The 281,315-nt window shown below is 43.2% G+C and overlaps 1 protein-coding gene across 4 annotated transcripts; it reads right to left on the bottom strand.

The window, feature by feature from the left end:
• Positions 1 to 40,879: 40,879 nt before the first annotated feature.
• Positions 40,880 to 269,340, bottom strand: SAMD4A (sterile alpha motif domain containing 4A). 4 transcript variants are annotated; one of them, XR_004057312.1, is made up of 14 exons: positions 269,137 to 269,340; positions 267,348 to 267,965; positions 131,090 to 131,608; positions 95,338 to 95,601; positions 83,710 to 83,819; positions 81,161 to 81,247; positions 73,247 to 73,580; positions 69,461 to 69,546; positions 63,768 to 63,886; positions 58,835 to 59,036; positions 57,422 to 57,548; positions 49,495 to 49,578; positions 44,349 to 45,273; positions 40,880 to 43,425 (listed from the first exon to the last, which is right to left on the bottom strand). XR_004057312.1 is itself a non-coding variant. In XM_010372045.2 (13 exons), exons 2-13 carry the CDS (start codon positions 267,541 to 267,543, stop codon positions 45,245 to 45,247), a joined length of 2,157 nt encoding a protein of 718 aa, XP_010370347.1. In that variant the 5' UTR covers positions 267,544 to 267,965; positions 269,137 to 269,340; the 3' UTR covers positions 40,880 to 45,244. The 4 variants fall into 4 exon arrangements, 3 of the variants coding, with proteins under 3 accessions (XP_010370347.1, XP_010370350.1, XP_030786443.1); XM_010372045.2 differs by having other exon boundaries at positions 40,880 to 45,273; XM_030930583.1 differs by lacking the exons at positions 40,880 to 43,425; positions 269,137 to 269,340 and adding an exon at positions 268,107 to 268,343 and having other exon boundaries at positions 45,061 to 45,273.
• Between the last annotated feature and the right edge of the window lie 11,975 nt (positions 269,341 to 281,315).

Genomic DNA, 281,315 nt, shown 5'->3' with positions numbered 1-281,315 from the left:
CTTGTTTATTAGTTAGCTCTAAACCCAAAGTATGTAAAATGATCACATAGTTTTGGTTGCAATTTTTAGGGTCCTGGAAGTCCTAGTTAGAGCAATCAAGCAAGAGAAAGAAATAAAAGACATGCAAGTAGGAAAAGAAGAAGTCAATTTATCTCTTCACTGACAATATTATTCTATACCTAGAAAACCATAAGGACTCCACTAAACGGCTCCTGGAACTGACAAATGACTTCAGTAAAGTTTCAGGTACAAAATCGATGAACACAAATTGGTAGCATTTCTGTACACCAGTAATGTTCAAGCTGAGAGCCAAATCAAGAATGCAATTGTATTTACAACAGCCACAAAAAATAAAATACCTAGGAATACATTCAACCAAGGAGATGAAAGATCTGTGCAAGGAGAACTGCAAAACACTGATGAAAGAAATCATAGATGACACAAACAAATGGAAAAACATCCCATGCCCATGGTTTGGAAGAATCAATATTATTAAAATGGCCATACTGCCCAAAGCAATCTACAGAGTCAACACTATTCTTATCAAGCTACCAATGTCATTTTTCACAGAACTAGAAAAAACTATGTCAAAATTTATATGGAACCAAAAAAGAGTCCACATAGCCAAAGCAATCCTAAGCAAAAAGAACAAGACCAGAGGCATTACTTGACTTCAAACTATGTTATAAGATTACAGTAGCCAAAACAGTATGGTATGGTACAAAAACAGACACATAGCCAGGCGCAGTGGCTCATGCCTCTAATCCCAGCACTTTGGGAGGTTGAGATGGGGAGATCACGTGAGTCCAGGCTGGGCAACATGGCGAAACCCTGTCACTATGAAAAATACAAAAAATTAGCTTGGTGTGGTGGTGCACGCCTGTGATCCCAGCTACTCGGGAGGCTGAGGTGGGAGAATCACCTGAGCTTGGGAAGTCAAGGTTGCAGTGAGCTGTGATCACACCGCTGCACTCCAGCCTAGGCAACGGGAGTGAGGCTGTCTCTCAAAAAAACAAAATGAAACAAACAAAACAGACACATAGACCGAAAAAAACAGAATAGGGAACCCAGAAATAAAGCTGCACACCTACAGCCATCTGATCTTTAACAAAGTCAACCAAAATAAGCAACAAGGAACAGAATCTCTGTACAATAAATTATGCAGGGATAGCTGTCTAGCCATAAATAGAATGAAACCCGACCCCTATCTTTTACCACATATAAAAATTAGCTCAACTGGCCGCGCGCCGTGGCTCACACCTATAATCCCAACACTTTGGGAGGCCGAGGCAGGCAGATCACCTGAGGTCAGGAGTTCGAGACCAGCCTGACCAACATAGAGAAACCCTGTCTCTACTGAAAATACAAAATTAGTTGGGTGTGGTGGCGGGTGCCTGTAATCCCAGCTACTCGGGAAGCTGAGGCAGGAGAATCACTTGAACCTGGGAGGTAGAGGTTGCAGTGAGCAGAGATTGCACTATTGCACTCCAGCCTGAGCAACAAGAGCAAAACCTCCGTCTCAAAAAAAAAAAAAAAAAAAAAAAAATTAGCTCAAGATGTATTAACGATTTAGATGTAAGACCTCAAACTAAGAATCCTGGAAGAAAACCTATGAAACCCCATTCTGGACATCAGCCTTGGAAAAGAATTTATGCCTAAGTTCTCAAAAGCAATTGCAACAAAAACAAAAATGGACAAGTAGGAGCTAATTAAAGAGCTTCTGCACAGCAAACAAAAACAAAAACAAACACACACACACACAAACAAAAACTATCAACAGAGTAAACAGACAACCTACAGGATGGAAGAAAATATTTGCAAACTCTGCATTGAGCAAAGGTCTAATATCCAGATTCTATAAGGAACTTAAACAACGGAACAAGCAAAAAACAACCCCATTAAAAATGTGTGAAGAACATGAACGGACACTGCTCAAAAGATGACATACAAGCAGCCAACAAACATATGAAAAAACACTCCACATCACTAATCATCAGAAAAATGAAAATCAAAACCAATGAAATACCATCTAACACCAGTTGGAATGGCTATTATTAAAAAGTCAAAAAACAACAGATGCTGACTAGGCTGTGAAGAAAAGGAACACTTATACACTGCTGGTGGGAATGCAAATTAGTTCAGCCACTATGGAAAGCAGTTTGGAGATTTCTCAAAGAACTTAAAACAGAACTAATTCAACCCAGCTATCCCATTACTGGTATATATCCAAAAGAAAAGAAATCATTTTACCAAAAAGACACATGTGCTAATATGTTCACCACAGTACTATTCACGATAACAAAGACATGGAATCAACCTAGATGCCCATCAATGGTGGATTGGATAAAGAAAATGTGGCACATATACACCATGGAATACTGCACAGCCATAAAAAAGAATGAATGAAATCATGTCCTTTGAAGCAACATGAGTGCAGCTGGAGGCCATTCTCTTAAGGTAATTAACACAGGAAAAGAAAACCATATACTCTGTGTTCTCACTTATAAGTGGGAGCTAAACATTGAATACTCGTGGATATAAAGATGGCAACAATAGACACTGCAGACTACTAAGGGGGGCAAAGGTTGAAAAACTAACGATGGGTACTATGCTCAGTGCCTGGGTGACAGGATCAATTAAAGCCCAAACCTCAGTATCACACAATATACCCGAAACAAACCTGCATGTGTACACCGTGAATCTAAAATAGAAGTTGAAATTATAAAAATAAATAATAAATAAATAAATAGATAAATGTGTAGAGTCCACCAAGAGTAGACCGGATTCACTTTTTTTTTTTTTTTTTTTTTTTAGAGATGGGGTCTTGCTAGGTTGACCAGGCTGGTCTTAAACTCCTGAGCTCAAACAATCCTTCCACTTCAGTCTCCCAAGTAGCTGGCACTACAGGCATGTACCACTGCACCCAACTTAGGTAGATCAGATTCTGATCCACTGTCCACTTTAATCTCTTGGGCTCACACTGAACAAAGTTCTGAGGTTAGGCAGGAGCAGTTGATTGGTTCTTGTTGAGAATCCTTCAAAGCATTAGTTAGCATCAAATCTAGGGATACCTGTGGTCTGGGAGTCACGGCGTTCATCACTGTCTTACTTTTAGACACTGGATAATGGACATTTGGGGGAATTTGTTCTTGATAAAGTGTTGTGTAAGCAGACGAAGTGAGGGATGCAGAACTGCCTGCCTCACCTTTTTCATTTTACTCTTTCCCTCAGGAGTGGAAGTAAAAACTCCAGGCTCTGCCTTCTGTAAAAGCCACACTGAGGCATTATGACTTAGAAGGAAAGTTCAGACTCATGTTCCTATAATTCTGAACTGACCTTTTATTTTTAAAGCAATATCTGTGCTGCATAATCTGTTTTCTAAATATGTAATTGCTCTGATAATGTACTGAATTTGGGGAAGATCATTATTTGGAGACCTAGAACTTCCGATGATACCAGGACAGCATTCCCCTACTAAAGCTTTCAAATACATGGAACCAAACAAAAAGGAGTACAAGTTAGACAGATAACCATGACACTTTGGGAGGCTGAGAATGCAGGATTGCTTGAGGCCAGGAGTTCCAGACCAGCCTCGGCAACATAATGAGATTTCATCTCCACAAAAAAGTTTTTAAAATTAGCTAGGTGTGGTGGCATGTGCCTGTAGTTCCAGCTATGTGGAGGCTGAGGCAGGAGGATCACTTGACCAGGAGTGAAACCCTCTCTCTCAAAAAAAAAAAAAAAAAAAAAAAGAAAGTCACCATGAGCTACCACTTGCCCCTGTGGTAAGAAGTATTTGCGTAATCATAATGTAAGTACTGATTACTCAGTTAACGAAAAATTGTGAGATAACCTTTATCTTGGGAGGAAGGAGTATGAGTTAAATCTTCATCTGTCATAACACAGCTTAGATAACATCGAAATTCATCAATCAAGAAGGAACAATTTAAGCACAATTTTTTGTTAAGTAACTACCAAAGAAACAGCAAAAAGACTTATAAGTGATTGTCTCTTTAAGAGAGGAGGTGGGAGGGAGAAAGACAAAGAACTCTCGCTTAGATTATAAAACTTCTGTTTGTCACTATTTGATTTTTTAAAATTAGGTGCCTGTATTTACTTTGTTAAAAGAAAAAAAATATATCTACATCTACATATATGGAGCCAAGAGAATAAGGGTAAGTAGGATGTCTGTAATGATTATTTGAAATATCCTTGACTGTCACAACTAAAGTGATGTTTTGGGAGAAAAGGAGAAAAGTGAAGTACAGTTATGTGTTGCTTAATGACAGGGATTCCTTCTGAGAAATGCATCGTTAGTCGATTTCATCATTTTGTGAACATCATAGATTGTACTTCCACAAACCTAGATGGTATAGCTCACTACACCTAAGCTGTACAGTATGGCCTATTGTTCCTAGGCTACAAACCTAGCACTGAATACTGTAGACAATTGTGATACAGTGGTAAGTATTTGTGTATCTAAACTTGCTAAAACAGAAAAGGTACACTAAAAATAGGGTGTGGGACCCTATGAGACCGCCGTCATGTATATAGTCCATTGTTGACCAAAATGTCCATATGTGGCACATGACTATATATAAATTCTTAGATGAAATAAAGGAATCACTGCTCTCACTAACCTTATTTGGCCTGCATTTTGCATCTTTATTTTTCTGTTATTCACAGGTGTTTGGTACTTCAGATCAGGGGTTGGCAAAATTTTCTGGAAAATGCCTGATGGTAAATCTTTTAGACTTTGCAGGTCACACGGTTTCTGTTATAACTTCTCAACTCGGCCATTCTTGTGTGGAATCCACAATAAACAATATGTAAATGAATGAGTGTGACTGTGTTCCAATATAACTTTATTCATGGACACCAAAATTTGAATTTCATACCATTTTTGTGGCCGTGAAATATTCTTTTGTTTTGTTTTTTTTTTCCATTCATTAACAATGTAAAAAGCATTTTAGCTCATGGACTATACAAAAACAGATGGTAGGTAGGATTTGGCCAGAAGGCCGTAATTTGCAAACCCCTGCTTCAGATCTAACACATTTGTGTGGTTCCCTCCCATGCATAGCAAAGAGCTCCAGCCATCTGGGCTGCAAAGAGGAATTTACATGGAGCAGGTAAGCATCAGTTCCCCCACCATTTGCAACTATGGAAATTTTGTCTTAAAGGGCTTCAAGGTCTTGACGGGCTCTAAGGAGTTAAACTTCATGCTTCTCCTTTTCCCCTACCCTATTCTCATTTGATTTTACTGTCTAAGTATAGGAACATCCCTAAGAAGCTCTATTTCAGTGAGTGTTACATTGTTGGAAATTTCATTACCAAAGAAAAAAATAATGTAGGAGGTCATAGTCATAGAGATGTGGGCTCTGAGTTGGGCCCCTTGGCATCAAAAGAAGCTTCTGAAGGGTTGGACATAAAGGAGACTTCATGCATGTCAGGCCCTGTCTCCACCCACAGGTGACCAGGCCAGGTGAGTCCTGGAAGTGAAGTCCTGCCTGCCCTGAGAAGACTCCCCAGAAGACAGCACCCATAGCTTCCTTCCTTGTCACCAGTAGTTGCCATTGATGGGCAGAACACAGATCTTCCAAGTGGCTTTGTTAAGGCTTTATTTCCTTAGGTTTAACTGTGTTGCATGCTGGCGTAAAAAGATGAGTGAGACTTCCCTGTCCTCAAGTCTAGGGAGAGATATATGTAATGTAAACAAATATTTCAAGCACGCTGAATAAAAGCTCTAATATAGGTGGATCCCATGTTGGAGAGGGGAGTAGTGGCGATAGAGAGCAGAAGAGATAGGCAGAGGCCAGACGACAGAAAGTCACACGTATGCCCTGCTTAATAACTGATATTGAAGTTGCAAAAAGCTGGGGGAAAGATTTCAAGCAGAGCATTGTGGATTATAACCAGAGTTGGAGGATGGACATCTTAGGAGGCTATTGTATTAATTCAGGGGGGATAATGAGACTGAAACTAGGTCAGTGGCAGTGGAGGCTGAGACAAGGGAACAGCAGAGTGATTTAAGAGGGAGAAGCTGAAGCGTTTGTCTACAACTGGGTGAAGGTTAGTATAGGACAGTCCCCAGTTTGGGAGCTTGGGTGTCTGGGAATCACAGCAGCATTCACTACTGAGATAATGATAATGAGAGAAATGGGCATGTGGGAGGTCTTGGAGGGAGTAAGGGTGAGCAGGGGAGCCTTCGGTTTCAGACATGTTGTTTGAGGTCCCTGTGGGATGCCCAAGTGGAGACATCCAGTAATTAGCCAATGCTTAGGAGAGACGTCTGGGCTGGAGGCAGTGATCTGAAGTCAGCTGCAGACCAGTCAGTACACACATGGTGCTTGGAGCTGAGGTCAGCTAAGGAGAGAGTGAAGAGAGAGAAGATTGGAGAAAAGATAACTCTCCAAAGACCACCCACAATCAAAATTTGGGGAGCCATGAGAGACGGGTGTGCCCAATGTTGTTTCCAGAAAGAGAATGTGGGTGAATCAAAGTGGATGTGTGTGCACATATGTACCTATGAGAATGTTTATTCTAGCATTGTTCATAATATCTAACAGTTGAAATAACTTACCTAACAACTGGATAAATCACGGTATGTCCATGTGAAGGAATAAATACTATGCAGCAATTAAAATGTAAAAAAAAAATTCATGATTTATTAGTGAAAACAGTTATTATTTAGAAAATATTTATTTAGCCACTACTTTTGTCAGGCACCATGTTAGGTGGTGCTTATTACAAAATTGTGTGTGTGTATATATATACACACATTGTTTTATATACATATATACATTGTTATATATATACACATATTGTTATATATACACACATTGTTTTACATATATATATACACACACATTGTTATATATATACACATACACATTGTTATATATACACACACACACTTTTTTATATATATATATACACACACACACACACACACACTTTTTTTAATATATATAAAACAATGGCAACAGTCCAGGCGTGGTGGCTCACACCTGTAATCCTAGCACTTTGGGAGGCCAAATCACCTGAGATCAGGAGTTCAAAACCAGCCTGGCCAACATGGTGAAACCCCGACTCTACTAAAGATACAAAAAATTAGCTGGGCATGGTGGCAGGTGCCTGTAATCCCAGCTACTCGGGAGGCTGAGGCAGGAGAATCGCTTGAACCCAGGAGGTGGTGGTTGCAGCGAGCTAAGATTGCACCACTGCACTCCAGCCTGGGCGACAGAGCAAGCCTCTGTCTCAAACAAACAAAAATCAATGGCAGCAAATAACATCAAAATACATGAGCAATAGAAAATATTCTTTTAGGCTGGGCGTGGTGGCTCATGCTTGTAATCTCAGCACTTTGGGAGGCCGAGGCGGGGGGATCACAAGGTCAGGAGTTCGAGACCAGCTTGGCCAACACAGTGAAACCGCATCTCTACTAAAAATACATAAATTAGCTGGGTATGGTGTCAGGCGCCTGTAATCCCAGCTACTTGGGAGGCTGAGGAAGGAGAATCACTTGAACTTGGGAGGTGGAGGTTGCAGTGAGTCGAGATCATGCCACTGCACTCCAGCCTGGATGACAGAGCTAGACTCCATCTCAAAAAAATAAAAAAATAAAAAAAAATAGAAAAATAAAATACTATTTTAATATTTATTATTTAATATTTATTTAGTAGTCATGTAAGTTTTCTTATTTGCCTTCTCTCTTTTCCAAATTCTATACAATGAGCTTGCATTACATTGGTAAGAAAACCCATCTAAATAGGTAGGAAAATATCAGAGAAATGCCATTGAATTTAGGAAATCATTAACCTGATAGTGACAAAGCTACTGGAGGAATGAATGTTCCCAGTCCATTTTTTTAGTAATATTTCTACTTCCGAGAGGAAGTAGACACCACAAGTTTAGACTTTTCCTTGAAGAAGACTGGCTACAAGAAATGCTTAAGAAGTCCTACACCTCCCTGGGTACCCCATGACCCACTCAAATAAAAATTGGTTTAGTAAAGTAGATTTTCCTCCCTAGTGTGGTTGGGCATCATCCAACCCACTGAGGGCCTGAATATAACAAAGATGAAAGGAGGAATTGCCTCTTTTGCTTCCTGAATGTGTGCTTAAGCTGGGACATCTCAACTCATCCCTCAACTGGGATTTACATCTTCAGTTTTCAGGTCTTCAGACTCAGACTGAATTATATCACTGGTTCTCTTGGGTTTCTATTTTCCACATGGCAGATTATGGGACTTCTCAACCTCCATTATTGCATAAGCAATTTCTCATAATCTCAATCTCTGTCTGTCTCTACACACACACACACACACACACAAATATATATTACATGTATATGAGTGTGTGTGCATGCATATGTCATTCTGTTTCTCTGGAGAACTGGTACTAAAACAATATGATTTGATTCTTTTCTCTTTTTTGTAACTTCTATAGGTCTTTCCTTGGGGCTTATCTAGAATATCTTAAGCTGATAACAACTTAAACTCAATTGCATACAAAAATCCTACACTTTTAATTACCCTCCCACATTTCATGTTATTGCTGTTACAGTTTACATCTATTCACATCATGTATCCTTTAACATATTCTTAGTTACAGTTATTTTAAATATTTTTATCTTTTAACTTTTATGCTAGAATTAAAAGTTATATACTCCCCATCATTACAGTAATAAAGTATTCTGTATTTGTCTGTATATTTACTTTTACCAATGAGTTTTAAACTTTAATATAATATTGTGTTGCTGTTTAGCATTCTTTTGCTTTAACTTGAAGAATTCCCTTTAGCATTTCTTTTAAGGCAGGTCTAGCAGTGATGAACTCTATCAGCTTTTGTTTGTCTGGGAAAGTATCTAGCCTTCATTTCTGAAGAACAATTTTGCTGGATATTCTTGATTGTCAGTATTTTCTTTTGGCCCCTTGAATATAACATCTCACTTCCTTCTGGCCTGTAAGTTTTCTGTTAAAGATTCCACTGATAATCTTATAGAGGTTCCCTTGTATGTGACAAGTCACTGTTTTCTTGCTGCTTTCAAAATACTCCTTGTCTTTGACTTTTGGCAATTCAATAATAACGTATCTCAGCTGTGAGTTGTTTTGGATTAATCTTGCTTGGTGTCCTTTAGGCTTCTTGGACCTGAATGTCCATTTTCTTCCCCCAAATTTGGAGTTTTCAGCCATTATTTTTTGAGTAATATTTCTGGTCCTTTCTCTGTCTTCTCCTTCTAGGGCTTCCATAATGCCTCCACTAGTCTGCTTGATAGTGTCCCGTAAGTTCAGCAAACTTTCTTTATTCTTTGTCATTCTTTTTTTTCTTCTTACTCCTGACTGAATTATTTCCAGTGACCTGTCTTTAAGTTTGCCGATCCTTTCCTCTGCTTTATCTAGTCTGCTGCTGAATCCCTCCAGTGAATTTTTCGGTTCAAGTGTTATGTTCTTTAGCTCCATTGTTTATGTTTGGTACTTTTAAATATTTTCTATCTCTGTTGAAATTCTCACTTTGCTCATGCATTGTTCTCTTGACCTCACTGAGCATCCCTGACAGTCATTCTGAATTATCTGTCAGGTAAATCACATAACTCCATTTCATTAGGGTTGGTTTATGGAGATTTACCTTGTTATTATACTTTGAAATATCTTTGCCTGACTCTTCATTTTTTCTTGACACTCTGTGTCAGTGTCTGGGCTTTAGACAAAGCAGGCACCTCTCTCAGGCTTCACAGACTGACTTTGTACAGGAGAAACAGCCTGATCAGAGCTTCATACACCAATTAGCCCAATCAGAGATTCTGGGGACCTTTACCAACTCTTTCCTTCTCTATGGAGAAGCAGGTGTCTGTGGTTTTTGTCTGGTCACTCTGTGCTGAGCCAGTAGGGGAGAGAAGGCAGTTATGACATCTACCAGACCAAACTGCCATCTCTATTTTTCCCCAGGCAGCTAGACTATGCCAGACCCATCAGAGCCCCTGGACTGGCAGGACAAATGCCAATTCTTTGGGCAGCCCTAGAGAAATTGGGGCATAAAATGTGTGGATCCACTGTTCCCCTTCCCAGGGGGAAGCTGAAAGCTGGGATTTTTTGTCCATTCACTCTTTGCTGAGGATGGAGGAGAATCTATGGCATCTATCAGTCAAAACACCATCTTCATTCTTCTCCAGGGGGCTAGACTGTGTCAGACCTGTCAGAACTCCAAGACTGGCTAGATAAAAGCCAGACCTCTGAGGAGCCCTCTCAAAAAAGTTGGGGTGATGGACATGTGAACCAACCCTTTCCTTCCCCTGGGAGAATTTGGGAGCAGGAAAGGAGTCTTTCCCTGATTATATGGCACTGTGCCAGTGATAAGAATTCTGGCAAGAAGGTGTCTCATATCTCCCTGATGGCTTCAGTGAGTTTGGTTTCATGTTTGCCTGGGGCCCAGGAACATTTCAATTAGTTTATGGATTTCTTTCAAATGGAATTTATCTGTGAATTGTTGCTGAATCAGTGTATTTATGAGGGGAAGGAGAGTCCAGGGCATCTTACTCTGCCATCTTGCTGATGTCACTTTTGCTTAGACTTCTTTAAAAATACAAAGAAAATCCTCTTCCATAAATTACAGAAATAATGATAAAACTTATTGCCTTTGTCTTCCACTTCTATTTTACCTCCAACTGCCCCAGAATATACCTCTTCATAATCCCAGCTCTCCCCAAATACCCACTTTCTGCTGCCTCTCTCTTACTCCCCTCAACTCCATTTCTCTATTATGTCACTTGACTTGTCTTTCTTTAGAAGAAAGGATCCTCCCTCTTTGGGAAGAGGAAGAAGAAAGGAAAATTAGACTGGCAATTACAGGCTTCATTTTGGCAGGCTGGCCAAGGAGGCAAGGCTGTGGACACTCCCATAATAACGATCTGTGCCATCCTCAGAAGGGTAGCTGAGGGTGAGACAGTAGTAGTGAAAGGTGTGTCAAACGTAATACCTTTTTCAACAAACATTCATGGAAATATATCAACTTGAGAGTTATGTGACAATAATGAAAAGATGTTGAGAGAACAAGACTCGGTGGCATACAGAGAAGGTAGTCAAATGGAGATGCCTTTTTTTTTTTGTTGTGCTAGATCCCTCAGCAAATGAAAAATGGCCCAGCTGCATTCCCCATCCCTTGCATAGAACTGGACTACACCTCTGAATACCCTTCTAGAACCTCTTCTATCAATCTTAGTGTTTGTTGGAACTTCTAGTTGGATGCTTTTCCCTCCCTTGCATGTGGCCATCCTCCCTTCCCAGGTATTCAGCTTTGGAATGGGCCATCCTGGCATCCTAGCTTACCCTCTTTGTTAAACTGGAGCATTTGGTGGCTAAGAAAGGACAAGCATCCAGGGAATCACCTGTGGCTAATCAGGCAGGCCCTGCTCTAGAGCAAAGTGTGTCTGGATCCTGCTGGGAGCTGATCATACTGTGCTGGGTGTGAAAGACCGATGGTATCCATGAAGGGAACTTGCACTCAATCATTGCATCTCTGTCCAGATTTTATGCAGGACCTGGATGGAGTTGAGATCATACAGCCAATATTTCTCTGTTTCTGTCTACATGAAAAAAATATGAGGAACTGAACCATATCTACCTTCCTAGGATATATGTGCTTTCAAATAAATACAGAAATAAAAATTGCCTGGTATGGTGGCCCATGCCTGCAATCCCAGTACTTTGGGAAGCTGAAGTGGGGGCATCACTTGAGCCCATGAGTTCAAGACCAGCCCAGGCAACATAGTGGGGTTCTGTCTCTGCAAAAAATTAAAAAATTAGGCACACGTGATGGTGCGTGCTTGTAGTCCCAGCATCTTGGGAAGCTGAAACAAGGGCATTGTGTGAGCCCAGGAGGTTGAGGCTGCAGTGAGCTGTGATTGTGCCACTGCACTCCAGCCTGGGTGACAGAACAAGACCCTGTCTCAGAAATAAATAAATAAATAAATAAATAAGGCCAAAGATTAAATATACAAAATCTGCAGATAAATGAGTAAAGCCCTTTTATCCAGCCTTATTTATTTATTCATTCATTTATTTAGAGACAGCGTCTCACCCGATTGCCCAGGCTGGAGTGCAGTGGCGTGATCTCAGCTCACTGCAACCTCTGCCTCCCAAGTTCAAGTAGTTCTCCTGCCTCAACCTCCTGAGTAGCTGGGATTACAGGCGCATGCCACCACATCCAGCTACATCCAGCCTTATAATTAAGGATTGAAATGGTTCACCCTTACACAAAATCTGCCACCTCCTATCAAGACTAATTATAAAACTCATCAGCCTCATGACTGAGCTGTTGCTGTATCCATCAAGGGCAAGACACCCACAAATCATAAGCTACTACTTGACATAGCAGGTGGGTGAGAGAAATGATTGTCTCCTTGTCATTTTTCACCCAGTGATCAATACAGAATGATACTGCGCTCACATTGTTAAGCCATAGCCATGGTGCAGGTGATAATAGCTAGTGGGGAGTGCTCCTCTCTCTTAGGTGCAGATGGATTAAACAGGAAATAGGGCAAGTCATGTGCAACATTCGGAGAAAGGAACTGTCTATCATAAGGCACGATTGTGTGGACCATTCTTCATTTAACAAATATTTAATGAATTTTGGCTATGTACCAGGCACAGTTCTAGATACCGGGGATACAGCAGAGAAGAAAACAAATTCCCTACTTTTATGGAGCATACATTCTAGCTGGAGAAGAGAGACCACAAATAGATAAGTGTATGCTGTGTGGCAGAGATGTGTGGCAGAGATGCTTGGTAAGGGAAAGGAGAGGGGGAGTGATTGGGAGATTACTAGTTTGGATAAATTGTCCAGGAAGATGTTTCTACTTCAGTGGAGACTGAACAGAGCAAAAGAGGGCAGAAGTCAAGAAGACAGTGGAGGGGAGGGTTTCTGAGGGAGCTGTGAGTGCCCAAGGCCTGAGGTTGGAGCACATTTGATGTATCTGAGCAACAGCAAGGAGGAAGCCGGATGTCTGTAGTGCGGGGAGGGAAGCAGAGAGAGGTGGGAAGGGGCCAGGTCATGAAGGGTCTTGTGGGTCATTTAGGACACTGACTTTCACTAAGTGAGGTGGGAGCCATTGGAGGGGCTGAGCAGAGAAGCACAGGATCTGACTTAAGTTTTACAGGGGTACCCCAGTTCATCTGGTGAGAACAGGGTAAGGGAGAAAGTGATGTCAGCTGGCGGCCCCTGATATCCAGGCAAGAGATGCTGGTGGCTTGAACCAAGGTGGCCGTGGTAGGGGTGTGAAAAGTGGAGGGATTGTGAATACATTTTAAAGGTAGAGCAGACAGGATCTGTTGACAGATTATGTGAAGTGTGAGAGATGGAAAGGAGCCATAGATGACCCTAAGATTTGTAGCCTGAGCAACTGGAAGAACAGAGCTCTCACTGAGGCTCTGGGAGGAATGCAGCTGGAGGGAGGGAGGAACAAAGGGCTGGGCCACCAGCAACTCACAGAAGCCAAGCTATAAAATTGGAGTGTATTTATTGATGAACATGCTTACTTGTTTGAATGAGGTGGAGATTGCAAACTGGTGGCTCAGGGGCCGAATCATGGCTGGCCAATCTGTTTGGTTTGGTTCTCACAATATTTATTAAACAATTAAATTAGTTGTTGATGTTTAAAACTCATGGCATTTTATATCAAAATCTGGATTTAGGGCATCTTTTGGAAAAGTGAAAGATATGGCAATGCTGGGTGGTGATGAATAACAGTGCGGCTCTTCCGTAAAGTGTGCCGTGCTCAGTGGGCCGTCCAGTCCCCTACTCTCTCATTGCCTTACAGCCAACTGCTATCCTGTCTGTGCCCTGATTTCCTGATTTGAAAATAGGAGTAATAGTAGTTCCTACCTCCTGGGGTTGTAAGGAAAATTAACAGAGATGACTTATGAGTAGTACTTGAATAGCATTCAGAAATGTGAGCTATTATTGTTATTGCTGTTATTATTGATATTGTTATTATTTATTACCTTGCTAGGCTTTGAGTTTGCGCGAGGATTTCAGAAAGCTGGAAGATGATCATAACAGGGGTTGAAAGGTGAGTGAAGCTTCCCTTAATCAATGATGGCACCAAACCAGAAAGCAGGAGAGACGGAAGCACAGCTCACAGACACTTAGAAAATTGCATCCGCCTGAGCGGTATCAGCCCCACAAATCAGAGTTAATTTCTCTTCTTCTGCAGATCTCGGCACAGTGGCCTGGATCACCCAGTGACTCATCTAATAGCCCTGTGAGTTTGCCCAGCTTGCAGCATCACAAATTACACTTGCAACCTCCTTATCAGGCAAGCTAGGAAATTAAACCTAAATGGCTATGGTGTTGCTAAGTAATATGGCTGCGTACACAGACACCCGAAGCTGAGACCATCACAGGCCTATTAAAGCATCATTTCCCGCTGTGGCTAATGAGGTTTGAATCCTTCAAAGGAAACCTGCTGTTCTTTTTTAAGGTCAGAAAGTGGGGTAACTTGGTTATAAACGAGAGATAGAATTTCCCTTCCCAGATGCTAGGGGTGTGTGTGTTTACGGGTATGTATTGGAGCTCTGTGGTCTCATGGCTAAGTGGCGGGGGTATGGGAGAACACAGACAGCCATCCTGCCCTCCCTGGACCCCTTGACCCTGGGCCAGGAAGGGCCTGGCCAATGGTACTCAGGCCGTGTTAGCTGAATGCCTATTGGCTTCAATCTGGGACACTTCTTAGGAATATGGGGCAGCACGGGGGTGATGGCATTCCTGGCATTTTCTTCCTCAGGACAGTTTTTTCTTTAGGGGGCTTTTCTGTTTCTACAACAAAGTCCTAGAGCCAGGAATGGGGTTCCTGGCCCCCAGGATGCTTGGGCAGCTGAGCTAGACCTGGAAGAGGACTTCATTTTCCCATTTCTTTCCAGTCAGACCATCCATGTCCATTTCAGAGTTCGGTTCCTCATGGACCCGCAAAGGTTAGAGCCTGGGGCACAGCCCCAGCGAATAAGGCGGCGGCTATATGTGGCCCCCTGAGTTCACTCAGGTGGGGACTGAGCATGTGTGTCACCAGCCCAGTGTGGTGCTTCTGAAGCTCCACAGCTGTGCTGGCAGTTAGCAATTCAGTAAGTCAACACGCTGGGGCTGCGTGGTCAGGGGTTGGGGGCCTGGAGCCCATGGGTCTGCCCCATCTCCCCTCTGAAAGGATGCCCTCTACCTTCTCTGCTCTGGGCTCCTGAGATGGGTTGGAAGAGTGAATTACCTCCCCTTTAATTAGTATCTTTCATTGCATCTTCTCCACAATGCTGATGATTGTTTTTCAAGACTCATTCAGGTGGGTTGGGTCTCACATCACTTCTGCATGGTGACTCGCGTGTGGGGCTTACCGGCTGCCTGGAGGACAGTGCCTGTGGTACGGTGGGTGTGTTTGTCCTGTCCAGGTCTGAGCAAGCCCTGAGCTTCATCCGCTGGGAGCTTTTGATAATCTGGCCCAGCCAGTCCCAGTCTTCATGAAAAAGAAGAATATGGAGGAGAATTCCAGAGCTGCTTTCTGGCATTCATTGTGTGATGGGAGACATGGCTGTCCCCAGAGGAGGCAAGTACTTTTAGATTGGGGATGTTTCTAAATCAAACTCTACATAATTGAGTGCATTCTTTGCATTTTGTGAGCTTGCTGCAGGCCTGGACCTCTCTCCCTGAGGAAGAGCTGTGCTCTGCTAGAACAGGACGGACGTGTGGGGACTCACAGGCTGGCCACTGGTCTGACTGTATTTCCTACATCCCCACACACCATCCTCACAGGGAGGATGACACATGTCATGCCATGAAACACTTGACCAAGCACAGGTCAAGCCACCAACACATCTCATTTTGTAGTGCCTTGCAAATCTTGTGTAGCTGTGAACTATGATTTATTTCATGTAGGGTACTGTGGTGCTTGGGTCCTAGTGGCTACTTTTCATATCATTATTTTTACCAAGTGTTTTCTCTCCTAAATTCAATCAAAAGCTGTATGATTTCTATCCCCTCTACCACTGTTTCCATTCAAGGAAGGAAATGCTGGCCAGATTTAGAGGGCCCATTTCATTTCTTTGGAGGGCCATCATTTGCTTGGTTGCATATGTGTTTTTCCTTGGTTGGTTCTTTTTTAAATTTATTATTTTATTTTATTTTTTTAGCAATATTCCTACCTCACCCTTCCAAGTAGCTGGGACTACCGTCACACGCCATCAAACCTGGCTAACTTTTAAAATTTTTTGTAGAGACAAAGTCTCTCACTATGTTGCTCAGGCTAGTTTCCAACTCCTGGGCATAAGTAGTCCTTCTGCCCTGGCTTCCCAAAGCATTGGGATTACAGGTGTGAACCACCATGCCTGGCTTAAATTTTTTTGTTAAAAACAAAGACATAAACACACACACTAGTCCAGGCCTACACAGGGTTGGGATCATCCATATCACTGTCTTCCATCGCCACATCGTGTTCTGCTGGAAGGTCTTCACGGGCAATAAAATGCATGGAGCTGTCATCTCCTATGACAATAATACTGGAATGGACCCTGATGGACCAGCCTGAGGCTGTTTTACAGTTAACTTTTTTTTTTTTTTTAAGTGGAAGTACACTCTAATAAAAAGTGATAAAAGGAGAGTATAGTGTGTGTGTGTGTATATATATATATATACAAGCTAGCAACATACTCATTTATTATCAAGTATTCTGTACATGCTATACTTTTATACATCTGAGAACATACCCTTTTTTTTTAAAACACCAGCATCACCACAAACACACTAGTAATGCATTGTATTACCACATATGGTGGCTCCAACATCACTAGATGATAGGAACTTTCCAGCTCCATTATAATCTTATAGGACCATCATTCTATACACATATATGTATTGTATGATCCCAATAATGGGATCATACAATTTTGTACCCTGCTTTTTCCATTTAACATCATATTATAAACATTTTCCCATGTCATTAAATTATTCTACATCATCACTTTGGTTGCTTATAATTCATAATATGGATACATTCTAATTTATTTAACCAATCCTCTGTTAAGTGACAGGTTAATTCCAAATTTTTTTTTTTTTTTTTTTTTTTTTTTTTTTGCCATTATAGTCATTGCTGTAACGAATATCCTTGAGGTTCCTCTTTGCAGCAACATTTTTTGAAGCACATTTTTAAGTCTTTGATTGATATTGCTGAATTCCTTTTGAAAGGCTGTACATGTTTCTAACTAGCTGTGTATGGATCTTCTTATTGAAATTTAAAATATATTTGTCAGTTCGATATGTGAAGAATGGGCATCTCGATGTTGGATCTTGGATCCAACATCTTGATAATATCTTGGATCATGGGAGGTTAAACATTCTCCTTGGGGGTAATTACTAGAAGGGATATTTTGTGCTCTCCTGCTTGCAGATGGAGGAGGTTAAGTGTTGTTAGTGATCACTTAGGAAGATGAAATTGAAGCATGCTGCCAGGAAGCTGAGGGCAGTTCGAACAGTGGCTATCAGTCTTCAGAGCCCAAAGCCAATCTTCCTGAGCGTCAGTTTTCAATCTCCTTGAGTGGGCCTCCTAATCTGGAGGAATCTGGCTTGTGCAGGCCTACAGCAGCACAGGCCTGGGAGGAGTATGCGGCGGGACCCAGGAGGCTTGGGGTGGCGTCAGGAGGCAGGATGGGTCTGGCTGCCTCGTAGATTGATTTTCTACACCTCCAGGCTTTCCCCTTTGCTTTCCCCTCGGTCACGAAGATAATCAGGTATCAGCAGCTTTCACTGGGTTCTGTGGCTTCTGCTACCTTCCGTGAAGCTAGAGCACTTGGTGTGGGTGGGAGATTTTGAGTGTGAGGTTTGTGGCGAATCTGTTGAATGGGTGGTTTAGGACTGTCAGTGCTGCCAGGCTCTCTCGTTTCTAGGTGGGGAGAGAGGTCAGAGCTGGGACCTTCCAGTGATAAGGTCCAGGGAAGGATCTGATCCCAGGAGGACAATATCACCAAGTGTTTTTGCCAGTTTTAATAGCTGGGTTTATGAGGAGAAAACGCCGTGAGGATGGTCTGGGAAGTGGTGGTGTCGGAAGTCAGGGAGGCAGCTGGCAGTGTGTGCTCCTCCCTGGATGGCCCCTTCCTCATCCAAACTGGCAGGTGTTCCCAGAAGAGCGGTCAAGGTGTGAGAGAAACTGCTTCATTCCCTGGAATGTGGGAAAGAGAGTGGAGGTTTAATGTGTAGTTTGCAGTCCTTAGAATCCATTATGGGCATGAATAAGCCCAGAGAGGCTATGGGCAGGAGAATTAAACATGAATGCTCACCGAGACCGAGGTGCTGGAGACTGAGAAGAAGTTCAATTGCCAATTTCACTTTGGGTATTGACTCTGAAGTCACTTGGCCAAAGCCAACTGAAGTCAGTTGATGAAAAGGGCCCTGGAAGGTAATGTAATGCCACAAAGATTTCTCACAATGGAAAAATCAGGTTTGGCACTGGTGAGCTCTAAATTCTTCTGAGGTGGTAAACCTGGACTCTCCACAGCTCTTTGAGAGCTGGTAGCTAAGAAAATCCGAGAATGGGGTTTATGTCAGCCCTCCTTGCTGTGAAGGAACTTGGGTCTTTTGGTATTGAGTGCACAGTGGAGTCAGAGGAGAGGATGTGGTGGGGGCAGTGGCACACACAATTGACTGCCATGGAGAGGAGAACTGCTTTTGGAAGAATCTGGAGGCATTTGGTTGAATTTAGTGGTGCGCCTGCATTTATTATTAATCATGGTGACTCTGCTTTGTGTTTTTCACAGTGCATTCTTGTAGATCTGATTTGATTTTCATAATATAAAATATTTTCCACAAGTTTATTGAATTTTAATTTTTGGCAGTGTTTGCCAGTGTTTGAACAACTGCTTAGCCTCATGGGAGGGGTGGTTTTATAAGCTTGTGGAGGAAGCTAAGTGTGCTTACAAGCCGTGGTAGCACATTTGAGGGGTCAGGCATGGACTCCCCCAGTCCTGACGGGGGCGCTGTGGGGCAATCGTGAGCTGAATGTGGCCTAGTGAAAGTCCCACGTGAGACCACAGTAGATGCCTTTGTGGAAGCTTAGCTCCCACTCCACCTTGGAGGTGTCAAGGCCTTGTTTTCTGTTCCCGGATCTGTGTGTAACTAGAGCAGGAGACTCTTTTACCTGAGAACTGTTGTCTTTGCTGTGTGATCTTTGGCAGGTTATTTAAGCTCTCCAGTCCTTAGTTCTCATTTGTAAGATGAGATAATAATAGCATCGATCTCAAGGAATCGTGTGAAGGTTAATTGAGTTAATGCATTTTTAAAAAAGAGAGAATACTCAATGGGTGTAAACTATTATGATGACAAGAGTAGTAATGACCACGCATATTGGACTTCATAGATCGAGGAAGCCCAGGCTGGTTGGACAGCTTCCCCGTCTCCCAGCAAGGTTTTAACAAATCTAACAAATCCCCATTCTCCACCTGGGTGGCCTTGCCAGGGACGTGGGTGACAAGCATAAAGAGGAGGAGCTATGGTTCTTCAGGAAGGTGTTGATGGAAAGATAACCAGTCCTGTGCTTTTATGAAATAGCAAGCCAAAATGGGGAACTTGACCTAGAAAATTTGATTAACCTCTTCAACTACATCAAAGGCAGCAGTGAAGCAACTTCTCTAGTGGGATGCCAAGAACTGAAAGAGTGTGTGCTGTCCTCTAACTCTTGGCCCTGGCACTTACCAGCTATATAACCAGGGCCAGTTACTTAATCTCTCTGAGCCTTAGTTTCCTCATTTGTGAATGGGAATGATACTATTCTATAGGGTTGTTGTGGTTACTAAATCAGGTGATATCTGTAGAATGCCTAGCAAGTTGTTAAATTCTTGGAACCAGGTGAAGGCTCAGTAAAAGCCAATCATTATGCTCATTATTAAGTTCATTACAAATGCTCTTATTGTGAGCTACCTTACAGTTTATGATTTACAACTGAGGAAGCAGGTTATTTCATGGCAGGACTTGTCCTGTGATAGTTCTCTTCCTCGCCATGAAAGATACTAACAGCACTCATCGGGATTCCCCCACCTTGGCTGGACGTATCTTCTGGCCTTGGTGGTTGCCCCATGTGAAGATTGGGAGAAAGTGATATCCTTCTAGTTGCACAAGGGCTGGGTCTAAGTCATCCTGTCTCTGTGTGTATCTACAGCCCTAGGAATGGGGACTAGCTCATGGCTCCTATTGCATGATCAGGGATTTTGAGGATATTTGAGGTGTCCAGACTCAAACCTTCCTTGTCATTACCTCCTTCCTAGCTTTTTCCCTCTACCTAACAATTCTTCTTTCTCAGCTTCTCTTGAATGTGTCCCCCTTTTCCATGCCCTCAGTTGCCTCTCACTCCCTGCCTGTAGCCTCCTCTGTCTTTACCCTCTTCTGCACCCTCCCTGGCATTGTTTTTGCCTCTCCAGCCCCGGCTCCCCATTCCTCAGATGACAGCACCTAGACTTTCCTATGCGGATGGATAAGTTAGGAATGCATTCAGCTGTAAATGATAAGAAAGCTGATGCAGAGTGGCTGCAACATAAGGATTTATTTCATTCACATAGCACTAAGTCTGAAGGTAGGTGGTTGCCTGCTTTGATTCAGTGTTTCTCTCCTCATGCTCGCAGCTCCAGGCGTCACATTTGCACTCAAGGCAGGATGAAGGAAGGGAAGAAGGAAGCACAATTTGCATTTGTTCTTTTTTTTTTTTAATCAGAAAAGCCAAAGTTTTTCCAGTTGTCCCCACCATACTTCCGTTTATATCTCATTAGCCAGAGCTGTATTAAGATTCTCTCTAGCTGCAAAGGAGATGGGGAAGGCTAGCATTTCATTTTTCTAGCCTCCAAAATGGAGAAAAAGAGAAAAGGAGCTTGGGGGTGTGGGGTTATGCAGCCAACGCTGTCTACTATAGAAAACTTCTCCCCAGTCTCTGCGCAGGTAGTGGAGTTGACCCCCACTCCAGGCATGTCACTGATGACCAATCAGAGCATGGCATCACTCTGGCCACAGGGATTGTTTCATGAAAGGGCATGTGACTAAGCTAGGAAAATTAGAGATGATGAGACTCAATTTCAGGACTTCAGCTGAAACTATTGGCAAAGAGAATTTGGATTTAAGTAAGGCATAAACTGCTGAGATCCTCAGGCTACCCCTTAAAGAAAGCTGACCTGAGATGGTCCCAACCCATAGGAAAGCAGGGTTGAGAGACAGGGAGCAGTGCTGATGACATGGATGGAATTCCTGGATCCAACTGTACCCGATGCCCCCGTGAACTTTCATGTATGTGAGCCAGTAAATTTTCCTTTTTATTTAAGCCACTTGGTGTTTGGTGTCTATCACTGCAAGTAAAAGAATCTTGGATAATACTGTGCCCTTGGAGGCTCTGCTTGAGGCACCAATACCATTTGGTTTTGTTTATGTGTTTACATATCAAGATCTCTCACCAGATGCATGCTCTGCTGGCAGGGGTTTTCTTTGTATACCAAGGCCCCCCACACTGGACGTGTCACATGGCAGGTTCGCAGTAAAGGTTTAATTAATGAATGACCATGTTTTTCCTCTGCTCTCCATGCCTGCCTCGTAAATCCAGGCTCTGTCATCTGGCACTCAAGGATTTCTGTCATCCGGCCTCCGTAATGTCCTCCCATTACTCCCTTTGATGGATTTACCATTTTTCTTTTCCTCTTTCTTTCTTTCTTTCTTTCTTTCTTTCTTTCTTTCTTTCTTTCTTTCTTTCTTTCTTTCTTTCTTTCTTTCTTTCGTTTGGCAGTGGCCCTTCTCCATCTGTACATCTCTTCATGCTGGCCTTTCTGCCTAGAACACGGCTTGCTCCATCTTCATCTTTCAAAACTCTATATACTCAAGACACAACTAAAATGTTGCTTCTTCCAAGGAGCCTTCTTTGATCATCTCAAGTCCTAACCCCTGCAGCTGTCGCTGATATTAATGAGACACCTGTCACGTCGCCCTGTGGCGGTTGGTGTGTCTCTTATGTCCCCAATTAAACCATTAGCTTTGTGCCTCTTCCAGCACCTAGCAGCGTGCCATTCATGTTGTGGGGCTCAGGAGACACAGATCATTGGAAAAAACCTGGTTTGGGATCAGTTTCTGTCTCAGCCCCTGAGATTTTCTTTTCCTGACCACATTTTGTTAAAGCTATTTTTCCTATTAAATTTTTTTCCCCACAAATTTGTTGACGTATTGATGTAAACTGCACGTATTTAAGGTGTGCAATTGGAAGAATTTTGAAATATGTATATACCTGCAAAGCTGTCCCCACAATCAAGATAGTAAATATGTTCTTCACCCCTGAGCAGTACCCACGCTCCTTTGTAATCTCTACCTCCCTTTTCCCCGCAGACAGACTCCAAAACAGATCTGCTTCCTGTGACAACAGTTGATGTGCGTTTTCTAAAATTCTATGTTGATGGAATCATATGGTTTGTATTTTTTTGTCCTGCTTCTTTCACTCAAAAGAATTACTTTGAGATTGGTCTCTGTTGTTGTGTATATCAATAGTTTGTTCTGTTTCACTGCTGAATAGTGTTCTCTTGCATGAATATACCACTATGTATCAGTTCATCTGTGGACATGTGGGTGGTTTGGGTCGAGTTTGGGGGTTTCACAAATAAAGTTGCTATGAACATTTGTTTATAAGTCATTATATCAACATATGCTTTCATTTATCCTGACAAATATCTAGGAGTGGAATGACTGGATCAAAGGGTAGGCATGTATTGAATTTTTAAACTCCTTATGTGGCTGGTTTTTACATTTTACATTCCCACTGGTTCTAGTTGTATATACTCCCTGGCCACATTTTCATTTCTTCTCCATATATCAAAGTTAGTGCTTTTCAAACTTTAAAAAATTTGGGTTTGTTTGTTTTTGAGACAGGGTCTTGCTCTGTCATCCAGGCTGGAGTGCACTGGCATGATCTCAGCTCACTGCAGCCTCCACCTTCCAGGCTCAAGTGATTCTCCCATCTCAGTGTCCCAAGTAGCTGGGACTACAGGTGTGTGCACCATCATCCCTGGCTAATTTTTGTATTTTTAGTAGAGATGGGGTTTTGTCATGTTTCCCAGGCTGGTCTCAAACCCCTGGCCTCAAGGGATTTATCTGCCTTGGCCTCCCAATGTCCTGGGATTACAGGCACGAGCCACCTTGCCTGGCCTGTTTTGATTTTTTTGTTTGTTTGTTTTTTTGAGATGGAGTCTCACTCTGTCACCCAGGCTGGAGTGCAGTGGCACGATCTCAGCTCACTGCAACCTCCACCTCCCGGGTTCACACCATTCTCCTGCCTCAGCCTCCCGAGTAGCTGGGACTACAGGTGCCCGCCACCATGCCCGGCTAATTTTTTGTATTTTTAGTAGAGACGGGGTTTCACTGTGTTAGCCAGGATGGTCTCGATCTGCTGACCTTGTGATCCGCCCGCCTCAACCTCCCAAAGTGCTGGGATTACAGGCATGAGCCACCACGCCTGGCCAGCCTGTTTTTATTTTTTGTTTGTTTGTTTTAGAAGCAAAAATCTTAAAAACTAAAAAAGGCCATACCTAGATCCCTAGTGAGTAAAGTGCATAAGGAGATAGATGCTTTGACCGAAGGGTTGTAGGAGACATGTGGCGCCTGAGGCCCTGGGCCACCTCTTCCAGCTCTGGGGCCCCAGGAACACATACATGTATAACACCCGCTCTAGGTGACAAGCGTGACTCAGATTTGACTTCCACTTAAGTTCTGGGCTGCAGCACCTGCCAGCCGTGCTGAGAACCTCACCTCACCAGGGCCTCCAAACTGATGAGCCTTGGAGGTGGCCCGGATGCAGCAGCCTGGACTAGTGGGTGATATTCTCGCTGGATGGAATAGGTTTTTCAGGATGTCAATACTACCTTTCCACCACCATGGCATGTCAGTCAAACTTCCTCCATCTCCAAGACAAATATCAGAAACTGTGTGACTCCAGATACCAGGAACAAAGAAACAAATTGGGAACATCGCGCACAAAAAAAGATTTTAATAAAGATTCAGCCGGCTCCGTGCGTAGATCCTGCCACGCTGCTTATTGTGATCTCAACAGTGATGCTGGGCGACAATGAATAGACTGTGAGGCCATTCATATTCCTGGCACCAACGGGCCCAGTGCAGTCTAAATGTCTGACTATAGACAGGGACCCTTTACAGGGGCTGCTCCGGAGGACCTCTGGCTTCAACCACTTGGGCTCTGCGGGCTCTGGGACCCTGAAGCTGAGGTTTCTCACTGGCCTGCAGGGAGCCTGAGAAAAGCAGATTCCTGGGCCCTCAACCTTCATTCGCGCTCCTGGTCCGGGACCCTGAAGAACTGAGTTTTTACCATGCGCTCTGTGTGTTTCTTCCCCCTCCTCATTCTGCTTTTTGTTATAGAAAACTTTAAACATACACAAAAGTAGACAGGATAGTATAATGAACCCTATGCACTCACAGCCCGGCTTCAATAGTTACCCATAGACGGCCAATCTTGTTGCATCTCCTACTCACTGTTCTCAGTATTATTTTGAATCAAATCCCAGACACTAAATTATTTCATCCATAGACAGGTCCCCCTATCTAAACCATAAGTGGATCTTTTTAAAGACATAACCACACTTTTTTTTTTTTTTTTTTTTTTTTTTTTTGAGACGGAGTCTCGCTCTGTCCCCTGGCTGGAGTGCAGTGGCGCAATCTCGGCTCCCTGCAAGCTCCGCCTCCCGGGTTCACGCCATTCTCCTGCCTCAGCCTCCCAAGTAGCTGGGACTACAGGCGCCCGCCACCGCACCCGGCTAATTTTTTTGTATTTTTAGTAGAGACGGGGTTTCACCGTGTTAGTCAGGATGGTCTTGATCTCCTGACCTCGTGATCCGCCTGTCTCAGCCTCCCAAAGTGCTGGGATTACAGGCGTAAGCCACTGCGCCCGAACCACAATATTATTATCCAATCTAAAAACGAGCACTGATTTCTTTCTGGTGCCCAGTCGAGCGTGAGGACCATGGTCCTAAGCTCTCTCAGCCAATGGGGAGGTCACTTCCTCCGGTAGTGGGAGCTGCGCCTGTGTGCCTGACACGTGTTGCAAGAGGGTGTGCAATTTGAAAGGAAGCCAGCAGGAGCTCTACTTCTGGAAATCCAAGCTCTTAAGAGAAAAACAGCACCAAGTTACGCTGACCATCTGTTTTGCAAAGGGGGCCTTGGGTCCCAGGCAGGACCATTATCTAGAATCTTGTTGTCCATGCCTTCTATTTATTTTTAAAGGCAACTTTGCGTTTTAACCTAAGGGGTGCAGGGAAGCCACTGTCGAGTTCCCTATGGAGTAGTTCCTAGGGGCTTACTAGTATTATGTCACTCTGGGCAGTCTTTGAATATCCAGTCAGACCCCCTGGGTTTGATGTGTGGCTCTGCAGTTTATGCACTGTGCATTAGGAAGCTGAAGCATCTTGTAATCGGCTGGCAGGGGTGTTTTTTGAGATAATGACAGTAGATGACATGCTGATAAACATGCTGGATGCTGGAGTGTGTGGTGACACAGATCACCCATCTTCCCCTGTGTGCCCACTGCCTACCCAGGAGCCCATCCAGATGGTTTTCCAGGCCCTACCTTCATCCCAAGAGCTGGATTCATGGTTTCTTGCAGGTGCCAAACAGGAACTAGCTGGGCTTCCCAGCACTCAGAGCCCCCAAGATTGGTGGGCAGAGCAGGCCCTGCTGGAGCTCTTGCTCCAGCTGCCTGCCTTGGAGAACACTCTGCAGTGTGCAGTGAGGCGCTCCTGGGCTGATTGTCTTTCAGCCCTTGCTCCTGAAGGCACCATTTCCCACACATCCAAGGCCCCTCGGAACTGAGATGGCCGTGTCCTTGGCTGACCAGGTGTCCTTTGATTCCGGTGAGGAGCAGGAACATAGGAAAAGGAGCTTTGCTGGTGGAGGAGTCTACACAGGCAGCAGTGGGATGCCAAGCTCTCCTATTGCTGTCCGTCCTCAGGGCTGAAGGCTGCTCAGTAGGAAGCAGCCAGGAAGGTGGGCTCATGGAGGCTGCACCCAGTGCAGTGGGGCCAAAGTCTTAAAGGCTCCCCAGTAATGGGACCTATTCCTCTAGCGGAGGCCAGAGTGTGTGCAGATTGCTGGACAGTGGACAAAGGATAGGTTATGTCTTTAAAGGCCTAGGAGTCAAAGCTATTCTGCCTCCTTTAGCTGCTGGGGATTGGGGGGCTGAGGAGTGTTCCACGAGGGCCCAGTCTGTCCAGGAGCTGCTGCTTACTGGCTGGATGGACACAGCTTGGCTCACTCATGCCGAGAGACAGAGAGAGAGAGAGAGAGAGAGAGAGAGAGAGAGAGAGAGAGAGAGAGAGAGAGAGAGTGTTAAGCTGCTGACCCTAAAGGCAAGGGAGAGCTGGCTGTGCAACTGTGTGTGGGAGCTGGACTAAGCAGCTGAGACAGGGCAGACAGTGTAAGAAAGCTGTTGATGAGAGATGCTGCTGAGTAAAATCTTATTTTACCGGTCTACGGCCCCCCGAGCATTCTTTCTGTTCATCCACCCACTCCCTTTGGACTTCAACGTGATATTTGACGTAGTCATGAACCTGACAGGGGGAGACAGCCTTGGCTTTGGAGTTAGGAGGTCCTGGGTTCTACTCCCTGCAATGAGGGGGTCAGTTGGTACAACCATAATAGGGGGAAGTTTGATGGCATCTTTTAAATTCACAAACACACCTGTGTATCCTTTGACCTAGCAATTTCGCCTGTGCAAAAGGGCAGGTGTAGAAAGAAGTTCACTGCAGTGTATTTGTAACTACAGAAGACTGGCGACATCTCAATGCTCATCTGTAGCGGGCAAGTTTAATAACCTGTGGTTATTTCATGCAATAATCTCTTAAAAGAAATGAGGCAGTTCCACGCATTCATTGCTACAAAACGATTGTCAGTGATATTAGAGTGAAGCTCTACTTCTGGAAATCCATGCTTATAAGAGAAAAACAGCATTAAGTTGGGCTGACCACTTGTGTTGCAAAAGGGGGCTTGGGTCCTAAGGAGGGCCATTATCTAGAATCTCGTCATCCAGGCCTTTTTATGTATGTATGTATGTATGTATTTATTTTACGACGGAGTCTCCCTCTGTTGCCTAGGCTGGAGTGCAGTGGTACAATATCGGCTCACTGCAATACCCACCTCCCAGGTTCAAGTGATTCTCCTGCCTCAGCCTCCCAAGTAGCTGAGATGACAAGTGCCTGCCACCATGCCCAGCTGATTTTTGTATTCTCAGTAGATATATGGTTTCACCATGTTGGCCAGGCTGATCTTGAACTCCTGACCTCAAGTGATCCACTCTCCTCAGCCTCCTGAAGTGCTGGGATTACAGGCGTGAGCCACTGCCCAGGCCATATTTATTTTTAAAACTAACTTTGCATTTTGACCTAAGGGGTACAGAGAAGGTGCAGGGATGCAAGGCTGGGAACAGTGTATAGTATGCAGCCTCTGTGCTTTTAAAAAAACTCCCTTTATATCCATGGGATATAGTTGAACAAGTTCACGAGAAACTAAAAACGAAGGTTGCCCATGGGGTGGCAACCTCCCAGAACAGTGGTTGAAGGGAGATGTTTTCATTATAGAATCCTTCAGAAAATTTGAGTTATGTGTTATTTGTATGTATTTAAAATAAAGTAAATTTAAATAAAATCTCTGGCATCAAATGGGCTGTGTGACTTTGGGAAAGTCACCTAGTTGCTGGAGCCTCATCTGTAAAACCAGATACGATGAAGGCACACAGTTGCTGTAAAGGTGACAGCTAGTGGATACTAAGTGCCTTGTTCAGGACATGGACTTAGCGGGGATTCAGTAGGCAGGGCTCCATGATCGTTTATTGATTATGTTTAACTTACTAACGTCATGATACTAGGGCGGGAGAACAATCCCAGTCTAGAAGACACAGTGATTTGAGAGACTATGAGCACCTCGAGGGCCAGGATGGCATCCTTCTCATCCTGGTTCCCTACACCGCACGTGGCACGGGGCATAGCAACTTGCGCTGATTTGAATAGGGCTATTCTGGTGCCGCCTCCCCAGAGCAAGCGCTGAGTGGGAAGACACTGACCACCAGAGGGCGCCAGCTGCGCATGGCTTTCCCTCTCCCTTCTGGAACCTCCTGGGCTGCCAGAATGTGTCAGATTTGCGGGGGATGTTTAAGGTGACCCTTTCCCTCCTTGCTAAGGCCACTAAATACATTGCTTAATTGATTCCTGTTAGGGCTAGAGGGATTTGTAGTCACCAAAAGTGCTGCAGGAACGGCATAACCACCCTGGGGATGGGTGTGTGGTGTGCCTGAGCCTCTGTGGTGCACATGTGTACATATCAGGGTGTGTGGTGTGGCTAGAGGACATCTTCTCTCAGCAGCCCCTGTGTTGCTTATGGCTTCCGAGTCTTGGATCCAGCCTTCATGCTGGGTGCTACGGCAAGGGCCGTGGGTCCCAAGGGGAATGGAGAACCGTCTGTCTACAGGATGCCTGATTTTGTGCGTGCTTCCAGGCTGGGGAGAGTGCTGGGAATGGCCCGAGTGAAGACTTTGTAGCTAATAACTCCTGTCATCGACTGACAAGGTGGGGACTGGACAGTGCTTGAGGCTTGCAATCACGAAGACAATACCCGCTGCTAACCCTCAAGAGCACAGCCTATGTATCAGGCTCTGTTCCAGGTGCTGTGCACACATCAACTCACTTAACCCTCCACGACGCGCCACTGGGTAGTACCCCTATTGCACAGATGGGGAAATGGAGGCACAGAGAAGCAAAGTAATGCGCCCAAGGACACATAGCTGAGCTGGTAAGCGGCAGAGCTGGGAACTGAGTGGAGGAAACGCAGGCTTGGGCTTCAGAGCCCCAGGGATTTGAAGCCAGTGCATTTAGGCTTGCAGCACATTTTCAAGGTACCCAGATGGGAGAGCTGCCTGTTTTAAACGTGAAGGAAGGTGGATTTCAAAATGAGCCCTTGCTTCCAGTTTTGAGGTTCTTCCCCAGCCTCCTGGGCAAGGAATGCTCTGTTCAGTATAAATATTAAAAACGAAGGCTGCAGGAGTGGCAAAGCGGGGAGGCTCTTTTCTGCTGGGGAGCCAGGGCCCAGCCCTTTTCCATACAGGTGCAGTGAGACCGCGGAGGCAGGGCCAGGAAAGGGGAGTCCTCAGCCCATTCAGCTACACTGGCTGCAGGAAGGGTGGAGCGGGCGCTAGGCCGCTGTGGGCACTTCTGCTACTCTATCACCTATTTCTTTTTATTTTCTTTTTTGAGTCAGTCCCTCAGACAGTCCAGTTTGTTAGCTCCCTGCGGGCTCTCCGCTGAACCCAGCCTTTGAATGGGAGACTGAGTCAGAGCAGCCTCCAACATCCCCTGAAGGCGAGAGCCGCTGTGCATGAAAGCACATTTCAGAGCATTACATTTCCCCGCTTCTGAGTCTTTGAACCAGGAGTGATCCACAGGTTGCAGCCCAGCTGGAGGTGGATGATGAAAGAAATTGGCCCGCTCAGAGTCGGGTGGGAGCTAACAGAGAAGGAGAGTTTGATGAAGACACAGCTGGGCCTGGCCCTGGGACCCTGGTGATCCTGCAGCACAATGGGAGCGGAACAGGAGGTCACCCAGCCACCAAGGACATGACCTCATCTGATGATGCCACTTTAAGCTCCTCCAGACTTTGAGGGCCTGAAGAGAAGCAGCAAACCCAGGTAAAGTGACCAGAGTTTGTCTTTGTAACAGGCCCACATTCCTCAAAAATGGGGAGGGGCATTGGCCAGATGGGGACCCTAAGACCTTAGCCATCTTGAACATTCGTTTGTGCTCTGCTGGGGGGCGGGGGCAGCATGCGGTGAAGGGGTGGGAGACATTGGCGCTGTGGTCCAGCCCTATCTGTGAGTCCTTTGTGGCAGGGTAGGATCGTACTTCCCAGCTCCGCTGAAGTTAGATGTGGCCATGTGACTGGCTTCTGCTGGTGAAGTGTGAGTGGAAGTGACACATTTCACTTCTAGTGGAAGGCATGTCCTTTTTTCCCTCTGCTGTGGCAAGTATCAGTACTCCAGTAGGTGGCAGCTGTGCCAGAGGCTGGGTTCCGGAGGAAGCCGTATAGGGCAGATGTCCCTGATGCCCTGTGACGGACATGCAGGCCAGTCTTTGTGGTTTTAAGGCGTTGAAGTTTTGAGGAGTATCCGTTAATAGGGTGTAACCTAATCTGCATTAACAAACAACCCAAAACTATACTGGCAGATACCTGGATAATCAGGCTGCTGAATTCTGGTTAATAGATCACTCAGCTGATAATGCTATGCAACTGTATGGTAGATGCACCTGTGCACGGCAGACACACCTGACAGTGATAACTTAAGCAGTCCCTGAGAATCACCCTGAATGGCAGATGCACCTGAATGTGTATTCAACGTTCCAGCGTGGCCAACCTGGAGATTCATTCCTTATCAGTGAGGCATATCTGAGGCCCCATCCTGCCCTGTCCCATAAAATGTGGGCCATACAGAGTACTGAGGCCCTTTGTTTTGGGTTAAATGAAGGTTGCCAGGTGATGGTTGCTAGGCGGAATGTGTTACGTGAAAAGGTTGTATAAACCGCTTGCTTTTATAAGTGGTGGTTCTCCTGTCCAGCCCCCACCACTGGGCTGCTCTGTCTGTAAGTTCCCCTCAATAAGCCCCATGTCTCATTTGCTGGCTGTGGGTCTCTTCTTCAGCCTCTCGAGCCTGATGCCATCCCTATTAGAGGTGATAGGTGTCTGGCATGACAGTATCCCAGGGAACAATTCATCAACCTAATTAAAGTACACGTAGCTTATGAAACTGAGTCTTTGCGGTAGGCATTGCAAGCACCATTGAAGCCAATGGGGAAGAAATTTGAGAAGTGACTGGGAGTGTGCTAAAACCCCACTGCTAATGCTGCCTGGCTTAGAGGATTCCCACAGGTAGAGTACCCAAGGAACTGGATGGGTCAGGTGCTTGCTCTTAGTTCTGTAATGAGTCTGTGGAAACAGCTGCCTTTTGCCCTCACCTACCAAGGCTGCAGATGCAATTAGCCTCATAGACCAGTAAGTGAGGAGAAGCAGTTTCCCTTGATGTGCAGTTTTCCCACTTGGCTGCCCATTAGAATCACCTGGGAGCTTAATACCCTCATACCCGGGCCATGCCCCAGAACAACTAAGTCAGAGTCTCTCGGGATGGACCCCAGGTATCAGTAGTTGGTAAATCTCCCCAGGTGATTCCCATATGGAGTCAGGTTGAGAACCATAGCCACGTCGGCTCTTCTCTTTCAATTAGGGGCTATATTTAAATAAATATTTCAAGATGGTCATTTTGCAGAATTCTGCTGCCTACAAGTAACCTCGTGTCTCAGGCTGCAACAGATGTTGGAAAGGGAAAGCCTGGAGGTTCATCACAGTCTCCTTGCTGTGTGTGCTCATATGGGGTCTCCAGAGCCTAAGACAACCGGCCATTGTCATCTCCTAGCAATATTTAGGGTAGACAGACCTGGGTTTGAGTCTTGTTGTGGAGCCTCATTCCATAACAATTCTGTGATCTTGGACAAGTTGCTTAACATCTCTGAGCCTCAGTTTTTCCATCTGCAAAGTGGGGGATAATCTAACAACAAATTAGCAACAAATGTATCAGCTTAGCAAAACAGTGTTTAGTCTGGATGAGGAGGTGGGTTATGTAACATAACGACTTTCATGCCCTTACCCCTAGCCTAATCCTTCCCCAGCACCTCAGCTGGCCAAGCAAGATACTTTGGGAGGCATCTTGGACTCATTAGTTTCTCCCCTACAGCCCAGGTCTGATCCATCATCAAGCACAATGAGGCTATGTCTTTTTTTTTCCTTGTTGATATCTGGCTTTATTATTTTTTAAATTTTTGGTTTCCATAGATTTTGGGGAACAGGTGGTGTTTGGTTACATGAGTAAGTTCTTTAGTGGTGATTTGTGAGATTCTGGTGCACCCATCATCCGAGCAGTATACACTGAATTTAATTTGTAGCATTTTATCTCTCACCGCCCTCCCACCCTTTCCCCTGAGTCCCCAAAGTCCATTGTATTTTTTAACTTTTAAGTTTAGGGGTACATGTGCAGGTGTGTTACATAGGTAATTGTGTATCATGGGGATTTGTTGAACAGATTATTTCATTATCAAGTTATTAAGCCTAGTACCCATTAGTTATTTTTCCTGATCCTCTCCCTCCTCCTACCCTCCACCCTCCAATAGGCCCCAGTGTGTGTTGTTCCCCTCTAGGTGTCCATGTGTTCTCATCATTTAGCTCCCACTTATAAGTGAGAACATGTAGTATTTGGTTTTCTGTTCCTGCATTAGTTTGCCAAAGTTAATGGCCTTCAGCTCCATGTTCCTGCAAAAGACATGATCTTGTTCTTTTTTATGGCTGCATAGTATTCCACGGTGTGTATGTACTATTTTTTCTTTTTCCAGTCTATCATTAATGGACATTTAGGTTGATTCCACATATTTACTATTGTGAATAGTGTTGCAATGAACTTTCACGTGATTGTGTCTTTGTGATAGAGCAATTTATATTCCTTTGGGGATATACCCAGTAATGGAATTGCTGGGTTGAATGGTATTTCTGTCTTTAGGTTTTGAGGAACTGCCACACTGTGTTCCACAATGGTTGAACTAATTTACACCCCCATCAACAGTGCTCCTTTTTCTCCACTACCTCACCAGCATTTGTTATTTTTGATTTTTTAATAACTATTTTGATTGGTGTGAGATGGTATCTCATTGTGGTTTTGATTGGCATTTCTGTAATAATCAGTGATGTTGAGCTTTTTTTCATATGTTTATTGGTCACATAGTATGTCTTCTTTTGAGACGTGTCTATTCATGTCCTTTGCCCACTTTTTAATGGTTTTTTTTTTTTCTTGTAAATTTGTTTAAGTTCCTTACAGATGCTGGATATTAGACTTTTGTCAGATGCAGAATTTGCAGAAATTTTCTCCCATTCTGTAGGTTGTCTGTTTACTCTGATAGTTTCTTTTGCCATGCAGAAGTTCTTTAGTTTAATTTGATCCCATTTGGTAATTTTTGCTTTTGTTGCAGTTGCTTTTGGCATCTTTGCCATGAAAGTTTTTCCTGTGCCTATGTCCTGAGTGGTATTGCATATGTTGTCTTCCAGGGTTTTTATAGTTTTGGGTTTTACATTTAAGTCTTTAATCCATCCGGAGTTCATTTTTGTATTTAATCCATCCAGAGTTCATTTTTGTATGTGGTATAAAGAAGGGGTCCAGTTTCAATCTGCATATGGCTAGCCAGTTATCCTAGCACCATTTATTGAATAGAGAATCCTTTCCCCATTGCTTGTTTTGTCAGGTTTGTCAAACATCAGATAGTTGTAGGTGTGTGGTCTTATTTCTGGGTTCTCTATTCTGTTCCATTGGTCTTTGTGTCTGTTCTTGTACCAGTACCATGCTGTTTTGATTACTGTATCCCTGTAGTATAGTTTGAAGTTGGGTAATGCGATGTCTTCAGCTTTGTTATGTTTGCTTACTATTGTCTTGGCTATTTTGGTTCCATATGTTTTAAAATAGTTTTCTATAGTTCTGTAAAGAATGTCAGTGGTAGTTTAATGGGAATAACATTGAATCTATAAATTGCTTTGAGCAGTGTGGTCATTTTACCAATACTGATTCTTCCTATCTATGAGTATGGAATGCTTTTGTTTGTATCATCTCTGATTTCTTTGAGCAGTGGTTTATAGTTCTCCTTGTAGAGATCTTTCACCTCCCTAGTTATCTGTATTCCTAGGTGTTCTTTTTCTGGCAGTTGTGAATGGGAGTTTATCTGTGATGTGGCTCTCATCTTGACTGTTGTTGGTGAATAGGAATGCTAGTGGGTTTTGCACATTGACTTTTGTATCCCAAGACTTTGATAAAGTTGCTTATCAGCTTAAGAAGCTTTTGGGCTGAGACAATGAGGTTTTCTAGATACAGGATCATGTCATCTACGAACAGGGATAGTCTGATTTCCTCTCTTCCTATTTAAATGCCCTTTATTTGTTTCTCTTGCCTGATTGCCCTGGCCAGAACCTCCAATACTATGTTGACTAGGAGAGTCTACATCTTATGAATCTCACAGATCTGTCTTGTTCTCTCTGTCCCTGCTGCCACATCCTCAAGCTTGTGAACTGTCTGGATCATCTGTCCCCTGGGGCATCCTCACTCCTCCACTTGGGCTCTCCTCTAATCCATTTCCCAAATTGCAGTCAGAGTGACCTTTCCAAAATATAAATCTCCCTGTTAGATATTAACCCAAAATTTAAAATTAATAATTAAAATAGTGGGAGTGCTAGTACATGAATAGACAAATGTGTTGACGAAAAGAAAAATAGGAAGTGCAGAGATAGATCTAAATACATAGAGGAAGTTGCTATGTTAAATGGGTGGCATATCAGATCATTGGAGGAAAAATATATTAGTCAATAAATAGTGTAGGCACAACTGGGTACCCACTTTTACATAGAAATACAATTGGTTCCAAACCTCATATTTTATACTAAAAATGGTTCAAATATATATAAATATAAAATGAATCCATGAAAGTACTAGTGGAAAATATAGCTATCTCAAAGTGGAAAGGGTCTTTTAAAATATGATTTGAAATCCAGAAGACATAAAAGATGAAGAAATTCAACCACATAAAAATAAAAATAAGTTCCTTATGACAAAAGACCAGCTGGGAAAAATATTTGTAACTCATATCACAGACCAAAGGTCAGTTTCTACAATATACAAAGAGCGGCTACAAAAATAAGAAGGGGACCCACAGCTCAATGATAAAATGGGCAAATATATGAACACTTAGTTCAAAGGAAAATATAAAAGACTATTAAGCATATAAAAATGCTCAAACTCAATTTGAGAAATAAAGGGTGCTGATAACATTTTTTTCATGTCTTAGATTGGAGAATATACAAAAGTTTGGTTTATGAATTGCTGAAAGTATAGGAAATAAAGCACTCTCACCAATTGCTGCTGGAAGTATAAATCTATGGAAGATGACTTGACAATAACTAGCAGGATGACCAATGATACTTGTGATGGTTAGTTACATGCATCACCTTGGCTAGGCTATAATACTGTTATTTAATCACGCACTAATTGACGTTGCTGTGAAGGTATTTTGTAGATCTGATTAATATCCACAACCATTTGACATTAAGGAGATTACCCTTGATAACCTAGGTGGGCCTCTTCCAATCAGTTAAAGGCTTTAAGACCAAGAACTGATGTTTCTGAAAGAAGTTCTATCTCAAGGCTGAAACATCAACTCCTGGCTGAGTTTCCAGCCTGTTGTACAAATTTCAAACTCGCCAGCTCTCACAATTGGGTCTTTCCTTAAAATAAGTATCTCTCCCCTCCCTCTCCCTTCTACCCCTCCCTGAGACTTGTTCTGTTTCTACAGAGAACCCTGGCTGATATAATCGCTTTTAATCCAGCAATCCTGCTTTCTCACAGTGGGAACCCTTGTATGACACACACATAATTTATTCATCAGAGCCTTGTCTGTAATAGGGTAAAGGAAACCTGAGTGTCCATCAGCAAAGAGCTGGTTAAAGGAGTTCTCTTCCTCCACAGCATGGAACACTGTATCGCCGTCAACTAATATAGAATGGTCTCCAAAACTGATTTAGTGAAAAAAGAAAAATGCCACACCATGATGAACAGTGTGTGTGGTGTGCTCTTGTGTGTGTACAGAGGAGGAACAAAATATAGATCCATGTTTGCACGTGGAGAGAACATCTCTTGGCGGGTACACAGGAAGCCTACACTGGGGGCCTCCAGTGAGGGAAACTGAGTGACTGGGACATGGGACAGAAGGGAGACTGTTCACTTATGCCCTTCTCTTCCACAAGACAACAAAAACCCTTCCAGCTGATGATGCCACTTGCCAGCAGCACAGCTATTGTCCTTCAGGGACAGCCTATACTTTTTGCCATGGCCCTTTAGTACCGGCCCTGCCTCCATCCCCAGTCCCCACTCCTACCCACCCAACACCTCCAACTCTACATTCTCTGCATTCAGAATTCCAGCTGGGTATTTACTTATTTCAGTTCTTCCAATTCACATGTTCTTTCTTGCCCCAAATCTGGACTCTCCCTGAGGCCCTCTCCAGGAATTCCTGCTTTTAGTCCTTCTGGTGTTGCTTCCTTTCTTCCGAAGGACCTGGGTGGCTTGGGTGGTGTCTACCTTCCAGGCAGTGAGCCATGGGCGACGCGGCTTCCCCAGGGAACCCGAGAACCAGGGCAGAGCCCTGCCCACTGTGGGGGGTGTCCACCTCCTGCCTGGGGAGGAGCGTAGCAGGCTTTATTCTCCCTCTTGCCTTCTTCTAGGCATGCTTACTCCTGGGCTCATATCATTCAGGCTAAGAGACTGAAAGGGCCCCAGGGGCCTGCGGGGGCATCTCATGGTTTCTCAAGTGGGCCATAGGGAAGATGCCTCACTGTAACTCTGAACTTCACCTTCCATTTGCAGAAGGAAATTGGTGCTTGTGTCCTGCAAGGTATCTTCTATTTCTAGACATCCAGTTGATTAGCACTCATCAATCAACTGGATTAGTTGATTGTCCTCATCAAGCCCTGTGTACAAGGAAGACAGCCTGTCCCCTTAAATTTTTGTGTTTTTGGAGGATGGGTTGGATATAAACACTTAAGATGCACATCTGGTCAGGTATGATGGCTCACTCCTGTAATCCCAGCTACTCAGGAGGCTAAACCAGGAGGATTGCTTGAGCCTGGGAGTTCAAGACCAGCCTGGGAACATAGACCCTCATCTCTTTTTTTCTCTTAAAAAGGCACACACTGGGTAAACTCAGTGAACTTCAGGTGAATGAGGGCTTGGATTCTGTGTCTTACAAGAGCAAAATGGCTAAAAGATGAAGTAGTCCAGACCCCAGAGCACAGGAACAAGAGAAAGTGTGTAGAATGTGCTAACTGCCCTGAAACTGGATTGGCACAACTGACAATGGATGGAGGGGAATGATTCATCACATACGCATTTTCTCTCATCCAAAATTTGCTGTCTTTATACTCATCCATCTTGGATGAGTAACAATCATAGGAAATCAATGTTTAGCCTCTTCTCAGTGAAGAGATCTGGGATAAATATAACAGAAAGCAAATTATTGAGGTCCAGTTGGACAGATTTGATTTGGGTTTGTAGGTTCTCCTGACCTCACTTAACTGAGGCTGTTTTACGGGGCTTGATGTGGTGACTTACACCTGTAATCCCAGCACTTTGAAAAGCTGAGGTGGGGGGCTCTCTTGAGCTCAAGAGTTGGAGACCAACCTGGGCAACATGGCAAAACCTCGTCTCTACAAAAAATAAAAAATTTAGCCAGGTGTAATGGTGCGTGCTTGTAGTCCAAACTACTCAAGAGGCTGAGGCGGGAGGATCACCTGAGCCTGGGGAGACTGAGGCTATAGTGAGCTGTGATTGTGCCACTGCACTCCAGCCTGGGTGACAGACACCCTGTCAAAAAAATTTTCTGACATGGACAACCAGAAATATGTCCCAAGGACACTGGAGAAAGCCGAGGGACACCCAGGCCTGGCTGTGGTTCCCACAGGAAGATTTAACTGGAGCCTTTTGGCACTCCCGAGTTCCAACAGCTCTGGTAGGACCATTTCACTCACCAAAGCTCCAATTTTGTTTCTCCTGGATTAGACTTAAAAAACAAAACCTCAAAAAACTGTGCAACACACTATTTAAAAACATGCACTCCAAGCCAAACATAAACAAAAAGGGATATTTTATAAAGCACAAGCTTTATAAGGTTGCCAGAATGTTTCTCTGTTGGTTTCAAAAATTGAGGTAGAAACCACTTAAGAGTCAAAAATATTCCATGGAGGAAATTCCTGGACATTGAATTGCCAGGTTTACATCACAGAGAAGTCAATGTCTGTGGACAAGAGCCCCATGGTCAGGGCAGGTTGTGGGAAGCCAGTGGGCTGGGTTGAAGTTTGGGAGGACACTGTGTACTGTGAATAATCATTTGCTCCAGTGGGGCTCCGGGTTCCTCAGTGATGACTGAGATGTCATGCTTAAGTTTTGCCAAAGTTTCCCAGTTTCCCAGTTATGTCTCCCAAATGTGTACACACACACACACACACACACACACACACACACACACACACACACACACACACACAGTCATTCTCTGTTCTTAATCCAGCCAGAAACTGATAGTGGGACGTCTAAAGGCCACAGTCTCAGGGTGGCTCTGGAAACCACTTCTAATGATTGACCCATTTCCAAAGACTTTCAGTTCAGGCTCTAACCTCCCACCACCAGTCCTATTACCTCCTGGACCTTCCTCTTCCTTCCCCATGTCCCCTTTCCCAACTATGTTGCTTTCAGCTTTTAGAAATGATGAGTGAAGAAATTAGTCACCATTCTTGGGCCAACTTTGAGGCACCCCTCTGACCTGATGGGTCCCTCTCTATTGTATTGAGGGCATTCTTGGCCTGGTTAGGGGTATGTTGGCATCAAGATTTCCATCATCTCATCCTGAGAGCAATCTCCCACACTGAATTTTGCAGGTTGACCTCAGAACTTAGGGAGTCAGAATAAAGCTACTTTGTAGCAATTGGACAAAATACTTTTGTCTGTTAAATAAGATAGTAGGGGAGGGGTTTGTTTTTATTGTATTTTACAAAAGAATTGGACTATGTAAATTGGAAAAAAGAAAACCAGTATCACAACTGGAATTCACAGATGGTTTGAGACTCACTGGATAAGCTAGGAGGACCTAGAGCTACTGCTAAGGGTCCAGAGGCTGAAGGGCCCAGAGAAGGGGTGGCTTTCAAGTGTTAAGAAGTATGGATGGAAAATAGCAAACGTGAAAGTGCTTACAGAAGCCTGTGGAATGACATCTGTGAGATCGGTGCTGGGGTGCACTGTGGGGGAAAATGGCAAAGTGTGGGCTGCCACAGTGGTGCTCCTGGGTGGGCCAGAGCCACCCTAAAGGCTCCATATTTTCCTAGAGAAGGATTAAGTGCTGGTTATGGATGACATTTTCACTGATGAAGGTGCTATCCCCCAACCTTCCCTACAACCATTGGGGACAGAAGGTCTCGGGCTGATTATGAGTCAGGGCCAGTGATAGATGTAGTGACTGTCCAAGGGAACAAGAAACTTTCATGAGAATTTGAATTCCTGGCTTGTGTTGTCTCTTCAGCTCCTGTCTGTGCTAGCACTTGTAGTATGCGTGGATAAGACCCAGCTCTGGACTCCTGGCTTAAACCCCCTGCAGTCTCTTCCAAACCATTGTGCTATATACATGTTCGTTCCCCTCTAACAAGTGGCATTAAATCTCATTTTGGAATGGGGCTGTTGAGGGGCATCCCAACTGCTTTACTGTGTGGGTAATGTTTTCTCCAGGAATGAACATTCTACAACAAAGATCACTGGCAAAGAGCTACAGCTTTGCTGATAAAAATCGCTAAGCAACCCCACTTCAGACACCATGCTGAGCTCTTCCTGGTCCCTCTCCTTTAATCTCACAACTCTTACATTTACCCTCATTCCACACATTTCAAAGTGAGGCTCACATTTTCCCTTGCACACTTATCTCTCCTTCCTTTATAATACTGCAGTCATACTGAGATATAGCTCATCTGGGTTACAAGGATTCAACTTTGTGAGGAATTACATTTTACATCTCAGCCTGTGAGAAATTTTGTTTCCAGGGACCAATTTCAATTTTACATGTCAGTTGAGCAGCTGAGCCTGATGAAAAGGCAGTCACTGTGTGGTCACTGTTATAATGTCAAGCTGTGGCTACCTCTCAGAACTCTGGGGTTGTTAGGTGGCAGTAACCTCTCTATTAATACGGTTTTTGTTTTCACCTTTTATTAGAGGTTTAGTTATATAAACTTTGAATATCATAAGCCAAAAAACAAACCCAAGGCTCAGAGACATCAAGTAACTTGTCTAAGATCACACAGCTAGAGAATGCTTGAGCCAGAATTCAAAACCAGGTGCATCTCTCCACTCATATGCTTAACTGACACAATAGTTAGAATACATATTATACAGGAATTAGAAATACTAGAATGAGATTTAAGTCACGGATAGGTAAGCTCCAAAGAGGCTGCTGTTTCTTGATGCCATGATTAAGGTGTGAAATATTTCAAAGGCAATGAGGGGAACAAGCTATAAATAGCAATGTCTGCAAAATTAGAGTTTGTATTTAGAAACATGCCCCTAAGTCTGGTGACACATTTATTGGCTATTATGGGCACAGATGAAACTGCATAAATAAACCCCTCTCTCCATATTTTTGTTAAAAAAAAAAAAAAAGCTCATAGCTGAAGATGTGGCATGTGCAGAATGGCAAGGTGCAGGAATAGTTAATAGAGATCCCATTCTGGTTTTTCCTTGAGGGGGCTATTTGACTCAGTTCTTCTTTTCTTCTTCTTTTTATTGTTTATTTATTTTTTTTTATTTTTATTTTTTGAGACAGAATTTCCCTCTGTTGCCCAGGCTCGAGTACAGTGGCACCATCTTGGCTCACTTCAACCTCTGCCTTCTGGGTTCAAGTGATTCTCCTGCCTCAGCCTCCCGAGTAGCTGGGATTACAGGCGTGCACCACCATGCCTGGCGAATAATTTTTTGTATTTTTAAAATTATTTTTATTTGTATTTTTAGTAGAGACGGGGGTTTCACCATATTGGCCAGGCTGGTCTCGAACTCCTGACCTCAAGTGACCAACCTGCCTCGGCCTCCCAAAGTGCTGGGATTATAGACATGAGCCACCGCACCAGGCCTTGGTTCTTATTTTCTATTCAATCATGAATGTTAAAAAAAAAAAACAGACACACACCAGTGTTACAAAACCTTGTATTAATCATTTCCCTTCACTTTCAATATAACGTTGATATGAAATATAGCCATGATTCTTAGTTACATGGGAGGAAATGAATAATAAATACATTGTAGCAAGTTTAAACCACAAGGGTGTTTCACTGGTAACAACATTTGAAAACTGTACACTTGCAAAGAACAGCATCTTCAAACATTAGTATATCTGTATATCAGTAAAGCTTTTACATGTAACAAACATGCTCTTTCCATATATGACAAATTTAAAAAATATGCATTGCTTGGCAACATGAACTAGGCAAAAATATTTCTTTGTTCACTAACTTTATACAGGAAAACAGGACGAAAGGCATGCATGTACAATACAGATGCCTGCACAGGGCATGCAACAAAAGAAAGCTTTTTAAAAGTCAGCTTACATTAGGCATAAATACATGAGGATTATATATTAATAAGGGAGGAAGTTTTCTGTTCGACATTATTAACATTCCTGTTTTCTTCCTATTCCTCCCAGAGGAATACACATTCACCTTTAAGTAAAGATAAAGGAATTACAAAAAAATAAAACTCACTTTGCAAACATCTCTGATGACTTGTAAAAAAAAAAAAAAAATTCAACATTAGTGTTATCACAGCTCCATGTGCAAATTATCCTTCTGCAGGTTCTTGTAACAGGCACACCCGAGCGCCTTGGTCAGGCTGCTTCCCCAGGCCCAACCTGGAGCTAACTGCTATAGACATCTCCAGGGACCAATGAGACCGGGCCTGCTTTTTGTCCCCTCGCCCGCCTTCTGGTTGCATGCCTTTGCATTCAGCCCAGCTCATCCCCCCAGCCCAGGCTCCTGGGGAACACACATCTACAACCTTGCACTGGCAGTAGCTACAAGAGGTGCAGAAGAACAAAAGACTCGGAGAAGGCTCCCATCCCGTAAAAGGCAGCCAAGGACACCTCAAAAGAAACCCTTGTTTCCCTCAGTGTCTCTTCAAACGAATGGGAGAGAGGGGGGCCCAGCTGTAGCTCCAATCCTGAGTACCAAAAAGGAACCCTCAATACACAGGATTTGAGAGCTCGGTGCAAAGAGCCGCCCCAACAGGCAGACCCAGCCACGTCTAGTTTGCTTGCTGGCTCTCATTTAAAAAGTGAAAACTCAAAAGCATGTGAAAAAACAACATATCAGCAGCAATGTTTCATGTCTTGTACACAGTTCATGTGTTTCTTCCTACTGTTTCTGGTAAGAAGCCACTATGAATAAAAAGCACCAATAAAACATCATACATGATAACAATATTGTAGAATACCACTGTCCCTAGGACAGTGTAGAGATGCCAAGTACACACTGCTTAAATCAGAACAAGGGGGAAAACATGTAGTGAAATAGATTTTACTCTGAGATTTTAAAATTGTTACTATTTTCTTAATATAAAACAGTTGCATTTGGTGGGGGTCAATGGGTAAATACAAAAAAAGGCACTGCTGCTTTTATTACTAAATATCTGACTTCACAGCCTTATGCATGCAACTGTTTGATTCTTTTATAAATAAAATTCTTTTGCTTTAGGATTTTTAAATTGAGCTGTACACCTGTAGTCAACACAGGACTCAAAACAAGGTGGGGACAGGCTCTTAAAATTTATCAAACACTCAACTTAAAAAAAAAAAATTAAAACACTAATAGCAAAACACAACTAAGTAGATAAATCTATACACTGTCAATGAAAAATAAGCTTTTCTTCTTTAAAAAAAGAATTATGTTGTTATTAATAACAGACTTTATCATGGTTACCAGCCATAGCAAGTTAATAAGTAACATATCCAAAATAATATCTCTAATAATCAGATAACCATTGTTTCTATATTCAGTGAAGGAATAAATAGAAATTCAGATTTGCAAATACTTTAAGGTCTTCTTCCTTTTAAAGGATTCATGCGAATGTGATTGTGTTCACAATCTGTTTTCTGAATAACATGAGTCTTTATGGATATATGTGTTTTTGCAGCAGATCCGAATGCTTTCCTTTCTCAGCGAGATGTGTAACACCATGGTTTTTTCTCCTCTTTATTCGCTTTCTCAGTATCCTACAAACCCACATTCGCAAACCCTCTGGTCTTACCTTTGGCCTTCAACCTTTGACCTATTCTTCCTGCCTTACATGTGATCATCCATCCCAACACATTTCCCAAGTAACACTAAGCTTGTTTAGAAAAGGGATGTGGGGGATGAATGTTAATGGCACTTGGTTAAAAATAATCAACTAAAAAATGCCATCTTTTTCTGCACATGGATTTGCATCTTTAGAACTTAGTCACCCAAGGAGAGGTCTGAAACTTTTTTTTTTTAATTCAATGCATGAAATTGTGGCTTCAAGCCTTCTATGCTCACGAAAGGCTTTCTATGGTTACATTGTTCTCACCTTCTTAGACTCAAATTGACTTAAAAAACCTGGTGGCAGCATCCAAGACTGGGTTGGGTGTATGTTTTTGATCTTGAAAGTAGAAGAAAATTGTTCAAATTTCATTAAGGCCTTTTAGGTCTGTATGTAGTTCATTAGCTTAAAAAAAAAAAAAAAAAAGGACAGTGATTTCCATAGTCTGATCTTCTGAATTTCAACTCTGACTTCACATACACACACACACACACAAACATACACACAAAGGCACCCGACTCACCCATGTAACAAACAGGCCTTGTACCATCTCCCTGATCTTGCCTCTGGCCGAGCATTCATACCTTCATTTACACAACCTGATTTTCCACACAACTCCTCTTTGATTTCCTCTGATACCCTCCACTGCGTCAAATTCTGAAATGTAGCCGTTCTTGCCCTTCATAGACAGAGCTATTACTTTGTGGTAGGTACCATAGTTTCTCAATCTCCCACCAAGTACCGAGTGTCTTTTCCCTCCCCTCTGTGTGGATGGAGAAATCAACCAACACAGCAAATCCCTAATTCATACTGTGCGGATAGCACTGTCATTTCCATCGTGAAATCAACCTTTCCTACATCTTTCATCGCCCACCGAGGATGGCGGGGCTGCGCCGTGTGGGCCAAACATCTCCCTGCATGCACTCTCTGGCACTTGCTGACGGACCCTCTGTACACTGTTGCTGGCCTTTCTTCCCTCCTTTTCCTCAGCAGTGATGGGTGAAGTGGATGCAGCCCCCAGGCTCGAGTTCCTACAAGCAATCCTAATGTAAAGGTTTTGAGCTCATTATCTGGGTATCAAACCTCTCACAAGGGGAAAAAGTCCATCCTTGCCTCTTCTCCTCCAGCGGAACTTGTACCCACCTGTGTGTGTATGGGGCAAGGCTAGGAGTGACAGGATAATGCCCCATGGGTAGGGAGGAAAGGGAGGGAGGCCTCTCCATGACACGCAAATCCAGCACAGAAAGAGGCTGCAGGATTCTTTGAGAATCTCTGGGTGCCCTGCGAGCAAACCCATAACTGATCACAACTCATCCTTGTGCGCTCACCCAATGCTGTGCTCATTCCGGCCACGTCCATGTCCTTCAAGTCCACCCACACGCTCCTCCCGCCTAATGGTGAAAGACGGACAGCTCAGGCCTACGTGACTGCATCCATCTTCCCAAGAAACAGAGCTCAGCAGCCGTTTTAAAAAGACACTCTGCTGCTCTTATAAAAATAGAGGAAAAAAATGAATCCATAACAACAACAGATCCTTTACAAAAACCATAGTATGAAGAGAGGTTCTATCCAAACTCTTTACACATTATGTACCCTTTAAAATTATTATGTAAACAATACACAAATCAAAGTTTAGCTGAAGTTTTGTTGGAGGGAATTTCTTCCTTCTTTCCCCCGTTGCCATGGGCCCTCTCCTATGGCTGCTTCCAGCAGGGGCCTCAGGGAAATCTAATCAGGATTGGATTGAATATAAAAGGCAAGCCACTATCTTGCTTTGGGTGCACACGCCCATGCTATCCTTCTGTGGCCTGCCCGTGAAGCCAGGCCTTCTGAGAAGCCTCCCAGGGCCAGGGCTTCTGCCATCCTCTTGTGTGTCTCCTATCTCTTTCATGGCAGTACTCTTTCCCCTGCCCCCTTTCCATCCAGGGAGCTACCTGCATTCCCTCCACCCCCCTCCCAGTCTCATAATTCCCTAGAGACCCCTCCCCACCCCACACACCAAACCATCCCATGACAGAAACAAATGACAAAATAACCAACCCCAGGTCTACTGATATGTTTACGAGGATGACCTACGCTCTCACAAAATCAAAATGGGAGAGGGACCAGGGGAAAGAAAGGCTGCAAAGTATCTTGGAGGATTCTGTGCAACCCTGAAGATGGCGGACACTGGACCCGCAGCAGTCGATTTCACGGCCAGCGCGGTCACTCTCATCTTCAGCTTCTAGATTGTGGAGGTCCGGTCAACCCCGTCTGGGAGAGAAAGCAGCAAACAATGGGCACAGGTGAGCAAAACAATCCTGTTCGTGCCCTCCTATGCCAACGCCATGCATGGTGGGCCTCTCAGCCTCTGAGGGCAGAGAAGGGCTCCTATGTTCATGTGTTCATGCATTTATATGCCCACCCACACAACATCTGGGAAATAGCTATTTTTGCCAGGAACCATATTGAACCCGAGAACCAAGATGAAAATATCTAATCCTCACCTCCCAAGTACTTATATTTGAGGGTAGACACAGACATGTAGACAGATAATAATGCTGTATGTGATCATTGCTGTAATGATCCAAGATAGCAGGAACATGGAGGAAGGAATGATGGCTGCACAGTTGGCCTGGGAAGTCAAGGAGTTTCAGAGAGATACAAAGTGACTTTTGTAGCTGGTGCTGGCAGGAGAAGGAGGAGGGTGGGTATGGCGTGCGGTGCACACATAGGCAGGATGGTAGGTCATCCAGTGATGGAGCTGAGGGTGCGCTGGAGGTTTAGGATGAAGGATGGGGAATGGAGTAGAGGAGAGAAGGTGAAGAGCCAGGCAAGGGCTGCAACAGACACGCAGGTGGACCTGTCTAGCTCATCTCCCTTTCTTTGGCAGCCTCTCCTTCTCACCCCATGTCTCTGATGAGAGACTGGGGACAAGGTAGCTGTGACCCTGTCCACAGCTGAGCAGACCATGAAGGATGGATACATCTGATCCAAACAAATCCAGATTCTCTGTCTCGAGAATCTGATCAAAGGCAGAGATGTCTGAGGTAGGTGTTGTGGGCACTTAGAACTGAACAGTCTCAGGGAGGTGGGAGAGTGCTGAGGCCGCCCAGAATCTGCCACATCTACATTCTGGAGAAGTGGAAAACCCAAGCTACAGAGAAGGCAGGTGATACGCCCATCAGAGGTGTGAGGCCGGCCCGGCCCCTTTTTGGCTATCTGCTTACACGTGGGTTCTAGGAGGGTCCCCAGGAGCAGACCATAGGGTCTTACATACCATGAACAAGAGCTTAGAGGTAGGTAGTTGGGGAATTATAAGCAGTAGGGTAATCAGATTTAATTTTAGAATGGTTTCTCTGGTAGTTGCCTCAGATAGCCTGAAGAAGGATAAGGCTGATGGCAGGTGGACCAGTTAAGAGGCCCCTATAATGGTCTGTGCCAGAACTGACAAGGATCTTTTCCAGTGAGCAAAGAGAGGCATGGATTCGCCATCACAGTGGGTAGGAATAACGGTATTCAGTGACCACTAAATGTGGGTGAGACAGGGCTGTGGGGTGCCTCACTGGCTTGGCTGATGTCCCAGTCCAAGCCCCAATATCACAGAACTGGTCCACCAGATGCAGCGTCTCTGCTTGGCAGAACTCGGGTGTGAGAAGGGAGTGGCAGTGTGCTCCAGGGAAAGCTGGAGGACCCAAGTGATAGAGGGGCATGCTGAGGCCGCCACAGGGGGTTCCTGGCCTCCTCGTGGATGCAGCCAGGCTGGCAACTCTGCCAGTGGGGCATTGGAGGAGAAGCACTTCTTCAGTCAAAACTTTGGAGATAACTGTAGGTTCACATGCAGTTGTAAGAAATAGTCCAAACAGACCCAGTGTACTTGTATATAAGTTCTGTATGATTTTAGGGGAGATTTTAAAGAAAGGAAGCAATGGTCCCTGCGTGTGTCAGTGGTGTCAGATCACCAATCCTAGAGGCCAACAGATGTGAGCCTCTCTTCCTCCATCCCTGAGTCACAAGCATCCGAACCTCTTTTACTGTGCTTTCCTCTCCCTGCCCATTCCTCTTCCCATAAAATGACTTAATTCATTGGCATACTGTCTCCAGCAAGCTCATCTTTCCTGGCATCTGGAAGGGGTCGGCCAGGAGAGAGACTGTCATATTGGGAGGGCACACTGCCACTGTGCCCAACTAGGCCACCCTGAACTTAATTTGCATTGTCTGCTCAGGAAACTGCTTACGAGGCTTCCCACCAGAGGGGATTATTGGGAAAAACATAGCAATAAAAAGGCTTAGGAGATTAACAAGATGAAAACATTAGCAAAAAACCCATCAGTTCAGAGAGGTTTTCTGTAAAAATAGAACAGACTGAAAAAAAGATGTCTTTTCAATGAAAACCTTCCTTTAATAAAGAGCATTAGGATTCTTGCTGCTAATGATGATAATGTTGGTACTTAGCAGTTTGATATGAGCCTCCAAAATGCCAATTGTCTGAGATGTATCAAGCCCTGGGAGAAAAGGTCAGTTCTCCTTTTTCTCTGGTCAAAACCAGTGAAAGACTGAGTCAGTCCCCCACCCAACTGGCCACTGTAGAGCAGGGGAGCACAGGGACTTCCCTCCCCGTGTCAGAACTCTGGCAGGCGCCAGCTCAGGGGACTCACTCACCAGCTGCCATCCTAACTCTGGTCCCAGGGAGACTCTCATTATTACTTTTAATTGAGATATTTGCATATCATAAATTTCACCCTTTGAAAGTACACAATTCAGTGGTTTTTAGTACATTTGCAAAGCTGTGCAACCCTCACCACTATCTAATTCCAGAATATTTTCATCCTCCTCCCTTCAGCCCCTGGCAACCACTCATCTACTTTCTGTCCCAGTAGATTAGTCTATCCTGGACATCTCACATAAATGGAATCATAATGCTCTGTGGTCTTTCATGCCTGGCTTGTTTCACTCAGCATGTCAAGATTCATCCACTGCGTCGCATAGGCTGGTACTTGTTTGCTTTTTAAAGGCTGAATGCTGTTTCACTGTATGGCTACACATTTTCTGGAGCCATATTCATCCTTTGGCGGACATTTGAGTTGTCTCCCATTACTCATTAGGGGGCTGCTGACCCAGTCTCCTCTATGAGGTAAAGATGAGCTGGTGGCACCTCCTGCCAGAGGTGCCAGGGATGGCCCAGTGATGTTCCTGAGATCTGAATGGCCAAGGCAGAGAGCAGTGGTTTGCAAATGAGGCTCTTTATAGAGCCCTGGGGGAAGTCATAGAAGGGGCTGTGTCTTCCCACCATCTGTTTGGTGAAGCCCTGTGATGCCCTTGGAAGGCCTTCAGCTCCCCTTGGTACGGAGGTCAGGTGGGTGTGGTCCTGGCCCACCACTCTGCTCCATGCAGAGCATTGATCTATTTCATATTTGGTTTCAGGATAAGATTGTGTTTGCAGAGACTAAACATCTAACAACCTTAGGTCTGGAGGACAAGGCTCTCTGAAGCAGCAGAGGATGGCAGTCTTTTCCTCACCACTGCCAGGGGTGGTGCACATCTTGGCTCTAGGTGTGCAGACAGCCCTTCTCTGGGTGGGTGTGTGTAGACTGGATAGAGCTATTGGAAAGGCTCATAGGAGGCCTCTCGGTGTCTCTGTGGCATAGAGCCTCCCAGGAAGCTGGCGGGAAATGGCAGGCATCTCTTCTCTCCTCTGCCTGCCAAGCATTGTAAATATCCAGGCCCAGAGAAAGGTGCCCTCTTAGTACCAGGAGGGAGGTGAAGGCTTCCCAGGGCTGCTCCCAAGCATGGCTTCCAAACAAACACATGCGGGAGCACGGCTGCTTCTGTGGGCTGCGTGTGGGGCTGCAGCCCCGCACAGCACAGCCCCCATTCCTGGCTTGGGCAGTGGACATGCAGGCCTCTCTAACTCAACCTGTCCCTGTCACACAGGAAAGGACACCTCAGCCTGCTTTGGGCTCCAGGTGTCAAGAAAGCTGTTTGTAACTGGGAGATACACAAACAAGCTGAGTTTTCTGTTTTTCAAAAATTATATTTTTAGGGCAGCTGGGCTATGCTTGGACCAGGCCGGGGGATACAGTGCAGAGAAGGGAAGCACCCAATGTTGTACGGGATATTCCCACTAAAAGCCATGTCTCGTGTCCCTGACTCCTCCAGGCCTGGCACTTGGCTGGGACAATTGCTGTGGTGTGATTCCCATGTGCACTGGGAGGTGGAGCTTCTGGGGACAGAGGGACAGCTCTGATCTCCAGGTCCCTGACTCACCTCCCAGAAAAGGAGGAGGAACAGGGCACTGGCCATTTGGCATGGTGCTGCTGGAAAAGGGTCCAATAGTACCCTAAGGCCACTCTTTCTCCCTGTCCCCTGCCTATCCCTCCTTGTCCTCCCCCAGTTCTCCTGAGCTCCTGCCACAGTGTAGACAGCAGATGGCCAGAAGTTCTCCCAGGCACGTGGTAACAGGGACATGGGGACATGCAGGAAGAACACACTCACCTCCCAGGGCGTGTTCGGTCATACTGAGGCACAACGACTCCAGCCTGTTGTTGATGTCAGGTTCGGTCACGGGAAGCTGGAATTCTGCAGGGGATAAAGGGTTATGTTGGCGACAAGGAGGAGATAAGCAGGGTGCTACCTGGTTCCGCCTGCAAGAGAAGGGTCTGATGTGCCTCCCCGGGAGGACTTGGGGACTGTCAGCGCTGGCATGGAAGGGGCTCCACTCAGGCTCAACCAACCTCTAAGGTCTGTTAAACACAGTCCACTGTGAACTTGGGAACCTGAAACAAAACAGAGACTGAAAATAGCCGGTCATGCCACAGCCTGTGCTTCCTCTGCTCGGAACCCTCCAGCGGCCTCCCATCCTGCAAGGCCCCGTGTGGTCCAGGCCGCTGTTACCTCTGTGCCCTTACACAGCTCTCTCCTTCCTCTACTCCGCCCCAGGCCCCTCCTACCTCAGGGCCTTTGCACCGCTGTTCCCTGGAGTGGTTTCCATGGCTCTCCCTGCCTTCACATTTCTGGCTCTATCGTCTCCACAGAAAGGACTTTGTTCCTTGTATGAGCCATGCCCCCACATTATCCCTTTGCCATGCTTTATTTTTCTTCATAGCCTTCGCCCACAGCTATCATATTTGATATTTGTACTCACTTTCTACTGTCCCCCTCCCCTGACCCCGCTAAGTGCTCACCTCATTGGAGCAGAACTTAGCTCTGCCCTCTGTGCCTACAGCAGGGCCTGGCCCGCATCTAGAGTGGGGGAGGAAATTCAGGGCCTGGCACACACCTCTTCTGAGTGTGAGACCACGTGGGGGGCTTTAGGTGTGTGGGCTCTTTAATCTGCCCAACAAGCCCAAGTGGGGTTGGGAGAGGTGAAGCCACACATCAGTTAGTCAGTTCACATGGAGCTGGGGCCAGGCCACCTCTGACTCCAGAGCCGGGCTCTGCCACCTGCCACAGCAACTGCAGGTGACGGTCAACGCCCTCAGCCTTGAGGGCCTCTAGAACCAAGGGCTGAGACGCCCACTCTGCAGGCAGTAGGGGCTCAGCTCCCACTGCCCGACAGTGCTGTGCACATTCTCACAGCAATCTCCCCTCTATCTCCCCAGGTTCCAGTGTCGCCTGTCGTGAGCAGGAGGCAGCCCCTGGGAGCCGCCCCCTCTCCCCTGCTGGAGCTCTTGCTGTCAGCACCTCCACAGGCCTCATCCGGTGGCGACTTTAAATGTCCTCAACTATCTGGAAGTGCCTTGCAGACAGTGATGATGCTTCCCTATCTCTCTGAATCTCCCTCAGCGCCCGGCCCTGGCCTTCTGCCTCATACATGTCTACTGAGTGAAGAAAAAGTGAAAGTAGAAGGAAACTCTGACAGCTAAGAGTTGTGAAATCCTTTTTTTTTTTTTAAACATTTTGTGACACTAGTTTGAAAAGAATTGCAAAATCCTACAGGGAGAGGCAGAAAAAAAGTCCCAGAGGAGGTGTCCAGAGCGGGGTGTGTTCCAGGTGACCGAGAAGTCTCCGTGTTGCCACCACCTTCCTCCGTGAGCCTGGGAAGCTGTTCCCTGCTGAGGGCCTTAGCTCTTCTACTTGTCAAGTGGGGAAAGCATCCTGGGGTCCCACTGCAGGCCACTTGCCTGCTCCTTCTTGTCTCCACCAAGGGAGCACATGGGCCAGAGAGAGAAAGAGAAGTGAAACAAGGTTGATGGCTTGGCGGGATAGGAAGCTGAAGGTTAAACCAAAGTTCTGTTTTCCTTGATTTGCTATACATTAAGATAATCTCTGCAATGTGTGTTCCCATTGTCAGCTAATTCAGAGGCAGATGTTGCTTCCGTTATTTAAAAATCGCAAAGAGAAGGCTGGCAAAATGGAATGCTATGGAAAGCACCAGAGAGCTGACTGTGTTCTTCCTGACCCATGTTCCGGCGTCGATGGGTTTGGAAGACAACCGTGCCAATTCGTGAGCAGACGGAGGCTGACTGAGCTTCCAGGGAAGTGGGGTGCCACAGAGAATGGCAGGAGTCTCCACCGCCCCCACCCACTAGTTGCTGTTAGAGTAGGGTCGGGGCAATTAGACAATTCCAGGGGGAAGAGATTTTAGTATTTTCATCCATTCATGTGAAAATCATATGCATGCAAAAATTAGCAGTCTTCAGGGTGTGAAATCTATAAAATAGAAACACAATTTTATATATAGCGAGTTAGCAAATACGAAAAAAAACAAACCTCAGCAATTATAGCCATCCATATGCTCATTGTAAGATTTAGTTTACTCTCCAGCGCTCCCCTTTAAACAAACACTGTGGAGAGATTTGGATAAATAAAGATGCTCGACATTTGGAGAGAAGTGTTTCAGCTGCAGGATTTCTTGCCAACACGCAGCAAAATGCCATTTTCCAAGCCTGGGATTACGTGTTCCAAAAAGGGGGCTGAGAAACGCAGGGCTCTCCGCTCCAGAATCCCCAAACCTTCGTGGCTGCTCTTTTAGGTGGGAAGTGGGGGTGTTCGCTTCTTCTCCCCAGCTCTTTGCTTCCAGGCGCTGGGGAGCCGTGACCCCCACCACTCTGAGTGGCTCTGAAAAATTCTAAGTCTTGGGAGAAGCCCATATGTTCACACTGCAGAGTTTCCTAATAGTGTGACTTTTTAATTGTGTATTTGATAAAAACAGATCCATGCCATCTCGCCGCACATATAAGACAGAAAGACCAGTTGGGTGGAAAACAGCTTCCATCTCAGGCTAGGAACCCTCAGCTGCATGGGGCTTGGTGCCCCAGAGGGGCATTCGGGCAGCTCTTGCCCTACAGACCAACGTAAACCACCAGGCCAACCCTTGCTGTGGCTCCTGTTAACCCTGAGGGCCCGTCTCATTTATCCCAGGCCCCTGCCCCTACCAGCCACAGACCAGACAGATGGAGATCTGAGTCCTAGGAAGGCAAAAGTTAAGACTCCTTTTTAACTGAGCCTCCTCTGCTGTTTCCCAAAGGGGGCGTGTTTCTTCAGCTCAGATGGCATCTCTGAGGACTATTGCAGGATTCAGTAAGGACCCCCAGTTTTGGAATCCCCAAGGTCTAGGCTGACTTGAAACATTAATTGTATCTTTCCAGAAGTCCCACATGTATGGAGTAGTCCTGTGCTCAGGCCCAGGGTCAAGAAGATTCCGGAAGAGAACGCTACCCATCCCTAATGAGGTGTTGCTGCAGCACTCACCTGAGGAGCCCACAGGGCTTGTCCTTGGCAGTAACTGTCCATCCCTACTGGGTCTCATGTGTGGCACCCTTGGTACAATTCTGCAATGCTCTTTCTCCAAGGCACTGAGGGTAAGGAGCCAATTTCTTTAGGACTTTAGAAAAAGAAACAGGCTGGGGCATTCCAGGAAAAATCTATAGAATCCCATTTTGCCAATGACAGCTGAGGCAACTCTGTTGGATAACTAGAAAGGTGTGGAGTCTGGTTCACTGAGGAGCAGGGCTGCTAGCAGGAGAGAAAGCAGGGAAGACAAAAAGGGACAGAGAAGTGGGACCTGGACCACTATGATGAGATGAGTAAAGAAGAAAGGAAGACAAGGGAACTAAGAAGAAAGGGGGAGGATGGTAACAAAAGGGAAAGAAATGGCACAGGCAGGGAAACAAACAGGGGGCGGGGCAGCAGGCAAGCTGAGGATGGCAGAGATGGCCATGGAGGGTGGCAGGAGGGTATGAGTAATGAATGGCATCCCTGAGTTGGCTATGGGAACACACCTTTGCTCTGGTGGCCTCCTAACATTCCTAAGCCTGCAGAAGAAGGTCAGTGCCTGTGGAGGTCCTCTGGGACCAGAGCTTTCACAAAAAGTGATGGGTACATGGTGTAAGATGATATTGTACCATCTAGCCCCAAGTTGATGCTCAGAGGGAGGAGGCTGTAGGCCCAGCTGGGTTCTTGGCTATGACAGAACTGATTTATCAATCTCCCTACCCATTGTCTGCCAGTCCTGAACAGGGATGTCTGCCTTGATTTATTAGAAGACATGGAGGAAATATTTATCCAGTACTGTACGTGGGTCCCTGTTCTGGTTTCTGCCTCTGCATGGCAGCCCCTTCCACTCCCTAATGGACTCAGTGCACCAATAACTAACTCTCTATTCTTTCTAAAGGCGGTTCTCTGGAAGGAAATGAAAAATAACAGCCTGGAGCACTGTGCTCCCAGATATATGCCGAGTGCTTACGGTAGAAGAATCCCGATTGTGAGCTGGTGCTTACAGGAGGTTTGCTGTGGTGAACAGGTAAGTCACACCATGAAATGCTGCCATGTGAGGCACCACTGGGCCCAGCTCACATCCAGCTGGTTCACTACCAAGGGTAGTTTGCATGTGGCTTTGGGCAAGGGAAGGATGAGGTTTCCAGAAGGCTGTGCAGCCTACCCTTCTGAAGGTTTTCCTTTGAAGACTGCTATGGGGTTCCCTGCCCTTTTCTGTTAGGCCCTCCAGGGGGTAAAGAACCTCCATGATCTCCTAGTGTTGAGCCAGAGCCACTCCAGGATCCTCTCCGACTGGATCCCAAGGACAACTAAGCCCGGGTCAGCAGGAATTAATTGCTTCCAAAATAAAGGATCCCTCTCCAAGCAATTTCCAAACCAATTATCTAGTTGAGAAAACACCCTACCTCCATGAGGAACGTGACCATTTGCACAGGCGCCACACTTGTTTTCTGGTGAGCGTATTATACCTCGTAGTGTTTCCTATTCATCACCAGCAATAGCCACCTGAAGGCTCTCCTGGCTGGTCCCAGGAAACAGCTAAAACTTGTCCGTGTGGAGGTGGAGTTTGCAGTGAGCTGAGATCGCGCCACTGTACTCCAGCCTAGGCGACAGAGTGAGACTCTGTCTCAAAAAGAAAAAAAAATAAGAAAACTTGTCCATGTGGGAATAGCATGAAACACCACTCCTGAGGGGCCTCCAAGTGCCCGTGAATTGTGTAGAACCAGGAACAAGGAAGTGTCCTGTAAACCTGAGCAAGGTGACTGATGAACTGATCCGCAACTTGGAGGTGGGTTCTAGCCCTCTGTCTTTTCTGTATGAGACGTTTAAAGTCTCCCATCAGTAGAGTTATTTTAGGTTTACAGAATCAAAGCATCCTTCAAATGCATTGTAGTCTTCAAGATTTGCCCAGTTTACAATGGATTCTCTGAAGACATCTAACAGCCAGGAGGAAAACATTGCATTCATTGTATGATAACAGTTTTCTGAGTATTTACTTTTGGGCTGGTCACACATCTCAATTTCATTTTGTGTTCACTATTACTCCTGTTCATGTACAGATGAAAGCCACTTTCTGACTTCCTGATTTTTGCTGTCCTGACATGATATTTGTAGTCTAGTTTTAATGCCTGGCCACAAGCCCTGGGAAGTCTCCATAGCGAAGCAGATTGCACTGCTTCGTGTGGAAAGACCCATCTGCAGAAGAGGCTCTGAATCCAGGATGAGGACCCTGACTCTAGGATGAGCCTTTGTTTGGACCTGCTTGGAGGTCAGAAGTGTTGTCCCTGGGTAGGAGGCTGCCTCCTTGGGGGGAAGGAAAAGTCACTACAGTGACCCGTGGCCTTGACAACCAGCATTTGATTGGCAAGGGCTGGGGAACCGCAACCCTGTGCCCTTAAGCAGGGACCTTCTGCAGCCTCCTTCCCCTTCAGCGAGGGATCCTGGGTCCTGGCCAGGCCCTGCCCTGTCGTGCCCTTTATGCATGTCCTGGAAGAGCCACCCAGCATGGTGCTGAGCGTGCTGGGCAGGCCCTAGGAGTGGCTCCTGTCCAGCGCTCAATGGTTTATTTGCAATCAGGAAATTTAGAGCGGGCTTTTCCCTGTGCTTTCGCTGTTATTAAAAATGCTGTGTGAGGATCTTTAAGGCCTTGCTGGAAGTGGGTTTGTAATACTTGAGAGGTTAAAAAGAACACTCAAAGGGTTCCAGAGTTTTAAGTCCAGTATGTGAAGCACATTATTTAGAGACTTGTAGGTAACTACAATCTGCTTAAAGGGGTTGTGCCTGTGGGCTGGGAAGGGGAGGGGAGAGAGACAGTCACTTTTGCTTACAGGCCCTTCTGTATTATTTGATTCTTTAGCCACAGGAACAAGAGGCTTCGTATGAAGAGTGAAAATGATATTAGGTTCATAGTTGCCCTGAGCACAAGCCAGCCACTTGGCACTGCTGTGAAATAGTGGAGCGGAAACAAAGGTATAGGTGGAAGATTCTATCAACAAACCCAAAGTGCTCCGGGATGACCCAGCTCTTAGAAGGGGGACTGTCTGGACCTAGTCTTCCCAATTAAGATGGCGAAAGCTCAGGGAAGATTCAGTATGAACAAAGAGGAAGGCTGAGAACTGGCAAAAGTGGCAGGAAGAGAAAAAATCAAGAAGGCCTTGAGAAGGTATAAAGAATTGAAGACCGCGGTCACTCTGCTGGTGAGACTGAGGCCAGGGTGAAAGACCTATTCAAGGTGAAAGATCTCCTTGTGTGCAGGACCTCTTCAAATCTTGTCCAGAATCTCTTTTATTGGGAATGGATTCTACATAATTCTGTGTGAAAACAGAGGATGGGAGGAAAGGACCCCGGGAAAAAGCCTTCACAACCCCCAAATGTTGTCATGTTTCTTCCCAGGAAGAAAAATAGCTACATGTATAGAAATGGAGAAAAGGAGCTTTAAAACAAAAGTGAGCAAATAGGAGTTTTGGAAGTCAAGAAGCAATGTGAGCAGGCTTCTGCACTGGGTGGCTGTCGCTCCCCTCCCTGACATGCCATTCCCAGCGGCGGGTCCTCTCCTTCAGCGTCCTCCTCCTCCCTGGCCTCCCAATTTCAGCCTACCTCCCTTCCATCCTGCATCCTCCTGCCTGACTTCTACTCGGAATCCCCCACATGGAGGAATCCCCCCAGGGAGAGTGGCCAGAGTCCAAGCTCCTCAGCTTTGGATTCAAAGTCCCCCACCATGGGCCACAACCTTTACAGCTCCCTGGGTCCACTTTCTGCTACCTCAGCCAGACCCTTCAACCAGCCATGGCTTCTGGGCCATGCTGTGGTATTCTGGACCTTTGTGGTCTTGCTCCTGCACTCTTTCTGCCTGTAACTCTGCCTTCCCTCTCTCTACCCTCTGCTGTGCCCTGAAGCTCAGCTCCAATTCCAAGAAGCTTCCTTGCCTATTCCAGGCCACAGTGACACTTCCCTTCCTTAAACTCCTACAGATAGGAGTTTATTGGCCAGAGCGTTTCTACTGTCCAGGGCATTTTCCTACAGGTATAACACATCTCTGGTTTGCCTGCCTTGGGTGGGGGGGTCCATCCAGATAGGTGCAGTATAATTGCCTGGGTGGCTTGTTATTACCTTGGAGTCTACAAAGTCTACAAGATCACTGCCTGCATAGAGAAAGGGTTCAAGTATTCATTAGCTGTGCATAATTCCAACCACTCTGTTTTAGGAAGCATGGTGAAAGCTGAAATTGACTTGAAGTGTGCTAAATTGCGCTTTAACCAAGTAAAGGAAAGATGGCTGGTACAACAGTCATCACTTTGCAAGAAAAGCCCAAACCAGGGGGAAGGTCTCAGCATCAACAGTTTTCTCTTTCTCTGTCTCACTCACACTTTCTCTTTCCACACACATACACTACACATGGAGCCCTCCCACCTCCCCACCACCAAAGCCCTCTTGTGCTATCTCTGGTTTAATCAATCTAGAAATATGACTAGTATCAAAAATATCCCCATCAGATTGCAACCAACTCTGGGGCTCCACGTGCTGGCTCTCAGCCAAGCCGCCGCTATTCATGCTGGCAAGGCACAGTTTAAAAAAGGAAAGGCTTCTATAAGCTCCAAAGAATGCACGGTGACAGTCAAGGCTAAGCACTTTCCGGCTGGGTTCGCTGGGGCATCTATTTTGGCCTCCCCTCTGTGTCAAGGGGATGTGAAGCGCCGAGCCCTACCTGGCTGCTGGAACATCAGCATGTTCTGTGGGGAAGTGTGCACGGGCAGCGAGCGGGTCCTCTGGACTGAGCTGTGGGTGCGGCTTGGCATGCTATTGCTGCCCCCGGGGTTGGCAAACCACAGGTTCTAGTGAGAAAAGCAAAAGGGGAACTCGTTAGTTCAGCCCCTCTGGGGTGGACAGCAGAGCCGCCAGCAAGAATTTGGGAGGCAAAGATCCCAGGAGAACTCTAGAAAAGGGGCTTGCAGGCCAGCGCTAGCATCTGCATATTTACAGAGAGGGTTTAGATTCCATTCACTGTAATTTCTCTTCACCTCCTCAGTGCTGGCCTTGCTGTAAGCCTCAGCTTCATCTGGACACCTCTCTCCCTGTCTGCAAAACTCTTTTTATCCCAGTTGTTGCTTTTGCTTTTTCCCTGCCACTCTTCTAGGAAATGGGGGAGTTCTATAAATGTATGCAATGAAGAGCACAAACTATTTCAGGGCTCTCATTTTGATTTTTTTTTTTTTTTTTTTTTTTTTTTTTTTTTTTTTTTAGATTCTTACAATGTACTTCAAAGCGAGGGGGAGAGAAAAGAACCTATCAGCTGGCAATGAGCTGGCACAGCTTAGCTTGTGTGTCCCAGCAGTGACGTCTTCTTGAACTGATCTGGGGGCTGGGGACAATGGTCAGAAGATGGGGCTTTCTGGTACCCTGGGGAGTGAATCCTGCCCATCTTGCCTGAAGCCCTTTTCCTGCTTTTAAGTGGATCTGTCATCCCTTAGTTTCTCCTGAGACCCCAGAACCTTAGACCTACTTGTGTCCCTCCGATGCTAATCCCCACCCACAGAGCTTCGAGAAGCTCTGGGCACGCAGGCAGAAGGCACTAGGCGGGGGTGAGGGCTGGGGCTAGAGGGGTATGAGCGACGGGCCAGAGAAGTCAGCTCTAAATTGCACAGCAAGAACCTCTGGGCAGGCTGAGAATGTGTTAACTCTCCCCGCCGGCACACTCTCTCAGACTATGTCCTGTGGATGCTCCACCAGAGCTGGGACTAATACAAGGGAGCTTTTTGCCACGGATAAAAAGGGAAAGAAAGTTCTCTAAGTACCAGGCTCTCCTGGAGCCCAGATTTGGGAGGTAGAAGGTTAAGCATGGGGCAAGGAAGAAATAGGTCTTGCATTTCTTTCCAAAGGTCCTCTTGTGCAGGGTCCCCAAGGTTAAAGTGGTCCTCTGGGCATCCTAAGCACAGCTATGGGGTTGCTTTGTCTCCTAGAGAACAACGCAAACAATGCTGTTACCTCTGAGGAATGGTGGCAACTGCTCCCAGCATAGTCCCCCTTGGCCTCTCTCCCCACCCTGGGGTCACCTGGGGGGACATCTGCAGCCTCAGGCCTTGGCTTGGCTATCCTCCTCCCTCCTTGGAGCAGAACAAACCTGTCTTCCTTGTTTCATGATGGTGGGGGCAGCTGTGGTGTTGCGCTGGTTGGAGCTGACGAATCCACTGGTGCCCAAGAGGCCCAGGCGGGCAGAAGGGACGTTCCGAGAGGGGATCTGGTACTGGCGCGGGTTCCGTCTGCCCATGCCACTGCCCATAGAGCCAGCCGTCGGGAGGGAGTTGGACTGCCCAAAGCCTCGACTGAGAGCCAAGAGAGAAGGAAGAGACGATCAGTTATTATTCAGCCCTTTTCAAGCCACAGGCTTCCTGTGGGATGTTGCCTTGGCGGGTCTCTTCACTTTTTTTTTTTTTTGGAGGCAGGGTCTCACTCTGTCACCCAGGCTGGAGTGCAGCAGTGAGATCTTGGCTCACTGCAGCCTTGACCTCCTGGGCTCAGGTGATCCTCCTATCTCAGCCTCTGGAGTAGCTGGGACTACAGGCATGTGCCACCATGCCCAGATGATTTTTTTTTTTTTTTTTTTTTTTTGTAGAGATGAAGTCTCACTACGTTGCCCAGGCTGGTCTCAACTTTTCAGGCTCAAGCGATCCTCCCAACTCAGCCTCTTGAGTAGCTGGGACTACAGATTTTTATATTTTTGTTGGAGACAGGGTCTACCATGTTGCCCAGGTTGGTCTGGAACTCCTGAGCTCAAATGATCCTCCTGCCTTGGCCTCTGAAAGTGCTGGGATTACAGACATGAGCCCACCGCGCCCCGCCTCTAGCTCATACTTTGACAGTTGTAAGGCCTACAGGGAGCTCTGTGCCAGCGAACAACTATAATTAAAACAGCAGCTAACATCTGAGAGGCTGTATCACATGCAACTTCCTGGGACTTCGACATTATTTTTCGATCCTTGCAACAACCCTGTGAAGTAGGTGCTCTCTCCTTTCTAGCTGGAGAACTAAAACTGTGTGTAATCCTTGTGCACAGGCCACACAGCCAACAGGGGGCAGCACTGGCACGCAGGCCCAGCAGGTTCACCAGCACTCTGCCTTCTTCCGCCTCCCCGCCGCATCTTCTCCAACCCATCCTGCTGCAGATGAGGACACAGGTCTTGAACACTCACATGCTCTCGAGAGGCCACATAGCAAGAAAACAGCAGAGCCAGGGTCAGAACTGGGTCTGACTCCTGTCCCAGTGCTCCCTTCTTTAATCCTATCATTGTTTCTCCTCAGCCTGTGTGGCAGACTTGGAGAAGCCTGTGAGGCCCACCAGGATGTAAGCTCCATGTCTGTCCTCATCCATCCTGCATGTCCGGTGCCTGAATCAGTTTCTGCACAGGGAATGCAGTTAAATGAAGGAACCAATGAGTCTCTACCATCATGATGCATCCTCGAATGGGAGAGCCGATGCCACCTGTGGGGCGAGGGATATAAGGTCGGAGATGATGTTTGCGAATGTTCTGGACCTAGGACACAAACTGCCTTCACTCCACAGGCCCTCCCTGCAGAGTGGGCCGCATCAAGGCCAGGGCAGGTCCATGCTTCTCCTGGGTCCGCGCAGGGAGGCTGCCAGAGCCCCTAGCATCACATGCAGATGCCGGCGCTCCCGTTGGGTTGGTTGACCTCAGCACTGAAGAATGCATCCTCTCCGACACGCCTCAGGTCTGGGAGGTTACACAGCAGCCGGCACGGTTTCAGGAACCAGCACATTCTTTCCAAGAAGAGTCAGCTTTAGTCATTCACGGATGAAGTCGAAATGCATTACCTCCAGTGGCCACAAGATGGAAGAGATCTGCTTTTCCAGCAACACAGGGGAGGTTTGTACCAAGCCTGTGGGGAGACTCCGGGAAGCTGGGCTGACGTAGTTTAAGCAGTTGAGGGTGATAGGGGCCTGCGAACAGTCATTTCCTGAGAAGCAGAGCTGTGCCTGTGTGTAGGGGGAGGGGCATCTGAGCCAGCAGTGCAGATCTCAGAAAATAAGTTTCTCTTCTTCCCAGAATTCCTAAATTTCCTAGGGGGAGAAGGGGCAGGAGGGAGAATTCTGGGCTTGTGCCTTTCTACTTCCAGGCTTTGGTGGCCATGGAAAGAGTTCTAGATTCTGGTCAGAAGTTCTTCTAAAGGTGGTGAGGAAGACACTCACGGGTTCTTGGTATCTTTATCTTGGCCTTTCTTCCTTTTTTCTCCTATTTTCCCTTTTAAAAATTTCGTTTTTATTTTTACTAAGGCTTAAGACTTTTTGGTTTGAAAGAAGAACTCAGGGCCAGGAGGGGTAGAATAAATTTCACATGATGAGAGACCTCCTTTGGTGGAAGGACAATCTGACTATGTGAGGTAGAGACAAGGGCCAAGTGTTTTTTTTTTGTTTGTTTGTTTGTTTTTAACGATGAAAACTAGTCCTTTGAGTTCTGGAGTCGGAATTTTGGCCACCTGGTAGATGATTCAGTATTCTGCTATGATTTTTCCTTATTTAGTGTGGATAGCATTTTCTCACTTTCCTTTTTGGTTGGATTTTTAAAAAGTTATTTCATATGCAAAATACAGAGTCAATGAGTGATGCTAAAATGATACGTGCTTCCAGGAAGGCAAGACTGTATTCTTAAGCAATACAATCTGGGCAGAGGACTCTGTTATGGGATACTTAGTCACTGGAGAAAGGAGGGATCCAGGGACTCTTAGGACTCGGCTGTATAGGGGAGGGGAGTAAAGCGAGAGGGTAGGACCCATCATGTCCTACTCTCACGCTTTCCTAGATTGGCTAGGCCATCTTTCTCCTGATGATAGGACCCCTCGAGGGTTGTTACAAAGCCAGCTTTGCAGAGGGTTGCCACTGCTGGCAACCAGAGTGAATGCTTGGATTACTTAAGATTGCTAGGTTTAATGAAATCATTGATGCTTTCTGGGGAGAGAACAAAGTGACAAAAGCAAGTTTTCCTTTCTCATTCTCTTGCCTTACATTTCTAAATCTGGTTTCATTACATTGAAATGTTGAAATGCATGAAAAGTCTTTGATAAAGTAACATTAATAAGAATCAATTAATTTGGGATTTGTGATAATCCAAGCAGGGGCTGGGTTGCAGTAAACTTTGTATTATTGGAGAAAGAGGTCTTCAAAGCAAATTAATAGCACAAAAAGATCCCAGAGGAAATACTTATGAGTATAAAACATCTTCCAGCATTTTGAATTGAATTCCAATTCCAATTGAATATCCACAAGCGATTCATTCTTATCTAATCAATAAAAAGATGTCCATTAGGACTCCAACCTGGCAAACCTTGGGTTAGCCCAATCCAAGTGTTACTAACACCCTGGAGAGGTCAAGGTTCATGCCCCCTGCTCCACCTCCAGAAGGCTCTCAGATGTGGACCAATGACAACACAGGGCTGACAGAGGCCAGGGTGGGCCTGTTGGAGGAGCAGCAAAGAGCTTAAAAGCCCCATCTTCATCTCCAACCTCCAAATGCCTTCTTCCTCTTGGAACTTGTCTCCCAAAGGCCTGGTGTTGCAAGAGGAGTCTGGAACCTTTTCACCTGGGAAAAGTAGTGCTGCTCTTAGAGAAAAGCCACTTGGGATAGGGGTAGTCCCCAGGGCAGAAGGCCGAGGAAGCAGACCTTGCCTTTCATCTGGGCCATTGGGAATCCTCAGGGCAGAGATAGTCTAGTCCAACCCATGAGGGTTGGCAACCCCAAAGAGCTTGGGGCCAGGGAACTGGTCCTGAAGTGTCGCTTTGCCTGAACCATCTTTTCCACTCATCAGCCTGAGACCATGAGAGTTGTCTGGCTTCCACAGGGTTAAGAGCATGGAGCTGGAGCTGGTGCCAGCCTGCCTGGTTCAAATCCCCGATGCTGCTGCCTACGAACTTGTCTGTAAACTGGGGTCAACAACAGCAGCTCTACCTCACATGGTTGTCACAAAGATTAATTGTATTAATATTCTTAAAGTGCTTGGATACCACTTGGCATATGTAAGTGCTGAATAAATGTTTATTTAATAAATAAGCGTTATATATGCTGGAATGTGATCACACTTCAATTTTAAAATTAATCTTTCATGAAGTCTTTTCACAAACTCCAACTGGCCTCATCTCCCTTAAATACAAAACAGTGATGTTTTAAGGCACCACACTTATGCAAATAAATGCCCCAAATTTTAACACCATGGGCAAAGAGCTTCTATACATGCACCGAGAAATGAAACGCATTCAGAACCTTTCAGGTGCAAGTGAAGACATTATCTGCTCATGTTTTAAAAGTGTAAAATAGAATGTTAATTTTTTAGGATGTTTACATTCTCATTCCCTTATGTCCCAACAATTCCCTATCATTGTTTAAGGCTTAACCCTTCCTCTACCCTTAATTTCTCCCACAAATTGTCCCTGTAGTTCATCTTTAAGATGCATTTGGATTCCTCAGTTTAAAACTATATTAAGGTAATGGGTTCTAAAGTACAACCAGGCTTATTTTTAACTGCGTGCAAGAAGCTGAAGTACTATGAAAAAATCAAGAATTGTACTGCTCCACTGTGAGACTGCAGACCAAAATAGACTAGCCCTGGGCTCTTCACCCTGCCACCAACTATAATTAGCTTGTCTACAGCTAGAAGGGGGAAAAAATTACCACTTAAGGTGCTGATAGAGCAACCCATTTTTATCCTTTCAGATCCCCCTTTTGTGGGTAAGCCATCCTGTGTTTTGCCTGCATTTGTTAAATCATACCCACTCTCCCCTCTGATACCCATCCGGACTATTACCATCATTTTAACAATGCAAACGGAGTTACAAAAGCTCACATTCAGCTCTTCCCCTGGGAGTGCTCGCTCTCACAGCCTTTTCCCAGCCCCACCTGTTTAAGTAACGCAATTTGGAACTCGCCACAGGGCATCTTCATGAACAAGGAATGGTGCCCTGCCATATTCCTGCCCCAGGAACTGAGGTAGGCAAGAAGGTGCCAGGGGAACCACCGTGCATTACAAAGAATGAAATCCCAACATACTTTCTTTGCTGTCGATATCCTGATATGTCTAGAAGGGTTTTCCGAGGGAAAGACCGAAAGAGCTTCTGCACCTGCTGTTTCCATGACAACAATCTTTTTTTCTGTGTCTCTGTAAATGCCTGCAAAAACAAACAGGACTTTTAAATGGGTGACACAGCCTGGCATTAGAGGGAGAAACATGCAATTAATAGGGGAAAACATTGGAGTCTCTGCAGTTGCCTTTTCTTCACCTGTTTCTAACCTGGTCCAAACAGTAGTCGGTTTAATTTGGGAGCTGCCTACTTTGAAAATTTAAGTTATCTGACATTGGAGGTGCTTGGTAAGGTACATGCATCAAACTGTTGATAACCCGTATTTTTGGTTATATTTCTGGCAGATCCATACCCACATTCCCCCTCCCTCCTGACTCTACTCCGGACTCTATTAACCAATAATGAATTGCAAAATTGATTGGTGAATGCTCTGGGTTTTGCAGGCCCCCCTGCATTTTCATAATCAATGAAAATTCTCAACCACTCCAAAAATCAATCTGCTTGATGGTGTGTGGCCATCCTAGAGTGGTCTACAGGGTGTCAGAGAATGGACTATATTCTCTGTGTTTCAGGACTTTGTTGAGAAATCTCCAGTTAATGGGTCTCTTGCCTTACAAAAATCCCAGCGTGCCAGTCCTGACTTAAACCTTCTCTCAAGTTCAGGAAAATATGTAGGTCTGATACCTTCAGAACTCTTTTCTAGTAAAACTGGTGTGTGTGTTTTGCCTACTGCCCTGTAACAAACTCTTATCTATGTGATATTTCTTTTGCGTTTAGCCTTTGTACTTGCCACAGACTAGGAAAGGACTTTATGTGGGTTAGGGGTCTCCAAGGCAGGAACTCTCAGATTCATGATATATTAGAATTAGCCAAGGAGACAGTCAAAATTCAGATATATGGGCTCCCTTCCACATGCCCAGAGCCTGATTTAGTAGGTCTGAAGGGGTGTCTAGAGAGTTTGTGTTTGTAGCAAGTGCCCTGATAATTCTGCTGCAGGTAAAGTGTGAACATGGGGTATTCTAGGTGGTGAGGACACCACGTCACATATGAATCCCCTGCCAAGTGCCTAGAACTGTAACTCAGAACACGTGTTTTTGGAAATCCATGTGATTTGATTGATTTGCAGTAACAAGGATGGAGAGAAGATTCCGAAGTAGTTTTGTCAATAAGGCATGAATTCCTTTAAGTAGTCATAAAATATTACTCAGTAACAGACTAAATGACTAGTTCCCATAAAGGAAACAGATTCCTTAAATGGAGAAAAAGAAATGACAGCTTAATTGTCCCCCAGTGATGCTTAATCTTTAAGGACCTAAATACCAGGAGAGCTCTGTGGACAAAAGCAGAAGAATGTTAATCATGTGGCAGAAACGTCATTGAGGACTTACAAACCCCTTCTTCCCGGGTGACCTTAGCCAGATGCCACTAAGAATACGCATCAAGGCAGGCTGGGAGGCGAGGGCATGGCTCTCCTCCACAGTCCTGCTCATTGGTTGGTGATGCTCCCTCTGCGTGTCCTGCTACACATGAGGACCTCTGACACCGGGCGAAAGGCGAGCGTTTCTGCTGGACTCACACCGAGAGGGGATCATTTCTGCTTCTGACTGGCTTATTCAGTCACATGTTGTGTGAGGATACGTGGGCATGCTGCTCAGGGTGACCTGGGGAGGAGAGTTGTGGGCCAGAGGAAGGCTCTGGATGCAGACGGGCAGGGCTCTAATCCCTGCACGCCTTTATGCACGCCCCTCTACCCAAGACTCAGTGCCTCCTAGAAACTGAGGATAATCTCTCTCTCAAAAGGATGTTGTGAGAATGAAATAACACATGAAAAACACTTAGAATACCTGGAATGCGCCTCACTCTTAATAATGGTTCAATAGATGCCACTCACAGGTGTCACACGGGTTTGGTTTCGGACTGCACAGACCGGCCGTTTGGTGGTGGTAGACGGCTGTTCGTCACATTAGACATTCAATATGACCTTGCACTCCAACAACAGCACACAGCAAATGACTTCAAGGTCTCTCATCTATGATACTGAGCTGATCTGGAGCCAGCCTGAAGGACAACTGGCCTGAGTTTCCAAGTGACAAAGGAGTAAAGGGCTCATTTCATGGATGTGCTTCCTAAGACACCATTATAGACATGACATCTTCCCTGGTGGGAAACAGCACCCGAGAAGGTGGGAATGTTGGTGCCTCTACAGGGAGGGCAGCACATTCCCTGAGCACCTCAGTGGGTGGTGGGGTTCCTTTCCTTCAGAGCTGCAGATGGGAGCCAGCTCCTTAGCAGTGCTGAATGACAGTGGGGGGCAGTTCTCAGTTGGGGCTGTGGTGCTGGGTCGTGGCTGGCTCCAGGAGTTTCTGAACACTGGTTCCTGACGTACAGAGGAGTGCTCAGTTACAGGGGATTGGCGTTGACTATGATGCCCAATATCTCACTGCAGCCCCAGGCTGGGCTGGGGAGCACCTTCCTGAGGGGCCTGGAGGGGAAGGGAAGGCTTCATGCCCAGCAACTGCCCGGGCACTCCTAGTCACCACTCCAGAGTTCTGGCCCTCTCAGGCCTAGACCAATGCATCTGTCTGGAGGAAGATGGCTATGGTATCCCAGTGTATGTGGCTGGATGAAAAGGTTCATAAAGAGGCAACAGCCATTCTTCCCAGAGTCACCTCAAGACACAGTGAAGTGCCCAGAGGCCTGGGATTATAACTCAGGAGTCAAAGTGACTGGTCTCAGAAATAAAATTCAGAACTTCCCTCTCCTTCCTTTCATGACTCTGGGGACTCAGTCCCTCCGTCCTGGGGAGGAAGGGAGGTGTCCTGGCCCAGTTAATACCTTCCCTGCTCCAAGCCAGCTAAGGAACAGCATGTCCGGGCTATGAAAGGGCGTCCTGTCTCTCTGCGCCCGGGTGAACCTTCTTCCAGGATGGAGGCTGTGCGCCTCCACGGGGCCTCACAGGCAGGGCGTGTTCTGCCCACACAGAATAACCAGAGGCTATGGAAAATTATTCAGACGCTTTTCCTCTCTCTCAAACTAAAATCATAAAAAGCCCTGAACAACATTTTCCCTTCCAAAGCAGCACGCAGGCCCCTCCATCCTGACTTGAACTTAGCAAGCAGACACCTCACCAGCTCCTTCCTGCCTGGGGCCCCCAGCCATGAGAGGCCCCTCTGGGCAATCAGAGGAGATCACTTGGGGCTGCACGGAGGTAAAGGGGAAAAAACAAAACCAGAGCCAGGATACCCAGGGAGGACATGCAGGACGGCGGGAAAGCGAGAAGCGTCAGGCCAAAGTTTCAGGGCTGGCGAGGGACAGTTAGGAAGCCTGTGGATTGTTTGGCACGGGCAGCTGGAGGACTCATTATTTCTGTCTCAGGTGCTCAGCTGTCTTGAGGCAAGGTGGACAGTACCTTGTCCTCCAATATCAATGCTGACAGCGGGCATGGGAGAGGAAGCAGAGTTCCGGTTTGCTTTTATCAGAGGCTGAAATCCTCCCCATGCTGTCTGCCCCAACCCACCCACAAATGTCCTACTTCCCAACAAAACACGGAGCCCTGCAGACATCACTCTCTTCTGCCTCCTTACGAACCGAGTCTCTACCACCAGGACTCTCGCTTGCCTTCCAGGTTTGAGTGTGGAGAGGATTCCTCCATGGAAATGCCCTGTTCTGGCTCCAGGTTTGGTGCCCGCTGCTGCTCCTCTGTGCTCCTGGGGAACGCAGGGATGACCCTATCAGAGGCCTTCTCATCATGGCTGTGATGGTCTGTTTCTTTCTGTCTCACCCCTTCTCTCACTACTGTGACCTGCCTAGTTCGGGACAGGGACTAGGTGCTCAGTAAGTATCTATGGAATGAACGAGTTGTAACATTCTTCACTGTGTTGCCTTCTCTTCCTTCGTCGCTTTTTCCTGGCCAAAACAAGTCCAGTGTCAGGATTGGAAATAGAAAAGGATTACTCAAGGCTTGTGGGGAGAAGGCCTTGTCCCTGAAACAAAGTCACAGATAAGCCTTCAATACAGGCTTTTGACAGCGCCTGGGTGCTCTAGGGAAGCCATTAAAGAGGGAAAAAACATTTTTATTTTCAGTGAAAAGTCTAGTACTTTGGTATAGTTGAACATTTCAGAGGATGGCATGTCTGAGCCCCCAACTTAGGCGGCTGGTCACCGTCGTCACACTGACAGCTTTGGCCAGAGCCGCTTGGGCACGTAAGAATCCATACGGCCAAGAGGAGAAGCTGCAAAAATGAGGGTCTGGGGAAGTGGGGAAGGGGGAGCTGGGATGGAATCCCAGAGGACAACTGTACCCTTGTATGTGAAGTGTGGGTAGCAGATGAGGGCCCTGAGAACTGAGTGAGACCTTCAATGGCCCAGGGCCCATGCGGCAGCTGGGAGGGTGAGAACGTGAGAGGGAAGTGGAGAAGGGGCCTGGCTGCTGTGCTGGGCATCTCCCTTCACCAGAGCCCTCTGGACTCCTGGAGTACTGGCTGCCAATGCAGCAAAGGTGAGGAGGCCTGGGGCCTTTATTATCTTTTTTTTTCCCCTGAGACAAGTCTCACTCTGTTGCTCTCGCTGGAATGCAGTGATAGGATCATAGCTCACTGTAGCCTTGGCCACCTGGGCTCAGACCATCCATCCTCCCACACTGGCTTCCCGAGTAGCTGGGATTACAGGTGTGTACCACCACACCTGGCTTTTTTTTTTTTTTTGCAGTGACAGGGTCTTGATATGTTGTCTAGGCTGGTCTCAAGCTCCTGGCCTCAAGTGATCCTCCCACCTTGGCCTCCCAAAGTGTGGGGATTACGGGCGTGAGCCACTGCCCCAGCTCCTTTACCATCTTATTCTCACATTAAAATCCTACAAAAAGACTTCGCCACCGTAGGTTTATCTGGTCCCAAGTTTTCTCTAGTCTAGGCCTTGCCTCTGTAGCTCTTTGTGGGGAGGGAGGGGTGCTCAAGAAGCCACTGGAGTTTTAGGTCTGAGGTGCAGCTCCCTCTCCCTACATGCCCCTCAGGGACAGCCGCCAGTGCAGATGGCTGCCTAGCCCGCCATGCCCAAGTGTCTGTCTCACTCTGTATATGAAGACTATGCCTGAGAGTCCGGTAGGCACACCTGCAGCCCGCCTCAGGCCTCCTCCAAAAGGATATATAGCAAATATGATTCCTATAACAATCGCAAGCGCGCGCGCGCGCGAGCACACACACACACACACACACACACACACACACACACACACACACACTCGTTATTTCTTTTATGGGCTCTCTTTCTCCCTTCCTCTCTCCAGTTCCCTGAGCTAAAAGCCAAGAGTTCAACACAAGATTTTTAAAAGACTTGAAAACGCCCAGGGCTAAGCAGCAGGGCTCGTGTGTTATCCTGCGAGGCTTGGCCACCCGGGGCTGCTTTCCCAGCCAGAAGTCGTCTCAGGCGTTCGCTGCACATCAGAGCACTTGGTCTGGGCAAATTTTTGGACACCAAAGTAATGTTCAAGCTGTGTTTGGGTTTGAGGCTGTCATAGCCTAGTTCTGCCCAACCTATTATTAATAACTGTCCACCACTCAAAAACAAGTTGTTGGAGACTAAAATGATCACATCACAGAAACTCTGAGAACCTTTTCTAAGCAATAAAAACAAAAAATTGGTTTTGTAAAACCTGTCACTACTCACCTCATGAATTAGACACTTGTCTATGAGCTGTAAATAAGAACTTATATTTTCCTCATCGGGTCTGGAGACCAAGAGCTGTGTGCACACTGTAATTAAAAAGAAAAGATGAATTAGAAAAATGCACCCCTTTCTAATCTCTGGGACCTGACTCTCATTTCCCTTCAGGACCAACATTCTGAGAGGTATGTGTGTCTGCAGCTTTATGTAAGGCTCACAAAAAAGGCCAAGAGGCTCCTCATTCCACAGAAGTCAAAGGCTCAGACACCGTGGGAGCCCTTGCCTTGAGAAGCCCCTTGGGTTAATGCCAGTCGTGCCATTCTATGTGAAGCCTTCTGCAATAAGACACTTCATGAGAGGAAGAACACAGCAGTGAATAGTGGCGTCCTGAGCTCCGTCTTTGAAAGTGGCTCTGTGTGAGGGGCTTCAAAAGCATCCAAGACCCTGACACTGTCAGAGAGAGCAGCCTCCGTGATTTTATGAATGAGCGCGCACCCCTCGCCAGGTGCAGAGGCAGTGGCGTTTGTGTTTGGAGGAACGAGCTGGCACCTCCTGGAGACGGGGAGGTGTGTGGGTGTGCACATGCGCAGGAGGCCTGCTACTCACTCCTCAGAGGGTTGCTTTCTCAGAGTGATATGCACATTTATGCACACATAGGCGCAGGCTCACCTACACACTCAAGTCAGTGCTAATGAGGATGGAGCAGAGTTAGTCTGAGGGTAGAGTACACACATGCACTGGCTTTCTCACCGCTATGTTACTGTGGCCCATTCTGGTCTCATCATAGAGGTGACGATTCCCCGACTTTCTTAGTTGTGTTTACAGGGCCATGGTGGAGATGGGTGGACAAAAGGAGTCAACCAGAGAGTAAAAAATGCCTGACACTCAAGGAGACCAAGCTTGAAACCTGGCATCATACTTCATTCCTCCCTGTCCCTAACCCAGCATGGCCGTTTGGTTACACAATCCCATTTATTTCTTGCCTTTGCATGTAGACTTTTAGTATAACATTGTTTGTCATAACAAAACCTTGTAAACCACCTCACTGCCTATTAATTGGGACTTTGTTAAATACATTATGGTTTATGCATACAGTAGAATAGTATGCCACCTTTAAAAAAACTTTGAGATGGTGCTATTTGTATTGACAGAAATATTGTAAGTATACGTATTTTTAAAATTTTATTCTTTTTTGTTTGTTTGTTTTTGAGAGACAGGGTCTCACTATGTTGCCCAGGCTGATCTTGAACTCCTGGGCTCAAGTGATTCACTTCAGCCTCCCAAAGTGCCAGGATTACAGGCATGAGCCACCGTGCCCGGCTATTGTATTTTTAAAAAACCCATCAGCCTGCAGAAAATAATGTAAATAAGGTCTGCGTGTGTGTAAAAGTGAATATTCATGTGCTTATGTATGATGATGAAGTTTCTGAAAGGATATCCCAAAACTTAACAGTGACTCTCCCTGGGAATGAGGATGGCAGGGTTTGGGGTGGGGGAAGGGTGGTTTTCCACTTTCCACCATTTTGTTAATTTGAATTGTGTATGCTGAGTGTGAACTGGGGTTACAGTTTCCTTTAAAGTAGTTAAAATATAAAGAAGCAGTGCCATAGCAGTGTGGGTCTCTTAAGAAGTGGGGCAATGTACCGCGTGTTCAGTAGCTGCTCCACTTGGGCTTGGCGGAGCTGTGTCTTCACCCATGGGGAAATCTGTTCTAATCCAACACGGCTAAGGGGTGGGTGGGGGAGAGTGAGGGCCCACCCTGGCCATCAAGCTCCAAGGGAAGCTGTGAGTCATCTCTTCCACCAGATTACTATGAATTTAAGTCTTTTTTTAGGACATGCCTTAAGGTGGGTGGTGGAAGGGTGGGAGTTGCTCTTACTGCAAACTGGTTTTTTAAAATGGTCTGAAATATTGGACAATAACAGAGAAAAAATTGTTTTCCCCTTCCAAAGAAAAGTGCTGGCATTACCACATGTTAGAAAATAATCAAGATGTCTTGTAAGACACCAGATCAAGCATAAATTATTCTAATGGTGGATATTTTCGAGGATATGGAAATAAGGGTCTGCCCCAGAAAAGGCAGAGGGTAGCCCAGGTAGAAAGGGGCACTCTTACCCAAAGGACCACGCTGTGGATTCTACCCTCCCTGACAGGCGCGTACCCAGCATGTATGCTTGGATGGTCTGTGGGAAGGCCTAACTTTAGATACTGGTGTCATCGCTCAAGTTTTGCACCACCTACTTATGAGGCATCTACTGTAAGCACTGTGCTACAAGCAAGGTATTGAGTAGCTATTAAAAGTGGTCTGACTGTGCTGCAGACTAATGAAGATACAGTCAAGCAAACAGGCAATTACAGTCTAGTGTGAACTGGGCTAAGACAAGGAAAGTAAAGGGGGACGTGAGGCAGGTGAGAGGGGGTACCTCACCCAGCCCAGTGGATCAGCAGGCTTCCTGGAGCATGTGAGGACTTGGCTAAGACCTGGAGAAGGAGGCATGACCCAGGTGAAGGGAATGGGGTGAGGAAAAGAGTGTTATAGGCAAGGCTGTCCCATGTGGATGTGCAGGCTGTGCACTACACAAGTGCATGCCAAGGTGAGTGCTAGCGGTGCTGTGTCCACTCAGACAGGGCACCATCTTGTACTTCACATGAAGGATGAAGGCTTTGTATAAACTAGTAGGGGCCTAGGTTCTAGGCAGAGGGGAGATGTGTACAAAGGCTCAGAAGCCAAGAAAATATGCGAACTTTTGAGAACTCAAAGATATAAAGTCTCAAAGATATAAAGTCTATATCTTTGAGAACTCAAAGACATAGAACTCAAAGATATAAAGAGTATAGAATGGAGGTGGTAAGGGCTCTGGAGGTAACAAGGAGACACTAGATGACACATGACTCTTTAGGTTTGGATTTTGTCACCTAAGAGCAGAAAGAACCATCAGATGAAACTCTACCTTGTTCTATCTTGAGCTGATAAGAAGGCACAGTGGTAACTATGTGCATAATGGAGAGACTGCAGGGTTCAAATTCCAGCCCTGCCATCAGCTGTGTAAGCTCAGGTGGGCTAATTAGCCTGTGTGCCTCAGTTTCCTCCTCTGTAAAATGGGATAACTTGGGGATTAAGTAAGCTCTATAGGTAAAGCATGTGTCTGCTACAGAGGAAAAGTTAAATAAATGCAAGCTATTCGTACTAGAGCATTTCGCACGGCAGGCCAGCCGTGAAGAGAGAATATAAACGCAGACACGGGAGAATGAGAACAAAACAGTTCCATGCTGGGAATCTTCCAAACCCTGGCCACATCAGAGAACACTTTCAGTGGTGAGGAGACAGGCAACTGCTAAGGCTGGCATCTTTCTGCACAGGGAGATCTTTGGGCTCTGGCTAAAGGCGTCTGTGCCCCTTCAGTTTGTCACTCATTTTCTGCCACTTTTGCTTTGGGGAGAGGGTGAGATGCTGAGTGAATGGTTTGTTCCCAAAATCATCTTTTTCGGAGTTCTTCCCACCTTCCTCCCACAAGGGTCCACTGGCCCAATGAGCACTGTCATAAAAGGGCTGGCATCCCCTGGTCTGAGGGAGTTGGGAGAGAAAGGAGCCGGGATTAAGGAGTAGGTCTCCGGGGGTCACAAAAGGCTTAACCTCCCTGAGCTGCACGTTCCCTATCTGTAAGATGGAGCTAATGATGTCTACTTGGACAGGGAATTTATCCAGCACCCAGGGGAAGCCCCCAGGAGCCTGTCGCTCTGGTTAGTGGGATCCGAGAAGAAAAAAGAAATGGGCACATCGGGCTCTACCTTTCCCCATGACGCGTGTGAACTGCCCGGGGAGGTCCCCCTCCGGCAGGGGGGCGACGGCCAGCTCCCCATCGCAGCTGCTCAGCTGGTGCGGCTGGAGCCCCCCACTGGCCCCGGCCGAGGGGGTGGCCGTGGCGCCAGTGGCTGTGGCCCCATCTTTGCAGTCGGGGCTCTGGCTCTCGGGGCCCATCAGTGAGGGCTGGCGCGGGGCCTGGGGCTCCCGGGGACGAGCCTCGGGCGTGGTGCTCGGGGAGCCGTAGGCCTTGATGGGAGTCAGGATCATCTGGTGTAGTTCCTGGAGCGGGACGCGCAGGCTGCCCCCCTCGATGATGTCCTGGACGAGGAGAGCAGGAAGACCTCCGTTAGGCTCAGGAATAAGGGTCGTCCACCCCTGTACCTGTCCTCCCCTGCCCTGAGCTCGTGGATTCGTGGCTGCTGGTACCCTCATCAGGATGTTTTTGGAAAAAGGGACCACTTTCGCTTCATCATTCTAATATTGGCCCAGGTAGAAAATTGGAAAATACAGATAGGTGTAGTGAGGAAAATACACACCATCAGAAAATCCCACTATCTAGAGATGACCACTAAAACAGTTTGGTGTATTTCCTTTTCTGCCTCCCTCGGTGCATTTCTGTAAAATGTGGTTACACATTTTACAGTCACATGCTTTAGAAGCTGTACAACAAAGTTGGGTGACATGATGGCTCTGTGTCCTGTGTATGCTTTGTTCTGGATGAAATAGCCCGTTCACACCTTCACTCAGTCCACGACACAAGCAGCACAGGGTAGCGATTAAGAGCAGAGACTCTGGGTCAGAGGCTGGGGTTTGGATTCTTGCACTCCCATGTGACCCTGGACAAATGGCTTAACCACTTTGTGCCTCAGTTTCCCTGTGTACAAAATGAGCACATCGTAGCTGCCTCATTGCCTTTAGGGTTCCCCAGGGAGTTGACATCCAGCCACGAGATAACTATACCATGCCAGGGGCTGTGGTATGGGCCGGGGCTGCTGTGAGGGGAAGCTCCTGGAGAGGGTGACATTGGTGCAAGGACCCAAATGAGCATGGGCATGAGAATCCTGGGGAGAAACGCCTCAGGTGGAGGGCACAGCAAGGGCAAAGGTTCTGAGCGGGGAGTGTGAGGAACAGCAAGGAGGCCTGCGATGGAGCAGGTGGGCAATGGTGTCCCGTCAGCCACCTAGGCCTGAGCCTGGAGGCCTTGGGCCGGGGCAGGGATGCTGGAATCTAGTCTAAGATGGGAAACCAGGGAAGGTTTCGAGCAAGGGAGTGCCAAGTTTTACAAGAATCATTCTGGAGAAGAATATGTATAGAACTGTAATATAACATACACATGTCTTTATGTGTTGTATAATAACATTGGATCATTCTGCACATATAGTTTGATATACTCGGCACTACTTATTAAAAACAGAAATAAAAGTTGATTCTGATAGATATTTCTCTCTGTGCCAGATGCTCACAGAGGCCCAAACACTGTGGCTTGGAGTGTGGCTGGGGCTCGGGAGCCTGGGACCCTGCCTGGCATGGTGGCTGGGGTGGACCCTCTGCAACAAAGCTGCTCCCCCTGTGTTTGTGCACATCAAGGTCTTCCTAGGACCTGGAAAGGACATTGACAATCAGGGCCCCGATTATTTATGAGGTATTTAATTTTTCTTTTTTTTTTTCTTTTTGAGACAGAGTCTTACTCTGTTGCCCAGGCTGGAGTGCAGTGGCATGATCTCGGCTCACTGCAACCTCTGCCTCCTAGGTTGAAGTGATTCGCCTGCCTCAGCCTCCTGAAAAGCTGTGATTACGGGCACGTGCCACCATGCTCAACTCATTTTTGTATTTTCAGCAAAGATGGGGTTTTACCATGTTGGCCAGGCTGGTCTTGAGCTTCTGACCCCAGGTGATCCGCCTGCCTCAGCTTCCCAAAGTGCTGGGAATACAGGCGTGAGCCATCGCACCCGGCCCAAAGTATTTAATTTTCTGAGAGCTCAGAATAGCAAGGACATTTAATAAAGCCTGATGCATGAGTATCCAATCCATTCCTGGGGTCCTCTCTTACACTTGCTTGATGGTGTCAGGGAATGCAAACATATGAAATGTGATAATTTCTGCACCCAAACATTTCCAATCAATCCATCAGAAAAAGGAAAGCTGCGGACGGCAGTCTTAAATGTGCCTGTTTCAACTGTGGGCAGCGAAGAACACCAACAGCCACACCCTGTCGTTGGCAGGAACCTGCTTTGTTTGGCGGGGAGGGGTGGGAAGTGGAGCCTGGATTATGCCTTAGCCTAGTTGGCACGAAGGGTTTATGAAGGAAGTGAAATTTTAATTAGCCACCAGAATTGTCTCTCAAACCTGGCCAGGGCCACTGTTCAGCCTATTTTAGGGGAGAAAGTCCCTTTTTCTCTTAGGAGAGTTTCACGTCTGCCACCTTCCTTCTACACATGACAGATGTCTCTGCAGCAGTCAGGCATGCTCCTGATCACTCCTTCCCTGCTGCCCACAGTAGACCCGGCCGTTTCCCAGCATCTAGATATCATGTGATTGGCTTCCTTGACTTGACCTGGTGATGTGACCAGGGCAGGCACAGGGAAGTGAGCTAGCTGACCCATGCCAGGAGAGCACTTACCACCTTTTCTGATCAGACTGCATGCTAACTAGGGGACCCCTGGATCCTACCTTGAGGTCCTGCCAATGGCCCAACCAGCCCCTGGGTTGCGGGGGACACTGACCTCCTTGTCCAGCCCCTGACTAAGGAGGGGAAGGGAAAAGAGGGATGAAGCTTCCCTATGAAGAGGGGTTAGGAAAGCCACGCTGGGGTGATCACATGGATCCCTGCCATGCCATCTCATGCAGCTGCTGTCAATGGGATGAGCAAATGCATGCTTGGGACACTCTGTCAACTGCACCAAACCCCTGCCTGCTCTTGTCACATGGCAAGAAGGTTTCTCCAGCGAGTGGTGAGAGGAGATTTTGGTTGATTTTGGTTATGTGAAGAGACTTCAAACAGGAAACATATGCATGCTCCATTCAAATCTTATCTGATTCTTCTATTGGAGGCAACCACACCAAAAAATCAATCAATCAATAAAAACAAAAATCAAAAAAGAAACCAAAGACATAATGAATAATGTTGGACACTTTCTATAAAATATAACTTCCCAGGAATCATGTAGAATTTTGTTTTTCCCTCATAGACATCAAGCCATTGTCTCAAAGATAACACTTGGCTTACAACCAGTTAGCTCATCCCCTGATCAAGCTGTCATCAGTAGCATGGCACTGTGACCATCAGGTCATGTTCCTGACACTTAAAAATGAATTTCTGAACTCAAAACAGAGTGCCCAAATTGAGAAGGAACAGGGAAATGGCCAGAATGGAAATCAATCCAGCACCTTTGACTAACTGTGAGAATTAATTCTCCACGTTGACAAAAAAATGGGGAATCCACCCAAGTCTTTACTGATCTTTCATACAGAAAATATAATCCCACATGATAAACACAAAGAGGCACAGTGAAGCTGTTTACTAACTAACGTGCTGTTACAAAGCTGAGGAGCTCCTTTGAGATCAGACAACGGGAAGTCTGGTCCACCACTGACCACAGCCATCACTCAGGAGACAAGCAGGAAGGAAATTACTTCCTGACTTATACCAGCCCTGGTGTGGCTAACTTGGATCTCGGAGGAAGGTTGGTTCAGTGCCTTTCCTGGGCATATGACAACAACAAGCTGCCAACCATCTGGAAAAGAGAGTCTTGAGCAGCCGAAGTGTCCCCAGCACTCATGTGGTGTCTCTAACTCCATCCTTCCCTTTGTATAAGAAGAATTGGGATTCTCAAATAGACAGGACTCCTGTATCTAGCGCATTTGTTCTTTCCTCCTCTCATGCACCCATCAGCTGCTGAGCCCTGTCATCAACCAGGCACTGTTATACACTGGGGATATGAAAACAATTTAAGTCATAATCTTTGCTCTAAGGTGCTTATAGTTTCTGGGACCCACATGGTATGATGGGCATCAGGGCAGGGAGCTGTGGGAACATATAAGAGGGACCCCTGACCACCACTGCATGTTTCAGGAAAGGAGAAACAGCAGGAAAGGAACAAAGGATGAAAGGACTCTGTACATGGCCGAGCAGGGCTCAGTGAGATGAAGCTCAAGAGCTTTTCCAAGTCCTTACAAACCAACTTGCTAAGGAGTTTGGACTCACTCGAGTTTCTTTTTCTTAAAATCAGGATACCAGCAGCTCTCCTGATTACCTTAGGAAGTTTGCTGTACGGGCCAAATCCACCGATAGGGGTGAAACATTTTTAAAAAGTATACAATGTACCTTACTAGTATAAGGCATTATTATTATTACTCCGGGAATATTTAGCATTTAATATTAAGTTTCTCGGCTGCTTCTCTGCAGCACTTGATGGAATCGGGGGTCTCAGATCTGAACCCAAGAGGACAAGATCTGGATGTGTCTGAAGAAAAGGCACAGGCTTACAGAGAAGCATTTTCTCCTCCTGTAAGCAGCACTACATGGAAGTGAGGTGAATGTGTGAGTGTGTGTGTGTATTTCCTTCCTCCATGCCAGGGACCCAGGCTCAGAACATGGCTTAGCTTCACAGTTTGAGAGTGAATTGAAAAGGCAGGATGGTGAATAAAACCACGTGGAAACATTTTCATTACTCAAGATAAATGTTGAAAAATCTGCTCCAGTGACCATTCTAATTTCCCTTTTCCACCATATATCTTGAGAAGTCTACAATTCTGTACCCCATGGCCACTCACCCATTCACACCAACTGGGTCACAGGCTTCTGCTTCTGTTTCCTCCCATTGCCCTGAAACCTGTATCATCATGGCACAGTGACCTGCTGAGAGCCAATTTCAGAGGACACTGTTTCATCTCCATTGTACGTGACACTACCATGGCACCTGGCGGGATTCCTTCCTTCAAACCCTCCCGACCCTCTGGGCGAGCACAGCCCATATTATTGCTCAGCCCCTCCATATCTTACAGTGCTCCTAAGGGCCTGTCCACGCTCTTGACACACACTTCCCGGGAGTACCTATTATCAGTTACACTCAGACGACGCACAATCGGTCCTTTCAAACCTTGTGGGGCTCCTGGACTGTAGGCCTGCACTTCTGGTCACTGACTTGCCACTTCCACTTGCGTGTCTCACAGGCACCTCACACTCAACCCTTCCTATGGACCTCCATTTCCTGCCCCCACTTCTCCTATCTTTTCTGTCCCCAAATGCTGTGACACTCAAACCCAAGCCTCGTCACAATCACTGGACTCCCTCTAAATGATCTCTATCCTCCTCCTCCATCCTCACTGCCTCTATTTTGGTTCAAGGTCCCATCAAGACTTGCTATAGTTTCCTAATGAGTTTCCCGGCCAGCATCCTGCTCTTCTGAAGGCTTCCCACCTCATCACTGCACAGCGGTCTATTTCACCTCAGGAAGCTTCCCCACCTGCTATGGTGATGACGTCGATCAGACTGGGTTGTGAGATAATATGGTGCCATATCTAACTGTCCCAATGCATGTCCCCAGCTCCCCATGGCAGGAGCCATGTATGACTCACGGTTAACCTCCAGTGGATGGGGCAAATTGAGTCCCAGGCAGCTGCTTGATAAGGGTTCGGTAACTGAACAAAAGAGCTCTGCACACAGAGCTCAGACAGCCACCACTGATTATGAACTAACTATGGGCGGGGCCCCAGCTATCTCCTTAGAAATCTATGTGAGGTAAGAATATGGGAGGAAGGCAGGGGCAGATGACTCTTTTCCCAACAGCATCATCAGCCCAACGGTGTCTGGGAATGCCTGAGAAATGGCTGATTTGAGTCTGCCACTGGTGCCGTCAGTGGTAACAGGTTACAAACAACTCACTCCCTTGCAAAGCAGGAGTTAGGGGTTCCAGAGAAGAGAGGAGGGACAGGGGATGAGTCCTCAGTGGATGCCTGAGAGAGATTCCCTCCCACCCCAGCTCGTCAGCTTAGGCAGGGACAACACACAGGATATCCAAACATTTGGGTATTCTGACTCAAGCTCAACCCAGTCATCTGACACACATAAGCTCTCCTCTCTCAAAGAAGTCAGACTCGATAAACTCCATTTCTTTCCACTTGACCACTGGCTGCCATCACACTCTGCTCTGTAGGTGGCACCTTTTAACTTTCCCATTCCAGTGAACAGGGAGTCACTATTATTCTATGTGCAAAATCTGGGACACAGAAAACATCACTGACTTATCAAAGGCTAGATGGAAAGTCAATGGCATTTCGGGGTCACCCTTGCTACCGGGCTGCCAGAGTGTTCCCCATGCTGACTTCTGCCAGGCTGCAGGGAATAAAGCTAACAGGAATTTGTCTCCCAGGTGGGTGCGCTTCCTCAATGATGGAGGATATGAATGAATCCTCAAGGCTGCTCCAGAAAGAAGGGAAAAAATCACCCTTTTACCATAACACTTAGCAATCAAATCCTTATGCAAAATATTTTCTGCACTTTCTAACAAAGAAAGAGTAAATTGGCCTTTTGAATGTTCCCCCAAAGAGAATGGTTTCTCAATTTAAAAATGGCAATAGTCACTTAGACAAACTGCTTTCTAAAGTAGTATAAAATTAAAAACAACAACAAATAAACCTCAGGTTTCATTGGATTTCTCACTTGTAATCTGTAATTCACTTTAAGTAAGAAGAGATCTTTAATCACGGATGTGCACGTGAGAAGCCTCTGTCTATCTGGCCAGAGGTTTAAAAAGAAACGCTCCTTACAAAGTTATATATGTATATTCTATAAATATATATAACATATATGCATTGAATATAACTTTATATAGTCTACATAAAATTATACACACACATCTTTGTGCATCCGCTGAAAAATTACCACTCCATTAAATGTTTATGTGCTCACAAAATTTGCTTTATCCCTACCTCCCTCAATACTCTGTCCCCTTCCAAAATCCAAAAGCTCCCTGGAATTACTAGAAGAGGTTACCTCTAAAGCTCTGCAGGCTGCAAACACCCACAGAACTTCCCACCCACCACTCCTGCCTCCCAGTACTCATGCATAAGAATGCCAGCCCTGAGGCAGAGGCAATGCTGGTTCACTTGTGTGAGGCATGGGGCCTGCCCTCCTTTGGATCTTGGATGAAATCATGTCGTCATTAAGTCCTAAAAATGACATTGTTACCAGGGCAGCATCCAGACACAAAGGTAAGAAGAGGACCTGTGTAGGCAGCAAACAAAATGGGACAGTAGGCAGCTGATCACTGCTTTTAACGTTGGAATAAACTTTTTTCAGCATTTAGCATTTTTGAGATGGTTCCTATCAGAGTCATAGGGACCAACTCTGTTGTTAAGTTAAAGCCTGAAATGATTCTCTTGAGAGCCAACTATGTCTGCCTGCCAAATGCTTCTGACCCCCTCAATCTGCAGCGTACCTGTTAGTATTCACCACTCCGGGGGCAGCTTTTCTCAAAACAGACCCTCCTCTGGGAGGACAGTGAGACCAAAGCACACTGCGCATGCCTTGCCCTGTTTTGCCAAGATTTCAGCCTCTGATTGTGAACTGGTCACCTCACTGATCTCTACAAATGTATACGAGGCAGAGACACAAATGCATATAAAAAGGGTGCATTTGAAAGCACTTCATCAGGGCTCTAGGATGGCTGCGCAAGGCAGCCTGGGCCCAGGGAATAAGCACACTGAGGCATCAGCTTCCAAAGAAGCACGTGCAACCAGGAGGTTTCACTTCAAAATCATTCTGTTTTCTCTGACTTTGGTAAGGAAACCGCATGATATGCTCTAGTAGGTCTGTTGGTGACACTTCCAATGGAGAATTTTCCTTAGTTCACTTTCCCATAACAAAAGTGGAAATGTTCCCTCATCCGATAACTTACCCTCTCCAAAGACTTCAGGAGATTTTGTCTTTCTTTGAGCTTCTGAATACTGATGACAATTTTGTGTCTTGCACCTTTGGTAACATTCTGTAATTAAATAACAAGTTACATTTAAATGTATATTTAAAAACATATTTTTAAGAATCAGCTTACAGGTTCTTGGAGGCTTTTACTGTCTTCTTTGTTCCTCTATTTTCACTGGCTCATCAATATCCACTTACCTCTTGCATTAGTACCCATCGTCATAAACCTCTTCTTACTAAATATTATTATTATTTGTTGAGACAGAGTCTCATTCTAGTTGCTCAGGCTAAAGCACAGTAGCGCCATCTTAGCTCACCGCAACCTTCACCTCCTGGGCTCAGGTGATTCTCTAACCTCAGTCTCCCAAGTATCGGGGACTACAGGCTGCCACACCTGGCTAATTTTTGTATTTTTAGTAGAGATGGGGTTTCGCCATGTTGCCCAGGCTGGTCTCAAACTCCTGGGCTCAAGCGATCTTCCCACCTCAGCCTCCCAAAGTGCTAGAATTATAGGTGTGAGCCACTGTGCCCGGCCATCTTCTTAATTCTAAATCCATCTGACTACACATTTGCCTGTGTCTTTTGACCATGCTTTTTATCTGTATTCGCATCTTTCTGTATCTTAGAGAGAGATGCGGAACGGCCAATTATTCTACTCAGCATGAAATTTCTTCACAGTCTTCGAAGATAATTTTTAAGTCATGCACTCTTCCTTTTCTCCAGGCTTTATAATTTCAGTCCCCCTCAGTTTCCCTGAAGGTCCCAACCCCATACAGACATGCATGGCTTTCTCAAACCCTCCCTGTGTTTTTACCCATCTTGAAAAGATGGGCGGCCCAGTAGAGTCCACATGGAGTGTCATAAAACACGGGGAATTTCTGTTAGTTTGCAGCCTGTCTTTTGTTACTCTAAGGGAAACTAGAATAGAAAATTACTTAAATTCATAATTCAGTCATCTCTTCCAGTAAATGATTAGGATTCACAGTAAGGGTTGTGGATTTTATCTACTTAACTGGGTAGCAATGGTGAGCCTAAGGATTTAAACAGTTGTTGATAATAGATACTGCAAATTTCCTGATAGACAGCCCTTTCTCAAATAAGGTCTCTAACTCAAATGTCTAGCAACTATTCCATAGAATTCTTCTTAAAGAAGGAAAAGATAGGAATATCAACAACATCTTTACTAGAAAAATAAAGACTCAAATGACAAGTGAACCCAGTCTCTAAGATGAAACACTAGGGATATATTTCTATTTACCCTTAACTTTGGGTTCTAGTGAATTAAATTACTCTGAAAAGTTTGTGCTGGCCTCTGGCTTTGCCCTCAATAATTTCTTGTTTTTTTCCTCAAATTGAACGACTGATGACTTAGATTTTTTTCAACTCTGACCCAAACACAAAAATGCTCTTAGAAACAGTTCTCATCAATCCCTGGGATTTCAAGGAGCAATCAAGATTCAAAAAGAGGTGGGAGAAATGTTAGGAAGTTGAAATGAGTGCCTTTCATTCTCTGAGAATGTGCAGTGACTTTGGGCTTTGTGTTGTGTCTCCATATTGGGAGTCCGCCAGGCCTGCAGGGTTAAATGAGGGTACCGAACAAGCACTGGGGAACTGCTGATCTGCGGGGAGGTGTGCATCCAGACCAGCCATGCCCAAATGGTACAATCTCCTCTTCCTGCAAAGGAAATATTTTTAGCCTATTCAGACCATCGATTCTTTTAAATCATTGCTGAAAGGAAACTGAGGCCAATGTGAAACATGCAAATAGCATTTTAAACAAGGGAAATAAAGACATTGGTCAGATCCATTCACCCGAGCACAGCGTGGTAGGAAACATGCTTAGTTTCAGGGGTTCTGTTGACCGGCCTGTGGCATCCACACTGGGGAAAGATGCCTTAGGGGAAATGAAATCTGAGACCTATGGAAATCTCATTCTCAATGATTGTCTCATGTTAGAAGAAAAAAAGTTTGCATAATTTTCTCCAATCTCAACAAAGACTGGCATGGACATGACTTTTTAAAAATGTTGGGTTGGGTCTGAGGCATGACCTGGTGCTTCTACTCAGCAGTCCAGTTAGAAGCTGGCTGATTTGTAACTGGGCTAGACAACAGACAATGGATCTGTCACTTCCCAAATGAGCCAAGCCCTGCTCCGGCGGAGGGAGGGAGAGAGCGAGAAAAGCAAAGGCAGGGATGTAGATTCTTTGTGGCGTGGTCAAATGTTACCTCTCCTAGGAAATTCCTCCCTAGCACCTGGAACTTTCGAGTGTGCTGAGATTATGCCTTTTCACACCACTTGATCTCACCCTCATGACCCTACTTGTCTTCCATCTCCTATTGGACTCTGAAGGCAAGAATCCACCCAGTTTTGCTCACCATGGAATCCTGGCCAGCACCCCACAGTTCCCAGGACAGGGCGGGTTACTGTGTGGGCATAGGTATGGGTCCAGACAAGGTTGTCCAGGCCTTGAACTTCAGGTCCCACCTGGGGCACCCTCTCAGGGAACGGTCACCTCAAGCACATACCTGCGCCTCCAGCTGGCACTCGGTGAGGGCCATCATCTCCTCATAGGTCATCTGGGAGAAAAGCGCAGCATATTTGTGCAGGCGGAGGCTTTTTAGCCAGGCTGGAACATCTGTGGTGCAAGATGTGCAAGAGATGGGGAGAGAAATGAGAGGGAATGAGGAGATGACAAGAGATGTAGGAACAGAGAAAGGAAAAGAGGGTGATGGTCAGAGGAAAAAAAAGAAAAAAAAATCTTTATGTTACTACGTATTTAATTTTAGCTAAGATGCAGAAGTCTCAGGCCAGCCCTGACAGTCCTACCGGTGGGCTCCTTTACTCTACTTAGACCAGGAGAACTAACTTGGGGTCCATGAGCTTCAGGGCATTCACAAATCCCCTACAATTATATCCCAATTTGTGAGTAGATGGGAAGTTTTCTGGGCAGAGGGCCATCCATAGCTTCTATAAGATTCCCAAAGGGGTTCATGAGCAAAAAGATGGCAGGGAACAACTGCATTAGCTGGACCGCTTCATCATTGAGTTGGAAAGAGCTGGCTTTGAATGTTAGAGCTACATGAGCAGACTACGACCTCAAGATAATTTTTGTACATTCAATGCAGATTTTCACACACTGTTTCAGCCACTCCCACAGTGATAGGAAAATGGTGGAGTTACCCATTCCTAGCCTGATCTTTCCCCATGAAAAATGCCTCCCTATATATACCTGAATGGGAAAAGGGCATCCTGATTCCCAAAACTGTTTCTGTTGTGGGGGTGTGTCCACTGACCATTTCTCCAAGCCATGAAATGTATCCAGATGCATCTTTGACTTTTTACTTGATTGTCAACCAAAAATATATCAGGACTTGAAAGGCCCAAAGATTGGCTAGGCCATAGGATAATGGAAGTTCTAAAGTACATCTGAAATAACCCCCAAGTCTGAGATTCCAAAGTTAAGAAAAGTAAATGGTAACTGTATTGAAAATCCACAGGAGAACTATTACCTTGTTAAATAAAACCAAAACAAAATATTTGCCCATATTCTTTTAGTCAGAGTTTTTGAGCTGATAGGATCTTTGGAAAGTTTCCAGAATCATCTTCCTTCATCCCTGGATCATTCTAAAGATGGCGAAAAGAAGTCATGAATCCTAGATCAGAGAGCAAGTGTATGGTGAAATGGGAACCAGAACCCAGATCTCCTGATTCCTAGCTCTTTCCTACAATGTACCAATTCTTACAAAATAAGGACCAAACAGCCTATCAGTGGCTGAAAAACAGTGACTGTAAAGTACTCTGAAATGTTAAAGCATTGGGTAAATGTTATTCCTGTTTTTCATGAAGTATTATCCATCACCAACCATGCTGACTACAGGATTCTATCAATTGCTAAATGCTTTAGTCTGAGGCACTGACCACACATATTCCAAAACAAGCGAGAACCTTCCAATTTTTTAATGTTTAGAGTAGATAAATGTTGAGATTGATGAAAGAGGCCTGGACTATTCTGAAATCAGGTTCTGCTTCCTGAGTGAAACACATCTAGGTTTAGGGAATGCGGGTGTGGGATAATCTCCTGAACTCAAAAGACTTAGGTGGGGATGATGGGCCTGGTGAGATTACTTGTTGATTAGCAGTAAGGGAAAGGTCAATGAAGGTGAATTTCTGGAGAATTGAAATTGGACAGTCAATGGCATCTTAAGAACAGACTCAGTTATCTCAGGCTAGAAATCACTCCATTCTGTGCTTGAAAGCCCTTCACTCTACTATGACAATCAAGAGTCCCTCTGTTACCATTAATAACCACAAACAGACAAGGCTTCCCCAACACATCATACTAACCCCTTACATCATCCTCAACTCAAATTGCAGTTGGATCAAGAGTCTGGGACATGGCAGCTCAGGAGTCTGGAACCTTCCATCCTGAAACATCCTGGAGCTATTTTACCAGACTTCATTTTCCACCATGCTTTTATCTCTGCTGAAATAACGCTAATGCTTCTGCAGAGTGAGTGGCACTGATTTTAATTACGGCTTTGGCTTTCAGGCCAATGGCATGTTATGACTCTGTCACCAGGTTTCACGTTTGCTATTTACATCCTGAAAGTCCCAAGTCACTGCTCAGAAAACTCAGTGATCATGATTCAGAGAAGCCTGGGTAACCCAGTGCTGCTCTTGGGCACAATTCATCACAAAAGAGAAGGGAGCAGTCTCTTGGAGCAAATTTTCACTGGGTGCCCTACAGCTGAACCGTGCAAAATCCACTGATGATTAACAGAATCCTGAGCTATTGAATCGTGTTGTAAACATGGTGCTTTATAAGCCAAGGTGATAATGTGGTGTTTTAAGAGTCAGAAATTGTGGGGTGGGGTGCAAATCCCAGCTCAATCAGTGCTAGCTCCTTTTCTATAAAACTATTTTGACAAGTTAGAATTGCCCTGGTTAGAGGAGTGGAAAAGCTGGCCTCATTCATTTAGTCAAAATGGGGTTCCACTGGGAGTAGTTTTCCTAAAAAAGGCTCCTATCCAACTTCAAAACATGATGAGTTAGGCCTTCCTGAAGAGTTACTTCTAGATGCATTCCTGGGCAATGTAAGCGCCTTTTGGCCCTGTGTTTCTTGAGGTAGGTACACATGGATACTGTTTTTACAGTAAGCATTGTCCTGTCTCAGTGCCATGTGCTCAAAGAGCACTCCCTCCTGTAAGGAGAACAGATAAACAAAGAAGAGGAAATCCCAGTTCTTAAGAACATAGCCTACTAACCTTTCACCCTCTGGATTGTGGTGAGGCACCTTTCCTTGCCAAGGATTAGAACAAAACTGTTAAAAGAGAAACAAACCAGAGAAGCAAGAGCCTTGACCATTTCATTTCCCTGAAGTCAGGAATTCTAATGACTTGGATACTGGGTTCTGTAAGCTGTTGGCCAGGGATAGACTCAAACTAAAAGCTCAGGTCCTTTCCCATGGTCCAGATGCCACATTGTTGGATGCAATGCTAAGAACCACCTACTGTAACTTCCCATCTACCTTTTACATTCTGTGAAGCTGTGGGCTGTGGCTATGGTTGGAAAATACAGACAAACAGGGAGAAGCAGAGCTGTTTCCTGCAGAAGCTGATATGTGATTGAAGGCATGCATGCCTCTGGCTGGCACGCAGCTGTTTAGCTTCCTTGGATGCTCCTGATGGACATGCCACTGGGGGTCTCAAACTAGAAAGTCACTCTCTTATGCAGTGTGAGAAAGATAAAGATGCTTTTGCTATATGCTGGACTGACTTCTTTGTCAAGTGTGGGAATCCTGATATTTGCTCATTCAACATTTATTGAATGCCTATTATTCAGTATTGAATACTGAACAATATTCAATATTCGATATTCAACAATATTGAATGCTTGGGGTCCAAGCTCTGTGAAGACATGATCCTTCCATTAAGGAACTTTTAATCTAGAGAGAATGGCTGACTTACACAAAAATTACAATAGCAATAGGACAAGCGCTGAGTATACACAGTGTTCTAGGGGAGCACAGAACGATGAGCCTTTTGGTTTGCCATAGGGAGTGAGTGGCAGCTTCAAAGTACAATACCTTGGAGTCTCCACTAGGATGGCCACAGTGAGGAAGCCATCTCAGGAAGCAGGAAGGAAATGCAGAGTCAAGAGGGCAGAGCAGGGTAGAGCAGACACATGGGTGGATGGGGGGAATGGCTAGAGACAAGGTGGGTCAAATAGGCAGGGGGTCAAATGGCTGAGATATGCAATACTGAACAAAGAGAGTAGACTTCATCTTGTGAGTGGCGAGAAACTGCTGAAACCTGAGTAGCAGAACACAACCAGATGAGTGTGCTAGAAAGGCGATGGCTGTCAATGTAAAGACTGGCCTGGCAGATGGTGACGGTGGAGGCCAGGACATGAACTTAGGAAGATCCTGATGGTGGCTTGGGATGTGTGACAGAGGAGAAAGAAAGGATGGAAATTGACAGTACTTGAAGCTCAGAGAAGAGCAGGGGGTGACAGAGACAAAGGAGATGGAGATGACTCCTTTGATTCAGGTTTGGTGAGACAGAGAAAACAGGGGAGCAGCAGGTTTGGGGTGAGAAGAGAGAGAGGGTAAACTCGATTTGAGATCAGCTGGCTGTCAATGCCTTTGGGTCATACAAGGGGAGAAGTCAAGCAGTCAAGGTCTTGGAAGAAAGGTCTGAGCTGGAGAATAAGTTTCCTTGTCAGTAGCTCATGGCGGTTGTTTTAGCCACAGAAGTGGGTGAATCTCTCTGGCAAATAGCATGGGGTGAGAGCCATGGTAGAGCTCTGGGAGTAGCAGACTTTCAGGGGGAAGTGCAAGGAGAGAATGCCAACAGGTAGGAGGTTTCTGGGACAAAGCACCACCATGCATGTGCATATCAGTGGGTCTCATCCCACAGTCTTCATCCTTCAGAAAGCTCCTTCTAGACCTTGCTGCAGTCCACACTGATTTATCTTCTCACGGTCATTCTTGATAATAGTGCTGCACCCATCTTGTACATGCTCTATATTTGCCTGCTGGTCTTTACCAGTGGGATCCAGTTTTAAATCATGCTGATTTCTATTTCCTTTTTGGAATTTAGATAAATCAGCCACAGGGAGGCTGTGTGGTGTGTACAACAGTTTACACAGAAGCGGGGCTCCGGTTAGAACTGGGACTGCTTGTCTTTAATGCATGCTGCAGAAATGGCTTCAAATTTGAGTCAGATCAACAGACCATGCAGCACCTGACCCACAAACAGGGAAACCCCAGAAGAGAGAAAGATGGAATCAGTATTGCTGAAGAGCCCAATATCAAATGCAGCATGAAGGGCAGGGAGAAAGGCATCTCTGGCAGAGAGAAACATGAACAGCCTTGTTCCCACTGCAAGGGCTCACATAGGGGTGGTCCTGCTAACTGCAGATGGAAGATCAACTCCCATTTACCACAGCAAGCCAGGCTACTCTCAAAAGCTCTTTCCCTCCAAGATACGACTGCACCCTTGGTCTCTGAGGGGAGAAGAGGAAAGCCAACTGAGGGGTAAGAAGGTACCCACTCTTCACGTTCCTTTAAAAAATGAAGAGAAGTTTAACAGCACCATCAAGGTTACAGAAGCTTGTCTTTATTTCTGGCCAGAGCAGAACAAGCAGCCCAGCTCTGTTCCAGCCTCTGTGCAAAAGAGAGCAGGATTGGTCTCAGGCCTCGTCGGAGCTGGATCCTCCTCAGTGTGCTCCTTGATGCTGGAAAGTGTCTACGGAGGCCTCCGGGGAGTCTCCAGGCTTGCGGGAAGCATACATGGGTCCTGGAAGGTGAGAGGTGGCCTATTTTGGAGTAAAATACCCACTTTGACATGTTAGATACAAAGAGGGCCTAATTTTCTCCCTGCAGTTTCCATTAGAGATGACAGGCGAAAGTGCTGTTTCAAAGCAGCCTGCTTTGTGTCATTAAACAGTGGCTGTGTCCATATCACTGTCCATGTGCCTGCACAGTCCTTAACACTTCAGAGGAAAATATATGCTTGGTAAGGAGTAAAGGTTAAAAGTCTCACGACTTTTCGAATTTGGGGGAATCCTGAGGATTTGCTTTTCAAAGACCTCAGGACTGTCAGCCTATCTGAGAAGAGTTAGCACAACTCCTGGCCCAGGAGCATTCATCCCTGTGGGCCATGTCTTGGCATTTGGAAGTTAAAAACAAAAATAAAGCACATTTATTCAATACTGGCCTTCCTTTAAGTGAATTCAAGCAGGCAGCTAGAAAATCAACATCAAGAAAATAATGAGCAGTTTCAATGGCAGCCATGCTGAAACAAACATGTCCCAGCCACTCATGGGGCTGTGCCACTCCCACTCCATCACTCAGACCTCCATGACCCTCAGAACTGCTGGATTTTCGACCCTTCTTACAAAGGTTTCTGATAGGTTCCTTTTTCTTAAAGAGGATCTCACCTCTCCATAACTTTTCCATTCTCATTCTGGAGAAGCAGAGGTTCAAAGGTCTGCATTTCAAAAACAACTGAAAACCCCATATCGGCTATTTCAGAGTAGACAACATATTTCCTTTACTACGGAGAGAAAAACTTTATCTAAGTTTCATCTAACGAAAGTCTCCTTAGAAAAGGCAAACAACATATTTTCACAGTCAATGGCCTCTCCACTCCTAATTGCTGTATTTCCACAAGGTTCCTGGAGCCAGTTGTTTCTTTTTCTAGTTTTATCATGTCTATATACAAATGATGCATCAGTTTCAACGACTTCTATATTCGTGTGCTAACATAATGCCACACATCATAAGCATACCCAGTTGGTGTTGCTTCGTAATGGTGAGGCTGAAGCTCACAGCAAGAGAAACAGAGTGCCAGTCTCCCCCTCTTCACACAGGCAAGTACAGCAAGAAAGTCACTGAGCTCCTTGCTTCCTAGGAGCCCACATTTATGTTTTTTTCTACCCAGCTATCTGGAATGAAGTCCCTCAGATAAACTTGGTTTCAGGTAAGTGTAATATTATGCTGAAACTGCAGGTGAGGAGAGGAAGTCGGGGCTGTAAGCGAGGCTGAGTCAACGAAGAGCATGGTGCACTGTGGGGCCCATTAAGGGGGTTGCACACCTCCACTGGCATGTTCTACAGTTCCCACACTCACCAGGCCTCATGCTGCCCCCCCATCCCCCATTTCTGTTTCTCCTCCTCTATGCCCTTTGCCTTAGACAACACCGTGGCTTATCCAGATGTTCCAGGCAGACACCTGGGCATCATTCTAAATTTCTCCTGCTCCATGCCTGTCTATTCAACTGGTTACCAAGCCCTCTCAGCTCTATCTCATGAAGAACCCTGAATACTCCTTTGTCTCTATTCTCACTGCTGCTTGCCTTGGTCCCACTTCCTTTCCCCCCTCAATTACTGAAACGTCCTCCACCTCTCTGCTGGCCTTCAAATCTGGAAGCCCCTGTCCCTCCCACACTTTGATGTATATTCCACTCTGCTTTGAAGGTCATATTTCTAATATGTAGACCTAAGTAGGTCATTCTGCTGCAGAAGTTCCTTCAATAGCTTTGGGATAAAAGAGAATGTCCTTTGCAAGCCCCAGGGTCTGGTTTTCCCTCTCCAGACCCCTTTTTCCCATGTGCCCTTAACACTCAAGCCATGGGATCCACTTGGTCAAGCGCCCTTGTCACTGTGATTTCGTGAATGCTGTTCCCTCTGCATAGAATGCCCTTCCTTCACTTACTATTTGGCTGACCTGTAGTCATGCTCCGAGACTCAGCTCTAGGCCTCTCCTCCTCTAGGAACTTTCCTTGACTTACCTCCCCCACTTTGAATGAGGGTCATTCACGGTGCCTGCCCTGATCCAGGGCAAGTCTTTAAGACAGCATATTTTCACAGCAGGACACTTGCATTAAGTGCCTGCTTTTTTTTTTTTTTTTTTTTTTTTTGGTTATCTGATAGTGATTCGCTTCAGGCAGGAACAGTATCTCTCACCCCTGTCTCCCCAGAAACTAGTCAGTCCAAAGTTTCTCTCAGCAGGTGCTCAAAAAAGTCAATTCACTTGAATGAGGACAAAAGTAACCTGTGAATCAGTCATTTCCCCCTCTCTTTCCTCCCATATAATGCAGCCACATCATTCATCACAGCTGTGGCATTTTGTTAAGTCATAGGGTGTTGGGTTTATGCACCATCTTTGAGAACATGGTGCTAATGTAAGTGGGAAATGTGAGTCTTCTGCCAACTGACTTCTATACTTTCTCTCCAGGAAATTAAGAGAATGTCTTTTCTCTCTCTCTTTTTCTTGGCCATCTGAAAGCCTTGTATGAGACAAGAGGCAACAGAGCACATTCCACTCATGAGTTGCCCAGGGAAAGAATGGTATTGCAGTTGAGTACCAACTCACAATCGAGAATGTTTCCCCTGAGATGAATCATAGTGAAGTTTTTGAAATGAACAAAGACACCTGGATATAGAAACCAAACCAGCCTCCTTAGTCCAAACATGTATAACCAGTAGCCTCCACAGGGAAGGGTAAAGGGAAGAAAGTTCATATTTCAATTGTTTCCCACTTCTCTTGGGTTAGTTTCAAGTTAAATGGCGGATCTCAGTTTTTCTTTAGCTAGAGATATTAGTGTGAGATCTTTACCTCAAGAGACATTTAATCTGTACTTCGAAGTCTACTTAAACCACAAGGATGGACATTTACTAAAGAAGGAAAACCAAAGCACTGTGGGCAGATGTTGTTAATCCTTTCAGAGCAGGAGCTGGTCTGCTTGGAAGAGAACTTAGTGACAGTCCCTGGTAGGGAGTGCTAACATCAAGTCGAGAAGGGGGCTTGATCCATGCATGTGAAAGATGCAAAGAGCAAGAATGCTGGACCATGAGATTTATTCCATACTCTTGACCCAAGAGGTACACTCCTAAGGGAGGATATATAGCCAGACCTGGCTAGTCTAGCTAGATGAAAGGAAGGAATGGATGAATACCACAGTGTTTCAGAGAGATATTCACAGCTGTTGGCCGTAAAGAGGAATTCACACTAAATCAAGTTCAACTATAATAACTTTTTATTCTTTTCCCAAGGTGCAAGGTGAGGGCAAGACACATTCCATATGGATTTGAGAACTCTTCCAAATTCTACTAAGCTTTCTTGTTGTTCTTCTAAACTGGATGTTTAACTATTAGAAAAATAGCATTAGATGATGGCACCCCAAAGTGGACCAGCAAGTACTTTAAAACAGCTGCCACTCCTGCCAAAGGGCCTGGGTCATAGAAAAGAAAGATTGTAGAGCCAAGAGGAAGAGTCAGCTCTTTTTCAAGGCACTTCACTTGGTTTTATATCTCTTTTCTTTATTTTTATTTTTAATTTTTTTATTTGAGATGGAGTCTCGCTCACTCTGTTGCCCAGGCTGGGGTGCAGTGGTGTGATCTTGGCCCACTGCAACCTCTATCTCCCAGGTTCAAGTGATTCTCCAGCTTCAGCCTCCAGAGTAGCTGAGATTACAGGTATGCGCCACCACACCTGACTAATTTTTGTATTTTTAGTAGAGATGGGGTTTTGCCATGTTGGCCAGGCTGGTCTTAAACTCCTGACCTCAAGCGATCCACCTGCCTCAGCCTTCCAAAGTGTTGGGATTACAGGCGTGAGCCACTGCACCCGGCCATATCTCATGTCTTTAAAAGTGTGAGTTATTTTGAAAATTTAAACCAGCACCTGCTCTTAGACATGGAGATCAAATGACAAGCCCTTGGGTTATGAGCCGGGCTGCTTCTTGGGTGCACTCCTAGGAAGCCATTTCGAATAATATCTGGTGGCAGAAGAGTCCTCAGGGTCCTTGCAGCAGTGGCATCTTGCAGCAGGGCTGGGGAGGGACATTTGTATTGAACAAATACTGGCCCATGACACTTCGGAATGCTAGTGTTTTTGGGTGTGGACATATTTTCTGTCTGACCTGTCAGCTAAACTGCAAATATACTTTTCCCACAAATAGAATCCTTCATCATCTATGTTTCTTCCTTCAAACTGTTTTTTTTTTTTTTTTTTTTTTTTTTTTTTTTTTTTTTTTTTGCCATTTAACTTGCTATTGACTTTATACTTGGAATCCCAATCCAGCTCTTGGAGGAAGGGAAGTTCAGTAGGTCAGAGAAGGTGACCTGACTGAATTGGCTCTGAAGAGACAGTTCTCACCAATTCTAACGAAAGGAATTGAATAGGCTTAGATATGGTATATTCCTTAACCTTTGCAATATTTTGGCTTTTGTCCTAAAATGGGGATAGGGCATTTATTCAACTTTTCTCTCATTCCTCTTTAAAAACCTGTTATCTTTATTTCTCACCTCAAAATGGCAGCACTCAATAAGCATATCTTGACCTACTTTGGGAGAATGTCAAAAGTGTGCATACGGGCCTCAAAAAAAAAAAAAAAAAAAAAAAAAGGAAAGAACACAAAGTAGAAGGAAGAAGACTATATATCCAAAAACAAGACAGTGGAATCAGCATTCTTCTTCAGGCAAGATCTTTCTCCTGGTGAATGGCCCTTCTCTGGGATCCTCTTGGCCCTTCAAACACAAAGGCCAATGCTTCCTCCCCACAGTTACCAACTAGAACCGCAACATAGGCTTTCTTGGAAACCGTCCAGACACTGAACTTCACCTGGAAAGATGCTAGTTAAAAGCAACGGCTGTCTCAGCCTCCCTTGGTCTTTCAGCTATTTTGATGCTGATTGACAGATGCCAAGCCAGGCTTACCTACAGCAGGGTTTAGCCTCGCTTGCTATGCACCACCTGTAGCTCAGCTGCTTGAACACATAACCATGTAGCATAAACTCAGAAATGAGTTTTGCTAGTGCTCCAAAATTGTGATACATTCCCCTGAAAACTCTGAAGTAGAAAGAAGACACACATCCCCTTCGTACCCAAGTGACACATGGCTTTTGCTGCCTGTTATACACCTTTAAAGACCCATTTGTATCACCATTAAGACACATCCCCCCACTCTGGGCACTCAGCACTGGAACCATCAATGAAATGGGCGTGGGATGGAGAGGGCGCAGGCCTAAGCAGGAGGAAGATTCAAGGAATGTGCCAGGGCAGCAGCTTCTTGTCAGCCTCATTCTCAGAGTTGACAAGCTCCATTTTTCAGCCTGGTGCTCCCTTACAACTGGTAGTTGGGCAGTCATGGGCATACTTTCTGTGCCAGGCTTCCATGAAGAGAGGGGAATCAGTACAGGGCTTCCTATGTCAACACTGATCATTTACAAGGGGAAGATCGGAAATAGCAAAACCTCAGGACTCCTCTACTACTGCCAGCAAACAGGGTGTTCACAGAGCCTCCCCTCAGCATGCTAGTCCCCAAAGCATGAGTGGTTACTGTGTCGCCATCTAAAATTGTCATTAGTATGTTTCTGATGCGCATCTTTGCCTAAGGGCTTCCCAGCCCTTGTACAAGTGGAGTTTAAAAATATAGCATGCACGTATCCTCTTTGTACCTATCATAAGTAATTTGGAAATCTATCTCCTGATGAATATCTTTAGAAGAGGGTAGATTCACAAGGCAATGGAGGAATTTATTTATGCTGCACAAAAGGCCTTTATCACCTGTATGCAAATCTGTTATCAGGATTAAAACGCTGTTAGAGATTCTCAGTGGTATTTTCATGTCCCTTAAATAGATGCAGAGGAAAGGGTTTAAAGGTTTCTTTGGATATCAAAGAGAAGAGAGAGAAAGGAAGCACTACTGCAATTCTGCACTAAGATATATTTAAAAAGGAAAAAAAAAATCCCGTGGTTTGTTTTTCTGAATTATTGACAGGTCCCTGGCCACAGCAACGAGGTGGAAGGTTGGAGCAGCTCAGTAGCTTTACAAACAGAAGATCCTATCACCGTTAGCTGTGACTCATTTAATGGTCTGCAAGTCACTGCAATGCAAAAAAAAAAAGAGTGTTGACTTCTCTTACTCTGGTTCCTATTTGCCAGATTTTGGCAAGAAGCACTGGAAGGGGAATCTGAGCTCTTTCTGCCATGGTTAACCTGGAGTTCTTCAAGGGACAGATCAAATGCGTAAGCCTGGGGAAGGGGTGGGGTCCTTCTCTCTTGCTGACTACCTCTCTTTTTTTACCCTCTGGTCTCCAATAAAGGGAGAGGCTCTGTCCCCAGTGGTTTCTCGTTCAGTCACTCACCTTTCATACCACTACCTTCTTCTTGGAATGTGTTACGAGCAGTGGTCTGATCTTCTAAGTGTTCACTCCCACCACTTCCTGAAGAGGCTACACTGCTTTGTGGAGACAGGGGGGCATGATCGGATGGGAGGCACTGGGGTCCTCTAGCTCGTAAGTCCTCATGAGACATCCATCCATGTCCTAGAGGCTGGTTTGGCACATTCATGGGTGGGGTAAGGGACACAGATCGTTTCAAAGGGCTGTGGTGTGCCTGGCCTGAGAGAACTGGAAAAAAAAAATAAAATGAAATAGGTTATTCCCCCCCCTTTATCCTGGGACGCCGAAGAACCCACAATACCTCTTAACCCTGAGAGATACCACTAACTGTCTTACAACTCCATCCATGGTCACAGCAGGTTGAATACAGGCCTGGCATGGTCGTTTTCTTCAGGCGGTTTAAAAGGATGCTGTCTGTCCCTCTCAGTGGGTTAGGCTTCTCCAAGGAGGCCAAGCCTATAGTGTCCACACATTGGTCCTTAGCCTTTGTGGGTCTGGATCTGGTTTGGGTTCTAACTCTAGAAATCAGGATTCATAGGAGTGGGCCCATAAATCAGGCAAGGGTTGATAGCCATCTGCCAAAAGCAAAAAGAACATGTGCTGGACAAGTATGTTGCTGCTGTTTTTTAAACAGAAATTCTGACATTACCCATGTTGTTCAGGAGGACATCTTGAAGGGTAGCCAGGCTGGCCATTGTTTGGCATCTTTGCAGGGCTGAACCAGAAGAAGGTAGACTAGTCTTTCCAACCAGGATTCAGGGAACTATGGCCTCTGAAGGGTGGTATGGCTCAGCAGGGGCCCCCGTACTAACATGACCTCAGGGTATGGGGCACTGCAGCTAGCTGTAGGTGAAAGGGCTGCTTCTTCTAGGGCTGATTCTTTCCCTTGGCCTCACAGGTTAATGCCAAACTTAGTATTGCAAACACTTCCAGGTAACAAGGCTTTCATTCAGAAGCCAGTGGGGTCCTCTCAGGAAGCTGGGAATGGTTTTTACCAGCATGTTCAGCCCTTCTGCACAGTGGACAACATCCGCACAGCCCCCATCTTTAATTTCTTTTCCAGAAAACTAGGAAAAAGCAACATAACTCATATAACTAGCCAAATTAAATTGAAGTCATTCAAGGGAGGGATTTAACAAAAACCAACGCTGAGGGAGTTGATGTTACCCTTGGTTGGTTTTTCTGGGTGTGTAAAGTGACAACTTTACAAAATAGGTCTATTCATAACATTCTCTCAGCACCAGTTCCTGACAGGTCCAGTTTATTTTGACTGCTGCTATACTAACATGGAATTGAGCCACATGCATTTTTAAACATTTTTCAGGGAAGCCATTAAATTCCATCTCAGGCTCTACCCCCATCAATGAGGCATTTGCTCTCCCAAATTTAGATGAGCACTTCTTTTGGGTGTTAATCTGTGTTTTTCAGTAAGCAGACCAGGCATCTCAATGGTGAGAGGTCCTGCTTTTGGTTAAACTGCGTTTCTGGTGGGGCAGTCCTGACATAAAGGCCTGGGCAGATTACTGTGTTCCCTACTTCAAAAGATAAAGACCAGAGTCAAAAGGCTGGATGTTTCCACAAGTGTGTTTGGGGACAGTAGTGGGCTGGGTAAGCTGCTGCCAGGCAGCTGGCAGTCACCAAGCCTGAGAGTCATGGAGCTCAGGCCTCTGTGGTCAGTGTTTCCATTTGGCCTTGTGTGGCCAGAAGGGCAGCCTTGTATATGAAGTGGGGACAATCGGAAGGGCTAGAAACTTCTTTATGAATGAAAAGGGAGGACAAAAGAGGGCTGCCTACTTTAGTATTTGTAACCTGAGAAATTTCCATTTTGGGTAGACTCTATCAAAGGCAAGGAAATATCATCTAACTTAAAAACATGCAAAGGGAACATTGTTTAAAAAATATTGACCCTAACAGGCTTAAATGGCTTGCATTGCTACTAAATAGACTAAGGGAGAAACTATTTAAAAAGGCTCCCTGGAAAATGCATTGCTACCTGGTTGGACCAGAATTAGCAAGAGAAAAGGTATGGGTGGGGGGTAGGGGGGAAGCAGAGAAAGAAAAAAAATAAAACGAAGCAGCAGCAAAAATGAAGAGAGAAGCCAATAGGAAGAAAAGCCAGACATCCAGAAAATCCATTTCATGCCTGTCTAAGTATTTATATAAAATGGGGCAGACTTGTTTAGGGCTGCCCTGAGTGCTGGGACATTCCAGCTTAGACATCTTCGCTTTCTGGTACTTCTGCAACCATTTCAGAGTATCTGGTGGATGCTTTGACTGGTGCCTGCCAGGTGTATCCCAAGTGGAAGTGGGGGTTCCTCCACATAGCCAGGAGTAGAGTCAGTCTGAAACCACAGAAACAGGGCTTGCCAAAGAGGGGCACACAGCTCAGAGACAGTGGAACCCTTAGTACCTGGGCTGGTTGGAGGCCGTAACTGAATAGGTAACTAATCGCTAACCACGGGAGGTTACTGCTAGGACAGTCCTCATCTTTCGTATGGATGCTGAGAACAATACAATACGTACACTGTAGTTGAATTCCGTTATTGCATGGAGCCAATTTGCTTCTTTCCATCTAATATTTTTTTTAATCCATGCTGTCTCCTCCACTGAGGGGCATCCTTGGGGAAGCTGTCAGTTATCCAAGGACTTCACTGGCTATTGAGATCAGAGCTAAATGTTTACCTAACTTAATGGACTTACAGGGATTTGTACATAGAAACCCACACCCATTTCTTCACACTTTTCTGAGTTTAACTGCAGTCATAAGGGATATGATATGAACTTGGCCTGTACCTCTAAGGAAACATCAATTATACCTGAGGTGCCAGGGTCTTTTCCTGATGACTTTCTATAAAAGGCTCATACCCTTTATATCTTAACGAACACTGCTTGGTTCCCAAAGCTGCCACCAAATTCAGGAATATCTCCGTAGGAGCCAACGTGCTGCGGCAACCAAGCACAATGTCTCACACTAAGCTTCTGATCTGCAGACAGGGCCGTGGGTTTAGAGCCAGGCTGAATGCCACACCTCAATCAAAAGTCGTACTGGGTAAATGCCTCTGTTCTCCAAAAAGAACCGAGGCCCGGTGGCAGTACAGGCTTGTCTTCTTGTGGGAAGGAGACTAAAGCAGGTGACAGGTGCCTTGGCAACAGTGCCACTTTGGGGTGAACACAGATATTCAGGTTTAGGCAATGGTGACCACAAAGCCGATTTTGGTGTTACCTCTTGCGCTGGAGCACTTTGTTTGGCATAAAGTGGCAGAGGAAATGCTGTCATGGGCAGAAAGAGGCTACAAGAAAATAGGCCATGCAGTTGTGGAATTGATGATGGGGCCAGTGGCAGAGTACCAGTGGTTGTTTCATCCCCAGCCCCTACCCTTTTTAAACTAAGAGATCTCATTTGAAGTGACAACAGAGGGTGATAGGGACATTCGGGCAGATTTTTTTTTTTTTTCCTATGAGTAGGGCAGGAAGAGCAGTAAATACAGACTTCTGAGAAGCTTTTCAGCGTGGTGCTAGCTGCTCCAGCATGTCTCTAGCCAGAGGCTTCTAGATGTTCTTGTTTGTGGACTGCTGTGCAGTAGACAATGGCTAACGATTCACTCAGACCTCAGCTATCCTGAAGTCCTATTCAAATGCTGCCGAATTAAGTATACCTTAAAAAAAAAATCTCAATCTAGATCAGAAACTGGCAAGTCCAGCAGAACTGAGGTCCTCAATTTATACTGCATTTGTGACTTTCATAATAGTGCGGGTAGAGGGACAGCATATTTCAGGATGGATTCATTATATTGAAAAGCATACTGAAAATTACTCAGGGGAACAAAATTGTGCCTTCTTACTCTTAAAACATGGAAACCAAAATTTAAGAATTGTATATAGTATGGATCCAAAATTGTTTGTATTTTTAAAAACCTCTATAAAAAATTTTAGGTCTGTAATATGCACATATGTATGCCAGTATGCATGCATGCATATATCATTAGGACACTGTAATTTTTGAAACTTTTAAAATTCAAATGAATCAAAAGTAAATAATAAGTATTAACTAAGTCTAGTTGAAATACAGAAACAGTAGTTAAAAGTAATCTTGCTACAGCAGTTGGGCAGTGTGATGGGAGTCCAGAGGGTCTTATAATCTTGTTATAAACTTGGTCATACTATCAGGACCAGTCAACTTTTCTGACCTCATCTAACCTTATGATTTTTCATCTCCTAGCATCTTTAATGAGACCCCTTTCAGCACCTTTGAAGGGGAAAATATACCTGGCTCTGCATTCTGTTCATTTAAGTAATTGCTTTAAACCCTGGGATTCAGATTTCTTTCCTATTTCCTTTGACTAACTTTGACTCTATCTCGATTTTATTTATTGAAATAAGAGTCAGAAAAAGATGTTTCAGAATATTTAGTACTCTTTAAGGAAAATTAACTATAACTACCTTTTTCTGCCTTCTAATATGAGAAATAAGGGGGTTTATGGATGAAAGAAAGTTTGGGATACTGGCCTGACTATCTCCTTGGTTCATTGTTAGGTTAAATACATACCTCACTGTCAAGGAGAAAAGTGATCCATATATGCTTTAAAAATTATTTAAAGGGCCGGGCACTGTGGCTCAAGCCTGTAATCCCAGCACTTTGGGAGGCCGAGACGGGCGGATCACGAGGTCAGGAAATCGAGACCATTCTGGCTAACACGGTGAAACCCCATCTCTACTAAAAAATACAAAAAACTAGCCGGGTGAGGTGGCGGGTGCCTGTAGTCCCAGTTCGGGAGGCTGAGGCAGGAGAATGGCGTGAACCCGGGAGGCGGAGCTTGCAGTGAGCTGAGATCCAGCCACTGCACTCCAGCCTGGGCGACAGAGCAAGATTTCGTCTCAAAAAAAAAAAAAAAAAAAAATTATTTAAAGCATAATTTTAAATAATTTATAATAAATTAAATGATTTAAAAATTATTTAAAGCATGTTTTAAAAATATTAGGAACATATATTCCTAGCATTTTAGAACTGGAAGTCTTCTGAAAGAATATAATTCAGTAATGCCTAATCTGGGAGCTCTGGGTCCCTGGGCAGTAGAAAGACCCCCAAATCCCTACATACACCAAGTCTTGTTAGTGGATGAAATACTATGTCATGTATGACTTTTCTACATATGGAGAGGTTTTTGGAATTAATACAACATAAATTAATGTAACGTAATTTAAACCTATGCTGAGTACATAGACCTTTTGTCTTTTTTAAAAAAATCAGATTTGAAATACAATTGTGGTTTTAATGGGGACCCTGATTTTTAAATATTAGTTATTAACTTACACAGTTCATATGTACTCTTGATCTAGCACACTCATTTGATAGAGATGATTTGTTGCTTTATGCTGTCTTTGTTGAGTGAGCCTTCAATGGGAGTCTGGGTAGCCTCAGGAACTTGCGTGCTGTATACCTTCAATTGTTCAACTATCTCCTCAAATTCAAGCCAACCATTACTTTCTTTTCTGCTGTCACTATGTGTTTTGAACTATTTCCAGGCTTAGAATTTTGTTTTAGAGTCTAGAAGCTGAAGCTGCTGAAACTGTCAGAAATTTGACTTCCTTTTGAATAAGGGCATTAAATATCCCTACACTCCTAGTATCATTCTCTATACCAAACCAAATTCCCTGGGTTCTCAACCTAAGGTTGGGTTCTGTGCTCTCATCATGCCCTGTGAGTCCAGCCACATAGAGATGATTTGCAACTTTAATCTTTTTTCCTTCTAAACTAGTCTCCCTTCATTTTTAATTCAAGAAGCTGCCTTTTCTCATAGAAAAACATACTCTTCATTAAATTTTCAAATTTCTAGATGCTCACATGATAGAATTCAATCCAAATAGTTAGCACAACTAAACCTTATAAAAATAAGTCATTCCAATTTAGGGGTTTTAAAAGGTAGAATGAGGATGCCAAGTGTTTGCACATTATTTTAAAGTATCTTATATTCTTCTTGAATTAAGAGGTCCTGGCCAATCCCCTGTGACTCAGGTGATATATGCTGTGTGTCCACATACTTAGGACAAAGCAGGGCAGAATTTTACTTCTATGTTGCTAATTTTACTCATCTGTCACTTTAACAATATTTTCTAGGCTCATCCCCAAAGGAAATTCAGAAGTATCAGTAGAACCTTTGCTGTAAACAAAAATTTGAGGCTTCACAGCATACAATTCTTAAGTTTTGCTGCAGGAAATGGTTTGATACTTATCAAGTCTAAAGAAGAAAAAGCTCAGCCCACTGCTAGCTACAAAAAGGTGATTGTTTCAAAGGAATTGGGAGGGGGTGGGAGTTTCTGTTCATTTTGTTAGGTTTCAGCCTGCTTCTCAGGGATATTTCAGTTCCCATCCCACAAATTTTTTGGATAACACCAGTTTCAGAGCATCTAAGAACTACTAAAGGCTTTCAATTTTCAAAGAATGTTCTGCTAACACCACGTGTATAAATAATTCCAGGCGTTTGCTTAAAAAAAGCCAACATTTTAAGCAAGGCTCAATGGTGAAATGATATTACACCCTGGATTCCTCTTCTTTAGTTGGTTTTGTGGTGTCACAACCAGTAATCTGAAGCCCTGTGATAGGAATCTTTGGAGAAGAAAAGATTAATAGTACTTCAAGAATACATTGTGAAATATACAAAACCAGAGTATTTGATCAGTGACATCATGCAAAAAAATATATAAATAACACCATATTTGTGTAAGTGGGGTAGAAGGGAGAGGAAGAGAGGGGAATATTAATCACTAAGGTTAAAAATAACATGCTCTGTCATCACTGCTTCAGGGAATAGATTAAAAGCCAATCTGAAAGGTTAAAAGCCTCAACTCTGCATGCTTGCTCTCTGCTTCTTGACCAAAGGTTTGAAAAACCAGTGCTTAGAACATCTGGACACCAGAAGACGATTCTCCTAAAAAGACTTTGGACTCCACCTCATTCCAGGGGAAGAAGAGAGAACATGCTACAAAGCAAAGATGTGGTTGGTGGATGGGATGTTCCTGACAAGCCTAAGGAGGAAGCCACACACTTTCTGTGAAAAGAAAGTGTATACTTGCCTATGCAAATCAAACCAAAAGGAGACTCTAGAAGAAGAAAAAGCTGCAAAGAACATCACAACAGGGATGACAAATACACACAGCTAACTTTCTCTTTCCCCCATGACGTCTCGTTTTTATACAGCACTGAAATGAAAGCATTCTGATGCAGGGAAAAGCACCTGGGGAGGCTTTCTCAGTACCATGAGTCCTTGTCACTGGTGTCAGGTCTTACCACTCTACAGATGGCTCAGTTTTCGGGCAGAGCAAAGATGTATGTTTCTGCCTTCACATTATCACTTAAACATTTGAGCTTTTAAGAAATAAATTAGAATGTTTCTGGCAGACTTTTATTACCACATTAATCTTTGGTACATTTCATCTGTCCTCTTTTGTCAGCTTCTATAATGGCAAAACTGGGTGTCATCCAGTAGAAAATCTATTTTAGATAACGGCTGTTTGACTTTACATTGTCATTATTTATGAAATACCTTAGATAAGAAGCCAATATGTATATACTTTAAATAGAAATCAGTAAATTTCACTCACACTTAACTTCAAATCAAGCAATCCTAAAAGGACACTACCTCAATCCTTTCATTCCATCCTATCAAAACCAATGACAACTTTCATCAACTATGAAAGCAATTTTACACCTTTGAAGCAGATGTGTACGCTAATTCAAGAAACGATGGGATCAACTCGGCTCTTTTGAAGTTTCCTTCATACGGGTTAACTTCTACTTTTCTGTACTGCTTCTTTTTGTATCTACCATTATACTAAACCCTTCAGTTTGTCCATGAATTTCTATTCACGTAAAATAAAGAGATTTCTAGAAATGAGTTTAGACAGAACTGTAGAATTTTATTATTTCATCAAGTAGGGAAAATAGAGTTAAGCAAGTGGCCAGGAGTGAATTTAAGCAGGTATTTCTTTTTTAATGTTCTCATGTATCTGTAAAAATGCTCCAGTCACTGTGTGTAGAGAAGCGAGATAGTAGAGAAACTCAGGAAGCTAGATGTTTGATGACAAAAACTTGCCTCCTATCCTTTTCTCAAAAGATAACTCTCAAATTGTAAGTGCTGTTTCATCAGCTCACATGCCGATGCAGAAGGTGCTTCTGAGGTTTATGCAATACAGCACCCATCCCGCGCTTAACAGCACCACCCAGACTGCTACTGAGTGTGGGAATCAGCAAGACCATCCAAGTTTGGAACTTCAAATAGCCAGGATTTCATGACTGAGCCATCAAGAGCCTCTCAGAGCATCAGTCCCAAGGAGATGGCCAGAGTCGCTGAACACATCACCAGGGTGTCCTTTTTCACCTTGTTACCACCAGCACTTGTCAAGAAGAGCAGTGAGTCAATTGCTTGAATGGAGGTACCAAAGGATATTTTAAAACTGTGTCTACTAACTCCTGTCTTGAGCTGAACCACAGGCCAGGTCTTCCTTCATGGCCGCTGAAGCTTAAAGGCTCACAGATAACATGGAACAGTGGCTCTCACTGATCAGGTAAGGACAGGCATCATCAGAGGATGCCTAAATTCTATGGCCAGCAGGGCCTTGCAGCCACATGCATGACCAGGATTTCTGAGTATGAAACCCTAAAGTCTGCCTTGATCAAACAGCATTTTTTTCTTTTCTTTCTAGTTTTAGGAGAAGGACTGTAAATAATTAAAAATGTATTATGTAGCCCTGGCTAATTCTTAACTTAGCTCCTTGATAAAAGGAGAACAGCAGATTCTCAGCATGGCAGCGAGCAGGGCAATTTACTGATTAGGGAATTGGTTCTTGTTTTCATTAAAGCATTCAATCTACATGTCAAATGCAACAATACACATAAATGACCATTCAAAAAAAAACACACAATTTGAGTTTACACTACTAATTAGATGATTTTTTTGTTGTTAATTAGGAGAAATTGGATGGTTTAGGCTCTCCTGGCTCCTTAATTATATTTGATTGAATCACCATGTGATTCAGACAAGCTCTGGAGGCTCCACAACACCCCAATTCCCACTTTCACTTCACCTTCAGCCTCTTACCAAATTCTAAATCATCACAGCCTTACCCTGTAGGTGTTGGAACATGGTGAGATTGGTACTGTGTTTGTAAAATTGATTTACTGTGGTCTGTAATTACACATAACGATTTGAATTTTTGACTTGGCACTGCATTTTTCATTTAAACCGTACCGTTCTTCTCTGCCCCAGAGAAACAGCATTTACGTAATTGCTCTCAACTCATCTATTTGGGTATTATAAATCAGTCGTGCAATAAAAGACTTCCAGAGACACAGCAAGCTCGAGGTTCCTCACATAATTCAGCGCCCAGGACCGTTCCAGCTTAAGGACAGGAATTGAACAGTATTCATTTCTTACTGGATACGAAATTGAGAGAGTTGCCTGGAGCTACAGACCCCGGCAGCAAAAAGAACAGGCTGTGAGGGCGATCAGGAGGGCTGGGCTGAGCCCAGATGCCAGCTCAGATCCAGAGGCTGGGCTCCCTTTGCTCCCGTTTACTGCTGGTTCCTCCTCACCTGTTATACAAACTAGGTGGTGTGTGTGTGTGTGTGCACGCGCATGTTCATCTACATGTCTATATACCATTGACCTTCATTATTCATGGATTCTATATTTGTAAACTCATGTATTGCTAAAATTCATTTGGAACCCAAATCAATACTAGTAGCCTTTTCAGGGTCATACACAGACACAAATACAGCAGCCAAAAATCCCAGTCTCCCCACACACTTGCTCCCAGCTGAGGTGGAGCAAAGTGAAGCGCTGCTTTCTTGTTTCAGCTCTCTACTACAAACAAGTATCCTTTTGTGGTCTATTTAGTGCCATATTTTTCACATTGTTGTGCTTTCTGTTGACAATTTCGGTACAAAATGGCCCCAAGGCTGGGCGTGGTAGCTCACCCCTGTAATCCCAGCACTTTGGGAGGTTGAGGTGGGTGGATCACCTGAGGTCAGGAGTTCGAGACCAGCCTGGCCAACATGGTGAAACCCTGTCGCTACTGAAAATACAAAAAATTAGCTGGGCGTGGTGGCAGGCACTTGTATTCCCAGCTACATGGGAGGCTGAGGCAGGAGAATCACTTGAACCCCGGAGGCAGAGGTTGCAGTGAACCAAGATTGTGCCATTGCACTCCAGCCTGGGTGACAAGAGCAAAACTCCATCTAAAAAAATAAAATGACCCCCAAGCATGGTGCTGCAGGGATGCCTAGTGTTCCTGAGAGCAAGAAAAGAGGGCTGTTGGGGCTGGGTGTGGTGGATCACACCTGTAATCCCGGCACTTTGGGAGGCTGAGGCAGGTGGATCACCTGAGGTCAGGAGTTGGAGACCCGCCTGGCTAACATGGCGAAACCCCGTCTCTACTAAAAATACAAAAATTAGCCAGGTGTGGTGTTGCATGTCTGTAGTCCCAGCTACTCGGGAGGCTGAGGCAGAATTGCTTGAGCCCAGGAGACAGAGGTTGCAGTGAGCCGAGACTGTGCCACAGTACTCCAGCCTGTGCAACAGAGTGAGACTCCATCTCAAGACAAAAAAAAAAAAAAAAAAAAAAAAAAGGAAAAAAAGGCTGTTGTGATAAGCTTCATTTAGGTATGAATTATAGTGTTCTTGGTTGTGAGTTCAACATTAATCAATAATATACATTAAATAAACAATCTTTAAACAGAAACACACATAAAACAACATTATGTACTGATAAGTTGACAAAAATATTGCGACCAAAGGCTTGAAGGAACCCAGCCCTGTTTTTCCCCTAGGAGCAATCATTCAATATTCAATAATTCAGTGTTCACAGCAACTTTATAGAATGCAATTACCCTGAATGAGTAACAGACTATCTGTACACTTAAATACAAACTCTTCACTTTACCTTCCATCTTGTGACCCACCACATTTTTCTCCTAGACTGGTGGTTCTCAACCTTGGCTGTACATTTTAACTTCCTTTGGGCCTTTAAAAAATAACCCTGATGCCCAGGCCTCATTCCAGAATAAGTCACTGAGAATCCCTGCAGCAGAGTCAGAGCATTTGTACTTTTAGATGCACAAGATTGTACTTGGTGGCTTTAGTGGATAGCCAGGGTCAAGAACCACTGCAATGGGCTGCCTTCCTGCCTCAGTACTTTCCCCCAAACTTTGTCCCACATCTTGGACAGTCCAAACCTCCCCATATTGGCTGGTGCTTCTGCCTGGTCTTAATAAGATGCCTCAAAAGAACGGGCATCTTGTTTTGTTTTCATGGTGCTTTTAAAAGACAAAATTCATATCCTCACTTTTCCCATCAATGATTATCTTATTTGCTTTGGATTCCCATGCAAAATTCTGCTCAGGTTCTTTAGCTCAGGGTTTATCACTCTTGCCCTGCTCTCTAGATAAAGTAAATGATATTTTGAACCAGTGTTCCAATCCAAATGATAGCTGGGCAGGAATGTCTTAAGACTCCCTAGACAAATATTTTGACTCCTGGGCAATAGTGCTTGCCTCTTGTGGTCATTTTCACCCTTGTAAGTAGGAAAGAGAGGGTCAGGGGTCAGCCTCAGGCCCCATTTGAATGTGAATCAGCTACAGAAAGCTCCAGGCACATTTTCTCTTAGTCTGGAAATTCAGCTGGTGAGAGCATAACCAACTCACAAATAGTAAAAAATCACATTCTAGATCCATGGACCAGTAGCATTGGCATCACCTGGGATCTTGTTAGAAGGGTTGACTCTTGGGCTTCACCCCAGACCTCCTGAACCAGGATCTGCATTTTAACAAGACCTCAGGAGATTTGTGTGTACATTCAAGGTTAAGATGCACTAACTACATATGCAGCTCTTGCTGGCTGATACTTGTTCTGTTGATGTTGGGGTAGGCATCCACCAAAACAAAAACGGACTGCTGAAGGGAGAAGAATTTGGGATTTGAGTTGGAAGTCATGTGACCCTTCTGTACTTCCGTACCTAAAGTTTTCCCCATTAGTAGATAACAAAGGCTACATTATGTGATTATTGGAAAAAATCTAATCATTTAATGCACATTAAAATGTTTTCCATATTGTAAAGTGCTCTAGAAATATTAGTTGTTAGCTGTTAGAGTAAGAATATCTTGGCATATTCTTATATACCAACACCGCTAATGGAAAAAGCATCTCAAAGTACTAGCTAATCTAATGACATTCATGCAGCATTTTCAGCCTATTACATGTGGCATGAAAAAAATATCTCTGATTACTTGATAGTGTTTCACAGATTTACAAGAGGTAATTCTCCACCATGGTCTGTCATACTGAGGAGAAAGTTCACCTTGCTCTTTCAAAATCTTTACCCATACTGACAGACTTCTGCTCTTCCTGGTAAGAACCTTTTTCCTTTCATTCAGATCCAGCTTGGTTTTTCCTTTCCTCTCACACATTTTAAGTGTCCACATTTCATGTGTATTTTTTTTTTTTTTTTTTTTTTTGAGACGGAGTCTTGCTCTGTCGCCCAGGCTGGAGTGCAGTGGCCGGATCTCAGCTCACTGCAAGCTCCGCCCCCCGGGTTTACGCCATTCTCCTGCCTCAGCCTCCCAAGTAGCTGGGACTACAGGCGCCCACCACCTCGCCCGGCTAGTTTTTTGTATTTTTTAGTAGAGACGGGGTTTCACCATATTAGCGAGGATGGTCTCGATCTCCTGACCTTGTGATCCGCCCGTCTCGGCCTCCGAAAGTGCTGGGATTACAGGCTTGAGCCACCGCGCCCGGCCATTTCATGTGTATTTTATGGAGGGTCAGGGGATGTGAATCACCTCCTTTTCCACTAAATTTCAGTGCCCAGAACTCTTCGTGAGAGCTTGTCTTTGTCCTGACATTTGTAAGCAATACAGATTGACTGAAATCCTTATTAAAGATTCTAAGTACCTCCATTATATTAAGAAATCAGGCTGAGAACCTATTACGTAGCTGGGTGACGTTGGGTTCCTCATATGCAAAGCAAGAGGTTGGAGCAGATGAATTCATTCATTCATCAGATATTTGTGGAGTGCCCACATGTGACATGCCCTAAAAGCTGAGGGCACAATGTTGAAAAAGGCATTACATACAGCCCAGTGGATGGTCTCTCAGCCCCTCCCAGAGCCAGTCTCCTGTGATACTGTTAGCCTGTTTATGCACTGCAGTTCTCTCTCACACCCCAGCTCATTTGGATGAGATATTATTGTCCCCACATTATTTCTCCATATTTTAAAGTCTGCCTTATGATACCAATGGAACAGCCAGCCAGGGTGTCAGGGTAAAGGAGCTAGCTGTTCACAAGGGCTGGATTCTGGAGAAGGGAATGCACCAAATTATACCTTTCTTCCCTGTTCCCAGCTCTCCTAATGCTCTTGTTTTTCCTGTATATGTAGGCTCTCATGGAAGGGTAACTGAATGAATGAACTCTCTTTTTGCTGTTTCCTCCTTACGTGCCCTGGGCTGGGGATACTGTACTGCTATTTTCCCAAATGCAACCCGAAGACCCACCCATGAGGCCCACTGTTCCCAGTCCTTTGGCCTCCAAAGAAGAGGCCGCAGGGGAGCGCACACAATAGCATCAGTTACCATTTGCCAATGCCGACTATGTGTCAGCTTCTTGGCTAAATGTGTATACACATTGTTCCATTTAATCTTCATTTAATGCTCTCTGAAGCAGATCCTATCATTACCCTCCTCCCATCCCCATTTCACAGATAGCAAGCTGAAGTGCAGAGAGGATAGCTGACTTGTCAAAGCTCAGATAGCTGAGTAGTGGAAAGACCCAGAGTTCAAAATCCAAGGTTCTCTCACTTGCAAGCCTGTGTTCTTAGCCTGACACCATGCTGCTTCTCATGGCAGAAAGAACTCTGGGCTTAGCTACTGACCCTGACTCTGAACAATCGATATTCAAAACCCTAAACAAGTCCACTAGCTTTTCAGGGCCTCAGTATGCTCACCTGGAAAATAATTATAATAATGGTAATACCTTATTCCATCTACCTCCTGGGGTTGCTGTGGGGGTCCTATGAATGGATGCATCCTGCATTATTCCTTCCTTCCTTCCTTTCCTTCCTTCCTTTCCTTCCTTCCTTTCCTTCCATCCATCCATCCATCCATCCATCCATCCATCCATCCATCCATCCATCCATCCAATATTTGCTGAGCATCTGCCTGGTGTTGGGCATATACTAAGCACTAGGAAGGATGATAATGAAGGCCAACTAAGATGATGTATGGGAAGATGTTTTTTGGAATGAAAAAATGATCATTGTTATCTTCCTGGAGAGTTAAGTTAACCTCATTCACTCATGCAACGAACAGTGAGCATCTCTGCATAGATACTGTACTAGTCACTAGGGATACTGATGCCAAAAAGAATATTAATAAAAAACAAGGCTGCACAGATGCAAACAGTATTTTCTATCATTTATTAAGCCATCACCTTCTATCATTCAGAAACACGCAGCAGCTAGAAGCTACAAGGCAGTGTTAATATTCTAAGTAACACTTTCCATGAAGGTGAAGAATTGCTGAAGGATGTAAAAATTTTAGGTGATTTCAATTTCAATTAATTTGCCACAGTATCTCTAGGACTAATGAGAGCTTTTGAGGAGGGGGTAGTGTACCAGGACCAAGATGCCTCTCTGAATTCTCCATTTTAGAGGGACAGTATCAGGGGATCTATAAGAAAGTCAAAAAAACCGTTCTTGCTTCTGTGGTAAACATATTGTTTCCCTGTCTGCAAGTTGGCTATTCCATGCAGTCATTTACAATTCATGGCTCTGAGTAGCATAAAGATTCCCTATAACTGAATTAGAAATCACCTGTCCAACCACATGGAAAGCATCTCTTTTTCATTTGGACTTTCCCCAAATGGTGCACAAAGCTTATGGTTCTGCTCTTCTGTGGGTGTTCTGAGGGCAGGGTAGGCAAGCATCTACACAAAACATCAAACCAGAATCTTTTAAATTCAAATTAAATGCTGGAGGAGCAGCAGACCTAAGAGAAACACCTAATGGGTTTTTTCCTCTTTAAAAATATAAGATAACCATAATGTCTCTCTGAATGAAAAGCTGTGCTTCAAGAATGGTTCTCCCAGAAATGAACACTGACTCACAAGGTGCCAGATGGGGTCGGTATAGAGCTTTTCATTCCTGAGTCAGGCTCTCAAGGTAATTGGCAGAGAGCAATGCCAACATTTTATTGAAAGTAGAAGTTGTTGCTATTGTGTATGTGTCCAACAGAGTTGGCCCTGAGGGAATTTAAATGATGGTGCTACATTTCTTGATCCCTTCCTCCAAGAACATTATTTTCAGAAGACTGGAAGGTATAAGTAACACTGCAATTTGTCTCCCTCATGTATTTACCCCCGAATTAACTCAAAATCCCAGAACTTTAAAACAGGAAGAAACATTAAATATATGATTAGATGAATATCATCTAATCCACTCCCCTTGCAGTTAAGGAATCAAAGACCTAGAGAAATATGGCAATTGCCCAAGATCACTCAACAAAGTTGATGTTGACGCTAAGACTTAGAACCCCAATGTTTTCGGTCTTCATCTTTCATAGCACATCAATGGTCATTAGTTTTCATATCAATATCTTTTTGACAAAGAAGGGTAAAAAAATAAAGTTGGTGATCTAAAGCAGATAATTCCTTATTTAACACCAGAGCTATACATTGCAGGGCCCAAATGTTGAGGCCTATAGATTTGTACAACAGCTTGAACAGCATAAACACAGCAGGAAGTAGGACATCAAATAAACAATTGTATGCCAGTGGGGTTGTTCCAGAACCAGAGCTGTCACGTCTTCACTCTGGGCTGGGATTTTCCAGGTCTGGGCACTCTGAATACCTGTCCACCACACGAGACATATTACGGGACCTTCTCGTTTTTGCCTAACTGGTCAGAGGGACTGCCACCATTGATGTGAAGTATTGTTTGTGGACTGGAAAAAGCAACATCTTCTTCAGCCAAAGCTGAAGTCACCATGGAAGACTTATTTCCCCATTAATACTTAATCTTTTTAATCAGTTTAGGTTGTATTTATTTGTGTCATTTTTATTATGAAAATACATTTATGCAGAGGTTTACAAATGGGATATTTATATGTAGACTGCTAGAAGCCATCATTTATCTACAAAATTCTATAATAAACTGTCCAATTTGTCATTTATAAAGACTGGGCATTTTCACAAGGATGTCACTATTTCTAAGACCTAGGCCCTAGAGATAGTTATTTATTATTTGCTGGCACTTTACAACTAAGCACAACAGTAGAATCTCTTACTTTAGAGCCTGAAAAAAACTTTGGGGATCATTCAATTAATCTTTCCGTTCTCTCCAGCCCAGTTTCTGGATAAGACAATGGAAACCGAGAGAAGGAAAGTGACAGGCTAAAGGTACCATTGCCAATGAGAAGAACTGAACTCTAGATCTAATCTTCTTCCATGTGGAAACGTGATCTTCGGGCAGCCCCTTACCTTCCAAATGCAGCCCTCATTTAACTATCAGAAATAGGCAACATCCTATTGATAATGAGAGTTATGAGGGAAGATTACTATCAAGAAAAGTAAGAGCTTAAAGAGGAAGCTCTTGAGAGGTAAAGGCATTTCAAACACTCCCCAATAAAGATTTCTATTTAAGAGAGACAGGTTTATCCCTATTTAAAATAAATGGCTCTGAGTAGCATAAAGTTTGGTTTCATTATCTAATCCTCAAAATTGAAATAATTATGGATAAGATAGTTATTATTTATTGGGGTGTAGGGACTACACAAAGAGATCTAAATACATGCCATTCATTGATGCGCACATTCACTCATTTATTCATTCAACAAGCATTTATTAAACATCTACCATATGCCAGCCAGAGTTTTAGACAATGGAATGCTGTGGTGAACAAGACCAGGTTCCTGACCTCTTAGAATTTATATTCTAGTGGGGGAGATAGATAATAAACAAGTAGACCATTAAAATAGCCTATTTATGCGAATGTTATCTTTGTTGCTTCTGAAAACTCACAAAAATGACAGCAAAGGCACAAGCTCATGAGGACAAAGAATGCAAGAGAGAAGATGATAGGAAATGATAAGGTTATCAGCAGATCACTTGAAGTCAACAAAGTGTTGTAAGCTGGGAGACTGAAGGACATGAGGGAACTGACTCAGAAGACCTGAGAAAGGTGGTGTGTGTGCCCACAGCAAGGGAAAGCATGGCAGTTTATGTGGTAGAACTTCCAAGAAGCCCAGGACTTGGAGAGCAGGTACCTCTGAAGGCAGGGGTGCAGGGAGGGACTGGAAAATGGTGGTTTAGGGGACCTGGTGCTAAGCCATTCATAGACAACCCGTTTTTGCTTGGGTTTCACGTGCAGGCAAAAAAAATTGGTTTGTTAGAATTTATGTTTAAGGTACAGAGAGACCCTCAGATTCTCCCTTCTACCCTGCTCAGCAAGGCAACTGTCGTCTTAGCACCTTACTCCTAACAGGCCCTAGGACCCTCACAGTACGGCTTATATCCCTCAGGAGGAAGCTGGTAATGGGTTTCTTTAATGGTAATGGACTAGTCCACGAGAAAAGACTTGCAGATGGTGATATATGTGAGTTTCATAAAAACAGGCAGGTTAGGTTCCTATCTGATCTCTCTTGGTGAAATCTACACACACAAGGCTCTAGTCCCTTCCTCTTAAATAAAAGGAGAGCCAAGAATCAACAGATAACTGAGGAATGCTTCTCACTTGAGAAAGAGTCCAAAACAACAGAAGAGAAAAAACTCCGAGAAACACAGACAATATTGGGAGCAGAAGAAACTCCAAAAATCAAATGTGATATCTTCAGAGACATTAGAAAAGCTTTGGCAGCCATGAAATAAGAACAGAATGCAATACAAAAAGGAACCTTAAAAAGACAAAAAAGAACTCTTGGAATTTGAAAATATGATAGCAGAGATTTAAAATTACATAGTATGTTTTAAAGATCAAGTTATATGAATCATCTAGAGAGTAGAACACAAATATTAAAAGTAGAACAAAATTGACAGGAGAAGAAACATTAAGGAGATTAGAAGATCAATAGAGAAGAGCTATTATCTAATTTGCAATTCTTTAAAGAGCAAGGAAGAAAATTAATGAGAGGAAATTATTTTGAAAATTCAAGAAAATTTTCTAGAGCTGAAGAAGCAAATATTTTAGACTAGGAGAGCTAGACTGAGGGTAACTGACACAGATGGGAGTAGGAGAATAGAAGGATGTCTTCAAGAAAAAGATTGTATGTAGACCCAGAGAGGACTTTCACAACCACTTATGGGTGGCATTTAGTACTTCTTTTTAATTTGAGGAAATCAAGGCCAAGAGAGGTTAAGGTATTTCTCCAAGGTCACACAGGTAATTATCAGTGGAACTGGGACTCAAACCCAGGTCAGTCTCAAGCCAATATGTGTGCTCTGAACCACAACTTGATATTGCCCAAGACCTTTCTGGACTCTGATTCTGCCGTTCAGTATACTAGCAACCCTGCCAGATATGTGTCATCAACACATGTTCTGGAATGAAACAGTGTGTCACAAAGAAGGGAATGTTGAGAAATAAGGGGTCATTTGTCCTAATTCTCCCTTCAATCCTAGAAACCAGGCCACCCCCATTGCTAGATTTGGGAGTTGTGGATCAGAGCTGGAACAATTTGGGAAAGTTAGACTCAACTTTCAATGATAGGACTTGAAGAAAAGCAAACTTCTCCAGCACCAAAGGAAGCCTTCAAGTCTACTCTGTCAAGGGCTTAGGGCTATGATTCCCAGTGGGACCCTCATGACCATCACGGACCCATTTTACATTCATTGTATAGACTTGGCAGTGGGGTCTACACAATTGTGTAGACTTGGGTCTACTCCGATTGTGTAGACTTGGCAGTGGGGTTAAGTTGAAGATAAATCTGGATGTCAAGCAGGTTTCCTTTCCTCTAGAGTTCTGACAGCCCAGCCAAAGCCCCATTCAAATCCTTGTCAGTCTGGAGGATTCCAAGAGGCTGAGTCTAAGCTGACTGTTCTAAAAGAAGGAAGTGGAATGAGAAAAGGTGTTCCTTTGAACCCTTCTTTCCCAAAGTCAGGATTCTTTTTTTTTTTTTTTTCTTTTGAGATGGAGTTTTGCTCTGTCACCCAGGCTGGAGTGCAATGGTGCGATCTCAGCTCACTGCGACCTGTGCCTCCCGGGTTCAAGCAATTCTCCTGCTCAACTTTCCAAGTAGCTAGGATTACAGATGCCCGCCATACGCCCAGCTGATTTTTGTAGTTTTAGTAGAGATGGGGTTTCACCATGTTGGCCAGGCTGGTCTCGAACTCGCGACCTTAGGTAGTCCACCTGCCTCAGCCTCCCGAAGTGTTGGGATTACAGGCGTGAGCCACAGTGCCTGGCCCAAAGTCAGGATTCTTAAGGGAACTCTCCAGGACATGCTTTGTTTCTTTCAGTCTGTGTCATTTAGGGTGCGAGTATGGTCTCACAGGGTTAACATCTCTGGAAGTAAACCATTTACGCAATATGATGTAGTGGAGTTAAAAACAAAACAAAACAAAACAAAATAAAACAAAAAAACAAAAAAACAACTAGCCTGCAGGCAAAAGCAATCTAGGTCAAAGAGTTTCAGCAGGCCTTTTACTAAGAGTCACACTATTTTGAGAGTCCAACTCTTGAGTGTATAAAGCTTCTTGCTCCTAAGCCATTGCTGGAGCAGCCAAAAACACAAAGCCCTGGTTAAGGAGAGGAACATATCCTTTCTTTCATGGCCACTTTGTGGCTATTCTTCCAGTAGTGAAGCCTCAAGAAGTAAACATGAAATCCTTTCCTTGCTCTGTTCTTTAAGAAAAAGCATTCATTCCTTGTGTTGACCTTTCTAAAAAGTTTGTTTATGCAACTGCAAAATAATGGAAGGCAGCTCACACGCAGACATGCAGTCGTGAATGGGGAGATAGTCACGAGCGTGACCCCAGCTCTATCCCAGTTGAGTGCTTAAAGAGCTTTTCTCTGGGCAACTGCTTCTCTAGCACCCCATAATTAGCCTGGCCTCTGAATTGCATATAGATTGAATAGCTGGGGGAAGAGGAGCAAGAGAATAGCTCTAGAGGCAAATAAAAATTATGCAGCTGTCTCTAGCAAGAGAGAGAGAAAGAGAGAGAGAGAGAGAGAGAGAGAGAGAGAGAGAGAGAGAGAGAGAGAGAGAGAGAGAATCACCAACAGAAAATTGGGAAAGAACTGTGACCATACACAGTTTTACATTCTCTTTCACAAATATCATAGATTGAGAAAAAAAAAAAAAAAAAAACACCTTTAAGCAACACATTTGCTTGCAAGACATCTCATTTTTCTGAGTACTGACAATACTCATTCCTGAACAACAGTGAGGACTGCAAAGATGCTTACCTTGAATTTAGGATCTGCAGTTCAGATCTACTTTCAGGGACTGCCTAGCCTCAATTACATTGTCAGTCTCACACCCAAAGTAGAGACACTCTTGGGCATCAAGGACTCTCAGACTTTGAAATTTAGCACACAATATTTTGAGATTCCAGGTGAATTTGGAGCTACATTGCCAAAAGTAAACAAATCTATAAATGTGGTCATTTTTACCCAAAGATGCCATTATGGACTTTTAGATTAATACTTGTATGCAACATTGTGTTGGGGTATTAACATTATGCTAAATCTAGCAGAATAAATAACAACATTGTAGGCACGAAATAATTTCTTTTCTTTCTTTCTTTTTTTTTTTTAGAGACAGGGTCTTGCTCTGTAGTCCAGGCTGGAGTGCAGTGGTGCAATCATAGCTCACTGCAGCTTAAATTCCTGAGTTCAAGAGATCCTCTTGCCTCAGCCTCCCAAGTAGCTGGGGCCACAGGTGTAAGTCACCACACCTGGCTAATGTTTTGTATTTTTTGGTAGAGATAGGGGTCTAGCTATGTTGCCCAGGCTGGTCTTGAACTCCTGGACAGGCAATCCTCCCTGCTCGGCCTCCCAAAATGTTGGGATGACAGGTGTGAGCCATTGCCAAAATAATTTATTGAATAACGATGAACATATGTGAACAATACCCTTTCTCACAATGTAGCTCCCTAAGGCCTCATGACTACACCCAAATTCTCCCAACTTTGCAAGCATGCTGCAATCTTGAGCATTCTCCCAATACATGCATTGGATGTAGACCCAGGCCAAATCCTCATGTCAATGTCTCTCCTCAGCAAGTTCTCTAACTCCTGATATATTTGGGAAGCCTACATCCTCTGCATTTGGAAGCACCACTGAGAGGGGCATTGTAGTTGCCACCTGTCCTGCCCCCCAACTTCATATAAATGTGACTTGTTAAAAACAACAAAAGCCACTTAAATAATCCCAACATACAATCAGAGAAGAAGAAAACATAAATACTTAATACTTAATAATCCCAACATACAATCAGAGAAGAAGAAAACATAAATACTTAATACTTAATAATCCCAACATATAATCAGAGAAGACTGTTAGACACATTGCCAAAAAAATCATCTATAGAAATCTTTTCAGTATTTATTGTTTTAAATACTTTATATTCACTTTGTTAGAGACTCTCAGGAACTGAGGACCTTACCCCCACTTAAGAGTTCCTGCAAATGAAGATTAGCAAGCAACTAAGAAAATTCATATTCTGAACCACAGTTTTACTCAATGGGAAAATAATTTGATTTAAAAAAAGGTTGTTTCAACAACTTTTTGGAAATATATATACTGCGTAAAATGAGACATCTCTGTAATATGTGTTTTGTCTCCTATGTTTCACCTGGATACTAACAAGAGATAAGGAGAGTATATTCAGTTTCTTAATACTACTTACCCTCTCGTCAGCCCTTGTCTTCTGAGAAAGTTTAATTTCTAGGCTCTGTAGGACAGCGTTGAGTGCTTTACCTATTGATTGATGCTGGCCTCTCAAGAAACTGGAGCTGAGGAATACATGTCTGACTTTGTTTTGACTTGGGTTTAGCAAAAGTTGTTTGTTTTTTAACCGAAAATGGGTATTTTTTGAGACAGGGCAAAAGCTGAGTGTCCCTGCTTCCACTGTGAAAATATTTGATTTAGTGGTACTTGAATAAGACCAGTAACATGCTAAATATTTTATCAGATCTCTTAAAACAAAGAGCCTTCAAAGAGTCCACTTTTCTTATAAAAGAATCCATCTTGATCAAACTACAATCATCAAGCAAGAATGGCTTCCAAGTGGCCTGTGATTCAGGTGCCAAGCAACAGAACTTGGTGATCCTCTGATTTTTTTTTCTTCTTTAAGATAAGAAAGGATAAAGAATCCACATTTATAACTGTAGCATGCTCTGAACTTTCTTCATCACCATGACCTTAAACAGTATTATTTTTGCCAATTTTCTTTTCTTTCTCTATGGCAGAGACTAAGGAACTTATGATACTGTGTTTCCTATTAATAAACTCTAATACGTTTCTAAATTATCAGATCACTCCTTATTTAGCATTATTATTCCAGGCTGAATCATCCTGTTTTTTTATTTTAGGCTATCTTCTTTTTCCCCTCTTTCTTCACTAACATCTTCATATATTTCTCATGTTATATATTTTTAATAGGCAATACATGACATTAATATGGTGCTTACTTCCAACAGCAGGATGATAAATAATTCCCCCACCCACCCCTGTCCACCAGACTTCCCTTCACACTCCAGGGAGCAGTTACTGATTTTTTTCACACTTCTTTTTAAAATTAGGGGGACCAAAACCACATTAGATTTTTCAGGTAGTATGTAGTCAATGCTGAATATAGCGGGAGGCTGTCTATCTGGCTTTGACGCATCCCACTTCTCCTAGACATTTTACCCTCCTCCCCCACCCACCCCAAAATGAGTGCTATAGACTCATCAGCAGCACTCTCTGAGTTGAAGATTCTTCTACTTTGGAAGCAAAGAATAAAAGTTGTAAGAAGGATCCTTAGGGGTCATCCAACCCCACACCTTCATAAAGAAGTGAGAATCCCCGTGAGTTTAAGATCATACACTGAGTTGGAAGTGAATTCACTATGGCACATTTTTTTTTTCCTTTCAAACACTCTGCCCTCTTGGGACTGGCCACACTTCCCTGGCCTGAATGTGTGTGCACAGCCTCATTTATTCCTATTAAATCTTATTCTGTTACTTAAGGATAATTTGTTAAAGAGTGAATAATATTCTTATCATTATTACTAATTTAAAAAATTATTCCTGTTCATAATGGATCCCAAAGAAGCACAATTTTACCTTACTCTTTATTCTTTAAAACCCGGTCCCCTTTAAAGTATTTAGTAATATATATCACTAGAACAATCCTTAAGGGAATAATGGTATTTGTGGAAGGCTGGCTCTTTGTAGAACAGATTCAAAGTATCTTGATTTCAATTTAGCATAATGGGATAGCTTTGTCATAGGGCTTCCCCAGGATCCTATTCCATCACAGTTTACTGCAGAGGCTGGGCTGGTGGAAGAAGCACCCTTACTATTACCAGCAGTAATAACAACAACAATAAGGGCTATCCTACTGGCAAGTGCTTTACACACATTTCTCATTTAATCCTCACAACCACCCTTAAAGGCTCATCTTCACTCATCTTCACCACCCTTAACTCATCTTCACTTAACCAACTTGCTGGACCAACCACTACTCTCCATTCCCTCTAAACTACTTATTGATGCTTACTGCTCACTGACTCCCCTAGCACTTTAATTTACTTGTGCCCTTCTGCTCCCACCAGCTGACTTGTAGGTGCACCAAGGGTCAAACAGGTTGTTCCCAAGCCTGTTTATGTCATATGTGCTTATTGTAAATATGTAATTTTAAAACACATCACAGAAACAATGACATACAAGTTATAAAGTTAACTTCAAAAAAACTTAAATGCTTTAGAACTATCCATTATTTTTGCTTAAAAATCTACTGTTGAATTCAGTGTGAGAAAACTATAAGCTAAATTGTAAAAAGAAAAACTAGAATCTAGAGAAAGTCTATGCTCTGATGTTTTTGCAAATGCCTTTAAATTCCAGCTCCATTTTAAAGAAATCAAAGAAGATAACATATTAAGGGTGTGATTTATGCAGGAAAAACATAGAGCAACCTGTTAGGTACCCTTTTCTCAGAGAAAAGGCTATCATGCTATACAAAAGACTGAATATGGATATAGACATTTATGTTTTAAGATAAAATTATACATTCAAAGTCTTATTTGTTATGATTCCCTTACAATGAATGCATCAACTACCTATCCGGATCAAGTCAATGAAGAAGCCTTCTGCTGAAATTTATTCTCATTTTGTAGATGAGGAAAGGAGGGTTAGAGGTCAAGTAACCTGTCCATAACCATACATCTAGTTATTGGAAAAACTGGACTTTAAAACCAACTTGTCTGCCTTCAAAGCTGTTCTTCATCAAGACTGCCTCATTGTTTATGTCCCAACTTGAATCTCTAAAACACCATTCACAGCCTTATAATTAATTCCTTTTATACAGCAATGTCTTACTGTGCAAAGCAGAAGACTAAAGCATAAAGTAATCCATTATAAATCTTTTAGCTCCATATGGGTTTTGCTGGGCTTTTCCAAAAGGATGCATCTCAGAAAGGCTGGCTGTGAAACAAATCTCTAAAGCAAATCCTGTGCTCCCATTGGCTTCACTGTCTAGCTCTAGCCATGGAATTTGTCTGTGGAAATGGTCCAAAGTTTTAGCAAGGAATGACTACTCTGGAGTATGTTGGGAGTTTTAGCCTTCCTCCAACCCACAAAAACCCTTTATAGCATTTTCCAGATTTTGGAGCCCCCTGCTCACCTGGCTTCCCCATCTCCACACTCTGCTCTTAACTGACTAATAACTGAGATTTCCTGAGAATGTATTTTACCTAACAGAATGTTGAGAGCTGGGGTGGGGATGGGGGATGGCTGGAATGAGATTTAGTGTTTAAGAGTTAGAAAATACACCCTAGATTGACAATAGTTGATGTCACTAAGATTTACCCTCACCTGAGACCATGAAATTCAAGGGTTTAATTTTTTGAAATTAAAGATATCAAAGACATGTGTAAGCTACAGTCATGAGACATCTTTCTCTAGTGTAACCTGAGTTTATCCAGGATATCTTAAAGGAAAAAAAAATCAGTAAATGCAAATTTAAAAGTTTTCTTGTCTATTTGTTTGTAGAACAGCTATAGTTAGTCTATTACTCTAAATCTTGTGAAATAATAGAAATCATAAGACTACAGGGCTCAAAAAGGGTCTTACAGAAGACATCCTGTTCATCTCCTCTTTCCTCCTCCCCTCTTCCAGGCTAGTCCAACTTAAGCCATTTATTCCAGCCAGAATCCATCCTATTTTTAAAGTCTGGTGGGGAATGAGAACACAACTGTCTTCCTCTGTGGCTCATCTAGTGTTTAATAACCCTCACTGTCATTGAAGGCTAAAAAAATCTTCCTGGATGGGGGATGGAGAGCACAGCCTCATGACCCAAGGTGCACGCAGCCCATGGAGGTCTCTGCCTTTTTCCAGGCAGAGGGATCTCCAACGCACGATCAACTAGCAGGCTTCTCACCCACTACAGCATTTTTCTGATCATTCTTCCCCAAGCCCTGGAAAACAGACACTAGGCATGACAAGGAAAAACACAGTCCTGTAAAAACTCTGGACTCTTAGAAACAGGAGAAGGATCAGCCAGTGGCAACATCGAGTCCTCTGAGATATATTGAGTCATGTTTACAATGTAGTATGTATTAGGAAGGCCAGTGCCATACTAAAAAAAGTTTCCCCCAAAGGGGAAGGAAGCTAAAGCTAAAAATATATCATGCCAGCTGTTATAAATGCTTCTCAAAGAAAGCAAACCAACTCTTTCATTAGTTACCTCTTTGAAGAGCAAATGAGGGGTTAAGGAAATAATGGAATTTTTCAGTTACATGCCAGGTTGGCTAGATTTTTGGGAGAGGAAAATTTTCCACCGAGAAAGAAAGTCTGCTGGTAAAAATCAAAATAATTCCATGAAAATTTCAAAGGAACTCCAGACTACATCAGTGGCTCCAAAGGCTTTGGGTGGGGATGATCTGCAGCCTGCAAGATAGAATCAGGGTCTCCATGCTTCACTCTTCCTTTTCAGGTTCCAAGAGGCCATATGCAAAGCCTCTTTCCTTGCCAGACCCATCTAGAGCTGAGCTGCCTGGTATCTCTCCCTCTTTTGAATATCTGTGTTCTGATGGTTCTTACAGGCTGACCGAAATGCATTTGAAGTGGCTTGTGGCCTTGTGAAAAAAGGTGAAGGGCAGAAGGAAGAGGAAGGACTTCATGAGCAAAACAAGTACCTTTGAAATCGCTGGCTCTTGCCGCATTAGGGGCTGAGAGAAAGGAGGTTTTTTTCCAGTTGCAGATCAGGGGCTCCTAAGGGAGCCACTTTCCCTGAGATACACTCCCACTCTTGTCCTCCACTTTGCTTGTGGAAGTTGTTTAGTTTCAGATGTTGGCTCTATGAGGCCTAGCAGCCATCCTTTCCATAAATGCAAGGACTTCCTCTACCCCTCAGGAAGACCAAGAACAAGGACCAAACCAATGTCCTTCCCCAACCCCCTCCAAAATCTAGGCACTGAATATCCCAAGTAACTTTTGTTTTTTTAACTTTTAATTTTGAAGTAATTATAGATTTACAAGAAATTGCAGAAATACTACCCAGAGAGGTCTCATGTACCCATCACCCAGCTTCCCCCAAGGTGACATCTTACATATCAATAGTGCATTATCAAAATCAGAAACTTGACATTAATGCAATACAACTAACTAGACTACAGGCCTTATTCAGATCTCAGCTGTTTTTGCGGTCACTAATTTTTTTGGGAATACATTTGTAACTATGGCAGTTCATCACATGTATAAATTCATATAACTACCTCTATAATCAAGGTATGTTTTCAAAAGTCTTAGTATTGAAACTGATTTGGTCAAATAAGTCACAAAAGGAGCAAGAATAACAATAAATGTCACTAAGATGATTATGACAGAAGGCTAAATGATCAATATTATCACCAAATATTTAGTGAAATCCTAGGGACATTTTCTTGTTTATTTTGGAAATTCATTATTTTCATGAACATCTGCTTAGTGAGCTCAGGAATTTATTAAGTCCCTACTGTTCAGCAAACATTTATGGCAGGGTGAGCAGACAAGCTTCAGCTCATATGCCATCTCTTACTGAATTATAGTGGTTGCCTAGAGGGGCATATTGAGGAGGATTCAGAGGCCACATCCGGGCTTAGCAAGCAACGGCCTTCATCCAACAAGGTGCTCTGCCACTGCAGCTGAATCTGTGCCAGGAATTTGACATTTCCAAAATTTCTGTGACTTTTTGAGCCACACATTATCCCAGGTGCTGGGAAATAGGGATAAAGAAGATACAACCCCTATCCCCAAGGAACTCACAGTCGGGAAGGATAGGTGAACATGGTGACCAAAAACTGATACAAAATGCTAAGAGCTGACACCGAGGTGTGTGGGTTGATGCAAAGACTGCTCCCTGCTTCAGAGAGTCACAGAGATGGGGCAATTCAGGCAGGGTCTTACACCTGTGGGCTGTGGAGACCACAGAAGCTGGAGGGTCTGTATGGGGCCAAATCCAGGGTCAGAGAAAAGCAAGAGTCTACTAGCTACTCATGCAATCAAACTCTGAGGATAGGATTAGGAGGGAGAGGCAAGTAGTAACATCGATTTCCAGAGGCCTCACTGCCTAGGTTCATATCCCAGCTCAACTACTAAGTAGGTCTGTGATGTTGGTCATATTACCTAACCTTTCTGTGCTCCAGTTCCCTTAGTTGTTAAATGGGGATAACAATAATATCCACCTTCATGAGGTTAAGAGGATTCAATGAGTTAATATTTATGTAAAGGGTTTTAAACAGTACCCAATATATAGTAAACACTATGTAGGTGTTTGCTATCATTGTTAACTTACTTTTTATGTTCTGTGGTACCAAACACATTACTTTTATCATCAGAAAAAATCAAGATTAATAAAATACTAAGATTCCACAATGTACCATGAATCTGTAGAAGTGGACAGCTTAAATGGAGCATTCTGGCATAATTTAGGTATCCAAAGTTTCTGAGTTCTTACCTCATGTTGGGCTAACAAAGCCAGCATGCTTTCAAATCCAAATGTCAATAATGCAAAGAAAAGTCAAGTGTTGCAATTATTTGAATAAAAACAAGTTTCATTTGTAGCTGTAGCACAGAGATTTCTTTCAGGTCCAGGTCCACCAGTGAAGAACAGACAAGGGTCAGAAAGGCAGTCTGGGGCAAGTGAGGTAGCACTGACCACCACACAGGGGAATTCTGTAGGCTCTTAAGAAAGCCAGGAAATACTTATTCTTTGTCTGAATGGTTTACTTTTTTTCTATAGCAGACCTTAGACAGGAAGCAAACCTAGATATGCTAATCCGGGTTCTATGTGCCTATATTTGGAATTGCTCTTGATGGGTGAAACAAAGTTGACCAAGCCTTGTGTAAGGTTTGTCACAGCCAATACCTTGGTCCTATTTGGTCCTACAGGCTTGTGGTGAAGAACATGTACATTCTTGCTCTTAGTTAGCATACCCTTGAGCGGCCTTACTAGAACAAGGGACTAATAAATACATTCTTCTCTTTCTTCTGAAGCGCTCTGATGCGATCCAAAAGGCTGCATAACATTTTTCAACCTATCCCAACCCACTCTTCCCTTATCTCATGGTAGAAAAGGTCCTTGAGATGTCACTTGATTTAACCTCTGCAACCAATAAAAGATACTTCTGCCTCTTGATTAATGAAAATAGGTAGATTCTCATTAGATTAGGACTTAGTTTTTGGCTCCTACTCAGCCTTATCCTAATCCCGTCCTTCAAAACTCTATAGCATCTAATTTTTTTTCTTTTTTTCTGTTTTTTTTTTTTTTTTTTTTTTTTTTTTTGAGACAGGGCCTTATTCTGTCGTTCTGTTGCCTGGACTGAAGTATAGTGGTGTGATCTCGGGTCACTGCAACCTCTGCCTCCCAGGCTCAAGTGATCCTCCCTCCTCAGCTTCCTGAGTAGCTGGGACTATGGACACACACTACCACACCTGGCTAATTTTTGTATTTTTTATAGAGATGTGGTTTCACCATGTTGCTCAGGCTGGTCTGGAACTCCTGAGCTTAAGTGATCCACCTGCCTCGGCCTCCCAAAGTGCTGGGATTACAGTGAGCCACTGCACCTGGCCTCTATCACCTATTTTTAATGCCTTCTAAACATCACTTTTCTCCATCTCAGTGCTCCAACATCTCAACATCAACATACATCCAAAATCTAGCATGTGACCAGTTTGTCTCCCTCTTACCTCCAATCTCTTCGGAGCCATTAACTTTTTTCATCCCTTAAATACCTACCATGTGCTAAGTGCTCTCACTTTTACCTCTGCTATCCCTCTTTGATAAATCCAGTGGTCAATCCTTGGTCTTCATCTCATTAACTTATCTGTAACATTTTACTCAGCCGATCACTCTTCTCTCCTGGAAACATTTTCTTTATGTGCCTTGTAAGACACACGCACTTCAGTTTTCTCCAACCTCAAGGGTTTCTCCTTAATTTATTTTACTGCTTCCCCTGCTTTTCTCCAGCTTTCAGGTTGAGGTGCCCAGGCCTGGGGGCCTTGGCCTTCTTTATCTACAGTCTCAGCCTTTTCTCTCTGCCAGTCTCTGACAATTTCATTTAGTCCCAGCATTAAATACCACCCATGTGCTGCTAACTCCCAAATGTCTATTTTAGACCACTTCACTCTCCCAAACTGCACACTCATATATCCCACTGCCTACTCAGTATCTCCAACAGACATGCCAAACTCATCATATATGACACTGAACTCCTGAGCTTACTCCAAATCCTACTCTATCTGATAAAGACTTTCCCTGTCTCAACTGACAGCAACACCCAGTTGCCTAGGCAAAAAACACTGGAGTCCTCCTTCAATCCTCTCCTTCACACCCTTCATTTATTCTGTCAGGAAATCCTGTTGGCTCTACTTTCAAAATATATCTAGAGCCTGACTGCTTCTCACCCTTCTACTGTAGCCATCCTGGTTTGAGCCATCTTCTCTTGCTGGATTACTGCAACAGCCTCTTAACTGAGGTTTTCCTGTTTCTGTCCTTGCCTTATCTATTCTTAAGACAGCAGCCAAAGAGAACCTTTTAAAATATGAGTTGGATCATGTCACTCTCCTGTTGGAAATCCTCCAATAGCTTTCTGGTTTACTGAGAGCAAAAGTCCAAGTCCTTGCAATGACCTACGATGTCCATTTGGTCTCTAGCCTCTCTGACCACTGTCTACCTTGCTCACTCCCTTTCAGACACCAGACTTCTTGTTTTTCCCCTAGCAAGTCAGCCTTCCTATTTTTCCCCTACCAAGTCAGGCACTGTTTTGTCTTGGGATCTTTGCTCCAGCTTTATCTCTGCTTGGAATACTCTGCTCCAGATGTCCACTTGGCTAACTCCCACTCCTCCTTCAACTCTCTGCTCACACCCCACTTTGTCAATGGGGTCTACCTTGACCACCCTGTTTCATGCTCTAATCACCTCACTACGTAGGCCTGATCCTACCCTTGTTCTTATTTCCATATCACCTATCATCTTCTACCAACATATACTTTATTTATATACTACAATTTGTATACACTAGACTGCCAGTGCCCCGAGGGAAGGCAACTTTGTCTTATCCACTGATGCATCCCAAGTGCCTTGAGCAGGCAAGACACAACAGTAGGCACGCAATAAACATTTTCTAGGTGAATGAATAAGTAACTCAATAATGTATGTCAGGCTGGGTGTGGTGGCTCATAGCTATAATCCCAGCACTTCAGGAGGCTTACGCAGGAGGATTACTTGAGCCCAGGAGTTTGAGACCAGCCTGGGCAACACAGGGAGATCCTGTCTCCACAAAATATACAAAAATTATCTGGGTGTGGTGGTGCATGCCTGTAGTCCCAGATACTCAAGAGGCTGAGATGGGAGGATTGCTTGAGCTCAGGAGGTTGAGGCTGCTGTGAGCCATGATCACACTACTGTACTCCAGCCTGGGCAACAGAACAAGACCCTGTCTCAAAAAAAAAAAAAAAAAAGAAATTTGTCCATATCAATACTGAATCCTAATCCTAATAATTCCACCTAGAAACATTTCTAGTATCCATTCCTTCTGCTCCATAGGTGCTGCTGTCCTAATGATACTTTTATTACTTCACAATGTTGAAACTTGCTGACTCTGCACTTGTCAATGCCACTCATCTGGTTTGCTCACAGACAATCCATTTCCCCATACAGCATGCCTAGGTGTCACTCTTATGCCTAGGGTGTCAATGCTTGGCCTCTTTGGGGCACTCAGATCCCTTCCCTCAGCCTACTTTTACCACCTGCCTTCACTACCTCTCCCTTTGTGAGCCTTCCGCTTCCCTGTCTTTCATCCTGCCTGTACATTGTAACTCCCGTCCCTTTGCTCTCAGTGCATATTCCTATCCAGGGGCCCCCTCCCCTCCAGATTCTCCTTCCTCTTTCCATCTTAGCTCACTTTCCATTTTCCCTGCAACAGCTTGCTTCTTCTTTTCTGTTTCTTTTTTCTTTTTTTTTTTTTTGAGACAGAGTCTTGCTCTGTCACCCAGGCTGGAGTACAGTGGCACGATCTCGGCTCACTGCAACCTCCGTCTCCCAGGTTCAAGCGATTCTCCTGCCTCAGCCTCCTGAGTAGCTGGGATTACAGGCATGTGCCACCATGCCCAGCTAGTTTTTGTATGTTTAGTAAAGACAGGGTTTTACCATGTTGGCCAGTCCGGTCTTGAACTCCTGACCTCAAGTGATTTGCCCACCTCGGCCTCCCAAAGTGCTGGGGTTATAGGCGTGAGCCACCAATGCCTGGTCTTTTCCCTTTCTTTTTTGAGACTAAGTCTTGCTCTGTCACCCCAGCTGGAGTGCAGTGACATTATCACAGCTCACTGCAGCCAACTCATCAAGCTAATATGTTTTTTTTTTTTTTTAAGACATGGGGTCTAGCTATGTTGTTCAGATTGTTCTTGAATTTCCGGCCTCAAGCGATCCTCCTATGTTGGCCTCTCAAAGTGCTGGGATGACAGGCGTGAGCCACGGCACCTGGCCCAAAGGCTTTCTTGATGCTCCAGTTCACAAGGATTTCTCCATTCTGCACATTCACAGCACTTACAGGATACACCTACATTCAGCTGGCACTTCATCCTATATGCCTTGTGGCAGCTCTTAGACTATTATTTTACTGCACTTTTCTATAACTCATGAATTGTTAGATGAAATTTCTATGGATGATAAGTCCAGCAAAAAGGAATATTTAATTTTTAATTGTGATACTGATTCATATATCATATCTCTCCAATTACAGGTTCCTTGGAAGTGTTAACTGGGTCTGCAGCTTCCTGGTATTTCCCATGGACCTAAACACAGTGCTAGGCACACAGAAGATGGACAGGAAGCATTTGCAGGGTAAATGACTGGGAATCCGTACAGAGAGGAAGCCACAAATGTTAAGGCACTCTGTTGAAGGCACAATGACTGAGGCGTAAAACAGCAGTGGAATAAACCAAGGTTAAAAACAAAAACAAAAACTAAGGAGGTGGCTTTCTGGTTCCTTTTCATTTACCATCATTAATGTAGCTGATAATTTGAAAATGTGTAGTACTAATTGATTTCTGTTTTTATCATCATGTTGTCTTATGCAGATTGTTTTTCCACTTGGAAAGAGGTAAGAAGTGTAGCTCTTCAGTGCAGTAGAAGAAGCCTTAAGTCCAACCCAATTTCTATTGCAGTGGAATGGCCAAAAATCACAGCATATTCAAGGCCCCTTAGAATACTCTGCATGGCTCTGGGCTTAGGATAAGGTGCTTATGTCAGGCACCCATCACAACTGAAAATGAGGGCACAGACTCTGCATATCAGTGTTAACACTTAGCTCCTCACGGTCGTTCCCAGTTTCTTTCATTTATCTATCTAGCAGGCACCCCTGGAGTGCTTACTGTTGCTGCTCTAACGAGGCTGGGCATTTACATAATCGTATTTACCTTCACTACAGCCCTCAAAGGTAGATATTATGAATGTTCCAGTTTTACAAGTGGGCACCTTGATTGGGAGAGGTTAAATTACTTGGCCAAGCTGTAGTTAGCAAATTGCAGGTCTGGGATTTGGACCCAGGAGGCGTTGATGCCAAAATCCTTGTTCTTCCCACTGTCAGGCCGCCTCCCAGGTGCTCAGGGTTTATTGACAGAGGCACGAGTTAACAAGTGACCCAAAGGCTTGCAGTTTTGACTCACACAATTGAACCACCATAGGCAATACAGAAGAGTACAGCAATGACATTCACATTTTCTTAAAGAGATATTATTGACATACGAGTGTTGATACGGCCATGAGTGTTTGAATGAAACTTTCTGGAGGGGAGATCTGAGCCCTTTGATCTTCTCTGATGCTCTGGAAGAGGGCTCCAATGCCTGCCTTCTTCCAGAGGTATGTCATCTAGTCATCTGGTTAAGCCTCCAAGTCCTTTTCACTCAAGTATTACATAGGGCTTCAGAGGTCAGTAAGGCCATGACAGTCATCTACAAATTTTCTACCCTCTATGGGGCTGGCTGGGTGGCCACAGCCAGAAACAAGTGCTTGTTGACTACAACCTGATAACTATCTTAAATGTACTAAATGTCAAGACCTGATCCTGAATGTATAAATCAGTGGACAGAAATATATAATGACCCAAGCCTAATTTCGAGACAAATGACATAAAACTCAACTCTTTAAAATACAAAAGACCACGTTTTAAGAAGGCAGGCAGCTTAGAGTTCGCATCTCTCCCAGCTATTGAAGGTTTTGTAACAATAGCTAGATTCTGTTGCCAATGTAGAAAACTTAGACTAAGAGACTGTCATCTGCCTGCATGTGTCTGCTTTAGAAGTCACAGCCATCACTCCCTATCATACAGAGACGAGGGAACAGATCCTGCTGGATTACAGTCTATGAAAGATACTGTCATCAGAACCTCTTATATAATAAATTAAGATGCAGTAATCACCTAATTCCCAAAATGTGCAAGTGACCCATATCTAAATGTAAAAGCAGAAACAAGAATTTTTAAAAGTCCCATGTTGTAGCAGTATCAATGCAGTATCTTCAGTGTTTGCTTGGTTATTCCACTGAGGTACTGTTTCAGTTCATGTAGCTGTAATTCAACAATCCTACCTATTTGAGAAAGCCATTTAAAGAGGCCTGGTAACCAAAGATCCAAGTAGGGACAGATGCCAAGAAGGCATCACTGCCAATTCTTTTTCTTTTTTTTTTTCTCTTCTGAGACCCACTCTGTTGCCCAGGCTGGAGTGCAGTGGCATGATCTCATCTCACTGCAACCTCCACCTCCTGGGTTCAAGTGATTTCTTAACCTCAGCCTCCCAAGTAGCTGGGATTACAGGCATACACCATCATGTCTGGATAATTTTTGTATTTTTTGGTACAGACGGGGTTTCACCATGTTGGCCAGGCTGGTCTTGAACTCCTGACCTCAAGTGATCTGCCCGCCTAGGCCTCCCAAAGTGCTGGGATTACAGGCCTGAGTCTCTGTGCCAGGGCCCCAATTATTAATCCTCTCATATCTTTTAATTGGGGGTTCCTGCATGAAGACAGGCACATCAGGTCTAATTGCAAAAGCATTCCTTCAAGAAAGTTATCTTGGCACTGCCACTGTGTTCACGGACAGGTGTAAACTAGCACTAAGGAACACTGTTTGAAGACAGGGTGCATTTCCACATCGCTACTTTATATAGGCACCAATGGTGTGTTTGTCACTTTGCTCGGCCTCAGTGGGGAGACAGAGAGAGGACTCCCAGCCCCAGTACCCAGCTGAGGGTGCAGTACTTTGCTTTAGTGGTCAAAAGAGCAGAGGGCTGTCCTCCGCTCTTCCCACCCACAAAGCAGTTCCTGACCCACCTATCCTAAGGTGTTGGACTGAACGAGAGGAAGTCCACGGCACTCTCACCAGGCCACAGCACACAGCAGCATTCTCAGTTAGCAAACCCGCTCCCACTGGTCAGGAAAAAAGTGCCCCGACAATTGGGGATTAAAACCAGAAAATGCAAAGGGAGGAAACATTCCAGGGTGAAATTTAAGAAAAAAAGAGAGAGAGAGAGAGAGAGAAAGAAAGAAAGAAAGAAAGAAAGAGGAAAAAATAAAATAAAGACAAAGCACAAAGCCCATGAGGCTGCCTGGTTAACCATGGGTTAGAATTAGGTTTAGAGAATCACACAGTAACTCAGTGCCTTGGCAAATCCAAAACCCCAGGGTGAAAGACATGGGTGAAATGCATCTCTGTGGAAACGGGAAGTTTCCTTCTTTCATTTATTCTCTATTTATTTTTGGTCTGTTTATAACCCAAATTTGGACCATCAATCACTTTTACCATCCCAGTATTTTCATCTTTGCAGAGTCAAAGAGCAACAAATATGGGGTCCAAAGGACCTTTCCCACAGCCAATTCCAATCAGCCCTTCTCTCCCAGGGTCACAGGGTGCACGGAGCAGACACTGTCAGCGGGACATGCCACATACACAGCAAATCGCCAAACCAGACTACATGACAGGGCTTCCGGGGAACTTACTTGTACTTGTGCTGGTTCCAATCGTATTGATTGTGGTGGGGACAGATGAGGAGGAGTAGAGGGGCACATGACCATTCTCACACCCCATGCTTTTGTCCTGCCAGTTGGAGGCATTGATGCAAATCCCAGAATCCCGAGAGTTCTGCCACCCATTGAGCTTGTCATCGGAGTTCTGTCTTTGGTGATAGTAGTGTGTCTGTCCATAATCCACAGAGTCTGAGCGGCCTCGGTTCTGGCCACCAAAGCTGGTCGACGTGCGGTCCTCCAAGTGATTCAGCCACATGGCTAAAGCACTACGGTCTTCCAACGAAGTGGCTGGATGTATCAAAGCATAGGACAGCAGCTGCCTGCTCTCCTCAATGTGCTGGTTGTGTTCAATAGAGTGAGCCAGGATTTTGGGCAGCAGTTTCATATATTCTACTTTTGCGTCGAGGTTTCCTGGCTTCAGCAAAGGCAGATGAGTTAACAGGAGGGAAATCACTTTATCCTTGGATTCCTGTTGCCATTGGTTAATGATTCCTGAAAAGGAAAATATACAGGGCAAATAAGCAAATACACCCACAATGACTCTAAACAGATACTCTAAAGAGAATTTTTATGGATTAGGGCCCCAATCTACATACCCTGGCTATATTTTCTCCAAAGAGCCTGTGCATCAGATTGGTTAACTGGCCCCAGGTTTTCAAGGGCCAGAGACTCCAGTGAAACACAGATCAAACATTCTTAGGTATTGAGTATGCAATCAAATTCTCATTCATGTTTCCAAAGAAGCTACAACTACTTTGGTACAATTGAATAGAATGTACAGCTGTTTTCTTTCTGAGAAAGGTCTAGCCCACCCCCGATAGACATGGGGCTAAGACTAAGAAGCTCTCCATAGAAAAGTGAGTGTGAACAAAGGTCCTATTCCAGAGTCCTGGGGGTGAGGCTGCTTCCCCTCCCCCAGACAGCTCCCCAGACATCTGCTGAAAGTGATTTAAATCCTGGCAAAGGCATTTGTGTGAAATTGGAAAAACTTCCTAGGTGGAGAAATTTGTCAGGGAAAAAAGAGCTCCACTCATCTCTGTGCAGTAAGCCTGTACCTTTCTCATGAAACACTAACTCAGAACAACTACGGGCTCAAAGCTAGAATAAGCAATGAACCCAAGACTTGGCTCCTGGGGCACCTCTAATCGCTGTTTTTCTTTATGTAGAGATCAGCTTGTTTTTATTGTGGTAAATACACATAACATTTACCATTTTAATCATATTTAAGTGTATGTTCAGTGGCATTAGGAACATTCACAGGCTGGGGGTGGTGGCTTAAGCCTGTAATCCCAGCACGTTGGGAGGCTGAGGCAGGAGGATCGCTTGAGCCCAGGAGTTAGGGACCAACTTAGGCAATGAGTTGGTCCTCATCTCTACAAATAATGAGACCTCATCTCTACAAATCATTAAAAAAAAAATAGCCATGTGGGATGGTGTGTGCCTGTAGATCCAGCTACTCTGGAGGCTGAGGTGGGAGGATTGCTTGAGCTTGGGAGGTCGAGGCTGCAGTGAGCTGTGATTGCACCACTGTATCCTGGCTTGGGTGACAGAGGAGACCCAGTCTCAAAAAAAGAAAAAAAAATTCACCATTTCATAACGGTGTGCAACTATCACTACCATCCATCTCTAGAACCCTTTCATCTTCTCAAACTGAAACTCTAACTACTCTAGGTACCACAGAGAAGTAGAATCATATGGTATTTCAGTACCTGTCCTTTTGTGACTGCCTTACTTCACTGAGCATAATGTCCTCAAGTTTCGAGCTATGGGAAGATCTGTTTTTAACACACACAGAAGTATCCTTTCTGTCCCCTCTCACTCAAAACACAAACAATGCACTTTGCCTTGATTAGCCTTTGAGAAATAGCCTGTCTTGGAATTGATGGTTATTCACAGGCTCTGGGCCAGAGGAAAGAAAGCTCATTTTCAGAGAAGTCATTCCTGACACCTGGAGATCTCAACACTGGCCCACTGATGACCCTACAAGGGCTAGGGCTGGACAGTCCTGCTAGCTTTTATGCTGTATCTGGAGGGTTGGAAGGGGTTTCTGGAATTTAGCAGAAGGGCTTAGCAATTCTAGCTAGGTGCAAACATACCAAGCCCAATTATCACTGTTGACCATAAGCTACAAATGCATCACCCTGTACTGCAATGCCTATCAAGACTACAGGAAAGAATATCTCAAGAAAAATACCAGCAAAAAAAGAGGCATGGTATATAACGAAAGAGCATAAGCTTTGGAGTCAGGCAAAGCTGGGCACAAATCCCAGACATGCCACTTAATTTGTGGTAGAACCTTGGTAAGTTAGTTAACTTCTCTGAGCCCCAACCACCTTATCAAGAGTGGTACAAATAGCATCTGCCCCTCCATGTGCTGTGGGATTAAATAAGGTAAAGTAGCAAAAGGGCCAGTCAAGTACTTGATGATGGAGATAATTCCTTCCGCTTGTCTCTGCATAGTCGGACTCATGTTAGAGCAATGTGGGTGGTTTGGGATACCAAGTTTTTAAAAACAATATAGAGAAGATGACCCAAAAGAAGTCATTAAAAATGATCAAGGAGGTAGAAAGTCAAAAGGTGAAAAGAAAATGCATTTACTGTGCTTACAACAATATGAAGAGATGCTTGACTCACTTCAAGTGGGGATTTCATAAGAAGATGCCAAAGAGTCAACTATTTGAAGTAGAAGTCTCCAAACCAAAGCAGGAGAGATGAAGATAGGACGTGGAGAAGAACACAATTGCCAGAATAATGAAAGACTCAAAATCACCAAGGAAGGCTTTAGAGTCTCTGCCCTGGGGGTCTGAATAACACAGTGAGATAATCTTGAGAGCACTGTCTAACACTGATAAAACATAAGCCACATATAATATTCTAAACTTTCTAGTAGCCATATTAAAGAAGAGACAAAATAAACAGGTAATGTAAATTTTCATGATATATTTTATTTAAGTAATCAAAATATCACTTCATTATCAATCATCATTAATAATTTCATAATATTATTAATGAGGCATTTTTCCTGTTTTTTGAATTAAGTCTTTAAAAATCTTTTAAAAGTCTTAAAATGTCAACGTATTTTATCATGGACAGTACATCTCAACTTGGACCAGCCACAGCTGAAGAGCTTAGAAGCCTTATGTGGCTGGTGACTACTGAGCTGGCGAGCACAGGGCTGGAGACATTCAGATGGGGAAGGCTGGCGGGAGGGCACAGATGACCTCAGCAGGTCCCTCCCAGCTCCCTGACTCTATATTTAGCTAATTGCCACCTGACACAAGACAACTCTCACACATTCCACTAGGTATAGCCTCCCTTTTAAAGTAGCGCTGAGAGGTGAAGAAAATTCCATTTCTAACTTTCTCAATTCATCTTCAGCAAATACCAGGCATGTTTTAAATGATGAATGTGCTTAGCATGAAGATAAAAACTATTCATTAAGCCCAAGAGGCACTGGAAAGAAGCAAAAGGGGCCAAGAAGCAAAAGGGGTTATGTTGTAAGCCTACTGTAATCAGAGGTGGCTAGCGTACATCCTTGAAAATGTACATTTAAAGATAAAAATTAGGAATGGCCTCTAATAAAAAATTCATGAGGCTGAGGAACTCCCTAGCTTTCTGCTAGGTCATTTCCCTGTTTGGATATGCTACCCTTCCACAAAGGGTCAGCCTAAAAAAAAAAAAATCCGCAACAAAAACAAAACGTAAATAGGAGTCATAGTACAAACTAAACATGTTATCTCCATGTAACCGTTCTCTGCCGTGGATTAACCTGGGATTCAGAGGAGGAACAAGCGCAGCAAAGAGAAAGGAAAATGAGAGGCTGCTGGCCCCGGTCCCTTTATCCTCAGGACAGGGCTTGGATGGTGGGACCAGGAAGACAAGTATGGCTTTTGTTTACTACCACTGGGAACATGGAAATCAGATTGCTCTCTGAGGGCTAACTACACCTACTGGATCAAACTATTTCTGCTACCACTCCAGCTGCCACCACTGAGAGCCAACAGTATTGAATGTTTTCGAAGTGCCAGGCACTCTTCTAAGCCCTGTGCATTTAATTACTCACTTAATCCTCCCAAGAAGCTTATGAGGTAGGTCCTATTACTAGCCTTCTTTTACAGATGAAGGCAGAGGGGCACAGATGGGCCAAGTTACTTGCTCCTGGCCCCTTGCTAGTGAAGTGGCAAAATGGAGGTAGGCATTGCTAGTGAAGTGGCAAAATGGAGGTAGGTACCTCCATTATTAGATACATAATGGCTGTCCTGCTACAACAGCGTGGCCACAAGCCAAATATATTGATATTTATAACAATTATATGTTCTATAGTTATATATGATATAGAATTACATATAAATATGTAATAGTTATAAACATCATATAAATGTATTAATAGACTACATGGATCATCAGAGGAGTTGGTGAGCAACGGAAGTATAATAAAAAGGAGTTACAGAGACAATGTAAGTGATACCTATTATGGTTTAAAATATGTTAACTATTTATTTGACAAACCTCTCTTTGAAAGGCAGAGCCTAATTCCCTTCCTTTTGAGTGCAGGATGGATTCAGTGAGTCACTTTCAGCAAATAGAAGGTAGGGGAAATGGCGGCATGTGACTTTATAGATTAGGTTATAAAAGACACTGTGGCCTCACCTTGCTGTCTCCGAGTACTCACTCTAGGGAAAGCCAGCTGCCATGTTGTGACATCATTCAAGCAACCCAATGGGGAGGTCCTTTAGTGAGGAACTGAGGCCTCGTGCCAATACCTAGCACCAAGTTGCCAGCCATATGAGGGAGCCATCTTGGAAGCAGTTCTCCTAGCCCAGGTAAGCCTTTCGACGACTGCAGCCCACATACCATTTTGAGGAATCCTAAGCCAGAATCTCTCATATTTCTGACCCACAGAAACTGTGTAACATGTTTATTGTTTTAAGCTGCTAAGTTAATTAGTACACTATCCAACTGCCCGTCTAGGTAAAAGGAAGTTTTAGCCACTTGGTTTTGAATAGATCAGTCTTTCTGGCAAAGTCATTCCCATTCTGGCACGGACCCATGAAGTTCCCATTGCCACTAAACATTTCCCTCCCTCAGCCTCCCCTGTCCTGATTATCCACTCACCAAACAACCTTTGGACCATGATTTAGCTCCCCAGCTACCCTCAGGTAGAGAATGAACTGATCATAGAGACTTGAGGTATTTCCAAAATCTGTGATAATGATTTTTCAGGGCAACTTAATACATAGTTTCTGATTATGATTTGGCTTCCTGTGGAGGCCTGCCGACAGGGACAATGTGTGCTGATTATATGGACTTTGAGTACGTCTGGTCTCTCTGATGATGGCTCCTCTTGGCAAATTAACCAGCCAGCATTGCAGTGCCTACCTCCCTACTTCCTAGTTAGCATGAGTCAGTCTTTCAGGAGAGTATCCCCAGGGTGCTGACAAGTGTGAACATCTCCACCTTCAAATGGAAGCCAGACCCTACATGCAGGGACTTGGTCACACTGGCTAGGTCCTGTCCAACTGCCCACTGGCCTTGGTGGCATCCACACTACCTTCCAGAGAGCAAAGAATCTTTGCTGAGATTTGTATTTAACAAATTCTTCTCCCTGGGGAAGATTCAGGAAGCCTCAGAATTTTCAATTAATTGATCACTTCTGAGATCCAGGCTCTACCATTACTCACCTCAGTATCACCTGATTCAGGACACAGTGGAAAACTTAAGTGCGAGAACTTCAAGGTTTAGAGATGTCAGCTCACCTCTAGTATGTTTTCTGAATAGTTTCTTTGTTATTTCTCTGTATAAGGAGCAGAGATGTAACAGTTTGCTGGATGTTTTATGTGGATAAAAGTTAATGATTTATAATTTGTAAGCCAGTGACATAGGAGTAGTTAAAAAAAAAATTGAAGGAGCTATAATTAAAGACCATGAGGATTAGGAAACTGTCCCAATGATTTTTGGAGTGACAAAGAGTATGTTTAAATACCAAGTCTGGTATTATTACTACACAATGGTATGTCAATGCTTAAGGGCTCTAGTTGTTAGTAAATTACCCTTAAATTGCTATTTTATTATACCCTTGTTTTCAGTTTAATAACGTTTACCATAAAAGGGTTTCTCACAAGCACATTTAGGCAATTTGCTCATGCAAGAAATGGCTAGGAATTAAATGCACACACAGAAGAAGTACTAGTGAAATGAATGTGCTAAAAAGGAAGGAATATTGGTGGGTTTTACATGGTCAAAGGCTCCTTGGAAGAATGTATGTTACAAAGTCAATCCTAGACACATCATGTACTAAAGGCTTCTAAATATAGTGCAACTCTGCACAATTCAAAAGTGGATAACAACACACACCATGTATTTATTTGGTAGGAATGTGAGCTGAGCCCAGGGCACCTGAAAAATTAGGGCAAAAATACCAACATGGCAAATGGTGGGATTCCTGTGTTGGCATGGCACTTGAATTTGTCTCCCAAGGTACCCTCTTGAGCTAGAGGCGACCAGAGAAGAATCCCCATAATTTGGTGGGAGCCCTGCTAGTGGTATGGATTCGACTAGTTGTGATGGGGAACCCAGTCTGGAGTTATGAGCCCTTACAGCTGCAAGTGGTGCTTTGAAAAGGTACAAAGGATTGAAAAGACATAAACCCTCCCCCTACTTTCAAGGAAGGTGATTGCGGGCTTCCAGGGTGGCCTCCACTGATCCTAGACTACTGGTATTCACCTATGTGCTTTTCTCCCACACTGAATGAAAGTTGGTCTATGTGACCAACAGTGTGCAGTGGAGACATTCTGACCTTAGGTCACAAAAAGCATTGCAGCTTCTACCTTGCTGTCTTGGTTCATTTGTTCTGGAAGAAGCCAGTCACACCAATTATGAAGATGCTCAGGCATCCCAGGGAAAGACCTGTATGGGGAGGAGTTCAGGCCTCCTGCCAACAGCCAGAATCAACTTGCCAGCCATGTGAGCGAGCTTGGAAGTGGCTCCTCCAGGTCTAGTTTATTTCTTGACTACAGCTTTGTTTGAGACCTTGAGCCAGAGCTACCTAGCCAGGCTGTTCTAAATTGCTGACCCTCAGGAAACTGAGAGATAACTTGCTGTTAAGTCATTAGGTTTTAGAGTAGTTTGTTACACAGCAATAGTTAATGAATACAGAGAGGTTTTGGTTACTTGGTAAAAATCACTTCAACGTGCTACTGTCCCTTGGCTTCACTAGAAAAGGCAGGGATCTATGTAGCGGACTGTATAGACCACTATGATCATTTTAGTCTTTTCTGACAACAGGAAGGTCAGGTGCTGGTCATTCAAAGGCATCTGACCATCCTCAAAAGGCAAGAACCAGGTACCTCTTGCCCTAGCAGATACTTCCAATGAGCCCTTCACGTCTCCAGAGTAGAGATCTGGTCATCTCTTTCATGGAGACTTTCTCCTGTAGTTACTTTTTCCCCGGGTACTGGCACAGCTGGGTGCTCCAGGAGTGCTCCTTTACTCCTTAAGGACCCAGACCAGCTGGAAACTAGTCCTGAGATCTCGGCCAAGGACTCAAATTAGGGTTAGGACTCACCTTCAGGTTTCTGACCTCCTCCTGGCCATGACCAGTCAGGAGGTCTGAGGCTGGCCATTCCCAGAGGGCACAAAAACCAGGCCAGCTCCCCCAGCCACCTGCCTCGGTTCTGACCTCTGGCCCATGAGTATGCAGACAACCCCACGTTTGTATTTCCAGCCCAGGTTTCTCCCCTGAGCTCCAGATTCACATTCCAACTGCATCCTCTCCATGCTCACTCAGATGATCTCAAAGTCAACATGTCTACAACCCAACTCTTGCTCTTACTCTCATCACATCTGCTTCTTTGTTCTTCTTTCCTATCTCAGCAGATGGCTTTCCATCTTTCCAGTTGCTCAGGTCAAAACCTTGGAGTATCCTTGACTCCCTTCTCTCATATCCTGCATCTAACCTCTCCATAAATCCTATGGGCTGAATTTTCAAAATACATCTGGAATGTGACTACTTCTCACCATGTTTCTTCATATCCCCACCCTCTCCAGTAGTCTATTATCAACCGTAACAAAGGATCTTTTAAAACTAGAAGGTAGGTCATGTCACTCCCCTGATCAAACACGTCAATGGCTTCCCATCTCAGAGTAAAAGCCAAAGTCCTTATGATGGCCTGTTAGTCCCTCTATGATCTAGCCTCCACCCTTACTACTGACCCTCTCCTGTTTCAGTCCATGCTGGCTGCTGTGATGTTCCTTCAACGTATCAGCCGTGTGCCTGCCTCGGAACCTTCACACTTGCTGCTTCCTCTGCCTGTAACACTTTCCCCCCACACCCATATTTAGCCTCTCTCAGCTCTGTCTTTGCTCAAATGTCACCTTCCTACCTTTAGACAGACCTTATCTATCTACACTATTTTAAATTGCTGACCCCACTCTCTCAGCTTACACTCCCTTATTCCCAGGTCATGCTTTGTTTTTTCCATAGTAATACTTACCACCATGTGACCTGCTGTACAGTATGCTTATTTCTGCTGGCCCCTCTCCATTAGAATGCAAGCTCTATAAGGGTAATGAGGGTGTCTCCATTTTTTTCATGCATTAATATTCCTCATTAATTACAATTTTTTTTTAAGACAGGGTCTTGCTCTGTTGCCCAGGCTAGAGAGCAGTGGCACAACCATGGCTCACTGCAACCTTAACCTCTTAGCCTCAAGCCATCCTCCCACCTCAGCATCCTGAGTAGCTCAGACTACAGGCATGTACCACCACACCTGGCTAATTTTTGTATTTTCTGTAGAGATGGAGTCTTACTTTGTTGCTCAGGTTAGTTTCAAATGATCCTCCTGCCTTAGCCTCCCAAAGTACTAGGATTACAGGCATGAGCCACTGAGCCCAGCTAATTATGGCCTTTTGTTTGATAGTGTTTTAATAGTCTTTTGGATTTCTTCAAAATGTTAGTTATTTCCTAGAAGTTTCCTTTAAATGGAAGGCTTAAGATAGAATAGATGACCATGACCTATAAACAATAGTAGGTACCAACTGTCACACACAAACCGTTCAATCACCCCTTTCTCATTCAACTTCGTTGTATTTTGATTATTTTTAGTTTTAACATCAAATAAAAACAGGAACATGGAAAAGAGGAAAATAAAATGATTAGCTCAATTTTCAAAATCTTTACTACCTTCCCCTTTTCAATATTCTGTTTAAGATGGAAAGTTTCCCCATTGTTTTTTGCTAGAAAACAAAAGCAAAATGGGTGCTTTTTGTGATTGTAACTGACACTAATTAAAGTAATCTTCATGAAAAAGATTTGAGAGGCTGAGACAGCAGAATGAAATGTATTTAATACAACTCTTGCAAACATCTGTTGAAGAAGGAAAGAAAAGCAATGTCAACAGGGTTTAAGACTGTTATATGTCTGATTTTTTGCGGCGGGGGGGACATTAAGTGATTATGTTTTAATAAAGCCTCATAGGAATGGGTCTCCTAAGAGTTATATAAATTAGAGGTGAAAAAATATTACTTCACTCAACAAACACAAGACACATTCTTGTAAACCACACTCGACTAGTTTTTTACACCAAAAACCCCTCAGAGGAGAGGCTGGAAGTGTTCTAAACGCAGGAAGCTTTCCCACTCTCTAATCTTCAGCGCCGCCCTCACACTCCAGACCACCACTGCCAAAACCCCACACACCACAGAGTGACACTCCAATAGTATCTTAAAATAATGAATTAGCAATCCTCATGCTGACCTTGCAAACGAGAAAAGTGTGCTTTCTGCTTCCGTGCTTAGATTTAGGCCTTGTTGCACAAGAGGTTCTAGACATGAGGGTCCCAAAAGAAGCACACCATTGTCCACGTAGCCTAACTGCAATAATATTTCACAAAGAACTCCCAGGCCAGCATCCTTGCCAATGTCCAGTCAACAGAGGAGTATCTTGGGATGAGTATAAACAGATCGAATCACAAAAGAATATTTCATGCTTAATTCAGTGGAGCAAATGGAACAACAGCCATGCCACACAACAGGTTTATACACCTCAGGAAATATGGGAAGGGCTGGAGTGCACACATCCCACCCCTGACACCAGGGAGCCATTCTATATCTGTACATGACTGTGAACTGTGAAGTTACTGGGTCCCATGCTTTCTCAAATAACAAGGAAGTTGCTCAACAACTTATAGACAAAGTTTCCCAACTCAAGAGATGGGATCCAAAGTGTAAGTGTGAATGTAAGAGCCTTGTGGTGTGGTGTGTAACCATGTAAATATTGTCACCAAGGAACAGCATATAGATATTCCCAAAATATGCATGTTAGCAATGTTGGTAGTGAAATGTATATATCACTCATTTAGGTATGAAATATGAAATAAAATACACGCACGAGTCATCCAATGGGGGAGAGGATGAACAATTTTGTGGAGGCAGGATATTCGAGTCCATAGTCACAAATTAACTGATACTCTTTTTGGAAAGCAAGGCCTGGCTAACTGTACAAGGACAGAGTTGGGTGACCCTGGAACATATTCAGCCTGGCTCTCCTGTCCTCCTGGGGCATGGCCCTGTAGAGGGAGCTAGAGACACACCTCCCTTCCTGCTTCCCCTCCAGCTGCCAGCCAACCCAGGGAATTTCTGCAACAGTAAGCAGTAAAAGGCAGCTGATTTTCACCTGTTACTTGTGCACCAAACTCGTTTTCAGGTTAGTAGGTCTACTGATGCAATCAGAATAAGATTTTTCAGATTTTTCTTTTTTCCTTTTTTTTTGAGAAGGGAAGCTACTTTTTCATTGCTGAAGTCCTTGGGCAGTGGGTAAGGAGAACAGACAGGAAGGATGATGGTGAAGAAAGCAGTTCTCTAAATAGGAATAAGAATGGCTGAGGCCATTTCCCTCCTTCTCAGCATCCTGCCATGAAATTGAGTAGACCCAGGGCTCAGTGGCTGGACCAGAACCAGGAGGTCTGATCAGATGAGGGCCCTTGGCTTTGGCCAAATTGGTGGGGATGCTATAGAAGGAGATAAGAGCTCAGAGCTCATAGGGATAATGTTTCCAGACAAGGGCCTCATCCTTTCCAAGTTGCAGGCATGCCATCATCTAGAATTCTACAACAAAGGCAGGCACAAAAACAGCAAGAGGGCTCAGGCAGGGAAAGGTAAGGGGGAGGAGAAAGGCCCACTAGGACAGAAAGGAGCAGATGCAAAGACAGAGTTGAGGACTGGTTCAAGCCTTGTCTACAGACCCACACAGCCTGGCGCAGGCAGGCCTGTGGGCTGTGTTGTAAGCACCTTGCACTGCTGGGAAGCTGGAGAGAGGACCAACCTGGCAGGAAGGAGCTCCTTCCTGGAAATAAACCTTCTAAACTCTACAGAGGAAGGCAGGAGGCAGCAAGGGGCCCCTATGTCCACGGAGTTTGGAAACTAACCATTGTCTGCCCTCCCTCAACTCTACCCCAGGGTCTGAGACACATGGCCCAGTGAGCAGAAACACAAAGCTAACTTCTAGCCACACTGGTTATGAGCTGGGAGTGACAGCGGTGGCCTACCGTGTCGTTTTAATCTAGCTTCATACCATCACCTTTGGAGGTGGTTGTATTTATTAATCCATCAGATATCTATCTTTGGTTCCTATCAATGTATATGGCCTAGTGCTAGGATCTGTCCTTTTCAATGACATTTGTGGTGTCAGAGATAGCCATAGGGAAAGTTTTTTTCCTATAGAAATGTCTGTAACACAAAGAATGTGGGGGAGAATCAGACCAATGGGGTAGAGAAATACTTGGAGAAGGGCTCCATTTTTAGAACCAACAGGCAACACTGTAAGGAGTAGACTCGATCTTCTAAAGTACTCCTAGGCCCTCCAGCCAGCACCCAACACATTATTTGGCAAGAAAAAAAAAAAAAAGAGCTTAGTCTATTATCACTATACCAGTGGAGACTTAACCTCCGGCTGTTTGAATCTCACATGTGATCACTATTATTTATCATTAAATACTCTCTGCTGTAGATATGTCTTGGACACATGTGAACCCTCCCCCTCCTGCTCCTATCATCATCTGTGATGTAGTTGAAGAATCCACCTCTCCCCCCAAATGCCATTTACCCACTTGGGCTCTCATTGCCTTTTCTCTACCACAATTGAGCTCAGTGACCTGCATATCTGTATGACCCTCCCTCCCTTCACCCTCCTTGAGGGTGGGGACAGTCCTTCCACTTCTGTGTCTCCTACTCCCTCACCCAGGTCAGTGCTGATCACACACACAGCCTTGTTAGACCAACCTGGTCAAAGAAAGATACATGTCCTTTTTCTATTATGGCTGATGACATGGCACATCTGTTCCTCCTCACTTTTGTGTCTCTCTGATAAGTATCAACAGCAGAAATCTCTGGACTAGGGTAGAATGGTGAGGGGACACTGAGGCTCCAGCAGAAGGGGAAGGCTGGCCTCTCTTCACAGATGATGTCCCCAGCATCTTCACATCAACACCCCTCCCTTGGCCTTCACCAGGTCATATGTCCAGTGTCTTTCTGCTAAGAGCCCCCTCCTCTTGCCTCTACTCAGTCACAGACACAGGTAGGGTAGCCGAGTCACCTGGACACTTGGAGCCCAAGGCGCTGGTTGTTAGTGCCTAAGACGGGTTCAGTTGTTTTGGGGGCTCCTTTCTGAGGTATTCACTCCCAAGAACTGTAGGAATATCAGGTGCTCTAAGTGACTTGGGGAAAACGGAACGACAATACGACGTGGGGAATGAGAGCACACATGCTAGCCATGTTGTCTGAGCTTCCACTGAGTGAGCTGTGTGAACTTGGGCAATTCACCTAACCACACTGTGCTTCAGTTCCTTCATCTGGAAAATGGGCCACCTCCTACGATTGGTGATGTTTGAGTTACTTAATCTTTGTAAAGCATGGGACCATCATCTGGCCCATAGTGAGTACTATGTAGTTGTTAGCTGCTCACCATCAATCTAAGGGACCAGGGTCACGCTCCATGGGGCTCTCTCCTACAGGATGGGGACAGGAGAAGGAGACCCAAAAACCCTAAGGCACTGGTTCACAAAGTGTGGAGGAAGGGCATGCCTAGAAAATTGTTAGAAATACAACTTCTGGGCCGGGCATGGTGGCTCATGCCTGTAATCCCAGTACTTTGGGAGGCCGAGGTGGGTGGATCACCTGTAGATCAGGACTTTGAGACAGCCTGGCCAACATGGTGAAACCTGTCTCTATTAAAAATACAAAAATTAGCCAGTTGTGGTGGCAGGCACCTTTGATCTCAGCTACTAGGGAGATTGAGGCAGAAGAATTGTTTGAACTCGGGAGAAGGAGGTTGCAATGAGCCAAGATCGTGCCATTGGACTCTAGCCTGGACAACAAGAGCAAAACTCCATCCCCCCCAAAAAACAAAAAACAAACAAACAAACAAAAAACTACAACTACTTTTGGGATGCTCTCTATAGATCTACTGAATCAAAAACTGTGTTTAACAAGCCCCCAGATGATTCTGATCCAGGTTCACGTTTGAGAACCCAAGAAAATCATGGCCTCCAATTGATAGCATTTGGAGGATCAAGTAAGGCTGATGTGAAACCAGGTGGGAAACATGATTTCTTACCAGGTGAAAGGCTAGGAGGAAGAGGTTCAAAGAGTGGCAAGGACCTATTTTTAGAGGAAGTTGTTGGATTTTTTTTTTAAGTCAACAATAAATAAGCAAAATGTCATAATATTTATAAGACAGGGCTGATCTCTTAAGTTTTCTATTCATAGCAATCTAAGCAGTTAAAAGCAGCAATCGCTGCATCTAAGGATAGACAGGGAAGCCACGATTTGGCCCGTTTGGGTTTGAAGAGTGCCATAAGAATAAACAAAGTCTGGCCAAGTCTGTGCTGGCTCATGAATCGAATGAAGGTGAGAATTTCAGTTTTAACGCATCTTTACCACAGGCTCACACCCTCACAAACCACCCCCACACAATCCCCAGAGTTCTGTGCTGCTCCAAGCAGGAGAGTTGAGTCTGCAGAAGCCCAGAGAAGCCTGGGCGTGACAGCCAGTACGTTACCTCTAAATGGTTGCTCCGGAGAGCCGTTTGGTGAAGTTTGGTATCAACTCACTGGTCTGACGATGAACCCACAAGACATGCAGTAACAGGAGCAAAATTCTCTTGATTAGAGGACCATAATATTTTGCTGAGTTTGGGGGTGAGGGCACAGCTGCTGTCCAGGTTATATGGAGCTGAGCACATTACAGGTGAACCAGGTGTTAGGTGAAAAATGTGTGAGTTGATGGAATGATCACATAAAAGATTGCTCCATCTCCTCCCTCTCCACTTTGTCCTTTTCCTTTTCTTCCCTCCTCTGGTGTCCACTGGGCACAGCTCATCATTATTGAGTGTCTGGCTGGGCATTGTGATGTCAGAGGCATCAGCCACAGAGGGCGATGCCTGAGAAGGGACAGCAGCCCAGCCCCTTTCAGGGACACGTGGCCCTGATTTGAGCTCCTGTGACATCACGCTCCCTCCAGTTATCTTACATCTCACATCTCAAACATTTAACATCCTACATCTCAAACATTTCTTGAGGTCCTTACCTTCCCGCTCCCCCAAATCAATATGGCACTTAGGGGATACCAAGGCACAGAGAAACTTGTCCCAAATCACGCAGTAATGCCCTGGTGCCACTGTGAATAGTGCTGGAGCTTCCTGACCCCTTGTCCAGGGGACCTGGCTGCCTTTTATAGAAAGTTTCCATACACCTTCTATTCCTAACCTCGATCACAAGCATTGCCGGCCCAGATGCTCTGTGTCACCGGCTTAGTAACATACCCCATTTAGGAGCATGAGCACAACTTGTTTGCACTGGGAATGAATTAACTGAATTCTAGATATTCTTTTTTTGTTTGTTTTTTATTTCAAACACAGCTAACTAATCAAGGCTGTGGACACCGAGAAGGCCAACTTTGATTCTTCAAGGAAAATCAGCAGCTGACCACACACCACCCTTCCTGGTCCTCCCCAAGATGTCCAAAACATCCACAGTCTGCAGTTTTGGGGTAAGAAGAAATACTTGGTTCATAACTGCCCGTGGAGGGGCAGGATCCATCTTTTCTCGTTCTTATTTTGCAAGACATTAAGAGGAACAGTGCTGAGAAAATGGAAGATAATCTAAGAAACAAAGACCATCACTTCTTTATATAATGTTAGGAGTTTTCTGGATGTCTTGACCTTGAGGTCTAAAATGGGTAGAGCCTTTGGAGAAGAGAGCAAGCCCCTTGGGGTCAGTCAGGTGAAGGGCAGATGTATAACCCCTACCATCGGGTGAGCTCCATGAATCATTGCACAGATCCCACTGCCAAATCAAGCCCTGGAAAGCACAAAGATTGGAAGAATTGGCTCATTTATCAAACAACTGATGGGTCAGGGCAGGGAGCAACTCCCAGCCAATAAGTTGACTTGGTTTCTCAAAATGACATAAGTATATTTCAACTGTGTAGTAAATAAAACAAAATTTCATTGTAAAAGGGCCCCAACCGTCCCCCATGTGATCTGCCACTGCTGCCTCCTCATGTGACTGGCCTCCCAATTTAGCGCGTAACCAACTCCCAATGACCTGTAATAACACTATTCCCAAATTAGAGCTCTCAATTGGACTTGGCTTCGGTCCTTCCCTCAAAGCAAAATAAAGCATCCGTTTTCTTTTTTTCACATTCATAATACTCTCCTTTTGAGTTGCCAGCTCAAACCCTGTTTCAGTCAGATTGAGCCCTTCCTCTATGTTTTTTTTTTTTTTTCTGGTTAGCCAAAGAGCCCGATGGAAAAACACCAAGAGACAAAAACAAAAACAAAATCAGACAAAAATTCCAAGTAAGTGACATTCAGCTGGAAAAGCTATGATTCACATGCAAATAAAAATCTCCCTGAATTCACTGTTATATGACGCAAGGCCCTGGCTTCAACATAAAAAGGGCAGAATGAAATCACCCACAATTAAACTTGCTCTGGAATACTGGAATTCTCTGGCTAGGCCTTCCCGACTAATGATAAGAAAACCCCCAACTGTAGCAGAATGAAGCTAATTGTGTTGGGAGCCAGGGCATCCCCACCTCAGCTGACATTCACTCCTGAAACTTCCCAACCCAGCACTCCCCATCTTTACCTACCCCCTCACCTGCATTCAGAGTAACCTGCATGGAGACAGGGCTCGGGTCCCCTAAAGGCATCCCTTCTTTCTAGGCAGACATGAGGGATTTGTGCTGAGAAATCTGGACTCACCACCCTACCCACCAGGAAGCTAGAGTACAAGAAAGCTTTCACTGGAGCTCTGAAAAGATCTCCCTGAGACGACACAGGACCTTTGTATGAGCTTCACAGCAGCATCAGTTTCTGATCTCAAGTCCAGGCCAGAGATAGCTTAGCAAGTAACCTCTCCTGACTGGTAGATAATTTACCATCCCACTTCCCTCCTGTCTCCCTCAGGAAACTGAAGCCGATCTGACACCACTTCCTTTTTCTCCAGATGTTACCCTTCGGATGCATACCTTAATCTGCCTGAAAATCATAGAATTCTGGAGATGGAAGGGACCTCAGAGATTTTCTGGTTCTCTCTGTTCTGGTGGTAAGTACACCACTCCCAACCATGGGAAGCCTTTCCACCACTGAAGAGAGCTGGGGTTACTGAAGCCACAATCAGCTTCTCTGCAACTTCTAACCATTTGGCTAAGATCAGTTTTTCTGAAACCACAAAGAAAAAAATCTATGAACAAGTACTAGCATACCAATGTCCACAGCAGCATTATTCAGAAGTCATAAGGTGGAAACAACCCAAACGTCCATCAACAGATGAACAGGTAAACAACATGTGGAATATATATCCAATGGAACCCTCTTCCGCCTCAACAAGGAAGGAAATTTCAGCACATTCTATAATATAGATGGACCACAAGGACGCTGTGCTAAGTTAATTAAGCTAGACAAAAAAGGACAAATGCTGTATGATTCCACTTTTATGAGGTCCCTTGAGTAGTCAGAAAGCAGAATGGTGGCTGCCAGGAGCTGAGGGGGCAGGAAGAATGGGGAGTTATTATTTCATGGGAGCAGAGTTTCTGTTTGGGATGATGATAAAGTTCTAGAAATGGATAGCTGTGATGGTCACACAACATTGTGAATGTAATTAATGCCACAGGACTGTATATTTAAAAATGATTAAAATGGAAGATTTTATGTTATGTATATTTTACTACGATAAAAAAATACAAAAAGATAAATCTACTTTCCCTTTAGGAGAAGATAGCCATTCACCTAAATCTTTTTCAGGCTAACAGTCCCCAGTTTTTTCTAATAATCTTTAGGTGGTATGATTTCCAGCCCCCTGCAGCTTCATGGCCATCTTCCTCTGCTACACTTAATGCCTCTTTGAAAACCTGATACCCAGAACTGAATGGTGGACTGCACTCAGCTTCTCCTTCCAGGTCCTGCCCTGAGGCACCCGGCTTAACCCCCAAGTCAAACGCAGCACAGAGCAGGCCTGCTGCCTGCCCGCTCTAGAAGAATAAAAAGCATGCCACCACCCTACTACCCAGCTGCTGCTCCATCCCTAGACAGCTGTGGGCAACTGCAGCTGAGAAGTGAAACTAGCGACAGCATCTGGGGGAGGGGGCGGCACCCAGCTGAGCACACTACGCCCTTTCCATAGATTTCCTGTTTCTTGGGGGCGTCTGGCCAATGGAAACAGGGCAGGCCCTCAGGGATGCCTCTTATCAGCAACCCACCACAAGTCTGTAACTCCCTTCATGGTACGGTGTGCAGGGCAGGGATGGGAGGTGCAGCTAGATGTGTGCAGCCCCAGCCTAAGCCAGGCCTGTTGGGTACCACAATGGGCTCACCCACCTCCCTTGGTCCATCTGGAAAAGGTTTGAAAGCTTGAGGCAGGAAAGTTCCCTTTTGCATTTTAAAGTGTGTTGAAACTGAGTAGCCTGGGTGTTGGTCTCGTTCCACAAGTGAGTAATCCATTTCCTGAAAGTAAGCTGCTCCCCCTTTGGAAGTGGCCCAGCGTTTTGGGGGTGCTGTTAGAGGTGTCACTAGCTCGGTAAATATTTATTGGCACAAGCATGGAGCTTTTCTAGGAATATCAGTTAATTTGCTAAACTAATGGCTTTAAGGTAGCACCCTTGAAAAAAATTAATTCCTTTCTGATGGGTGAGCAGTTTATGCCTGGGACAGGGCACCAGACGGGGAGTGTGTTTCACTTACTAGTTAGAATAACCACAAATAAATTAAAACCAGGCCTGACTTTAAAATCCCTACCTTCTTCCTTTTCTTGACTCCTGATTTTCTATTAATATCTGAGCCAGTAATGGACTGACTTTGGAAAACTCTTTTCTATGGCAATATTTTGCTGGGAGTTTGAAATGATGGAGTTTGAAAACTCCCTTTCATGTGAGTCTTTTGGCTTCTGGGATCCCATACAGATGATCTCATATATCCACCCCTCACTAAGACTGTGCCCACCTGGATCTATCTGGAAACATGCCTCCTGTTCTTCTGTGTAGAGCAATTTAGACCTTCATCACCTGGCTTGAAAAAGCCTTTTGCCTTGAAGAATAAAAACTTGGTTTCTTTATGGCTCAAACGATCACTTTAAAATCCTTTTAAAAAGACTCCCGTGCCACCTTCTCCTCCTTCATGAGACAGGCGGTCCTCAGGAAGGAATCTACATTTTCTGATCCAAACTATGGAGACAGAGGAGTCTACTCAGAGCTCTGCCAGGAAGGGGATGAGTTTGTGTGTGTGTAGGTTCTGATGTAGGGATACATCAAGCTCAGGAGTGATTCTCCATGAATGGATGGTTAGAGATCTGATAGAAAAAAAGTCATTCTGGACTCCTGATCTCATGACCAGCATTTTTCCTCAACCCTTCTTGGAACTAGCCCTTTTAGTCATGATCTTAGAAATCCTATGTGGCTGCCTTGGGCTCCAGGCATCACTGCCAACCACTTGGGTCTTCTGAGACAGAAACCAGAGTCTTCATGACTCTCACTAACCGTGGCATGGTCCTGTGGCTCAGACACTATCCAGTCTCACAATGACTTGCACCTGCATTTTCAGCCATCCCTACAAGGATCATCCTGAGATCCAATGCCACCCCTTATTTCATCCCCTTCAGGGGTACCTGGAAAGGAGACAACTGTGAGATGATGGCCCTCCCTTGGTATCCTGCAGACTTGTACATAATGGAGCCCGAGGCCACGAAGCCCAGAGTGCCAGTACACACTCTGTCCCTCAAGAACCAGGCAGGGCACCCTTGGGGCACACAGCTTTCCAGGGAGGGCCCCCTCCGGCAGCACGTGACGGGAGCACTGCACGGCAGCCAGCAATGGGAGAGAACAATATGCTGGCTGGGGGGAACACGGGGTTGGTTATTCAGGTACCAGTAACACCAAAATCAGTGTTTATCCTTGTTCATTCATTTCCTTTCCTTCAGCAGGCCTATCACTGAATGCCTGAAAAACAGGGCTGGCCTATGTTGATAGTGTAGGAATTTGGCCTCTATTTCCTTTTATGCTTTAATTTGGTACATGTTTATCTTCCATTGCATTATCTTTTTACTGTTTTGAGGACACAGCCATAGTCAGAGTGCAGATCCAGAGCAGAACACCTTGGAGACTTGATTATGTGCTCAGAAACTCCCCTCTTAAATACTTTTTGGAACAAAATGAGGTATGCGTAAGTAAATGCTTCAAATATGGTATGGACAAGGATTAGCAACCATTATTATCAACGGGGTTATCAGGAACTGGGAAATATCAGATTCACAAAATGAGCCTTCAATGGGATGTGTGCAGAGGGGCACTGGTTGAGAGTTTGGGACCCAGATGAAGTGGTGTGCTCGTCACGTGGCTACCATTGGTGCCAGTGTTCAACGGCCACAGGGAAACCTTATTATTCTGTGACTGCCTCCTACATAGGCATGGTTCAGGGAAGATAGAAAGGTCTCAGAGGAGTGAAAATGGAATGAAACAGTAGAGACAGGAGGCCAACATGGAACTGAGCAAGTTCTGGCTACTTCTGTTGCTTTTTGATTCAGGGGAATGTGACGTATGGACTCTTCCCCTATAAACTCATACCTCAAGATTCTTCCATGCACACAGCAGACTCCCCACAATCCCAAACATTAAAGGCCACAACCCAAACATTATGGGATAAGAACAGGGCTTCTTCTTCATCCAGAGATTCCTGAATCACACACTACTTTAATGAAATACCTACTGCAGGCACATGTTCATAATATTCATCCTTACACTGTAAGGCCAGTCCTGGACCCAGGTACTGCATGTTAGGATAGCGTAATTATTTTGTGGTCTGTCTTCAATGGCTCTGCATTTCCTCCTAAAGTGGGATATTGCAGCAGTCATAAATCTTTCCATCCTCCGGAGCAGTGGTCTGTCACTGCTTACTTATACTGCTTATCTTTTGGGAGTGTTCCAACTCTTACTGTGTTTAAACTTAAGCCCTGCTAAACTCATCTCCCTGCATATTTTTCATTTGGGGCTCTATCAAAAAACTAATTAAAATAGAAAAGTTTTCTAAAAGGCAGGGCTTGGTGGCTCACACCTGTAATCCCAGTACTTTAGGAGGCCAAAGTGGGAGGATCACTTAAGCCCAGGAGTTTGAGACCAGCCTGGGTAACATAGGGAGACTGCATCTCTATAGAAAATTTTTAAACATTAGCTAGGCATAGTAGTGCGTGCCTGTAGTCCCAGTTACTCAGGAGGCCAAGGTGCGAGAATTGCTTGAGTCAGGGAGTTCAAGGCTGCTATGAGCCATGATCATGCCACTATACTCCAGTCTGAGTGACAGAGTGAGTCCCCATCTCCAAAAAGAAAAATAAATAAAGTAAAATAATCAGTGTCTCATGAGCATAATGATCAATGCATACATACACAATCACATTTACCTAATCTCTGCTTTCACATCTGATTTATTAGTATCTATCATCTGTGGAGTACTTTTTTAAAAGGTGGCAAAATCTCTTTCTAAACATTATCACATCTCAAATGCAAGACAAGTGGGATTGTGGTGAGGAAACTGAGGTTCCTCGTGGTTAAGTGACACATGGTGGTTGGGAGGTTAGGGGGGCTGGGGGAGGCCTTTCTGTAGCCTAACTCCTGGTTCCCAGCCCAACAGCTGGTCCCCTGTCGGCTCACTGCTGAGGCTAAGCTGATGCTTGCTGGAAGAAAGGTTTGCACAGCGAAGCCTGACAGTTTCACTTATGTTCTTGGTTCTCTTACAAAGGAATCTAAACCTTGATGGACATTAGAAATTTAATAATAGTTTAAGAGCAAATCCCAGCATGTCTCCAAAGCAATACAGAATCAAATTCTGAAAGCAAATAAGATACTGCTTTATTCTTCTCTCTCTGGCTCCGCTGGCAGGGTGGGAGTGAATTGGGTGTGTCGGGTGAGGGGAGAAGAGACTCCAGAACATACCATTATGATTATCTAACAATAACAACACTCTTACTGGCAGTGTCCTCTGAAAAGATTAACAACATGAGGTTTCTTTTACTCCACATGGCAAAAAGCTTCTGAAGAAAATAAAGTAAAAATATAAACTGCTTTATTAACTACCAGTGATGCTGGTTACTTTAAGCTTTCCTAAAACCTTAACATTATAAACTGAGGAATGTGCTGAAATACGCTGGAAGTTTCTTGATCTTGTTTCAACTAATAGTCACTTTTCAATTTCTCAGAAAAGGATATTTAACAAATATGGCCAAACCTAAGTAACTTAAATTTAATTAATTTTCCCTTAAAACAAACATATCAAAAAGTAATGACACAGGAAAAGAACAGTCCCAATACCCATATTGCAACTGTAAACATCATCTATTCACAATCCAGAAACGTACGCAATCTCTCTTTCAGTAGCAGACCTGAAAATTACACCACATTGACAAGAAGCAACTCCACTGCAGATGCGTTAGAAAATGAGTGGCAATTAAGGCCCAAATCACCATGGATTGTTTTAATAATTTTTATTTTCTGAGCAGTGACTTTTTTCAAATAGAGAATCTGGCAGTTGTATTAAAACCAATACTGTTAATTTTCACTTGTATAGTTCTTAGTCTACAACGACATGAAACCTAAGAAAAGATTTCTGTATGAAGAAAAATGTAGTGATCTCAGGCAAGCCGGTGAGATTTTTCCAACAGACACAACAAGGGAATAAATGGTAGGGGGGGAACGGGGCATGAGCCACCCATGATCTGAAGATGAGGGAGTGGAGACCCAGTAGGACTGTGAGCACACATGCTCCATCTTTTCTTGATGCACACACCTGTCCCACGATCATACTGCTTCCAAATCCTCGAGGTCACTATCCCATCATGTCCTATCTTAGGCCCAGACAGAATCCTCTTGTCAAATCTTGGAGACTTTCAAACAGAAGGATTACTGTATACACATTCTGAAATGGATTTGATGAGCAGAGGGAAGGGTTACTGTACAGAGACCAGGAATGCAAAAGGGGTCAGTTCAGAGTTGTTTCCCAACTGCAGACAGGACCTCAGGGACACAAGCACTAGGCTCTAGCTCTGGGAATGTAATCTCTTATGCCTCAGTTTCCTCATATTAAAAAATACACATAATGCTCTTCTATCACCTGCCACTTCCAAAGAATGACACGGAAAACAACAGTTTGTGCATCTAAAGACTTAGCACTGGTACAACAAGAGACATTCACTTTAGATGCCCTCGTTTAAAGACCTTCACTCCTATAAGCTAAGGCCTCCACTCCCATGCAGGCGTCAGGGTAGCCACGGAAATTTGGTCTTTGCCTGGCATCCCGCATCATCTGGAAAGGGGAGAATGTGCTTACACGTTCTTGGTTGCAGACTGGTATTTTCAGCATTTTTAGAAAACACTAAACTGTTTTTCATATAATTCATTTCTTATAATATTAGCACTTGTGTTTTGAGAGCACATAGCAAGGAGCTATTGTTAGAGAAGCCAGGATCAGAATCAAGTGGCTAAGTGATAAGGGATACTGCTCATGCTCTTCTCTTGCTTCTAAATGTCTGCTTTATAGCAGCTCCAGAATATTCCTGGTCCAATGCATTGTAGACACATTAGAATCACCCAAAACAACTTTAAATATTGCTCCAATTTCCAAAAATGATAGAAAAAAAAACCCAGTGTATCTGCAAGTTTCCCCAAAGTCCTACCAAGTCTGTCATACACAAAAATCCAAATCCGAGTCAATAAAACATAAGTGTTCGAACTGTCTGTCTTCCTTGTTTCCCCCACTTCTCCCTGCTGTCTATCTCTTGGCTATTTACTATTTTTAAACCTTACACAGCACAGAGAAAGAGGAATGGCATTTGAATGAAGTTTGGAGACAAGATTGAATCCAAAGGAAGGTAGCATAAAAGGCTGCGATTAAGCAGGGTTTCAATTATCCATGTTTTCCCTAAAGATCATATATTCCACATCACTCCCCACCTGACCTACACACACACACACACACACACACACACACGCAATGATAAATGGTGATTGCCCAAAATACGACACACTGGTATTGGAGAAAACAGCAGAATTAGGAAGGTCATTTTTAAATTCTCCTCCCTTCTCCCCTGAGGCAGGTCCTAAAACCTTCATTCTAGAAGTACCCTCCCTATACTTGGAGGAAAGGAACATCCTTATTTTTAAAGACACAGAGATGCCAAGAAGAATCTGAACAAACAGGCCTTGCTAAGTTCCCCTCAGGTTATTACCATTAGATCACATCCTTTTGTCCCTCAATCATACTTCTGCACAACTGTGCATTCTTTATCAAACCTAAGCATAAAAATATGCAGATTTCTCTGTTTCTTTGGGTCTTCTTTTCTGAAGTGTCCCATGTCATGCAAAACTTATATTTAAATTAATTTGTATGCTTTTCTCTTGTTAAAATCTGTCTTTTGTTGTAGGAGCCTCAGCCATGAACCTAGCGTCGGGAAAGAAAGATATTTCTTTTCCTTTACGATTGATAGACAGAAAGAATGAATGCAAATCGCTAAAGAACATTAGAAGCCATTTAGAAAGGATTCAGATACGAGTGTAAACCCCAAAAGACTCATTCAACAGACAAAAATGCCCTTTTAACAAAACAATTCCAACATAGGAGAGAATTTTCTTCTTTCTTCAAAGCCAAATATTTTACTATGCTTTATAAGACTAATTAAAACAACATTGTGCTATTCGAGCATGTGTGGGTTATGGAGAGAAACAATCTGCCCCACAAAAATCTTTGTTTCATCAAGCAAACACCGCATCTATGGTGAGAGTTCTGCAGGATCCTCGGAGACTTTGGCTTTGTTTCATTAACATTCACATATCCACTTGGTAAGAACTGTAGCTTGGAACTACGATTTCCATTACAAAGCCTCTGAAATGCCAGGAATGAGTCATGGCATTGTGCAGCCTGGGCAGTGCACTGATTTTCTCCATTAACCAGGCGTACATTCTGACAACTTCCAGGAGAAAAGCTGAATGAGTCAGTTTCAGGAATAAACCACATTAGAATACTATGTCCGTGGAGGAGTTAGGGTAATAGGGATTGTTTTTTGCTGTTGTTTTGTTCTTTTAAAACAGAAATATTCATAAAATTCATTTCTCTGAAGATAGCAAAATAACATAGATCCATCCAATTACAAGGATTCTAACACCATGACCAATTTGGTTGCCCAAACACTACAAGGTGTAGTAAAACTGCTAGGATCAAAAATAGCTTTTCAAGGACAGTTCCACAGCCCCCTTAACACACAGAACTCTACCTCTGAACCACTTCCAAACACCTTCTCCTTTTCTGATTTTCTTCTTTGGGTGTCTTACACCACCTGACTTTCATAGAGAAATGGGAAGTTAGGAGATAACAAGTGAGATAACTAAACGAGGGAAACACATGGCCAGAATTCAGGCAGAGCATGTGCCGTGTTTCAGCAGGAACAACAAACCTGACTATAAAAATGGATCTCTGGCTTCAGTGGGAAGCAAAATGCATAATGCAAGGCTCCAGACTGCGGGGATCTCTTCTGCATCCTGTCATGTTCCCTGCTGCCATTTCGGTTTTGGAAATTGAAGTCCAAATCTCTTTAACCCTACACGTTCTTGAGAATTGCTTACTGTGTTTACGAGATGAAGGCCTAAAGCAGTGTCATCCTGGACCACCTACTAAATAAAGAAATCAGCAATATTAGAAGGCTAGCAATTTCCTGGCAAGGGGGAAAGATTGAAAGTACTAAAAGCAGGCTAGGCACAGTGGTTCACACCTGTAATCGCAGCACTCTGGGAGGCTGAGGCAGTCGGATCATCTGAGGTCAGGAGTTTGAGACTAGCCTGGCCAACATGGTGAAACCCTGTCTCTACTAGAAATACAAAAACAATTAGCTGCGTGTGGTGGCTCATGCCTGTAGCCCCAGCTACTTGGGAGACTGAGGCAGGAGAATCGCTTGAACTTGGGAGGCGGAGGTTACAGTGAGCCAAGCAAGATTGTGCCACTGTGCTCCAGCCTGGGCGATAGAGTAAGACTCTCAAAAAAAAAAAAAAAAAAAAAAAGAAAGAAAAGAAAAGAAAGTACTAAAAGCATCAAATGGTTAACATCTTTTTAGAACTTCTGATCTTGTTTGAAACCAATACCATACAATGATTTGAAAACTGAATGCAACCATGAAAAATGGAGATATCTGAATATGCCAAACGCACTTTCAATACCAAAATGAGAGGCGAAGTACCTAGGGTGACTGTCAGGAGCCAGTATATCTCCGATCTAATATGGAGCTGCCGTGGTATTCAGGGGCTCCTGAATAGTCAGTTGTTCAGGATCATACTCAGTTGCTCTCCATGTTTCCTAGTATCGAGCTGCAGCCCTGCTTTTTCTTTTTTTGGATTTGGCCTCTAATGTTTAGGCACGAGTCAGCACACACAGATGAATAGATTAACTGAGCTAATTTAAGGGAGCCCTCCCATGGAAGGATTCTTTTTTAGCCTTCTATATTTAGGCTAAGGTTTGTGCCTGTGCAAGACACTGACTGAAGAACTGAGTTTTCCAAACCTCACGAGCAAGGATTCTCTACCATGAGATCTTTCTAACAAACTACTCACTTGTTCGCGGGAGCTCTGATGTCACCATAACCACAGAGTATTAAAACAGGCCAATTAAGGCAATCTCATTTGTACTGCAGGGTGACTCTCGCCTCACTTTCAAAAATGTGGTAAGCACATACCGTGTTGATATAGCCAGGCTGGTGAATATCCCTATCTGGTGAAATTTGATAAAACTTAATTTGATATGACAACTCTATTGAATTCTACCAGAAGCAATCATTTCAATTAAATCACACAGTTCCTAAATCTCACATTTAGTAACAAATTAAAGACTTTGAAGCTCTCCACTGCTGAAACATTAGTTCTCATGTTCTTATAACTATTGCTTAGTCAGACCTAAAGCATGGCTAAGGAATAAGTTTAAAGTTTGACTTTCAACAAAAATTTCAAAGATTCTGTGACTTGTTGGTCATCAAATAAGCTGCTCTCCATGATAGGGGATTCTCTGCCTTTTTTTTTTTGGAGACGGAGTTTCGCTCTTGTTGCCCAGGATAGAGTGCAATGGCGCAATCTCGGCTCACTGCAACCTCCACCTTCTGGGTTCGAGCGATTCTCCTGCCTCAGCCTCCTGAGTAGCTGGGATTATAGGCACCTGCACCACACCTGGCTAATTTTTGTATTTTTAGTAGAGACGGGGTTCCACCAGGTTGGCCAAGCTGGTCTCGAACTCCTGACCTCAGGTGATCCACCTGTCTCAGCCTCCTAAAATACTGGGATTACAGGCATGAGGCCTGGCCTTCTGCCTTTAAAAAAAAAAAAAAAAAACTCTCCCTACTGGGCCAGCCACAGTGGCTCACATCTTTAATCCCAGGATTTTGGGAGGCTGAGGTGGGATGATTGCTTGAACCTGGGAGTTTGAAAGCAGCCTGGCCAACACAGTGAGACCTCATCTCTACAAAAAATAAATTTCAAAATTCGCTGGGCATCATGGCACGGGCCTAATAGTCCCAGAAGTCAAGAGGCTGAGGTGGGAGGATCACTTGATTCCTGGGAGGATGAGGCTGCAGTGAGCCGTGATCATGCCACTGCACTACAGCCTGGGTGACAGAGTGAGACCCTGTCTCAAAAATAAAATAAAATCTTCCCCTAACCCACTTATTTGAGTATCATGTAGGGCATAGGTAATGCTAAGGGATCTACTATATTGTCACAATGATAAGAATGTCAATAGATTCTCTTCTCATGTCTTTGACATTTAAAGACATCTGTAGAAAGGTAGACACCATCTGTGTCCTCCTGCTGGCAGAGACTAAACACCTGCATGGTAGAAACCACACCAGTAACTACTCAGTGTCAGAAGGACCTTTAGAGAACAGAATCAATTATCCATTGCCTTCTCTTTTGTTTCACAAATTCTTGGGCAGCTGAAGAGGTCAAGTTTTGAACAAGCTGCTTTTACAGTCTTACTTTTTTAGAGAACCTCATGCAAAAAATGTAAAAGCAAAAAGCAACTTAAAGGAGCAGCAAAACTCCTGCCCTTCTCTACCTAAAAATGGAATAAACTTACTTGGCAGTATCTCTGCTGCCACTGAATATATTTACTTCTTAAATGAGACAAACCTCTTGCCAGGCTTCTTGCCGACTCTGCAGGGACCTAGGCCTCCTTTGCATAAACACTTCTTTCCAGAGAAAAGAATGAGAATGCCACACTTTAATATTTTGGCATTCCTTGTTGGATTCAAGTGGAATGCTAAAATGGATTTAGGTCCCAGAGGAGAGAAGTGAATGGATTTTCATCACTCCCCCGACTTAACTGTATGTGCCCCAAGCGTGGCATCTGATGACTCAGAGTAGGTTCCACGCTCAGATAGAGGCATCAAATGCTTCAGAAAGTAGGGAAGAGTGGCCTCCAGGGCTCAGCTCTCAAAAATAAACCAAACCAGATCCATGAGCTGAGGTCTGAAGTTTAAGACCAATAGCCAGTACTGTTTACACAGACAGAAGACCGAAATTTGATCTCCCTTCAGCTCAGCCAATAAGATGACCGGGAGAAGTGCTAGGCTATCTCTCCTTAGACTCAGCTGCCTAAGGCCCTGTGGACAGCCTGCTGGGGCTAGGCTGCTGCTCCCTCCTAAGGGCTGCAGAGCCCTCCCACCCCTGCACACAGGACCCAAGGGCCTCGGTGTACAGCTTTGTCCCAGTGATGCCTGGGCATCCCGATAGCAGGTGAGAATTCACTGGACTTCCAGAGTGTTCCTTCTAAGCAGCTGAGAGGTTAAATGAAACCAGTCCAAATTTCCAGTGCTAAAAGCAGCAGGCAGCCCGCTATGCTGATGCTGCCGTCACAAAACCCATGGTTGAGTACAAGGCAGCCATTATTTATTTGTGATCCTGAGAATGTTTTTATTGCCTGTATTGTTTTCTAACTTTGGAAGCACCAAATAAGGATGACTTTTGGTGCAAGGTAGGAGCCAGGACTATTTATATGATCTCATTCTTTCTTACATAATATATTAAACAGGCCCTTTAGGCCTGAGTGTGAAAGAGCCAAATTATGTCTCTGGACAAACGTGTGCTGCTCCCATTGAAATTGGGGTGACTTGGCTGTCAGACAGCTGTGGGGCAAACTTTACTCTTCAGCAAGGATATGATGGATAAAGAATCGTTTCCAAGCATGGAATACAGTGTTCTGGAAAACAGCCACAGGAGGAATATGAAAACAAATCCCTTTAAAGCCCAAATCAGCAAATACTTCCCATCATTTACAGATATGCTTGTCTACCTTCCAAGCCTGCAAGGTAACCTTTGAGAAAGGGCCCCAGGTACCTCTCTGGAGATCATTCAAGATCTCTTCCAGTGAGCCTCTAATGCTGGCAAAACGTAGCTTGGGCAGAAGATCACTCTCCTAACTTAATACAGTGATATTTCGCTCTTAGCCACTTCGTGGGAAGATGCATAGCTGGTTTCAGAGCAACAAATTACTTTATAGTTGCACTTCATCATTCATTGTTCCCATGTTACAGACAGACATTTTATGGTAATTGATCTTGATTTAGTACATATACAGACTTATTTATGCGCTGCCTTGTTCCAAAAAGAATTTTAAATGACTTACATGTGGCCTTAGAAATTGCCCTACATCCTTATAACCCTTAAAAAATAATACTATTCTCATCTAATAAGTTAGATTTTACAGAAATTCATGATAACCTTTATGCAGCTAAAGTTAAAAGCGGATCAAACCTAGTTTTGATCAAACCCAATTTTTACTTTGGAAAACAAATCCCAGGATGACAGGGCACCCTCTCAGGGGACCTGTGAACCTTGGTCAGCCCTTTCTGAAGTCCTACAGAATTCCAGCTATAGATAGGTAGAAGAGGAGGCAGAGAGTGACAGATTCCACATCATGACAAAGTGAGACGTCTGCAGATGACTGAAAATAGTCTCCCACGGCTGGTTTTAATCTTCCCACCTTCCCTCCACCCTCATACACCCTCTGCGCTTAGGAAGAGTAAAGATGACTGCATTTAAGTGACTGACAGGCATCACAGGGATCGAAAAAAAATTAAAAGGAAAAACAAAAACAAACAAACAAAAAAAACAGCTGGATGTGGTGGCATATGCCTGTAGTGTCAGCTACTCCAAACGCTGAATTGCTTGAACCTAGGAGTTCTAGGCCAGCCTGAGCAACATGGCAAGACCCCATCTCTAAAAAAATAAATTTAAATTAAAAACAAAAACAAATTCCAAAACAGAACAGCTGACTATACCCTGAAGAAAAAAAAAAAAAACTATAATCAGAAAAGGCAGCAGTAGATGGGGGTAACGGTGTGACATTTTCCTTTTCCCCATCTCTCCATCTCCCCATAACACTACTCCCCATTCCTGCCCCTACCCCAATGCCTCTGCAGCACATCCCCTTCTCTTGCCCCAAAGTTCAGCTCCCTGCTAGGGCCCTGTCGCACCTCTTCCCTGAGGTGTCAATTCAGGCCTATGCTTTGAGCCCCGATAATCCAAGCTTTGATTTCATGCCTGCTGGCAACTGGTTCATTGCCACATTCACTGGCACTAAGATGTAGAAACCTGCTCTGAGACAGGTTCAGATTCAGGCTTCACACACACCGACTACAGAATTCTAGAAGACTGAGTTCGTTCCATGTGTTCAGTAAAGTCCAAGATTCGAGGCCTGACACTCAAGACCGGCCACACTCTTGTCCCAAGCTGCCCTCTGTACCTCTCACCTTCTCTAACCCTGTGCCTCACTGAGCCCAGCCTCTTCCTTGGCTGTGCTTCCTCCTGGACAAACATTGCCCTCCTTTTCTTGAAAGGCAAATCTATACCTGTCCTTTAACAAACTCATTTAACCACCACTCCCATTGCACTCACTAGGTGCTGTTCTAAGCACTTTCCATATCTCACTTAATCCTTACAACAACCCTAGGTACTATTATTAACCAAATGTTAAAGATGAGGAAGCAGAAGCATGGAGATGGGACCCAGCTTGCTCAAGAAGCCAGGACAAATTAGTAGTAAAGCCAAGGTTCAAACCCCAGAATCTGTGTCCCTAACAGTGATGCTGCTGGGCTGAGCTGCTTCTTCCATAAAACTCACATGTCCCAACTCCAGTTAAAATTAATTTTTCCTTCCAAGTTCCAGAGCCCTTCAGTGATCTCTTACAGTCTAACCATTTTCTGCCTAACTTTCGCCATACTTATCTTTCATTTTTCATCTTTCCTGGCAGATGGTAAGTTTCTTGAAGACAGAATCCAAGTCTGATTCAACTTGGGTCCCCTTAGCCACGCCTGAGCTCTGCACATGCTCGGTGGGTGCCTGTCAATATTTGTGGGTGGAAGGAGGGGAAAAAGAATTCACTCAGCTAAGGGATCTCCTGCTGGAGTGAGGAACACTTCCTTCTTTGTGTTCATCTCTATGTGGGTGCAATGTTTATATTTACTTTTGTTGTTTTAGGAGGAATTTTAGCTGCTCTTGGTAAGGAAAGCAGGTAGTCTTGAAGGTGAAAGCTATGTCTTATGAGCATGGGAGGCAACAGCAGTCAAGTTCTCCTCTGTTCCTCCCACATACAAGAGCTACTTGTGGAGGTGGTAACAATGATATGAAGACAACAATCGCAGCAATAACAACAGCTACCATCAATCACGTACCATGTGCTAGGCAGTTCATATCCTATATTTGTAATTCTTTCAATAAGCCTGAAAGTTAGGCTTTATTATCCTTATTTTACAGATAGGAATTGTGATTCAGAAAGGTTAAGTCATTTCGTTAAAGTCTAAAGCTGGTAAAACAATGCTGAGGCTTGAACCCAGTTCTGCCTCCCCCAGGCTTGGTCTGGCTCCATCCTCTACACAGCAATGCCTTTCTTAACCCTGAAGGAGCTTAGCTTTCTGTAGGAGTTAAGAAAGGCAAGTCACCTGGGCCCATTCATTCTTGGCTTCCTGGATTTTCTGTGGTTTTGGTCTTTTATGTGAAAAGCTACCCTTATACATGCACATTTCTTCCAAGAAACCAGATGAACGGTAACCTACTTTCACAAAGCTCAGAGAGTCCTTAATGACTAGGAACAGACTGGACGACAATCACAAAAATGTACCAAGAGATTTACAAGAGGGTGGTGCAGATGGGGGCGGGGAATGAGGGATGGGGCCAGACAGACTTGCTTGGAGTCAGACAGGCAGAGTGAGAACTAAATGTTCTGTTCAGAAGAAAGGATACATCACTCTTCATTAATCTATAAAGTTGTCTTAGTTGGGCCACAACAAACCCTCAGTGCATTCACAACGTGGCCACAAAAACATTTTACTGGTCTGGGTGTAAACGTTTTTTCTTCACACAGGAAAAGCAGTGCTTTTCACCCCGGGTGGTGGCGGCGGGGGGGCAGAAGGGAATCCCTCAAAATGCAGCACACACTTAAACATGATTCAGCTCTGATTCATCGAATCTGGAATATTATTCGATTCACTCCGGGATTCTTGGTGCAAAGCGTCCCCTGCATGCTGGCAACGTCATCTTTCCATGCTACTAAGCGATAGACAACTTTCTTTAACATGCTCTGAAGTTCACAATATGTTTAAGACAGACTTTTCCGTGTGTAAGAGAAAAGAGGCGCTAATTATAAGCAGAAACAGCAATACCTAGTGGGGGCCTAGTTAGAAACCAACACTATCAGTGGACTAAAGAAAGGAGTGCTAGCCAGGCGTAGTGGTGCATGCCTGTAGTTCTAGCAACTTGGGAGGCTGAGGCAGGAGGACTGCTTGAGCCTAGGAGTTCAGGGCTGCAGTGAGCGATGGTCAGACCACTATACTTCAGCCAGCCTGGGCAACAGAGTGCGATCCTGTCTCTCTCTCTCTTCAAAAAAAAAAAAGAAAAGAAAAGAAAAGGAAGAAAGAAAGAAGTGGTACTTCTAAAAATAAAGCTCTCCTTAAATATTCTGTATCAGCTTGTTTCAGCCAAACTTGACACATTCGGTACACATTTCAGCCCTGTGACTTTTTTGTTTCCTGAGCATTCCGTGGAAAGCAGGTGCTCAAGGAGAGCCTCCAAGGAGGACAGCAGCAGCCTCCCCTTTTCTAATGGGCTCCAGGCTGGGGCATGTGAACCACTGAACAGTACCTTAGCTATGTCTCCTCTAATGAGTAGGATGTGAGGGGGAAAATGTGGGTCAAGTGTTCAGAGAGCTTCATGATGATCCAGGCTGTAGCCACTGACTCCACGGCTCTGTGGCTGCACCTCCTTCTCCCACGGATGGCTTAACAGTGGTATTTCTCCTCAATTTAAATTAAAGGAAGATAAAGCATGGTAGCCTAACCTAAATGTCCCCTGCTCTATGGCCTCCGGTACTGACTGGAGGTTCAACCTTCTTCATGAACATTTCAGAGTTCTTGTCTGTCATTCCTTTTTGACCCTGCAGCATGATATGGTGGAGAGAGAAGAGCACGGACTCAGGAGTCAGACTCCCTGGCTTCACACCCGACTGTGTCACTCACCAGCTTTGTGACTTTGGGCAAGTTACTGAACCTCTCTTGCCTCAGTCTCCTCACCTGTAAAATGGAGATGATGAGAATAGTATCTATCTCATAAGGATGTTATCGGGAGAAAACCAGGAGGAGGATTACATTAAAACAGTAAGTGCCACATAGGTATTAACTAGTATTTTTTTTTCCTTCCTATCTTCTTTCTTTTCCTTGGTTTCTACAAATGTTTATTGAATATCCACTAGCTAATACAAATAAATACAGGCAGAATGCAGTCCTTGTCCTCCAAGTAAGGACAGAGATAGAAAGCTACAGTAGAAGAAAATCACCTGTCTGGCATTTGGGGAAACTGGATGCTGGTCCCAATACTGTCATTAACCCCTCTGTGGCTTTCTCACCTGGAAACTCCAAGATCCTTTTGGGGGATCTTGACAAATAGAAAACGAAATCACTGCCAGGCCTCACATACCATGCCATTGGAGTGATTCTACGACAACCGCCCCTATACTCCAAGAGAAGAGAAACGGTTTCGAGTTGGGCCAGTCCTGGAAGGCATCAGAGACCCAGAATTTGTGCTCGGCCCTCGAGGATGGCTTGGAGATTGGAAGACGGAGGTGAAGAGAGGCTGTTTCAAGTGGAGGAAAGATACTGTGTAAAGGCACAAGTTGTATGTAGGAACTAGGCCACAGAACATGGGGCTGTATCTGAGAACTGGTTTTGGGAAAGCAGGAGGGACAAAAACCCACAAGGTCAACTTGTAGAAGGCTGGTGAGTTATAAAACAACGGGCAGTTTTTGAGGTGGAAATCTGATCAGAATGGCAGTGTGTAGAGATGCATCTGGTGGCAGCCTGAGGGAGGGCCAGGGTGGAGAGAACAGTTGGAAGACAACTGCGCCAGGAAGGCATGAGAAACAGAGGGTGAGGGCAGAGCCCTCAGGGCTCCCGAGGCAGGCAGGCCCACCACTGAACAGCTGTCCAGTCTGGGGCGCTCACATAACCTCTCTTGTCCACAGTTCTCTCCATTTAAAAAGAAGACAACATAAGCAAAAGCTAAGCATGAATGCGTGGTGCATGGTAAAGACTCAGTAAGCAGGACCCAGAAAATAAAGTAATGGGTGTGAGACAAGCTGTGATTGAAAAATTACCATTCACCTGAGTTACTGGTGAAACAAATCGCACGTGACAGCAAGAGAGAGAGGGGTTCCAAAGAGCCATCCCCCCAAGTCAATGGCCCTGGGTGATAGGGAGAAGACAACAGAGAGGGCTGGTGATCCCAGGTAAATAGCAGGATGTGAAGGAATGACATTTGCCTCTCCTTGGCTCTTCAATGAGATGACCCAGGGTAACTGGACACTGTGGCTGACTGTCCAGGTCACCATGTATAACAAGGCACAGACACAGGAGAGAGCAAAACCAATGCCTTCCCTGTACCTGGAACTTTGACCTACAAACATGGAGACCCCTGTGGAAGAAAAGAGAAGTTCCACCCTCAAACTTTCAGCTCAAAGCCACCAATCATAGATACTGTCACATCTCATAAAGACACAGTAAGCATTATTATTTCCATTTTCAAGATAAGGACATTGAGCTAAAGTCACTTGCAGAGTTGGTAACAGCTGAACCCTGAGCTGAGGACTTTGTCTTGCACTTGAAAACCTGTTCCCCTCCCAGCTGTCTCTTAGGGCTGTTTTCCCCTCAACCAGCCCTCAACTCACAAGCTGACCTAAAATTGCTCTGCAAAATACAAGAGCATGAAGTTAAAAATTAAATAGGTGCTTCTGCATCCATTTAAATCCCACTTTTTTTAAATAACTACTGAGGTTAGGCCTTGCACAAAAGGTGAGGAGTTGGTTTAAATCTCGATTTATCTCTTGGTAGACTAGTAAAATATTGTCATTCTGCTCAAGTGAAGAAAAAGACCATCAAAAATGTTACACTTATTTAACTTTTCTTAAAACTAAGAGTCCATCTCCTGGGCACTTTCTTCTAGGGTCTTAAGCTCCCATGATTTGACAGTGTTTGGTCTGGTAGCTTGTGCCATTCCTCCAACATTTGGGGGTACCTATGTGTCTATAGGCTTACGGTAATCAAAGGGTTAATGCTCCCTGTCAATTGCACAAAAATTCCCATCCTAAATGGGAATGATTTGTCTTCTTAGTTAAGTGTCTCTGACAATACATGCTATTTATAAGCTGATGGCATCTGGCTCAGAATGGGAGCTAATACAATTATAATCAAAATAATAATATAAATTGGTTAGCAGCAGAATGGCCAGGATAAGCAAAACAATTACAGTTGACTCTTGAACAAGGGTTTGAAATGCGTGGGGCCACTTATACTCGGATTTATTCAATCAAACACAGATTGAAAATACAGTGTGTGCAGGACGTGAAATCTATACAGATGGAGGGCCGACTTTTCCTATAGGTGGGTTCTGCAGGGTCAACTAAGGGACTTCAGTGTGTATGGATATGGGTACCCAGGGGGTCCCAGAGCCAATACCCTGGCGTATAGGGAGGACAACTGTATGTCACTAAGCCTACCCTAATATGGAAATAATGAGGAATATAAAGCCACTAATCAAGACACCCACACAGGTATTGTTTTAAATCCATGGAGCTTTGCTATATCCAGTACTTCCTGTGGGTCCCTCCTTCCAGTGATCTTGGGGCCCTCTCTTCACCTCAGTGGCCCAGAACACTTCTGGGGTTTCCCCACAATCATGAGCTTCTTCTTATGCCTCATTCCCATAGCTGGGGTGACCCCTAACTGTCACTCTTGCTTGGTCAAGGATGGTTTAGAGTCTCTTGCCAGACAATCTAAGAACCAAAAAGTCTCTCTTTTACTAGATTTTACCTGAACAACGTAGAAGCAATTTGTCTCTCAAACACTCTCCCTGAGCTTTGGGGTTCACATCCTGCCCATTTGTGTCTCCTTATTATCAGAACAGAAAATCTATGACTGTATTGCTAAATGTAAGGAAAATGGGGTTTCAGGTTGAGACAAGCCCTTTTCTTCCAAAGGCCTGAAACATCAGGCAGGTAGTTATTTTATCTGAGTTTAGTCAGCACATTTTGGTTATTCTAGACCCAGAAAATCCTCAGAAAACAGGGTTCATTAGGGATGGTTAGGGAAGATGGAAATGGATGACTATCAATCAGGAATTAATGAGGATTGAGGAAATCCAACCAATTCTACCTGGAGATCTCTGTGGCCATCCATCTTTCCCACCAGCAGCTGTGAATTTGGATCTATGCCCTGACAGGCAAAAGACAAATCTATCCTTCTTAAAAGTCCACTCAGGTAAAATGCCATTTAAATTGTGGTATTGTCCAGAACTGCAGAGAGGAACATTTCTTTTCCAGTTAATCTGGCAGCCATCAGTTGTTCCCCATTAACTTGAGAGAAGCATCTAGTTTATGTTCTAGAATAAAACACCTCACATCTATCCAAATTAAACCCTGAAGAGCTATAACTGAAATGAAGGACAGTCTCTTATTTATTGGAGGTGGGTGGATTCCTGTTTTCCCACGAAGTTCATGTTCTGGCATACTTATCTTTGGGATCTGCATTCCCTGGGTGACTAGGAATCCAATGATCATACCTGTTTTATGATTTTAAGCATTCCATGTTAGCCTAAATTATAGCACATTCATATGGCTTTTATTGTTAAAGATAACAATCACCTCACTGTAAAATATTATTCTTCCTGAGGGTTCTCAAATACCTCTGTTAACATGTTCCGGTATCTACAGGCACGCTCACATTTTTTCCTGCAGTTGTTTGTGCTCCGCTATAGAATCTAGACACCACACAGACACAGGAAGGTCTTTCCAAAACGTTTGTGGACCAAAGAGAACAGAGAACAACTTAAAACACACTGTATTTTAGGACACTTCAAATAAGATTTGTTTCACTACAACCTGATCTCACTTTAGGAGAAATAAGCATTTTCCTGAACTATCTAATGTTAAGTCACACTTTAAAAAATTAAAGCTTATTATTTTAAGAAGTGTGAGAGTGTGTGTGTGTGTGTGTTGGATTCACATAACTAAACATATTCAAAACCTTTTAAAGCCAAAGATCAGATCTTTCATGGAACAAGTACTTTGAAATATACTCTGTTGGTCAACTCCAAATGGTTTCTCCATGTTTATTTCAGAGCCATATCATAGGAGCATTAAGTTCTTTGAACTCAACTACATTGTTTAGGGAGTAAGAAGGAGAGAGAAGAAGGGGGGAGTGAGGGAGAGGAAGAAGAGAAGGAAGTGGGGAGAGAGGGAGGAAGTACATTTGTGAGAAAGTATAAAGATGGTTCTGCCCAGTTTCCCTCAATTGGTCTGTGTCCCCCATGAGCATATTGAGGGCGATGTGTGTCTGTGCTCTCCTCAGCCTGGCTCGGTTCTCTGGTAACCTGTTGAGTGAGAGCATCTTTATATGCTCACTAGACAGGTATACTTTATACAACACAGCCGGTTGCTGCCACTACAAAAGACATCCTTTAATCCAAACTATGAGTGTATACTCATCTCCAACTTGGTAGAGGTAGAGGGGCCATGCCTTATCTTTGAAGATAGGTCCACTGTCTGGAATTCCCAATTATCTTTCCTGTATAAACCAGGAAATTTGCTATGATTTTCAGGTTCTCTTTCTTTAAAGAAGATTTAAAAAAAAAAAAAGGCCGGGCACGGTGGCTCAAGTCTGTAATCCCAGCACTTTGGGAGGCCGAGACGGGTGGATCACAAGGTCAGGAGATCGAGACCAACCTGGCTAACACCGTGAAACCCCGTCTCAACTAAAAAACATACAAAAAAATTAACCAGGTGTGGTGGCGGGCGCCTGTGGTCCCAGCTACTCCGGAGGCTGAGGCAGGAGAATGGCGTAAACCCAGGAGGCGGAGCTTGCAGTGAGCTGGGATCCGGCTACTGCACTCCAGCCTGGGTGACAGAGCGAGACTCCATCTCAAAAAAAAAAAAAAAAAAAAATACACAACCAAAGGCAACTGAAAAGCCATCTGACCGCAGAATCTGCCTAGGTTTTTTACTTTCTCCTTAATCTTTTAGAGTTACCTTGTTTGTATTTAATTTGGCCTCAATTTAATTTTTAGCAAATTCATCATTAACAAGTCTTTTCAAGGCAACAATGTAATTTTTGAGACAGCTGTCCTTTTCACACACATATTTAATCTGTTTAAATACTTAAACTTAGCTACATGTCTTAGAATAAGTACAACTAGCATACATAGGTTTGGAAGCACATGCTCTCACCAGGCCCCAAGCTGAGCTGATGGAATGGGTGGGATGGCTCACTGGAGAGCAGCCCACTAACTGACTGCCATAGAGGTTGGTGCGTTCATTCACAGGGGAGAGAGAGAACAGGTTAACTGGCAGATGGATTAAGTGAGCTCCCACAGTACCTCCCCTAGGTTCAACCAAAGAAACAGCTAATGATCTATTCCAATACTGTAGGGGAAAGAATGACCACGTGAGACCTAACAGTCTCTAACCTGATGCCTTTCTAGGGATTGGAAGAGTAATTTTGTCTGCTAAGTTTTTGTCTCACTGACTATTGGATAAATCCCCTCCTAAGGTTCAGTAACAATGCTATAAATAGGACAGGAAAAAAAAAAAGTAGTCAAGCTAAGCAGAGAAAAACTATGAGGCAGAATGTATGCTTACCTGATGGACCTCATGCTTCATGTGGTGCGAAGGTTCACGTTGTGTCTAAGATCTTTTGACTAAAAATCTTTAATCCCTCAAGTTCAGGCTAGGTTGAAAAATCAGCTTAGTTGCCTTGGTTCAGTACTTTAGACCACAGTCTATCACTTTACTCACTATTGCTACTCTACAGGGCTTGGATAAAAATATTTGGATGAAAAGTATCTGAGGCTGGATCCACTCTCAATGTCAAGCACAAGTTGGCTAATTCCACCTTGAAACATTTGCATCTGTGAGGGATGGTATATTTAAAGGACCTTTATTTAGCTCTTACATTTTATTTATTTATAATTTATTATTTACATCCTGTCAACTTCCATGAAGGATTTGAGGCAGCTTAGCTCTTCAGTGAAGCCCATTCTTAATCAGTTTCAGTCACTTCTCTCTCATCCCGCTACGTCCAACTTCAATGGAGTAGTTTCCCCAGTGTGATTAATTAACTTGGACCCCTGTGGTCTGGGACTTCCACTGTGCAACAAAGGCTGTGCGTCTGCAGAGTCTGTGACCTTTGGTTTACTGCCCAGTGCAGGGAGCGGCCCAGCAGCACAGGAAACCCTGGCAGAACTTCCCAGGGCATCCCCTTTGATGCCCAAGACCTCTCTGGGGGACAATGTGGGGTGTGCAGACCATGTAGGATTCGCAGCGCCACAGCAGCCCCAAACCCTGTGCTGAGGGAGCCAAAGGTGGCCACAAGGACCCTCCCTTGTGAGGGATGTAAGACATCAATAAGTGTCCCATCCAGGCCAGGTGCAGTGGCTCACGCAGTAATCCCAGCACTTTGGGAGGCTGAGGCAAGTAGATCACTTGAGGTCAGGAGTTCAAGAACAGCCTGGTCAACATGGTGAAACCCTGTCCCTACTAAAAAAAAAAAAAAAAAAAAAAAAAAAAAATTACAAAAGTTACCCTGGTGTGGGGGCATGCACCCGTAGTCCCAGTTACTTGGGAGGCTGAGGCATGAGAATCGCTTGAACTTAGGAGGTGGAGGTTGCAGTGAGCTGAGATCGTGTCACTGCACTCCAGCCTGGGCAACAAAGCAAGACTCCATCTCAGGAAAAAAAAAGAAAATAAAAAAAAAACATCTAATCCAGTAGGAGTCTTTGCCAATAAGTACAATAATCATATGCTCTTTCATGTGAAACAAGAGAAAGGCACAGCCTCCATCTCAGCTCCTTGTGGACCTCTATCCCTTCAAGTCTCATCTAAATGGAGCAAAATATCCACATGTGTTATTTCAATCTGCCATTGATCTCTGGGCTGACTAGGTCACCTAACTTAACCATGCTACAGTTTTCCATCTGTAACTCAGTGATGAAAACCCCTTCCAGAGAGAGACATGTTTGAAGAACTTCAGGTGAAAGCTCCCACATGTAGCTGCTATAAAAAGGCCCTGAGTGTCCTTGTGTCCGAGAGTCACTTCTATCTGCCAAATCTGATCACCTTCTCTGGCTCCCAGCCCCTTGCTCTTGGCTCTTCTTTGTGTGAATGGAAGCTGCCAGTCTCAATACCTGCTCAACATGTGTTTTTTTTTTGTTTGTTTGTTTTGTTTTTTTCCAGATAGTGAATAAAGCACTGCTTTCAAGCATATATTCCTGTTACCTAGCCTACACACCTGTAAGTTCTGCTCTCTCAGAGGATAAACATTCAGCACCTGATAAACAATTATTAACGTAAAGGGCTGTCTTCAGAACAGAGATGCTTCAGGCCATGTAGAGGTGTTTCTCCAGTAGTGGGGATGGGTTTGGGGCAAGTCATCCACACCTTCTCACCAACCTTTTTGCAACCAACATCAGACATCTGGGAATAGTTGTTTGAATCCCTGGGTGTGATCTGTGACTGTGGAATAGTCACAAAGCCAACTTGCATGCACAAAGAAGGAATCCATAACCCATACTAGAAGGTTCAATAAGGATGGAGGTTAATGCATAGACCACAGATCCAAATGCTGGCATTAACTAGGACGGGAACTATCTTCACAGAATAGGAGACTCTGGAATAGCAGATTCCTCAAGGTCTACTTTAGGGCCTTGCTTTCATCTGCTAATTAGCCCTCTGTTCTAACCACCTAACTAACCAGTCACAGACTTATAAATACAGCAGGTGCACCAGAGGCACAGCTTCGAACTCTTTGGGAATAAAAAGGCATCAAAGAAATCTATAGAATCCACATTATGTATCTAAAATATAGGTATGAAAAAGAATTTTTGTTCTACATTATTTTAATCTAATAGATCTAATAATTAAATCTAATTTAATCTAATTTTTTAATATTTTAATCTAATAAGGTAAGTAAAGTTATATCATTGTCCTAGATATAAAAATGCATGTGAACCAAAAGATGACATTCGAATCATACTTCTCTATTTATAAAGCACTTCCAAAATTCTTTTTTTTTTTTTTTTTTTTTTTGAGACAGAGTCTCGCTCTGCCGCCCAGGCTGGAGTGCACTGGCCAGATCTCAGCTCACTGCAAGCTCCGCCTCCCAGGTTCACGCCATTCTCCTGCCTCAGCCTCCCGAGTAGCTGGGACTACAGGGCCCGCCACCTCGCCCGGCTAGTTTTTTGTATTTTTTTTAGTAGAGACGGGGTTTCACCATATTAGCCAGGATGGTCTCCATCTCCTGACCTCGTGATCCGCCTGCCTCGGCCTCCCAAAGTGCTGGGATTACAGGCTTGAGCCACCGCGCCCGGTCCACTTCCAAAATTCTTTTTTTTTTTTTTTTTTTTTTTTTTTTTTTTTTTTTTTGAGACGGAGTCTTGCTCTGCCACCCAGGCTGGAGTGCAGTGGCCGGATCTCAGCTCACTGCAAGCTCCGCCTCCCGGGTTCACGCCATTCTCCTGTCTCAGCCTCCCGAGTAGCTGGGACTACAGGCGCCCGCCTCGTCGCCCGGCTAGTTTTTTGTATTTTCTATTAGAGACAGGGTTTCACCGTATTAGCCAGGATGGTCTCGATCTCCTGACCTCGTGATCCGCCCGTCTCGGCCTCCCAAAGTGCTGGGATTACAGGCTTGAGCCACCGCGCCCGGCCACTTCCAAAATTCTTAAAGCTACATTACGATCTTGTTTGACGGATAAGGAAATTGAGGCTTGGAAAAAACAAGTGATTTGCCCGAGGTCAAGAACTTTGGTGTTCTGACTCAAAGTCTGCAGTGCCTGTCACTCTGTTATGTTCACGCTATTCATGAAACAGGACTTCGCTGATCAAGTCCATAGGTGGAAATACCCTCCAGAGAACTAAAAAGATGCCTGAATAGTGTATGATTAACTGGCTTCCCTGAGCTCTCAATGGTTACACACAGAAATTCAGATGTTAACAGGCAAACAATTCTGTGGCTGACAGGACTGGAGGGATATATGCTTGGATACCAAGTCTAATGGAAGCCATCCAAAGTTGGTGGTGGAAAATTCTGCATGGATCTCACTTTGCAAAATAGCTGTATAAATGTGGTTCAAGGGGACTGCTGTTAAAAGACATAATCAGATTCTAAACAGTCTCTCTTTTTTTTTTTTAAACTTTCAAGTTGATGTCTTCTCCAGTCCTTCCATCCAGAGCACAGCAAATGTCAAAGTCAGCCAAGCTGGAAAATGAGTTGTGATAACTGGATTCTTCACCACTGGTAGCATCAAGAAAGTCTGTCTCCAGTCTTTCCTGGCCTCTCATCCTCCTGTTCTGGAAACTCAAAGCTCCCTGGACTCCTGCTCCCCACAAGGTGATACTCCTCAGTATTAGGGGAACCTTTCCCTTTGCACACTGAAGTGACTTTGTGACAAAACTTTATGCTGGGGCAAATGGACCTCCAGAAAAGCAGATGGTTGAGTGGCAACTGCCTGGGCTGGCTTATGTCCCTGGCCCATTACTCTCTGGGACAAGCTACCCTACCTAGTTTCTCAGAGGACTCTTGGTTTCATCAATTAAAATATGGAGAAAATAAAAATAATGCCTACTTTCCACGTTCCTATGATGATGAAAGGAAATAAGGCAAGTTGTGAACAACACAGCACTGTAGAAAGAAGGTTTTAGGTATCATTGATGTCCGGAAGACTAGATACACCAAGCCCCTGGAACAAGAGAATGATGATAGACAAAAGGCCCTTTTTTTGTTTTGTTTTTTGCTTTTTTTTTTTTTTTTTTTTTTTTTTTTTTTGAGATGGAGTCTCGCTCTGTTGCCAAGTTGGAGTGCAGTGGTGCAATCTCAGCTCACTGTAACCTCCGCCTCCCGGGTTCAAGCAATTCTTCTGCCTCAGTCTCCTGAGTAGCTGGGATTTCAGGCATGCGCCACCATGCCCAGCTAATCAAAAGGTCTGTTTGACTTCTCCCTCACCACCCAGCACCAAGCCCCCCGACCCGCAGTGAGGACATCAGGCCACAGGCCACCAAAACTCTGTCTCCGTGTGTGCGATTGTACAGGGTTCTGAGGTTGGTCAGGTAATGTTGCAGCACGGGTAGTTTCCAAACTAGATTTCCAGAGTTCAGAGACATCCCACACTCTAAGAGCTGGGCTCCTTGGCCTTTTTCCCCTCATTTTTAGGTTTCACATTATACCTCATGACTATCAGCACCCGAGGGAGGAGGGATATTCATCTACCTTTGTTCCCCGAAAGCACCAAGTAGAATAACCACAGTAAATATTTGCTGAAGAATGAGACACAGGATGAGGAGTCATTTAATGACTGATTATTCATGGTCCAGGTAAAAGAAGGTTATATAAGAGCAATAAATAATCAAAATCCCTCAGAAACCAAAAACGAAAAACCCACACTGTGAAACCAAACAAACCAAAGAGACAGACGGACATGTACGTGCACGCACACACATGCACACACAACACACACACAGAGACAGAGCTCTGATAAGAATGAATGGATACCACCAAGGGAAGATGGCATATCTCTCAGGAACTGTTAGACTGAGTCCCCAACTATGACATATTTCAAATGCATTCCACACCCACAGAGATTTTGATCTCATCAGTCCTCATGCAGCCGAGCAAGGCCCAGGATAGCTGGGTAACCCCAGTGTGTTGAACACATGTTAGCCTGTGTCTGGGCATAAAAAAGGCTGGGAGAAACCTCTGTAAGGGATCAAGAAAACACATATCCTTTGAATATTACCAACAGTCAGAAACAGGATGTAGTACTGGATTCCAGGTTTTGTCTATTTCCTTCCTTGCCTGATTTCTTCCTTATGACGTCAAGCCCTCAAGTGTCCTGTGAGCCAGGCATTCTTGGTTTACAGGTGTGCAAACTGAGTCTCAGAGAGGCCAAGTGACTTGGCCAGGTTATCCTGCCTAAGTACAAGCCTGGCCCTGATTCCTCTGCCCCCCACAAAGGGTGGAGAAGGTGCCCAGCCAGGGGCATGCTTGAATCCTCAGCCTGACTTCTAATGAGTGACAATAATAATATGAGGCTATGCAAGAGCGTCAAGAGTAAGGACGTTAGGATGGGAAGTGAGTAGAGAGTCTTGGAGGAACACTGGGGAGATGGAATGACCCTCATGTGGAGACTGAGTGGACACAGTACTTGGAGAAGTTCCAAGGTGCTCAGCCAGAGTGACTGTGGGAATATCCCAAGTGGCACAGAGAAGTCAATGAAGTGGCTGAGTAAGGAAGAGGCTCTTGTACAGGTTGACTGTGATGAGGCCAGATGGCTACTCGGAGCAGGATGTCAGACGAGCTTTTGGACATACAAGTCCCAAAGGATGGGATATACTCCAAAGGGTGACATACATCCCCCTTAGGATGGGGGCTTAGCTAGAGGTGGGACTCAGTGGTCATTTGTTCAGAAAAGAAGGTCAAAATTTTGAGGCTGACTGAGGCACTGCAGGAGAATATAGCACAGCACCTGTCTCACAAGGGGGTCACTGAGCCAGTGTGAGGAGGTCTGGGTGGTCTGATACCTTGGCCTAACACAATGATTTGGAAAGCCAAATAGTTACATTCTCTTTTTATTTTTTGAGACAAGGTCCTGCTCTGTCACTCAGGCTGGAGTGCAGTGGCACGATCTTGGCTCAATGCAACCTCCACCTCCTGGGCTCAAGCAATTCTCATGTCTCAGCCTCCCGAGTAGCTGGGATTACGGACACCCGACACCACACCCGGCTAATTTTTATATTTTTTTTCTTTTGTGGAGACAGGGTTTCACCATGTTGGCCAGGCTGGTCTCAAACTCCTGCCCTCAAGTGATTCGCCTGCCTCGGCTTCCCAAAGTGTTGGAATTACAGGCGTCAGCCACCACACCCGGCCACATTCTCTTTTAAAACTTCTCTAACATCTACTTCATGGAGTTCAATTAATGACTATTCTTGACTACAAGGTCCTAGAATCTAAAGCTGAGCTGCTCTGTGGCTGTTAAAGGTATTTTCACACCTACAGCGCCTCAGCTCCTGGGATGGATGGGATCTCACAAACAAGTAGTCTTTAGACTATCTAGGCCCAACAAATGCAAAGTAGAACCCAAAGAGGACGGTCTCACCTCCAGGGGATTAGTGGAAGGGTGACTGGCTCTTCATTGGCCAATGTGGACAGCCCCTATATTAGAATCTTAATTTCCACTTACACAGCACAGCTGACCCCTAGAAAGGAGACTGCTGGTCATTTTACATGGACCACATCACTGCAGAAGACTGGAGAGATGTCCATACCTTAAGCAGAAAACTCAACACAGTCTTGACAACAGGCTGCAATACTCTTTAGTAGAAAACCTTGACTGCAAAGCTGGAAACAGTCAGTGCTTCTAGCCTACTACCTCTTCTCTTCTCAGAAACTTAGCATGTCTGACTTCTCATCTGGTGATGAACAACAACAACAACAAAAAAAACTAAACAGCCCAATTACATCATTAATTCTAGCTGTCCTGGTAAGACAGGAGTCAAGGAAGAAACACCTGTCCTTGAAGAGATGGGAAGGCAATGGAGCTTTAAGAAAAAATTCTTTGATGTAGGAATTGACAGTGTCACTTACAGAAGGAAAGTTTCAGCTGATTATCATTTTAAATTTCTCATTATGCCACAGATAGGTGGTAGGTGGATTAATTTGCTTCAGTGGCCAAGGTACCTGGAATATTTTACAGTAGAATATTTTAATGGCCAATATTAACTAATTTATCACTGCAAGTTTAGTGAGGAAATTGAAAAATGATCATATTACAGGTGTTAGACATATCTACAGATAAGATGGAATGCATGCCTTCCTATAAAAGGCATCCTGAATACCAGTCAATTTGCCATTGGCTTCCACTGTAAAATAGTTGTTAAGTTTCTCCAGCGGGGTGGAGGAGAGAAATAAAAAAAAAAAAAAAAAAAAAAAAAAAAAAAGTCACGTCAGTGGTTTCTTTGCCCTATAAGTTTGGCAAAATATGAGAAATCACATAAAAATCTAGTTTCGGGGCTCACACCTGTAATCCCAGCATTTTGGGAGGCCGTGGCGGGCGGATCACAAGGTCAGGAGATCGAGACCATCCTGTCTCTGCTAAAAAATACAAAAAATTAGCAGGGCGTGGTAGCTGGTGCCTGTAGTCCCAGCTACTTGGGAGGCTGAGGCAGGAGAACGGCATGAACCTGGGAGGTGGAGCTTGCAGTGAGCCGAGATAGCGCTACTGCACTCCAGCCTGGATGACACAGCAAGACTCCATCTCAAAAAACAAACAAACAAAAAAACTAGTTTCAGAATCAGTTTTACTATTATTTGTGCAGCTTATTAAAGAACACCTGTGTAAGTATCTCAGCATCTCTCAGTATCTGGCAGACAGGTTGGTACTTGGTATATCAAAAGCCATGGGGCTTCTCTTGCCACTACGAAGTAAGTAAAAGTTCAAACTCAAGGGGTAAAGGCCAAAAAAGGTGGTGACCTAGAAAGAGAAGCTGACATGGGTCCACATACCATGACTAGAAGCCTCTCCAAAGATGTGACGTGGAGAGAGAAACCTTTGATGGTTTCAGATCAGAGCATCTCTCCATATGTCAACAAGGAATAGTCAACTGTAAATGTAATCATTAAAGAACAATCTAGACAGAGTGATACAGTTGGAAAATCCACTGAAACAATGAAGAAGAACAAATGGAAACCATAGGTTATGGAGAGTGAATTCTACAGTAAGGAAAGTTAAAGGGTAAGACTCAAACCAATTCTGCCTGTCTGATTTGTGTTCATTTTTCCATGCCCACCACAAAACTAGCTTCCTCCGTAATATTAGTAATATTAAATATTAATATTATGTGTTAATATTTAATATTTATTGCCATTTATTATATGCCAAACACTCTTTAAAGCACTTTCCATGTATTAACTCCTTTCCTCACCAAAACAAACCTATGAGGCAAATATTATTATCCCTATTTACAGATGATAAAATGGTGGCACAGAGTGGTGAAATAAGTTGCCCAATACCACAGAACTAGTAAGAGGGAAGGCTTGAATTTGTATCCAAGCATTCTGACTCCCGGATCTATATTCTTAACCACTATGTTTTAATGTCTCTCAACAAAGAGAAAACAATGTCAAAGAAGTAGAATGGGCTCTTCCTTAACTTAACTGGAATAAACTCAGTCAACCAATTGCCATTGCACTGATTCTGTGTTCCTCAAGGAAAGTGTGCACCATAACCACTGCCCTCGCATCTACTCCCTACCCCCAGCTGTGGGAAGGACATGGGATTGGAGGCAGACTGATCCATCAGTGTGGTCTCTGAAAAAGTCTATCTTTCATCCACAAAATAATGAGCTGATATTTTTGTTTATGGGGTAGCCTCCTGTGAGCTTGGATGTGTAAGTATTTCTAGGTCATCCATAAAATACGTGATAAAAATCCAGCTTCAGATCTGCACAGCTGAGGCTCAGATCCTAGTCTCCCATGAAAAATGCCAAGGAAGAGCTGTGTCCCTTGAAATCCAACCGGAAATGGTCAAGCAGCCTAATTAGTGTCTCTGCTATATGGACTATCTAAGAGAATAAAAATCAACACCATTTCCTGAGCACTGATGACATATGAGCCAGGCACTGATGTGCTGTCATGCCCTCTACTTCATGCACACTGCTCCTGGAGAGGAGCACGGATGCACCAACCACGGAGTGAAGGCTGGTGGTTCCCAAGTATCAGAGACCAACACTGCTTCTGTGATAGAACTTTTGCTGACCTGTGGCTAAATAGGAAAAATCTGGATAACACAGTACAAGTTTTTCCTGAAGCTACATGTGTACAGGATAGAAGACTAGCCTTCATTCTGAGATGTTATTCTTCCTACTTCTGATGCTGAAGTGCCTGTTCTTTCATGAAAGGACTGTAACATTACATGACAATTTCAACGTTGCTGTGTTTAATATCCTTACTTCTCAAGATCAAAGCTAAACACTATGTTAAACCTCCTCCATTAGAAACAATTTTATTTTTAAAGGTTAAATCAAAAAATCCTAGTGTGGGGTCACTGGCCCAGGGGGTTGCTATCCTAGGTTTTTCCTGACCTCAACCAGGGAGGGAGTTTCCCAAACAAAGAGAGAACCCTAACAGCCTGAATGTACCCTGTGCTGCTGCTGTCTTCCTCGATAAGCTCCCATCTGACCTCCAGTCACTCCCTCAGTCCCCAGTGGCTACTACCAGTAGGAATTCCCTGTCCTTCCTGGCCAAGCTGACATGCTGGGCAGAGTTCAGGACACAGCTTTAAATGTGGTTTCCTGATTAAAAGGGAGACTCCAGTTAGACAGGAAGGAGCTCAAGCTTGGGTATTATATGTCATAGTCATCTACCGGTTCTGAGGAATGAATACGTCAACTGAAATGACTTGGAGCAAAACATAATCCTGAGAAAATCCCTGACAGCCCAGCCAGAGACGCTTACCATTGTACTCCATTGTTTGTGTCTTCTTTTGGCAATAAAGCGACACACTGACGACTTAGTTCCTCTAAAATACTTTTATACTGAATGGTATTTGCAAGGGCAAACGGTGGTGGGAAGAAATAAACACTAGGAAGCACCAGATGCAACATCTGTAAGACTCCCTGGCTAAGACAGAGGGTAGTAAGAGGAGAACCGCACAATGGGAGGGGGAAGATGTGGTGGCTGACTTGGTCCTGCCACTCCATTGCCTTAGAATCCTAGGGGACGTTATTTTCAGGTCTTCTGCTTCCTCGCCTACAAAATAAGATGGCTGGTCATGCAAAAATCCTAAAATTCTGATCCAATTATTGCCTTGAGAGAATCACAGGCTACTTTCATGTGTCAAGAAGAATGGTGAAAAATAATATTAAGAGAGGCCAGGTGCGGTGGCTCACGTGTGTAATCCCACAACTTTGGGAGGTCGAGGTGGGTGGATCACTTGAGGTCAGGAGTTCAAGACCAGCCTGGCCAACATTGTGAAATCCTGTCTCTACTAAAAATACAAAAATTAGCTGGGCATCAGGGCGCATGCCTGTAATCCCAGCTACTCGGGAAGCTGAGGCAGAAGAATTGCTTGAACCCAGGAGGTGAAGGTTGCAGTGAGCAGAGATCATCACGCCACTGCACTCCACCCTGGGTGACAGGGCGAGACTCTGCCTCAAAATAATAATAATAATAATAATAATAATAATAATAATAATATTAAGAGGAAGTCTTGAGAGCAAAGTTGAAAGTTCTTCAGAGGCCTCAAGGCCCTGCCTAGACATAAGTGAAAAACAGCTGAGCCCTGGAAACATCTCCAGGGGGGTTCTCTGCAGGGTGAGCTTCCTACCAGAGTGCAGAAATGAAGAACTGGGCCTACACTGCTGAGAGCAAGGAAGAGAAGGTAAGAGGGAAAGAAGTAAACAGGAGAGAAAGAAATGTAGAAAAAGCAAAGGCCAAAAATAAGTGGGATCTGACAAGCAGCAGGGAGCATGTGAGAGGGCATGAATGAAGACAGGGCTACGTAAGGTTCCTAGCAGACGGCTGGAGAGGCGGGGAGGAAAGAGAAGGCTCACAGAGGGAACGAGCAGACGAACAGAGAAAGAGCAAAAATGGAAGAAGAAAAGAGAATCAAGATTCTCATTTCAAATAGAAACAGGATTACTTAACTCTCCCAATATCCATTCACCAAAAGTTACCAAATGCGAGGTCTCGTGGCATCCTGCCAGCTGTGTCTCCATGAAGAGTCCTAGATTAAGTAGAGAAAACCCACACTCTTTAAGAGAACAATGTAGTACCATTTTCTGCTGTGTGAACACAGATGCAACCCATCTGCACGCAGATACGAAAGGAAAAAAACTGCACAAAGGGTCCATAACCTTTAAAAAAAAAAAAAAAAAAGATTCTGGGTGAGGCTATCCAGAAATAGAACATTTTGATTACAAAATAAAAACTAGGTCAATAAGATAATGGACATGATTTAAATGAAAATCACAGTATTTGTAATGGGCTAAAAATGGTATCAATGTTACTGCAGAGAAGGAATATAATTAAATGTATTTTTAAACAGCAGCTCCCCGCCCCAGTCCTACAAGTCCCAGGCCAGCCACCAGTATTCCTCCATCTCATCGGAGAGGAATGTGCTGGCATGCCGCAAGTTGGTCTGAAGAATGCGGAGTTTCCGTACTACTTCAGAAGATCCCAAATGACACTGGTTAGCTACATTCTTTCACTTTTAGATCACTGTTATTCATTTATAAAGCAAAGGAATGGAAAGGTTAGGGATTTGACCATATAAATCTCTTTTACCATTTTTACTGTATGGCCAGGAAACACACAAATGCAGATATAACTGCCATGATTCCTAGGCTATTGAAACAAAAGATTTTGGGAGAATTCTAGATGGTTATGTGGGGTGGATGTAGACAGATCCTAAAAGGCTTTAAGTGCAGGCTAGGAATTAAGATAAAGGGTAGAAGCGCAAAGTTCTGGTGTGCTTTCTACAGCCTGTGATCTGATCTTCTGGAGAAACCTAACTCTTGAGTGTAATTCACTTCTAAATTCTCCCTTGGAAAAGAGGGGCAAAAAGGAGCAAGATAAATTAACCTAAAGGATACGGTTCTGGATGGTTTACAATTACCAAAGTAGGTACAAGAAAGTTGCCAGAGCATTTCCTCAAATGTCTATATAAGAGTCATAGCCAAGGAGTCTATGAAACATCAATGAAACATCAATGGCCCTTCCAAATTTGGGATGCCTTTGGGGGCAAATGGAAATAGTGAGACATTATCTACGATGAGTATATCACTACTTTGGCTCATATATATTATTCCTTTATTAGAGGAAATTGCATCGACATTTATACCCCAAAAATCTCAAATAAAATATGCACATGATGACATATAAATATTAATCATTCAAAAGAGATTATTCTAAAAATCTCTTGTGGATAGTGCATATTTACCAGTAAGTTCTTGAAATGAACTAACTCTTTAATATGTTTAAATTCCAACACATGACCCATTAGTTGCAAAGCATTCATTCATCCATAGAAAGTATAAGTTTACCTCCCATGAAGCAAATCTGTTAAATGACAACAGAACTTGTCAAACAAAAGAGAAGCAGGAGACTTACTCACTGTATGAAATCACTAACGTCATGCTGAACTCCCTAAGTGCAATTAAGTGTGTTTGTGTAATATCATTAAGTTAGTGCCCACATCACCTCCTTTTTACTTGGTGCATTACAATGAAAGGTATTTCAATAAACAGCAAGTTGACAGACACCATAATCATGGGTTCCTTCTGTGACTTAAGGCGCACCAAACCCCTGGAATTCTGAGTGAAGTAAAAAAGTCACTACAATAGGTCTTGAGGAATTCTAAACCAAGAAAAAGGCCAAAGGGTTCAGGATCATCTGAGCTCCTCCTAACATTTTCAGAACATGCTTATTTACAGTTCCTCACTATCACCAGGGTATCTAAACCATGAAGTGAAAATAGTGAAGAAATGTGTGGCAAGGGTCACTGCAGACTGGGGAACCTCTGCTAATATCTAGAAAGTGAGGTGCTCAGTTTTCTGAAGAAAAGCATTCAGTTGATATATATTTTTTAAAACTCTGACCTTCCACGACCTCAGTTTGGAGACCTCGGTAGGGATGAAAGAAAATAACTAAAAGGTCAAGCAAGTAAGAACACTGAAAGAATGCTCGGTGCAAGCATACAATGCGGGGCACGCCTCTGTTCCGTGAGTCTGGTGGGAAAAAATAGATTATTTATAGGGAAAGGGAAACAAGATGACAGAATAAGCTCTTGACAAAGAGGAGAAAAGCTTATGTTGGGAACATCTGGGTGGGAGGGAAAGGCATTGGAGTCATTTGCACTGTCACGGGATGGAACTGGTCTAGCAGTGACTTTGGCATATTTTGGCTTCTCAGCAGGGAAGAACCAGTTGGGGACTGGGGAAACCAGTGTTTTTTGGAGAAAGAGAAACAGCTGTTTAAGCACGAGTGTCGGAAGGAAGTCCTGTTCCCTACTGCCAACCCACGAGGTATGACCACAGTCCAGTCACAGGAGCTGCTATAACAAGACGACAAGGAGGCAAGACTGAGCCACTACTGATTAATGCCTGTTGATCTTCAACAATGGGCCATTCCAACAAATGCAAGAAAGGAAAAATCACTAGCCAATAACATGGGGATCCTCTCCTATAAACAGCAAGGAATCCCATGGAAGGAATGTCTAATTTTATCTATTTAAGCAACTATTGGTTACTCATGCAGGTTCAGAACAGAGGGGACTATGAGTTAATAAATGATGTAAAGGTTTATCAACTATATGTAAATCCTCTATCTCAAGTCTTATCAGAATTGCTAACAAGTTGTGAGTCTGATTTAATTTCTTTCATTCACTTCCTTTCTGTTGACTTTGGCAGGTAAGGATCAGTGAATTAGAGGAGGTAAGTGGAATTCAAGAGAATACTCTCTGGAATATGTATTCCCTTAGAGTTCTTCAAAAGCCCTTATCTTGCCCTAGTGGTATATCCTAAGTCAGTAACAATAACAGAAAATCTTATTTTTTTAAAACTAAACATTCCAATGCCTAAAAGTCTAAACAGACTAAGAACAAATGCCAAATAAACCAAGATGTGCCATTTTAATGGGAAAATATGAAATATGACATGTAAATAGAAATCCCACATTTATAAAAGCAGGCAAATGATAATGTGTGACAAATACTTACAGGCAAATGAGAAAAAGTAGAAAAAGTTCCTCCTTCTAAAATAATCTTTTTACAGCATACAATTCTCTTAAATTCTGACACTTATTCCTGCTTGAAAGAACAATTTCAGTCAACACTTCCCACTCTGTTATTCAACCCCAAGGCATGCAATTTTTCTTAAATGGCCCCAAAATACATTCATGCACAAGAAGCAGGCACCAACTGACTTGCGACATGACAAAGTCATCCTACAGCTTGACTTCTATCCAGTTGCTAAGTCATCAGGTACTAAACCTCAAATTCTCTGTGGCCCACTCCGTCTCTCCTCCTCTTTCCTTTGAGCACTATCACAAAGCCTCTAAGTGCGAGATTCTTTCCAGTGATCACCACCCCACACTATGCACATCCCTTCGAAAGACAGCTTTGCAGCTTCAACGACAGTATAAGCAGAATGGCGTGTTCCTCTCCTGGGTCAACTCCTCCATTCCACAACAGGATCCTGCAACTTCCCACTCCCTAAAATCTCCGTCTCACTCTTGAATACTTTTGTCATTTAGCTTCTCTTTCTCTTCTGGCTCCTTCCTTCCTTTAAGTCACAACTCACCAAATCATGAGACAACTCCAGGATCATATGTTCAAATCTTACTTGACAGCCTCACTTAGGCCATCTAAAGGGCACATCTAGCTTATGTCCAAAACTTGATCTTGTTTGGAAACCTGATACTCATTCAGTGTTCCCATCTCAATCAATGATACCACTCAAATGCTCAGGACAAAACTTTGGAATCATCCTCAATTCCCCTCTTTCTCTCACACCACACATCTCATTCAACAACAAATCCAGGCAACTCTGCCTTCACAATTTATCCAGAATCCAACCACTTGTCTCCACAGCTGCCACTGCTATCCTGTCTGAGCCACCGCCTCTCCCACCTGGTGTACTGAAACAACCTAAATGAACTCCCACCTCCTCTCTTACTCTTTCATTACTCTCTGTGCTGCATTCAGAGGGGTCATTTTCAAAGGTCTGCGAAGCTCTTTCATTCTCCTTCTCAATTTTTCCAAAGGCTTCCCATCACATCTAGAACATAACCCAACATTTTACATGACCCACACAGTTCCTAGAAGCCCCAGAGCCTACAAGGTCATCTCCAACTTCATTTCCTACCACACTCTGCCTTGTTCAATCCATTCCAGTCACACTGACTTTCTTACTATTTTTCAAACACACAACTCTGAACATCATCGGTGCACATGAATTAAATACTACCTCTCTGCAAACATTAAATTGATCCATCTACCAACCTGCTTCTCTGATACAGCCTCAGGATAAACATTCTGTCTACAAGGTGTCTCAAGCTAGATGTTCCTATGCCAGCACAAATCAGACAATGCAAAAAGGAGCTGCTCCCCCATCACTAGGCTGGAAGCCTTGAAGTAGCTGCCAACCTTCACTGTACTTCAACCCACAATAAGTTGGCTGCCAAATCCTCCTGTGTTCCCCAGCACGACGTCTCAATTTGCCCTTTCCTCTTCCTTCCTCTATTCAGAGTCCTGTGCTTGTCCTGGTCATCTCCTCACTGAAACCCCACACCTCTTCCAGTTGCCTTTAGTTTCCTCCTACGGCTGTAACAAGTATCCTTCCAGAAATCTCACAAAAGATTCTGTCTATATCCGTGTTCAGGTGCCAGGGAGTCAGCCTCCATTCCCCTTCCACTTAATCCTCCTATTGTCTTCTACTGTCCACATGTGGCTACTGCAATTAATTAAAAATCCAGTTCCTCAGCTGCACTAAGCATATTTTGAGTGCTCAAGGTCCACAAGTGGCTGGTGGTCACCCTACTGAACAGTGCAGCTGCAAGGCATACCACTTTAATGTATTTATCCCCCATTCGTTTATCAACTCAACATTTTATACATTTATCAACCCAACACTTTTATCAACAGTGCAGCTGTAGGGCACAGGAAGTTCTACTGGATAGTACAGAACCTATCCGCTCTGGCAAACCTATTCAAGTCCCACAACAAAATCTATGAGAATAGATCCCATACCCAATCAGCCCTTTGAACCTGATTTTTTACTAAGACCTCATGTTTCAATTTTAAGGAGGTCCTAAAACATTCCTCCCTGAGATCTGCCCCAATTTTAAAGAAAAGGTATATTACACACCCATCTCCCTATCCCACATAAACACGACTTCCCTTTCATAAAACTTCTCTTCTATGCAGAGTAAATATTTACATATTAATATTCAATGTATACCTTTTCCAATTCTACTCAGCTGTTATGCATGAGTACATAGTAAATGTGCTCAACATGTTGACTATTTTAGACGGAATGGTTTTGGGGGCAGAATCAATATTGAATGGTGCAAGCATAGAAAGCTCTTTAAAAAATGTGTTTTCATAAGGGTGATGACATAGTGGGGAAGCAGTTAGGCTTTGGAGTTACCCAGGCCTAGAACTGTTCTGCCACTTACTAGCCAGGGACCTTGGACAAGTTATTCAATTCCTCATCATCCTCAGTTTAAGTATTGGTAAAAGAGAAAATGGTAACTGTCCTCCTTATAGAGAAGTGACAATTAAACGTGATCACACCTGCAAATCATAATGACCACTAATTAATATTAGTTGATGATAATGTATCAATCATTTAAAATCATTATAAATAAGATAAACTTTAATACTTGTGGAAGTTAAAAGCAAGATGAAAAGACATCCCAAATGTAAGTACTTGTCTTATAGAATCAAATGAATGTCTTCAGATACAATGTAACAGATATCACTTAAATATCAAACCTTGGAAAACAGGTATCAAAGTAACATAAATTTGAACATTTCCATTCTGTTTCTTGTATAAAAGCTGCACTGAGTTTCCAGTCCTTTGGAAAATTTGTCTCAGGGATAGTGGAACCTTGCTTGGCAGGTTGAATAAGTTTCCATTAGTTAAATGCAAGCAGGATGATTTCATTTTAAAAGTGAAATGTGAAAGTGGTTAAACAGGCAGGATACAACTAATCATACTAGTCTTTTTAAAAATTTGAAAAACAAAACAAGAAGATGTCTAATTCAAAGCACATGTGGGCATTATTTTGCATTAGTGCTTAAAGGCCCATTCTCCCAGTGGACTGATAAAATAGGCACAAACAGTCCACGCATTTGGAGCATGAGATCTTTCTCCCTACCTTCAATAGCTGAAATTTAGAGGTGGCTACCTGGACTCAAAAGCCAAAGCCAGTACTTAATTCTGCCTAACTGGCCATGCATTTTTCTCTTGCTATGGCTTCTAAATGTGCTGGGCCAGTGGTTCTTAATGTGTGCACCCTGGATCAATAGCAGTAGTATCACCTGGGAACTTGCAAATGCTTGGGCCTCCCAATCTACTGCATCAGGAACTCGGAGGGTGGGGCCCACCAATGTGTTTGAACAATCCCTACAGATGTTCTGGTGCCAGAGCATGGGAAGTACACCTGGGCTGTATTTATGCCCTCTGTTTGGGGGCAGCTTCCACAGAGAAGCCATTAGGACTATTCTTAGGTAGTAATGAGAAAGCTTCCACTGGCTCTCATTTGCACTGATACATAATATGGACTCAGCCTACCTCACTACAACTCAGTTCTCTGATATGAAAATTAATGGAATCACTTATAATGTTCAGCAGCGCCTAGGAATTAGGGCCTCTGTGACAAACCTGGGCCATGTACAGAAAGCAAACCCTAATTCATTCATTTTGTCAATCACAAAGAAAACTGGCCAAAGAAAACTCTTGGCCCAAAATCGTATGGTTTAATTTACTTGGCCTCTATAGGAAGAGTTATTGATCTACAATGAGAGATGGAATAACTACATAAAAGATGGAGTATCGCGGTTAGTTTAGGAAAGCCTCTAACACTTCCTCTTTTGAAAAAAAAATTTTGCAAAGCAAAAGAATCACAGAATTATATAACAAATTCCCACTGACTATATAAAAAACGGCAAGGAAAGATATACAGGCAACCCTCTTCAGATGTTTTTCAAGACATAACATTTCTTAAGAGTCAAAACTCAGAGGGAAACAGAGAAATATTCTGGATCTGAAAACGTGAATAATCATGCGAAATGACTTCTAAGCAACAATGCCTGAAACGACTTTTGTTGTCATGTTTTAAAAGATCCAAAACAAAATGATACTTTGATGCTTCCATAATGTTGACAGTTATATTTTCACAATTAAAATATATTCTCTAGCAGAGTGCCTTATTCATTTTTTAGTGGAAGGAAATAAAATTCAATATGCATAAATTTAAGGTCTTATGCTTTTTAAAAAACAGGCTTTGAAGTATTTTTTAAACAAGCATCCGTCACATATTTTTGTAATTAGATAATTTAGAGAAACGAGCAGTCTTTCATAAATTAATGTAAAAGATACTGCATAGTTATATATGGCTCCAATTTCTGAAAGGAGAAACCTTAACAGTAGTTATGTCTGAACAGTGGGATAGACATTAGGCATGGCAGAGAAGTAAGACTACTTTAAAAAAATAGATTTTGTAGAGATAGGATCTTACCATGTTGCCCAGGCTGGTTTCAAACTCCTGGGCTCAAGCAGTCCTCCTGCCTCAACCTCCCAAAGTCCTGGGATTATAAGCATGAGCCACTGTGCCTGGCCAAACTTTACCTTTTTCACTTTAAGTCCTTGGGTCCTATTCAAATTTATTTTTGTACATATTTTGTATAATTTTAAAAACTACACCAATTAGAAATAAATTAAAAATAATAAATCCATATTATTACACCATCAACCTTTGGTACACATTACACTGAATGTCACTTAAAGACTTCAGGTCGCCATTTCAGATAACTTTTTTTTTTTTTTTTTTTTTAACTGTTTGAGTACACTATCACCAGATACCAGTCGATTCTCATCTGGTAGTGGTAGAAGTTAGCCACATTGCAAATGAAGAAACGGAGGCCCAGAGAGATTAAGGGATCTTCCCACACCATGCAGTTTACTGATACTAAAGGCAAGGCTTGCCCTCAGCCCTTTGACTTCTCAATTTGTGCTTTTTAAAAATATCATATCATGTTGCCGTCACATGTCCTGCAACACCGCTCACGTTTAAGATCTGAATCACACTTACGAACTTACTACAGGTTTTACAAAAACATAACTCCATTAGAATTAAAGCTGAACACTAGAATCAAACCCTTCCCTTACCAAGGGCCACGTAGAGGCTCCGCACAGAGGCAGTGATGGAAGGGTCTTGGACTTGGGACTTTCTACCTGAATCTGACTCCTCTGATTACTAACTGTGTGACTAATTGCATGTAGCCTCTTTATGTCTTCTTTTCTCACCTGCGCTGGGGCGATTAAAAACATCTGCCTACTTACTAGTGTTGTGAAGGTGAAATGAACTAATTTCTGTCAAGTACATAGCCAGGTGCCTGGTACACAACAAGTGCCCAATAAAAGTCAGCTATTACCCATCAACATTTAAATTAATAAACTAGGTGCAATTTAGAATCTCTCTCATTTCTATTTTAAATCTATTACAAGTATGGTATTTAACCCCCAAATTTGATTAGAAGTACCCATCTTTGAGAAGACTTACATTTACCACAAGTTAGTAACCTTAGACAAGATACACGTTTCTGTCCCATTCTCCTTAGCAGTAAGGGCTGAGATGCTCAGATTCAAGAAATGTGTGTGAAAACGCTGGAAAATGGCGGAGTTTCCTAAACAAAAGGTAGACTTTGTTTTTAGCTTACCCTGAATCACAGCCGGTAGTCAAGAGGCCTTCTCAGTGGTTTGCCCTGAAACTTCCAGATCACCCAAATGACCTTTGACTGTTTCTCCCAGATGTCTGCAATGAGCATTTGTTCTACCAAGTTCCTCCTGGACCTCCAGTCTTCCCCGCCCAGTGTGAAGCCCTTCTCCCCCGCCTGCCCTCCATTAGAGCCCCTCTTTTCTTCCTTCTTTGGTGGAAAGGCGTCTCTTCTCCAGGCTGAAAGCACACACAAAAAACCTGTGACTAATCTCTTTTCAAATCTGAAGGCAGTCTTCCACTATTCTCCTCAGGCAAGTCGAATCCCTGTGACTTCCTTAACAAAAACATTCTTTGAAGGCACAAACAGAATAAGCAATAACTGACAATTTAAACATACCTAGAATACTTTACCACACATATTTCTTGAGTGTCTTATAATACCGGCAAAACTTCAAAGAGCATACCAACTCTTGCCTACCGGCTTAAATGGAAATATCTAGGCCCATTGTTGAGGCATTTCCAGGATATTTAAAAATGTTTACTGGAACTGATAACCACCTATTGAGCGGGCTGCTGTGAATCTCCCGGCCTAGGAGACCTCCTAGCTCGAGGCTGGTACTTCCATAAAAGGACTGACATTTGCCAATGTGGTTTAGCAACAAAGTCAAAAGAACAGCTTTGGATTTTTGAAACCGAAGCATCAAAGATGGGAGGTATGCATTTGCTGTCACCAACAACTGGGTGGAGGAGAAGCTTCCCAGGCAGTTTGTTTGTATTGAGTTAGGCCCATCATGAGGCTACTCAGTGAGCTCCATATCAGGGAAGACCATTCTGAAAGGTGTATGCTTTTTCTGTCTCCCTCAGAGTTCTTTTTCACACCAAGATGTTTTGAAGAGAAGTAAATTGAGTAAACAGCAGATGGCGTGCTTGAAGTCAGGTTCTAACTTCCCAGCCCTTGCCTGTTGTCTTAAAGACTTTCCCCTCGTTCCTTGTTGATTCAACTCTTTATTCTTATTGAGTATCTGCTTTTCTATCCAAATATTAGAGGAAGCAAAGACGGAGCTGAATCAGCAAATTGCCTTGAGACCTTTGAGGAAACGGAGTTTGTTTCCCACAAAGTCCAGGGCTTTCCAAGCACCACTACCCCACATATTGGGCTCACTGCTGAGTTCTCTGTCATCCAGGGGTTCTGGTGAACCAGGAACACTGTGTAACGCAGCTCTCAGTGTTTATAAATGTTCATAGGCTGATCACACCATGTTCACACATGCAGGGTCTGCAGGTTGGGTTACAGCAGACTTGCTTCCTCTTGACTAAGAACGCTTTTCTCTTCGTCTGACTCTCTATCCCTTCTGCTTCCCCCAATCCCCTCAACCTGATACCAGGAAGCTGGATCATCCACTCAACAGGATCTTTCATTCCTGTTATCTCAGTGATGAACACAGTACCAGGCACATAGCTGGTACTGAATGAATCTCCATAAATCAGTAAATGAATGGATAAATGAACTCAGTGCCCACTGCTATCCAAACCACATTAAAAGGCAAGGATTTGCCTGGAGATTTGAGGGCGGAGTCAGGGACAACAAGTTGCAGGTCAGGATGAATTCAAAAGAATTCTATGGAGAGTCGATGCCAGACCAACTTGACAGCAGCAGTTTACTTCGGGTTTGCAACACCAGCTTCCATTTTTGTGTCTCCTCTACCCACCCACCAATTCCCAGAGTATACATTGTAACCCTTCATTGGACAAAGTCCCCTTCAGTGAACACAGTAGTCCATGCTCCCCTAGGACTACTTTTCCAGTCTAGAGAAAGCCTCCTCCACATTATCATGACCTTAGTCTCCTGCCCTCAGTGAGATGTCAGGAAAGAAATCCAGTAAATCAGTTCAAGCCATCATGCTAGTACATGACTAGATATAAGCATTTTAGTGAGAGACTTAGAACTAATATCTACCTTCCAAGAACTTAAAACTTACTGACTTCTGGCCCAGCGTAGTGGCTCATGCCTGTAATCCCAGCGCTTTGGGAGGCTGAGACAGGTGGATCACTTGAGGTCAGGAGTTGAAGACCAGCCTGGCCAACATGGTGAAACCCAGTCTCTACTAAAAATACAAAAATTAGCTGGGCGTGGGGGCGTGCACCTGTAATCCCAGCTACTCAGGAAGCTAAGGTAGGAGAATTGCTTGAACCTGGGAGGCGGAGGTTGCAGTGACCCCAGATTTCACCACTGTACTCCAGCCTGGGCAACAGAGCAAGACTCTATCTCAAACAACAACAACAACAACAACAACAACAACAACAACAACCACCACCTTACTGACTTCTTGATAAAAGCCTACGTAGAAAATTAAAGGTCACTGATTCTCCACAGAAAAATTGTTCCACATAGAAAAAAACTATACTGGACTTGGAGTCAGAAGACTTGAGTGTGAATATTGGGTTTGCCTCTTAATGGTGGGTTGTCTTAAGCAAAATATGTACTCTCTGGGTCTATAATGCTATCATATGTAAAATGCTCCATGTCTCATATGTTGCTGTGTGGACCAAATGTAACAAGGTTTTTAATACTGCTTTGTAAAATCTAATGTAGTGAAGGCATGAGTATAGTGAAGCAGTAAAGAAAAAAGACACAAGGGGATTATTCTTTGAGAATCCAGAATTAAGATAGGAGAGGAAATTGGCATCACATTAAATGAGTTTCAGAGAAGACTAGGTTGTGATCTGTAGGGCTAAATACATACTCATAACACCAAAAGTACAGGTGGTCCCTGCTTATAGACCCAGCGTATGCCTAGAGATGTTGGTGATGAAGAAGAAACTGATGGTAATGCCTTTACTAAGTGATAATTATGTATCTGGCATTAATCTGAGCACTTTATGTGTATTATCTTGTTCAACCTGACAATAGCCCTGAGAGGTGTGTAATACCATTATCCCCATTTTACAGATGAGAAAACAAGCTAAAGTCTAGAGAGTTCAAGTCATCATTAAGTGGAATTCCCTCTGAGCGCACACTTTTCAACAGACTGCTGAATGAGAGGATAAAGGCATTAAGGAGGAACAGCCGAGCTTTTATTCCGCAGGACTGAAAGGGTGAATCGGAGAGAGGTGAAGCTCAAAAGCAGGAGGTGGAATGAAGTTACAGACACTGAGAAGAAACCTGTGAGACTCCTAGTGTGAAAGACCAAAAGGAAACTCTTGATAATGGAAGACAAAACGCAGCCTGTGTGTAAGGGGAAGGCCAGTAGGAAGCAGGGAGAATGTAATTGTTGGGAAATCAGTGGAGATATACCACAGCATTCTCTCTCCCCACGGCCTGCCCAATGCACCAGGCACACTAATCAGCAATGTTCTCATTCTTGGAGGCAGAACCTACTGCTGTGACAATCGAGGGCTGGGGTGAGGGCATGCGGATGAAGCTGCTGCCATGCCCACAGCCTCGTGCCACCTCTGAGCATTCAGCGCCATTCCCGTGAGCAGTGACAGGCAGAAGCAGCTAAAGCTAGCTGTTACCACCAGACTGCTAATGAAAACCAGAAAGTCTGCAAACAAAACTGCCGGCTTCTCCAGAATCGAACCAGAATGGTATCAATTTGGAAAAGGAGCCCTTTCCACTGGGCACAGGTTTCCCCCGCGGTGAGTCCCATCAACCAAAATGAGATCTATAAATCCTGACAATGTCTCCGCGATTCTGCATTTTTCTTCTTCTAAATCAATACATAATTGATTCTGTGTCAATAGGGACTTCTTATATCCCAAACACAGATAAGAGATTTTAGAGATAAGCTACAGATCTTTACAGTTATGAAACAGATTTACAAACCCAGAGTAAAACATAGAAATCTCATAGCATGAAACTTCCAGGTACTGTTGAGAGAGAGACATGAGGGGGCTGGGAGTTGAAGGAAGAGGGAAAACCCTTGATGGGGAAAGAGTAAAGGCCTGGTTATTGGTTTGGTTTTGTTTCTTCGGGGAAGGCAACAGAAGCTACTATTCCTTGACTTGCTTGGAGTAACAGACTTGCAGATGGTGATTTGAGGGCACACTGCAAACAAAATTCCAAGGCTATTTTTTTAATCAAACATAATTAGCCAATTAAAGCAGACATTTTGGCTAGACATATCCTATTGAAAATAAGCAGAATTACAAGGATTTGGCATTTTAAAAAGGAGTAGTTTGTCAATGGCAGAATGTTAGACTGCTTCTTTATATCCTTGTCTATGAGCCAGACATAGCAGAACTCGTAACTGGTGGCATGTAGGGGGTGTGTGTGTGTGTTTCAAGCAAGACTGACTTGACATTCAGAACATCTGCTCGAGGTAGGCAAGTAGCAGGCATCCCTAGCATCCAGGAGAAATGAAAGTACAGTGCTATGAGCTGCCATGTTTGAAATCCCGAAGCAAAGGAGAAACACCTTAAAACCCCAGGGTTGAACATGGGATGAAGGCTCCACATAAAAGTGCTGAGAGATTCCGAAGGGAGGCAAAGGGAAATGCTGCCCGCCCTAACAGGCCACCTGGGCTGCCAATGCTGCGTGTGGCCCAGCTGCTGGCGGCTGTGAGGAGTGGCCCCCACTTGTGAGGCTGGTTCCCTTCCTCCTCCCTCCTTTGCCCCCCTCACTCCAACCCTGCTGCCTTAGTTGAGGGAGAACGCTGGGTTAGATGAGGGCAAGGCATTTTAGACAAGGGTGTGAGACACATACAGGAAACAGAGATGCTGAGACACTTCGCCACGCTCAGTCACCATGTTTCTTACTTCTCCATGTTTGCGGACTAGAGGAGATCATAACAACAGCAGCAGCAGCAACAATAACAGCTGCCGGTTATTTCGTGCCCCCGTGCAACAGGCATTGTGCTCAGAACTTTACATATAATATTTTATAGATTCTCATATAACTCTGTGATGCAGGTTATTTTCCCCACAACAGAGATGAAGAAATAGAAGCTTGGAGGGATTAAAGTAATTTGCTGGGGTCAATAAGTACCAAATGGCACGGTCCGTGGATCTGCTAAACCATGTCCTTTCCCTCTAGCATGCCCGCCTTGCTCAGGCATCTAGTGAGACAAATAAGTTTCTGTGCCCTAAGGTTAATAAACCTAAACTTAGTCAGATTTCAAAAAAATAATAAATGCCAAGAAGCAAAACCAACCTGTTTAATTTAGGTAGGAAACTCTCTTCAATAACACTATTTAAAATAGTACTAACTGCCAAATGTCCACTCTCTTAGAACATCGGTATACACTGGATCCAGGTAATAAAATGAACTTTTCGATTTCTAGCTATGCCAGAAATTATTGTAAATAGTTTCCATGATAAGATAAATTAGTTTGGGTATTATGTTATAACTCAGAGTATTCTCTTTCCTGAAACTACATAATAAATGACTGGCTTAATCTCCTAGAGAAATGTCTCTTGTTGCTCAAAAAATAGCAACAGAAACTGTTTTACCTACAGACAAATCTCATTCCTTGTTGATTCTTGTTTTTAAACTGAGGACTTATAGAGGAAGATGCTTTTAAATTAGGGAATTTAATAAACAGCCTCTTTGATAACTTATCATAACTTCTCTTTTTCTTTCATGTTTATTTTGTTTAAGATGACAATATCCATAATGCTAAAAGTTTACAATATCCACCACTATTCACCCTCAGAATGCCAATATTCTAGAATTCAGTTGCTCTGGCTCAAGGGAAAATATTAGTGCACGCAGGGATTTGTATAGGATTGACAGAGCCAACTCAGCATGACAAATGGGGGAAATTCCATGCGCAACATTTATGGGAAACATCAGGTTAGTATGCTGCTAAGACCAGCTGCTCCGTGTGCTGCGGCTCCCCCGTGCAGTCCCCCGTGAATCACGCAGACACAGTTGCCCTAAGCCTGTGGCATCTACTGAGTGACTCGCTTAAGCAAAGACAAGACTTTTCTTCTGCTCCTGGAGAGTGAGGACTCCATATGTTGTGCCATAATCTCCTTGCAGCAAAAATAGCCATAGAGATTTCTATCACTTATAGGAAGGAAGGATGTACAGGATGGTGACCATTTGGCAAAAAGCTGGCAAGGTTGGGACTCTGCGCAATAATTGACTTACTTTGATGCTGGAGCCCTTCCTTATATACAAGAGCAATGTGTTAGCAGAGAGGCTATGGAGTCTGTGCACAAGTTCTTTATCGGTGTATGAGGCTTTCTTAATAAAAATTTCAAGAATTCAAGAGATCCTGAGTGGCACATGAAACAAAGGAGAAATATATTTCATCGACTGGGGATTCCAACAGGTCATTTAGGACTGATTTAATGTAATTAGTATCAAAATAGGGTCAGAGGTACATCATTGTGTCACTTAAAATCTACCTTCCACCCCTGCTCATTCCTCTGTCTTGTGAGGCCAGAAATGATGGAGGAAGATGCTTTCCTTTCCTTCTGGGGGTGCTGTTGGCAAGCTCTGTGTCCATGAGGATCTTTCTCACTATTCCCTGTGCTGACACATGGTGTGGACTCCCAGGTCTCTTCTCCAGGTGGAAAGAGGTCGGACTCTTCTTGCTTGGCCTCTCAGACACTTTGGACACATTTCATCACTTTCTCCTTCTTAACACTCCTTCTTCACCTGGCTTCTAGAGCTCCACCCTCTCCTGGCTTTCTGCCAACCTCACTGGTGTCTCCTTCTCATCTCTTCTGCTAATTCCTACTCTTCTTCTTGCCTCTTTTTGGAGATGGAGTTTCGCTCTTGTTGCCCAGGCTGGAGTACAATGGCGTAGTCTCGGCTCACTGCAACCTCCACCTCTGGGTTTCAAGTGATCCTCCTGCCACAGCCACCCAAGTAGCTGGGATTACAGGCGCCTGCCACCATGCCCGACTAACTTTTGTATTTTTAGTAGAGACAAGGTTTCATCATGTTGGCCAGGCTGGTCTCGAACTCCTGACCTCAGGTGATCCACCTGCCTCTGCTTCCCAAAGTGCTGGGATTACAGGCATGAGCCACCAGGCCCGGCCTCTTCTTGCCTCTTTATGTTGAAGTGACTCAGTTCTTAGTCTATGTCTCTTCTTTATTTACCATCACTCTCTTGGTGAGCTCATGCAGTTCCATGCCATATAGTTGGTATTTAAAGTAAACTCCCAAATGTGTATCTCCCCTCTTGATCAGTCTCTCTTGAATTCCAGACTTATATATCCAACCACCTAGTCAACAATGGGACTTGGAGGTATAATCAATATCTCAATTTCAGCATGTTCTTAACCGAATTCCTGAGCTTTTCCCCCCAGTCCAATGCCCTCCCCATTTCTGTGATGGCATCTCCATCTTTTCAGTTGCCCAGGTCAAAAAGCTTAGGATAATTCCTGACTCCTCTCTTTCTCTCTCACCCTGTATCCAATCTGCCAGGAAATTCTGTTGTCAGGAAATCCACCTTCAAGATGTACCCAAAATATATTCAGAGCATGACCACTTTCACCAGTTACACTGCTGTCAGCTAAGTGTGAGCCACCATCATCTCTTACTCTACCAGCCTTCCAACAGGTCTTCCTGCTTTCCACATCTGCCCTCCTCAAGTTTATTCTCAACATAGAAGCCAGAGTTCTCTTTTTAAAGTATAAGTCAGATCATGCCACTTTTCTGCTCAAAACCTGCGATGTCTCCAAAATTCATTCCGAGTGTGGAAGCCAAAGGGCTTACACTTAGCCTACAAGGCCCTATGTGATTCTCAGTGCACAGCTCCTCCACCACCACTTACCTCTTGGGGTTTCGCCTCCCACCACCCTTCCTGTTGATCACTCCTCTCCAGTCATACCAGCCTCCTCGTACATCCCAACCTAAGGGCTTTTGTAATGGCTGTTCCCAGTGCATGAAACCTTCCCCTCAAATGCAAATGAAAACTGCCTTCCCTCCCTAACACCTCTTTTCAAATGCCACCTTCTAGCTGAGGCTCACATCACACTATAGAAAATCACAACCCCTGGCAAAACTCCAAGCAACCATAGCTTGCCTGACTTTTCATTTTTTCCACAAGACTTATCAGCTGTAACATACTCTGTGATTTACTTATTTTACGCTACGTACTGCTTCTTATTGTCTGTCTCCCCACCTCCCCCCATTAGAATGGGTAAGGATCTTTGTTTTGTTATTTAATGTATCCCAAGAGTCTAGACCTGTGTCTGGCACATAGCAGTTGCTTGATAACTATTTCTGGATTGAATAAATGAATGCTGGGCTGTGGTGTGCAAAAATAGGATCACTGAAATTTCAAGTCCTGGTGGTTTAACTTGCAGTGCTGATGTTATTTTTCTCATTTTTTTGGATAATTTTTTTTTTTCTTTGAGACAGAGTCTTGCTCTGTTGCCCCGGCTGGAGTGTAGTGGTGCGATCTCGGCTCACTGCAACCTCCGCCTCCTGGGTTCAAGCGATTCTCCCACCTCAGCCTCCCAAGTAGCTGGGATTACAGGTGTGACCCACCACACCCAGCTAATTTTTGTATTTTTAGTAGAGACAGGGTTTCGCCATGTTGCCCAGGCTGGTCTCAAACCCCTGATCTCAGATGGTCTGCCCACCTCGGCCTCCCAAAGTGCTGGGATTATAGGCATGGGCAATCATACCTGGCCCGCTGGATAATTTTTTATTTTATTTTATTTTATTTTTTGAGATGGAGTTTCACTCTTGTTGTCCAGGCTGGATTGCAATGGCGTGATCTCGGCTCACTGCAACCTCTGCCTCCTGGGTTCGAGTGATTCTCCTGCCTCAGTCTTCTGAGTAGCTGGGATTACAGGTGCCTGCCACCATGCCCAGCTAATTTTTTTGTATTTTTAGTATAGATGGGGTTTCACCATGTTGACCAGGCTTGAACTCCAGTCCTCAAGTGATCCACCCGCCTCAGCCTCCCAAAGTGCTGGGATTACCAGTGTGAGCCACCGCGCCCGGCCGGATAAGTTTTGAGATTGTTTTGTCTTACAGGCACTGCTCTTAATTATAAAAGTGACTTGTGAACTATTAAGAAATGAGATTCACTTTTATCTACAAATGTTCTGGAAAAACAAGTTCCTGGGTTCAAAACGATGTAATTGATGTGCCCTGGATGCACAACAAGACACAGGGACCAAGACCTGCAGATCCCCAAACTTTAGTTCTTGACTTGTGGTTCTGGGAATCAGACCCCAAAGACACATTTTAACTTAAAAGTCTTGCTGACACTGCTAAGTTTATTACTGCATTAGTAGATTTTTAGAATTTATTTTTAACTATATAAATAATGTGTGAGTATATTCACACTATTTCAGAGATGGATGGATGGATAGATAGATAGATAGATAGATTAAGGGGTCCCCAACCCCTGGGCATAGATAGATAGATAGAAAGAAAGATAGATAGATAGATAGATAGATAGATAGATAGATAGATAGATAGATAGATAGATAGATAGATAGATAGGCAGGTAGATAGGCAGGTAGATAGATAGATAGATAGATAGATAGATAGATAGATAGATAGATAGATAGATAGATAGATAGGCAGGTAGATAGGCAGGTAGATAGATAGATAGATAGATAGATAGATAGATAGATAGATAGATAGATAGATAGATAGATAGATTGATTGATTAAGGGGTGCCCAACCCCTGGGCCACAGACCGGTACCGGTCCACAGCCTGTTAGGAACCGGGCCGCACAGCATTAGGTGAGCGGTGGGCGAGCATTACTACCTGAGCTCTGTCTCCTGTCAAAGCAGCAGTGGCATTAGATTCTCACAGAAGTGCGGACCCTATTGTGAACTGTGCATGTGAGGGATCTAGGTTGCGCACTCTTTATGAGCATCCCCATCCCCACAGCCCCTACCCTGGCCCGTGGAAACTTTGTCTTCCATGAAACCGGTCCCTGATGCCAAAAAGGTTGGGGACCGCTGATATAGATCATGTAAAGCTATCCTTGTCAATCACCCAATCCCATTCCCCTTCCAGTGGGTCCTATTTCTATTCATTCATTCATTTTATTCAACAATACTTCCCCCAACTCCCACCCCACCCCGCAAGACAGAGTCTTGCTCTGTCGCCCAGGCTGCAGTGCAGTGGCACGATCTGGGCTCACTGCAACCTCTGCCTCCTGGGTTCAAGTAATTCTCCTGCCTCAGCCTCCCGAGTGGCTGGGATTACAGGCATGCACCACCCCTGGCTGACTTTTGTATTTTTAGTAGAGACAGGGTTTCACCATCTTGGCCAGGCTGGTCTTCAACTCCTGACCTCAGATGATCTGCCCAACTCGTCCTCCCAAAGTGCTGGAATTATAGGTGTGAGCCACCGCACCCGGCTGAATATACATAATTTTATTCAGCAATACTTAGCGACTATCTATTATGTGCCAAATACTCTTCCAAATGCTGAGGATACAGTAATAAGACAGACAAGAAGATCCCGCCTCCAACATTTCCAGTCTTCCCCATCTTAATACATATTAAAAGCTGGTATTTGTTTAGCATGTACCAAGCATTTTACATATGTTAGTGATATATTCATAACCACCATATGAGAATGTGACATTATTCTCCTCATTTTATAAAGGATAGTAAAGCAGAGAGAGGAGAGATTATTGCCCAAGGTCATACCTCTAGTAAATGGCAGAGCCAAGAGGGCACATAGTCCTTGAGTCCTAACTCTCCCTGTCTCCTCCCGCCCCCTCCCCATCCTTTGTATCCATCAGCAAAACCAGCAGGCTCCACCTCCTCCATCCCCACTGCCCCCTAGGCACCAGGCTCACTGGCCTGGCTCGCTGGCATGGCATTAGCTCCTAACCAATCTCCCTGCCTCCCTCTACTTGTCCCCAACTACTCTCTACCCCACATCCAGAGTGATCTTACAATGTTCAGACCCCCTAATGGCTTCCATTTCACCTAGAACACAATCCTAAATCGGGTCTATATGAATCCTGCCTTCCTGTCTACTCACAGCCCTGCACTCTCCCCCTTACCCACCAGTCTCCAGCCAAACCAGCCTGCTTTCTAGTCCTTGAACACAGCAGGGCCATTTCTGCTGTGGAGCATAGCCCCAGGTGTTGTGATCCCAGATCTTACATGGCTGGCTCGGTTTCATCATCTAGGATTTAATCCCAATGTCACATCCTTGACCACCCAAACTAAAATAATCTCCCAGCCTCCACTCCCCATGCCCACCCTTATACAACATGGTTAGGACTGCAGGTTGGCACAACCTCTTCAGACAGCCAGCTGGCAGTTTCCATCAGAACCTAAATCACATACCTAGCTGTTTGACCCAGCTATTCTACTTCTAAGAATTTATTCTAAATATAAACTTGTACGTGTGTGAAATGAAATATATTACAGGATTATTCACTGCTGTGATGCTTCTAAAAGCAAAATGTTGACAAAAACTTCACTATCCATCAGTAGGGCCTCCTTAAATAAATTATTGTACATAGTGACAGATAAAATACATTAGGTACTTTCTACGTGCCTAACAACAACCTTATGAGTTAAGCACTGTTATTAAGTCCTATTTTAGATAAGAAAGTTAAAACAGAGTGAGCTTAAGTAACTTACCCAAGATGCATAGCTAATAAGTGGTAAATTGAGGATTCAGACCACAGGTTCTTGGTCTCTATGCAATACTGCCTCCCAGTACACATTCCTGTGGTAGAACACCATGCAGCCAAAAAAGGAATGATGCATTATATACAGAATGATATGGGCTGATCATCAAGGCATGCTGTTAAGTGAAAAAAAAAAAAGTGAAGTGCAGAACAAGTGGGAAGAGCTCAACCTCTTGGAGTTTTGGGGTATTTCTAGGAATACAAATGTATATGTTTGCATACTTCTATGCAAAGACATATAAGGAACAGTGGGAAATTATGTAAAAACAGTGGCTACTCTGGAAAGGGAAACTATAGGTGGCCAGGGCAGGGGTAGGAGATTTACATTTTACTGGGTATTTTTTTGTCCCTTTTGGTTTTTGTTGTGTATGCACAAACATACACATACTGACTATTCAAACACTTAATAATGAAAAACAAAAAGATTACCAGATTGAGATATTCCCAAAAGGAAAAAGGATACAGCCAAATCATTACCATATAACCGTTTGTATTTTCTTTGTATATCTAAAAGTAAGTAGTTTGTTTATTAGTGCATCTGCATCTTGACTCTAGTAGAGTCATCCTCTAAAATGGTTAGGTTTTTCTTCGTGGTGGGGCTGTGGTAGTGTGGCAAAGGCAATGCATGTTTATTGTACTAGCTTTGTAAGCTCACTAGACCCCACTAGAATGTAAGCTCCATGAGGGCAAGGACTCTGTGTGTACAGTTCAGTGCCATAGCCCCAACATTTAGCACCCTCCCTGCTGTACAGTAACTCTGAATGAATGAATGATAGTGCCCAAAAATCTAGGGGTGTGACAATCAGAGAGTAAAACTGTAGGAACTTTCTTTACCAAAAATGCACAAAAATTATTAATACTTTAGACCAACACTTAAGTTTCTCAGTATAAAAAATTAAGATCTTAGTTTATAGAAAACTTCTATACTTTTTTGTTTTGTTTTGTTTTTAGACAGAGTCTCACTCTGTCACCCAGGCTGGAGTGCAGTAGCGCAATCTGGGCTCACTGCAAGCTCCACCTCCCGGCTTCACACCATTCTCCTGCCTCAGCCTCCCGAGTAGGTGGGACTACAGGCGGCCGCCACTACACCCGGCTAATTTTTTGTATTTTTAGTAGAGATGGGGTTTCACCACATTAGCCAGGATGGTCTCGATCTCCTGACCTTGTGATCTGCCCGTGTTGGCCTCCCAAAGTCCTGGAATTACAGGTGTGAGCCACCGCTCCCGGCCAGAATACTCCTATACTATTAACACCAATATTCAAAGTCAAGATTCTGAATAAGTGATACTCACAATGATAAGATATATGTCCCAAGGGATTTCACTTAGGCTTATACAGGGTCAGAAAAATACTGATAATGGGCAAGAAGCAGTGAGGTTACGAAAGAAAAAGCAAACAGCTCAAGGCTTAAAAAGCAGGAGAGATTTAGAAAAGCTACATGGACATGTACAAAGTTTCAGTTATTATTTTAGTAATTTGGGATTATAAAAATTATTGTTGATTTGGTAAAAGGAAAACTCCTTCTTTGAGGCTACATCATGCTAAGGGAAACATCTGTCATAGAACTGACCACCTGGGGCCCTCCAAAGTTGCTTTGTCTTGTTATACCTTCACATGAAAAGGAATGAGCTCAATAACAGACTTGAACCATAAAACCTACAGGAAAATGATGACCCTGAGAATGTTCTTCATCTTCAAACTAATTAGCAGAGGCAGAGGAGGACAGCATCATTTGTTAGTGCTGCATGATTGTTAGTTTTATGTGTCAACTTTACTGAACTACGAGGTGCCCAGATATTTGGCCAAATGTTATTCTGAACATTTCTATAAGGGTGTTTTGGGATGAGATTAACATTTATATCAGTGACCTGAGTAAAGCAAGCTGCTGTCCATAATGTGGGTGGGCCTTACCTAATCAGCTGAAGGCCTGAACAGAACAAAAAGGCTGATCCTCCCTTGAGTACGGGAGAATTCCTCCTGCTTGGCTGCCCTTGAACTGGGACATTAGCCTTTTCCTGCTTTGGACTCAAATGGAAACATCAGCTTTTCCCATGTTTTGAGCCCATCAGCCCTTGGACTGGAACTACACCATCAGCTCTCCTGGATCTCCAGCCTGCTGGCTCTGCCTGAGCTCTTGTCAGCCTTCATATACATGTGAGCTGATTTCTCATTTTATATATATATACACACACACACACACACACACACACACACACACACACATATACACATAAACACACACAAGATTTATTATATGTGTAATAAATATAGCTATATAATTATAAATATATAGTTATATTTATTATAAAATATACACATATATGCATACACACATCCTATTGGCTCTCTTTCTCTGGAGAACCCTGACTAATACATGTTGCTTCCTCTGTTAGAAAACTCACCAGAGTGAGATACTCCTTGATACAACCTACCACTAGAAGCCTGATAATGAGAATACAATATCCCCATGACCACCACCATGAAAGCATTCTCAGTTGGTGCAGAGAGAAACAACAGCTTAAAAGCTAAAGACTTATACATATATCTGATAAGGGGTTAATACCCAGAATATATAAAGAACTCCTACAATGCAACAACAAAATACAATCTGATTTTAAAAATTGAGAAAGCACCTGAATGAACATTCAGAGAAGATACACAAATGGCTAAGAAGCACATGAGACAATGCCCAACATCACCCATCATTCAGGAAATGCAAACTAAAACCACAATGCAATATCATCTCATATTCATTGGGATGGCTACTATTAAAAAACAAGACAGAAAATAACAAGGGTTGGCAAGGATATAGAGAAATTGGAACCCTTGTGCATTGCTAGTGGGAATGTAAAATGATGCAGCTGCTATGGAAAACAGTATGGCAGTTCCTCAAAATATTAAAAATAGAATCACCATATGATCCAGCAATCCCACTTCTCGTTATATACCCAAAATAATTGAAAGTAGGATTTCAAAGAGATCTTTGTAAACCCCTGTTCATAGCAGCATTATTCACAACAGCCAAAGGGTGGAAACAACCCAAGTGTCCACTGATAGATGAGTGGGTAAACAAAATGTCATCTATACATGCAGTGGAATATTATTCAGCCTCCAAAAGGAAAAAGATTCTCACACAAGCTACAACATGATGACGCTTGAGGACATTATGCTAATGAAATAAACCAGACACAAAGGGATAAGTCCTGTATGATTCTACTTATATGAGGTATCTAGAAGAGTCAAATTCATACAGACAGAAAATAGAACAGTGGATGCCAAGGGAAGCAAGTAATGGGGCGTGAATTGTTTAATACACACATATGGTTTCATGTTTGCAAGATTAAAAGAGTTCTAAAGATGGATGGTGGTAACGGCTGTACAGCAATGTGAATGCACTTCATGCCACTGAACTGGACACTTACAAATGGCTAAGGTGATAAACTGTATTTTACCATAATTGAAAAAAATTTTTAAGCCAAATACTTAGAGATCTCCAGGATATAGCAGTAAGCTTTGAAGAAAAAAAACTAGAAAATGCATATAATATAGGTTCAGTATATAAAAGCTAACATAAATATACATGCATAGAAAGGAGACAAATTGTCACTAGCAGTTACCAATAAGATGGGAAGGGACAGATAAAACGAAATGTTCATGTATCACTCTGTATGCCATATTGAGGCTTATTGATTGAATCTGGTACAATAAGAACATATCTATATTAGCTTCCTAGGGTGACTGTAAAATACCACAAACTGGGTAACTTAAAACAACGGAAATTTATTCTCACAGTTCTGAAAACAAATCAGGCTGTCCGAAATCAAGATGTGTTGGTAGGGCCATGCTCTCCCTGAGACGCTGAGTAGAATCCGTCCTCGCCTCTTCTAAGCTTCTGGTGGTGGCCGTCAATCCTGGGCATTGCTTGGCTTGCAGCTGCCTCACTCTAACCTCTGCCTCTGTGATTATTAAAACCTGGCGCTCTTCCTGTGTGTCTCTCTTCTCATGGCATTGTCGGCTTCTTACAGGGATACCAGGCACGTTGGATTAGAGCCCACCATCATGTCATAACTTCATCTTAACTTGCCTACATCTGCAAAGACCCTATTTCCAAAGAAGGTCACATTCCTAAATACTGGAGGTTAGAACTTTGACATTCTGGGGGAGGCAGGACACAATTCAACTTATAACAATATTTGTGTTAAAAAAAACAAAACAAAACTACAGTTAAGGTTCCTTGGACACTCTATTTATGAGCCCATACAGATCCATTAGAGACAGTACTGTGAGAATAAAGAACCTGGATTAAGGAGCCACACTGTAGAGGTTCAAATCCCAGCTCAGCCACTTACAAGCTACATAACTTTGAGGCAGTTCATTAACTTCCCAGTGCCTCAGTTTCCTTATCTGTAAAATAACAGCACATAGGTCAAAGGCTTGTCAGGAGGATTAAATGAGTTATCAAGTGCTTAGCACAATGCCTAGCAATGCAGTAAGTACTCAATCAACATGAGTAATTGTTGTTATGATTATCACCATTTTCAGCAACCCAAAGACTCCCCTAGGAAGCATTATTGGGGACACAGCACGCTTTATTTTTATAGAACCTACTCAAGGCCTATTTCCATTGTTGCTTCCCCAATAATCTCATGCTTGACTTTCAGAGCATCAGCAATTTCATCTGATACAGGGTTATACTGCTGCAGTAAATATTCTTCATCCATGCTGTTATTCAATTCCCTTCCTGGGTGCAGCCCCCTGTGCAGCATGGCAGTCAAGCTCATGAAGGCCAGCGGAGTCTCCTAGCAGCACCACCTAGACCATCCGGGCAAAGCGCCTGTCACTTCACATGCAGCACCAGGGAGGGACACAGAGCAGTCTTCGGCCTCAGTCCTCCCACCTTCTGTGATCAGGGCCCTATATTTGGATTTTGATCTCGGCCTGACTTGCTGCTAAATCCGTAACCAGTTACTCTTACAGGGTTGTGGGGGAGGAGTCATGTTGCTATGGCAATCCAACAACTCTGGGAGAAGGAGAGGAGAGGAAATGGAATTTCAGGGCCCGAGACCACCAAGACTCAGAAATACCCATTTCTGCCTGTGTGCCACAGAAATGAATCTTGATATGCTAAAATAAACAGACCTCTCTTCTCTTTTTCCCAAATTTCCAACCATTGACAAAAATAAAAGCCTGCTTATACAAGAACTCTATTCACATGTCATTTCCTAACAGGACAGAAACTAAAACTCACATTTCATTCAGCAAGTCAGGAAGTCAGCTGATTTCCTTTAAAACCCTCTCTCTGCATGAAACGAGCAATTGTCTGGTCTGGATTTTATACATAATATTACTTTTTGACCTGCAGTTTACAAATAAATTAACAGACAGACACAGATAAAGCTTCAGCTTTCTCATCTCCCACTGGTTTAAAGGAGCAGGAGGAGGGCAAGGAAGGATGAAAAAAACTGCCTGGTAACTGAAAGACCTCATCTTCAACAATGACTTCTACCCTGCCCACGCAGTAACAGCCGCTGACACAAAGCTGAGCTGACTTGTTAGGGTCTCATACCACTGTTTTCCTGTCCACATTCTGGTAGAGCTTCTAAGGAATCTATCTGAAAGGCAAATCAGAGTCAAACACATACACAAACACAAATCAGGGATTAAGACTGTCTGTGTGCTACATATTCAGGAGCGAGATCATCTAATGAATGGGCTAAAGAATGTTCTGGTAGGCTAGTCCGGGACAGGATCAGCCAGGGAGCAGCAAATGGAATGGACAAGCTGCATCTTTGAAAAACTACTCTGGTTAACCTTAGTACTCACGTCTTAGGGGAGTTGTATGACAAAATTTCCTTTAAAAAAAAAAAGTTAGAAGCACCCCTCAACCTGATTCTCTTTACTTTCTGTCCTTTTTACCTCTTTTTCCAAGACAGTTTTTCTGAGCTTGAGCTAGGGTAGGGTAAGTACTGAAGGAAAATTTAATTCCAGAGTCTGGGGGTTGGAGGTAAAAAGGTAATGAGTTAGTTGAGTTATAGTTATGTAATTTTTCCTAATTTTTAAGGAAATAGCAATTGCTTAGAATTATAGAATAAGATTATATGGATGAACAGGTCAGAGAAATAAGATGTGATCGGTAGAAAGACCCTAAAGCAAGAGTCAGAAGAGTCCAGTCCTTGGCTTGGCTCTCCCACTTACCCAAATAATCACAGACAAGCTATTTAACTTCCCTGAACTTCTGTTTCTTCAGCTCTAAAATGGGTATAATAATGCCTGCCCTGACTTCAATTATGAGATCAAATGAAGTCACATATGTGCAAGTCTTCTGTAAACTATTAAGAACTGTTCAGTGAACGTATTGCTATTCTACCAAAATCTAGATGTGTTGAACAGAGAATCACTGTTCTCCTGCTTTGTATATCCCTCAGCCTCCATAGGAGTTCCTTATATCTAGTGGGAAAAACAAATGCAACCTGGAAACAAACATGTGCTAACTAAATATGCATATAGGAGGGGTTTTTAGAACAAGTTTCCAAAAGCAGGTTTAAGGGAGACCTGTTCAACTTGGAAAGTCAAAGCTGGCCATCACCTAGCAATCAGCAATGCATTCACAAGGTACAGAACACCTGTGGGCAAAGCCACTCTTCCTTCCTGAATGGCACCTTCATAATGAGAACACTCGCTGTTGTGCAAGAGATAAGAAGTTTTAGTTCATAAAATTCTAGTTGGTAGCACGCCATGTCAATTAGCTTCTTACTCCATGTTCACAGCATTGTCACTAAATTAGAACTAATTACCATCTCAATTGACAATTTAGAGGTCATTAAAATATAGATTAGCCTGAAAGAAATACAGTATCCTGTGGAAAGTGAAATTCTGATGGAGAAGAGATAAACTCTAACATCTAACATTTAGTGTGGTAATGACCCTGTAACTGGTGCTAAAATATGATGTTAAAGTAGAGCCACTATTTTTCCTGACCTCTTGGAAGCTAGAGTCTAAAAAAAACAAGATCTCTCTCTCTGTCCCTCACACACGCGCACGCACGCGCGTGTACACACACACACATACACACAACTAGCAGTAGAGCTGCTATTCCGTAAGTATGTCCCACAGTCAATGTGAAGCCTTGGTCAGGCACTAAACACAGACTTTGCTTAGCGTGCTTCGGAAACAACTAAAAACTTTGAAGCAGAAGTCAAGAGATAATTAGAGTGGGACAATTTAAAGGTACAATGCATGGGGGAGATGAAGTAGGGAAGAAAATAGACAAAGTCACGAGCTGAACATGCCCCATGAGCAAAGCTGCACAGGTGAGTTCAAATTTTTGATTAAAAAATGTATTATAAAGCTGTTTTTCTTAGGTACTTTCTAAGTACTTTACATTTCAAACCAGCAACTGCTTAACTATGTGGCCCTTTCTCCGAGAAACTTGCAAATATGGGGACACGTTTTTAAAGAGGTGTGGAGGGATTTAACATTTCATTTTGTAAACATCACCTGGAGATCCGAAGAATCACAGTTTGTCAATAAACAAGCCCCACCTGGGTTCACAAACGAATAAAAACGGCTTTGCCAGGTTCTGGAAGGAAACTTATTCTTGCTATTTTCACTGCTGAATTTTTGGGCAGCTAATCTCAGAATGACAATGTTTACATTTCATTTCCTACAACCTCACACCTAGTGCAGGGAAGACTAATGACAGAATGTCACAAAGCAGAAATGCAGAAACGTGGGAGAGTAATTGCACAGCAAGTCAGAGAGCTTTCGATCTGAAGGCATGCAACAGCAGGAAAGCCCATTACTCCAACCGCTGAAATTATGTCTCACTGGAGTCAAGTCTACAGAAATATTTATAGAATTAGCAAAATACTATCATCGGCAGTTCTGGGGGATGCCTAATCTCCTGAGAACCTTTTACGGGGTGTGGGGAGACAGCTGGGGGGAGGGGGACATAGAAAGCCATCCACCAAAAAAAAAAAAAAAAAAAAAAAAAAAAGGCTAGGTGTTAAAAAAAAGAAAATGATCATTTTGCCATATAGTATAGTGTTTTTTGTTTGTTTGTTTGTTGAGACAGTCTCTCGCTCTTTCGCCCAGGCTGGAGTGCAGTGGCGCTATCTTGGCTCACTGCAAGCTTCACCTCCCGGGTTCACGCCATTCTCCTGCCTCAGTCTCCCGAGTAGCTGGGACTACAGGTGCCCGCCACCACGCCCGGCTAATTTTTTTGTATTTTTAGTAGAGACAGCGTTTCACCGTGTTAGCCAGGATGGTCTCAATCTCCTGACCTCGTGATCCACCTGCCTTGGCCTCCCAAAGTGCTGGGATTACAGGAGTGAGCCACCGTGCCCCGCCAGTAGTATAGTGTTAAAGAAAGCATGGGAAACAAAATCCAGGTCATAATTCATCCTAAAGCACAAACTGACTGACTATTGCTGTCATTCCAGATACGTATTTCAAAGACTTCTATTAGTGACAAAATCTTTACATTTGCAAAGCATCCTGAAAGGTTGTATTTATTTTTCTGACACTTAAAAAAAAAAAACAAAAAACAAACTGTATATCTGTGCTGTATCTTTCATGATTTAGTTATTTATGGCCACTTCCCTCCAAAACAAAAAATCTCTTTTCCCCAGGTTGCCCTTTATATTACAAAGTAATTATGGTGCTCATCAACTGAATTTAGTAATTGAGGATAATTGTATAGCCATATAAGTAAAACTTTTTGCTTTCTTGCCAATTCGGTCAGTTCTCAGTCTATTAACAATCACAAGCAACTCAGAGAGAAGACAGCATTTACTTTTGAGTCTCAACTACATGCTTTTTACCATATCTCAGTCAGCACATCATTTGTGCTCAGTTAAACTGGCTGTTGCTGAAATTCCCCACTAGCATTGAAATAGATGTCAGGGCAGGTGGTCTTCGGAAGTTCTTAGATCAGCACTGTTTGGGCTCCTTGGTTCAGTCAGGGTTTGTGTAATAAGGGTCCGTGGAGGTGGTTCTGGAAGAGAAATACAGAGCCCTTCCGTGATGTTTGATGCCTTCTTTTTCTTTCCCACATCGCACACTGACATATAAGTTATCACGTGACCGGAGAGGGCATAATAGATATTAAATAAGAGTGGACTGGGCGCAGTGGCTTGCGCTTGTAATCCCAGCACTTTGAGAGGCTAAGGTGGGTGGATCACGAGGTCAGGAATTCGAGACCATCCTGGCCAACGTGGCAAAACCCTGCCTCTACGAAAAATACAAAAATTAGTCGGGCATGGTGGCAGGCGCCTGCGCTCCCAGCTACTCCGGGAGGCTGAGACAACTGAATCGCTTGAACCCGGGAGACGGAGTTTGCAGTGAGCCAAGATCGCACCACTGCACTCCAGCCTGAACAGAGCAAGGCTCCATCTCAAAAAAAAAAAAAAAAAAAAAAAAAAGGAATTCAATAAGAGCGGATGAAATCAAACCAGTTCCTCTCAGATACTGTCTGTTAGATTGTCCCCTCACACTAACTTACGAAAACAGAACCATTCTTCTCTTTTCTTTCTGGTTAAGTTAGAGGAGAAGGGGCCCTGGGCAGCCATAGTCCACTTCCTTCTAATGTTTCAGGAAGAATGGAAAGAATGAGAACATTCTAGGTCAAGAGACTCTAAAAGAAGTTTTGCAGTAATAACTGGGACCTCCCATGTTGTTACCCCCCGCCCCCCCAGCTACGTTCAGAACATTTCTACATGGATACCTGTCCTTCCCTCGAATTCAGCAAGTGCAAATTAGGCACATCCTTGTCCCCACCCTCCCCGCACTCCCCAACTGATCCCTACCTTGGCTTCTTTATTTCCACCAACAGAATTGGCCATCATTTTTCCAGTGGCCAAGAATTTTAGAATAATATTATACCTTTCCTCCTTTTTTTTTTTTTTTTTTTTTTGCTGATGTCCAGGTTATTTATTAACAGAGGGGTCATCACAGTTGTTGCTTATATTCACAGACTTAGCTGTGACTACAAATGCTCTCCAACCTGCTCAGGGTCTTTAATAAGTGGAAGTGGGCTTTGTGAGACTAAAAACAATTTGGAAAGTTCACGAGGATTACACTGAGGCTCTATTGAGAACCCACACAAGCTCTGGCAGGGCTGGTGCACTCATGGGAGCTGGGAGAAGAGTGCTAAACCAAACAGGTCCTGCCCTCACAGGGCTGACAGTCTAGTGAGGGCAACGGAAAACAACCAATCCTAGAACACTTTAATTTTCTTTCTTTCTTTTTTTTTTTTTTTTTGAGATGGAGTCTTGCTCTGTCGCCCGGGCTGGAGTGCAGTGGCGCGATCTCGGCTCACTGCAAGCTCTGCCTCCCAGGTTCACGCCGTTCTGCCTCAGTCTCCTGAGTAGCTGGGACTACAGGCACCCCCACCACACCCATCTAATTTTTTGTATTTTTTTTAGTAGAGATGGGGTTTCACCGTGTTAACCAGGATGGTCTCGATCTCCTGACCTCATGATCTGCCCGCCTCAGCCTCCCAAAGTGCTGGGATTACAGGCGTGAGCCACTGCATCCGGCCAGAACACTTTCATTTTCAGGTGACATTCAGACTGATCAGCCTAAGACGGCTATAAAAAGTGCCTCTCAGACTTTAACGTGTACACTTGGGGTTCCTGTTGAAATGAAGGTTCTGATTCAGCAGGGCTAGGGTGGGGCCTAAGAATCTGTATTTCTAACACCTCCCAGGTGATGCCTGTGCTGAGGCAGAGACACTCTTTGAGGAGCAAAACTCCCCATGCCCATGCTGCACGACAGATGAGTCAAATCAGAACCATGAGGGCTGAAACCAGAAATTAGTGATGTCAAAGCTCCAGGAGGATTCCTAGGGGAGCCACAGTTGAGACCCACAGGCCCAGATGCGTATCCAGGGGCAGGAGTCCTCTCTCAGCCCAAATCACTGCTCTTCACATTCAGGAACAAATCAACAAAGCTCTTACTACAGAGGCCTGGGCTATTTCTATTTTTTCAAAGTTCTTCAGTGCTAAAGCAGAATTACTCAAATGTGGCATATTTTAAATGTTCACATTTATCAAGTCAGTGCCTTTAACACAAAGCACAACTTTATGTATAAGCTCATTTGAAGATAACATCACATGCCTGCCTCTGAGGCCCATCATAATCCTACAACCTGCTTCGCTAGATAGGCCCTGAACAGTCCTTCCATTTGTTGCCTGGTTATCTGAGAAGATTTTTCTCTAAGAATGACCACGTAATAAGAACACAAATGGAAGAGAGACATTTATAACCACTGCTTTCCAGTAAAACATCAAAATTGATGTAACAAAATAAACTCTAAATGATTAATTTCTAATTTATACAAAATATAACATTAATATAAAGAAAAATGCTTTTCTACCCATTAAGAAGACTTATCCTAGTGTCACTACCACAAAATATTCCCATTCAAGAAAATTCGTTTCTTGAGTGAAAATCATCGAGACTGTGAGTAGGTAGGACATTTTTATACATGAAAAATCAGCAACATACTTCCTTTGCTCTAGAGAAAAATGTTTATTATTCTAGTCCTAAATTTCATATAATTTGAGTAACACAAAATACACAATGAGTAAGGATATTTTTAAAAGATGAGTTGTTTCTCCCCAAAACACTGCCCCCTCCTGCTTTGCTGGCATAACAGAAATGAGTCTAGTTGAACTTGGACACACTTTCCAAAACCAGAAGATTTTGCCTTTTATCTCTCAGATAATGCATAAGAAAGCATCAATGTTCTGTAAATATTAGGGGACAGATTTATTTTCTTTGGGTAAAGGAGACCAGGAAGAAAGGATCTGCTCTAGAATATGGGAATGCTTATGTACATCAAAACTGCATTCTGAGCTGGGCACAGTGGTCACGCTATAATCCCAGCACTGTGGGAAGCTGAGGCGGGTGGATGGCTTGAGCCCAGAAGTTCGAGACCAGCCTGGGTAACATGGTGAGACCCTGTCTCTATTTAAAAAAAAAAAAAAAAAAAATTAGTCGGGCATGGTGGTGCCTGCCTGTACTCCCAGCTACGCAGGAAGCTGAGGTGGGAGAATCACTTCAGGCCAGCGGGTGGAGGTTGCAGTGAGGTGAGATCATGCCATGGCACTCCAGCCTGGGGGACACAGAAAGACCCTGTTTCAAAAAACAAAACAAAACAAACAAAATATGTTCTGAAAACAAACACATACAAAGCAGTCTTCAGGCGTTTTTAACCAGGAGGGTCTTGCTTTGTGACATCTGGACTGTCTGTGGTAAGTACTAGCGAGGGAAGACTACTCTGTGATTGTCATGTTTGAATTCAAGAGTTGCTATTTGAAAAGTTGAAAGAGGAAATCAGGGAGTTGAAATGTACAAAATCTTCGCCTTAAAGGTCATGCCTACCAAACAGCCCTAAGATGTCAGCCCTTCCTCTCTCCTTTCTCCACCTGCTCGAAAGCAAACTTCAGTGGCTCTCATGCCTATAATCCCAGAACTTTGGGAGGCCAAGGATGGAGGATCACTTGAGGCCAGGAGTTTGAGAGACCAGCCTGAGCAACACAGCAAGACAAAAAAATGTTTCATCTCTACAAAAAAATTTTAAAATCAGCCAGCATGGTGGTGTATACCTGCAGTCCCAGCTATTTGGGAGGCTGAGGCAGGAGGATGGCTTGAACCCAGGAGTTCAAGTTTACAGTGAGCTATGATTGTGCTACTGCACTCCAACCTGGCAAACAAAGTGAGACTCCGTCTCTAAAATAAATAAATAAATGAATGGAGCAATGATATTTTTTTTCTAGGTTCAATTTTAAATTGCAGATAAGTTTGCTCAGAAAACACCATAGTTTCAAACGCATGTCCCTTACAACTTCTTTCCTGCCTGGTTTAATTTTAATTTTAAAAAAGGATCTCAGACCTAAAAACAGTCTAAAACACTCTGCCCTATACCATGAGAAGCCGTTCCTAACCTGACAAGGCAGGGCCAGAGCCATAGAAATCTGTGGCATTTATTATCATTTGCCTCATTTGGAGATCTGGGTCTACAGCCATGTGGGCGGGAAGGAATGCCACAACTATTCTGTTCACCTGGCATTTTATGCAGGCCTTACCAGCATGGCTGTGGGGATCATACTGACCTATTTTTGATGATGATGATGATGATGATGATGATGATGATGATGGCTCCAACATGGTGCCTATTTTTGTTGGTGACGCTGTTCTGGACAGTTTCTGTTTGCTTTTTCTTTCAATCCTCAAAACAACCCTATGACGGGGGTACTGACACTAGGCCCCCTTTGCAGATGGGTTGTGGCTCAACAGCTGCTAACTGTGAGACCTGGGGCAAGTTAGTTAAACTCCCAAGCCCTCTGTTTCAACATCTAACAACTAAGAGTTATAAGAATGCCAACCTCATGAAATAATGTATATAAGGCTCACACAGGCCTAGAATGTATGTAACACCCACCCAAGAGTAGCCATCAGTTTTAGTTGGATGCCTGGTAGAAGAAATGCTAAATTTAAGGTCATCTAGATGATAGCAGTTCCCCTGAGATCAATTAAAAGAAAGAAAAAAAAAGTCTTTCAAGTCCAAAGGAAAACAATACGTTAAAAAATGAACTGACTTACCTGACTCTGTTTTTGTCTTTCAGTAAAAACAAAATAGGCTGAGTACATATATACCATGGACTACCATGCAGCCACGAAAAAGAACAAGATCATGTCCTTGGCAGGCACATGGATGGAGCTGGAGGCCATCATCCTTAGCAAACCAACGCAGGAACAGAAACCAAATACCGCATGTTCTCACTTATGAGTGGGAGCTACCTGCTGAGAACACTTGGACACACAGAGGGGAACAACAGACACTGGGGCCTATCAGAGTGGAGAGGGTGGGAAGATCAGGAAAAATAACTAGTGGACACTAGGCCTATATAACAAAACCTGCATGTGTACCCTTGAACTTAAAAGTTTAAAAAATTAAATTAAAAAAATAATTAAAACAAAAAAGGTTATCCCTAGCCAAGGCACAGTCCCCTCCCCAATTTCTTTCTTTCTTTTTTCTTTTTTTTTTTTTTTGAGACAGAGTCTCGCTCTGTGGCCCAGGCTGGGGTGCAGTGGCACAATCTCTGCTCACTGCAAGCTCCGCCTCCTGGGTTCACGCCATTCTCCTGCCTCAGCCTCCCGAGTAGCTGGGACTACAGACGCCCGCCACCACGCCCGGCTAATTTTTTGTATTTTTAGTAGAGATGGGGTTTCCCTGTGTTAGCCAAGATGGTCTCGATCTCCTGACCTCACGATCTGCCCACCTCGCCCTCCCAAAGTGCTGGGATTACAGGCGTGAGCCACCGCGCCTGGCCCCCTCCCCAATTTCTTAAGGTGCCCTTGGTTAAACTTGTGATAGTCATTCCCTCTAAGTATATGTTACACAGGGAAAGAACACCTGCTATGTAAACTGGACTGAGCACTAAGTTACAGCATACAGACACAGTCAGAAAAGAAAAATGTAGATGAGAAGGCAAGAGTTCAAGATTACCCCTCCTACCCCTGAGGGATTAAAGAATTTTAAATAGAATTTTGGATAGGATGAAAAGAAAGTTATCATTTTCAAAGTCTTGATAACAACCATATCTGAACTAAGAAACTGATTTTGATTAATTAACATTTTGACTTAAAATAATGACCTATTAGTTGTATCAGGAGATTATCATTCTTAGCAATTTTCCCACTTACAGGTCGTTCTATTTTAAATCATTGTTAAGAATGCATTTGATGGCAGTTGTCTACACATTGGAAATGAGTCTATAAATCCACCCTCAAAACATATTTAAAGGGACATATATTTGATTAATAAAGGGGCTCTTTTTTCCTTTCTATACAAAAAATCAACATTTCGGCATTTTTAAAGACATGATTTTTTATGATGCTAGTCCTATTATATAGTTAGCCTTAGGAGAAAGTCTATTGCTTTATAGAGATCCAATAAATATGTGAAGTGAAACATTTTTCTTTCCTGCCCAAGATATCTTTGAGTAAGTAATTTTTCCAAAATACAAGTGTTAGCTTAAAAATAAAAAACAAACGATAGGAAAAGGGGAAAAAAGAAAAGCATCTTGTCAGTGATTGGCCAGCTTCTCTGAGAAAAAGCAAGAAGCAGCCCTGAGGAAATACACCTTAGTAACTTAGTAACTTAGTAACTCTCCAAACTCTAGAAAGACCTGTCCCCAGAAGGATCTACTAAATCAAACAGACATTTAAAAATATACTCAAAGACATATTTATCTATTCTAAACTTGACTTAAATTCTCTGGTTGATTTTCAAGTTTGAAGAGAAGTTTGATAAATGCTTAGATGGAGATGGTTTGGCTAAACCTGTGATTTCTTAAAGTCGAAGACCTTAACTTGATATTTCCTTTATGATTGCTTCTCAGTAGATACTGCTGAAAAATCTAAAAACTGTAAATTTATTATCTCTCGGTTTTTAAGCAGTAGTGTGTTGGTAAATATTTTAACAACTGGTTCTCATGGGGCAGAGGGATGGATTTGTAGCATATGCCAATTTCCTTGGTGTAAATACTCCTAACACGGTGAAAGCATAGTTGGAAAAAGCTGTGCATGATTAGCTCACAGAAGCTGGCGGGAGCTGGCTCCAGCACACCACTGGAAATAAAGTACATCAGCAATACCATATACTCTATGCCAATTTTAATCTGAGTTGCACCAGAAGCCACCTTACTCAAGTTGAGAGTATTTCATATTTTATTCTTAGAAAGTCTGTCAGCAAAAGATTGATAATTTTGGGCACAATCAATTGCAAACTCCTTAGGGCAAAAACATGGTAATAAATAGAATGGCTTCTTAAAGAACAAATTCTATCACACTAATCTCCAATAACTCAGGGCCAGGCCTAAAAGGCATCATCTATTTTGATGTCAGGAAGGCTTTGAGTTTTTTTTCCAACCAGTGTAGTTATCAATAAAGTTGTGAAAACAATTTATATCATGGCTAAAAGAAGGCACCCAACTTTCAAGAAATTCACAAGCTAGGCATGGTTATGACTGCAGAGAAATGAATTGTTGTGGGAACACCTGTTAAATGGTGATCCAGGTTCACTTTAAAGTTGTAATCAGTAGGGCCTGAGTACTAATTCTGTAGTGTGAATAGTGGCAGTGAGAACTCCAATGGAGGAAGAGGTCGAAAGATTTCTTAAAATTAATCATGAAATCTAATGACTCATCAAACTGACTGCATGCAATATCAGTACATGGAATACAAGACATTTGTTCATTTTCTCAGCTTCAAAGAAGACAAAAATGTGAAGCCACTAGGGACCTGGCAAACCTAAAATATCTTCCTTGCTCCCCGACTTTTCTCTGAAAAAAAAAGGGAAGAATTCTCTCCTCCTTACAGATTCTTTCTTACAGAATTCTAGCAAACCTACCCTGAACTTTGGCTGAAGAAAATGGTTTAGTGTTTTCAATATTAATAGGAATTCACATATGCATGTTCTTGTAATATAATTTGTTGATCATTTGTATGTTTTAATGCACAGTTATATCTACTTTTGTTGAAAGAATCCAGTGTATTTGGGGAATCACGATCCTTCCATATACAGTTGAGAAAGAAATATCGTATTTTATCCTATGGAATATATTATTTCAAGAAAATGAAAGAGCCTTCCATCTTCCTTCCTTTATTCTCATAGAATTGTAAAGAATATTACCATATTTAAAACAAATACAGTAATTAAATATTTAATTTTGAAACCTTTAAAAATCCCATGGTTTTTAAATATATTTGTATAAATATATTTGTAATTCATCGGTGTTTGAATAAATTATTTAACACATAAGTAAAACAAGAATAAATTTTACCCTCAAAGGTAAATTGGCTGGAAATAATTTGAGGTCCTGGCTTCTTCAGCTTTCACTAGTTCATATTCAAAATTCTTATTTTGTAATTAAAGGACAGTATTTCTTCATTACTACCCATAAAATGGAATTTTCCATGTTTTTAAATTCGGAATTCCTGTTATGTACATTGCTACTTCAGAAAATTGGAGTGAAAATAAAAGCTACAAGTTTGGTGACCAGATAGGCATTAAAAGACTTTAAATTGTCCAAACAAAATAATTATTAATAAATCAGTAAGTTTAATTCCGTAGAAACATAGCTTAACCAAAGGAATTCACAGCCGTTAGGTTCCCATATTATTAAGTAATGGAGAGAGCCAATAATGGCAATTATGACTATATCTGGTTATCTAAAGATAGAACAATTTGTTTGGGATTATGTGGGATACCACCTTGCCAGCTTGGGGCCTCAACCAGGAGTAAGCCTTCCCATGTTCCCATGCTTTAAAGAGTACTGGCAGACACAACCATCAAGACACACACAGCTACATACAGTGACACGAAGTTCTCACTGGCAGAATAGGCTTCTAATGCAATGAAAAGGCAAATAAGAGTAGTGTATTAGTATGTGATTTTTTCTGCAGATGTGCCTGTTTTTGAAAGGTTTAAGAACTTCTAAAGAATCAAAAAGAAAAAAAAAAGGCATTGTCGCATAATTCAATAGTTATAGAAAGATATTTCCCCCAGAATATAAGAAAGTGTGGGGTTAACACTGAACAGTTTTAAAGAGAACAATAAAGACAGGTATAAAATGTGCATGAGCAGAGGGAGCAAGGCAATTTATAATCTTTCCTATGGGAAGGTTTATGTTTCCATTCTTGAGATGAAACTTAAATAGAGGAAGCTATTTGCCTATAGTTATTTTCTCTAGAAATAGTGTGTGGTTTTATAGAGTCACATGGGATACACCACAAATTAGATAGCCACTTATAAATACAAGTAAATTTTACCTGAAAGGGGATGGAATACAGCAAAATTTCATTTTTACATAGGAAATTTCTGGTAAGAGAATTTTTCCCACTCACTTCTATTTTATAATTAAATCTGTCTTCTATTGGGGGGAGGGGAGGCTTCCTATACGTAATAAAATAATGAAGTAAAGCATTTTTAAATATTATATTTTTAGAGCCCATGCTTTCACTTTAAGTAATATTTTAATGTTTAAAATATTAGTAATACCATCTATTTCAAGAAAGTCACAAAATAAAAATGGTAAACATTAAAATACAGTACATTGAGTAAATGCAGTTAATTTAACAAAATAAAAATAAACTCAACAATAGAATGATTTGTGTTCTAAAAGTTCATTTATAAATAGGTTGTGTGGAACCTGGAACACTCTTTTAAGAAATCATGCTATAAGAGGTGATCAGGGACCTAGGTCAACCCACAAATATCTATGTAGCCCAGGATGTTCCTGAAACATAGTACTTACAGTGCCATCAGTTCTAAAGGACCACAGGTATTTCCATGTGAAATAATTCAGAGTTGCAACTTGAGGAGTCAAATACATCTCCTGTGCTCTGAACATGTATTTTTCGTGGACCAAGAGACTGTGGTTCATGTAAACATTGGCAGAGGTTTTGTATTGTTAGGAAAAGGAATAGAATTAAGTGTCATCACTTAATGATCACATAATCTCAGGTATTTCCTCAACTGCAAAATGGAAGTATTGACATCTGCCCTACTTACTTCAAGAGGTTTGCTGTGAGAATTAAATGAGGTAAAGCAGCCAAAAATTGACATGTAAATTATAAAGCTGCATCCCATCTCTCCAGGTGGGTCAGTCTTCAATGACAGATGACCAAGAGCACCAGGGAGGCTGGGCAACTTTCCAAGGTTCCAGGTGAACTTGTGAGAAGCCAAGAGAAGGAGCCAGGACTCAACTTCTCAACCATCTCCTCTTCACTAGATACATGGCATCTGACCACCCTTTTGGTAGTTAATCTTAATTGCACACACACTGGGCATACTACTAAAGAAAGATGGTGCAGTAAGAATGGCACATTTTGAGATGATTAAGCTGAACTCAAAAGAACCACGTCCCATCCTGGTCTCCCCTCTGACTTGAGGACTTCGTGAGACAATCACAGAGCCATTTCCCATGTCACAGGTCTCTCTTTAAATCGAGAGAAACTAGTGGGCTTCTCCAGTCTTCCTCTCAGGAAGCGGGTACTTTGGCCTTTATTTTATAAATAACTGAGAATCAAAATTTTTGTTGTAAAGCTTTGCGTTCCTTAGGCAAAAAAGGGCAAAACCATTTGCTTTTATTAAACTATTATAGGCAACCTGAAACATTTTATGAAAAGAAAATAGATAGTATTTAAATGTTTCTCATGTTTATAGAAAGAGGAGGGAAAGGTGCCCATCACTGGCACAGAAGAAAGAAGAGGCTCAGATAAGTGCTTCTTAAAAGTCCCTTTTGTTATTAATACCCAAGTTTATGGTATGCATTTGTGTCTTTAACAAACAGAATTTTTCCATTATCCAAATAAATGCTTACTTTAAAGCCATGGTCCTCCAACTTTTTAGTCTTTAGACCCATTTACACTCTTAAAAATTACTGATAACACCAAAGTTTCTGTTTATGTGGATTAAAACTGAGATTAACCATATTACAAGTTAAAACCACGAAACTTAAAAAACATGTATTCATTAATTTATTTTAAAATAACAATAACCCCATTAAATGTTAACATAAATTACATGTTTTATGAAAAATAATTATCTTTTCCAGAAAAAAACTTTGTGAGAAGAGCCACAGTTTTTAAATTTTTACAAAACTCTTTCATGTATCTGTTAATTGCAGTCAGCTAGATTGTCATATCTCCTTCTGTATTCAATCTGTTATGATATGCTCTTTGGTTAAAGTATATGAAGAAAATCCAGGCTCACAGAAATGCAGCTGGAAAAGGCAGCAGTATTTCGATAGCCTTCTTAGACAATTGTTGATATTCTTTGACGGACACTAAAACTTGACAACTGGTCATTTCTTTTTTTTTTTTTTGAGACGGAGTCTCACTCTGTCGCCGGGGCTGGAGTACAGTGGCCAGATCTCAGCTCATTGCAAGCTCCGCCTCCCGGGTTCACGCCATTCTCCTGCCTCAGCCTCCCAAGTAGCTGGGACTACAGGCACCCGCCACCTCGCTCGGCTAGTTTTTTGTATTTTTTAGTAGAGACGGGGTTTCACCATGTTAGCCAGGATAGTCTCGATCTCCTGACCTCGCGATCCACCCGTCTCGGCCTCCCAAAGTGCTGGGATTACAGGCTTGAGCCACCGCGCCCGGCCGACAACTGGTCATTTCTTAAAGGTTACTTGCAACATGGAATCTAAAATCTTACGGGTGAACTTGTACTCTGTACATTCACGAGATAACATGAGCAAAAAAGGACAATGTCTTAGCGTTATTGTGAAAATGGGTTTGACCTTGCAGATCCTCTGAAAGGACCTTAGGGACCTTTGAGTCCACACTACACTTTGAGAACCTCACTTTAAAGATACAAATTGTCTTATGATGTGTAATCGGTGGAGTAAAAGCAATACCATGTGAAACTTAAGGAACAAGGTGAAATAACCTTGCAAACAAGGGATGGAAGAAAGAACAAATGCAAACAAATCATTCATCCCATTGTCTGTCTTCATATTCTGGGAACTGGAAGACAGACACTATATGTCAGGAGTGCAGAGAAATGGCCTTAGCTGGAGTCTTGGAATAGTGGTTGCACCATAATGGCTCAAACATCTCAGAGAAGGTAACTTTTTCAACAATATGTGAGAACCCTTAAGTGAATTGTCAAGATATTTTTATTACATCAGGACTGTTCATAACCAGCCCTAGCCCTTTAAACCAGCCTGGCATATCACGCACAATGAACCTACTTACCAATGGAGGTGATGCCTGCTACCCGCTTCATTTCACCCTAACCTGCTCCCACCTCCCTCTGGTCTCCACCTGGCCCCTGCACCAGGCCTTCTGATCCTGCATGCATTTCTCTTCTTGTCAGAATGAGTGAGCATCTCTGCTCTCCTCGGCTTTACTTTCTTTTCTTTTCTTTCCTTCCCTTCCCTTTCCCTTTCCCTTCCTTCTCCTTCCCCTTCCCCGCTTCCACCCTCCCTCCCTCCCTTCCTTCCTTTCTTCCTTCCTCTCTCTCTCTCTCTCAGTCTTTCTCTTTCTTTCTTGATGGAGTCTCACTCTGTCAACAGGCTGGAGTGCAGTGGCGTGATCTTGGCTCACTGCAACCTCTGCCTCCTAGGTTCAAGCGATTCTCCTGCCTCAGCCTCCCGAGTAGCTGGGTCTACAGGTGCATGCCACCAAGCCCTGCTAATTTTTGTATTTTTAGTAGAGACAGGGTTTCACCATGTTGGCCAGGATGGTCTCGATCTCTTGACCTCAGGTGATCTGCCCACCTCGGCCTCCCAAAGCGCTGGGATTACAGGCATGAGCCACCACGCCCGGCCGGCTTTCACTTTCTATGAGGACCATGGCTCTTTCTGCTACTGACTGCCTTGGGTAGTCTTTCCACCCATCCTCTATGCCAGTTTTAGCCCCTTACACCCAAGCCCTAGCACGCAGATGGATGAGGGTGGGTGCAACTGCCTTGAATGGGTCATTTAAAAAAACAGATGTTTTTCAGTCTTCTTGTACGAATTTTTCTTTTTGCCTGTTTCTTAGCATAGCACAACAGAGAACATGGAAATAAGTCATTTTCATGCTATTAGCACATTTAGGAAACAGGCTTCTACAGTAATTAAACTAATGAAGATGACCCCAGATTGAAGAAACAGCAATTAGAGTTGACTGAATAGGCATTAGGGGAAATGAAGACATTCACATTCAAAAAAAGATGAGATTTTAAAATAAGAAATCAAATTAATAATAGTCCAAACTCTATCAAGCAGGAAAGAGCTTCTAATGACTCAAAGAAGACTTGGAGACATATGTAGATTACTCTATCATATTCAAGTGAATACAAAAATGATGGTATCCTATCATGAAAATAAGGACATTAAGGGACAGACTGAAGGAAAGCAAAAAAGTAGAAGAAACTGGCTAACTATATACAACCTAAACCAAAATGGAAAGGCTTTTCTTTGAAAGAAAAATTTTTCCCCATGTAAATTTTTAGTTATTTTCCAAACATCAACAACCAGCTTTTAAAGCAGCAACTCAAATCCACTGCAGTAAATAAATGCAATTCAGAAACAAACAGAAACTCCATTCCAGTGGTGCAAGGCCCCCATCACTGGATGGGGCCCCCTTCAGCAAAGAACTGCGGCTCTGGTGTCAATCAGGGTGATGGCATGATCAGAGGGTTTCTATCTGCAGTTTGAGTAGATCTATCTATGCTAATCAGTAGCAATGATAACAGTTATTACTGGCTTCTTCTCTTTTCTCTCTTTTTTTTTAGACAGAGTCTCACTAGGTCACCCAGGCTGAAATGCAGTGGCACAATCTCATCTCACTGCAACCTCCACCTCTTGGATTCAAGTGATTCTCATGCCTCAGCCTCCTGAGTAGCTGGGATTACAGGCATCTGCCACCAAGCCCGGCTTATTTTTATATTTTTAGTAGAGATGGGGTTTCACCATGTTAGCCAGGCTGGTCTCGAACTCCTGACCTCAAGTCATCCGCCTGCCTTGGCCTCCCAAACTGCTAGGATTACATGCATGAGCCACTGCGCCTGGCCCCAACTGGCTTATTTTCTATCAGACTCAGTGTGCTGGCAGAATCTAGTATGTCAGGTTCTCTTTTTAACCTTACTGATTCAAGAGGCCATAATGGAGGGGAAAAGGCTAGCATAAGGAAGAGTTTCTTCAAATGCCTTCTCTAGGCTACAATTTTTATGTAAAGACTGATTAAGTGGTTTGCTGGGACCTGGAGTTGCCCGAGGAATTTCTGCCCACTCAGAAGGCCACTGGTGTCCACAGTGTTGCTCATTCACCAGAACGAAGTGCCCTGTGAAGCTGTGAAGACCACTGGTGGGGGAAAGAAGGAATATGCTCATTCTTCTTATTGCTGTTGCTATTAATATACAGGGCTTTATGGATTAAAAGGGGAGAGAGCTATGACATTATTAACATTAATTCTTCATTAACTAATCTTTGAATTTTTTAGTTTTTTTTTTTCTTTAGGATACACAAGCCTAGCCAAGATTCAAAGGCTTCCTTTTATAAACTAAAGTACAATATTTCTATGTCATTATTATATATAGCCTTGAGTAATCACAATTAATATGATTTTTAATGCACAAATTAAACATGCCATAAACTCTAATGATCATCATGCAGGATTTTGATGATGATTATTATTAGGTGAAACCTTAAAAAAAATTTAAGCCTATCATGAGTCCTAACAGCTTTTTATTTTAATTCTACAGATTTGGGCATATTGGCTGTTCAGAGAGAGAAAACCAAAACCTTCTCTTTTTCCATCTGGCTATGAGTGCTTTTCATAGCTTATTTTTTCCACACTCACCCCTAAAAAATGCACTGGAGCTGAGCTATTGTAAGAATGTGTCAGATTCAAATGATTATATCATTGACTATCTGCTATTTCACAGGAGAACTGAACTGTCTGACTTTTTAAAAAACTCAGCATGGACTTTTATAGTAGCAAGACTTTGTCAACAGTGACTTAGTGTTACAGGAGACTAGGCTCATAAAAAATTAAAAGCTTCAGAAATTAACTTTATCACAGAAAACATTTAGTCATAAGCAACCCCCAGCTGTAGAGGCAGAGAACCAAAGATCAGAGAGATGTGCCAAAAAATACTTTTCAGACCCTGAGCAAAGAGAATAGTAAGAGCTGGTGTCAGCCCATTGCGGTGCCAGGCCGAGCTAGCTGGTAAGGTCTCTGGTAAAGAAAACGCTTTTCTGGGACGACTATAATGGGTACTCTGTGAGCTCCGGGGCCTGGAGTTGCTTTTCGACAGATGACTTTGTTCCTTCTTTACATTGTAAAGTTCAGTTTATATTTTTATAGAAATACATTCTTGACATTTCCAATGAAAATGCTGACTTGGCTGCATTTTGGTTTCATCGTAATTGGAAGAAATGAGCCCTCGCTTGTTTGGAAGAAAAAAGGCTACAAAAACTTGTGTTCATTTTAGAAACTTTTATTAAATATTCAAAACAGAATGAAAGTGATCTAGTTCTGGAAAAGCGGCGTCATATTTAGAATTAAAAACAAAAACCAGGTTGCAGAGACATCAAAAGACAAAAGGAATTCACTAACCAGATGAAAGTTAAAAACATGGCATATATAATAACCTCATCACCTGAGGTACGCTGACTTAATATCAGCAGTGCCAACAAAGAAAAGTAAAATCATAATGGGCTCCCATCTCTCCAAAAGCAAATCAATGCCTCATTGTGAAAAGAAACCCACAAAGAGATGGTGATTTTACTTTTATTTCAAAGACCAAATAAACTATTTGGTCCTGTAAGCAAGTTTTAATACTGTAACAAGATATTCTGAATGGTTTTGCTAACTTCTGCTGTCAGTCTGACTCAAAAAGGACTTAATTACTTTCTTTGACAATCAAGAAGGGTCCACTCAGTGGAATTGTGGGGCAGAGAAAAAAGGGCAATGTGGCCAAGAGATACCTATAATGATGCACTTGTCAATTACAGCTATTTCTTTCAAACTTGTCTTGTTAAATGTACCTTCCTTTCCAGATGTCATAAATTAGCCCTCCATTAAAGCATCTGAATGCCAAACAGTACATTATTCTTCACAAGGTGACCATCAGGAGCAGGCTATGCTGGAATTGTATTCCCTTCCAATTGGCTGCTGTAACAGATTACCACAATCTTAGTGGCTTAAAATAACACACTTTTATTATCTTACGGTTCTGAAGGTCAGAAGTCTGAAATGGGTCTTACTGGACTAAGATCAAAGTATCAGCAAGGCTTCACATCTTCGGGAAGCTCTAGGGGAGAATCTCTTTCCTTCTCTCTTCCAACCTCTACAGGCTGCCTGCATTCCTTGGCTCATAGCCCCTTTCTCCATCTTTGAAGTCAGCAATGGCTGGTTGAGTATTTCTCACATCACATCTCTCTCATTGACTCTTCCTCCTCCCACTTCCACTTATAAAGATGCTGTGATTACATTGAGCCCACTAAGATAATCTGGGATAATCTTCCTGTTTTAAACTCAACCAAGAACCTTAATTTCATCTGCAACCTAAATCCCCCTTCTCCATGTAACATAACATTTTCACAGGTTCTGGAGATTAGGACATACACATCTCTGAGAGGCTGTTATTCTGCCTACCACAGTCACCAAGAATAAAATGAACATTTGCCTTCATTAATTTTCAACAAAAAACATTCTGACACATGAAAAGCACCTTTTACTTATTCTTGTTAAGTGACTTTAACATCATCTCAAAAGGTCTGGACTCATAGCTCTCTTCAGGTGCTAACTGTCCAGACATGGTTTCTCCACACCCTCACCTTTAAAGTGGGATTAGTATGGAGACCATGCTCTTGCTTCTTCTGTCCGTTCCACCTCTATATCTATGATTCTTTTTATATTCTTACTAAGAAAGTCAGAGCCTTCTTCTCCCACTAAAAATACACTTGGGCTGCTCTGAATGTAACTCCCTTTCTCCAGCTAGTGTAAATGCAAAATCCATTGCTGAATTTGGCGAGACCTTCATTCACCAAATATTAACTCAATACCTACTATGTGCCAGCACAGCATCTCCAGTATTGAACAAAAGTGGCATACTTCCTGCTCTTATTGGGCTTAGCATGGCATTTTCCAATATTTCCTGTGGGGGTACAGAGGCAAGCTATTTTCTATTATTTATGCCCCATTTCCTTTCAATACATATGTGAGAGCACATGATCAAAAACATACATGCAACAGGAATATTTACAATTAGGCAGTATATAATAAAAAGCAATTGTTATTATGACAGGTGAGAACCTGGACTGAGACAGAGAATGGAGGCAGATTTTCTATGTTTTGTACAGGACACCACAGAGCTTTCCAATACACCACCTCCCTGATCCACTTACAACTGGGCCAGGTATGGAAAATATTATGATCATCCCCAACATGCAGGTGTGAAATTCAAGTCCAAAAAGCTCCAGTAACTCAGCTAAGGCCATAAAGTAGGTAGCAAAGCCCAGGATTCATATTCAGGTCTTCTTAGTCCAAACAGTTTGCTCTCTTCTCTTCTGTCCTCTCAATACTAGTGGCTGAGGGTTCTCCTTTTCTGGCTTCTGGGATGCCATGCTACTTTTCCGATTTTTTTTTTTTCTTTTTTTGAAATGGAGTCACCCAGGCTGGAGTGTACTGGTGTGATCTTGGCTCACTGCAACCTCTGCCTCCTGGGTTCAAGTGATTCTTCTGCCTTAGCCTCCCAAGTAGTGGTGATTAGAGGTTTGTACCACCACGCCTGGCTAATTTTTCTATTTTTAGTAGAGACAGGGTTTCACCATGTTGCCCATACATAATAGTCAAATACCAAATAATGGAGCAACACATAAATTATTATAGCCATTACAATGAGAACTTGAACTCTTGACCTCAAGTGATCCACCTGCTTCGGCCTCCCAAAGTGCCACTTTTCCTAATTTTTGACTCCCCTTCCATCCTGTATACTTCTTACTATCTCCTAACTAGAGGCATTTTCCAATACATTCCTGTCTTCTCACAGCCTTAACTAACTCCCCTTTTAAAATGAAAACAAAATCTACCTGCCATGATCTCTGGATCTTCATTCCTCAGAGGGCCACGTTCCCATCTCTCCCCAGCAGCGCATCAGGAATGTCCTCCCTCCATGGGAATGACACAGCCCATGCTGTTCTGCTCCATTCTCTGACCTCAGCTGTATTCCCTATTTCCCTCCCTGTCACTGCTTTCCAACCTGATAACCTTGAAAGCACTGAACTCCTGTCTCTCCTTTATGCACCGTTCAGCCAAGGCCTCATGTTCCGAGTCCAGTGGTAATCCCAGCTCTGGTGAGGCCACTCCCTGAGAATCTCTACTGGCAGGCTGCACCCTGCTCTCCAAACTCCACCTCTGCCTCCTTACCAACCAAGAGCCATGACACAGCCCAGTGAAGATCTTCCCTCCAAAGGGAGCACCGAAGACCGTGTTGGCAAATAAGTGAACATGTGTTGACCACAAAATTTCCACGGTGAATAAGACAGGCAATCTGTAGATTCTTCTCAGCCACCAAACTACAGGAGGGGAGTATAAAATACTTTTAACTGCCACATACCATGTAGCTTGCTAAATTAAGAACTCTCTGAGTCACCAAATCTCATTGGACTTTGAAAACTATATCTTTGAAATATACACTATATAGAGACATTTCCTAGAAAACCCCAAAGAAAGGTGCTGAATGAACATGGTGAGACCTGGTGATGATTTCTAGAACATGGAGACCAAACAGGGCCCCTGTGCCTTTCATCTTCCTGAGGTTACTGTGCCTGCCTCAGACAAGTGGCCTGCAGCCTGACAGTGCAGGGGCAAACTCCTCCCGCCCCACCCAATCTCAGCTCTGCCTCCCACAAAGGACGCGTTGGAAGCAGGCATATCAGATTAGGCAGCACCAAGCAACACTTTGCAAACAGCTTGTAAACATCAATGCCATATGAATCTGTGATGGCCAATCAGGATGACAGGGTGCTCCTCAATCTGGAACTCTTGTTATTGGAAACCAGATGAGGCAGACCCATGGCAAGGAAGTAGCATTGCAAAAATGAGTGTGCCTGTGTGCGCGCGTACACACACACACACACACACACACACAGCCCAGAAGTAAGGCATAGAGGTCTGAGCTCTTTTCCTTGTAACAGAAACAACATGCTTCTTATTTTCTAAAAGGTAGGGCTGCCCCTTAAGCTTCTTTTTGCAACTTCTTCACTTTCCTAGTACTTAGAACAATCTGAAGGTAAAAATGGGCCCCTAATAAATACCTGTTGAAACAGGTTGATTATTGTTTAATTCTAAGTTAGGCTCCAGTCTGTCTCTACCACGGCAGTCAGAGGAATAAGGATAAATATTGACTATTTAACAAGGATGCTGTAAATATATGAGTTCCTTAAAATGTCTGTAATGGAAAGTGATCATTCTGTAAAATAATTTTTTAAGTCATATACACACACAAACACACATACACATATATATGTAGGTGTGTTTAATGCCCCAATATGTTTTAAGAAAATACAATTTTACACACAAATATGTTTATGAGAACATTAATTATAATAGTTAAATACCAAACAATGGAACAACACAGAAATTATTATAGCCATTAAAATTATATTTATAAAAAAGCAATGCCTTTGGCCATAAGCGCAAACCTAGCAAGATGGGCATTTGACAGGGCCTCCCGAGAATTGTCAGTTTAGGTATTCTCATCCCTGTGGGGTTTCCCTGCTCATTCTAAAATAATGCAATTTGATGGCTACTGAAAGTTTTCCACCCTTTCAAAACTTTGCTTTTCACCAAAGCACATATTTTTAAAAATATATACATCCAATCTTGGATCTTTGGAACTTCAGATGGCAACAAATAATTCACATCTAATGAAAGCGTAGTACTTCAACGCCCCAATCATGTACCCAGGAAATACTGCTACCTCAACCAGATTTAATGTTCATGACTTAAAGATAGTTTCCATTAGTTACGCTCTGCTGGTTTTTTTGCTTTCTCCAGGGCCTGAGTGGATTTTCGGTGCACAGGCAGCTTGCCTTCTGTACAGCAGATACTCAAGCTGACTGATCCTCATCCTGTGCTCAGGGAAGCTACCACTGCTGTAATTGTCAAGTGAAACAGGGAAATAAACATCACGAACTACACTATTATTTTAAAACAGGAAAACTAGCTTGTTAAAGATCAGTTTCCAAGCAGTAAGATTTAAGTGTTCTTAAATCCAATATCAGACAGATTGGAAATCTGAAAGGAGTTTGAGCATAAGGTAAAAATGGCTGAACCACTCTCACTTGGTATTCACTGATATAACCGCTCACAAATAAAACACTGCAATGCACAAATCCAATACGTTAAAGCAGTCTAGAAATGCACAGTAACAGAGACAGCTTCAAAGACACTGGTAATGTTCTGTTTTTTTAGGCTGGGTGGTAGGCACAGGGGCATTCATCTTATTAATCTTTGACAATATATATTAATAAGTTATATACTCTTTTGTATGTATGATAGGTTTTATAATTTTAAAAAGATCAGAAGTGCAATGGAAACTCAAACTTTAAAAGTGCATATTAGATAGAACATAAATTTAAGGCAGGGAGCCCTTTTTTTCTTCATTTAGGATTTGTAAGCAACATGTATAAGCATTCATAAATTTTCAGAACTACAAAAGATTGAAGATCATCTAATATAATGGTTTTCCAAAGACATCCCAGGAATAAAATTCTACCTTGCATAGACATGCCATCAACTCCTTATTCCGGGCTGTGAGTTTTCTTAGCACAGGAAGCTCATTTTGTATGGCAGAAGAGTGATCCTAAATCTCTCCATACCTAATACCACCACTCCTGGTTCTTCCTTTCTTTCTTGATTCAAGAGCCTCTTCCCATCACCTGAATTGCTTCAATAAAGATATAGACTTATTTTGTGTTTCTTCAATAAATTCAAAGAGAAAGTTACAATGTGCATTGAAGAGACACATTCTTGTTAAAAGGCATTGTGGGAAGCCACCATTCTTGCTGGTGGATTCCAACACCTTAAAACACCAAAAACTGGAAGAGCAAAGCAAGGAGCCAAAGGCTAATTCTACCGCAGACAACTATGCTCAGCAAGGGCGAGCTAAGGGAATTAAGGATATAATAAAATAATGGAGCCAAGTGTGGTGGCTCACGCCTGCAATCCCAGCACTTTGGGAGGCCAAGGTGGGTGGATCATGAGGTCAAGAGATCAAGACCATCCTGGCCAACATGGTGAAACCCCGTCTCTACTAAAAATACAAAAATTAACCGGGCGTGGTGGTGCACACCTGTAGTCCCAGCTACTCAGGAGGCTGAGGCAGGAAAATCGCTTGAACCCAGGAGGCAGAGGTTGCAGTGAGCCAAGACCGTGCCACTGCACTCCAGCCTGGAGACAGAGCGAAGACTCCATCTCAAACAAACAAACAAACAAACAAACAAACAAATAAATAAAATAATGGATATACAAAAGTTCTTCTTTTATTTTTATTTTTGAAAAAGGCCTTCAAGGATGCTGAATGCACTGAATGTAAAAGAACTATAAGTGTCCCTGGGAATGAATGACCCACGTACAGCAGTCTTGAATGGTCTAACTACTTATTCATAGAGTAGTACAGAAACAAGACTCACTTGCTCACTCATTTCTTTGGCTATAGGCCAAATGCCTGTACAACCATTTAAAAAAATCAATTTCACAGGCTAATGGGCATGGTGGGAGCCAGAGCTATGCTCACTGGACTCTGAACAGAACTGGGCTCCATAAGCTTTATAAGCCGATCAGTTCCTACTAGCTTGAAGCAAGAGGAAGCTATTGTTAAGTCACTAGACAGCTCATTTAGGTCAGAGTTAAAATCCATATTCATAAAACTGCCTAAATTATACAGAGTCTACATACTTTTGGGTTTAATTATCTTTGGGCTAATAAAAAGTAAGATATAAATAAAATGGGGACATATTAAAATAGTTATGGCACTACAACTAGTTTTGTTTTTAAATAAATTATGAGATTATCTATTCACTTTGTCTCCACAACTGAAGACTACCAACACCCTTGATGGAAATGCTATGAGCTAAAAGAAAACCCAGCAGTCTTAGATTATGTATAAGATGTACATCTTGTGGCCCTAATATGTTCATGCCAAGTCACATGGTCTGGCTTGCTCCCCCATCCACCACTGGGGTGGGCACCTAAGTAAGGGGAACAACTCTACGAGTAACCAGAAACCTACACCAGTGTTCCTCAAACTCTAATGTGCAAACAAATCACCAGGGGGTTCTGTTAAAAGGTAGGCTGGGATTCAGTAGGTCTGCAGTGTGACCTGAGAAGCTGCATTTCCAACAAGATCTCAGGTGATGTCCATGATGCCGGCCCCAGTGTGCACCTGAAGTAACGAGGATCCAGACATTTAGCCTGACAGGCATGAACTGAGAGAGAATACAAGAAAGTGAATGTCTTAAGTCTCCAAAGCTTCCCAATCCTAGCCCCCGTGGGGCTGAGGTTTCTGTCCATGGGGCTACTCATGTCATTCACACAAGAACATTTTTATATTCTTGCAATGAAGCTCCATCTCCTTAAGCTAGCTTGTACTAGTTTCTGTTCCGTGCAACCAGAAGAGACTAGAACAGACAGGAAAGGAAGTATCTTCATCCCTGAAAGCCACTGTCTGTGCTATCCTGGTGTTTCTAGTGCGTGTGTGTGTGTGTATGTATTTTAAGGCAGTCCTCTAGCAATGAGAAAATACATTATTATGGGTTGAAAATAAGGAAGCAGCCTATTGGTATGCTTCCTCTTTGTACAGTTAATCCTAAGGAAATAATCCAGACTTGGAAAGATGTCCCAAGTAAAAGGGCATTGATTTCACAGTTATCTAATCCATGGCCAGCCAGTCCCACATTCCTCTTCTAAACCAGAAGCCCCGTCTCTGGGGCTAGCCCAAGTGAGGGAAGAAAAGAAGTTGTTTCTGGTACCAGGCGGATCCCAGGACCCTGCTGTTTCTGCCCTGCTTTCTCCTTTGTTTCTACATTGCTTCCCTCAATTTTCTCTCCATCATGGTTGCCAGATGTCTTTGGAGTTTTCTTCTTTCTCTAATGACTTAACACCATCAACTTATCCCAAAGTCTTTAAGTCATTCTAGCCAGACTGTAGTTTTACAACCCTAATACCCATATTAATTATTAGGATAGTGATATAAAAGTGTCTGAGGGGTTAGAGTATTCTGTCCAAGTCATCAGCCTTGGTTTCTGCCTCAAATAGCAATTCTTTACACACAGATGCAAGATTCAATTAAAAAGCTCTTTATAAATTCCCACACTGGAGCCTCCAGGGGAGGCCCTGGCTATGGAGTCCACTGTTTAACCGCAACAAATTCCACTGATTACTCTAACCCTATCATACCTAAGCCAAGTGGTGGCCCTTTGATTTACATGAATATAAAAATATTTGCACCACAGGCATTAAAACTTAAGGCTTTAAAATGTCGCTGGGTTTCTGTTGAGACTCGTTCCTGTTTTTCATCCCCACCCAATATGAATGAATCAAAAAGGATAAAGAAGTCCAGAAGGAAGCAGGAGACTAACACCAAAGATGAACCAATAATGTGACTGTGACAATAATACGAGTGATATCATTTTATTTACAATCTGGACTCTACCTACTTCCATAATGGATTTTAAATGGCTCAAAATAATCACACGAGCAGGATAGTTGAAATAAAGAAAAAATGAGCTAACCTACACGGAAGAAAGGGGAAACAACTACCAGGAAATAGATAAGAGTTATTGTAATGAAGCACTAATTTTGGCTTCAAGCTTTAGGAAACCAAAGCTAAAAAGGAAACAGGATAGGTTATGAATTCTCAATTTCATAAATGAAATTGAAATGTGGAAGCAGATGGATTCGTCAGGAGAGACCGTCCATTTTCTACTGCTGAGCTCGAAGAGGAATTTATGGTATAGTCCCCTCCATGAAATACACTAAGAAACAAGGAATGGCAATTTCAGCTGAAGCCAGATGGCCATTTCTCCCTTTAATTGTTGGTAGAAGCCAAAACCCAGATACTGAAATGCAGCTCAGTAAAGGCATAGCTATGCATAGCTGAGTTGATGTAGTCTAAGCATGCTGTTTGCTGGTGCTAATATGATAAAATGCTAGCTCTTGGAGAACCTAGAGTAGTTCATGACTAACCCGCCCTGCAGATTATCTTCCCCAAGAAGGGATTAAGGTTCTTGGTGAGCATTTCAAGTGCAGTGTGTCAGTACTGTTGGCCAATGTTCTGTCAGAAAATCAAAGGATCCAGCCTCCTGGTAAAGGGGCTTTCACCTTCAACAATGGATCCTACTGACAAGACCCATATTATTTTTCAATAGCAAGCTCTCAATATGTTTTCCATCCTAAACAGTTACCTGGGAGATACCAACTCAAAGTTCTGGACAACAAAGAAAACAATTTTAGTCTAGAAAATTGAGGGCAAAGGTTATCTGGTGGCTAACTCAATCACAAAGACACTGCAGTGTAGTTCCAGTAGAATAACAAATTCTGAAAGAAATTATATTCTGTTGACAGTTCACTGAATTCCAAGCAGCTGGGTCAATGGAAGCACTGGATGAACTTAATAAAAATCTGTTTTAGGAATAAACAGAAAAACAAAAACAGTAACAGCAACAAAACCCTGGATAATGCCTTCCAAAGATGCTAATTTCAGGGGTGGGGCAGTTAATGGTGGAATATTATTCCTTAAGCAGCTGCCTCACCAGACTGCCTGGGTTTATGACAGTGACGTGCTCAGGAGAAGGTGCCTGGTTTTCGTTTGCTCTGGCAGAACCAGGCATCTAACTTGCCCCCAAACAGAAAAGGACATTTAAGCTATAATTTAAAAAGAAGAAAGAAAGGCCAGGACACAGCTTTGCTTCCTGAATTCTAAAACTGAAATTTGATCTGCCAAAAGGTTGTCATTACTCACTCCAGCCTGGCAGTAGGAAATGATGTGGTACAAGGTTTAGAGCAGAATTAAAAGTAGGATTAATGATTTGGGTGTATACAGGAATACATGTCTCTTCTCTCCAGGATCCAAGACTACAAATCTATAAACTGTCTCGAAATTTTTATTTCAGATGAAGAGATCTTAGTGTTTTAAGAAGAAAAGAGGATCAGAGGTTTAAGAGGATGTCTACCCAATTAATTAGCCTGCAGTATGAAGAATAATCAGGACTATACTACAAAAACTTCGGAATAGGGTTGCTCTTGCTACCAATGATATCAGCTTATCTGTGTAACATTTTAGTTTACAAAGTACTTTATATTTTCACCTATGGTATTGTCTCATGTAATTCTGACAACAGTCCTGTGAATAGTGGTGCTGTCTCCACTAAATGGATGAGAAGATTAAGACAAGTTAACTGACCTGTCCAAGATCACAGAGTTAGACAAACAGCCATGCCAAAATTGAAACTCAGGTCTTCTAACTCCAAATCCTTCATCATAGATATTAGGGTCCTTTCTTTTGATGCAATTGAAGCAGTATAATATTTTTTAAAATCTTCTCATAGGGCAGAGAAAAAAAATATTTCTCATGAAAAATTTGTGGGCCTCGGGTATCCTACCTAGAGTTTAAAAAGAAAAAGTAAGGTGCTCAGGTTACTTATAATGGATGGCACCCACAGATAAAAAGTTGTCAGTCTCTGTCAACACCTAACAGGTTGCCTTTATGTTGGGTTACATATAATCTTTTTTTAGTCCTAATTTCTTTAAATTGTGTTTATTACTCCATATATAGGGCAATTTGACAATAGGAATTAAAGGTCTTAAAAACAGATACAGTATTTGGGAATGTCTATCAAAAATTTAAATGTGCATTATCCCAGCAATTCTTCTCTTGGGAATTTTTTGCTAAAGAAATAAGGACAGGGCCAGCCACACTGGCTCATGCCTGTAATCCTAGTACTTTGGGAAGCCAAGGCAGGAGGATCGCTTGAGCCCAGGAGTTCGAGACCAGCCTGGGCAACATGGTGAGACCCCGTCTCTACAAAAATACAAACATTAGTTGGGTGTGGTAGTAAATGCCTGTAATCCCAGCTACTTAGGAAGCTGATGTGGGAGGATCACTTGAACCTGGTAGGTTGAGGCTGCAGTGAGCTGAAATCACACCACTGTACTCCTGCCTGGGTGACAGAGTGAGACCCTGCAGAAGAGAGGAGAGGGAGGGAAGGGGAGAGGCCACAGAAATGTAAATAACACATGTTCCCAATAGTGGTGTTTATACCAATAAATAACAGATTGTCTATTTTATTTTCTACTTTGTCTTTATTTTCTGACTTTTGTTTTTTGCTGTGAGCCTATGTTTCCTTCAAAACCAGAAAAATAAAGCAATTTTGTAAAGGGGTGAGAGAAAGGAATGGTAACTTTTGACACAGCAAATCTACTTTTTCCTAAGGAAGAGAGTCCAATGAGTGTTTTAAAATATGTGTACAAAAGAAGTGCATTACAATATTTCATAGTAGTGAAAAGTTGGGACAAAACTAAATTCTTTAATCAAAATAATATCTACCAAGTGTGATGTGTTCATAGGATTAGCTATTACACAGTTATTTAAAATCTGATGCTTGCTTCTATTATTGACATAAAGACAGCCAATTATAAAATAGGATGCATACAGTATTACCTCATTGTGTATCTGCATGTAACTATATGAATATATTTGTAGAGGAAAAAGATTTAGAAGGCTATGGCAATATGGGATTAGCTTGGTGGATAGTATAACATATAAGCTATGTTACGCAAGGACCCACAAACACACTAAGTTTGAACCCTGACTGTGTCATTTTCTAGATATTTAATCAGAACCATGTTAACCGTGTTTGTGTCTCAGTTTTCACATTATTTATCTCTGTAAAACCTTCTAGTTAGTCTAACAAATGCTCAGACTGTGTCTCCAACAAGATTAGTCTCCCTGTCTCTTTCTTCCCTTTGTAGAGAAGTGCATCTTCCAAGACAGAACTCACTCTCTTTCTAAATTAGCATGACTCATCTGTCCTTCCTTCTCTAAACTGCTTTATGCAGACCAAGGATCATAAACTCAGATGTCTATCACCACCAGGCAGAAGCAATGTGTGCTTAAGACCACAACAGGGGGCGCCAGTGTGATGGCTCACGCCTATAATCCCAACATTTTGGAAGACTGAGGTGGGCAGTTTGCTTGAGCCCAGGAGTTCGAGACCTAGGCAACATGGCAAAACCCTGTCTCTACAAAAAATACAAAAATTAGCCGGGCATGGTGGCACATCCTATAGTCCCAGCTACTCTGGAGGCTGAAATGGGAGGATCGCTTGAGCCTGGGAGGTCGAGGCTGCAGTGAGCCATGATCATGCCACTGCACTCCAGCCTGGGCAACAGGGTGAAACTCTGTCTCAAAAAAAAAAAAAAAAAAAAAAAAAAAGATAGAAAGAAAGGCTGGGCACGGTGGCTCACCCCTGTAATCCCAGCAGTTTGGAAGGCCGAGGTAGGTGGATCACTTGAGATCAGGAGTTCAAGACCAGCCTGACCAACATGGAGAAACCCTGTCTCTACTAAAAATACAAAATTAGCCAAGTATGGTGGCGCATGCCTGTAATCCCTGCTACTCGGGACGCTGAGGCAGGAGAATCGCTTGAATCTGGGAGGCAGAGGTTGCGGTGAGCCGAGATCACACCATTGCACTCCAGCCTGGGCAATAAGAGCAAAACTCCGTCTCAAAAAAAGAAAAAAGAAAAAAAAAAAAGAAAGAAAAGAAAAAGAAAAAGACCACAACAGAGAGATAGAGAGATGTGGGGATTGAGGCAAACTGAAGCATGCCCACCTGTCTAACAGGACAGCTCCTACATGTTAAGCAGATTGTACACACATAGGAATGCATATTTGGTACTGCCAAACCTTCCATTTTTTGAAAAAAAAAAAAAAAAAGAAACTCAGATTTTGAGGTGTCACTCCCCAAAGCTAATACAGATATATGGTGTTTTGTTTGCTTTCTTTTTCAATAAAATGCAATGGGCATGAAACAAAAACACTTCTTCATGGGCTCCCTTTCATGAGATCTGATTTAGAGGTCTGGCTACAAGCAACAGAATCCTAACAAATGAACACAGGAAGGCTATGAACAGAGAAGGCTACTTTTCAGAACCTGAAGCTTTTCTCTCCCGGCTGGATATTCTGCATTTACCCCCTCCCCCACCAAGAACCATTCTCCACCCTTCTCACCCTGATGTGTGCCCTTGAAGGCTGCCCTCTCAGACTACATCTCGTGGTTCCCTGGGGTTCATTTGGGTCCTCCAATGGGATGGCCAGCAAGACTCTGAGGAGAGAAAGGCTGGGGCATCTCCCACTCGGCTCCCTCCGTAGCAGGGTGCTTTGTCACAGCTGATCTTCTGCCTAAGGCCTCAGCTCCTAGGAAAGAAGGCCCTTCCTACAGCTCTTTCATTGTTTCCTTTTTTGTGAGATGCAGTCTTACCATATCACCCAGGCTAGAGTGCAGTGGCACGATCTTGGCTCACTGTAACCTACGCCTCTCAGGTTCAAGTGATTCTCCTGCCTCAGCTTCCCAAGTAGCTGGGATCACAGGTACGCACCACCATGCCTGGCTAATTTTTGTATTTTTAGTAGAGACAGGGTTTCACCATGTTGGCCAGGCTGGTTTCAAAGTCCTGACCTCAGGTGATCCACCTGCCTCAGCCTCTCAAAGTGCTGGGATTACAGGCATGAGCCACCGCACCCGGCCCCTTTCCTTGTTTCTTTAGGACTAGGAGTGGTGATGGCTTTCTGTTGTTGTTATTTCTGGTATGCTTTGCCAACTCTTGTTGATTTCCCTGACTCCTGCCTACATCTTTGTCAGTAGCTCCTTTATTTAGGTCTTCTCAATTACCTCCTCTGAGGATACCACCTCTTTCCTGCCAGGACCTGACTGATACTCTTCCCACGCCACATACCATGATCTAGTTACCACACTAAATAGACAAGACCAAGATCCTTCTCTTCCAGACCTGGGAGTCTAATTCCACAGAGGAAGAGATCCACTAGTGAGGCCACTTCAATTCTAATTTTTCTAGGTTGAAAAGATAACATTTCTTGAATCTTTCATGAACTCTAATTTCCAAATCACAGTTTTGAATTACTAAGATTCTTAGACTATCAGTCCCACTCTGGAACAGTTAAAATGAAAGGCAAAAAACTAGTATCATCCTATTAAAAATAAAATTTGGAAATCATGTATGCTCCATGGGACAAAGATCTTTTTCTTACGCTTTCCTAAAATGCCCACATAAGAATGTTAATAATTTTTTTACAATTTTTGAATGAGAAATGCCACTTAAATATGTTATATTGAAGCTTTTCCTCTCAGTTAACCCCATTCAACACTTTCAGTACCCTGCTTAATCCAAGTATATCTAAACATCTAAGTATCATAAACTAAAATTCTGCATTAAGAGGGACACTAGAGTGAACCTCTTCCCCTCTGAAGGCTGTTCCTTCTTTCCTCGTATTGTAGTTAGGAGTGTAAGGACATTAGTTTGCCTTACTAGATTTTTTAGTTCGTTTAATCATTTATTCAACATATACATGCAAGTATATATTATATATATTTATATATTATAATAATATATATACATATATAAATAAATACATATATATACACACATATATATGGCACCAGCCCTGTACCCATTTTGACTCTGGAGCTATGAAGATAAGAGGACTCTGACCTCAAGGAATTCAACATGTATGTTATTGTATACGTATAAGATAGTAACATAAAACTCTAGTGAAGATGTCTTCAAATGTGAGAAGAATATCAATGAGATTTGCTAAGACAGTCTGTAGAGAGAGCTAAAATGGCTATACCTGAGATGTGACCTTGTGTTGGGAAATGAAAGCTGAGAGAGATGTGGTCAGATAGAAGAGAGGAAGGTGTTCCAGATGAATGGAAAAGCATTTGCGAAATACCAAAGAATGACAGGGGCAAGTTTTACAAGTTTGTACTCCTAATATTCATGGCACAGAGTAGGTATTTTTTCAATGAATGAATAAAATGGGATTTCACATGCAAAAATGTCACTATCTTCATTATTTAAAGTCCTGTTAGGGTAGCAATATAATTAATCATTCATGGTTGGCCCTAAACTGGAAAAAGGCCTTGTAAGATGTATTATTTGAAGTGGTTCCAAAACCAAAAGAAAAAAGTGTTAATGTCAGCTATGCATATTTCTGTCACTTAAATTCCAATGCAAAAATTACGTACCAGTAAGTTGCTGATATGTTAGTATGGCTGAGACTAGTTTAATATTTTAAATTCATTCATGATTTAGTCATCTTGTAGTACTGACTATTTTAATGTGTTACCAAGGGAAAAAGTACAATCACCAATTAAATCTGATTCAGTGATAAAAATTTAACCTCTGAATACTAATAAAAATTTGGGCTTTTACACCTCCTTTTCTTAAGTTTTCCCTTCCACTACAATTTCCATACCCAACAAGTTCTGTCCTGCTGTTTGTACTTACCATCTTACTTCTAGCCAGGAGAAACTGCATGTGGTCTGTATACTTCAAAGGTCTGAACATGCACTGATTATCTAATTAATGCTTGCAATTTTAAAAGTAGCTCTTTTTTTTTGAGACAGTCTTACTCTGTCACCCAGACTGGAGTGTAGTGGCATGATCATGGCTCACTGCAGCCTTGATCTCCTGGGCCCAAGCAATCCTCCTACCTTGACCTCCCAAAGTGCTGCAATTATATGCATAAGCTACCGCACTCAGCCAAAGAGTGGCATTTTTGTTCTGTACCTTATGCAGATAATATACACTTAATAGGCAGAAAGAAAACCAAGAAGAGCATAAACAGAGCTGTTAATAGTGTTCATTTAGTGGGGAGGGCTGTGGTTATGGAAGACTTTTACTTTCTTTGTTATCTACCTCTATCATACATTTATGAAAATCTACTTTTTAAATAGCAATCATATTTTGCTTCTGCAATAGAAGAAACAAAGACATTTTCTTAGAGTAGGTAGGTAGGCACATGAGTCATCTTCCTGTATATGATCTGGTCTGAAAATTTCAACAAATACTGCAGAAGAAACCCCATCAGAACTAGGGCAACAGCAATCCTTCCTTCCTTTTCACAAGGCATCAGTAATACCACCGCTCTGATTCTCCCCCACTTGGCTCATCCTCCCATGCCTCTCTCCTGGCCAGACCTAAGAAGGCCATCTCTCCCTACTGCCTGAGAATGCCCCTCCTTAAAAGAGGAGCTGCTGGGTGTTTTTAAATACCAAATATACTTATCAAAATACACATTTAAATCAGCTTGAGAAAAACACTTGTACCTATTGGTTTCAAGTGCACTTTTAGCTTAGAGAGTGACTATTCCAGCCTTTAGAGGGGGGCCATTTTTCAATCAAAATTAAGTGAAACTAAGCATTTGTAAAATCATTTTCCATAGGGCAAAGATGATAATTTATAGGATTTCATTTCTCCTGAAATCATTTCCTCTTTCCTTCTTGTACTTGCCCTTAAATCACCTAGAAGTAAATATCATCTTCTCACATTGCCAGTTTTCAGTTTTATCTAAAAAATGAATAGAAAAACCTGTTGTTGTAATTCACTGAGACCCATTCTGACTAACACAAGAAACAGTTGATGGATGGAGAAAAGAAAATGACAAAGAAACCAGCCACAGATACAAGATACAATAAAAACCCCAGAATACAAAACTAATAATAATTAAGAATTACTTAATGATGAAGAAATTAATTAGGTTCTCCAGGAAGCAAGAATAGTAATTATGACCAGAAGAACAAAAACATAAGCATCTCTAATTATAAAAAACCAGAAATCATCTAAATTTTCAGTAACAGAGAAATGGTTAAATAACTTATATATTTTCCAAACAATGAATGGCATGCATTCATTACAAATAGTATATTCAGAATGGCAGAATGCTGATAATTACTGAAGCTGAATGTTGGGTAGTTAGGGGTTTATTATATCATTCTATTTTTTCTATGTCTAAAATTTCCCATAAAACATGTTTTCTAAGACTATTTAGTGACATGAGAAAATGCTCATAATATAACATTAAATGAAATGTGAAGGAAAAGCAAAATACAAACTGTATAAAGTACATGATTCCTACGTTTTTAAGAACACGCATAAACATAAAGATGACGGCCAAGAAGGAAATGCTCTAAAATAAGAGGCAATGAGTGGCTCTGGGTGGCAGGATCAATGATGACGATTTTCTTCTTTTACTTCTCTGTATTTAAAAATGTGTTAACAATGGCCGGGCGCAGTGGCTCACACCCGTAATCCTAGCACTTTGGGAGGCCAAGATGGGCGGATCACAAGGTCAGGAGATTGAGACCATCCTGGCTAACACAGGGAAACCCTATCTCTACTAAAAATATAAAAAATTAGCCAGGCGTGGTGGCGGCGCCGGTAGTCCCAGCTACTTGGGTGGCTGCGACAGGAGAATGGCCTGAACCCAGGAGGCAGAGCTTGCAGTGAGCTGAGATCCGGCCACTGCACTCCAGCCTGGGCGACAGAGCGAGACTCCGTCTCCAAAAAAAAAAAAGTGTTAACAATGAAACTGTTTCACTTCAGTAATAAGCAAAATGATAGACATTAAAGGATACATATTTGGGGAAGGAAAGAAGAGAAGAAAGCGCAGACCATGTGTGTGAGCTTGCCAGATGCAAAGTGTTTGTAGAGGCTGCATGGGATGAAAAGAAGACTAAGACAAGTTTACCACAGGAAAGGAGCCTACAAGCCATTTGAGGAGACAACTTAAACATACTGTACTCAATGCTACCAGGCTGGATGTAGATAAGTGTTGAAGGAGCTCTTATAATTACTAGGGTAGTTCAAAAAAATAGAAAGTCACAGAGCTATGGTGGTCGACGAAGAATGAACGATGACCTCACCCAGCTGCCAGGGAACAGGGCTCTGATGGATGGTTGGGATGCGCATGGTGAGGGGAAAGATGGGGGGAGCTTTGAGGAGGAAGGGCAGTTTAAGCTTAAAGCACGCACACATGGGGGAAAAGGGAAAACAGCACACAAAGCAAGTCACTTTGACTGAAACAGGGTTCATGGAGAAGAGTGGTGAGAAATATGGCTGCAAAACTAGGTTAGAGCGAAGGCTTTCAGCCCTATCAGACTCCAGGCCCCCTTTGCAATCCTGAAATGAGAAATCACAGACAATATAACCTAATCTGCATATAATTTTAATAAATCAATGCTATGACCTAGTTGCAATGTAAAGGAGAAATAAAAAGGAAAGAACTTATAAAGACATAATATACATTACACTATGTAGATGTTCAGGCATAGGAGCTGTAGAAAACACAATGAGGTGATCAGCTTCTTGCCCCTAGGCTACAATCACCATGAATGGGGCAGTTACATATGCTGACTGACACGCCAATTTCAAAACCACAAGTAAGGATACCAACATGGGAAACAACTCCTGGTAAAGTCTCAAGAAAAAAAAAAAAATACAGGATTCCTTCCACTTAAATTTGCAAAAAATACCTTTTGCTTATAGAGATCATTTAGGCTATGATGACTACCAAAAGATTTTTCATTTCTCTGTTGCCTGGCAGGCATTTGAAAGTCAAATGGGATGTGGAGCAATTGCCCTGTACATTGCCTGATTTCTAGCACCCTTGGCACCACACACTAATTGCCAATGGCAAATCACCCCCTTAATACTGTGAAAACCACGAATACACCCACAGAATTCTAAAGTACCCATAGAGGCTAGGAATACCCTTGCTGAGAACCCCAGGGATAGGGCTAGAGTCAGCATTTCTCACCAGGAGTACCACTATCATTCTGGGCAGGACAGATCTCATGTATTGCACGATGTATCCCTATCATTCTGTGCTAAAGGCCAATCATGGTGACAGCCAGAAAAATAGCCCCTCATTCATCCTCTTTGCATGCTACCTCTGAGAGACGGTGACCAAGATCTTGGAAGGCTTGAGTGACAAGCTGCTTCAGCAATTGAGGGGAAAAGTCTGAGATAAGAAACTCTGATTTTAAAAACTTTTAAATCCCTCTATGATGCAGCTTTCAGAGAACTAAGCTTCAGTATCATGTGATTACTAAAGCAGAAAAAGCTATAATAAAAGCACCCTTGAACATTTAGTAACATTTGACTATTTCTCAAACCCATAGGTGGCCTTTGGCTACTTCTGAAAAAAGCTAGGTACTGGAAAGCATGCTACCTGGTAGTCTGGGGAATACACAGCTCATGTGTGGAGCACATTTGGGTTTTCATGCCACTCATGGGAAAGTCATGAAAAGAATGCAATGTCACTCCTTAGGAGGACTCAGCACAGCTGACAGAGAGACTACCACCAGCTAGGAGAGAGAGGAGAGGGAGGGATTCAAAGACACTCAGGAAAGAGAAAAGGGAAGATAAAGCTGCCTACATAGCATCTTCCCACCTTTTATAACCTAGGCCGTTCTTAAATATTCTGTTTACTTTTTGAGACAGGGCCTCATTCTGTCACCCAGGCTGGAGTGCAGTGACACAATCTTGACTCACTGCAGACTCGACCTCCTGGGCTCAGGAAGATCCTCCCACCTCAGCCTCTCAAGTAGCTGCGACTACAGGTGCACACCACCATGCCCAGCAAATTTCGTTTTGTTTTCCGTAGAGATGAAGTCTCACGATTTTGCCTAGGCTGGTCTTGAACTCCTGGGCTCAAGTGATCCTCCTATGTTGGCCTCCCAAAATGCTGGGGTTACATACGTGAACCATGAGAACTTTCTGTCCTTTCCCCTGCTTTATTTTTCTTATAGCACTTATCACCATCTACAGTGTCAGACACATCACAAGCATGCAAATATTCAGTGAATTAACTCATTCAACAAATATTTATTGTGTGCCTACTATATCCCACAAACTATTTTTTTATGCTAGAGAAAAAGCAGTCAACAAAATCGACAGCACCCTCATCTCACAGACCTTACATTCTAGCATACGGTTTGGATGATAAACAGATATGTAATGTAATGTGCCATATGGTGATAAACAGCATGAATAAAATAATTCAGGGCAAGAGGTTTAGAGGGATGGTTGGGAACGCTTTTCTGAGGAGACATATAAGCAGAGACCTGAAGGATGTGAAGTAAACCACGCAGACATTGAGGCAGTCGATCGGAAGGAACTCCTGCCTTATATGAAAATTAAAGTAAAGATATCATGATTAACAAATCATACAAGATAAATCAGGGCAATGGACTTTACTTTCAAACTAGGGAAGGGACTGCGTCATGTATACAGCTAGACTCTCAACTTCTAACACAGTATATGTTCTTATGAAAAATGTAGTTCCGTATAGGCACAAAATAAAAATTAGTGAATGAATGAATGAGTGAATAACACAAGCCACCTTGTTCCTTCCCAAAAAGACAAATGTGTTTCCCACACAGAATCACTGGCTCTAGTAGATGCTAATATCACTAGGCTTATTAAATAATTTTGCTCATAGTTGAGTCTTGCTACTTATATTGCTAACATAAACTTGAGGCAGAATGGTCTAAAAAAAATCAACATGGAAAATCCAACCAAAATATCTATATCACACATGGCCATAAAATTTAGACTCATGGGAGTAAAAACATGAAGCTTTTTGACCCATTAGGTGTCTGTGAATCAGAGAACTATCAGCTTTGAATAACCCATAGCAGTCACTGTTTCCATCCTCATCTCTAGGCATTCCTGATAGATGAGCATGTAAATTACTCCATCTTCAGAAAATTTCACCCACAATGAATCGTTTATCCATTTTAACTCTTGTACCACCTCAAATGTGTCTTAAGTTGAAATAAAATAGACCAAAATCCAAATGTAAAACTTTCTAAGAGTACTAATTTGAGCTTTTTGACATACTGTTTAAATAGACAATGCAAGTACAAAAGTGTTATAATTCTTAATATATATGTTATATACATTTTAATAACTTAAAACTCTTCTGACAGGATTAAACTAAAATTGAGCAGTTCCTCTTCCGTTAAACTTAACAATACCACCCAAGGGAAGAAAATACACTTTTAACAGAAACATCATTTGCTCTTAAAAATCTTTTCCCTGTCAATAAACTGCATAAAAATGTAAACTTCCAAATATCAAATATACAAAATGGGGGGAAATCCATATATATGACAAAGAGTGCTAATAAATTAATAAGAAAAAACAAATGTTCTCATGGAAAAGGAGACAGAGGAAAAAATAAAAACGACTAGACCATAAATATATGAAAAACTATCACCAAAGAAATGCATCTGAAAATAATGAGAGCCTCTTCAATCAACAAGGGTTTCTTTTGTTTGTTTTTAACAATATCCATTGTGGAAAAGAGTGTACCAAAAAAATACTTAAATGTTCACAGGAGCATTCATTGGCCCAATCTTTCAGAAGGATGTCATGGTTAGCATTAAATACCTACATCAAAAAGTCTGAAAGAGCACAAATGGACAATGTACGGGCACACCTCATGGAACTGGAGAAACAAGAACAATCCAAACTCAAACCCAGCAGAAAAAAAGAAATAACAAAGATCAGAGCAGAACTAAATAAAATTAAAACAACAACAACAACAACAAAAATACAAAAGATAAATGAAACAAAAAGCTGGTTCCTTGAAAAGATCAATAAAATTGATAGACCATTAGCGAGATTAACCAGGAAGAGAGAAGATCCAAATAAGCTCACTTAGAAATGAAACGGGAGATATTACAACTGATACCACAGAAATAACAAAAAATTGTTCAAGGCTATGAATACCTTTACAGGCTTAAACTAGAAAACCTAGAGGAGACAGATAAATTCCTGGAAATATGCAACCGTCTTAGATTAAACCAGGAAGACACAGACTCTCTGACTAGACCAATAACAAGCAGCGAGATTTAAATGGTAATTGTAAAAATTGCCAACAAAAAAAAAGTCCAGGACCAGACAGATTCACAGCTGAATGCTATCAGGCTTTCAAAGAAGAATTGGTACTAATCCTATTGCCACTATTCCAAAAGATAGAGAAAGAGGGAATCCTCCCTAAATGATTTTATGAAGCCAGTATTACCCTATTACCAAAACCAGGGAAGGGCATAACAAAAAAAGAAAACTGCAGACCAATATCCCTGATGAACATAGATGCAAAAATCCTCAACAAAATACTAGCGAACTGAATCCAACAGCATATCAAAAAGAGAATCTACCATAATCAAGTGGGTTTCATACCAGGGATGCAGGGATGATTTAACATATGTAAGTCAATAAATGTGATACACTACATAAGCAGAATTAAAAACAAAAATCACATGATCATCTCAATAGATGCAGAAAAAGCATTTGACAAAATCTAGCATCCCTTTATGATTAAAACCCTCAGCAAAATTGGCATAGAAGTCACAGACAACATTATACTGAATGGGGAAAAGTTGAAGGCATTCCCCCCGAGAACTAGAACATGACAAGGATACTCACTTTCACCACTTCTATTCAACATAGTACTGGAAGTCCCAGCTGGAGCAATCAAACAAGAGAAAGACATCAGGGCATCTAAATCAGTAAAGAGGAAGTCAAACTGTCACCGTTTGCTGATGATATGATTGTATACCTAGAAAACCCTAAACACTCATCCAAAAAGCTCCTAGAACTGGTAAATGAATTCAGCAAAGTTTCAAGATACAACATGAATGTACAAAGATCAGTAGTTCTGCTATATGCCAACAGCGACCAAGCTGAGAATCAAATCAAGAACTCAACCCCTTTCACAATAGCTGCTAACAAAATAAAATGCTTAGGAATATACCTAACCAAGGACATGGAAGATCCCTACAAGGAAAACTACAAAACACTGCTGAAAGAAATCACAGATGACACAAACAAATGGAAACACATCCCATTCTCATGGATAGGTAGAATCAATATTATGAAAATGACCATACTGCCAAAAGCAATCTACAAATTCAATGAAATTCCCATCAAAATATCACTATCATTCTTCACAGAATCAGAAAAAACAATCCTAAAATTCATATGGAACCAAAAAAGAGCCCACATAGCCAAAGCAAGACTAAGCAAAAAAAATCACAAATCTGGAGGAATCACATTACCCGACTTCAAACTGTACTACAAGGCCATAGTCACCAAAACAGCATGGTACTGGTATAAAAATAGGCACTAGACCAATGGAACAGAATAGAGAACCCAGAAATAAAGCCAAATACTTACAGCCAACTGATCTTTGACAAAGCAAACAAAAGCATAAAGTGGGGAAAGGACACCTTATTCAACAAATGGTGCTAGGATAACTGGCAAGCCACATGTAGAAGAATGAAACTGGATCCTCATCTCTCATTTTATACAAAAATCAACTCAAGATGGATCAAAGACAAATATAAGATGTGAAACCATAAAAATTCTAGAAGATAACATTGGAAAAACCCTACTAGATATTGGCTTAGGTAAAGACCTGATGATCAAGAACCCAAAAGCAAATTTAACAAAAACAAAGATAAAAAGATGGGACTTAATTAAACTAAAAAGCTTCTGCACAGCAAAAGAAATAATCAGCAGAGTAAACAGATAACCCACAGAGTGGGAGAAAATCTTCACAATCTATACATCTGACAAAGGACTAATTTGCAGAATCTATAAAGAATTCAAACAATTCAGCAAGAAGAAAACAAACAATCCCATCAAAAAGTGGGCTAAGAACATGAATTCTTGAAAGAAGATATACAAATGGCCAACAAGCATATGGAAAAATGCTAAACATCACCAATTACCAGGGAAGTGCAAAGCAAAACCACAATGTAATACCACCTCACTCCTGCAAGAGTAGCCATAATAAAAAAATAAAAATAGATGTTGGTGGGGATGTGGTGAAAAGGGAACACTTTTACACTGTTGGTGGGAATGTAAATTAGTACAACCACTATGAAAAACAGTGTGGAGGTGCCTTAAAGAACTAAAAGTAGATCTACCATTTGATCTGTCAATCTCTGGGTAGGTATCTACCCAGAGAAAAAGAAGTCATTATAGGAAAAAGATACTTGCACATGCATGTTTATAGCAGCACAATTTGCAATAGCAAAAATATGGAATGAGCCCAAATGCCCATCTATCAATGAGTGAATAAAGAAAATGTAATATATATGACATGAAATACTACTAAGCCATGAAAAGGAACTAAATAATGGTATGTGTAGCAATCTGGATGGAATTGGAGACTATTATTCTAAGTGAAGTAATGCAGGAATGGAAAACCAAACATCGTATGTTCTCACTCATATGCGGGAGGTGAGCTCTGAGAATGCAAAGACATAAGAATGATATAATGGACTTTGGGAACTCGGGGGAAGGAGTGGGGGTGATGAGGGATAAAAGAGTATGCATTGGGTAAAGTGTGCACTGCTCAGGTGATGGGTACACCAAAATCTCAGAAATCACCACTAAAGAACTTATTCATGTAACCAAATACCACCTATTCCCCGAAAACCTATTGAAATAAAAAAATTTAAAAATTTTTAAGAAGAATGATGTCATGGTTAACGTATTATATATGCTAAATTTTAAAGAAGCATGATCCAGAAACTACACTTACAGGCATATAACCTGAGGTCAGAACTGTGCTTTAAAGGATGTTTACCACGGCATTGTAAGAAACTGGAAATCACCTAAATGTCCAAGTGTAAGGGTTTGGTTTAATAAATTATGGCACAGCCATATGTAGAATGCCACATGGTCATTTAAAATACTGTTATAAAAGAATTTATGATGGTGCATTAAAATATTAATGATACATTAAGTTTAAAAGGCAGTTTTTTTTTCACCAAGTGGCGCATATATATATACACACACACACAAACACACCACTGTACAATATGTTCAAATGCACCTAATTTTGTATATTTGTGTAAAAAAAAAAACTTGTATATGGTAGAAGACACTAAATATATCCAACAAGATGAAAAACAGGATTGTGTTATTTATGTAAATTTCTCTTTTTAAAATATTTCCACAATAGAAATATAATCCTTCTAAGAACATTGTCTTTTTAAAAACTCTTCTACCTGCTTTGCTAGAACCTGATTTGGACAATTTGATAAATTTTTTTAGGCACAAGAGAAAGTATCCTTAATAAAATAGACTCCTCAGAAATAGCCTATGTGTCAAATTCTATTTCATCCATTTAATGCTTCTAAATCTTTATGCTATAATCTAGCATAAACTTAGATAAGAACATTTATTTTAATCAGAAAACATGTTAACAATTGTGTTGCCAAGCAATTTGGTAAAGGGCAGGAACTGAAAGATCATCTATTTCAAGTAATTAAATCATATTTAATATTAAACAATAACCCAAACAATAATTGTCTAGTTTATTCCATTGAACAAATTTTACTTTGTGTACCTACTGTGTGTTAAGCACTGTACTGATGGTTAACTTGACAGAGTCTTCTTTAATGCTTTGGATTTGAGATCAAAGAAAATTCAAGTCTAAGAGGTTAATCTGAACAGTTGTCCCTAAATCTAAAGCCCCGTAGAACAGCAGCTCCTCCAATAGAAATTCCTCTGATGCATAAAGAAGACCCTGGATGTTTTATGCCTCAGCTGCTATGTCTTATCTGCAAAGCTCTCCTACTCCTGCACGTGCAAGACACCCCATCCTCAACCCAAACCTCAACACTGAAATGCAATGTGCCAAAAATGAAGTCAGTCTAGCACATAATCATAATTTCAAAGGTAAAATAATGCAATGCTTTATTTGAATCAAATGTCAGTGAAAGCAAGCCAACTAAAGCCACCTGTTACATGCATAGAACTGTCTTTTAGCAGTTCAGCAACCAAAAAACTAGAGATATTCATTCTTTATGAAATTACTGAAAGGTCACTTTTAAAGAGAAGGTTATCTATGGGACAGCTGGCAATAGACTAGTTGTATTTAAAGACTCTACACCTGCATTTTAGAAGGCACTGGTAATTGAGAACATTGTAATGTACTATTACTACACTGGTGAAGAAAATTAATGAAAAATATTACTAGGTGTATAATTCTAAAGAGCATTACATTTGATAATTTAACTGTGAAAACCAAAATCATTTAAATTCTAAAAAACACTATTTGCTTGAACAGTCTGCACACCTTTTCAAAAGGTTCATTAGATAATCCCAGTGTTACAAATAACCTCCTTAACCTCTTATAACAACAGAATAGATATTCAACAGCTGTCAAAATAGATTCCAGTATCCATTCTATTCAAGTGTGTTAGAAGAAGATCTTAAAACTGTCAAGGAGTGTCAGAATGTGGGTAACTTAGTAAAAATGTAACTGAGCTGATTCCACCAACTACAGAGAAAAGGGGAAAGCTCAAATCAGCTCAAAGTAAAAGATCAATCAAAGGGAGAAGGATAAGAGAAGATCATATCCAACTACAGGTAATGTCCCAACTCCATACTCAGATACAAAGGGTTTTCTCTAATAGAAGACTGCAGAACAGAATTCTGAAGAGGCACCAATCATTCCAAATAACAGATAAACACCTCCTACAGGCCACCCTGCTGCTTCTTGGGGCACTGCTAATTCGGGACAAGGTTGCCAGACTCAACAAATAAAACTATAGGACCTCTAGTTACATTTGAATTGCAAATACGCCATGAATAATTTTCTAGTATACGTGGTATAAGTATGCCCCATTGGCAGTTCAATTTAGCTGGGGTTCCTGTCATTTCTCTGGCAACTCTACATGAGGGAGATAAAGCACAGCCCCTTCCTTCTGGAGTCAGTGTTCCTGTGTAGGATTTCTTAAAAGGTAAAAAATTTATCTTTTTATCCTGTCTCTACTAAAATACAAAAAATTAGCCAGGCGTGGTGGCACATGCCTGTAGTCCCAGCTACTCAGGAGGCGGAGGCAGGGGAATCACTCGAACCCAGGAGGCGGAGGTTGCAGTGAGCCGAGATTGCGCCACTGCACTCCAGCCTGGCAACAAAGAGAGACTTCATCTCAAAAAGAAAAAAGAAAAAAGAAAAAAGTTAAGCTATACAAAAGTTAAATTAGCAACACACTTTACTCTCATAAACTTTTCACCAAGATTCACCTACTCTTAATTTGTGTCACCTTACATATAAACATTTGAGAATAAGCTGCAAGATGCAAGAATAATATGTAAATCCTCATCCCTAAAGACTTCTGCATGCATCTCCTAATAAGGACATTTCCTGGTGTGACCAAGGTACAATTATAACAGAAGGAGATTTATAATTGATACAGCATTATCCCCTAATATACAGACTACATTTAAATTTCACCAATTGTCCCAATACTGTCCTTTAGAGCAATGTTTTCTTCCCAATCCAGGATCCAATCCAGAACTTCATGTGGCGTTTAGCTATCATATTGCTGTAGATTCCTTCACTCTGGGCCATGTCCTCAACCTCACCTAACATGGCAGTGTCAATCCAGTGTGCTAAGTGCTGAGCTGGTGATATGCAGATGCCGTGTGGGAGCTTAGGGGATGATGAAGCATCTTCTTCTTTGTCTTCGAGGCATCTCCTTTGTCCTCGCACAAATGTATCTGCTCTGTTCAAGGACTGAATAACAGCTGATGGACACCATTTGCCAGTTTAACTTGTGAAGTTCAACAAAATACTCAAGCACCTTCTATTTTAACTCTGGGCATCTTTCTCTCTCTCAATGAGAAGGCAGGAAAGTCTTCAAAAAAAAAAAACAAACAAACAAACAAAAAAAAACCAGCAGCAGCAATTCTTGTCCAAATTATTCCTATCTAAACTGTTGTCAACTAAACATACATACGCCACAATTATTTCCATAAAACCTACCAGCAGCTTAATATCAGAATCACACGGGGCTCCAGTTTGACCTTATAGCTCAGAATTTCAATATTTTAACTGTGCTCAGATCATCTGCAAATACCACAATAATCTGGAAAATGTGCTAACACAGCTCATTCTGCCACAAAAAGAAAATGTGAAAATAGGGAGGTTTTGTTAAAATAATAACAACAAAGAACAATGACAAGAAAGCCTTTTCTTTTTCCAACTAACGCTTGTTCAATGAAAGGTAAAAGTGGAAATAATATTAAAGAGCAAAAAGCAAAGCATAATTATTTTCTTGTTTAGCTGAGGTATACAAAAATACTCAAAGGTTTTGCACTGAATGGGTTTAAGTTTAATAATAATTTTTATCCAGGATTACCTCTTTAAACATAGAATTTTTAAAAATTATCAGAAATTTTTAAAGAATCCATACTATCAAAATAGGTATAGAATCCCTGTGGCATGCTTTGAATGGCTCCATGACCACTCATACTGGAATCTTTACAGGCAGGGATACAGAGGTCACAACACAAGATTCTATGTAACTTTCTTCAAAAGAAATTATTTAGCATGGACACCTGAGTCCTTCATACTTGAAGAGAGTACATTCAATGATCTAATCAATTAAAAGGATGAAAGTGAACACAAACTTAACTTTGATGTTATAGACAGTCCAGCCTGCAGAAATCAGGGCCACAAGGCTTAAAGTCCCAACTGAATTGGATCATCGGATCCAGGCCTTAGTTCAGGCCCAGAGGGGCCTGCTGTTCGCCAAGGGAACCATGTGTTTATTTCAGCTCTTGCTAACAGTGCAAAAGCTCTGAAAAAGAAACCATGGTCATCTTTTCCTGGACCTTTTAAAACCCACATTCCTGAATTTGTATCCCATTGTTTCAACTGGTACTTTTGAGAATAATGTCACTCTGCTTTTGTATAATATGATACAGTTTACAAAGTACTTTTACACATCCATGATCCTGGTAATAGCCTTGTAATTTCTGTAGTGGTAACTCTATTTCACAGATGAAGAAACTGAGACTCAGAGAGCTTAAATAATTTTTACAAGGTAACACACGTGATGACACCAAGGCCCTAACCCAGGTCTTCTGTAAGGGTCTGAGGGGAAATGAGCATCTATTTCCTCTGGCCTTTATCACATATATCTTGGTAACAGCGTGAGGATTATCATCTTGACCTGTTTTGTTAATCAATCTGTATGCACTTAGATTTATCTCACAAACTAGATGGTAAACCCCTTGTGGATTACAGATGTCAGTTAAATTTTTTTGAATTCATTCACCCGCTCTTTCAACAAAAACGTTCTGAGATCACCTATGTGTTAGACACACTATCAGGCACTGGAGGATAAAAGTGACTAAGGCACAGGGTAATCAGATGGTGAACAACACCAGTACCCTGTGACTAGTGCTATACAAAGGTATCAGCAGGGCACCAGCAAGCCCTGAGAGACTGGGGAAGACCCTCAGGAAGAGCTGTCGTAGACAAGGAGATTCCTGGTTGGTCCATACCACTATACACATTAACACCCAGTAAGGAACTGTTTAACCAACGAATGAATGAAATTTCTCCCCACAGGCAGTGAGCAGTCATGAAGGACACCCAGTGCTCCACTAGGGTTTAGGGCAACTCCAGAGTAGATTCTGCATAAACCAAGAGGACATTGCTGGAACAGTGATTATAATACGTTTCCTACATTGTAACACTCTGCAATTTCAAAATATTAGTGCTAATCACTTTCCAATCCAAACAAATCTGTGCTTTATCAAGAGTAAAGAAACAGAAAGGGGTGAGGGAGCCTGGAAATGACTTTGAGGGCACAATTTTAATGAATGTAGTCTTTGAAATTCAGGTAAATAGAGCCTCTCTCATTTCCAGCACAAAAAGTCATTCACTGTGGCAGCCAAGTCGGCCATGAGAAAGTTGTGATACCAAAGTCTAGGTCATAGATGGTCGGGAAGCCACTGGATGTAACATCTCCGCTACTAACAGGTGCCCTTAGTGGACCCCAGTACACCTCAGCCTTCTTAAGTCTTCAACAAAGGGGCTGCAGTACGTCAGGTCTCTTCCACTTCCTTAATTGCATGTTGCTAGTAAATGAAATAAGTATAACTCACTCTTACACCAACTGTAATATGTTTTCCTAAACTAATGTTCTGAAATTTTCCACCACTTACAAACAACAGGAGAGCTCATTTTAATTTACAGCCCTCAGATTGGTGCTTTGCCTAATTCCAGATCCTATGGAGACCCTGACCCAGCACATCAATTCCTAGTTTGTCAAAGTCAAGGACGTCATGAGCAATTAGATAACACATTCCTTAGGCTTTCCTTTCTGCAGCATGCAAAGCCTTTTTCCTTCCCCAAGCCCAGTCCATTCATGCAGAGGCCACAGAAGCATCCATTCCATGAGTCTTCCTTGAAGGAAGAGAGATGTTTAAATCAATGCCTTTCACTTAATTTTTTTTAAAGCCAGTGGAAAAATAAAGCTAAGCCATACCAAGCTATGGAGAGTTAAAATGTAATAAGTAAGAGGAATATTTAAATGGACAAGCTGAAAAGAATTTTTCCAAGATGAAACACATATGATGTTACTGTGAATTATTAAAACTACCATTGAAAATACATATTTTTCGTTCAATTGCCAACATTTTTATTTACGTAAGAACTGGAATCTATCTTCAGCATTCATGCAATAGCAAGGATTCAACATAGGTTTTGGGATCAGAAAGATGTTGGTGACATTAGGCACATTTCCAACCACTCTAAACCTAAGTTTCCTCATCTGGAAAATGGAGATAGTATCTACATTGTGGGATTTATATAACTTAGAAATCAGTGATTAAGTACTTACAGTGTGCTTGACTCTGAGAGGTCAGCCCATTATCTAATTATTGAAATATATTGCATTTAATTTTCACAACCACTCGTTCTGCTTCTTTGTATTATTCATCCATTCAATAACAGGAGATAGTGTTTGTGTATGTATGCTGCTGTCTGCACACTGTGCGACACACAGAACATGCTAAGAAAAAAGAATGGACGCTCTTACCATTCAAGGAAGAGTATATGGTCATTTTTAGAACTACACGGAGAGAACAAAAAAGATACAGAGATTTAGACCACAATTCTGAGTTACTTTTGTTAATAAGTGCCTAACACACTCAGCACTTATCACTGTTTTTGCGTGACCCAAGAGAAGCAAGATTCAATTCACTTCATTACATCTTTTTCTTTCTTTCTTTCTTTCTTTTTTTTTGAGACGGAGTCTCGCTCTGTGCCCCAGGCTGGAGTGCAGTGGCGCGATCTCGGCTCACTGCAAGCTCCGCCCCCGGGTTCAAGCCATTCTCCTGCCTCAGCCTCCGGAGTAGGTGGGACTACAGGCGCCCGCCACCTCGCCTGGCTAATTTTTTTGTATTTTTAGTAAAGATGGGGTTTCACCGTGTTAGCCAAGATGGTCTCAATCTCCTGACCTCGTGATCCGCCCGCCTCGGCCTCCCAAAGTGCTGGGATTACAGGCGTGAGCCACCGCGCCCGACTGACATCTTTTTCTTAAATGTGGAAGCCCTACTCATCACAGTGATCTAGTCTTCGACTGTCTACTACCATAAAAGAACTGAAAATTAATCTACAGGTGTATTTCATAAAAAGTCACAAATCTGTGGTCCAAACAGGCCAAGAAGTGCGGGAGGAATACACTGGAAATCAAGAAGACTTTTATTTTTATTTTTTTTAAGATGAAGTCTCACTCTGTCACTCAGGCTAGAGAGGAGTGGTGCGATCTTGCCTCAACTGCAACCTCCGTCCCCTGGGTTCAAGCAATTCTCCTGCCTCAGCCTCCCAAGTAGTTGGGACTACAGGCACACACCACCACGCCCAGCTAATTTTTTGTATTTTTGGTAGAGATGGGGTTTTGCCACGTTGGCCAAGCTGGTCTTGAACTCCTGACCTCAAGTGATCTGCCCACCTAGGCCTAGCAAAATGCTGGGATTACAGGCGTGAGCCAGTGGGCCCACCAAGAAAACTTTAAAAACCACCCTTATTTATTCACTCATTCATTCATTTACTCATCTCATCTCTCTCTCTCTCTTTCTCCTCTGCTGTCAATAGTTTTGTGTTCCTATCTTCATTCCTGATTCATAGAAATCATAGAATCTTAAGGTCAGAAGGGACTTTGGAAGTCATCCAAGAAATCAGAGCTTCTTTTCTAAGCAAATAGACACTAAATCCCTACGGTAGAGAGGCACACGGGGTGGTTCTGAAAGCAGAGTGCTTGTTTCCTCCCTGACAAATGGAATAATGGCAGTTCCTACCTCATCTCATAGGGTCATTGGGAAGAATAAATGAGATCATGTTATGCAAACAACTGGCACAGAGCAGGTGCTCAATAAACAGGAGCCAGTCTTATTCGCAAGGATTATTCTGCTCAATGCTAAAGGCTGGTCCAACTCTGATGAAGCCCAGGCCACTGCATTGTTTGGGCAGCCCTAATCATCATAAAGTTTTTCTCTGCTCTGAGCTAAATGAACGGCAGCTTCCACCCACTGCCCTCTATATGGACAGAGAATTTAACCCTTCAACTCCAAGCCAGCTTTCCGAGTAAGCAGTGACAGCTCTCTGCTCATCTTCTTCTCAGGTCACCCCGGCTTTCAAGTGCCCACCACCATCCTGTCTTCTCTGGTCACATCCTGATTTGTCCATCTCCCTCAGAGTGTGTACCCAGAACTGCCTCCTGGACTCCAGGAGGAGTGGGGCTGGTAGCACAGACTTATTCTGAGTACAATGATTGTATTACAGAGTTTAGTGGCTTTGGGGGCGACCACATTGTGACATTATTCATATGAAGTTGTAAGTGCATTAAAAGCCAGAGTCCCTTTTTATGCATGCTATTGAAGCACCATGCCTTCTCTAGCTTAGGTTTAGGGGATGCCAATGTAGGGGCTACACTTTAGTGCTTTATATATCATCTTGTCACATTCAAATATTTTGATCATGATTCTGTCATCAAGCCATCAGCTATCCTTCTAGGTTCATCCATAGATTTGACAAACACCTTCTCTGCTTGGATTACACTGCAGCCCTTGCTGTGGCCCCCAGTTTCACACAGGTATAACCTGACAGCACCCTACCTTGGCTGTACCATGTCTTTCTAGCATTCTGCCTTGGGGCATCTTTGAGACACCTGCAGAAACATGTACAAACCTGAAAGTACAGGGACTCAGTACCTCCGGGACAACCCTTGGCCAAGGGAAGAGGGGAATAATGGATAAATGCCTACCTCATCTGTCCTTCAGCTACTTCCCAGGCACATTCTGTGTGGCTCCTCAGAGGATCCCTGTGGGATTAAGCCCCCGCTGCTCACAGCAGTGACCAGCGTGGTAATGCAGGCTTGTGTTGACTCTTCCTCCTTCCTGTGTCTCTCTTTCTTGCCCCTTCTCCTGTTGCCTGGGATCAGGGTCCAAAATAAGCCACCTGCACACCAGCCCTTGCCTCAGGCTCTGCCTTCTTGGGGACCCCAGGCAAAGTCACACTCCATCAACACTAGTGATAATGTCCAACATGTGAGCTTCAATGTACAGTACCAGAGATCTCCCTTCAGGCAGACAGTGGCTAGAGACAGGCCTATAACAGTCACTGAAACCACTCTAAAGCCACACAAGTAGATTCTCACCTACTGCTATTTCTTCATTAATTCATCAGGAAATAAGAGGCTTTGTCAAAGGCTATGCTGAAACTTAGAGATGGGATTCCCTGTGATCTGCCTGGAACACAGAAGTCTCTCAGCACATGCTATCCCCCCTCCTTTCCCACTGCCCCATCAGATAGGAAACGGCATTAGTTCTCCATGGTCCATCCTCCCACTCATAGCAAACCATGCTGGTTCCTATTTCTTCATCCATACGCTCACAGATCATGTTTTAAATATTCTTCTGGTATCTTGCACAGGCCCAACATTAACCTCTCAGATGCCTACAATGTACAAAACCTGGTTTCTCCCTCCTTTTTCCTTTTTCAAATGGAGACAAGGTTATTTATCTTGAGGCACATGGAGTGGTTCTGAAGTCAGAGGGTTTGTTTCTCCCATTCATTTGCCACTCTTCAAAATTTCAAAACTGGTTCAGCATTGACATTTTAGTCATGCATTTTAACTGTGTTTAAATCACATGTTTGGTGCACATACACAGATAGAAATGTATACAATGAAAGTCAATGTTGTGTATGTATTTATGCTGCACACACAGATGCTTGGATTCTATGACAGATCAGGATAAGCTGCTTCAGAAATTCCAATGATGGCACTTTATGGGAGTGCTCTGGGGAAGCAGGGGAAGAGATCTCTCCCATCCAGTCTCTGGAATGAACATCCCTGCTCTTTCCAGCTCAACTTTACAGCCCATAGCATCAGAAAAAAAAAAAAAAAAAGAAAGAAAGAAAGAAAGAAAGAAAGAAAGAAAGAAAGAAAGAAAGAAAGAAAGAAAGAAAGAAAGAAAGAAAGAAAGAAGGAAAAGAAATCTTTCCTGGAGCCTCATTTTCCATAAGACACTGATTACTAGAGTGCCTGGAAATTTCAGCATATCCAAAAAGCTCAGGGAAATTCTCCAGCCTTCTTCAAACCCAAACTCAGTGCAGGCTGTGAGAGGTAGTTCAAAGAACCAGTGAGAGAATTATTGCTGAAAGCAGTATATAAAATTCTCAAATAATTTAATGAGTGACCATACTACCAAACTAAAAAGCATATTTCAGTGCTTACATGCGTAAGTAAAACTTGAAAAGATTTTTAAGTCAATAATTCCATCATATGAAACACACCTGTACCACTAGGATACTCTCTGACTAAAGCAATCCATGGGGATTTTCCAGGGCAAAGTGACCTCAAAGTGCCCGTAGACACTTAGCATGCATTTTTGTACATTACTAGTTAGGACTGACCACAGTGTCCACCTTGTCCTGTCTTTCTCCTTTCCCTGTCTTCCAAAGGGGTCCCGCCACCACAGCTAAGAAAGATTTGCTTTGCTCTGCATGTGAAGTCAACAGAAAACTATAGTAAGACTCAGAAAATGACCTTCCTCATAGCAGCAAGTTCAGTGGACAAAAGAGAAGTGGTCCCCACCTTACTACAGAAAATCACCTGGGCCAATTTAAAACCCAGCCCTCAGCAAGGGCTCTAACAGATTACTGCCATTTGATAGGAGCTGAGATAGGAGAAAGAGCACTGGACTGAGGAGAGTCAGATTCTGATCCCAGATCTTCCGGCCATAGCCTTGTCAACCAATGTCTTGTCTCAGAGCCTGGGAAAAACCACTGCCCTTGGTCAGATTTCCAAAATGCTCTCCTAGGACAGTTAGGTTTGGGGAGTAGGGGATTGGGGGGACATCCACTTCCCATAAGCCTTCATCTAAGTTCTCATTTGCAAACAAAAATCTTCTGACACATAGCCATAAAACTTGAAAGCTACTGCACCAAATTACCTCTAAATTACCTTCCATTTCTAACAGTCCACACTCAAAGCATGGTCTGCAGATATGCAGCATCAACATTACCTGGGAGCCTATTACAACCCCAGGTGTTCAGCCCCACCTCTCCAAGCCTCCTCAATCAGAGTTTTCAGTACAAGATCCCAAAGTGATATGCATGCAACTAAATTTTGAGAACTAGTCTACGACTCTTTATCTTTTCCTCTAACTGTTTCAGATGTTATTGCTCTACACTAGTTATAGTCAAAGCATCCTACAAAAATATCCCACTAGGAGAAGCCAAGAGAACTATTACTAAGTCTTATAATGTTATGCATACTTAAGTGGGATGAAAATACTAGGTGACCAGACGTTCCATTTCCCTCTCTTTAAATATGCTGGAAATCATAGAGTGTTGGGACTGATTCTCCACTCACCAAGCAATCACTCATGATGGTGAATATCCCTCATGCTCCCCTCTCTCTACCCTATTGACACTCATCCTTCAAAGGCCCAGGAAGCCTGCCCCTTCCATGGCACATGCACAGAGTCCCCTGCATGTGTGGTTTCCTTGATGAAACTGGCATTTGAGGTACTACAACAGCAAGAATCTTCTGAGCCCTAAAAGCACTTACTTCACGTGACACAGTCAAGTTTACTTCTTCCATTCAGCTTCTTCGACTGCCCAATCCACCCTGTTCTCTCCTTTCACTCAAGTTTCAGTTTTGTTCTCTAATCAGAACCACAGCACTTAGCAACTGTGTATGATTGAATTATTACATATTTTCCTATGTTTGTTTCAGCTCTGCAACTGGAGTGTAACCTACTTGAGAGGAGTAATGTGTATTTCAGCTTTTGACAGGGCCCTGGGCTCTCTGCCGGGGTATTTGGTAAATGTATATGCGTCGAGGAACTCAGTCCCACTTTCTTACCAGCTACACTTTGTCAGGTACCATTATAATAGCACTGTATTATCTACTGTGTAAAAGAAACCACTGAATCATTTGATTGTTTTTTCCTAGTAAACTAAGACAAGAAAGCTATTTTAAAATGTTGATAAGTGGAATGGGAACAAAACCCTAGAATGAGCTTCCGGGTTCCAGGGAGTCCCACGTTCCTACATAAAAGCAGACAGGTCCTCTGAATTCCAAGCTGACTCTTGGGATGCAGGCTGTAGAGAAAGGCCCAAGCCTGGACTCTCGGCCCCTGTTCTAACGGTTCTGCTTTCTCTGGGAAAATCCTGCCTCAGGCAGCTTCAATGGAAGCAAAAATAGCTCAGAAGAGATGTCTGATTCTGCATCTTAATCTATGTGAATTGGATGAGCTCAGTGAGGCCTTGGAAGGAATGATCAGGAGAGATGAAAAGGAAGAAACACATTAAAATCTCAAAGTAGTGATTGTATATTTTAAAAAGGAAAAGAAAAGATTTCTAAGAGCACCATTCCTTTCCTAGCAAATGAGTTACACAAGGCACTTCACCCACAGATGAAAACCCCAAATTTCTCCTCGGGTCAAGGAGAAGCAATATTTTCCCTCTTCTCTGGTGTTGTCAATTCTCTTTAGAATTAGACTTCTGTATGACAGTCTGGGAAGTTTTCAGTTACTTCTCAGCCCCTTCAACCATCATCTTGTGTCCTCATTTGTTTACTTAAACAAAAACAAGCCAATTTGCTGTGAAGTTTGTCTGCCTTTTACTTGCTTTGACGGGGACTGTTTATAATGTATACTCAATTGTTGAAGTCTGCGAGCACCCAGGTGATACAACCAAACCCAAATTATTCACAACAAAGAGTACAAATATGTATGACCTGCTACAACTTACAATCAGCAGTAAACTGCAGGGTCATCCCAGACCGACCCAAAGAAAATTACAAAACCCTAAGTGAAAAGTGCTTCATATATAAAGCTCCTATATATTTCATTCAGCAAAACGATTTCTTCTTTTCACATTCACCAACTGAAGAAAAAAGTGTTGATAAGTTATTTGGGAAAACTGGGTCAGGGCTGCATATTTTTAGGAGAGACAGTGAAAAAACAAAGCTAAAACATAGAAGGTGGGTCCCAGTAGACTCATATCTTTTTAGGGTTCCAAGTCATCCTCAATCTCTTCTTCATAATCCTTTAAATGAAAAGATTTCTGATCATTTAGAATAATATTATTTATATCAATTCTATAGTAATTAAAGGCAAATTTAAACCTGAGGGATAGAATAGATCCTTGCTGGATCATTAACAAGTAACTTCCAGACAATAACAAGGTTTTATAATCACCATTTCTCAGATAAGAAAACTGAGGCTTAGAAATTATTTAACTAGCCCAGGCTGATTTAAAAATCTATACTCTAAAAATCTGCTACAACTTATGCCCTCCTATGGCTATAAGTAAGTGGCCACCTGGAGATTACTTTTTTCTCTATTTCCATCCTTCCTTCTCCCGCATATACCAATGCGGACAGCAACCAAGCTGCCCTCAGAAGATAATGCCACCATGTGGCCAAAATAGAAACTGTCTGAACTAAACTGGCTCTTCCACTCATGCCTCTCAGAGGATCATGCACGTAGGCCCATACATTAAAGGGGATAACACTATATTCTGCATGGGAGATACCTTCTTGCCCCCTCTTTACAATCCTTTTTATATTAATATATCGAACCATCTCCTATGCACCTGTCAGAACTCAGCTGAAACGTATCTCTTCCTCAGGGAGGTCTTCCCTGACTCCCCAGGCAATAAGCAACTAGGTTCACAATGCTCCCGGTATGCCTCTCCTCGTACTTTTTATCCCCATATCTATGCTTCAGCATGGTTTTATATTATGCTTCAGCATAATATAAAATCTATGATTTTATATTAGTCATTTACCCCACACTGAGAATATCTATCATGTACTAGGCACTGGACTAGAGTAAGTTACTTTTGTATTTCCATTGTATAACACTGGTTCAGGAAAATAGCAGGCAGTCAGAAAATGTTTGTTGAATGAATACATGAATGAAAAAACTACAAACAAGATCTTATCCATATCATCAGGAAAACCTCTTCTGCTGTTTTCTTTTTATTCCATTTGTAAACTTAAAAAGTAACGCAGGGGCCAGGCGCGGTGGCTCAAGCCTGTAATCCCAGCACTTTGGGAGGCCGAGGCGGGCAGATTACGAGGTCAGGAGATCAAGACCATCCTGGCTAACATGGTGAAACCCCATCTCTACTAAAAATACAAAAGTTAGCCGGGCGTGGTGGCGGGCGCCTGTAGTCCCACCTACTCAGGAGGATGAGGCAGGAGAATGGCGTGAACCCGGAAGGCGGAGCTTGCAGCTTGCAGGGAGCCAAGATAGTGCCACTGCTCTCCAGCCTGGGTGACAGAGTGAGATTACCTCTCAAAAAAAAAAAAAAAAAAAAGTAACGCAGGGTAGAGGATGGCATACTTGTACTACGGAAACCAAAACCATAAAAATCATGGAACCAACATACCTCCCCTCTAATGACAGCAAGTTTACACAAATATGGGGTGAGATTGACAGCCCCTCATCCCATTCTAAATGTGTTACACCCAATACACTCTGATTACATTTTTTTTTAAGTTAGAATTGTGTCTAGAATAAGAGTAAGTACATTCTGAGAGGTAGTCTTCCATCTCCACAATTTTTTTTTTTTTTTGTCTCAAACATCACGATTTTGGATACTCTTTTCTCTTGTATTTAACTATAAGTATAGGAATTTATTGCCATTTACTTACCACATACACAAATCGTGTATATTTTGTGGATTATGTTTTTGTGGATTAACTTACAAATCTCTATGGAAAATATATTTCAAGTCTAAGTGACAAAAGCCATAAATAAATAATGCCACAAAACCTATTTTTCTTTTGGAAACTTCAGGTAAAGTCAGTGGGTTGCATTTTTGCCACTTGTAGGTATCAAATGACCTGCTAGTCCCAGAATTGAGACTGGCCAGAAGTCTCAATGTTCAACTGGGGCAGTAGCTGAAGAGACTTATCTAAGGTTATAAGGATTCTGGAAACAAGACTGTATGAGAGAGCTGATCATGACTGTATCTGTTAAAAGAAAAACACACCCACAAATAAATCCATAGGGATCAATTCAATTATTTTCTCAGAATCTCCAATGACCATGAGCCTGAGGCAAAGGATGAACCAGTGAATCACTAGATTCTCAGTAAATTTAAGAGAATGAAAGCACCAAATTACATTCCATGGATCTCAAATGAATCATGTTTAATGTGCAGGATATCTCATTATTTATTTTTTTCTTTATTATACTGAGATCGAGTCCCAGATATGAATTTGGTTCCCATTCACCAAGTTTTAAAATCTCTAAACACTAGATGAAATGTGAGGGTTTTTTAATTGATGATTACAAAATAAAGTGATACAAGATGACTTCGGTACAGGAAATCTCAGCCATCCAATGAATGAGTCATTCTGCACAGCCTAGTTTTCTGAATTGGTAAGAGCCTTACACATGAAAACAGCTCGGAGGTTAATTATTCTGGGTGTAAATATTTCCAAAGTATATTGAACATTTCCTTCTCTTCTTAAAGAGTGTGTCTAAAAATGTATTCTTTCCATGGTTCACTGTTAACAACAGTAAATAGCAATTATTGGTTTATGTTATTATAGAGTGGTGCCTGCAAGGTCAATTGAGGGTTCCTACTCTAATATTCCCAAGCCTTCAAAGTTTCTGCTCCAATTCTTGTCTAAAGTTACAGTTTTTCTGTCTCTTTCCTAGTTGTCAGGCTGTCAGGGATCACCTTTTACTACTGATTACAGCAGCCCTTCACCCCATTCTAAAAGTGTTACCCCCAATACACTATGGATTATTTGTCAAATTTTTTAAATGTTAGGATTGTGTCTAGAAGAAAAGTAAGTACATTCTGAAAGAGAGCCTGAAATATTCTCTTGGACTTTCATACTATCTACTCTGGTTGCGAGTGGACTTTTTGCCCCCTTCCTGGTTCTTGGCTAGTTTCCGGATATGCAGAGAGCCACACTACAGACTCAGGTATGCTATGACGACTCCTGATGCTCTTTATGATCCCCACACTCCAAATGTAAACCAAATCATCACATGACCTAAGAAATTTCTGTCCTGGCCACACAACAAAACAAGTGCAAAGATTTCTGTGCAGGCGAAATGTCTAGGTTGAAGGATTAATGCAGAAACTGGAGAATAGTTCCTATCTTACATAATGGTTCTATATTTTGTATATCTACATCATTTAGCAGCATGAACAGGTGGGTATCTTATACAAATAAGTATGGCCAAACATTTCTTAAGGAAAAAAATTACCAAATGACTTAAAAAAACTCACAGTTCAATGTTTTTAATTATGAGATTTTTTCAATTAGGCCATCTCATTTTAACATTTAACTGTTTTACTTACTAACCTGGTGGCTGCTATATTGGGAAAAGTCATCTCCATTACTCAAAGGGAAAAAGTGCTGCTCCAACATTTGAATAACCTAAAGATGAGTTTGAACAGTCCCTACCAGCACTGAAATCAAGCATTCAACCTAAATGGCTCTATGTAAATCCTCTGCAATCTATAAAATGCAAAAGTTTATATAACCCTGTTTGTCAAACCTGAGAAAGTAAAACCGAGCAGGTAAACCAGGCTTCCCGCTGAAATTAAGAACAAAAGCCAAGAGGGTGGATCATCAATTACCCTAGTTATGCTTCCACACCCCAGTGAGGGAGGCTAGCCCTCCAGCTATTTATAAACGTGGAGCTCAACCAAAGGGGGCCCTGTCATCGCCACCCCAGTGAGTCCGGGTGTGAGCTGGGAGGCTCGGGCTCAATGGAATCTCCCTCAGTGCGGCCCTCCATACTTGGCGATGCAGGATCTTTCGGGTGCAGTCCTGTCTGGTCAGGAAAAGAACTGAAGATTTCCAGCGGTCACTTCCACCCTATGATTCTATATATGGAAGCATCCCATTCTAGTGTTTTCACCATCATGCACACCATACTAGGGAGGAGGAATGAGTAGGCCGGCTCGCTTCTTGCTGCTCTGAAGGCACACTCACTTTAGTGTCTCCCAGGCCCCACTGCCCTGGACTGGACCTTGTCATCAAATGGCAGCCCAGACCTCTGCTGAGCGTTGCAGGCTCGCAGCTTCAACATGGAACAGCTGGAAGAGGACCCTGCATTCTTTTCTCTGTATAAACACTGGGGGCTCTGTTCACCCTCCTGCAGCCGCATGAACTAAAGAATTTCCCCTATCCAAAATCACAACTATCAGACTTTTCCCCCATCCCCCAGCCTCCTCCTGCCCTCCAGGATATAATTTCAGTCTGTCACCACCCACACTAGCAAATAGGAAACTGCTGGACCTTTCGACTATATTCACTTTCCATACTAGTTGAGGTGTCTGTAAATACTAGCAGGGTAATATGAAACGATTCTGTTCTATTCAGTAAAGTTTCCTGACGAGAAGCATTAAGGAACCCACTTCATGCCTGTCCTTTCTCCAAGACCCTTTCTACAAGATCTGTATCAATATGGATAATATCACGAGCGGTAAGCTTAACCCCATAATACACATACTGCAAAGAGGGTGGATCATCAATTACACATGTCATTTTACTAGTCTGTAGAGTCACCTGCATATTATTCTGAAGACGAAGCTCTAAAACCAGAATATCCGTGGGGAAAACCAAATAATAAAATTGGATTTTCATGTACACACAGCCTTATCCAAGCTTGGCTTCTGAAGGGCAGTCCCGGGCATCTATCATGTGTTGCTGAAATCCAGCGAGCCACGTTGCCCAAAAGAAGAAGGAGGAAGGAAAAAACACACACACCCAGAAAATCCAGACTCTACGTGACCTGACTTACTTATTTCCCAGGAAACTGCATGAGAGAAAAATCAATCATTCATGCTACCGTATCTACCACACGGAAGGGGCTGATGGAGTTCACAGTGGGCAAAACCCCAAAGCGGCCGGCGGAGGTAAGTGGGCGGGGAGGGGGGGTAAAGGAGGGAGCGGATTGCTAGGGCCTGGGGGGCCGCGCGGTTCGGGTCCTGGCGGAGCGGCTGGCGGGGGCGGGCCCCGGCCTGGCCCGAGGCAGGGAAGCGAGGGGCGGGCGGGACGGTGGCGGCCGTGCACTTACCGGGGCTGTTGGCCTCGCGTTCGAGGACGTGCAGCTCGGCGCAGTCGGCCAGCGAGTGCTCCAGGCAGAGCTGGAGGAAGCGGGCCTGGGTCTGGCTCACGCGCTTGAGCAGCGACAGCAGCGCAACAGTCTGCTCGCACTCGTTCCAGCCCTTAAACCAGCCCGCCAGCACCCCGACCTGGTCGCGAAACATCATGGTTAGGGGGCCGCCCTCGGTCTACAGAGCCCCCTGGGCGCCCCAGACCGCCCCGCCCGCCCCAAAGTTTGGCGGAGCCGCAGCCCCGCGGCCGGAGACGCGTTCCCGTTCCAAGGTGGCTCTGGTGCCCGGACGCTGCAGGTACTGCCTGGGCTCCTGCCTCTCTCGTCTGGTTTCAGTTACGTTCCGGTGGTTCTGGCTGATTTCCCCAGAGACGATGACAGACAGTAGCACGGAAATGTTTCTTTAAAAAAAATAACGACTTTTTAAAAAATCCCCCACAAGGCACACAACTGAATGAAGAATGCTTTCTCCCCCCTTCTTGCAGCTTCGGGATGGTGATTTCCGGCGTCCTGGGGTCTCCTCCCCACTGGGCGGCAGCTCGGACCCTTCACGCCCGCATTCCCGAGCGGCGATCAGCACTGAAAGGAGAAAAAGAGCTGCAGTGAGACCTCGGCCAGCGGAGGAGCGCGCCCTGGGGGACCAGGGCATCAGAGGGGGCCAGGGGTGGGGGCGTCCCGCGGAAGGTTGGGTTCCCCGAAATCCGGCCGCCCCCTCCGCACCCGATGCGGGAGATGGGCTATTCCCGGCTGGGGAATAGCGAAAAGCCTGCTTCCCAGGTGCAGGAGGAGACCCCGCGGCTTCCTGTTGCTGCCGCTGCCAACGGCTGGTGCTCCCCTCACGCCCCGCCCGGGGTGGCCTCGGGCGCCGTGCCTGCGAACGCCAGCACCAGCAACAGATCTTCCCCGCGCAGAAAACTTGCAATGCGGCTGCGAAGGGGCGCGGGGGTGGGGGTGGGAGCTAATGCAAAGCAGAGGCGGAGGCAGCGGCAGCCCGAGTTCCTTCCTCCTCCTCTTACTCCTCCTCCTCCTCCCAGAGAAGCAGCCGAGTGGCTGCAGCTCCATCTACAGCAACAGCCAGCATCTCCACCGCCAGGCGCCCCTCTGGATTTAGGCCGTGAGCAGCCGCGGCAGCAGCTCGAGACAAAAATAAACTCTCCCCACCCAAAGCTCCGCGCCCAGCGGGCGGCGGCGCAACCCAGAGCCCCGGCTCCCCCGCACCGCGCCGCGCCAGCCCACCCAGGAGGTCTCCCAGGGCCTGCTCCGGCCACAGTGGTCAGTGTGCGCGCGCGTGTGCGTGTGTGTGTGCGCGCGTGTGTGGCAGGCATCCTGCCGCCGCCGCCTACGGGTGGGTCTGTCCGGCCCGGTGCCTCGCCCGCGCGTCGCAGGCCGAGGGTGGCACAGCCCCGGGCACACGCCGCGCGCAGGCACGGCCGGGAGCCGCAGCGCTACCCCCTTCGGCAGGCGGGGCGGCCTCGCGGGGAATGCGAATCGACGCCGCAGGCACACGCCCCCCAAAGACAGCAAAGAAGAAAGTTCGGCTGCGGGGGTTCCCCCAGTCCCGTCTCGGTTCTGGTGGCCGCCGCCGGCGGGGAGGAGAGCCCAGCGGCTCAGCCTTCAAGGGGCGACTCGCTTCCAACAACACACTGCTTCCTACTCCCAGAACTTCTCCGGCGGAGGGGGAAGCCCCCGGGGAGGGGACCCTAGTGACCGGCGGGTCCCCCGCCGAGGGCCGTAGGGAGGGAGCGCTCACCTCGGCGCGGCTCATCCCGGCGGCACGGGGGCCCTTGCTTGGGTCCGGGACCGCGGCGGCTCTCAGCGGGGTTGGGGGCGCCCGGAGCGCGGGCCGCGGGCCATGCCGTCGGGGCGGGCGGCGCGGGGAGAGTGCGGCGCTTCGAGTCGGGGCCGCCGCAGCTGCTGCTGCTGCTGCCTCCAGTGTCGGCTCGCGGAGGACTGAGCCGCCCGAGCCGGAGCTCCCCACATGCTACTGATTAACATACACCATTACATCATGGGCTTGGCAGGGAGCGCCCGAGCGGGGGGAGAGGAACCCGGGCGGCGGCGACGGCACGCGGGGGGAGCCGGGGGGAAGAACCCCGGACCCGGCGCAGGGAGGGGGGACGGATTCCTAAGTGGGGACCAGAAAAAGGGGAGGGGAGCGGAGTGGGAGGAGCTGGTGGCGCAGAGGGGTCGGGTAGAAGGAACCTCGGAGAGAAGCGAAGAAGTTCGGGGAAGAGGACGGGTCCTCTTACCGCGGCCGCTTGCGTATTCTGGAGGGGCCGGGACACTCAAGCCACTGGAGCCCCGGCAGAAAGGGACCCGAGGGCGCTCGGGCGGGGGCGGTGCTGCCACCCGCTGCTCGTCCTTGGGAATGTGGTTCGTCAGCTCATCTGACCCTCGGCCCTTCTGGGGCCCGGTGGTGGCCGAGCTGTGCGGCCCGCGGGCGGTGAGACCCGAGGTCACTGCAGCAGATGCTGGGATGGGTTCCGGGGGTCGTGGAGGCGACGGGTTCAAGAGGCTGAGGGGCAATGCACAGGGTTGGACGTGCCCAGGCGCTGAGCTCCGTGCCGCCCTAGTCCAAGGGCCTGGCCCGGGTCGGGTGCCAGATGCCCTTTCCTCTGGCGCAGGCTCCTAGAGGCCGGCCCGGCGCCTGGCTGAGTCCCACTCTTCCCCGGGGAGGCGGCCCAACTCCTGAGACCGGTCAGGGGAGCTTTGCCTGGCGCGCCGGCTGCGGCTTCGGGCCTGGAGCGTAGGCGAGCGCCGCCCTGGGCGACAAAGAGGCGGGGCGAGGCCACCTGTCGGCGCTCAGGCGTCGCCAGGCCTCACAACCTTCACCTGGATCTGGAGAGTACGCAGGGCAGCGGCCACACGGGGGCTTCAGGTCCTTGCGGCGAGAGAGGCGAGGAGGGCGCGGCGCCGAGGCTGAGTGGTGCAGGGTGGGCTGCGAAAGTGCCTAATAGTCTTGCAAGTAAAGGTGTGGTTAAAAATACCCTAAACCCTAAAAACCTCTGTACCTCCTGATATGGGTTGAATAATCGCAAGGAGGACTTGATGATTAAATCTGGTCTATCTCCGTGATTTCAGAGGAAGCACTGCTTCCTCCAGCAACTTGAGGCTTTGTTTATACAGGAGTAATTCTGAGAAGGCAAAGAAACGTGTGCTTCAGACCAGCCTTTCCTACTCCTGCTAATCCACTGTTTTGAAGAGAAAGTATCTGAGATATTATTCCACTAATTAACGCTTTTGTTTTCCAACTCCAGCATATGTCCCGGGAATTTCAATGTTTTCTTCCTTTCCTCCTCAAATTTAGTTTCTGCGGCGTATAGGTCGTTTCAGACACGTGACAGCACCTAACCATCTGTTAGGGTTTTTGAAAGGTCTTGTCGAGCTGCAAAAATGTGGATTTTTTAAAAAGTTAATTATTAACCATACAGGTAAAGTATCCGCATAATTTAATGAATATTTTGCCCTATTTAGAAAACAAGAAACCTGGAGTCAGTGTTTTATTTTTGTTTTATTTTGTTACTGTAGAGGTAGGAAGGCTTGATAGATTTTGTCCAAGAGATTACTATCAATTAGCTAATTCTTAGTAATAACATATCAGGAAATAGGGAGGATTAGAGAGTATGGTCAACTTCAGTATGTATCTTGCTATAAATTGTAGGAAAAGCAGATGTTCTTATAGGGCTTTTGGAAGCTCCCAAGAGTGAATTTCTTTTAAAAGAAAGTGAAAGAAACAGAAATTTCATTAACATGTGTTTTCACCTGCAACTTACTAAAGGTACAGTAAAACTAAAAACAAAACAAAAGAAAACAAACAAAAAAAAAACCCAAAACACTTAGGTTGGTGAATGAAAATACTGCCATCTACTGGAAGAGTGTGGTTCTTACAACAGCCTTTGACCTAGGAAAAGACATTGGTTTATCTGATTTTTGAATTCTTACTGTTCAGGACACTCTGTAAGACATATAAAGTTGAGCATGACCTGAAATGTCAGTACTCTTGTGTTTGTTTGTTAACAATTCGTTTCCTCTGGGCAAAGGAAAGGTAGTATAAATGAAACCCAGGGATATGGCCTTGCTATTCCCCAGAGTGAAGTCATCACTCTAAAGGAAAAAAAAAATACCATTCATTAAATATAAGTTATTGTATTAAGTGTGGATTTTTCCTATGTCAACCTGGACCCAGTATTATTGATAAATAAGTGCCTAACATTTAGTAAATATTCACATCACTTGAAAAATGAATGAAAATATCCTTTCATTAAAAGAGATATTACTATGTCTATGTTCACTATATTCGTATTTATTCATTTGAAAAATACTTATTGTGCCACCTTGTGCCAGGCACTGGGTTAGGCAATAAGTGCCCTGAGTATTCTGAGTACCAAGTACAGGCACTGAGTACACAGTGGGATACTAACCAAGAGATACTCTGTATGAATAAAACGCAGATCAGATTATCAAATGAATTAACATTCCCAACATTATTTTGCTTTTCTCCTCCTTGGAATCTGGGAAGGGAAGAAATTGTTTTCTGAGTGAATAAAACTTTTGATCAAATAATTCAAATGTTCAGATGTTCCAAAGATTACTAATTCTAGATAAATCATTGACATATTTATAAATCACTGCTTAAGAGGATGTCTGGGTATTATTTGCATCAATAAGAAACCCCAAAGATTTCACGCTTATTTTAAATTTATATTTCTTCTAGAATAATCTAAAACAAAAGAAATGCATTAGATATAAAAACATTAGAGCTGTAAGCTTTAATTATTTGCTTTATAAATGAGCAAAAGTATTAAAATCTCTACATAAAGGGAAATGACAATGGATAATTGCCATTCATTTAATCATTTGATAAATATATAGAACACTTGTTCTGTGCCAAGTCCTCAAGATAAAATGTTAAGAATTTGGTATTTTTTATCTAACACAAAAGCCCATATAACAAACATATATATGATTATATTATATATCAAAATATATAAATAAAATTTCATATATTCATTACACATTTTTAAATGCATATGTGTGCCATAGGAAAATGTGTGAAGAGATTTACACCAAAATAGTAACTAATGGTGAACTTCTCTGCGTGGTAGGATTTCTGAGGATTGTTGTCTTGTTTCTCTATATTTTCTAACTTTTCTACTATGAGTAGGAAAACTAAAACCAAAACACTACATGAGTTCAGGCCTACTGTCTAAAACTTAACTTTAAAAGAAACTAAAACTCTACTATAAAATTTAGGTCTATAACTCCCAAGAATTGTTTGAGCCTATATCACTTCCTACCTAGGTCTTGTCCTTGACTCATTACTGCGTCTCCCTTCCTCAGTTCTGATCTCTCCATTCTTTAGCTCAGACATTTTCTGTGGTTTCTGAATAGACACTGAATACATTCCAGGCTATTTGGGCTGGCATACAAAGACTCCAGGATTCAGATACTATCTGCCCTTCTGCACGTCTCTTCTACATTTCATTCACTGATTCATTCACAGAAAGTATTTGTTGAGTATAAATCACTGTGCTGGATAATTAGAAGAGACAAAGGTGGAAGAAGAACCATGCTCTCTTGAACCTCCAGTGGATAGCATAAAGTATGTTTCGGCATGTGCATGCACACACACCCACACTTCACAAAAACGTACAATGTGAAGTGGGTCTGAGGGGAGGCAACATACAGTGTTGAGAGAGACAAGAAGAGGCAGCAATTCTGCTAGAAAATTAAGGAAGATGCTGTGGATCTGTTGCCTTTTGAGCTGATGTTCATTGGATAAATAGTTTCGACACAGATAGGCAAAATTTTAAACATTTATGACATCCTATGGGGACCAGGATATCTAGATATTGTTTGTATCAAGAAAGCATCCTGAGGACTGCATGTTTGTGTATTTTAAGTTCATATTTCTTCTAGCAGTTATAAGTTAAACAAGGGAAGGAAATGCAGGTCCTCCCAGACTTTGCTGTACACTAGTGGAAAGTGATCCTCCAGTAACCCCATCTACTAAATAAGCTATTATGTGTCCTTTTTCACATTACCGGAGAATGCAATTTTTAGGACTCTATCCCACTGAAGTAAAAGCACCATTGCCATAAGATAAAGTATACTAAAATATAAGTATAAATACAAAAATGTTAATTTTAGCAATTTGTAATGGCAAAATGCTAGAATATCTATCTGCAGGGTAATGAGCAAATAAAGTATTAAACTGCCATATTGTGAACTTTATGCACTTTTTAAAAATATATATATATTTTTAGAGACAGGGTTCACTATGTTGCTCAGGCTGGTCTCAAAACTCCTGGGCACAAGCGATCCTCCCAAAGTGCTGAGATTATAAGCGTGAGCCACCTCACCCAGCCTTATGCACTTATTTTTTAAAATAAGTTATACTTCACCTGTAATCCCAGCACTTTGGGAGGCCAAGGTGGGTGGATCATGAGATCAGGAGTTTGAGACCAGCCTGGTCAACATGGTGAAACCCCATCTCTACTAAAAATACAAAAATTAGCCAGGCGTGGTGGCGAGCACCTGTAATCCCAGCTACTCGGGAGGCTGAGGCAGAAGAATCGCTTGAACCTGGGAGGCAGAGGTTGCAGTGAGCAGAGATTGCGAGATTGCGCCACTGCACTCCAGCCTAGGCGACAGAGCAAGATTCTGTGTCAAAAAAAAAAAAAAAGTTATACCTGAGTAAAATGCATCAAAATATAAGAGACTGATATTATAGAGAAATAGATAAATTAACGTGATAATGTGATAAAAAACAAATACAACAAAATGCTAATTGTAGCATATTGGTGGTGAGGATATAGGTGTTCACTGTTTAATTCTTCCAAATTTTCTGTATGTTTGAAAATGTTTATAATAAATTATTAGAGATAAAAATGAATGATTCAAGTTCCCACATATTGGCCTAGAAAGATAAGTTTTAAAAGTGTCTTTAGTATAATTCTATTTTTGTGGTTTAGGAAAGCTGGCTCTAGAGCAAGAGTCCTGAGGCTTCAAGCCTAGTGCCCTGTGATTTACCAGCCCTGTGACCTTTCTCACGCCACTCCCACTCTGGTTTAGTGTTACTGGAAACTAACTTACCTCGTTGTTATTATGAGGAGTAAATAAATAATACACTTGATTTCTTAAAACAGTACCAGACATGTAGCAAGTATTCAATAAATGTTATTAGCTGTGATTGAGAGGAAAAAAGGGGGCATGTCGGGTGGGAAGGAGCAAACCTGTCTCTCTATATATACACACACACACACATATATACACACATACACACATATACACACACACACATATATACACACACATATATACACATATACACACATATATACACACATACATATATACACATATACACACATACACACACATATATATACACACATATATACACATACACATATATACACACACACATATATACACATACACACACATATATATACATACACATATATACAAATACACATATATACACACACATATATACACATACACATATATACACACACATATATATACACATACACACATATATATACACACATATATACACACACATATACACATACACACATATACACACACATATACACATACACACATATATACACATACACACATATATACACACATACACACACACATATATACACATACACACACATATATACACACACATACAAACACATATATACACAAACATATACACATACACATATATACACACACACATATATACACATACACACACATATATATACACACATATACACACACACATACACACACATATATACACACACATATATACACACATATGTACACATACACACACGTGTGTATATGTTAAACTGTATATATGTTATATATACACACACATACACATACATATATGTGTGTGTGTATATGTTAAACTTTGTATATATGTTATATATACACACACACACATACACACATATGTGTGTATATATGTTATATATATGTATATGTTATATTTGTGTGTATATATGTTATATATACACACACATATACACATACACACATATGTGTGTATATATGTTATATATATGTATATGTTATATTTGTGTGTATATATGTTATATATACACACACATATACACATACACACATATGTGTGTATATATGTTAAACTTTGTATATATGTTATATACACACACACACACGCGTGTGTGTGTATGTTTTATATATATACACACACACATATGTGTGTGTGTATATGTTAAACTTTGTATATATGTTATATATACACACGTATGTGTGTGTATATATGTTATATATATACATACACATATATGTGTGTGTATATATGTTAAACTTTGTATATATGTTATATATACACACATATATGTGTGTGTATATACGTTATACATATACATACACACATATATGTGTGTGTATATATGTTAAACTTTGTATATATGTTATATATACACACACATATGTGTGTGTATATATGTTAAATTTTGTATATATGTTATATATACACACACATATGTGTGTGTATATATGTTAAATTTTGTATATATGTTATATATATATACACACACACACATATATTTGTATGGAATGGGAGGAGGACAAACACACACAACATTATGTTTTTTTGTTTGTTTTTAAGTGTAATGCAACCCCATAAGGAAACAATCAGAGAAATCCAGAAAGAAAGGCATTCTCCAAGATAACTGGCCTGGAAAAAAATGGCAGGACTGCTCCAGATTAAAAGAGACATAGGACACACCACAGTCGTAAGCAATGTATGACCCTTCATTGCATTGAGGTTTGAAAAAATAGCTATACTGGCCGGGCGCGGTGGCTCAAGCCTGTAATCCTAGCACTTTGGGAGGCCGAGACGGGCGGATCACAAGGTCAGGAGATCGAGACCACCCTGGCTAATACGGTGAAATCCCGTCTCTACTAAAGAATACAAAAAACTAGCCGGGCGACGAGGCGGGCGCCTGTAGTCCTAGCTACTTGGGAGGTGGAGGCAGGAGAATGGCGTAAACCTGGGAGGTGGAGCTTGCAGTGAGCTGAGATCCGGCCACCGTACTCCAGCCTGGGCGACAGAGCCAGACTCCGTCTCAAAAAAAAAAAAAAAAATAGCTATAAAAGACATTTGGGGGACAATTGAGGAAATATTGAACATAAGCTGGAAATTAGCTGATATTAGGGAATTATTATTAGTTTTGTTAGGTGTGACCATGGTATTGTGCTTATGAAGCAGAGTACCTTTTCATTTCATTTTCAAAAAGATGTTCATGCTGAGGTGTCTGGGTAAGTGGTCAAGATGTTTGCAACTTAGAAACAATTCAGCAAAAACCACATACATAAACCCATAGATAAATGTGGCAAATGTTGCATCAGGTGGTGAATATAATAGGTCTACATTGAACTATTATTATTTTTTTGTTTTGTTTTGGTTAATTTTGAGACTGACTCTGTCACCCAGGCTGGGGTGCAATGGTACGATGTTGGCTCACTGCAACTTCCACCTCCTGGGTTCAAGTGATTCTCCTGCCTCAGCCTCTGAAGTAGCTGGGATTACAGGTGCCTGTCACCACGTCTGGCTAATTTTTGTATTTTTAGTAGAGATGGGAGTTCACCATGCTGGCCAGGCTGGTCTCGAACTCCTGACTTCCAATGATCCTCCCCCTTCAGCCTCCCAAAGTGCTGGGATTACAGGCATGAGCCACCACACCTGGCCTGAACTATTATTTTTAATTTTCTGTGTATTTGAGATTTTTCTTAATAGAAAGTTAAAAAACAGAGTTAAGTAGAAAGTTTTAAAACACAGACATGGAGGGTTGTGAACAACATTTGCAAACACAGGAGATGTGCAAATTCTTAGTAAATACTGTCACTGTTAATGCTTTGGCATTAAGAACAAAGACATGAATTGTAGCAACATCAGAGTTTAATGCAGTGTTTCTCAAAGGGGTTCACAAACCTTGAGCATCACAATCACCTGGGCTCTTATTAAAAATGCAGATCCCTGCTGGGCATGGTGGCTCACGCCTGCAATCCCAACACTTTGGGAGGCGGAGGAGGGAGGATTGCTTGAGCTCAAGAGTTCCAGACCAGCCTGGGCAACAGTGAGCTCTCGTCTTTATTAAAATTAAAAAAAAAAAAAAAATTAGCTGGGCATGGTGGTGCATGACTGTAGTCCTAGCCACTTTGGGGGCTGAGGCAGAAGAATGGCTTCAGCATGGGAAGTCAAGGCTGCAGTGAGCCCTGAGCATGCCACTGCACTCCAGCCTGGGAGACAGAGTGAGACTCTGACTCAAAACAAACAAATGAAAAAAAGCAGATCCCTGAGTTCCTCTGCAGTTACAGTGAATGGGTTTTTCTAAAGGTTCCAGGTGAGTCTCAATTACAGGGTTTACCGAACCTCCTTGTTACAAGATGCACCTCGAGCATTCACTAAACATACAGATTCCCAGGCCCCTGGCTTGGTAATTTTTATTCACTTGGGCTGGGGCTGAGCATCTGCATATGCAGCAAATGCTCTAGGCAACTGTATGATTCAGCAAGTTTAGAAAACACTGTTTAAAAACTGAATGCAGGCCGAGTGTAGCGGTTCACACCTGTAATCCCAACCCCTTGGGAGGCCAAAGTGGGTGGATCACTTGAGGCCAGGAGTCCAAGACCAGCCTGGCCAACGTAGCAAAACCTTGTCTCTACTGAAAATGCAAAAATTAGCCAGGCATGGTGGCACACGCCTGTAATCCCAGCTACTTGGGAGGCTTAGGTGGGAGGATCTCGTGAACCCGTGGGGCAGAGGTGGCAGTGAGCCAAGATTGCGCCATCGCACTCCAGCCTGAGCGACACAGCCAGACTCTGTCTCAAAAAATAAAATAAATGAAGTTAATAAATGAAAACTGAATGCAGTTTCCTAAACACACTTGATAAGAATCACCTGGGCTGCTCATGGAAGTCACCCATATTTGCAGACCTCACAAAATCTTTCTAAACAGAATCTTCTGAGAGTGGGCATGGAAGTCTGTATTTTTATCAAGAGACTCTGGTTATTCTTGACATCAGACAACTTGGGAAACATCAGAGCACAGTTATGCAAAGCCATCTGAAAGAATGGCCCAGAGAAGCAATAGGGGCAGCTACAAACAGATAGAGTGAAAAGGGGATGCCCATGCAGTGTCCACACAAGCCCTCTCTAGATGAAAGACAGCATCCCAGCCATCTTGGTGCCACTCAGGCCCATCTTTTTTTTTTTTTTTTTTTTTTTGAGATGGAGTCTCGCTTTGTCGCCCAGGGATTACAGGCACCAGCCACCACATTGGGCCCATCTTTAAGGCATCCTAGTCCCCATATTCCAATCCCAAAAGCCTGATTAGAAGATGTCGTCCCATATGGAGTAGCTACAGGAAGAAAATGTGCTGGCAGGAGTGTGCAGGATTTGGGTGCCCTCAGTAGTAGAGTTCTCACTGTAAATTAATTCTCTTTTATGTCAGATGCATGCAACAGTCTCACAATCTTGCTGAATGTACATCAGCTCCTGAAAGATGGCCTAATTGGCCTGATCCTTTTTTTTTTTTCCTGCACAAAGGAGGGCCCTGGCGAATTTGCTAAGGTAAATGTATCCCTTTGGAGATTTCTGGGAAAACACCCAGACATCCCTTTCTTTCCAAGCAATTTCACACTCTACTATCCTCTGGACTTCTACAGCATATTTAGACGAAGAGAAGCGTCTGTTGGCGAAGTCAGGTTTTTGGAGCAGTAGAATGGGTTTTTAGCTGGACATGCTAGAAACATGCCCTGCCTCCCTAGCCAGCTACAGGGCCCCCAGTCCCCACCCTGGCCTGCATTCAGTTCCTCAGGCGCATTCAGCTCCTTCCCTTCTCCAGGTCTTTCCGCTGATATGCCTGGAGAATTGTGTCTCTCCTACTCCTCACCCAGAGCCTCAAAAAGCGACTCCCTCAGGTTTTAGCTCAAATGCCACCTGCTTAAAGAAGACTTTGTAGACCACACTATCTAAAGTAGTGGCCCCTTTCTTATGGGAGCACTTACCACAAACAGAAATGATGTTGCTTATTCATTCGCTTATCTCTTTATTATTTCTCTCCCCTCACCAGATTTTACACCCTTATTACAAGCACCTTATTTATTCCTAGGATCCTCAATATGTTCATAGGACCTGCCATGTAGAAGTGCACAGTATATACTTGTGAACTGAATGAATGAGTCTCAGGGCTGGAAAATATCTTAGAAGAGCCCGGGTCTATCCCCATCCTATAATGAAATGCCCTCAAACAGTTTTGAGACCCACTTCATGGACTGGTACCCAGCTCATGAGGGTGTTTTTACCTAAACTGCAGCAAAACAAGACTAGTAAGAACAATGCTTTTTCATTGTTCTAACTTCATTCAACTTAAAGGACTTTATGCTAAGATTATGCTCTTCCTGTTTTGGGGAGGTATTAAAGTATCTTCTATTACATTGCTGTGATAATAAGTGGTATTTAACTGTTTAATGTCCTTACTTGGAAAAATAAAAATAAAACCTTGGTGACTTTAACTGGTCTTCAGGTCTCTCTGACTTGTGACATTCAGAGTACTGGAAGCCACTGGTCTCACATCCATCCATCTGTGTGACTATTTAGATGATGTTGAAGCCACTGGTCTCACATCCTCCGTAAGACTATTTAGATGATGCTGAAGTGGCCATTGCCTCCCCGGTTGCCTTTGATTATTAAATCATGCTTTTTTTTTTTTTTTTTTTGAGAAGATGGAGTCTCACTGTCACTTAGGTTGGAATGCAGTGGTGCACTCACAGCTCACTGTTTCTCATCCTCCCAGGCTCAATGCTATCTTCCCACCTCAGCTGCCAGAGCAGCTGGAACCACAGGCACAAATCACCGTGCCTGCCTAAATTTTTTTTTTTTTGTAGAGAAGGGTTTTGCCATGTTGTCCAGCTGGTCTCAAACTGCTGAGCTCAAGCGATCTGCCCACCTCGGCCTCCCAAAGTTCTGGGATTACAGGCATGAGTCACTGTGCCCAGCCTATGCTTTCTTTAAATTTTTGTTCTCCCTGTGACTTCCACCTGTGGTGGCATGGAGGTGCACTGCTCAGCTGTCCTCCCAGAGAGTCTGCCACTGTGTGGTAGCCAGCTCCAGCTGCTGCCCTTTGGGTTAACCATAGTTTTCATGTCAAGGCCATGCCTCCCTGGGGCTGCCTTTAGCCAGTGACGGAGCACAGCATGGGTACTAGGGCTTGGCCATCCGTGACCAATGTGAAATTCCTCCAAGGGCATCAAAGGAGGGACACTCCATCCACTTAGCAGAGACTTTCTCAGAATGGTGCTGTAGTGCTACCCAATCATTCTCCCCCTCTCTCCTTTCACATGTACCATACCTGCGTCCTTGTCTGACGGCTCTCCCCACCTGTTTTTGCTCTCTCTTGTTCAGCATTCACAGGTATTTCCCCCAATAAATGGCTTGCATGTCTGTCTCTTCTTGGCATCTGCTAGTTCAAGAAGCTTTCTGAACTAACTTATCCCTTGGCTTACAGGGACCCTAGGAACTAGACAAGGTATTTCAAATGTGATCTGGTCAGCTGTGCAACTATGGACAGTTAATCTATTTCACCATCTGTAAGATGGGGATATTACTATTCACCTATAGGGTTGCTGGGATACTTGAAGGGAATAACATGTGAAGTGCTTAACGGTGCCTGGCGCTCTTTAAATGGTAAAGGCCTGTCCCCCGCTGGCTGCCATTATGAGAAAACCACACTATTTAAAGGCTGTTCTGAGCTACAAAAGTGCATTTTATATGTTCAAATAAAAAGTGACCAAAAGTGTAGATTTTATTTTTAATTGCATATTTTAAAGGACCTGGAGGATTCTTAGGGTTATCAGGGTGTGATATCAGACAATCTAATG

This window comes from Rhinopithecus roxellana, chromosome 5 (assembly GCF_007565055.1).
Source record: "Rhinopithecus roxellana isolate Shanxi Qingling chromosome 5, ASM756505v1, whole genome shotgun sequence".
NCBI classification, from domain to species: domain Eukaryota; kingdom Metazoa; phylum Chordata; class Mammalia; order Primates; family Cercopithecidae; genus Rhinopithecus; species Rhinopithecus roxellana.
Note: the sequence above shows the minus strand (reverse complement) of the source record. Positions and strands in the feature narration are given on the sequence as shown.

What these genes read in the sequence shown, in the direction of transcription:
- SAMD4A (XM_010372045.2), bottom strand. Translation starts at nt 267,543, where the DNA reads ATGATGTTTCGCGACCAGGTCGGGGTGCTGGCGGGCTGGTTTAAGGGC. An exon ending in AGTGCCAGCTGGAGGCGCAG is followed by an intron (nt 81,248 to 83,709) that starts GTATGTGCTTGA and finishes ATTTAATTACAG; the next exon opens with AATGTTACCAAAGGTGCAAG. An exon ending in GCTGATGTTCCAGCAGCCAG is followed by an intron (nt 49,579 to 57,421) that starts GTAGGGCTCGGC and finishes TATCCCCTGCAG; the next exon opens with AATTCCAGCTTCCCGTGACC.